Genomic DNA, 288,358 nt, shown 5'->3' on the forward strand with positions numbered 1-288,358 from the left:
TCCCAGTTTTGTTATGGTTGCTTGGTAGAGAGGATCACTCTAAAACACGTTTCTAAACTGAAAACTGTTCTGAGACGGTTCGTATTGTTTTCTTGATTTCCATGTCTCGTTAATTACGATATTTTTTCATAAACAAAACAGTTAGAAGGCAAATGTCAACAATTTCAACAAAAGGAAGTTCCACTACCTCGACAAAAGGATCCTGACACCTATTAGTTTACACAGACATTGGAAGTTTTCACCAACCGCTTTTGGGACGACTTGTACTCTGCTGGGGACGCCTTCAACGAGGTGTCTTAGTCTGTGAAGGAGTGGCAGTCCATCCTTCATTAAGAACCGAAACCATAGAAGGTAGCGATGTTGGACACTGGGGTCTGGAGCGAAGTTGACGTTCTCATCCCAAACGTGTCTCATTGGGCTCATGCCGGGACTGGGCAGCCCAGTGGATTTCAGGAATGTTATTGTCCACAGATCATTCCCTCACAGATAATAATTTACGCCAGGGCGCGTTGTTATGCTCACAGAAACAGTCATCGTCTGCGTACACTTCCTCTTCTGCACGTAGTACACAATTCACTAAGACATTTTCATTTTATTGCGCATTTAGCATTTACTTACGCGTAATAAGAGGACCACAACCTAAATACAAAAAAACACGTCCATACCGTAACACCACTTCATTCGTACTTCACTGCTGACGCTACATTGATGGCAGGTGACGTTTTCTAAGCATTCGCTAACACAAACCTCTCATCGGCTTACCACAGGCTATAGCCTGATTAATCACTCCAAACCACACGTTTCCAGCCATCCATGGTTCACTGGCGTCGCTCCTTAGACCGTGTCGAGCGTCACTTAGCATCGACTACAGACATGTGTGGCTTGTCAGGAGGTGCTCGACCATTGCAACCAAGTCTTTCTAGCTCCCTACGCACAGTCGTTGTTCTAGCTGGACCGTTGGTACCACTTAGAAACTCGCGAGCGATTCCTTTCCCTGATTTCATGCGATTTCTTACAACGACTCTCGGCAATACTAGACAGTCCCTGCTCGTCATTACATGAGGTTTGTTAGGTCTTGGGTTAGCCGTGAGTGCTCCTACGCGATTTCACTTGGCACTCACATGACCGTCAGTCGGGAAAGTTTAAAAGGGTTGAAATGTGCCTGCTGGACTTGTTACGCAGGTGATGTCAAATGATGACTAGTCCACGTTCGAAATCACTGAGTTCTCCTGTTGCTCTGCTTTTATTGTTTCTCCACTGACAACGTAATAAACCCCAGGCCTTTTATACTTCCACGCCCGCCTCTCGTGACATCTAGCGGTCAATTCTGCATTGCATGGGGGTGCCTGGATATTTTTAACCAGACAGTGTAGTTTGTGTACAGCAGGTTCGAAAACACAACGAGGGATGCCTCCTATAATCGTGTCGGACCTTCTTTTGTCCGGCGCTGTACAGCAAGTCGACGTAACATGGACTAAACAAGTCGTTGGAAGTCCTCTGCAGAAATGCTAAGCCATGGTGCATTTATCGCCGTTTATAAGTGCGTCAGTGTTTCCAGTGGAGGATTTTGTGCACGAACTGAGCGCTCGATTATGAACCATAAATGTTTGACGGGATTCATGTTGGGCGAACTGGGTGGCAAACTACCTCGCTCGCAGTGTCCAGAATGTTCTTCAAACCAATCGCGAACAACTGTGGCTCGGTGACATGGCGCATTGTCGTCCATAAAATTCCATCGTTGTCTGAGAACATGAAGTCCATGAATGGCTACAAGTAGCCCAACACCACCATTTACAGTCAGTGATCGATTCAGTTGGGCCAGAGGATCCAGTGCATTCCATGTGAACACAGCCACACTATTATGGAGCCACCAGCAATTTGCACAGTGCCTTGCTGACAATTTCGATCCACTGATGTGTGGGGACTGCGCCACACTCGAGGCTCTTACCAACTGAAATCTGGACTCATCTTACCAGGCCACGTTATTTCAATTGTTTAGGGTCCAATCGATGTGGTCACAAGCACAGGGGAGGCACTGCAGGCGATGTCGTGCTGTTAGCAAAGGCACTCGCGTCGGTAGTTTGCTGCCATAGCCCATTAACATCACATTTCGCCGCACTGTCCCAACAGATACGTTCGTGATACGTCCAACGCTGATTTCTGCGGTTAGTTCAAGCAGCGGTGTTTGTCTATTAGCACTGACAACTCCACGCAAACGCCGCTGCTCTCGGTCGTTAAGTGAAGGCCTTCGGCCACTGCCGTTGTTCGTGGTGAGAGGTTGTTGTTGTTGTGGTCTTCAGTCCTGAGACTGGTTTGATGCAGCTCTCCATGCTACTCTATCCTGTGCAAGCTTCTTCATCTCCCAGTATCTACTGCAACCTACATCCTTCTGAATCTACTTAGTGTATTCATCTCTTGGTCTCCCTCTACGATTTTTACCCTCCACACTGCCCTCCAATGCTAAATTTGTGATCCCTTGATGCCTCAAAACATGTCCTACCAACCGATCCCTTCTTCTAGTCAAGTTGTGCCACAAACTTCTCTTCTCCCCAATCCTATTCAATACCTCCTCATTAGTTACGTGATCTACCCATCTAATCTTCAGCATTCTTCTGTAGCACCACATTTCGAAAGCTTCTGTTCTCTACTTGTCCAAACTAGTTATCGTCCATGTTTCACTTCCATACATGGCTACACTCCATACAAATACTTTCAGAAACGACTTCCTGTCGTGAGAGGTAATGCCTGAAATTTGTTGTCCTCAGCACACTCTGGACACAGTGGACCTTGGAATACTGCGTTCCCTAACGATTTTCCAAAATGGAATATCCCATTTCTCTAGCTCCAACTATCGTTCCGACTACGAAGTCCGTTAATTCCAGTCGTGCAACTATAATCACCTTTTCACATGAATTCCTTGCGTACAAAGGACAGCTCCGCCAATGCACCACCGTTTCATACCTTGTCTACGCTATCCTACCGCCATCTGTACAAGTTACATATCGCTATCCCATGACTTTTATCACCTCAGTGTATGTGTGCGACAATAACAAACAAACTTGGCAAGACATCAACATTTATTTTCGTGAATTATAAATACAGAAATGTAGACATAAAACAGAAAGAACATAATTGCCTCTAATTTACATACAAACATAAAAATATAAATGCAGAAAGGGGTGTTAGAGATCAACGTTAGTAAGTGTGTGGTATGTGTGATATGGCGTGTAAGGGGGGAGGGCGCCGTAAAGTGCCTCAGGCGAGCTGTGGCAGCCAGCGCAGGGGTCCGACCTTCTGCAGCAGCAGCCGGACTCCACCCCACACGAGCGCAGCCGCTGCCGCCACCGCCACCACCGTGGCGCCCGTTCCCACCCGCTGCATCACCTGGTGGGAAAGAACAGCGCAAATACAAGTTACTGTAGTACCTCTCTGCAAGCGGCCGGCTGTCGACAGACTAGGTCTAAACAGAGTCGATATGTTAATAAACTAAAAAAATAGGCGAGCAAAAGAGGAAGATTAATTCCCCATTCGTAACGAATAAGGCACTGTCATGGGACAGTCTACGTCATTGGATATGAAGCTCGTTTAGAAGAGACGCCGTCATTCTAATAAGAGGGGTATTCGGAAAGTGAGGTCCGATCGGTCGCGAAATGGAAACCACTGTGAAAATCAAAAAATGTTTATTTCCAACAATTAGCTACACCTTCCAGCTACTTCTCTAGAAAGACGCCGCTCCGACTTACACATCTGTCGTAGCGTTGTACAAATTTTCCGACTTTCCAATACCCTCGTCATAGAAAGCAGCCGACCTTGCTTTCCGACGATTCACTACACTGGTCTGCAGTTCGCTGTCTGTACCAAAATGCTGTCTTCAGAACCAGCGGTTCATGCGAGCAGAGATGAAACTCAAGCGAATTACGTACTGCACTGTAGGTAATCAAACACTTACCATCAAAAACGCTGTGAGAGCTTCTTCATTGCCTCTGAGTGTGACCGAGAATTGTCATAAAGAAGGAGACCCATGACAGGTTTGTTAAGTCGGCTGGATAATATCAAACCAAATTTCTCACCAGGCCCTCATACTTGGCGGGAGACACTATTTTCTAGGCAACTTCACGTGCTCACTGTTCAGCCAGAAATGGAAAGAGCGACGTGATGCGATCATCGGGCATATTAGAGATACTTCTCAATACATTTGAACAAAGCCTCATTGGATTTTCACTGTGGTTCCCGTTTCGCGCCCGATCGCACTTTACTTTCCGAATAGCCCTCTTAAAATACAGCACACAAATTATTTGCTGCGCCTCTGCCACGACGTCTCACTTTCGTTACATCTTTACACACCTTCCCCTCAGACACCATGAAACTATTCTCGATATCTACCCTTCAATTCCAAATGAAGGTATTAACCGATCCCTTCGCTGCATGGCTGCAACTGTAGCCTCTTCCTACCTGAAGGTGTCCCATAAAGAACGAAATTTTGAAAACGCCAACAATTTTTGTACTAGTAATTCAGCAACTCTGACAGTGGTAGCTCATGCGAAATTATATTATTGTGCTGCTGTGTAGTGGCTTATAGGAGTCTGACTTGCAGCGGTACAAATCGTAACCAAACCAAGTATGTTAATATTACGTATATAAACTGATCTGTTTAAATATATTAAAATTTTGTAATAATAGTTTAATATTATAAGGAGTAAAATAAAAAAAATTGTTATCTGTGAGAGTCGAGCCCATGTTTGAAAATTACCAGTCTATACTTTAGACCAGTCACCCATGTGCGAGAGATGACAACGGCCCTTTAGATATCTCTCATACTCTATGCTTGCACAATACACTAAATGAAGCTTAAAAGAAAAATACTGACCTTTTGAAGTCAGTAATCTGTGGAAAACGATTGACTTTAGATCAAATATTTGTTCAGAACATGATCTGCCCTTCTTTAAGCCACCATGATATTCATTTAAATTACTCGTCAGTGATCTTTCTATGCTGTTTAGCATATCTTGCAAAATATGATACGTGCAAGTAAAGTTTAAAGTAAATTACTCTGTCGTTGTTAACATCCTGTTTATTACCTTTCTACTTTAGTGGATGTATCAAGGCTACCTTCCACTTTCCTGGGAGTTTTTCTGTTTTCCAGATTTTCTCAGAGATAAATTTTATCTCATTTTTTAAATTTTTGTAGAGACATTTCAAAAGTTGTGCTGTAATAGTCTTCTCTGCTAGCGTTATAAGATGTTAATAACTTCTTCAATTTCTTTGATAGTTTTGGGTATACCTCCGTCAGGATTTTCGTGAGTGTTTGAGTATTCAAGCTTATGTATTGGTTACGGGCAATTAAGAAGCTGATCAAAATCTTTTGCAAGTATTTCGAAATTTTCATTGTTACGTAAGCCAAATCAGTAAGCCTCGTCCCAGGCCCCTCTGTTAGATTTACATTTGAAGTACATCTACCTAACTTTTTAAATCTCACTTTCTCCTCCAAAGATCTACCGTAAAAGGCCCTCTCTAGCAGATCATCTACAGAAACCACTTTCATACTAAGTTTCCTCATATACTGGCTTGTTTCACCACTGTCTAGCCTATAGCCTTTTGACTTCCACGGGTAGTAATCGTAACTAAATCAAATGTATTAATTTTACATATACAAAGTAAAATGTTATTTTTAAATTTTATAATTTCAACACTGGAAGAAATGAAAAAAAAAGTTGGTATCTGCAGGAATTGAACCCAGGAGTGCAAATTACCCGTGTATACACACTCACGCACAGTGCCATCACGACAACGGTCTTTGAAAAGTGCTCATACTCTACGCTTGTACAATATGCTACATTCAATTTCGAAGAAAAATGGTGACCTGGTGCTGTGAGCAACGTACCACTCATAGTGCCAGATGGAATGACGTCACATCAGAGCATGCACAGCAGAAAACAAACAGTTGCACCCCTTCTCTGAGTTGATCGTATTACGGCTGACTGTCATTTCAGCAATCGACATTGGTTTCTAGTTATCGCGGAGAGAGCGCTGCAAAACATGTTTTCGTCCATTTTATTTGCATACCAGCATGCATTTGGAGAGAAATGGTGTAATCTTAGTGCGGTTTCCGGCTCGCATTCGAAACGAAATGGCATAATTTTACAATGTGCTGTAGAGCATTAACTTATGATAACAGGCCCCCACTGAAAAAAGACTGAACATTGCATATTTTGACCTGTTCTCTTTGTGGTTAGTGATGGAGTGATTCGTGTCAGAAGAGCATGTCATCGTAATGAAAAATTAGTACAAATATGGTGAATACCGTGCAGAGATCTTCCACGAAAGCCGTGGAATGTTTGGCCAATGTAATGGACTGAATAAGTTGACTATGATGAGAATGACTGCTAATTTTAAGAAACTCGATTTAGTTGTGTACATTAAAACCACAGCGAGCCTTCGTGTTAGTCGGTCTGCGGAAACATCGTCATCGAGATTGATAATGTTACTGTAAGTTTGGTGAAAACTATTCGCTGACGTTCACAGGAATTGTATAATCCCAGAACCAGCATATAACGAATTATGAAAGACAATCGGCATCTTTGCGCCTATAAAATCCAAGTGGCAGAAGAACTGACGCTATGCGATCACGAAAAGCACAGAACACTGGGTGCTAGCGAAAGAAAGAGTGGACAATTTGACGAAGTAAATAATGTTCATTCATAGAGTGCACTTTCTGTTGAGAGGCTTAATGAACAGGGAAATTGCAGGTTATGGGACACGTAAAATCCTTGATTAATCATGGAGAAGCCCTTACATCCACAACGAGTGACTATATGGTGTGGCATCTGAGCTGAAGGCCTAACTGGGCTATACTTATTCGGAGACGGCAGTGGAAACGTATTAACAGTGGACGGCGAACATAACCGCAGTATATTAAGAGAAGTTTTGTAGTCTGAACTGATCGTATGAAATCTCAAGAAGTTTGGTTTCAACAGTATGGTGCAACCTGTCGCACATCGATTGCAACAATGTACGTGTTACATGAGATGTTTCCTGGGCGGGCAATTTCAGGTGACGTGGTAGTAATAAATAAATTGCTTCATGTATACAGTGTGAGTCAGGAGGAAAGGTACATGCTTTGAGGGATGATAGTATTAGTGATTCTGAAAAAAAGACTTCATATGGGCATATGCCTTGTTCCGAATGGTTTCCGAGATAGAATGCATTTAACACACATTGTTATTTATTTTCTGTATTGAATAAGGCATTTTCATTGTCTACAAAGTGCTGCAGCAGTGTAGAGGAAATTAAGACGAACAATTTGTTTGCTGATGATCAAGTAGTCGTAGCACAAGATGGGGAGGATGCTAACTATATGTGCAATCAACTAGCAGTAGCATACAAAACTTGGGGTTTGAAGATTAATTACCAAAAAACAGAATTCATGACTAATGATTCAGATGAGCTATACGTTGAAGGAAAGAAAATCAAAAAGATAAACACTTTTTGTTATTTGGGATCCATTTTAGAAATCGAGGGAAAATCAGAGTCAGAAATCAATAAAAGAATTAGTAGCGGACGGAGGGTCACTGGTATGCTTAACTCTGTCTTATAGAGCAGGAATATAATGAGTAGAACTAAAAAATTAATATACAAATCCATATTAGAGAGTGTAGTTCTGTATGGAACGGAGACCTGGACAATTAATATGAAGCACATTAAAAAATTACAAGCTCTAGAGATGGACTTCTGGGGAACATCGGAAAGAATCTCCAGGAAAGAAAAGATAAGGAACACCGAAATAATAAGGAGAATGGAAATAAAAGAAAGAATATATGACGTTATGGAAAATAGAAATTACAGTGGTACGGGCATGTACGACGAATGGAGAAAACCAGAATACCAAAATTGATACTGGAGTGGGAACCGGAGGGGAGAAGAAGAAGAGGACGACCAATGACCACCTGGCTCCAAAATGTACAGCACACAATGAGGAGAATGGGCGCAGAGGAAGAGGACACACAAGATCGAAACACCTGGAGGAATATTTTGAAAATATAGTTTAAGAACGTTTATTGTTTGTATTGTATTTTTCCAAGTAAATTATTATGTTGGAGAGAAGCCTCTGTACTGAGGAAAGCTCAAAATAATAATAAAAAAATTTGATACACGACAATTGTAGTTTGTCATTTTGGGAAACTACCTCACACTGGCATTCAAAAACTATGTAAGCTATATCGCATCCATGTCGCGCGAGACTGAATATTCGCGAGTTCTCTTCACATAGACTATTAGTCCTAGAGAAAAAATGGATAGGACCTCCTTTATAGGAAATTTGAAGTAGTTTAATTTTGTACTGGAATACGTTTTCGCTGGAGGCAATGGTTTTCGAGTTATTAAAGAAAAACGCGTTTGAAGGTCAACTTGGTACGCTTCCCTTGAATAATTCGAAAACTACGGCCTTCAGAGAAAATGTATTCCTATAAGAAATTTAACTGCATTAAATTTCTTACAAAAAGGTCTAGTTCATTTTTTCTTTAGGACAAATAGTTTGCGCACAGCGAGGTAGAGAATGTGAAAATCTCCTGTGTGGTTTTTAGACGGTGTTGCAGGCTGCATAAAACCCATAAGTAGCGGTGGTAGGGTTATGCATTTCAGTTATCTTTGAGTGAGAATATAGTCTTATGAAATCATCCGATAATTTGTATTGACTATATCGATGAGAAATAGCTTCCACAATCTGAAAACTTGTGTCTAAGAAACAGCAGACATCTTCTGTGTTTTGTTAGGAACATGGACACTCGGAGAAGGGGAAAAACATAAAATAATAGCCTTCGAGATGTCGTGCTACCGCAGAATGTTCAAATTTCCTGGGTAGAAAAGATATCAAACGAAGAGGTGCTCCACAGAGTGAAGGAAGTGCAGACTTGTCTCCTGACGCTCATCAGACACAGAAGAGACACACGGGTTGGCCGTTTGCTGACACATGATGGTATCATCAAAAATATCGTTGAAGGAACAGTGGGAGGGAAGAATAAAAGAGGCAGATCGAAACTAGAATACATCGAGCAGATAATGAAGGATATCAGATGCACCACCTACACCGCTCTCAAAGGGAAAGCCGAAGACAGAAGTGGCTGGCGAGCTGCTGCTAACCAAACTGATGGTTGGAGACCAAAGAATAAGTCTGGTGCTTCAGTGTTAACATTTGTATACCGTTTTACGCCGGTGTGCGAGCGGCCTACCTTGTCCTGCCAGTGCTTGTTCTGGAGGCACTTGTGGTACCGCATGCTGCTGAACGTGACGCTGGTGTAGAGCGGCACCCACAAGGCCGGCATCAGCCGCTGCAGCACCAGGTCCACCCGCTTGCGGATCAGGAACGACGAGCGCGTCACCAGGTCCCGCATCTGCAACCACACAGGCGCGCCGGGTCAGCGGCCTTAATGGCTCTTGCTCTGCGTCGTCTTTGTCAAGCGCAGTTTCTTTTGAAGGAATGAACGTTAGACAGGAAAAGTAAGGACCGTTACAACAAAAAAGGGAGAAAGTATGTACTTTGATGTCCGGTCGACGTTTTGCTACTTAGTGACTAAACATGACACCACTTTATAACGAATTGATCGCTGTCATCAGGAGGATCTAAAGTGGAATGGCCTGAATTGTTTTAAGAAAATAACCTTTTTCTTTTGGAGTTTTTCATAACACCGTCCGCTTTGGTAGTTCAATGGTCAGAGAGTTTGGCTGCTCTCTTGAAAGTATAGACGTGAAAAATCATTTCTGCACAATAGGTGTTGACTTTCATTCTTTCAGTACCGTGTACAGTTACCTTCGTCTGATGTCAGACATGCAGATCGTCCGCGAGGTTGTCACAAAAACTATTTTGTGTCCTAATAATCTGCATTCGTTTCCTTAATAAGGCGACACTCCATGTAGGGTGTTTTCAACGTTTAAACGACACTCATGTAGAGATTCCTTTTTTCCTTTCATTTTTTAATTAGACTTCTGTCTCGTTCGGTATGAGCCGTCACGATTTCCTCACTTTGAATTTGCTAGTCTCTGCTTTATATTCTCCTCTCTTCATCTTTCATTCGTTATTCTGCCTGCAATGTAGTAGAATTCCTTCACTTAGTCTCCTACATCGTCCCTAATTTTAATCTTAAGATTATCGCTAATCTCATTTCTGCTACTTCTCATTACTTTCGTCTTTCTTGGGTTTAATCTCAATCCATACTTTATGGACAGCAGACTGTTCATTCCATTCAGTACATCCAGTAATTCTTCCTCACTTCCATCGAGGATGGCAATGTCATCATCGAATCTTATCATGCATATCATTTCATCCCAAACTCCGTTACTTTTCATTCTGTGTACAGGCTGAACAATTGGGAAGAAAGACTGCATACCAACCTTACGCTCTTTTCAATACGAGTATTTGCCTCTTGGTCTTCTATTTTTGTTCTTCAACCTTGATTCTTGTTCATATTGTACATTACCCTCCTTTTCCGATAGTTTATTACTGTTTTTCTGAGAATTTAAAACATCTTACACCTTTTTACACTAACACTTTTTCTAGGTCAACAAATCATATAACACTGTCTTCATCAACTTTTCCCTCCATTACCATTCACAACACTACAGATGCTTATTTGGTGCAAGGATCCATTCTTCAGCATATTGCTCTTGTCAGGAACTTCGACGTATGAGCTGTTAACTTTGCTGCGCGACCGTTCTTGCATTTGCCTGTCCTTGTTGTCTTCGGGATTGTAGGATGAAATTCTTCTCCGGTCTCATAGATACTGTGCCCTAACTTTAATAAATGTTTGTTGCCACTTCCCCCAATGATTTTAGAAATTACGAAGCAGTGATTCTACCCCTTGTGCCGTATTTGAACGCAAATTTCCTAGAGATCCATTAAATTCAGACTCTAACATTGGATTTCGATGTCACCAAATCGAGACCTATTACAGCTTTGCTCACCTCAGCAGATGGTGGCTCCCCTTCAGTGTACTCTTTCCACCAATCCGCTCTCTCGTCTGCATTTAACGAGACGCTTAATGTTGACGCCTTTGCTTTAATTTCCCCAGTATTTCTTTTGACTTTCCTGTATGCTGAATCTGTCCTTCAGATATCCATTTCTATTTCTTCATATTTTTCCTGTAGCTATTTTGCTTTAGATTATCTGCACTTTATCCTGATTTCATTCCTATGTGACTTACATTATGCTGACAAAATTCATGGGATAGCGCTATGCACATATATAAACACAAGTATGGTGGTAGTATCGCCTACACAAGGTACAAAAAGGCAATGCATTGAAGGACCTGTCATTTGTACTCAGGTAACTCATGTGAAAAGGTTATGGCCATACAACGGGAACTGTCAGATTCTGAACACGGAAATAGCAGTTGGAGCTAGACGCATCATAGCACATTCCATTTCAGAAATCGTTACGGAATTCAATATTTAGAGACCCACAGTCTCAAGAGGGTGCCGAGGATACCAAATTCCAGACATTACCTCTCGCCACGGACAAAGAAGTGGTCGATGACCTTCACTTAGCGACCGAGAGCAGCGGCGTTTGTGTAGGCTTGTCAGTGCTAACAGACAAGCAACACTAAGTGAAATAACCGCAGAATTAACGTTGGACGTACGACGGACGTATCTATAAGGACAGTGCGGCGAAATTTGGCGATAATAGGGTATGGCAGCAGACGACCGACGCGAGTGCCTTTGCTAACAGCACGACATTGCTTGCAGTGCCTCTCCTGTACTCATCACCACATTGGTTGGACCCTAGATAACTGGAATACCATGGCCTGGTAAGATTTGGCCTGAGTTCAGTTGGTAACAGCAGATAGTGGGGTTAGAGTGTGGCGCAGACCCCACGAAGCAATGGACCCAAGTTGTCAATAAGATATTGTGCAAGCTGGTGCTGGCTGCATAATGGCGAGAGCTGTGTTTACATGGAATGGACTGTGTTTCTCATCCTGCTGAATCGATCATTGACTGGAAGTGGTTGTTCGGCTAGTTGGAGACCATTTGCAGCCATTCATGGTTTTCATGTTCCCAAACAACGATATCATGTCCCAAGGACGAAAAACATTTTGGCCGTTCGAGCGAATAATTTACTGCACTACCTCAGGCAAAAGGAGGCCCGACGCGATGTCACACGGCTTTTGTTAGGTCAGTGTACAGTCCTGTGTTCTTCTCATTTTCTGAATACTTTTGTATTTTCTAGTTTTGTCGATCATTTGAAGCATATCTTCTGTCACCCAAAGTTTCTTTGAAATTACCTTCCTTGTAGTTCTACTATATCTGCGCCTTTCAATCCAATATATGATTTTCGAATCTCTGTCTCATGACGTAATCCAGCTAGTATCTCTCCGTGCATCTATGCTATTTACAGGTACATCGCTTTTGAGTCTTGAAAACTTTATTTGCTTTTAGTAGCTGAAATTTATTTCAGAATCGAGGACTCATTCTCCTCCCTCATTCACGCTATAGAGCCCGAATTCCCCCATAACTATGTATATTATTGCTTCTGCTACTACAGTGTTCCAAAACCCCATGATTATTATCTGTCCTCATACACTCCCTCTGTATCTTCATACACTGCTTGTGACGTTCGCATGTAAACCTGAACTGTTATTGTTGGCGTTGGGTTGTTGACAGTTTCGATGAGAATAATTGTGTCACAGAACCCCTCTCACTTATTCGGAATTAATTCATTGAATGCGAATCCCTGGTCATCAGCTGTATCGGGGCTCTAAACCGGATTTTCTGCTTGTCCCGAGCAGTCGCCTTAACCATATCGCCTATTCATGCAGGCTCCCTGAACCGACCCAAACCTCCATATGAAAACTGTCTACATCTTTATAAGGTAGGCCATTCAATTCACGACCTAATCATTATTTGAATTCCCCCAACAGGGATAATGAGACAACGAAGAATCGAGACTAACGCTGTTATCGTTGTATGTCCACCTGTACTTGGAATACAATTTTAGTCTTCTTAGTTGCTTATTTTATATCTTGTATTCTTACTCATGACGAATCCCACGCCCGTTGCACCATTTTCGGCTGCTGTTGATATTACCCAACATTCGCCTGGCCAGAAGTCATTCTCTTATTTCCATTTCATTCCACTGAGATCTGAGATTTGACGCTCTGACTCAGAATGTTACCTTTTCGTTGGTTTCTCAATATTTTTCTCATTGATATCCCACACCCCCTCCCCGTAGGCAGTACCCTCCCGGAGATGTAAAGTGCATTACAATGAACTTTTAATGTAACATGTTGCGACTACAATGACATTCCTGTGACCTGCGGTTACTGATAGTAAAAACAAAGGACACTACTTATCTCTGTCGTCAGTTGAAAGGCACAGTTTACGTTATAGTAACACTCACTTGTCGAGGACATCAACGACTTGCTCCATGTTGGCGTCTAAATAGATGTAATGATTATTTTTCAATACATTCACTCAAACCACCAACGTTAATAAATGTTTTTAAGATTCGTGACGACGTGGAACCTCATTCACTTTGTGTCGACCTTGGCTGCAAACGTTAGATATGAAGGAGCGGCACAGTGGATCTTACCTCGATGTAGTTGTACATGGCGAGGTCGACGATAGCGTGGGCGTCTGGACTGCGCAGGCGCGAGAACTCGAACAGCGCCTCGGCCTGACCTTTGGAGGCGAGCAACTCGTCCAGCAGCAGGCAGTCCTCGAAGCCCTGCACAACAGGTTCCAAGCAGCTGTGAGGAAGGTTAGTGTTTAGCATGTCATCGGCGACGAGGCCACTGAAGACACAGCACAACCTCGGAACGACGGAGAATGGGAAAGGAAGCTGGCCGTGCTCTTTCAAAGGAATCGTGTCGACATTTGCCGAAAGCGATCTAGCGAAATCGCGGAAAATCTAGGCCGGTATGGTCGGAAGGGGATTTGAACAAGTCCAGTGTCTGACCTCTCCGTCATCTCGCTCGGTTGAATACTCGACCCACTGCGAACCAGGGACGGTTTAGACGTAAACAACATTAAGGGACGCTATGAGATATGATCAAAAAGTAACGCGAGTTTTTTAATTTCGCGAGCTTTATACGTCTGATTTTCAAAAAAAATATTTTTTGCCTTGTAGGTACACGTGTTCCAGATATATGTTTACATTTTCAGCTGTTTTGAATATTTATTTTATTGTTGGCAGTCGAAAGGGTTATACTAGTTTTCGAGTGCTCGGCATGTCGAAGAAGATGTATCAAAGAATCTGCATTAAATTTGGCTTGAAAAATGGAATAAACCGCAGCACCGCATTCGAAATGTTTGGTATAAACATTTCAAAGAGGATCGAGAAGGGTCGAAGACGAGACGCCCTAGCACATCAATTACTGACGACGATGTAGTAGAAGCAAAGAAAATGGTTCTGGAAAATCGCCTAATCACCATCACAGAGGCTGTTGATGATGTCTGCATATCCTTTGGCTCATGACAAGCAATTTTTTTCGGAAGTTCTGGACATGAAGCGTGTAGCAGCAAAGTTCGTTCCGAAATTGTCGAATTTCGACTAAAAACGACGTCGCGTAGACATCACTCACTAATTGTCGACAACGATCGTGAACTTGTATAGAAGGTTGTAACAGGTAATGACACATGGGTATACGGGTATGACGTTGAAACCAAAGCCCAGAGGAAACTGCCTGAAGAGATAAGCCCGAAAAAAATTCGACAAGTTCGATCACTTGTGAAGGTCCTCCTAACTGTTTTCTTCGCTTACAATGGGATAGTGCACCACGAGTTCCTACTTTATTGTCATACGCCCAAAAAGGAATACCACCTGGAAGGTATGCGCCGTTTGCGGGCAGCAATCCGAAGAAAATGACCACAATTGTGGCAAAACAACTCACGGAAACTGCATCACGATGATGCTCCCGCTCATATCTCAATGCTTGTTCGTGAGTGTTTGGCAAAAAACCAAAACCATAATGGAGCCTCAGCCGCCGTATTCGCCAGATAGGTCCCGCTGCGTCTTCCTTCTAGTCTAGAGGCTGAGGAGAACTATAAAAGGACGTCGTTTTGCCGACATTGATGAGATAAAAACAGAATCTCTGAAGGAGCTGTACGCCATAACGAAAAGTGAGTTCCAGAAGTGCTTCCAAGATTGCAAAAACCGCTCCGACGGGGAGAGCTTTGAAGGGAATAAAGTTGACGCTGATGAACAAATACAGACTCTTTAAGAAAAAAAAAAACCTTCCAGTTGCTTTTTAGATCACAGTTCGTATGGAATCTGGGCATAGACTCCTGATAGACTACAAGCAGTTTACCATCCGACAGTCTTGTTTCTGGTGATTTGGTGCTGCACTCAATCTGCCTCTCTGTCTTTTGCGGGTACAGATATATACACTCCTGGAAATTGAAATAAAAACACCGTGAATTCATTGTCACAGGAAGGGGAAACTTTATTGACACATTCCTGGGGTCAGATACATCACATGATCACACTGACAGAACCACAGGCACATAGACACAGGCAACAGAGCATGCACAATGTCGGCACTAGTACAGTGTATATCCACCTTTCGCAGCAATGCAGGCTGCTATTCTCCCATGGAGACGATCGTAGAGATGCTGGATGTAGTCCTGTGGAACGGCTTGCCATGCCATTTCCACCTGGCGCCTCAGTTGGACCAGCGTTCGTGCTGGACGTGCAGACCGCGTGAGACGACGCTTCATCCAGTTCCAAACATGCTCAATGGGGGACAGATCCGGAGATCTTGCTGGCCAGGGTAGTTGACTTACACCTTCTAGAGCACGTTGGGTGGCAAGGGATACATGCGGACGTGCATTGTTCTGTTGGAACAGCAAGTTCCCTTGCCGGTCTAGGAATGGTAGAACGATGGGTTCGATGACGGTTTGGATGTACCGTGCACTATTCTGTGTCCCCTCGACGATCACCAGTGGTGTACGGCCAGTGTAGGAGATCGCTCCCCACACCATGATGCCGGGTGTTGGCCCTGTGTGCCTCGGTCGTATGCAGTCCTGATTGTGGCGCTCACCTGCACGGCGCCAAACACGCATACGACCATCATTGGCACCAAGGCAGAAGCGACTCTCATCGCTGAAGACGACACGTCTCCATTCGTCCCTCCATTCACGCCTGTCGCGACACCACTGGAGGCGGGCTGCACGATGTTGGGGCGTGAGCGGAAGACGGCCTAACGGTGTGCGGGACCGTAGCCCAGCTTCATGGAGACGGTTGCGAATGGTCCTCGCCGATACCCCAGGAGCAACAGTGTCCCTAATTTGCTGGGAAGTGGCGGTGCTGTCCCCTACAGCACTGCGTAGCATCATACGGTCTTGGCGTGCATCCGTGCGTCGCTGCGGTCCGGTCCCAGGTCGACGGGCACGTGCACCTTCCGCCGACCACTGGCGACAACATCGATGTACTGTGGAGACCTCACGCCCCACGTGTTGAGCAATTCGGCGGTACGTCCACTCGGCATCCCGCATGCCCACTATACGCCATCGCTCAAAGTCCGTCAACTGCACATACGGTTCACGTCCACGCTGTCGCGGCATGCTACCAGTGTTAAAGACTGCGATGGAGCTCCGTATGCCACGGCAAACTGGCTGACACTGACGGCGGCGGTGCACAAATGCTGCGCAGCTAGCGCCATTCGAAGGCCAACACCGCGGTTCCTGGTGCGTCCGCTGTGCCGTGCGTGTGATCATTGCTTGTACAGCCCTCTCGCAGCGTCCGGAGCAAGTATGGTGGGTCTGACACACCGGTGTCAATGTGTTCTTTTTTCCATTTCCAGGAGTGTAGAAATTAGAAGCCCGGAGGCGGACAATCACACAGCAAAGTTAGCGAAATTGAAAAATTGAAGCCATGACCAGATAAGACTGCTTTTGCCCGAAAATGAGATAATTTGAAAACTGCTCTACCGTATTGTGCAAGAATGACACATGCCTATAGGAACAATCCAGAATGACATAGGGAATGGACTTGTCGACGTCGGCTGTTTAGGGCAAGAACCAGACATGTCCCGAAACTGTTTTGTCATTGCACCAAACAGTAGTCAGATTCTGGCATGTGAAAGGAGTAGAACGTAACGCATTTATTTCTCCAGTGAAATTTCTGAGTACAGGACGCCACACAAAAAAATTTAGGTCTTTATTGAATTTACGTGATCTAGGAACTTCCATTGCTGGGCTTTCGGTAAGTGAAAGTCCGTGTATTTTAATGGAACTTTTATTGTTTGCTGTCTCTGATTGTTATAATACAGTCTTGATACGTTTTCATAGTATCTGTCAAATGTCATTGTAGTGACAAATGGCAACGCTACTGGTGGTAATTGAAAGAAAACGGTAGTTACAGTTCGTTCTTGTTACCTTCTGTTTGGTTGCTAGTTTCAGAACATGCCTGAACAGCGATTTAAGTGCTTTAGAGTGTGAGTATAAAATCGATACGAGCACTTCTAGTTACGAAACAAGAAGCGGATACGAAATATAAGTAAGACCCATCGTGGTTTAATAGCCGTGGTAAACTGATACGTAAACAAAGCTTCAACACAATTCAAGGAATTGACAATAAAAAAACTGAACGAAGCGAAAATGAGCATAAGGAGAGCAATAAGAATGTCGTTCAATGACTTTCAAAATGAAATTTTGTCAGCCCACCTGAATAAAAGCCCAAAGCGGTTTTCTTCTTACATAAAATCAGTAAACGGTTCGAAATCCTCTATTCATTCACTCCATGACCAAACGGGCACGGAATCGGAAGATAACAGAAAAAAGGCCTAAATACTAAATTCTATCTTCTGAAATTGTTTCATCTCGGAAGATCGTAACACGGTCCCTCCTTTCAATCACCGTAAGAACGTCGAATTGGGACATTTTGAGAGTAGAAAAACAGCTATAATCGCTTAGTGGTGGTAAGGCATCAGGATCAGATGAGATATCTGTAAGAGTCTACAAAGAATATGAGAAAGAACTTTCTCCCCTTCTAGCAGCAGTTTAGCGTAGATCGCTGGAGCAACGAATGGTAATTGGCGACTGAAAAAAAGCGCAGGTCATCCCCGTTTTCAAGAAGGGCCGTAGGCCAGATAGACATGACTACTGGCCTACGTCGTTGACGTCAGTCTCTTGTAAAATTATGGAACATGTTTTATGGTCAAGAATTACGACATTTTTGGAGAACGAAAATTCCCTCTATTAAAATCAACAGAGATCTTGCGAAACTCAGCTCGCTATGTGCCTCCATGAGATCCATAGCGCTATAGACAATAGGGCTAGGTTAATGCTGTCTTCCTTGATTTAAGGAGAGCGTTTAACAACGTCCCACATATCCTTTTTAGTGAAAAAATACGTGCTCACCGAGTAACGGGCCAGATTTGCGACTGGATTCAAGACTTCCCCGTTTATAGAACTCAACATATTACTTGTAACGAAATAAAATCGACAGATGTAAAATAATTTCCGAAGTACCACATCCAAGTGTAAAAAGTATATTACTATTTACAATGCATATAAATGATCAATTATATTGCATTGGAAGTCTTTTAACACTGTTCGCTAATGATGCGGTTGTCTATCAGAAAGTAACAACACCAGAAGACGGCACAGATTTGTAGAATGGAAAATTATTAAGGCTTTCGTGGCCACTTGTAGACAAACTGCCTGTTGGCTTCTGTCTCAAGTTCTTCGGCCGATACTCATCTAATGATTTTACTGACGTTTCGCCAGCACGAGTGGCTGGCATTGTCAAAGCTTCACCCTCCATTGCCGGCGGTGAACTGGAGCCGAGCTCGCGGCCGCAGACTATATGTACCTGGCTCGCCAACGTCCGAGGGTTTCTCCTCGGTCATTTCCGGTGCGGTTCTCCTCTTGCTACCTGCGACGGTCGTTCGCTGCAGTACGGGAAGCCAGGATCTGTTTACCTTAAGACTTCCCTCTTTCTTGTCGAAACTGTTGGCGTGTTTTTGTATTTCTATAGCTTCTTTGAACAAGCGCGTGTGATAGTGCTTCTCTACAGCCAGAACTTCCGTGTCGTCGAATTTTATTACGTGGCCAGTCTCACTCAGTGCGTGCTCTGCCACCGCTGATTTCTCCACCTGCTCCAACCTGCAATGTCACTTATGTTCTAGAAGAACATAAGCGACATTGCAGGTTAGCTTCAGAACGATGCAATTCCCCATGGCGTAAACAGTTATTCCGGTTTGACATCCAGTGCAACGCATGAGTTAACAAGTAGAAAACAACACAAAATTGAAGATCGCAGATAGTTTCAAACTGTTTATTGCTGTGCATGCACAGTAGGGCCAAATTTCAAATCATGTGAAAGTGTGCTGCTACAGAGTTTACCAGCTTTTGCAACACTGAGGACTGAGTACATGAATTTCTTTGCACAGGACACTCTTGACGCCAAACATGAAACTATCTACGGTGATATCGTCTGTATACGATTTACGTGCTGAAAGGCAACAAACCATTTCCGGAGACTCTCGCTTCATTTAGGATTAAAGTGACTGCTAACCATGCGTGATCCGCTACAGAGGAGAGCACCTCTCATGTACCAGAGACTATTGGCCTGATCGTCTCGGCTGCCACTGGATATCAGGGCTATGCTAGCCCTCAGCTGCGAATGACACATCGTAGAATTGAAGAACAAGAAACTGTTCCGTTCCATCAACGGGCTGTTGTAGCTGTCATCCAAGACAATGCTCATCTATACGTTACAATGACTATGCAAGGCCTTTTCTGTTTGACGGATCACAATTCTGCCTATTCAATTGTTATTCATGTAATATGTTAGCGACTTCTTTTATTCAGTCCTAACGATCCTTCAGCAGTCGGAAGCGAAGAACTTTGGAATCATGTAAGAGATATATAGAAAACCTTCGTCAAATGCTGGGAGGGGAAGAGGCTCCTATTGCGACAAATATTGATTTTGGGGTTGCAATACTGCTTTAGTTATTTTGACGTGGATACACAATGATTATAGTATAAACCTGGATAAATCAGACACGTATCTTTTCTTCGTGTAATAACCGGTAATTCGGGAGAACATTTTATCCATTTTATGGCAAATGTAGGAAGTAGTGTAGAAGAGCTACTTCGTGATGAAGAGGTTGGCACAAGAAAGAAACTCATGAGGACCGCATCAATAGTATCGGACGGCTGATGACTCAAGAAAAGAAGCAAACTGCGCAATAAAAGTTTAATGCACGTAGGATTTCATATTAAGTTATAAGACCGTTCAAAACCATTCGACGAAATTTGAACGTGATACGAAGCAGCAAAGTGTGTCTATGATTTTTCCGCCCTCCTGTCTCGCGCCCTCCTATGGTGTGATCACAGAGTGGTGCAACATTTACATGTGCTTGAATAAAACGGCAAAGTGTCCTACTAAGCCCCTCAATTTGGCAACGCCTTCGGTGCCCCCCACACACCTTTGTTTAAGACGTTAAGAACGTACCTGTAAGAGACTTTGACGCCCATTCAGCTGAGTGATCCCACGTGGCTGTTCCAGCGCCTGATGGCAGGCAACCCGTTAGTATTTCTTTAGGGCGACAAGTACGGGCTTTCTAAAAAGTGATACTTTTATCGCAGTGTATAAACATATACAGAATTATTACTCAAACAATGGCTGTGTGCATTTCTAATGATTTTGGAGAAGGGGAAACTCTGATAGAGAGGAACATGAAGAAATGGAGGCAAAAAGATACGGATACAAACCTCGAAACCATTGATAACGAATAAATTATTTTGTAGTGTACTGCTTTCGAGACTAAGTAATCTCTCTTTGCTTTCTCGCAGAGAATGTAGTTTTAATTCTTCAGAAATATTTGAAACGAAGTTCTCTTGTTCAAAGTTGTTGTCAAAGAGGATTTTTCTGAGCGAAAATGTATTATTTTTATTATTGTATAATATAAACGGACGTCTTTCGAATTAAGAATTGAAGAAGTGGTGTTAGTAAAACTTTTACTGAGTCCGTGTGTGCACCTTATTTCTGTGAAGGCAGCACATCGATTGCACATTCAGTTTTGGAAAAATTCACGGTGGTCGATGATTCGCCCTATATATATATGCTAAGTGAAATTATTATTTCTCAGAGAGCTAAAAGGGCGGCTAATGTCGTAGAAGCAGTTACTGCCCGCTTGTTGAGCAAGTCATTACAGTTTTCCAGGAACTACTTGCAGATTTTATCTCGTCCTACATCACTCGCTTGATTTCCTTCTAGTGGTTTCATTACGTCAAAGCACATTTGAAAAATTTGTAGGGAGCTTGGTAAAGCTGACATAGGGTTTGGAGAAGCGAACGTATCGAACCCACATAAGTAAACCGAATGTTAGAACTAGAGTTATCTTCTGCAACATCGCTTCAAGAGTAGATATTACTAAAATATTGTCATCTGAGAAACTACGGTACTATTCGATACGACTGTTTAGCCCAAGAATACTCACCGCATTCATTCCTTGGCCATAGAAGGGGACCATGGCATGCGCTGCATCCCCTATGATAACCGCGGAGCTGCCCACGTGGTACGGTTTGCACTATGCACACAAAAAAACACAATCAGTAAAACTCACTCTTAGTTCAACATCTATCATAAAACAAGCGAGATAAAATTCTTGCTGCTGGAATACAGAGCATGACATAGTATATGTTTTATTGCTAAACACAGGAACATCATGAGAACCGCATGCTCAGGTAACAAAACTATAAACGCCAGTTAAGAATCTGACATTCGCGAAGAAAACGTTAAAGTCATTCAAACGGCTTATGAAGTCAAGTTAAGCACCGTAATTTTTCCAAAGCAGAGTCAGTATGGTAAGCAGTCTTTGCTAAACGTTACATAAGAGTTAAAGACACCGTGTGAAGATCACAAAAGGAAAAATAGTTTCAGTGAAAGAAAAAAGTCACTTTAAACCGTTTAGTTCTGTCACGTGCTGTTCCGATATAACTGGAGTGTCTCCTGTCCGTGAGCAGTCAAATTACGGTGCCCCGATTCATGCAATACACCGTCGTCATCGGTTACACATGTTAATGTGAATTTTCAACCTTTTCAGGATTCTTGCGTTTGAACAGTGGCAATTCTGAGAACATTCGAGGCATCCAGTAGGCATTTTTTCATTTTATTTTCTTGAAAGACGATTCGAGGTTGACAGAACTGTACAGATGAGAAAAGCTTATTATGTCCAATACAACCTAGTGGTATTTATGCACGCTGATAAAAAGGAGCGTTCGATCGTCTAGTTTTAGTGAAAATTTCTTCTTTCTTTATTTATTTGTTCTCGTTTTGTTAGTGAACGGTAGAGGATGAAATAGATGCTATTCGACTGATAATTATTTTTAAAAATGCCGACAGTGTACGAATTTTTCGTGTGCATTTCTAGGAAGCCGTCGTGCCGTTTGACTTTTAACGCAAAAACTTAAGATAGATGGGCGGACGGAGTACGAACTGCCATTCGCATTCAACGTCAACCAAACTTCGTTAAACTCACTCTTGTAGTAAATGTGAAGTTCCCTACTGGAAACCTCCAGCCGCTACTACAACTTTCTCTGGGAGGTACAACTTGAAACAGTATTTCCGCCGAAAAGTAGCTCACTTCTTACACAAAATCTTAGCGAAATCTCCGATCTAATATCCGACCCCAAACTCAAACCTTTGAAAACTCTACAGCGTCCACACGAAGCTTAAAGCGTCCGGTAGAACTATGCCTGAAGTCGAGAGTTCTTCGTGCCTCTCCGTGTCATTTCCGTAGGGACGGTGGAGGCAGGTAAAGCACAACGCGCACGGAGGCATTACAGACGTCATTTTTCCCGCACTCCACACGTGTTTGGGACGAGAAGAAACGCTAATCTGTGGTGCAATGCTAAGAACCTTCTGCTGTGCACTCTAAAGGTTTACACAAGATGCTTGTAGATTTAGGCATAAATTCTAAACTATGCTCTCCAAGGGAAAAAATGAAATGATCCTATGGCATTTGGCCGGGAGACCACGTCTGCTATACTTCAGGCGCCTTGTGCAGCTCATTCTATTTAACGTCACTTCGAGGGTCTGCGCGTTGATGAAGATGAGATGAAATGGTGTAGACAATACAAACAAGCAGTCTCCTAGCGAATAAAATCACCGAAGCTGCCCACAATTGAATCCGTTATCCCGGAATCTATAGGCACCGACGCTTACCAATAGACCACGAGCTGGGTATGCTCTCCTACGAAAGACTGTACACTCGACTTATTGCTCCATCATAGAATTCACAAATTCTTCTGAACGAAAATCTGATCTCTGAATGTACTCATCTACATCTAAATATGAGTAATTACTCTGCAATTCACAATTAAGTGCCTGGTAGAGGGTTAATCGAACCACCTTCAAGAAATTTCCTTACCGTTCCACTATCGAAGAGCGCGAGGGGAAAACCAACACTTAAATTGTGAATAACAATAACAACACTCAATACTCAATAACCATTCAAATTTTCCTAAAATTATAACGATTAAAAAGTCAAGAATGATGAGGTGTTTCCAAAAGCCTCATAGCTGTACGAAGGTATTTTATCCGCAACTACCGGTTTCACGTCAGTATAAACGCATCTTCAGGTTTATAATGGTAACATCTTCATAATGTAGATGGACAATAACGAAGTCCTGAAAGCTGGAACTGCCAATATACAGTATGCAACTGTAACTATTATAAACCTGAAGATGCGTCTATGCTGACGTGAAACCCGTTAGTTGCAAATAAAGCACCTTCGTACAACTATGCGGCTTTTGGAAACACTTCATCATTAAGACATTTAATTATTGTGATAATTTGAATGGTTATTGAGTGTTGAGAGCTGTTATTGTTATTCACAATGTCTCTGAGCTGTGGTTGGCCTCCCCAGAAAGTTGCTTGAAACACTTAAATCTTTCCGTGCGAGCTCTGATTTCTCTTACTTTACTATGACGATCATTTCTCCCTATGTAGGTGGGTGCCAACAAAATATTTTCGCATTCGGAGGAGACAAATGGTGATTGAAATTTCGTGACAACATCCTGAAACAATGAAAAACGCCAATATTTTAATGATTGTCATCCCACTTCCCGTATCATATATGTGGCACTCTCTCCCCTATCTCGCGGTAATAGAAAGCGAGCTGCCATTCTTTGAACTTTTTCGACGTCCTCAGGCAATGCTATTATTGATGCTGATCCCATATCACACAGCAGTACTCGAGAAAAGGATGGTTAAGCTAAGTGTAGGCTGTCTCTTTAGCAGAACTGTGGCATTTTCTAAGTGTTCTTCCAATACATCACAGTTTTGGTTCGCTTTAACCAGAATGTTATTTATGTGATCGTTCCAGTTTAAGTTATTGGTAATTGTGTGATTTCTCTTTTAACCGAAATTTAGCGGATTCCGTTTAGTACTCATGTGGATGACTTCTCGCTTTTTATTATTCAGAGTCAACTGTCACTTCTCGCGCCATACACGTATCTCGTCCAAATCATTTTGCAATTGGTTTTCATCATCTGATGATTTCAAGACTTTAAACGACAGCACCTTCTACAAACAATCTACATAATAGGGCAGCTCAGATCGTCTCCTAGATCGTTCATACACATCAGGAACAGTATAGAGCCTACAACAGTTCCTGGGGAATGCCAAATATTACTTTTGATTTACTCGATGACTTTCCGTCAGTTACTACCGACTGTGTCCACCTGCTTAGCTGAGTGGTACCGGCATGGTAGCTCAGCGTGATCGGTCAGAGTGCTGGCTGCTCTTTGTAATAAAAAACTGAGTGAAGGTATCAACAACAAACTTGAACGCATGTCATGCGACGTCCGATACGACAATAATGAAAAAAAAAAAAGAAGTGGTAACGCGTCTGGGTACCACGCGGCGGGCCCGGATTCGACTCCCGGCCGGGTTGGAGATTTTCCTGCTCGTGGGCTGGGTGCTGCGTCGTTCTCATCATCACTCATCATCATCGACACGCAAGTCGCCCAGTATTCTGAACAGTATTATGTGTGGATGCCCTCTATAGTCACGCCAGTCTGCAATAATTGTCCTTGATTAAAGTACTTTTCGAGGAGGTCATTTCTTGTTCTTTTTCATTCATTACAACCAAAGTTGTCACTTTTGCGCAGTTATCGGCGTATTCGAAGCTCTCTGCGTCCTTGTGAAGAGACACTCTCCCGATCACGCTCGCTTTCAAATGCACATCGTCTCTTCTGGTGGCAGTCGAGAGTATTACGCCTCTGCTTCGCTCCATATTGCAACATCGAAATCAGTATTAAATCCAAATCCGAAGCCAGGTTCGTCAATGAAGTAAAACTCGTAGAGCTGAAAGCACATTTATTACGTCTGAATCAGATACTTGAACATAGGGCAGGGAGTGTAGCTATTTATGCAAACATCGAATATCCCAGGCTGCTGGTATTTATACAAACATAAAATAATCAAGAATATATCAACTTCACAAACATAAGATATTTCAAGAATTTTCCAGAAATGATAAGTGCTAATTAAAAAATAATTGCTGTTGTTCGGGTTTGAACTGGCGACCTGCAACACACCAGACAGCAACACTAACCACTACGCCACACTGCAGCAGGGCTCGTGCCATTCCTACCTCTCGTAGAAAAACAGCGAGCCGCTGTTTCAGAAGTTTTCATTGGAGCCGATTACTGCACCCTGGATCTAGATCTTGTCAATAGTTCCCTGTATGCCGGTGCTAGCGGGTACTCGCGTTCCGGTCGTGTCAGTGCAACCTCTTCGCTATGATGAGCGTCGAAGGTAGTTCCTCCCGCCAAAGTTTCACTATTGTCGAGAGAGTCATCAGCTTCCTTGAACCTCTCCCCGTCGATCTGCGCCTCTGGGCTGTAAATAGGGCTTCATATACACGACATGGATGACTCTTCGCTTTTGTCTTCTTGAAGAAGTGGTCGAAACCGTGGACTTCATATGGGACGCAGGACCAACACGGCCCGAAGTACCGCTTTAGTGTCTTTTGCTATAGTCCTATTTTCCCCAAATATCAATTCTCCCGGGCTGTATCTCACTGTCCGATGCTGAGCTTTATAGTGCTCTCTGTATTCCTTCTGCGTCCAGTTGCTGTATGTGAGCCAGCTGCCTTGCTTCTTCACTCCCACTGATGAGGTGTTCCGCGAAGTCGTCCTGTGTATTATCAGACTGAAATGGGAACAATGCATTCGTTGGAATTTCGGTCTCACGACCGTGGAGGAGAAAGAACCAGTGTGAAGCCTGTAGTATCTTGCTTCGCCATGTTTTAAGTGTTCGTCACGACAAGCAGTACTCTGTCCCAATGTTTCTGTTTGACGTCAGTGTACATCGAGAGCAGTTCTGCCAACATCTTATTAAAGCGTTCTGTGAGGCCATTAGTCTGTGGACGCTAGGCAGTTCTCACTGTGAGTGATATCGCACTATGAAATTATTTCTGATACCAGTCTCGACTGGAGAACTTAACCACGGTCAGAGATCATCACACGGGTGCTCCGAGCTTCCAAATTATGTCGTTTACAAGAAACTTCTCATTTTCCGGAGCTTGGGCTTTGCTTACAACATAGCGGATGAGATGTCAATGCAGACTATTATCCATGGAATCACGTATGTCAACCTCGGAAATCTCCCCAAGAGATCACTTCAAATTCGATGGAATGGCGGGCCTGCAGGCGGGATTGCTCCCACAAGTATCAGAGGTAATTGCGGAACGTGCGTCCGTCGTTTCCATGCCTTAACGGAGCGGAAGAGACCTGGTCAGTGATATCTGCTTCTCATTCTGCCTATAGTCTTCACGAGACCTAGGTGACCAGACGTTGCATCTTGGTACAGTGTGGCGTAGTATTTAGCGTCGTTGGCTAGTGGATCCCCAGTTCAAACCTGATCAGCAGCACTTATTTGATATTCAATGTTTACCGATCTAGAAAGTTCCTGAGATATCTTACGTTTATATTTTCAATAAATATTCGATGTTCGTATTAAGAGCTGTAACAGCTGTAGTCTCCCATCGCGGAAATCAGCTCTGTTCTGGCTGTACGTTGGTGTCAGTAATGAATATGCTTTCAGTTCTAAGTTTTGACGACCCTGTCCTCGGATTTGGACCTGATTTTGATATTGGATTGAAGTTATTTCGTGAACGCGCAGAGTATTTCAGAACGCCTACGTCAATGTGGCTCCGACTAAACAACGTAAAAGCCATCGTCTACACGGACAGGAACGAATATTCAAACAGTACATCGTTCCTAAGATTCATACACTCAAAAGACAAATGCATTACAAAACAGTAGCAAGCAGTAAGTCTCCTTATAGATATGAATGCCAAGTAGGGAAAGGAATCCAATGTCACTCTGTGTGCATACCGGGAGGAGTCATTACAGATGTGGAAAGGCTGCTTCCGAACGCCATGAAGAGCACAGGGTGTATCCAGCTGCAGGTGGTGGCTCTGTTGCTACTAACGATATGTGTCGCTTTGGATCGGAAGAGATTCCCTCTAATTTCGGGCGGCTAGCTGAAGTGGTAACGACAGCCAGCATTGCTTGCGAGGTGAAGGTGGAGCTCACCATCTGTAGCATAATTGATACGAATCGACTGTGGCACTTTGGTACAGAGCCGAGTGGAGGGTCTAAATCAGAATCTCACACGGTTCTGCGGCCGTGTAGGCTGCAAATTTCTCGAGCTGCGCCCTAGCATGGTGGGTTTCCGAGTTCCGCTTAATAGGACAGTGGTCCACAAGAGACAGGAAGTGGATACACGGGTAGCGGGGGCTGTGTGGAAGGGCCTGGATGGTTTTTATGTTAGAGGGTCTCTGGAATGTACAGAAAGGCCGTCAGTCTCAAGGGTACAGAGAAAACACAGGAAGGTAGACCTAGCAACAATCGATATTGTAATTGTAAACTGTCGAACTTAAGTTGGAAAAGAAGCAGACCTCCAAACACTGAATTTCAAATCGATGTACGCACGGAAAATTGGCTAAAGTGGGAAATAAATTCGGCCGAAATTTTTACAAAGGACCAAAACGTTTTCAGAAATGTTAGATTAAATACTGTTGGTGGTGGAACGTTTATTGCTGTCAGAAATAGTTTACCATGTAGTGAAATTGAAGTAGCTCGTCTCCATGAGTTACTAAGGATAGATGTTATATTTGACAACCGGAATAAATTAATAAGAGGTTTCTTTTACCGACCCCCCCCCCTCCCTCCTCGACTCGGATGATACACTTTCTGAAGTGTCCAAAGAAAACTTTAATCTCATTTCATATACGTATCCCACTAATACAACTATAGTTGGTGACGACTTCAATCTACACTAGATATGTTGGCGAAAATAGATTTTTAAAATCGGTGGTGGCTAGACTGAATACTGTAGTACGCAACAGTGCCACTACAGTACAGAAGAGTTACTAAACTGAGTGTCCTGAAATTCCTTTACCAAAAATAAAAGCAAAATATATCTGTTTAAAAAAGTGCATAAAAATTTGCTTGAAGCCTTCCTAAGAGACAATTTCAACTACTTCCAATCTATGTAAGCGTTGATCAGGCGTGGTTTTGATTCAAAAAAATAGTATCGACGGCATTTGAGAGATATATAGCAAATAAATTAATAATTGATGGTACTGATCCCCATTGTACACAAAATAGGTCAGAACGTTGTTGCAAAAGCATCTAAAAAAGCATGCCAAATTTAACAGAGCGAAAAACACTCAATATAGGCAGAGTTTTACTGAAGATCAAAATTTAGCACGAACTTCAAGGTGAGATGCTTTTAACTGTTTCCACAAGGAAACCCTGTCTCTAAATCTGACAGAAAACGTTTACAGATTCTGGTCATATGTGAAGTAAATTAGCGGCCAGAGGCATTCACTACCTTCACTGTGCGATAACGATAGTGATGTTATTGACAACAGCGCCACTACAGTACAGCAGAGTTGCTAAACTGAGTTTCCTGAAATTCTTTTACCAAAGAAGACGGAGTAAATATTCCATAATTCGAACCAAAAATAACTGCCATCGCGAGTAACTTAGAAGTAGATATCCTCGGTGTAGCGGAGCACCTTAAATTATTTAATAACAACGTGTTCGGTCCAGACTGTATACCACCCAGGTTCCTTTCGGAGTCTGTTGATTCAATAACTCCGTACTTAGCCATCATATACAGTGTCAGTGTGCTCCCTGCCGCCGTTGGATAAGCAGCTGCAGCAGCAAGTCGTATACTCCTAGCTCACTCATTTGTTACATAGTTTAATTCTTAATTTCTTTGCGTGTTTTTGGTACTTGCATTGTTTAATTCATAAATTTCGGGCGTATTATAGTATTTGAGAGTTGTAGCATCGCGTTTTAGTACCCGAATAGTGTAAAATCGCATAGTCTCCTTCCGCCGCCGATCAGTGTGTCAGCAGTGCGCAAGTAGCAGCATTACTGCATTTACTAGGCAATCTTGTATTTTAATAACCGTTTAAATTTTGTGTCGATTTGTTTGCTCTCTCTGTAGATTAGTTCAGACGTTCTTTGCACAACAGTTTTTAGCATGGATAGGGACTGCAACTGCTGTGTTCGGATGCAGACTGAGTTGGCATCCCTTCGCTCCCAGCTTCAGGCAGTGTTGGCTTCGGTCACACAGCTTGAGGCTGTTGCCAATGGGCATCACTGTGGGGGACCGGATGGGGGTTTGTCGGAGACGGCCAGCTCGTTCCACGCATCCCCCGATCGGACTACGACTGTGGTTGCCCGGGATACTGCCCGCATTGAGGCTGATCCCTCACCTGTGGTAGAGTGGGAGGTCGTCTCAAGGCGTGGCAGGGGGCGAAAGACATTCCGGAGGGCTGAACGGAAGGCCTCTCCAGTTTGTCTGACGATCCAGTTTCAGGATCTGTCTCAGGCTGATACTGATCTTCGGCCTGACATGGCTACTTGTCCTGTTCCAGAGGTTGCCCCTCAGTCTGCAAGATCCGGGCGGTCGCAGAGGGTGGGCTTACTGGTAGTTGGGAGCTCCAACGTCAGGCGCGTAATGGGGCCCCTTAGGGATATGGCAGCAAGAGAGGGGTAGAAAACCAATGTGCACTCCGTGTGCATACCGGGGGGAGTCATTCCAGATGTGGAAAGGGTCCTTCCGGATGCCATGAAGGGTACAGGGTGCACCCATCTGCAGGTGGTCGCTCATGTCGGCACCAATGATGTGTGTCGCTATGGATCGGAGGAAATCCTCTCTGGCTTCCGGCGGCTATCTGATTTGGTGAAGACTGCCAGTCTCGCTAGCGGGGTGAAAGCAGAGCTCACCATCTGCAGCATCGTCGACAGGACTGACTGCGGACCTTTGGTACAGAGCCGAGTGGAGGGTCTGAATCAGAGGCTGAGACGGTTCTGCGACTGTGTGGGCTGCAGATTCCTCGACTTGCGCCATAGGGTGGTGGGGTTTCGGGTTCCGCTGGATAGGTCAGGAGTCCACTACACGCAACAAGCGGCTACACGGGTAGCAGGGGTTGTGTGGCGTGGGCTGGGCGGTTTTTTAGGTTAGATGGCCTTGGGCAAGTACAGAAAGGGCAACAGCCTCAACGGGTGCGGGGCAAAGTCAGGACATGCAGGGACCAAGCAGCAATCGGTATTGTAATTGTAAACTGTCGAAGCTGCGTTGGTAAAGTACCGGAACTTCAAGCGCTGATAGAAAGCACCGAAGCTGAAATCGTTATAGGTACAGAAAGCTGGCTGAAGCCAGAGATAAATTCTGCCAAAATTTTTACAAAGGTACAGACGGTGTTTAGAAAGGATAGATTGCATGCAACCGGTGGTGGAGTGTTCGTCGCTGTTAGTAGTAGTTTATCCTGTAGTGAAGTAGAAGTGGATAGTTCCTGTGAATTATTATGGGTGGAGGTTACACTCAACAACCGAGCTAGGTTAATAATTGGCTCCTTTTACCGACCTCCCGACTCAGCAGCATTAGTGGCAGAACAACTGAGAGAAAATTTGGAATACATTTCACATAAATTTTCTCAGCATGTTATAGTCTTAGGTGGAGATTTCAATTCACCAGATATAGACTGGGACACTCAGATGTTTAGGACGGGTGGTAGGGACAGAGCATCGAGTGACATTATACTGAGTGCACTATCCGAAAATTACCTCGAGCAATTATACAGAGAACCGACTCGTGGAGATAACATCTTGGACCTACTGATAACAAACAGACCCGAACTTTTCGACTCTGTAAGCGCAGAACAGGGAATCAGTGATCATAAGGCCGTTGCAGCATCCCTGAATATGGAAGTAAATAGGAATGTAAAAAAAGGGAGGAAGGTTTATCTGTTTAGCAAGAGTAATAGAAGGCAGATTTCAGACTACCTAACAGATCAAAACGAACATTTCTGTTCCGACACTGACAATGTTGAGTGTTTATGGAAAAAGTTCAAGGCAATCGTAAAATGCGTTTTAGACTACGTGCCGAGTAAAACTGTGAGGGACGGGAAAAATACACCGTGGTACAACAACAAAGTTAGGAAACTACTGCGAAAGCAAAGAGAGCTTTACTGCAAGTTTAAACGCAGCCAAAACCTCTCAGACAAACAGAAGCTAAACGATGTCAAAGTTAGCGTAAGGAGGGCTATGCGTGAAGCGTTCAGTGAATTCGAAAGTAAAATTCTATGTACCGACTTGACAGAAAATCCTAGGAAGTTCTGGTCTTACGTTAAATCAGTAAGTGGATCGAAACAGCATATCCAGACACTCCGGGATGATGAAGGTATTGAAACAGAGGATGACACGCGTAAAGCTGAAATACTAAACACCTTTTTCCAAAGCTGTTTCACAGAGGAAGACCGCACTGCAGTTCCTTCTCTAAATCCTCGCACAAACGAAAAAATGGCTGACATCGAAATAAGTGTCCAAGGAATAGAAAAGCAACTGGAATCACTCAACAGAGGAAAGTCCACTGGACCTGACGGGATACCAATTCGATTCTACACAGAGTACGCGAAAGAACTTGACCCCCTTCTAACAGCCGTGTACTGCAAGTCTGTAGAGGAACGGAAGGTTCCAAATGATTGGAAAAGAGCACAGGTAGTCCCAGTCTTCAAGAAGGGTCGTCGAGCAGATGCGCAAAACTATAGACCTATATCTCTGACGTCGATCTGTTGTAGAATTTTAGAACATGTTTTTTGCTCGAGTATCATGTCGTTTTTGGAAACCCAGAATCTACTCTGTAGGAATCAACATGGATTCCGGAAACAGCGATCCTGTGAGACCCAACTCGTTTTATTTGTTCATGAGACCCAGAAAATATTAGATACAGGCTCCCAGGTAGATGCTATTTTCCTTGACTTCCGGAAGGCGTTCGATACAGTTCCGCACTGTCGCCTGATAAACAAAGTAAGAGCCTACGGAATATCAGACCAGCTGTGTGGCTGGATTGAAGAGTTTTTAGCAAACAGAACACAGCATGTTGTTATCAATGGAGAGACGTCTACAGACGTTAAAGTAACTTCTGGCGTGCCACAGGGGAGTGTTATGGGACCATTGCTTTTCACAATATATATAATTGACCTAGTAGATAGTGTCGGAAGTTCCATGCGGCTTTTCGCGGATGATGCTGTAATATACAGAGAAGTTGCAGCATTAGAAAATTGTAGCGAAATGCAAAAAGATCTGCAGCGGATAGGCACTTGGTGCAGGGAGTGGCAACTGACCCTTAACATAGACAAATGTAATGTATTGCGAATACATAGAAAGAAGGATCCTTTATTGTATGATTATACGATAGCAGAACAAACACTGGTATCAGTTACTTCTGTAAAATATCTGGGAGTATGCGTGCGGAACGATTTGAAGTGGAATGATCATATAAAATTAATTGTTGGTAAGGCGGGTACCAGGTTGAGATTCATTGGGAGAGTCCTTAGAAAATGTAGTCCATCAACAAAAGAGGTGGCTTACAAAACACTCGTCCGACATATACTTGAGTATTGCTCATCAGTGTGGGATCTGTACCAGATAGGGTTGACGGAGGAGATAGAGACGATCCAAAGAAGAGCGGCGCGTTTCGTCACAGGGTTATTTGGTAACCGTGATAGCGTTACGGAGATGTTTAGCAAACTCAAGTGGCAGACTCTGCAAGAGAGGCGCTCTGCATCGCGGTGTAGCTTGCTCGCTAGGTTTCAGGAGGGTGCGTTTCTGGATGAGGTATCGAATATATTGCTTCCCCCTACTTATACCTCCCGAGGAGATCACGAATGTAAAATTAGAGCGATTTGAGTGCGAACGGAGGCTTTCAGACAGTCGTTCTTCCCGCGAACAATACGCGACTGGAACAGAAAAGGGAGGAAATGACAGTGGCACGTAAAGTGCCCTCCGCCACACACCGTTGGGTGGCTTGCGGAGTATAAATGTAGATGTAGATGTAGATGTAGAACCAGTCACTCGTCGAAAGATCCGCACCTGAAGACTGGAAAGTTGCCCAATGCCCAAGAAAGGAAATGGGAGTAATTAGTTGAATTACAGACCAATATCACTAACGTCGATTTGCAGTCGAATTTGGAATATGTACTGTGTTTGAACATAATTAAACTCTTTGAAGAAAATTATTTATTAACAACCAACCAACTTGGATCAAAAAATATCCTTTTTGTGAAACACAACTGTCACGAACTAATAAGTTCTATCTACAGGGGATGTCAGATAGATTCCAAATTATTTCGGACGATATCTATCTGACCATGTTCATCTTTTCCAAGATCCAGAAACAGTTGTAAAGCGCTGTCTATAGATAATGTAGCAGACAGTAATGAACTTGATTCCCCGTTAACATCACGTACAACCGTTATCGCGTTTGTAATTTCTATAACAGTTTTTTGTTCTGTTTTAGTGCTAATAATTGCCGGCCGGTGTGGCCGAGCGATTCTAGGCGCTTCAGTCTGGAACCGCGCGACCGCAACGGTCGCAGGTTCGAATCCTGCCTCGGGCATGGATGTGTGTGATGTCCGTAGGTTAGTTAGGTTTAAGTAGTTCTAGGGGACTGATGACCTCAGATGTTAAGTCCCATAGTGCTCAGAGCCATTTGAATCATTTTTTTTTTACTAATAATTTCTGAGCTCAGAAAGCTATTTTTTCGCAGACATGTTACTCGATTTCGTTATTTTCATCAGTAAAATATATATTTGTAGTGTTGTGGGTTACATAGTAATACTTAGACAGTTAAATGAAAACGAGACAAACGGAAAAAAGTAAGTAGTCAAACATTGTCGGCATAATTGTTCATGCATTTATTCCACTGTGAAAGAAGACGGAAACTGCTTTCATGGAAAAATGTTTGCAGTTGCCTCCGGAACCATGGTTGTACCTAGGCGTGTACATCTTTGTCCGAAGCAAATTTGAAGGCCACGAATGTCTTTCTTGGGAACTCCAAAAATATAGAAATCGCTTGGAGAGAGACCGGAACTGAATGGTGAATGTGTAAGGGGTTTCCAGTGAAACTTTTGCGGCATAGTCGAAACAACAGTCACGCCAGATCAAGGGAAGTTACAATGACCTTCTTCTTTGACTGCAAGGGCCAGCTGCTCATTGACTTTCTGGAACAGGCCGCCACAATTAATGCACAACGGTACGTGGACGATTTGCAAAAGTTGAAGCGCGCCATCAAGACAAAATGCCCAGGAACGTTGACGGTCGGCATCATTCTGTTGCAGGACAATGCCCTCCGATATTCTGCCAAAGTTCGTTCGACTAGGCTGCGGACGTTCCCCTGGGATGCCCTTACACACGCTCCATAGGGGCCCGGTCTTTCTCCACGCAATTTACATTTCTTGGTGCCCTGAAGAAAGAATTCGTGGCCGTAGATTGGCTTCGGACGAAGAGGTACACGCTTCGGTACAATCGTGGTTCCGTAGGCAGTCGCAAACACTTCTACATGTAGAAATCGACCGTCTTTCCTCACAGAGGAAAATTTATTAACAGTTAAGGCGTTTGTTTTTAAAATAACAAACTGTTAACGTACTTTTTGTCCATCTGTCCCATTATCATTTGACTGTCCTTTATATATACTATCACATGCTTTCCTCACGCTATTCAATAGAGATCAAGAGAGTAAAGTAAACATCGATCTTTGCTATTCAATTTCAGGAGAGCGTGATCGACGCGACACAGTACCTGGAGGCTGTAAAGCTACACCGAAACCGCTAGGTGAGATTAAGGTACGGATCGCGGTGGGCAGGGACCGGTCTAGCGGTCACACGGAAACCCGAATCCGCTCTGTGGTCATCAGCGGCAGCGGCGAGCGGGCCGCAGTTTGTATCACAGGGGGACAGCTCGGGAGCGATTTGTGATTACGAAAGCTGTCCAACCCGAGGGGGAGCTGAGACAGTCATCAGCTTTCGCAACCTGTCTGCGGTGATATCCCTGCTCTCCTTTTAGAGGGTGTTAACCTAATGCAATGGTGAAAAAATAATTTCACTTTCTTGCATTTTCTGAGAAATCGGAGATATGAAAAAGTTTTCATGCAAATATATTTCCAATTTTCTGAGTTATGTCGTGTGACATTTGGTGTTGAGTAAGTGTGGCTCAAAGAGATTTTCCACATCATTCCCTCGATTCACATAGTGCAGGACATTAAGTTTCAAGATTGAGTGCCAGATCTTTGTTTCTATGTAAATTTCTCTGAATTCATTGTGTACTTTATGTTCAATTGAACCACTCAATGCAGTTGCATGGGAAAGATGCCCTAAAAGAAAATTCTTTTCCAAAGGTTCACTATGTGGATGGAATTTCTGCCTTTAGTGGTGGTGATATGTCTTATAACCCATGGAGGGAAAGGGTGTGGAAGCAGGGTATTGTTGCATTGTGAATCTACAAAAACACTGATGAAGCCGAATAAAAGAAAACGTGAATATAAGTGTATGTTGGTACTCAGAAACAAAAGAAAAACGCCAGATTAAACAGGAAAAGAAGCATGGGGAACAAGAGAAAAAAACTCCAGGAATAAGGACTAGGGAGATAACTTGTTTTAAAGCGTATCATTGAATATAATGTGAATTTTGCATACCTTTTTAAAAGTGTTTTTTCTGCAACTTACATGTTTCTTACGTAACTCACAGTTCTTCAAAACATTCTTATTGGAACTGTATGAAATTTTGAAATTAGCTTTCTGTTGTTCCCAGGTATAGTCCATCATTATGTTTTAAATCAAAGACATAAAAATTTAAACTTGAGACACACAAATAAAAAATATTTCAAAATAATAAAATTAAAAGTGTGTAAAATACAATTTCGTTTCCTTAGATTCTTTCCTATGCATTTTAATCAATGGATCATAACTTTCAATTTTCACCTGTTAATATTTTTTTCCAGGAAAAATGTTCATAATAATTCAGCTACAGTAATGAAACCAGTAACATTTAAAGTTGGAAGTATGTTACACTGCAATATTTTTGAATTAATCGTTGCTGTTAATGAGATACTCACGTGTGTGTCATTTGAGAGAAATTCTAAAGAAGATGACAAAAACTTTTATGAGAAAGTGAATCTTGAACCTTTTCAGTTACATTTAAAATCAGGTAAAAGCTCCCATAAGCTGTGTCGCACTGCCTGACCAATGAAGCTCTCGGAAATGACATACACGTAGATGGTTATCACGAAGTACTTAGTCGATGGAACAAGTTTCCGTACTTTGACAGCTAGAAGGTTAAATATCGATAATTATTTCCAGATAATTTTTCGGTCAAATTTCCCTACTAACCATGGACTTGTGCTGGTTAGGTGGTCTTCTTTCCTCCATGGTACCGATAGCCGCACCGTAACTGCAACCACAACGGAGAGGTCTCTATCGAGAGACCAGACAAAAAAGTTGTTCCTGAAGAGGAGCAGCAACCTTTTTAGTAGTTGCATGAGTAACAGTCTGGATGATAGGCTGACTGATCTTGAAACATTTGCCAACATCAGCCAAAATATGAACCGAGCGAGGTGGCGCAGTGGTTAGCACACTGGACTCGCATTCGGGAGGACGACGGTTCCATCCCGCGTCCCGCCATCCTGATTTATGTTTTCCATGATTTCCCTAAATCGCTCCAGGCAAATGCCGAGATGGTTCCTTTGAAAGGGCACGGCCGACTTCCTTCCCTGTCCTTCCCTAATCCGATGAGACCGATGACCTCGCTGTTTGGTCTCTTTACCCAAACAATACAATCCAATACAAATCCAAAATGTGAACGACTGAAAGCAATGGGAAACTACAAACATGATTTTTTTCCTAGGAGATGCAGCTCTGCTGTACGATATAATGATATTGTCCTGGGTAAAAAAATTGTGGAGGTAAAATATTCCCCCTTCGGATCTGAGGGCGGGGAATACTCAGAATGATGTTTTCGGGGAATACTCAGGATGACGATGTCACAGGGAGAAACATAACTTACGTTCTAGGGATTGGAGCATGGAGTGTTAGATCCCTTAAACATGTAGGTAGGTTAGATAAAGTAAAAAGAGAGACGGATAGGTTGAAGTGAGATACAGTAGGAAACAGTGGATTGCGGTGGCAAGAAGAACATGACTTCTGGCTTGGTCAGCACAGGGCTATTAACACAAAATCGAATAGAGGTAATGCCGGAGTAGGCCTAGTAATGAATAAGGATCACTAGTCTCGCTTTGATCCGAGACACATGGGTATAACCTCTCTGGCCTCCAAAACCAAAGATTAATGTCCTGTTGCCACCTAACAAGACTGGCTGTGTTCTATTTCCATCGTACCTATAGTATCTGAAGGCCAGCGATACAACATACTTCTTAAAAACACAAAAAAAATCGACTTTGAACATTTGTGAGCCCTGTTAGTAATAAAGATTTTGGAGCTTTTTCTGATAGAACCGTTTGTAACTGAATGCGTAGCGGTCGAGTCTTGAAATTGCGAGACTGCTGGCCGATTCTCATTACACGGAATTCTATTTATATTCATTTGCTTTCTACATTTTCATTACCGCCTCCCCCTCCCCCACCCCCAGAACCATAGACCTTGCCGTAGATGGGGAGGTTTGCGTGCCTCAGCGATACAGATAGCCGAACCGTTGGTGCAACCACAACGGCGGGGTATCTGTTGAGAGGCCAGACAAACGTATGGTTCCTGAAGACGGGCAGCAGCCTTTTCACTAGTTGCAGGGGCAACAGTCTGGATAATTGACTGATCTGGCCTTGTAACACTAACCAAAACGGCCTTGCTGTGCTGGTACTGCGAACGGCTGAAAGCAAGGAGAAGCCGTAATTTTTCCCTTGGATAAAATATTCCGGAGGTAAAATAGTCGCCCATTAGGATCTCCGGGCGGGGACTACTCAAGAGGACGTCGTTATCAGGAGAAAGAAAACTGGCGTTCTACGGATCGGAGCGTGGAATGTCAGATCCCTTAATCGGGCAGGTAGGTTAGAAAATTTAAAAAGGGAAATGGATAGGTTAAAGTTAGATGTAGTGGGAATTAGCGAAGTTCGGTGGCAGGAGAAACAAGACTTCTGGTCAGGTGAATACAGGGTTATAAATACAAAATCAAATAGGGGTAATGCAGGAGTAGGTTTAATAATGAATAAAAAATAGGAGTTCGGGTAAGTTACTACAAACAACATAGTGAACGCATTATTGCGGCCAAGACAGACACGAAGCTCACGCCTACGACAGTAGTAAAAGTCTATATGCCAACTAGCTCTGCAGATGATGAAGAAACTGAAGAAATGTATGACGAGATAAAAAAAATTATTCAGATAGTGAAGGGAGACGAAAATTTAAGTCATAGGTGACTGGAATTCGATAGTAGGAAAAGGAAGAGAAGGAAACGTAGTAGGTGAATATGGATTGGGGCTAAGAAATGAAAGAGGAAGCCGCCTGGTAGAATTTTGCACACAGCACAACTTAATCATAGCTAACACTCGGTTCAAGAATCATAAAAGAAGGTTGTATACATGGAAGAAGCCCGGAGATACTGACAGGTTTCAGATAGATTATATAATGGTAAGACAGAGATTCAGGAACCAGGTTATAATTGTAAGACATTTCCAGGGGCAGATGTGGACTCTGACCACAATCTATTGGTTATGAACTGTAGATTAAAACTGAAGAAACTGCAAAAAGGTGGGATAACCTGACTAAACCAGAGGTTGCACAGAGTTTCAGGGAGAGCATAAGGGAACAACTGACAAGAATGGGGGAAAGAAATACAGTAGAAGAAGAATGGGTAGCTTAGAGGTATGAAGTAGTGAAGGCAGCAGAGGATCAAGTAAGTAAAAAGACGAGGGCTAGTGGAAATTCTTGCGTAACAGAAGAAATATTGAATTTAATTGATGAAAGGAGAAAATATAAAAATGCAGTAAATGAAGCAGGCAAAACGGAATACAAACGTCTCAAAAATGAGATCGACAGGAAGTGCAAAATGGTTAAGCAGGCATGGCTAGAGGACAAATGTAAGGATGTAGAGGCTTATCTCACTAGGGGTAAGATAGAGACTGCCTACAGGAAAATTAAAGAGACCTTTGGAGAAAAGAGAACCACTTGTATGAATATCAAGAGCTCAGATGGAAACCCAGTTCTATGCAAAGAAGGGTAAGCAGAATGGTGGAAGAGGTATATAGAGGGTCTATACAAGGGCGATGTACTTGAGGACAATATTATGGAAATGGAAGAGGATGTAGATGAAGATGAAATGGGAGATATGATACTGGGTGAAGAGTTTGACAGAGCACTGAGAGACCTGAGCCGAAACAAGGCCCCGGGAGTAGACAACATTCCATTAGAACTACTGACATCCTCGGGAGAGCCAGTCCTGACAAAACTCTACCGTCTGGTGAGCAAAATGTATGAGACAGGTGAAATTCCAAAAAAATGGTTCAAATGGCTCTGAGCACTATGGGACTCAACTGCTGTGGTCATAAGTCCCCTAGAACTTAGAACTACTTAAACCTAACTAACCTAAGGACAGCACACAACACCCAGCCATCACGAGGCAGAGAAAATCCCTAACCCCGCCGGGAATCGAACCCGGGAACCCGGGCGTGAGAAGCGAGAACGCTACCGCACGACCTCGAGATGCGGGCGGTGAAATTCCCTCAGACTTCAAGAAGAATATAATAATTCCAATCCCAAAGAAAAGCAGGTGTTGACAGATGTGAAAATTATCGAACTATTAGTTTAATAAGTCACAGCTGCAAAATACTAACGCGAATTCTTTACAGGCGAATGGAAAAACTGGTAGAAGCCGTACCTCGGGGAAGATCAGTTTGGATTCCGTAGGAATGTTGGAACACGTGAGGCAATATTGACCCTACGACTTATCTTAGTAGAAATTTTAAGGAAAGGCAAACCTACGTTTCTAGCATTTGTAGACTTAGAGAAAGGCTTTGACAATGTTGACTGGAATACTCTCTTTCAAATTCTGAAGGTGGCAGGGGTAAAATACAGGGAGCGCAAGGCAATTAACAATTTGTACAGAAACCAGATGGCAGTTATATGAGTCGAGGGACATGAAAGGGAAGCAGTGGTTGGGAAGGGAGTGAGACAGGGTTGTAGGCTGTCCCCGATGTTATTCAATCTGTATATTGAGCAAGCAGTAAAGGAAACAAAAGAAAAGTTCGGAGTAGGTATTAAAATCCATGAAGAAGAAATAAAAACTTTAAGGTTCCCTAATGACATTGTAATTCTGTCAGAGACAGCAAAGGACTTGGAAGAGCAGTTGAACGGAATGGACAGGTCCTGAAAGGAGAATATAAGATGAACATCAATAAAAGCAAAACGAGGATAATGGAATGTAGTCGAATTAAGTCGGGTGATGCTGAGGGAATTAGATTAGGAAATGAGAGGCTTAAAGTAGTAAAGGAGTTTTGCTACTTGGGGAACAAAATAACTGATGATGGTCGAAGTAGAGAGGATATAAAATGTAGACTTGCAATGGCAAGGAAAGCGTTACTGAAGAAGAGAAATTTGTTAACATCGAGTATTGATTTAAGTGTCAGGAAGTCGTTTCTGAAAATATTTGTATGGAGTGTAGCCAATGTATGGAAGTGAAACATGGACGATAAATAGTTTAGACAAGAAGAGAATTGAAGCTTTCGAAATTTGGTGCTACAGAAGAATGCTGAAGATTAGATGGGTAGTACACATAACTAATGAGGAGGTATTGAATAGGATTTGGGAGAAGAGGAGTTTGTGGCAAAATTTGACTAGAAAAGGGATCGGTTGGTAGGACATGTTCTGAGGCATCAAGGGATCACCAATTTAGTATTGGAGGGCAGCGTGGAGCGTAAAAATCGTAGAGGGAGACCAAGAGATGAATACACCAAGCAGATTCAGAAGGGTATAGGCTGCAGTACGTACTGGGAGATGAAGAAGCTTGCACAGGATAGAGTAGCATGGAGAGCTGCATCAAACCAGTCTCAGGACTGAAGACCACAACAACAACAACATTTTCATTACCTGCCAAAAAAGCAAAGCACCAAGAAGGAGAGGAGGGAAAGAAATTAAACATCATGAACGAGAGGGTATGCGAAGTTGGTGATTACAAATTCGTGCTATATTTACAAAGAACTTGACAGTTTGACCCCACTTATCAGTAGGATGTTGCATCTCGATTGGCCTGTTTGCATGTACTGATTCGATTATGAAGGGTGTCACAAGGCTGTTGATGGTCTCCTGAGACAAGTACCATTTGCCTGTGGTAAATGGTATTTCATATTTTGGAAACTGGCACAGGGACAGAGTTGACGTCCTTGATCCAAAACATCTTCCATTGAGGACAGGTCTGGGGATCTTGGTGGCTACAAGAGCATCTCAGAATCACGAAGACAATTGATAGAAGCGCGGGCCATGTGTGGACGAGCTTTGTCCTATTAAAAACTGGCACCGAGATACTGCCACACATGAGAACGCAGGACGTCACTTCTGTTGTCCTGTCATAGTTACCTCAATCACTACCAGACGTGACCCGACGTTATACAAAATGTTCAAATGTGTGTGAAATCTTATGGGACTTAACTGCTAAGACCATCAGTCCCTAAGCTGATACACAACTTAACCTAAATTAACCTAAGGACAAACCCACACACCCATGCTTTCGACAATGGAAAGCATTTTTCAGGAAATTATCAGACAACACAATTTCTGATACCTCTCTCTCATTTCAGGTTTATCAGCGGAACAGTATTCTTAAGCTCCAGTCATTTCTGCATTAGCAGTTTTCTTCGCCACGCTTTACGAATTTGATCAAGTATGCCTGGTATGCAGCGCAATATGCAGAACAACGGCCGGGGCCATTTCTGACTCCGTCCTAGTTCTGTCTAAATAAAACTACTGGTTACTGCGAGGTGCCTGACTGCATCAATTTTTCCTTTGTCCGGTGTGCCTGGTAAAAGAAAAATGTTTCTTTTTGTTATTCAATAGACACTTCGCGTTTTTGTGATGACTACAGGGAATAAACAAAGCACTGTTTCACTGATTGTCAAATGTACAACATCCAAACATTATTATAAGGAATGGCCTACAGTAATTGTTATAAAATGTAGTACTGCAAGACACATTTCATTTCAACAAATTACAAGTCCTCATTTATGGAAGTCGTCTGTGACAGCAAATACTGCCATGATTTTATTTTCTCTGCTAGCCTCTTTTATCAGAATTATATGTGCAAGAATTGAACTGTCGATGTGAAGTTATTAAAAAAAATGTTTGTATAGTTTAAGCCAGGTTTTCACTGGAGCAAACAAGCTAACAAGTAACAGCAAAAGAGAATTCTGTCTGGTGTACCCGGTAGGCCTCTTGCAGGTCTTTCAACTGGACTCCACTGCAGCTACTTACGAGTCCCTAACCTGTCCCAGTTACGTAATCGGAAAATGGAGACCTGCAGTTTAACGTGGCATAAGAAACTCATCTCTTTCGTGGCCACTCCAACATCTGTGAGAAGTGAATGCTCGGTTAAATATCATAGTGTAAGAGCCGTGATCTGAACGGGATTTTATCCCACGCTCTCTGGATCACAAAGCGCGCGCTTTGCCACTAGAGCATTTTTGTTTTCTATTTGATAAAAGAAAAGAACAAAAAAGTATATGACCACTAGACCTTACAAGCTCAGTGGAAACGCTAGCTGTGTCACCTCTTGATATGATGCTCGACGTCGGTAATTAGTGTTCTGTTTATAAATTTCCCCTCAGTGGTAACGAGAAGCCAGGCAAAAATGGTAGCCGACATACAAGGCAAATTTTGGACCAGTGCTAAGGAGAGATGGAGATGCAATTCCGTGTAAAGCGCACGATCTCCACGCATGTCACGCTTCCATACAAACTGAGACAAATTCTTCCTTCCCTGCGCCATCTTGCATACTCCATCTAGAACAGTGCGCTCGCCATGCAAAGTAATCCTCACTGAATAACAAAGTTTCGCATTGTGGCTCTAACAAGATACAGTTGTATCATGTATGCCAAATATTAGCTCCAAAAACTAAAAAATAATAACACAGTGTTCATAGGCAATGTTCGCTACCTCGTGTTCTCTTACGTCCCCTCTAGTATAAACGATTCTACCCGTATACAAGCGAATGGTAGTGAATTTCCAGCAAATGCTGATTCGCACGTGTTCGCTTCCATTCACTCCATTGTAAACCAGGCTTTAGGTGCTTAAAATCTGTGTCTGTGAACTCCGGATAATTCCGCAACGTGGCGCTGCGTGAGTGATTGGCCGAGTCACGCGCTAGGCGGGCAGGGCTGTAAAAACCGCTGTTATGAGCTGTTTTTCGCGCGGCAAAAATGTGTAACTTCAACATGTTTTACAAAATACTTGCAGTGCCTCTTAGCAGCTAAAATTTTGGCAGTGCATTTCTTTCGTTGTTTTCTTCCTGTGTAAAAAATATAAGGGTAGGTTTCGACATGTCTTATTGGGCCACCGTTGTGAGAAAGTTCAGAGAACCGGTATTTGAAGCTGACTGCCCAACGATCCTACAGCTTCGAACATACATTTCGCGTAGGGACAAGAAGATAAGATACGAGAAATTAGTGTTCACACGGAGACATAAAAACAGTCGTTTTTCACTCGCTCTGTCTGCAAGTGGAACAGGAAAGGAAATGATTAGTTGTGATACAGGGTACTCTCCGCCACGCACTACACGGTAGCTTGCGGAATATGAATGTAGATCTAGAGAGATTCTATGTTATTGTCGCTGCTCTCTTGTTTGTCGTCTTCTTTTTGTCCACTGTGGCGATAATTTTGAGCATTTTGTGCAAGTTTATGTGATACAGGGCCTGAGATAAACATATTTGATTTGTGTGTGTGTGTGTGTGTGTGTGTGTGTGTGTGTGTGTGTGTGTGCGTGCGCATGAGGGGGGAGAGAGAGAAGTATAAAGAAGGAGAAAGTGGTCTGGGGCGGGGTGAGAAGTTTTCGGACAACAGAGCTTTTTTCAATACTACGATTTCTTTGAAGAAGTGTCTTTTAATTGTGTCGAATAGTGTTTTGTATGTTCACTCAACACTTTTTTTGAGTTTTATATGTGGAAGTTCTCCACTATTGTGCATTTTTGGTAGATACTATTGGTTTATCTGAGGGTCTTCAGATTAGTTTCCATATTATTTGGGTAGTGGCTTTCGTGTCTCAGACGATCTGCAAAAATTGAGAGTGTACTGTCACCTTACGAGACTCTGAGGTGCTCAGGCTAATTAGTTCTAAAATTCCTACCGGTTTGGTCTGTGTAAATATTGGGTTGCGTTGGTGCGTTTTTCCACAAGTTTAATAAACGCTACAGATGGATACTTTAGTCATCAATAATATATTCTTTTTCACTATTTACAAGTCTGGGGAACTTTTCGATTCTGCAACTGTAGTATGAGGTGCATTCAAGTTCTAAGGCCTCCGACTTTTTTTTCCGGACTGAAAAGAGATAGAAACATGCGCATTGTTTTAAAATGAGGCCGCGTTCATTGTCAATACGTCCCATAGATGGCAGCACTGTACGGCAGATGAAATTTTACCGCCAGCGGCGAGAATGAGAACTGTTTTAAATACTTAAAATGGCGACGTTTTCCTTACTTGAATAGCGTGCAATCATTCGTTTTCTGAATTTGCGTGGTGTGAAACCAATTGAAATTCATCGACAGTTGAAGGAGACATGTGGTGATGGAGTTATGGATGTGTCGAAAGTGCATTCGTGGGTGCGACAGTTTAATGAAGGCAGAACATCGTGTGACAGCAAACCGAAACAACCTCGGGCTCGCACAAGCCGATCTGACGACATGATCGAGAAAGTGGAGAGAATTGTTTTGGGGGATCGCCAAATGACTGTTGAACAGATCGCCTCCAGAGTTGGCATTTCTGTGGGTTCTGTGCACACAATCCTGCATGACGACCTGAAAATGCGAAAAGTGTCACCCAGGTGGGTGCCACGAATTGTGACGGACGACCACATGGCTGCCCGTGTGGCATGTTGCCAAGCAATGTTGACGTGCAACGACAGCATGAATGGGACTTTCTTTTCGTCGGTTGTGACAATGGATGAGACGTGGATGCCATTTTTCAATCCAGAAACAAAGCGCCAGTCAGCTCAATGGAAGCACACAGATTCACCGCCACCAAAAAAATTTCGGGTAACCGCCAGTGCTGAAAAAATGATGGTGTCCATGTTCTGGGACAGCGAGGGCGTAATCCTTACCCATTGCATTCCAAAGGGCACTACGGTAACAGGTGCATCCTACGAAAATGTTTTGAAGAACAAATTCCTTCCTGCACTGCAACAAAAACGTCCGGGAAGGGCTGTGCGTGTGCTGTTTCACCAAGACAACGCACCCGCACATCGAGCTAACGTTACGCAACAGTTTCTTCGTGATAACAACTTTGAAGTGATTCTTCATGCTCCCTACTCACCTGACCTGGCTCCTAGTGACTTTTGGCTTTTTCCAACAATGAAAGACACTCTCCGTGGCCGCACATTCACCAGCCGTGCTGCTATTGCCTCAGCGATTTTCCAGTGGTCAAAACAGACTCCTAAAGAAGCCTTAGCCGCTGCCATGGAATCATGGCGTCAGCGTTGTGAAAAATGTGTACGTCTGCAGGGCAATTACGTCGAGAAGTAACGCCAGTTTCATCGATTTCGGGTGAGTAGTTAATTAGAAAAAAAATCGGAGGCCTTAGAACTTGAATGCACCTCGCACGTGGTTTTGAGGCGAAGAACTCGTCGAGCCATATTCAAAGCGCATTTTCATCCGGAAAGGAAGTTCCTTGAAGGCTGTTCGATGGAGAGCGGAAAAGCTGAAAATCTGGGGGCGCAAGATCAGATGAATAAGGTGGCGCAGAATGATTTCCCGACCCAACTCCAGTATATTGTTTTCTGTCTAGCAGAATGCGGGCGACCGTTATCGTGGAGTAGCATCACTTGACGCAATCTTCTGCGCTTTTTTTCTGGGATCCATCTGCAAGACCTCTCAGTTGTTGACAATACATGTCAGCAGTGATGGTTACACCTCGGGGAACCAATTCGTAGCACACTACACGGTAGCTGTTCCACCAGATGCGTAACATTATATTTTGTGCATGCGTGCAGACCTTTGCACGGGGAGTTGCTGCTTTGTTTGGGCTCAACTACTCCTTTCCTTAGCATTTCCTGTCACCAATAACGATTCAGGATAGGAATGGTCGGTGCTGTTCACAAGCCATGTGATGACGAGAGATGCACATAACGGCCAATGATCTATATATATATATATATATATATATATATATATATATATATATATATATATATATTTTTTTTTTTTTTTTTTTTTTTTTTTTTTTTGCTTAGATCAGGCCGTACCCACATACCCGATTTCTGAACCTCCCGTTTCGTGCTAGTGTCGCACGACGGTGGAATGACCACAGTTCATCACATTTGCCAGTTCCCAAGCACACTGACGTGGATCATTGCGGATTAATGTGTTTAAACGATCGTCATCAAACCCCCGAAGGCCTTCCTGAACATGAAGAGTCATTAATGTCAAAACGATCCTCCTTAAAACGAGTAAACCAGGGAACCATTTTCTTGCCATGCTCTATCCAATGGCATTATCCCCGTTGTTGTTGTTGTGGTCTTCAGTCCTGAGACTGGTTTGATGCAGCTCTCCATGCTACTCTATCCTGTGCAAGATTCTTCATCTCCCAGTACCTACTGCAACCTACATCCTTCTGAATCTGCTTAGTGTATTGATCTCTTGGTCTCCCTCTACGATTTTTACCCTCCACGCTGCCCTCCAATGCTAAATTTGTGATCCCTCGATGCCTCAGAACATGTCCTACCAACCGATCCCTTCTTCTAGTCAAGTTGTGCCACAAACTTCTCTTCTCCCCAATCCTATTCAATACCTCCTCATTAGTTACGTGATCTACCCACCTTATCTTCAGCATTCTTCTGTAGCACCACATTTCGAAAGCTTCTATTCTCTTCTTGTCCAAACTAGTTATCGTCCATGTCTCACTTCCATACATGGCTACACTCCATACAAATACTTTCAGAAACGACTTCCTGACACCTAAATCTATATTCGATGTTAACAAATTTCTCTTCTTGAGAAACGCTTTCCTTGCCATTGCCAGTCTACATTTTATATCCTCTCTACTTCGACCATCATCGGTTATTTTACTCCCTAAATAGCAGAACTCCTTTACTACTTTAAGTGTCTCATTTCCTAATCTAATTCCCTCAGCATCACCCGACCTAATTTGACTACATTCCATTATCCTCGTTTTGCTTTTGTTGATGTTCATCTTATACCCTCCTTTAAAGACACTGTCCATTCCGTTCAACTGCTCTTCCAAGTCCTTTGCTGTCTCTGACAGAATTACAATGTCATCGGCGAACCTCAAAGTTTTTACTTCTTCCCCATGAATTTTAATACCTACTCCGAATTTTTCTTTTGTTTCCTTTACTGCTTGCTCAATATACAGATTGAATAACATCGGGGAGAGGCTACAACCCTGTCTCACTCCTTTCCCAACCACTGCTTCCCTTTCATGCCCCTCGACTCTTATAACTGCCATCTGGTTTCTGTACAAATTGTAAATAGCCTTTCGCTCCCTGTATTTTACCCCTGCCACCTTCAGAATTTGAAAGAGAGTATTCCAGTCAACATTGTCAAAAGCTTTCTCTAAGTCTACAAATGCTAGAAATGTAGGTTTGCCTTTTCTTAATCTTTCTTCCAATATAAGTCGTAAGGTCAGTATTGCCTCACGTGTTCCAACATTTCTACGGAATCCAAACTGATCTTCCCCGAGGTCGGCTTCTACCAGTTTTTCCATTCGTCTGTAAAGAATTCGCGTTAGTATTTTGCAGCTGTGACTTATTAAACTGATAGTTCGGTAACTTTCACATCTGTCAACACCTGCTTTCTTTGGGATTGGAATTATTATATTCTTCTTAAAGTCTGAGGGTATTTCGCCTGTCTCATACATCGTGCTCACCAGATGGTAGAGTTTTGTCATGACTGGCTCTCCTGAGGCCATCAGTAGTTCTAATGGAATGTTGTCTACTCCCGGGGCCTTGTTCCGACTCAGGTCTTTCAGTGCTCTGTCAAACTCTTCACGCAGTATCTTATCTCCCATTTCATCTTCATCTACATCCTCTTCCATTTCCATAATATTGTTCTCAAGTACATCGCCCTTGTATAAACCCTCTATATACTCCTTCCACCTTTCTGCTTTCCCTTCTTTGCTTAGAACTGGGTTGCCATCTGAGCTCTTGATATTCATGCAAGTGGTTCTCTTTTCTCCAAAGGTCTCTTTAATTTTCCTGTAGGCAGTATCTATCTTACCCCTAGTGAGACAAGCCTCTACATCCTTACATTTGTCCTCTAGCCATCCCTGCTTAGCCATTTTGCACTTCCTGTCGATTTCATTTTTGAGACGTTTATATTCCTTTTTGCATGCTTCATTTACTGCATTTTTATATTTTCCGCTGTTGCATCCCCTGTTGAACTCACAGAGAAGAATATGTAGGAGATGTTCCGATTTCTCCACTTGGCACTGCATTTTCTTGCGTCCACGGCTCCAATCACTATTTCCAAATGACAAAGTAATAACATATAGATTCAAATAGCAACAGTGAAATAGTGAAATACAAATAAAAAATCTGATTCGATAAATAAACCTCTAGCAACCGGAACACCAACATGCAAAACAAAAACGCTAAGAACTTATGCATCGTCCTAATAGATTGAATTAACTACAAGTTAAGTGAAAAATGCCACATTTGTTAAATTTGTCTGCGGAGATTCTTGTATTATCACTTAGCACTTTCTCTGATAACAGGCTTTCTCTTTCATATTTTGGTTTGCTAAAACAATTCATTGAGTCAGTTTAGTTACTGTTGTTGTTGTTGTGGTCTTCAGTCCTGAGACAGGTTTGATGCAGCTCTCCATGCTACTCTATCCTGTGCAAGCTTCTTCATCTCCCAGTACCTACTGCAACCTACATCCTTCTGAATCTGTTTAGTGTATTCATCTCTTGGTCTCCCTCTACGATTTTTACCCTCCACGCTGCCCTCCAATACTAAATTGGTGATCCCTTGATACCTCAGAACATGTCCTACCAACCGATCACTTCTTCTAGTCAAGTTGTGCCACAAACTTCTCTTCTCCCCAATCCTATTCAATACCTCCTCATTAGTTATGTGTACTACCCATCTAATCTTCAGCATTCTTCTGTAGCATCACATTTCGAAAGCTTCTATTCTCTTCTTGTCCAAACTAGTTATCGTCCATGTTTCACTTCCATACATGGCTACGCTCCATACAAATACTTTCAGAAACGACTTCCTGACACTTAAATCAATACTCGATGTTAACAAATTTCTCTTCTTCAGTAACGCTTTCCTTGCCATTGCCAGTCTACATTTTATATCCTCTCTACTTCGACCACAATCAGTTATTTTGCTCCCCAAATAGCAAAGCTCCTTTACTACTTTAATTGTCTCATTTCCTAATCTAATTCCCTAAGCATCACCCGATTTAATTCGACTACATTCCATTATCCTCGTTTTACTTTTGTTGATGTTCATCTTATACCCTCCTTTCATGACACTGTCCATTCCGTTCCACTGCTCTTCCAAGTCCTTTGCTGTCTCTGACAGAATTACAATGTCATCGGCGAACCTCAAAGCTTTTATTTCTTCTCCATGGATTTTAATACCTACTCCGAATTTTTCTTTTGTTTCCTGCACTGCTTGCTCAATATACAGATTGAATAACATCAGGGATAGGCTACGACCCTGTCTCACTCCCTTCCCAACCACCGCTTCCCTTTCATGCCCTTCGACTCTTATAACTGCCATCTGGTTTCTGTACAAATTGTAAATAGCCTTTCGCTCCCTGTATTTTACCCTGCCACCTTCAGAATTTGAAAGAGAGTATTCCAGTCAACATTCTCAAAAGCTTTCTCTAACTCTACAAATGCTAGAAACGTAGGTTTGCCTTTCCTTAATCTAGCTTCTAAGACAAGTCGTAGGGTCAGTATTGCCTCACATGTTCCAATATTTCTATGGAAACCAAACTGATCTTCCCCGAGATCGGCTTCTACCAGTTTTTCCGTTCGTTCGTAAAGAATTCGCGTTAGTATTTTGCATCCGTGACTTATTAAACTGATTGTTCGGCAATTTTCTCATCTGTCAACACCTGCTTTCTTTGAGATTGGAATTATTATATTCTTCTTGAAGTCTGAGGGTATTTCGCCTGTCTCATACATCTTGCTCACCAGATGGTAGAGTTTTGTCAGGAGTGGCTCTCCCAAGGCTGTCAGTAGTTCTAATGGAATGTTGTCTACTCGCGGGGCCTTTTTTCGACTCAGGTCTTTCAGCGCTCTGTCAAACTCTTCACGCAATATCGTATCTCCCATTTCATCTTCATCTACATCCTCTTCCAATTCCATAATATTGTCCTCAAGTACATTGGCCTTGTATAGACCTTCTATATACTCCTTCCACCTTTCTGCTTTCCCTTCTTTGTTTAGAACTGATTTTCCACACGAGCTCTTGATACTCATACAAGTGGTTCTCTTTTCTCCAAAGGTCTCTTTATTTCCCTGTAGGCAGTATCTATCTTACCCCTAGTGAGATAAGCATCTACATCCTTACATTTATCCTCTAGCCATCCCTGCTTAGCTATTTTGCACTTCCTGTCGATCTCATTTTTGATACTTTTGTATTCCTTTTTGCCTGCTTCATTTACTGCATTTTTAAATTTTCTCCTTTCATCAATTAAATTCAATATTTCTTCTGTTACCCAAGGATTTCTACTAGCCCTCGTCTTTTTACCTACTAGATCCTCTGCTGCCTTCACTACTTCATCTCTCAAAGCTACCCATTCTTCTTCTACTGTATTTCTTTCCCCCATTCCTGTCAATTGTTCCCCTATGCTCTCCCCGAAACTCTGTACAACCTCTGGTTTAGTCAGTTTATCCAGGTCCCTTTCTCCTTAAATTCCCACCTTTTTGCAGTTTCTTCAGTTTTAATCTATAGCTCATAATCAGTAGATTGTGGTCAGAGTCCACATTTGCCCCTGGAAATGTCTTACAATTTAAAACCTGGTTCCTAAATCTCTGTCTTACCATTATGTAATCTATCTGAAACCTGTCAGTATCTCCAGGCTTCTTCCAAGTATTAAATCTTCTTTTATGATAAAAGAATGTTTAGTTACTATAGTTTGTTATTTGTTGGTACATAGGAACTAAAGGCCACGCTGTCGTCTACTTCACCCACACAACAACAGCAACAACTGTGAGAGGAGGTGAAGTACAAAAGGGGAAGAATGAATGTTACGAAGGAGAAGGTAATGTTACAGAACGAGAGCAAGCAGCACAATGATTGCATATGGAAATACACTTACGGAAAGAAAATTGGAACATCAAGAGGCTGTGTGAAGTAAACGAAAGTTGTAGGGCGTATTTGTACATCTGAAAGACGGTGTCTATTCAAAATTCGTGCCAGTCGCATAGGAGTTTAAATACACGCTGTAACGATCGTGAGCGATAGTTATATTTGGGACTGGATGTGGTGGGTTGATGTCCGTCAAAAATGCCTTTAAGGCTACAAAGATGCCGTTATCAACACGTCTCTGAGTTTGAACGAGGTCGTGTAATAGGACTACGAGAAGCTGGATGTTACTTCTTTGATACTGCAGAAAGGAATGCACCCGCTGTACGTTATTGTTAGCTGCGGTGGTCACGGGAATGTAAGGACGCGAGAAGATCGGGCTCCGGTCGGCGACGTGGCACCACTGAGAGGGAAGGCCACGGTATTCGGCACATGGCTCTGGCCCATCTTTCTGCATCTGCAGCAGCATTTTGAGCGGCAATTGCCACCACAGTGTGGCTCAACGTACTGTTACAAATCGGTTACTTCAAGGACAGTTCCGAACCAGACGCTCTGCAACGTGCATTCCACTGACCAGACACCACCGCCATTTGCGACTTCAGTGGTGTTAGTCGAGGGCTCATTGAAGGGTAGGGTGGAGATCTGTTGTGCTTCCTGATAAAAGGTAGTTCTGCCTTGGTGCCAGTGGTAGCCGTGAGTTGGTTAGGAGGAGGTCAGTTGAGGGTCTGCAACCAACCTGTGTGTGTGCTTGACATATTTGGCCTACACTGGAAGTTATGATGTGGGGTGCGATTTCGTACAACAGGAGCACTCTCATAGTTATCCAACGCGTCCTGACTACAAATTTGTACGTAGCTCTGGTGATTTGACCTTTCGTGCTGCCAGTCACGAAAAGCATTCCAGAGGGTGTTTTCTAACAGTATAACGCTCGCCCACGTATCGCTGCTGTAAGCCAACATGCTCTATAGAGTGTCGGCACATTGCTCTGACCTATTCGACCACTATATCTGTGTCCAATCGAGCACATGTTGGACCTCATGAGGCGACAACTCTAGTGTCATTGACAACCAGCATTAACCGTCCCCGTATTGACCGACCAAGTACTACAGGCATGAAATTTCATCACACAAACTGACACCCAGCACCTACACAGCACAATGGATGCATGTTTGCAAGCTTTCATTCAACATTCTGGCGTTTACTCTGATTAGTAATTTAGCAGCTTTTCACAGCAGCAGTGGTTTATCTGGCGCTTACAACAACCTGTGATCTTGAAACGTTAATCAATTAAATATGTTACCTAGACAAATGTATTCCCGTATTTTTCCACATTAATTATTTTTTAGTGTTGCGATTTTTTTCCCATCACCGTATTATTTAGCATTCTTTCTGTTTGAACGCTTCTTCATCTTATATTTTGCTTTTGCTGAAACAATTCAGTGAATCAGTATACTTTCTATAGGCTGTTATTTATTTGCACATTGGACTCAAACGGCCACGCTGTTGTCAACTTAACTTATACAACAGCAACAACTGTGACAGGAGATGAATACCAAAGGGGAAGGAATGAATGTCAGGAACGAGAAGTAAAAGGTACAAAAGGATAACACGCAGCATAATGACTGCAGATGGAAACATAAGATAAAAGAGAAGAAAAATTAGAGTTTAGAGCAGAGGCGGACCACTTACCTTAATGGAGACGAGGGACGACGGCTTGGTTGCGAAGAAGTCCTTGACGAGCTTTTTGCTTCCGATGAGCGGTATGGAGTCGGCGAAGTACTCGCCAAAGAAGTCGAGCAGCCTCTGGGGCGTGTCCAGCGCCTCGAACTGCTCGAAAGGCATGAAGAGCGTGACGGTCCACGACCGGTCCTGGTTGGGCAGCGCGATCATCATGAAGGAGCCGCGCGGCCAAATGTGCAGGTACTGCTCCGCCATCGCGAACTGCGGACACGGCGGCCACTCTCACATACATCCTCTCACCAGGTAGGCTGTTGCCACATTGTTTAACACCCTCATTCCTGTCACATATATCATTTTGTTTCCATTCATTCGTACTTGTAAGGTTCCTAACAACACGTTATGGAATACCTTAAAAGCTTCTTTGAAAATTTCGAAAATTGTCATCGGAAGATTCTGCACCTCTCCACTCTATTCATCTACCTCCCTTCCACATAGTTCATCGATTTTTATACAAAAATGAATGAAGAAACTCTGATACTCTATTCTATGTACCGACGCAGAATCACCTAAGGGCGGCCGACCGGCGTGGACGTGCGGTTCTAGGCGCTTCAGTCTGGAACCGCGTGACCGCTACGGTCGTAGGTTCGAATCCTGCCTCGGCCATGGATGTGTGTGATGTCCATAGGTTAGTTAGGTTTAATTAGTTCTAAGTTCTAGGCGACTGATGACCTCAGAAGTTAAGTCGCATAGTGCTCAGAGCCATTTGAACCTAAGGGCGAAACCAACACAGTTTGGTTGCTTTTACATCACATCAGTGAACTTCTCAATCCTTTGACATTGCTAAATATTTACGCGATTTGTATATATATACTGATCTCGTCTCTCTGCTCATCACCTCCTCCCCTTCCTCTTCGTCCATCACTTCATCTGCACTTTCTCCAACCATCTCCTCCTCCTTCCCTCTCTCCCCGTCTCCTCCTTCCCCTTATCTATGTCCATTCTCCCTCTCTCCGTCCGTCTCTTCTTACGCCCCCCTCCACCCCCCCCCCCCCCTCTCTCACAGTAGAAAGTCAGGGGGTGAGCTGGCCAAAATCTCTGATTCAGCATAGTCAGCAGCTTGGAGCAGTATCATATTACAGTCTTACATGTCATACTGAAGGTCATTCGGGGCACATGGCTGATCACCCAAGGGAGGGGAGGGGAGAGGTAGGAGACAGGAGAGGAGGAAGTCTTCCAGTGTGAATCTAACAACCTACTACACTCCATTTTGATCTCACTGAATAGGTGTTATTCGAGGTCAATGATCTGTTGTGAAAGAACTCGTCGATCAATATATGTAAGAAATTACTATTTATAAACTATCTGGTCGATTGGAGGGAGCGTCGGCGCAGACATCTGCCCCGCGCTTCGCTTATGCGCTGCTGGCGATCGAATTTGTGACGGTGGCTCTGGCCTTGCACATAAATTAAACTTGTACACATTTTTAATTACGTTGCCTGGAGCCCACGAAGCATTATTCCTACACACACGTAAATATATGTAGTAGATCCTACCCCTGTTTCCTGATATCCATATAGCCGAGATATGTTCAAAAATGGCTCTAAGCACTATGGGACTTAACATCTGAGGTCATCAGTCCCCTAGACTTAGAACTACTAAAACCTAACTAACCTAAGAACATAACACACATCCATGCCCGATACAGGATTCGAAATACATGCTACTAACGGATATCGATAAATCACCTACCCAGTAGCTTGAGAACTTCCATGTCATCACAGGTAATGTTGTTTACAAGAACACCAGTAAACATGCTGTGAGTTTCATCCAGTGGTTGTATTCGAAAATCCACGACCTAGTGACGGTGAAGTACTGTCATTAAATGAGTAGTATCGTCTACGTGCTGCCTCAATGGAGACTGCTGCTTTATTCCACGGAAAAACTCTCTCTCGCTCTCAGTGATAGAAAACCTTGCTCAGCTTGTAGAGACGCATGTTAATTGTGTGGATGTGTAAACAGTGTCAACGTCATTTATATGAAGTTTGCTGTTCATATGGTGAAATTGGTTTCAGTCTACGCCAACTCAAGGCACAAAACTTTAATTGTAACTACCTTGTACGACGATTATGACACACTGTCAGCAGAAGAACACTGAAATTAAGGGTTTATTTTATAGGACTATTCTGCGAATCCCTACTATCACGTGTTCCTCAGATCGAGGGTTCATTACACTGCCTGAAAACAGTCAAGATATGCAGCTACTGGAATACCGAGGAGCTCTCTCACATTCATCAAACGAACGTAGTGTGTGTTCTGAGTGTATGCAAGGTACATCATCACTGCGTGAGATAGGACACTGTGGAAATAAGTTAATTATATTTCCACAACAACGCAGTTGTCAAGCCACAAGAATCCATTATAATCATGAAGCAATATTTATTTTACAAATTTGTAATAAATGGAAGAATAAACCACCAAATTCGTTTGCAGGTAGAGTTCATTTCAATCGTCATTGTAAAAAAAAAAAAAAGTTCAGGATGTTCTGTGCTATCACGATACGATACAAATGTATGGTACATGAAGCTTAAGCAGACCGGTAGTATGTTGAATCTTCCAAGAACGAACTGTCAGGCTTCCTTCCAAGTATATCCGACTTGCATCTCGCTAATTAGGGATTCATGGGAACAGGTCTGGATGATGGAATATGTCGAGCAGATTATTATGAATATTGTTAATAATCATTTCATTATAAAAAAAGAACAAAAGTTGTGTCGAGCAATTTTTTTGTAACTGAGATATTGGCACCAACGATGAGTATCCCTCACCGCAGTCGCGATGGCCTTGGTTAGGGCATACACGCGCGACCGACACCTGATCCACACAGTCAGCCACGTCGTATAGTAGAGTCAGGAGCCTCCTGACATAAAGAACGCTAGTAAACAACCACTTCAGCAAATGGCAATCGCAGGAAAATTTGATTGCTTAGAGTACTCTTTAGCGCTAGATTAATGTTAATTACCTTCCCTCGCTTCACAGCCACAGGAATAAAAAAATTATTATTAGTTAGCTATATACTGCTTTTTCGTCAATAACCACATGGTGGTTGTCTTGCATCGGGGAATGTTGGGATCTCACGGCTACATTTTGGCACCACCTCTTTGGTGATTTCTTGTTACTATATTGTTTTATTCAGCAAATTAAGATGTATTGGTGTGCATTTGCGGATTCTTTGTTGCTCTGAAAACATTGTTATTGGTGAAATGTGGTGGTACATTCATAGTTTCTGGAGGCCAAATAATGCAGTTTCACATGGATGAGTACCTACCTGTTGTGATATTGCCTCACTAATTTGGCGCCAAACTGATTACTTCTTCTTCGTGTGTGATAATTTGGTCTCAAAGAGAATTTAATAGCGACTACTCCAGATAAGGGAACAAATATGGCGCATGAAGGGGACTGATCTGTGGTACTCACGTTAAAAGTGATTAAATAGTGACAGTTTTACTTTAGATTTTATCCTAAAACCATTATTGAACTTTTAAAAGTACAGGGTGATTCTAAAAGAATGAACAGATTTCCGTTGTTTATTACATATGAGCTATGAAGGGCAGAAACATATCGCACATGTCACTGGATAGAGGAAGTTTCAAAGTTTCATGTTCGCGCAGACATTACACCATAACAGTCAACATGAGCACCATGCGTTGCCCGAGAAACATTGAAACGGTAGTCCATTTCATTCCAGACGAGTATCAACAGGTCTCTCTTGATTAAATCGTCAGCTTCAACAATTCGATTTCTCAACTCTTCAAGAGTAGTTGCCGTAGGTGAGGCAAAGACTATCTTTTATGTATCCCCACAGAAAAAACTCGCAAAATTTGAGGTCTGGTGATCTGTGAGGCCACATGCAATGAAACTTGGTATCCACCTCTTCCAATCTAATGTTGTATGCGTTTCTATCATTTATAGTTTATCCGTAATAAACAGTTGAAATCTATTCTTTCTTTCTGAATGATCCGGTATTACAGCTTTTCCTTCCTACACTTGCCGTCCAAGAAGGATACGAAGATGGTTAATGTGTAGTATGTTGAAGTTTTATTCACTTCATGAATAACACGACAGTATCCTTCATACTGCTTGGTCAGCTCGTGCATGCTTCACTAAGCCGTGCGCGCTCTCACCTTTCCGTCGGCGGTGGGCGGTATGCAGAGCTCGAGGTAGCCGTGCTCTATGTAGCGCTGGCTGTACTGGAACAGCGGCGCCTTCATCATCTGGCGGCGCACCGCGGAGAAGGCGCCGTCCGCGCCCACCACCAGCGACGCGGACTTCTCCACGCGCAGCCCATTGTCCAGTCTGCAACACGAAAGTGCACGTAGAACGCGCTTCACAGGACCGGGATGGTTCCTCTGAAAGGGGACGGCCGATTTGATTCCTCATCCTTCCCTAATCCGTTGGGACAGTACACCTCGATGTTTCGTCCCCTCTCCCAAACCAGCCAACCAAATACGACGTTCTAGCACTATCATTTACTGATCTTTTTACAAGATGATGATTTTTACATATGGCGTTTCGTCGGGAGACAATATTTTCTTAATTTATTGCCATTTCGAGCTTGATGTTCTGCAACATATGTTAATGACATAAGCTCAATCACTTGAAAACGGTATAAAACCCCGAAAACTAGGTTGTAATTAAGTAGACAACAATACAGTCAAATGCCGGCGTGTTCATTTAAAAGTTATTGTATGACTGTTGCTCAGAAATATCAAAAACTCTTAATCAACCAACGCTTCACAGGCTCCTCCCAACCTGAACCATACAAGCAGAAGCAAGAAGACCCGGCAACTTCTTTCAGCCAGGGATTGATTACCTCGCTGTTTATTCCCACCATAACCCCCCCCCCCCCCGTCAATAAATCTACTAATCTCTCAGCCAGCCGGACATTCGTGAGCGGACAATTCCTCGAAAGGATATCGGACTGGTTCCTTAAGACACGCAACCACGTAAAAACTGTTTTGAATGCCTCGGGTTTTAAGCGATCTTGTAGCAGTTATGTTTACTCAACATCATGCATTTTCAAGAGGGGAATTAGCTTACGGAGGTCATTTAAGTACACAAATTTCATATGGAATTCATCCAAATGCAGCACCTTTAACAGAAAGAACTGATAGTAAGTTAAAAACCCTTACTGGGTTATAATGTGCAGCAGCTCGCTTCTCTCGAACGACGTAACACAATCCGCCTGATGTTGTGTTATTAAAGCCTACGTTATTTTTGTTGCCGTCCGGCTTTTCTATTTGCTATCTATCAGCTGGCACGATTGTGTTGTTCTCAATGCCGCTGTCTTACTTCTGACAAGGGACTCCGTGAGTGCGAGGTCGCAAGTTGAATCTTTACTATGGCTCATTTGAAAGTGTTGTGTTAACAATTGCGGGAGAAAAATTATTAGCTGCTGATGAATCACCATGTGCATCAGGAGGGCGACAGAAAAAGAGTGTCCTGGAGGTGCAGAGATCTACATTTTACATCTACATGGATACTCTGTAAATCACACTTAAGCGCCTAGTACACTATCTTATTCCAATCTCGAACAGCGCGCGGAACAAAGAACACCTACGTCTTTCCCTACGAGCTTTGATTTCCCTTATTTTATTATGATGATCGTTTCTGTCTATGTAGGTCGGCGTGAACAAAATATTTTCGCATTCGGAGGAGAAAAGTGATGACTGAAATGTTGTGAGCAGATTCCGCCGCAACGAAAAACGTCTTTGTTTTAATGATGTCCGCCCAAAATCCTGTATAATGTCAGTGGCTCTCCTCACATATTTCGCGATAATACAAAATGTACTGCTCTTCTTTGAAATTAATTGATGTACTTCGTTAATCCTATCTGGTAAGGATCCCAGACCGAGCAGCAGTACTCCAGAAAAGGATGGACAAACGTAATGTATGCAGTCTCTTTAGCAGATCTGTTACATTTTCTAAGTGTTCTGCCAAAAATACGCAGTCTTTGGTCTGCCTTTCCCACAGCATTTTCTATTTGTTCTTTCCAATTTAAGTTGCTCGTAATTGCAATTCCTAGGTATTTAGTTTAATTTACGTCCTTTAGATTTGGCTGCTCTATCGTGCAACCAAAGTTTAACGCATTCCTTTCAGCAGTCATGTGGATGATCTCACACTTTTCATTATTTAAGTTCGATTTCCAATTTTCGGACCATACAGATATGCTTTCTAAATCGTTTTACAGTTTGGTTTGATCTTCTGATGACTTTAATAGACGATAAACGACAGCATCAACTACAAACAACCTAAGACAACTGCTCAGATTGTCTCATATATCGTTTATGTTACGGCGTAAGTGAAGCGCCGGCACGCCAAAAAATAGCTCTGAGCACTAAGGGACTTAACATCTGAGGTCATCAGTAGCCTAGAACTTAGAACTACTTAAACCTAACTAACCTAAGGACATCACACACATCCATACCCGAGGCACGATTCGAACCTGCGACCGTAGCAGTCGCGCGGTACCGGACTGAATCATTAATACAATTTGTATGAATGTTGTCTAGCGATCCGAGAAACAAGGTTTCCTATTCGACGACTGAGCAGGATTCAACAGTTTATATAGATAAGGAACAGCAGAAGGCCTACAACACTACCTCGAGAAACTCCAGAAATCACTTCTGTTTTACTCGATGACTTTCGTCAATAACTGCGAACTGTGAACTCTCTGACAGAAAAACACGAATCCAGTCACATAACTGAGACGATATGCCATGAGCACGCCATTTCACTACAAACCGCTTATGTGGTACAGTGCCAAAAACTTTCTGAAAATCTAGAAATGGGGAATCCATTTGAAATCCCTTGCAATAGCACTCAAGACTTTGTGTGTGTAAAGAGCCAGTTATGTCTGACAAGAACGAAGTTTTCTATATCGCCGGCCGAAGTGGCCGTGCGGTTAAAGGCGCTGCAGTCTGGAACCGAAAGACCGCTACGGTCGCAGGTTCGAATCCTGCCTCGGGCATGGATGTTTGTGATGTCCTTAGGTTAGTTAGGTTTAACTAGTTCTAAGTTCTAGGGGACTAATGACCTCAACAGTTGAGTCCCATAGTGCTCAGAGCCATTTTTTTCTATATCCGTCTCGACTGTGTGTCAATAGACCGTTCTCTTCGAAGTAATTCACAATATTGGAACACAATATATGTTCCAAAATCCTGCTGCATATCGACGCTAATGATATGGGCTCGTAATTTAGTGGATTACTCCTACTATCTTTCTTGAATATTGGCGTGATCTGTGCAACTTTCCAGTCTCTCGGTACGGATCTTTCATCGAGCGAACGGCGGTATATGATTGTTAAGTATGGAGCTATTGCATCAGCAAGCCCTGAAAGGAATACAGTCTGGACCGGAAGACTTGCTAATATTAAGTCATTTCAAGTTGCTTCACTACTCCGAGGATATCTATTTCTAAGCTACTCATGTTGGCATCTGTTCTTGATTCGAATCCTGTAATATTTATCTCGTTTTTTTTGCTGAAGGAATTTAGGAAGGCTGTATTTAGTATCTCTGCTTCGGCAGCACAGTCGTCGATAGTATTTCCATTGCTATCGCCAGAGAAATTATTGACTTTGTCTTGCCGCTAGCATTTTACACGCCACCAGAATCTCTTTGGATTTTCTGTCAAGTTTCGAGACAAGGTTTCGTTGTGGAAATTATTATAAGCATCTCGCATTGAAGTCCCCGCGTTATTTCGAGATTCTGTAAAAGATCGCCAACCTTGCACATTTTGCGTTCGTTCAAATCAATCTTTTTTAAATATATGCACTACACTTCACAAAATGAACATCGTCGACATTCCAGAAATGTTCGAATCAAAGCACTAACTCGCACCATGAACACCGAATGAAAAATGGCGAGTCACGATGATGGCAGAGGTTTGCTCCATCAAGATCGAAGGCGAACTCCCTGGGAGTTACAAACCGTGCAGGACGTTCAGCTAGGTACCCACTTTTGAAGAATGGATATAGAATCATATTGGTGTAACGGGGTGAGAACAACTGACGGAATGTAATGGCATGCAACCAAATGTGAAACAGTCAACATGGAGCTTATCAAATGGTTCAAATGCAAAAAATGGCTCAAATGGCTCTGAGCACTATGGGACTTAACATCTATGGTCATCAGTCCCCTAGAACTTAGAACTACTTAAACCTAACTAACCTAAGAACAGCACACAACACCCAGCCATCACGGGGCAGAGAAAATCCCTGACCGCGCCGGGAATCGAACCCGGGAACCCGGGCGTGGGAAGCGAGAACGCTACCGCACGACCACGAGATGCGGGCGGTTCAAATGCTCTAAGCGCTTCTGAGCATCTGAGGTCATCAGTCCCCTAGACTTAGAACTACTTAAACCTAACTCACCTAAGGACATCATACACATCCATGCCCGAGGCAGGATTCAAGCCTGCGACCGTAGCAGCAGCACGGTTCCGGACTGAAGCGCCTAGAACCGCTCGGCCACAACGACCGGCCGGAGCTTATCGTGAAGCTGGTTGCCTAATAAAGGCGTAGCTACAGATAGTGCGATGACATGTTTTATAGACACGGAAAAAACAAACATCCGAAGGCTGAAATTGTCCAGCGGTTCCAAGTGGTACAAACTGCAATGTCAAACACTTTTATGGAAGGATGGTTTGCTCTAGTTGTTCTCTTACATCCATTTCCCACTCTTGCTTGCTGCTACGTAAATATTCTCTACTCCCCTTGTGCCACCATGCACACGAGAAAGAGTCGTAAGGGGTAGAGCACCTCCAGCTTCCCGCAGCACAAATAACTTTCGAGCCAATTTACCATCTAGATTAACAGTCGGCACAATTTTAAACGAATGCGTTAAGACATTGATGTTAGTTGATCATGACACGACTCTCTTGGTACCTGTAATTTCGAGGTTTCCTTTCATATGCGTTTTCTCTTCAAATCCCGATTGGTCGGAGTTGAAAACAAACTCCTTACTGAGCGATGGGATAAGTTTGTTTATCTGATCTACAAATTTTCGGGCCGATTCCGCAGTTTGCTTTGCATCGTCATGTTGACGCTTCGTTTGAAATCTAAATCTGTAGCACAGTTTGAAGTTAACGCAACCATCCATTGCTTCATTTCAAATCGTTGTAATCTATATCGCGCGCAATTTGATGTGCATAAAGTAGTAGGTCACTATCATGCACACCCTTAAAATTGTATCAAGCATCCTTGCAACGCGCGAACACCAGTTTCTATAAGAAGTGCGCCTTGTCCTCCCTTGAATTTTCGTAGTTTTTCTCACGCACTACACGGTCATATTGGTGCGGACATATTCTAAATGTGTTCATAACTGGTTCTTCTCTTTTTTTTTTTGCTATGCTGCGGATGATCTTCTATGTACGTAATTATGTTTAGTATCCGCTCCTTGAACAACACTTGTCCTTCACTGTGTTTCACTGGAGCCAGGATTCGTGGTTTCCTGTCGGACAAGGATGATGAAACTACATGTCTTGATACCTGTTTCAATATCACTTTCACTTGTTAAGCACGTATCGTCGTCATTGTACTCCTCACGAACATTATCCGTACTGTCGAACTTACACGACACCACAAAATCGAGCGGTTCTAGGCGCTACAGTCTGGAACCGCGCGACCGTAGAATCCTGCCTCGGACGTGGATGTGTGTGATGTCCTTAGGTTAGTTAGGTTTAAGTAGTTCTAAGTTCTAGGGGACTGATGACCTTAGAAATTAAGTCTCATAGTGCTAAGAGCCATTTGAACCATTTTTGAACCACAAATTCCACTGACTCGTCTTGCAGAAACGCTTATATTGCATTAGCCACTTCTTTCTCACTTAAGAAATTCCTTGGGTTCCTTTCGACGAAATGTTATCTTCGGCTACTTTGTTGTAGACATAACGCAATGTTTTCTTTGTTTATCGCTGCCGTTGCTCGCCTTTTTATCAAAATCACTAGTACTGTAGCACTGTTGTGATTTACTCGTCGATGAAGCAGTGCAACCACGCTCTATTGCCTCATGCTGTACTCACCATTGGATACCTCCAGTACCGCCCCCTGTTGCTATTACCAGCCAATATTGTGGTTGAATGGTACACAGTACGTGGGGCGTCAAATGCCATGAACTTCATTGGCCTTTTTCGGCCTAGCACTCAAGTGGGTCCCCCTAGACAATAATTTCGCACGATACAAAAAACATTCGATACAAGCGATAACTTCCGCTCTGGCTGTGAAAGAAAGCTGACCTATTTTGGTAAGATCGCTTCTTCTTGATGTTTGAGCATCATCTTGAGATGACGGAATTACACCTTGAAAACTGTGAGTCTTATTTCTGTGTGTAGGCTTTTTCTTTAGCTTCTTTAAGCCAGAAAAATTCATTGGCGACGGACGTGAAACATCGCCAAGAGCAAAGGGAAATTCATGCCTCCATCAGTGATTCCAACTCTAACTGTACAGCTTGTCGACAAATGGAAGAACAGATCATCGTATCTCAAATTTCAGATTCGTGCACACTCTTTGAAGCATGTTTACACGGCGTTTGAAAAACAATATACGTTTTTGGAACGCCTATATTTATTAAACTGTACGACATACAGCTATGAAACTTGAGATGCATATTTACGAATATCTCAAGTTTAGATTGCTAAATTTCAGTATGTCCTCCACCACCGACACGAACATGTTCACATCGATACTCGAATTCCACCCGCACTCGGGTGACCATAGCCACCGTCACTTACGATATGGCAGGACGGATCCGGCTTTTTAACTCCTCTTGGTTCTGTGGTAGTGCTGGCGCATAAACGTTGTCCGTAATGAAACCCCACGGGACGAAGTCACAGGGCGTCAAATCTGATTATCGTTGAGGCCACCTGGGGAAGCGGTAAGTCGCCGGCTGTTTGACAACCAATCCAAACCCTCGGTAGGGATTCAATCAGACATCCACTCACTTGGCGACGCCAGTGAGAGGTGCTCCGGCTTGTTGAAAAATGAAGCTGGCTCGTTCAGCCTCGGAAACAATCAGTTTTGTAACATAGCAATACACTGCTGACCGTCAACAGTGTTTCCATCAAAGAAGAATGGACCGTTAACAGATGAGTGGTATAATGCACAGCATACTTTTTGATAAATCTTCTACATGTTCAGTGCCTGCATTTGTGTTCTGTAGGCAACAAATTCGCGCACTTTGATTGTTTACTTTCCAGCTAAGATGGAACGTTGCTTCATCATTCGACACGATGCGTTGTGCGGAAGTCTTATCATTGTCAATAGCACTCTGAAGTTCTTCAGAAAATGCCACACTTTTGCGTTTGTCGTCGTGACGTAGAGCATGCAACAGCTGTAACTTGTATGGCCTCATAACTGACGGTTCAAAACAAGCCAAATTGTTGTACGCAGTTGTAGCTCCCGACTGGCACGACGAGTTGATTTTGTAGGATCTGGAAACCAGTTTGAATTCTTACGACATTTCCGTTGGAAACACGAGGGCAGCCGGGACTCTTCCCTTTCCATACAACTCCTGTGTCTACAAACTGTCGATACCATCTGTGGATGTTCGACCCATTCTGAGGATCAGTTTGGTGCCTCAACCTGAAACGTCTTTGCACCGTAAACATGGAAATACAGTTCGCAAATCGAGATCACTGCTGCGGAGCAGCCATTTTACAACGTGTGACGGAAACCAAGCAAACAGAAGACAACCGGAACCTAGTGGCAACAAATATAAACTAGACAATGTATTCGTTCCTCCAATAATCGAGCCGTGGCGCAGTGACCGATAATTTTGACTACAGGATACATTGTAACGCGTATATTCTCTTTAAAACATCCCGTAAAACGAAAAACGGATCCCCCAGTTGGTATGACACACTTGACATCATTCCACAACGGTCAAACGGAGGTCTGTCTCTGGTGGATATAGATACATTGCAGTATTACGTGAAAGCGAAACAAAATTGTAAGTAAGGGGCCGGCGGACACACTACGGACAATTAGTCGTTGTGGAATCTTAACTACTGATTCCACATGGAGGGTCGAGCTCCACCGGGGAGATTACGATACGAGACCTCCTAAATCAGCGGAGACATTGTCTGCTTCTATACTCTTCCCCGAGGGTGCTGTGCAGGCTTGGCAAATGCAGACGTTCAAGGGGCTTCGGCATCACTGTCTGTCTGGGTCTATTCCCGCCGGACGCATGTGCTGAAGAGAAGCGTGCCAATAAATACTTCTCGGTTTGCATAAATCGACATTATTCCGCATTCGCTCTATTTTGAAATCTACTAAAACTGGATTGCCCCCTGGCGACCTCAGTAACGTCGTTATTACTCTAGCATAACAAAAAGATACATAGTTGCTTCTGGTTATACCTGCTTTTAGTCAGCTTCGGTTTTTATTATTTTGGCAATTTTCATTTCCTTCTCTTAGTTAGGAGGCCACAAAAAAATAACACTGGTGGTTATGCAGCATTCGAAATGGCCCCAAGTTGTCGGAACAATGTATTACGAGATACATTAAAATTTACTGCTTTATTTTTAGATCATTCTATTGGTATTTAAAACATATTTAATGACCTCTTGAAATATAAAGAAGTCTTATTACAGCTTCTCCTTAATAGTGAAGGTAAATCACGCGATACAATGGATATGAATAAAGTTGGATCTAAGTTCAAAATAAACGTTCTCAGCGCAACCGAATATACGAATGTCAAATAGAAAATAGGATAATTTCATCAGTACTAAATATTCAAATATTGGTGTGTATGCGTGTGTTCATTGGAGTCAGAGAATAGATTGTATAATCTATTTATTGCAGTTCTTATTATTTTAAAACTGATGGTCCATATCACAACTGTTTGTACATAAAATTTTACATATGTATTTACTAACTACGAATGACTGTTAGTTATCTCCATTAGGAAACTAGAACACACAAAATTTCACCACACAATCATTCAGTAAACACTCGACATCTGAGATGTGTTCATATTAATGACTGGTCAACGGAAGTACCAGGACTAACTAAGGAGGTGTTCATATGGAAAATTCTGTTTCTCTAACTTTATGTGTCAGCTGCAAATTAAGTACTGAAAAGAATTACTTACATTTGGAAGACCATGTTGCCTTTGTGCAAATCAGCAGCCACCAGCTTGTGGTTGAAATGTAGGCGGACGTTGGGAAACTTCTCTGCCGCTGTGAAATTAGAGCGCTACAGCATTAGAAAAGATAATAAAAATTAATTAAAACTGACATAGTAGCACTAGAACAGATGCAATATGAATGAAGATTAAGCATGGGACGATTTCTTTACCGCTTGTCAACACGAATCGCAACATTTTAAAGAAATAAGTTCGAAATTACGCACTGGGATTTTGGTTGCATGTCTCATACAGAAAGAAATGTGTCCACTGAAATGGTATTAGCAGTACCCGTAATAGTTGTTATTGTTGCTGCTGTTGTGTTGTTGTTGCTGGAGAACATAGCGATGTTACTGACCGACTATAGCAGGTGTTTGCTTGAATACAAATTGTGGCGCTATGGGTATTTAGACGGCAATGTGGATCTGCGATCATATTTTTTAATGTCGTAAGGGGAAAGAGGCAGCACTTGGAAGCCAAGAGTGAAGAATACAGTCTATAAAATTCATGACGGTTTGCTACGAAACTGACAGAGAAACCGCGTCAACACTTGCTGTTACCAACAACGAAGAAGAGTCTATAGATATGATTTCAATGGACTCATTCAGATTGAAGTCCCCGTCCGTAGCTCAGTTTCAGCGGGTGTGACTACTATGCCGAGGGCCTTGGTTCGATTTCTAGTACTGCCAGCAATTCTCTTTTTTCCGTGGTGATAGGACTGGAATGTGGTGCATTCATCCCTCTGATGCCACCTGAGGAGCTACTTGATTGAGACGTGACGTCTCTAAGGTCAAAAACGCCGACAACGCCCGGGAGAGCAGCGTGCTGACACAATGCTCCTGCTTGCCGCGTCCACTGGCAGAGGGTGAGACGGCGACGGTTGGTTGGTTGGTCGGTCGGTCGGTCCCGACTGGCCCATCGGTACCACAACGTCGAGCTTTGATTGCTTTGCATAATATCTGGACGTTGTGGTCTCATAATGACTCTGGCGACTCCCTTTCTTAAAAATGAGGCTTCAATTTAATGAGTTGTTATTGAATCCCAAGTGCTAAGTTTAGTAATAATTTAGTCCTTACAGTTTGTCTCGAGCGGCCCATCGAAATTAGGCGCCTAAACTAAAAACACCCTCGGAAAGTTAAGTATAAATAATAACTGAGCCCCTAGATTTTAGCATCTGGCTGCAGTAAAAAAATATTCTGCCGCTACGAGCGCCTCTTATAAACACAACTCAACACAGAATAAAAGTGGGTCTCAGCATCGCGCAGCATTAAAAAAAAAAAGCTGAACAGTGCGAGAACAAAATGAGAATTTTTTCATATTGCTTGGCTGCGTAAAATTAGGCTTCAAACAATACCACGAGCTCGAAAGAGCGCACACGATTTTCATCTAGCAGCCACTATCAATTAAGGCACAAAGGAATTGCAGATATTGGCTGCGAGTAGGCACTGATTTAAATCAGTGGGGAAGGCTGAAAATTTGTTGTGGACCAGGATTCGAACACGGTTCTCCTGCTTACTAGGCAGATGCGCTCATCGCCTTGTGTGAGTGTGTGTGTGTGTGAGACTTATCTCATTATCTAAGTTTAATCTAAAGAAAAAAAATTAAAGTTACCCATACTTGGCACAGCCACTCTTACCCTACCATAAAAAAATGAACTACCCCTCTTCAGGAGTTGCCCGCAACTATTCCCAAAACCAAAAATTCTCCCAAGGTTATAGGCTCCATGGGTCTATAGTTATTTTTATTATTTATTTTTTATTGCATGATTATAGCTATTAAATGTGTAAGAAAGTCGTATTCTGAGGTTGCAAATGTAAATCATTTGCGTAACAAGACTGTGTGGCATAAATATAAACAATAACATTGTTTCATATGTCACTGGAAATATCACTGAGTCGCGCAAGAGAAAACACGATATCTTTTCTGAGAGTTAGACTTTAATAACAATTTAAAGAGTTTTAACTTCGAGTGTCTTCGATTCTGCAAAAGAATAGAAAGTACCTTGCAGCAATGTGTGTGTCGATATTAACAAGAAGAAGCATACTTTGCAGGAGCATTGCACATACGTGAGCAACTTCTGATGTATGAGGGTAATTTATATACTAGTGCAGGAATAAATATCTGATTCAAGCCAGTAAAATGTGTAAAGGGAAGGACACAAACAATGACAACTACTTTAAACAAGTATTCCCGATTACAATGAATAGGCCTTTTAAGCCGCGGACATTTCGCCTCCTATAACAAAACATAACGGAGAACTGAAGACAATATGAAAGGATTTGATCATCGTGCTTTAAGCAGAGTATCAGTTTGTCCAGTATACGAATGGCTATGAAGGAAGAGGAAGTGTAGCATTAACGTCCGGACGACGCTCACGCAAAATAGCGTACGCTGTAGAAGACATCCATACCTTTCATTCATTCACTCACTCACAGTGGATGCTTCATAGATCCCACTATCGAGGAGAGCCCTCAGACACGTGGAATAAATCAATCTACACACAGAGAGAAACAGTTACAGCTGGCTACGTCTGTAAAGAAAGCTGACAGCCAATTACAAGTACTGCTAATGTACTCACATTCTTAACTGAGGGGATTACTTAGAGATTACTTTACTTGTACACATGTTAGCAGAAAAATCAACCACTTAAAACAAAAAGCCACTACTCTTCCTCTTATATTAATTAGCAGTAGCTTTTTTTCTACTACTTCTACGCATAAAAACACTGGCGGAAAAAGTAGCAACACCAAAAATAATAAGAGTAACGAAATTTAGGAACTACATTTGTTTAGGTAACATGTTTAAGTGATTAACATTGCAAGATCACACGTTAATGTGAGCGTGAGATAAACTATTGAATGTGTGAAATCCTGGTACACTAATAACTGGTGTAACCGCCAGAATCTTGAATGCAAGCATGTAAACGTGCATGCACTGTGTTGCAAAGGTGTCGGATGTCAGTTTGTGGGATGAAGTTTCATGCCTGTTCCACTTAGTTGATCAATACAGGCACAGTTAGTGCTGGTTGTGGATGACACTGGAGTTATCGTCTGATGATGTCCCATATATGCTCAACTGGAGACAGATCTGGTGATCGAGCAGTCCAAGACAACACGTCGACACTCCGCAAAACATGTTGGTTTCTAACAACAGTATTTGGACGAGCGTTATCCTGTTGGAATACACCATCGGAATGCTGTTCATAAGTGGTAGAACAACAGGTCGAATCACCTGATTGACGTACAAATCTGCAGTCACGGTGCGTGGCACAATCACGAGTGTGCTACTGCTGCCATACGAAATCGCTCTCCAGGCCATAACTGCAGGGTAGGGCCAGTGTGTCTAGCATGCAGACAAGTTGGTTGCAGACCCTTAACTGGTCTCCTTCAAACCAACACACGGCCATCACTGGCACTAAGGTAGAACCAGTTTTCATCAGAAAACAACAGACCTCCAATCGGCCCTCCATTGAGTTCTCACTTGACACCGCTGAAGTCGAAAATACGGTCATTTGAGGTCGTTGTAATACACGCTACATTCCTTGCCTCTTTGTAGTTACGGAGATGAGAGGTACTTTTTCTAGCGATTAGAGACCGTTCTACATCTACATCTACATCTACATTTATACTCCGCAAGCCACCCAACGGTGTGTGGCGGAGGGCACTTTACGTGCCACTGTCATTATCTCCCTTTCCTGTTCCAGTCGCGTATGGTTCGCGGGAAGAACGACTGTCTGAAAGCCTCTGTGCGCGCTCTAATCTCTCTAATTTTACATTCGTGATCTCCTCGGGAGGTATAAGTAGGGGGAAGCAATATATTCGATACCTCATCCAGAAACGCACCCTCTCGAAACCTGGCGAGCAAGCTACACCGCGATGCAGAGCGCCTCTCTTGCAGGGTCTGCCACTTGAGTTTGTTAAACATCTCCGTAACGCTATCACGGTTACCAAATAACCCTGTGACGAAACGCGCCGCTCTTCTTTGGATCTTCTCTATCTCCTCCGTCAACCCGATCTGGTACGGATCCCACAATGATGAGCAATACTCAAGTATAGGTCGAACGAGTGTTTTGTAAGCCACCTCCTTTGTTGATGGACTACATTTTCTAAGGACTCTCCCAATGAATCTCAACCTGGTACCCGCCTTACCAACAATTAATTTTATATGATCATTCCACTTCAAATCGTTCCGCACGCATACTCCCAGATATTTTACAGAAGTAACTGCTACCAGTGTTTGTTCCGCTATCATATAATCATACAATAAAGGATCCTTCTTTCTATGTATTCGCAATACATTACATTTGTCTATGTTAAGGGTCAGTTGCCACTCCCTGCACCAAGTGCCTATTCGCTGCAGATCTTCCTGCATTTCGCTACAATTTTCTAATGCTGCAACTTCTCTGTATACTACAGCATCATCCGCGAAAAGCCGCATGGAACTTCCGACACTATCTACTAGGTCATTTATATATATTGTGAAAAGCAATGGTCCCATAACACTCCCCTGTGGCACGCCAGAGGTTACTTTAACGTCTGTAGATGTCTCTCCATTGAGAACAACATGCTGTGTTCTGTTTGCTAAAAACTCTTCAATCCAGCCACACAGCTGGTCTGATATTCCGTAGGCTCTTACTTTGTTTATCAGGCGACAGTGCGGAACTGTATCGAACGCCTTCCGGAAGTCAAGGAAAATGGCATCTACCTGGGAGCCTGTATCTAATATTTTCTGGGTCTCATGAACAAATAAAGCGAGTTGGGTTTCACACGATCGCTGTTTCCGGAATCCATGTTGATTCCTACATAGTAGATTATGAGTTTCCAAAAACGACATGATACTCGAGCAAAAGACATGTTCTAAAATTCTACAACAGATCGACGTCAGATCTTGTTTTTGTTTTCTCAAACTCCTCTACCGCTACAGTTTTTGCGTTGTTATTCAGGTATCTGCTATCTGTCGTCAATTAAAAAAGTTACTCAATTGATTAACACATTTGCGTTCCTAATTACGTACGAGCTGTCTAAAGTAGAACACGCTGTGGTATGTTTCGGAGAGGTAACAACTAGAAGCTCCGATATTGGTGACCCCGACATCATTTAGCCTGCACTACGACGAAGTAGTAATTCAATTTACGAGTGAATCAAGATTTATGAAGTATGACAGATATCCCGGACACGACAGTACCTTCTGCGTCCAATGCCAGACCGGTACATAGTGCCTTTGTCACTCAACTATAATCACGCTGTATTTGGAGCAACCTTGTTCAATGAGCTTGGTTGTGCTAAGGCGTTTACACAAATTCCAGTGGTAGAGGAAGATATTCCGAAGACAGCCATCACATTCCATTTGGATTGATTGAGAGCCTCTTTATGACATTTGGTCAACGGAATGCTGCGCAGTCATGGCACAGATTTGTGGATTCTGTACTGCAAGGTCGTCTCTACCGATTTTCCAATCTCGACAAAAATTTCTTTTTCGCCTATCACTGAGCAATAAAACAGCATTTAATTGAAGTCTTTAAACGGGTAAACAGTACGACACGTTTCCCACCACTGCTAAGTGCGTGTTTGGTCAGCCATATCTCAACAACTTTCGAGGACACCCTATTTCATCTGCCAGCTCGCTACCATTACCGGAAAAAGTCAGAGCCATTCTACATATTGCTCGACCAAACACTGCTAAAGAATTACGTCGCTTTCTGAATATGCTAAACTTCTATTGTTGACGTCTGCTATACTCAGCTCAGCTACAACAGCAACTGACCACAGCACTCACTGGTTCGAAAATCAGGGGCAGATTACCGATTCAGTGGATGGGCGCCACGACCTCTGCCTTCGAAGTAGCAAGACAGACTATAGCAGATGCAGAACTCCTCTGACACCCTGGCCTGTATGCACCCCACACACTAGTAGTAGATGCGAGTCAAACAACTACAGATGCAGCGTCACAACAGTTTCACAATGGCGCATGACAACCACTAGTTTTTTCTCTCGTCAGCTGCCTCCATCACAGCAAAATTGGAGCGCATTTGACAGGAAACTACTCGCGATTTACGAGGCCATCAAGTACTTTTCCCCACAACTATAAGCGAGAGGCATTTACGCATTCCGGCAAAACAACAACAGTTGCTCGCATCGTTAACACAATAAACTTATTTAACGCCGAGTTGAGCACAGACATCAGCCACGTCTTTGGAATGGACAGTGTAATAGCAGATTGTCTTTTATGTGTCAGCAGCATTTCAAGTACTATCTATTTCGCACGACACGCCAAGGTAAAAGAGGACGACCAGGGACTCCAGAATCTCCTCAAGGATACATCATCGCCTTCGACTTGCAACTTGTTGACATTCCTGGAGCATATGTCAAACTATATTGTGACTTATCTACGGAAAAACCTCCACCATTCTTGCCAGCAACATTCCGCAGATGCACCTTTAACAGTATACAAACCTGTCTCATCGTGGCGTCAGTTAACACTGCGTCTAGTCTCACAACGATTTGTTTGGCCTGGAGTTCAAAAAGACTGTCGAGAGCGGACTGGTACTCGCATCAAGCGCCAGTAAAGTGAAGTTGCACGCTACGTGCGCGCACTTGTTGGGAATTCCCAGACTCAATTACACGATTGGCTCATGTACACATTGACGTTGTAGGCCTGTTGCCTCTATCTATTGGCCAACGTTACATTTTGATCATGGTCGATTTACTCGCTGGCCAGAAGTAGTGCCAATAGGCAATACCTCCACAGAAACCTTAGTTTCTACATCTGTCTCAAGCTAAATTTTTCGATTTGGTTGCCCGATACACGCCACAAAGGAACGCGGCCGGCAGTTTGACCCTGACATGTTTGCTCACCTGAACAAATTCTGTGGCTCACCACAAAACAAGTTACCACCCGGTCAGTAACGGTATTATATAACGCTGGCACCGTTCACTAAAGGCAGCACTCACGTGTCGTGATACCAATTGGACTACAGCTCTACCAATAGTCTTACATGGTCTAAGAAGTACCTATACTATCTGATCAAAAGTATCCGGACATCCCCAAAAACATACGTTTTTGATACTAGGTGCATTGTGCTGCCACCTACTGCCAGGTACTCCATATCGGCGACCTCAGTAGTCATTAGACATCGTGAGAGAGCAGAATGGGGCGCTCCGCGGAACTCACGGACATCGAACGTGGTCAGGTGATTGGGTGTCACTTGTGTCATACGTCCGTTTGCGGGATTTCCAAACTCATAAACATCCCTAGGTTCACTGTTTCCGACGTGAAGGGACACGTACAGCAAAAACGCGTGACAGAGACCGCTGACAGTTGAAGAGGGTCGTAACGTGTAATAAGCAGACGTCTATCCAGACCATCACACAGGAATTCCAAACTGCATCAAGATCCACTACAAGTACTATGACAGTTAGGCGGGAGGTGAGGAAATTAGATTTCACGGTCGAGCGGCTGCTCATAAGTCACACATCAGGCCGATAAATGCCAAACGACGCCTTGCTTGGTGTAAGCAGCGTAAACATTGGACGATTGAACAGTAGAAAAACATTATGTGGCGTGACGAATCACGGTTCACAATGTGGCGATCAGATGGCAGGGTGTGGGTATGGCGAATGGCAGGAGAACGTCATGTGCCATTCAGGGATGGCGATTGCATCTTTCAACTCGATCGAGCAACTGTTCATAATGCACGGCCTGTGGCGGAGTGGTTACACGAAAATAACATCCCTGTAATGGACTGGCCTGCACAGAGTCCTGACCTGAATCCTACAGAATACCTCTGGGATTTTTGGAACGCCGAATTCGTGACAGACCTCACCGACCGACATCGATAGCTCTCTTCAGTGCAGCACTCCGTGAAGAATGGGCTGACGTTCCCCATAAACCTTTCAGCACCTGATTGAAAGTATGTCTGCGAGAATGGAAGCTGTCATCAAGGCTGAGGGTGGGCCAACACCATACTGAACTGCAGCATTATCGGTGGAGGGCGTCACGAACTTGTAAGTCATTTTCAGACAGATGTCCGAATACGTTTGACAACATAGTGTACAAGCCCGACTCAGATTCATCGGTGATGGAGCTAGTTTACAGTGAAGCGCTACAACTACCCGGAATATTTGTAGACGCACTGTCCTTCCAACTTTCTGACCGCAACCATAGCGATTTCATTCGTCACCTGAGGCAAAACGTTTTCCATATTCGCCCACATCAACATTCTCGAAATGGCACTCCTTCCACATATCTACATATCGACGTGTAAACATGTAAGCATGTCGTGCTTCGTACAGATGGCGTCAAACCCTCCCTTCAACCACCATGGAGTTCTACAACAAGGAGCATGCACAGTGGACATGTCACTAAATGGGAAGCCTTCTACCGTCTCTACTGACCAGGTCAAGTCCGCAAATGTGTTCCAGCAATTGCGATCGACTGAGGTTGCACGACTTCGGCTACCAGCACTAGCGCCACACATGACGCTTTCCGGGCGACGTCTGCATTTCCTGGCACACTGTCTGTAGGACATTTCGCTGCCCCAGACGGGGCTGCTGTAGCGACGATTTAGCGACAATTTCGCGCAATGCCGTCAGTTGAGATTGACATCGTCTGCCGTGCTCAAGCGAGCTGTCGAAGTGTTCACGCGCTGTCCGCCAGAGGCGCTGGGTTTTTTGTGTTGTGTTCTGTGACACTACCACACACTAATAAATGCAGTCACGGCACTGGTGTGAAAGTCGTCAACGTTTGACAGCTGGAGCGACACTTGCGCTCCAAGCATTGAAAATGCAGTCACATGCGTCGTATGGATAATCTTTCTTTTTAATTATTTTTATTTAATTAAGGAAATAGTTGTTATATTTTTGCGTTCCAGGCTTTTGTAAATTACTAACATATATAGATGATCGTGAAATACATGTAAAAATAACCGAATCACACTGAGGCAATGACATTAGCTACAGCTTATTTATGAAGAAACGCTTTCGAATATGTGTATAACTGAAGCTTATTCCACTGAAAGCAAGAAAATATAAACACATATTTCATACCCAAGGAGCATATATCTGCGTTGCGGTCTATTAACACAGGCACTTCCATTGTCACTTAAAAAATTTTTTTGTGGGGTTTAATGATACGCCCATTCTTACATTACTCTCGACTTTCTAATACATGAATGTTTTAGTAAATGTAATTACTTTTCTTTTAAAAAGCGTATGAGTTGAAGATTCTTGCCATTTGTGTCTCAGGTTTAGCAGCAATTGAGGGATTGGTTTCTTCTGTAATGGGAAACAGTTTTATTGCTTTTGACGATTTACTATCACGCCTTATGATCTTCCCTTAAGCTGCAGTTGTGTTGACTTATTTGGTACGTTAAGTAATGTAGGGATTAGATTCCATATAGGTTTCGTACGTTCACATTCATTGATTTGGCTGAAAGTCTAGTAAACAAAACTCTGCTTTGATTTGTTATTAAGTGAAAACTACATTATTCAGTAAATGTCTGTACATTAGAAGAGAATTATAAATAAATTGTCCTGTAATGTACCGTTTCGTACCTCCCAGGGTCTTCAGGAAATTAAACAGCGAGAAATGTAGCGTCTTTTTTTGGTTACTATCGATTTCTATGGCACTGCATACACTCTCCATTGTAAACTCTATATTGCAAATCAATATAAACGTCAGTATCCGCACTCATCCGATATCGTATTCAGAAGTGTCGCGTGCTGGCCGCTTGGATCTCTGCTATCGCTATGGGTTACAAAAACGAGGCGGAGTGTCGCAATTTCGGTTAGATTGTGAGGTCATCGTGTTCCTTGACTGGTTATACGGAGGTGACAGAGACGTTTTCTAGCGATTAGAGACAGTTCGTTTTCAGTTCAAGCTCCTCCTCTGCTATAGTTTTTGCATTGTTATTTAAGTATCTGATATCTGTCGTCAATAAAATCACTCAATTAAGTAATACATAGGCATTTCCAAACATGCGCGATCTGGCCAAAGTAGAACACACCGTTGTATGTTCGGAGAGCTACGACACTATTGTCTCTATGAAAATAATGACGGCTGTAACAGTGAAGATTACGTACACTTACTTTAAGGGCAGGACGATGAGCTCCGATCTCTGTGAAGAAGGAAGTAAGGAACACTGACAACGAGATGGTTGATTAAGTGATTAAGGACACAGAACTAGCTTGGGTGCAGCAGGGATGGGGAAGAAATCAACTGTATCCTAAGAAGCCATCAAAGCTTCACTTTAATTGATCTAGACAAACCACAGAACGCGCAGAACATAGATCGTCTGAAAACGCCTTGTAAAATCCCTCCACCCGAATGTGTGTTAAGTTCTTTACTCAAGTACCTGCAATACCCACCAGGCGAAAACTATCAGAGTCAGATGAAAATTTATGTGCTGCAACAAAACACGATATAATTAATTTGTTAGTACGCTGCAAGATTTTCGGAAGAAATCATCTACCTTTTTTAATGAAAAAATAACGCAACGGCTTACTGTTAAGGTGCTGAAATTAGAACCTAATCTTTTCAGGTAAAATGCAATTAAAAAGAAGCTCTTTAAAGAGTTAACGCTATAGGTTTTTATCTCACAGAGCCATTTCATACTTTAAAGAATGCAGTAGGAGGATGTCTAATAGAAACGTCATATTATTTTGTTTGTTTTAGCTATTTATTCTGCCGAAAGAAACAGACCAGCACGAATTTCAATGCATGAAAAATAAAGTTACGAAATAAAATGGGAAATCTTCGCCAAAGACAACGTGAATGAATTCTCCACGGAGAATAAACGATATAAATGAGACAAAAGACTCTGAAATAAGGGTATTGTGCATTGTATACATACGTGTGTATTGTTTTGTTTTAGCCGCATGATTTGTGACATCGGCTCCCTGCGATTTATATACGATTTTTTTTCGTTGCGTCTCTATACTACGCGTGTATACAACTGCACTGGCAGAACTACGATTTTTAAGCCGAATTGCTCCATTGCCATAGTTCAGCTATACGAAAGAGATTAAATGTTTTATCAGTATTACATAAAGCACTTCGAAAATTTTTAAAGGCTTATTACGAGTCTGAAGTCTAACATTAAGTAAGGAATGGAGAACGGAAAAATCATCGGTCTAGTGTTCACAGCTGTCCGAAATTTCCTCATGACAGGTAAGACCCGAACCAGCTTCTTAAGTATATATTACATACTGTAAGCTACAATGATGCCGATATTAATTAGTGTATCACCGTTAAGCGAGATTTAAAGAACACGAAAAATATTGTATGAGGTAACGTAAGATTTCAGAAACGTTTGGTCGGGCTATGTAATTATCATTATTGCAGAACGGTATTTCCATACAAACAATTAAGTCTGGATTTGGGACAATGCAACTCACATTAATATCAAAAACGGAGGTATTGTTTAACGAAACTACTATTTTCGGGCAAGTCGTGAAAAAGTGTAAGGCTGAAACAGAGACGAGTCACAATGTGTTGTAGGACTGTCATTCGTTCTCCTAAGATAGAGTTCAAGCTAAACAGAATTCATTTCGGTAATTTCCATGAATTGCCGCACATCGTAGTTGAAGACCCACTATAAACAATATATATCGAACGTTCGACTATGTCGAGTCTCGAAGGGGGAAATACGGATATTGTTCTGTATTCTGACAGCGGTACGTGGCGAGAGCAGTAAAATATTACGTGATGGAGGTACATGTATCGGGCGATGTTAGCGTGATCAATGTATCGGATTCTATTACATGGAAGGAGTTGATTCCACGTCTGAGCGATAGAACGAAATGTTTGGAATTTTGTTGGGAGTATGGATGGATTTCTTCCTAGCGCGCTACGACAAACTGCGTGCACTGAGGCGCTGCAAATTCAGTTACCCGCTGCAAGAGAGAAGTCAAACTTGATTATCCTTATCAAATCATCTGCAAAAAATGCAGGAGAAGTATTAACATAACCACCAACACATGGTTTTAAGGTTCCAAATTAAGTGTTCATCAAAGCATCATAGTTGTTAAGTGTTGAATAAGAAATTGTATTTTGGAGAAGACTGCGACGGAGTCTGACCTGTCAGTGAATACCGTCTGTGAGTATTATTGATTTTGTACAGATCGAGGTCGTGGACTTCTGATACCAGTCGCTCGAACAATTTGATCCCTTGTGATAGTAAGATTACTGAGATGAGATGTAACTTTTCGCTACAAATAGCCAGTGACATTTCTCTCGAGCTCGGGCTTGACACAAGGTGAATTGAGTGCAACTTTCGCGCGCAGTTACGGGTCACTGACAACCCTCTATACGCCGGCGGAAATGTGCGTAGTATAACTCTCGATAGTTATTGCTGAGATCCAAGATTTGCAAGCTGCGTAAGTACAAGCTCCATTCTATTCGTGATAGACGAAGACACATCATGCTTATGGGTCTGTTATTGAACATCACAACGTACATCGAGAACCAATCATTATATAGTGTAACAGTTCTGTTTCATTAATAGAAATTAAACAGGGACGTTACAGGTAGACCGAGACAGCAACGTGCTTAGAAGTTTGTTATCGGACGTTGTGACAAATGTTTTTGACAAACAACGTTATAATTATAATTACTGATCGTTTCAGCCGCAGTAATTTAACCTGTACTCTTAGGATCCTGACATCATGACACATTCGTAGGAAATGTAAACTGTAGCTTTCATGTTCCGCTTCCAATAAGTAAAAAAAAAACTGTTACAACCATTTACTGATTGGTTCTCGATGTACGTCGTGGTGTTCAATAGCAACTGGGATCTTTCTGTTTCCAATACGTTTGCGTCTCTCGTGAGTTGGCCTTCGATATGTATCGAACTTCGATGTGAACCGATTCTTGGAAATTACTTTCATTTCCCTTTCTGTAGTGCCTCATGAATTAGGAAAACGTTCGTAGGTAGGCCTACATCGTGTTTATGAACACTGTATTCTATTTAAATTCCACTCGCTGTTATGTAGTGCTGGTTCACGTGCTTTGCATCACAGGTTGTCAAATGTTTACATCACTTATAAGATCAGCATATGAATTTGTCTCATTAAAACAAAAGCATAACGAACTTTTTACAAGCTAGATCATTGAGCCTATCTTTACAGCAAAGAGGCACGGACGGGCTGAGCTAAATCCAAAAAGTAATCACTCTACGATATTAGTGCCATTCTGAGCTGTCAGTTTGGAAGTTATAAAAATGATGTAGAAGTCTGTGGTTCGGCGCCAAGTGACTGTACTTGAGCTCATCATTAACTGAAACCTTCAGGCAATGCAGATAACTCTGATAAAAAATTAAATTTTTAATAATGTAGGAAGATAGATATTTGATTGAAAATATACTTCTTTTGTCTGTACACTGCTGGTTTTATTGGCTTGTGATTATAAAACAGCGATCTACAGTCGGGAAATAAATGTATTTTCTACAAATAAGGATCGCAAGGTAACTTACAGAAGACAAGTACATCCAGTTTTGATGATATTTTATTATCGCCTGGCTGGATTCACACCATCCTGCAGTCTATAACACAACATTAGGAAATGAAACTCATGACGCCGTTTTTCACGCATTAATAATGTCGCAACAATGTACGAATGGTACATTCGTGTTTAGCATATCACTGCCACAACCACGACGCAATGTACGAAGTCGAGCTGAAATGGCAATTGTTTGTAGCAAATTACAGCAAAGTAGAAAAGTATAAATTCACTCAGCACGAGCCTACATCATTATCATCAAAAATACCATTGGTGATGGGAAGCTGTCTCTCAGTACTAACAACAGTTTGTAGATCGGCCTTCGTTTTGCAATTAGATTGTTGACTACACACACGGATTGTCGTGCCCAGTACTCGGTTATCACCTTCAGTTCCCCCCCTTCCCCCTACCCCTCCAGCAGAATGGTTTAAAATGTCTGTTCAGCCTCATGAGGCCAACAGATGAACTTCCGAAATAAGTAGTACTAAATTGGGATGTAAGACGGGGGATCTGGAAGGGTTGCAGCAAGCTATGTGAGATTTCCGGCTTCCACGTTAAAAATAACAATCAAACCTTTCCAAACTGCCTGTCGTGGCGCTTTTCACTGTGTGGCATAGTCCTGTAGACAGTATCACAAAATTTTAATTCTATCTACAGGTCTCAATTATCATTTTTGTTACGAGTTTAAGAACTGAACTGAGTAGATTTATTCCTCCGTAATTGGACGGAACTTTTTTATCTCCTTTCCTTTTAGAGGAGAATAGTGATACTCGTTATCTACTTTTTATGAATTTTTACAATTTATAACATTGTTAACTAACTGGATTAATTGTTCAGTTAGTGGATACCGCCATACTTAAGTAATTCATTGGGAATGCTATATTTCCCTGGATACTTCCTATTTTTAGCCGATTTACGCCTCTTTCTACCTCTGCAAGTGAAACGCCTACATTATCGTTCTATGGCAATTTCTGATATCTTCCACTTTTTTTGATAGTTCTGTATTGCTCTGTTAAACATTTAATCCATTATTCCTCATCTATGTCGTTCACTTTCAAAATTTCACTTCATTCTTTTCTCTATTAATCATACACAAATTTAACTCTGCAGCCAGTAGCAGGCATGTTCCATATAGGTAGAAAATATTTCTCAGTGGACCTTCCTAAAACGATCCACTAGTAGTTTTATCAGACTACGAGTTCTTTTGTAAGCTTCATAAGATTATTGTGTTTTGAGCATCTGTTATGTTGGTCAGATAATGGATAAAACCGAAAGTTCATAGCATCTATTAGTGCTTAAATTAGTCAAATAAATTGCTAGTAGAAGTTATTATTTGTATTTTATATGGAAGAAGAACAGCTTACAAAATATTAATTCACGTTGCTGGAAAGGAGCACCGCAATTATTAAGTGTGTGAGCTCCGAGCGACCGTAAACAGGCCCTGATCTTAATCATTAGGCTATCTGGGTGACTCAAACTTTCACTATCACTGATGATTCCTTCTGTTACTTCCGAACAAACACAGATGCTCTCAGTCCAGAATAGAACATACTCGTTACACCTGGAGTTAAGCACTTCTGAACATGCTTCAGACATATAATTCCATGTAATTAGATTTCATTCAAATTACCGTTATACATTCCATTCATCCTCATCCAAACTGTGCTCAAATTTGATCCGTGAATTCTTTTAACAAGAAACACAACACTGCTTCAGCACATTATGTGTTACTGTTTACTGTACACTCGTACCTTTTACAGGAAGTGTTCTACGCCTCGTCGTCGCATTTGGATACAATACCTCACTCGTCTTTGTAGTTTCAAAAACCCCGGGATTATCCGGTAAATCCTGATAAAACTGTACAATTCCATGCTCCATTTCTCCAGTTGAATCAACGGTGGCGTTGCAGGCATCACGTTTGAGATGGCCACAAATGGAAAGATACAGAAGACTGACATGATCTTGGATATCAAGGTGCACACCCTGCTCGAGGTATCCATATGGAACCATACTGGTGCGTCAGATATAAAACGTCAGCAGCCAAATCTGTCGGTGCTTATCACACTTCTACTACATTAGCCAACTATGGGCCACGCATGACTTTCAAGCCTAATTAGAGGGGAACTTAAATGAACGTTTACTTTTCGATTATATTACAACGAACTATGACAATATTTCACAGTAAAGTCAGTGGCTCTTTGTAACCACACATTCACAACCATTTCTCACACGAATATACGGTTGCATAGTTTCGCGGCGATATATACTGATAAAATTTTCTCTGGCTTCCAGCCGCGTCCAGTGGTTTAAAATCCACGAGCTTCGACCGAATACTCCTCAGCCGTTGTCGAGTGGCAACTGTCGAATGATTGCTGCTGCCGTGCTTATATAGCCGCGATGTCTTCAGTGAGCCGGCCGGGGTAGCCGAGCGGTTCTAGGCGCTACAGTCTGGAACCGCGCGACCGCTACGGTCGCAGGTTCGAATCCTGCCTCGGGCATGGATGTGTGTGCTGTCCTTAGGTTAGTTAGGTTTAGTTAGTTCTAAGTTCTAGGGGACTGATGACCTCAGAACTTAAGTCCCATAGTGTTCAGAGCCATTTGAACCATTTCTGTCTTCAGTGACGTCACTGGTGCTCGTTCCAGCGCCATAGATGGTAATGTTTACATTGCCCGCTTGCTTAACTTACCGATGGCCGGGTTCCAAGCTGTGCTCAGCTGCAGGCCGCCGGCTTCATGGAGGGTGTTGTCAGAAATTTTTAACTCGATCGCTACTTTTATAGCACAGTCCCAAAAACTAGTAGTCCGCGTAATAACAGCTGTCTCGGCAAATGCAATATGGTGCCCGCTTTCTGAAGCATGTTCCGCCACCGCTGATTTCTCAGGATACCGTAAGCGAAAACATCTCTCGTGTTCCACACGGTGCTGTTCAATAGTACGTACAGTCTGTCCGGTATAGAACACAGGCCTTATTAGCTGTCAAATTTCGGTTGGTTCCCTAAAGAACGTATCGATTTTATCCTTCTTTAGAAACCGGCTAATCTTTCCTGTTATTGAGCCACAGAACGGCAAAAATGCAAGCTTCTTCGTTATCTCCTCGGAGGTCTTCTGCTTACGTTTCTTCGGCGAGATTGCTTGCGAAACTGGCGGTTATTGTAGCCGTGTTTTTGAAGACTTTCCGTAAGTGGCTCAGATCCTTCGGAAGGCTTTCAGCGTCTGAAACGGCTTCCGATCGATGCATCAATGTCCTCAGAACAGAACTTTTCTGCGAAGGGTGGTGATAGCTCGTAGCATGCAGATATCGGTCTGTGTGGGTGGATTTCCGATAAACACTGTGGCTGAGACACTCACTTTCAATCCGGCCTACGAGGACGTCTAGAAAATCTGTCTCTATTTCCGTCGTGAATCTTATGTTATCGTGGATGCTGCTGATGTGGTTCACGCCCATGAGGCCAGACAACGAATGTGTCGTCGGCGTAACGATAAAAGCAACTATGCTTTTCAGGAGCCGTGCCCAGGGCGATGTTCCCAAAGTACTCCATGAAGGGGTTGATTATAACTGGAGCTAATGGGCTTCCACGGGATGCACCCAGTCTTTGCGAGGCAAACTGAGGAGCTACTTGATTGAGAAGTAGCGGCTCCGGTCTCGTAAACTGGCATACGGCCGGGAGAGCGATGTGCTGACCACATGCCCCTCCATATCCACATCCAGTGGGCTTAGGATGACACGGTAGCCGGATGGGTTTCCCATCGCGACGCCGTCCGTCTGGTTAAAATAATCTTCATCATACACGAAACTTCCAAGTAGATTACAACTGTGTACCGGACCGAGACTCGAATTCGGGGCCTTTGCCTTTCGGGGGCATGTGCTCTAGGAAGGTAGGAAGCGAGGTAAAGCTACGAGAACCGGTCATCAGTCGTGCTTGGGCAGTCCAGTCGGTAGAGCATTTGCTCGCGAAAGGCAACGGACCCGAGTTCGATTCTCGGTCCGGCACAGAGCTTTAATCTGCCATGAAGTTCCACATCAGCGCACACTTCGCTGTAAAGTGACAATTTCAATCTCTCAAACGTTTCACTTGCAAGGCCAAGACCAAAATCTCAGTTTAGCCGCGATTACGTAGAAAGTGATATAGGTGACGAAAGGTACAACTGATCATGCCTTTCCACCTGAGACTGGGCTAGTTAACCTAACCCTTTCATGGATTATATTAATGATTCGGCACATAGGACTTCCTCTCTTCTATTGATCTTTAGTAGATGTTGTCCCTCAAAGCAATTTTTGTAGCGCACTGGATTCTTCAGAAGATATAAGCGGAAAAGCTATAATTATAAGTGCATATGCGGATAGCTAATTTACTTGAGATAAGTCCCAGGATGCCATTACGAGCGAAAATGTGTGTGAAATCTTATGGGACTTAACTGCTAAGATCATCAGTCTCCAAGCTTACACACTACTTAACCTAAATTATCCTAACGACAAACACACACACCCATGCCCGAGGGATGACTCGAACCGCCGCCGGGACGAACCGCACAGTCCATGACTGCAGCGCCTGACCGCTCGGCTAATCCCGCGCGGCCCATTACGACGCGTTTATTCGCAAACACCGCGAAACATAACAGTTTAAGTCTTAATCAAGTAACCTCCAAAAGTTAATAAATCTTGAGAGCGCGGTAAAGCCCACTATCACATACGAAGAGGCCCCAACTACATACTATCGCCGATTGGTAAGATTGAACATTAGTAATTTGTCTACTGAACTCACTGGTTTCCTGCATAGCGATATTATGGCATTAAAACACTGATGACCCGTAGGCTTCTACTATTATCTACTATGTCAAAAGTGGACCTTAGTAACTAATATTGAGTAAAGAAAATTCTTACTTCGCAACAGAACACTTGTGTTTCCGCCACGTATTAACTGCCAAGCGATATTCGTTCTCAGGGCTCGCTTACTTGTCCCTGCGCCCACGATTCGCTTCCACGCCTTACGGTCCAATTCTCAGCACTACATTCACTGTCATCGTATTCTGCAGCGCTGCATAACAGAGCGAATTACTTCTCCTATCTACCGAATGCTAGTAAACGTAAAATTCGGAAAATAAAATACGTTCCAAAACAGAAGGAGCTTCACACACGTTTAGTGGAACATTTTTGCTTACGTCACTACATATTATACACTCCTGGAAATTGAAATAAGAACACCGTGAATTCATTGTCCCAGGAAGGGGAAACTTTATTGACACATTCCTGGGGTCAGATACATCACATGATCACACTGACAGAACCACAGGCACATAGACGCAGGCAACAGAGCATGCACAATGTCGGCACTAGTACAGTGTATATCCACCTTTCGCAGCAATGCAGGCTGCTATTCTCCCATGGAGACGATCGTAGAGATGCTGGATGTAGTCCTGTGGAACGGCTTGCCATGCCATTTCCACCTGGCGCCTCAGTTGGACCAGCGTTCGTGCTGGACGTGCAGACCGCGTGAGACGACGCTTCATCCAGTCCCAAACATGCTCAATGGGGGACAGATCCGGAGATCTTGCTGGCCAGGGTAGTTGACTTACACCTTCTAGAGCACGTTGGGTGGCACGGGATACATGCGGACGTGCATTGTCCTGTTGGAACAGCAAGTTCCCTTGCCGGTCTAGGAATGGTAGAACGATGGGTTCGATGACGGTTTGGATGTACCGTGCACTATTCAGTGTCCCCTCGACGATCACCAGTGGTGTACGGCCAGTGTAGGAGATCGCTCCCCACACCATGATGCCGGTTGTTGGCCCTGTGTGCCTCGGTCGTATGCAGTCCTGATTGTGGCGCTCACCTGCACGGCGCCAAACACGCATACGACCATCATTGGCACCAAGGCAGAAGCGACTCTCATCGCTGAAGACGACACGTCTCCATTCGTCCCTCCAGTCACGCCTGTCGCGACACCACTGGAGGCGGGCTGCACGATGTTGGGGCGTGAGCGGAAGACGGCCTAACGGTGTCCGGGACCGTAGCCCAGCTTCATGGAGACGGTTGCGAATGGTCCTCGCCGATACTCCAGGAGCAACAGTGTCCCTAATTTGCTGGGAAGTGGCGGTGCGGTCCCCTACGGCACTGCGTAGGATCCTACGGTCTTGGCGTGCATCCGTGCGTCGCTGCGGTCCGGTCCCAAGTCGACGGGCACGTGCACCTTCCGCCGACCACTGGCGACAACATCGATGTACTGTGGAGACCTCACGCCCCACGTGTTGAGCAATTCGGCGGTACGTCCACCCGGCCTCCCGCATGCCCACTATACGCCCTCGCTCAAAGTCCGTCAACTGCACACACGGTTCACGTCCACGCTGTCGCGGCATGCTACCAGTGTTAAAGACTGCGATGGAGCTCTGTATGCCACGGCAAACTGGCTGACACTGACGGCGGCGGTGCACAAATGCTGCGCAGCTAGCGCCATTCGACGGCCAACACCGCGGTTCCTGGTGTGTCCGCTGTGCCGTGCGTGTGATCATTGCTTGTACAGCCCTCTCGCAGTGTCCGGAGCAAGTATGGTGGGTCTGACACACCGGTGTCAATGTGTTCTTTTTTCCATTTCCAGGAGTGTAAATTAAAGTCTCTCGGCGCGTTTTTTTTAATGTATGTAAAGGCTTATCTCAGGAACCGCTGCAGGGCTTTTGATACAGTTTTCACGAATGGTAGACTGGTTCGCAAAGAACGTTTGTACACAGGGTGAGTTAGGAATAAGGTATATGCTTGGAGAAGCGATAATATTGGGGATTATGTACAAACAACTTCAAATGAACATATGTACTTTTCTTAATCGTATCTGACGTACAGATGGGTGAAAATCACTGGCTTCATTGCTCGTGGTCTAGTGGCTAGCGTTGCTGCTTCTGGATCACGGGGTTCCGTGTTTGATTCCCGGCCAGGTTGCGGATTTTCTCTGCCCGCGGACTGGGTGTTTGTGTTACCCTCAATATTTCATCACCATTATTTGTGACAGTGGCAAGATTGAGCTGTGTAAAAATTGGGACTTTGTACGGGCGCTGATGACCGCGCAGTTGAGCGCCCCACAAGCCAAACATCATCAACTGGCTTCAGCAGCACGTCCTTCTTCACCAGCATTCACATGTGAATTTAACCAAAGCGATATTAGTCTATGTAGTGTAGTCTTTACTGACCATTTCAATAGGCCAGTGGCACAGCACCCCACTGAATCCTAACCTGGGTATTGGATCGGTCGCCGTGGAGTCATTTCTTGGCCACCGAGGTCACCCGATCTTACCCCATTATATTACAGGTTGTCGGGTTGGATTAACAGCGAAATCTGCAAGTGCAGAGTGGACACAAAGGGGGAACTTCTCGCTCGTATTTTACATACGTCTGCTGAAGTAAAGGACCGTATGAATGACCTCGGATCAGCAACACAGCAGCAGTCTAAGAGAGCCGCAAAATGTATTGCAGTTGACGATGGACTTTTTGAACATCCTTTGTGAAGAAATGTTAAAAAAGGACATATGTTCATCCGACTTTTTTTATTCAGTATCTCTAAAACTGCTATCCCTCAAAGCACGTATCTTTCCTTATAACTCACCATATATATAATTCATAAATGTTTTGTGCAGATTAGCTGAACTAAGATGAACTAAAGTCCGCCACCACGTTTTTCTGTCTGTGTGTGGATACTAATCTAAGGAAGTACTGTAGCCATTTTGGTACCGTTTTCACTAACAGACTCATTCTCGAGGAAGGATTGTGTAAACTGGCTGAATTATGATGATAGTCGATTAAGCTGTGCCTCTTTTGAATTTCTTTTCTGGCGAGTTCTGTGAAATCGTTTTAGTTATACTAGAATTTGTAGTAAACATTTAGTTATCTAACGTTGTTCTCTGAATTTTAATCATAAGTCGTATATAGTAGACAATGGTTCAAATGCCTCTAAGCACTATGGGATTTAACATCCGAGGTCCGGGCCGGCCGTTGTGGCCGAGCGGTTCTAGACGCTTCAGTCCGGAACCGCGCGACTGCTAAGGTCGTAGGTTCGAATCCTGCCTCGGGCATGGACGTGTGTGATGTCCTTAGATTAGTTAGGTTTAAGTAGTTCTAAGTTCTAGGGGACTGATGACCTCAGATGTTAAGTCCTATAGTGCTCAGAGCCAGAGCCATCTGAGGTCATCAGTCAACTAGACTTAGAACTACTTAAACCTAACTAATCTAAGGACATAACACACATCCATACCCGAGGCAGAATTCGAAACTGCAACCGCAGCAGCAACGTGGTTCCGGGATGAAGCGTCTGGAACCGCTCGGCCACAGCGGCCGGCTATAGTAGACAATGCTTTTTAGGGATTCTTCCACTGTCTGTCCAGATGTTCCGAGACTGATTGAGTCCCTGGCTTGTAAAATATTTCACCACAGCAACTGTCTTATGAGACAAATCAGTTATTTGATATGTTTTGCATACTTTTATCGGGTAATATCGTGTGGAATAATGCTTTGGGAAAATTCATCATTAACAAACAAATTCTTCATTACTCAAAAACATGCTGTAAGAATAATAGGTAGTGTTTACCGACGATCATTTGGTAAACGTCTGTTTAAGCAGTTGGGCATTTTGAACAGTGCTTCTAAGTATATTTATTCCTTCATGAATTTTATTGTAAGAAATCCACCGCAGTCAAAAGGAACAATAATGTAATTACTTAAAGTACCAGAAGGAACAAACGACATTCACTAGTCCACATTAAGGCTGTCTTTAGCACGAAACGAGGTGCAAATGCTGCACCCGAAATTTTTGATCACTTACACAGTGATATAAAATGTCTAACAGACAGGAAAGTAAAATTTAAAAACAAAGTGAAACAGTTTCTCCTTGAATACTCCTTCTGTTCCGTAGAAAAATTTGTATTACTGTAATATGTAAAAGATGGCGAGTAGGAATTACTAACCCACAAATCTAATCTTAAAACGTAAATGATCAGCACGTAACTATATCTACAAATTAATTTGAGATGTGAATGTAAGATGACGCGTTCATTGTGTCGCAAAACGCAATGGTGCAACAACACTGAAACAAGTGTTCAGGACATTCTTCAGAATGTTTTAGAGAAGAGAAAAGTGAGTGCAAAGTCTGTCCGGCAGACCTTGACTCCCGAATAAAAACAACAACGCGCGGACGCTTCCAGCGAATTCGCTGAAATGCAAAACGCTGACAATTCTTTTGTGGGAAAATAAGTCATCACAGATGACGAGACTTGGTGTTATCTGTACGAACCTATCACAAAACAACAAAGTACGGAAATTCACACGAGAGGTCAACTCTTCGACGAAATAACCGACATTCAAGCCAATGTGAAGCGCGAGTTGAACAACATCCCAAAGAAAGACTTCTATGACAATTTCAAATGGTTGTATGAACATTCCTTTGGTCGTAATAGTGTGTGTGCCGGGGGGGGGGGGGGGGGGGGGAAGAGACTATGTGAAACATATGAATCACTGAAGCCACAATCTTAACTTTTCTCTGTTTTTTGATTTTTGGTGATTCAGGTTCGAGACTTTTTGGACTGACGAGGTATAAAACTACCCGCTACCAGCATGTGATGTATTCTGAAACACAACATACTCGTATACAGCGACTGGACTAATGTTTGCTGAATTGAGGGTTAGTACCTTCTTTCGCTGATCTCATCATACAGGCCGTGAACAAAAAATACGGAAACACCGCGAGAAATACCTGCTTGAACATAAAATGCAGATGCTAGCCAATTTTGTAGTCTGTGCTGTTGTATTTACAATGTCCTCAGTACGTTGTAAGTGTCAGTCGTGAAAAGGATGGTGTTCTGTTTAGCTGTCTCTGCATTGTGTCGGAGCTAACTGATTTCGAAAACGGGCAAACAGTTGGTGCTCATATGGTGGGAATTGCTGGGCGAGCTGGAATTCCAAACCAACACCTTGTCCGTCACCAGAAATCGTCGTTCCGAAGCCATGAAACCTGGACTATGGAAAACGGAAGAAAGTCATTTGACCTGATGAGCCTTGTTTATTTATTATTTATTTATTTACACATCAAGTTCCGTAGGACCAAATTGAGGAGAAAATCTCCAAGGTCATGGAACGTGTCAGTACATGAACTTACAACATAAAAGTAATAACAGATAAAAATAAATGTTCATGAAAGAAAATCAGTCCATAAGTTTAAGCAAACGCTATCAGCAATGCAATGAGAATCAGCTTAATTTTACAAGGAACTCCTCGACAGAATACAAGGAGTGACCCATGAGGAAACTCTTCAGTTACTATTTGAAAGCGCGTGGATTACTGCTAAGATTTTTGAATTCGAGTGGCAGCTTATTGAAAATGGATGCAGCAGTATACTGCACACCCTTTTGCACAAGAGTTAAGGAAGTCCGATCCAAATGGAGGTTCGATTTCTGTCGAGTATTAACCCAGTGAAAGCTGATTATTGTTGTAAATAAACTAATATTGGTAACAAGAAACGACAATAAGGAATATACATATTGAGAGGCCAACGTCAAAATACCCAGACTAGTGAACAGAGGTCGACAAGAGGTTCGTGAACTCACACCACTTATTGCCCGAAGCGCCCGTTTCTGAGCCAAAAACATCCTTCTAGAATGGGAAGAGTTACCCCAAAACATAATACCATACGACATAAGTGAATGAAAATAAGCAAAGTAGACTAATTTACGTGTCGAAGTATCACTCACTTTCGATACCGTTCGAATAGTGAAAATGGCAGTATTAAGTCTTTGAACAAGATCCTGAACGTGGGCTTTCCACGACAGCTTACTATCTATCTGAACACCTAGGGATTTGAACTGTTCAGTTTCACTAATCTTATGCCCGTTAGGTGAGATTAAAACGTCGGGTTTTGTTGAATTGTGTGTTAGAAACTGTAAAAACTGAGTCTTACTGTGATTTAATGTTAGTTTATTTTCTACAAACCGTGAACTGTGGTCATGTACTGCACTACTTGAAACCGAGTCAATGTTGCACACAACATCCTTTACTACCAAGCTACTGTCATCAGCAAACAGAAATATTTTAGAGTCACCCATAATACTAGACGGCATATCATTTATATAAATAAGGAACAGGAGCGGCCCCAACACTGATCCCTGGGGCAGCCCCCACTTGACAGTACCCCACTCAGAGCCCACATCACAGCCGTTATCAACATTGTGAATAATGACCTTTTGCTGCCTGTTGCTAAAGTAAGAGGTGAACCAGTTGTGAGCTACTCCCTTTATGCTGTAATGATCCAACTTCTGGAACAATGTTGTGAGATCAACACAGTCAAATGCCTTAGTTAAATCAAAAAATACGTCAAGCGTTCGAAACTTTTTGTTTAGCCCATCCAGTACCTCACAGAGAAAATAGAATATAGCATTTTCAGTTGTCAAACGACTTCTAAAGCCGAACTGTACATTTGATAGCAAATCGTGTGATATAAAATGATCAATTATCCTTACATACACAGCCTTTTCGATAACTTTTGCAAACACTGATGGCATAGAAATAGGTCTAAAATTATCTACATTATCCCTTTACCCCTTTTTATAAAGCGGCTTTACTGCTGAGTACTTTAATCGCTTAGGAAACTGACCATTCCTAAAGGAAAAATTACAAATATGGCTAAATACAGGGCTAACATGTGTAGCACAGTACTTTAATACTCTACTAGACACTTCATCATAACCATGAGAGTCCTTAGTCTTCAGTGATTTAATTATTGACTCAATCTCCCTCTTGTCTGCATCACAGAGGAGTATTTCAGACGTCAATCTCGGAAAGGCATTTGCTAAGAAATTTATATGATTTCCTGTAGTAACTAAATTTTTATTTAATTCACCAGCAATGCTCAGAAAATGGTTGTTAAATACTGTACATATATCTGATTTATCAGTAACAGAAATATTATTACTGCGAACTGACTTTATATCATCAACCTTGTGCTGCTGACCAGACACTTCCTTCATAACTGACCATATGGCTTTAATTTTATCCTGTGAATTAGCTATTCTATTTGCATACCACATACTTTTTGCCTTGCTAATAACATTTTTAAGCATCTTTCAATACTGTTTGTAACGGGCCACCGTAGCTTGATTGTGACTACTTCTAACATTTTGATATAATTCCCGCTTTGTTCTACATGATATCCTTATCCCACTAGTCAGCCAACCGGGCTGTCCATTACTGCTAGTACCCCGTTTAGAATGTTCTAATGGAAAGCAACTCTCAAAGAGCATGAGAAATGTGTTATGGAAAGCATTGTATTTATCATCTATATTATCGGCACTATAAACATCTTGCCACTCTTGTTCCTTGACAAGTTTTGAAAAACTCTCTATTGCTGTTGGATTAACTTTCCTACGTATTTTGTAATTAAATACGACGTTGGTTTGAGTACAAAAACCTTTTAATGTTAAAATTTGTGCATCATGGTCTGAAAGGCCATTGACCCTTTTACTAACAGAATGCCCATCTAGTAATGAAGAATGAATAAAAATATTGTCTATGACTGTGCTACTATTCCCCTGCACCATAGTTGGAAAAAACACAGTTTGCATCAGATCATATGAATTTAGGTGATCTACCAACATCCTTTTCCTTGCGCAATCATGTACAAAATTAATATTGAAGTCCCCACATATAACTACTTTCTGGTACTTCCTACAAAGTCAATCAAGAACCCTCTCTAGCTTAAGCAAAAGAAGTCGGAGATAGGGGACCTATAAACAACAGCAATTAGAAGTTTAGTTTCACTAAATTCAACTAATGCTGCACAACTTTCAAATATCAGTTCAGTGCAGTGTCGTGATACGTCTATGTACTCAAATGAAATACTGTTTTTTACGTACAGAGCCACTCCCCCACCCCGCAAGGAACTCCTTGAGAAACAGCCAGCTAATCTGTAGCCTGGTAAAGGAAGCCTATGAATTATCAAATTATTTAAGTGGTGCTCTGATACACCAATAATTTCAGAGTTAACATCTATTAGCAGTTCACTAACTTTATCTCTAATACCTCTTATATTTTGATGAAATATGCTAATTCCTTCTCTACTTGGAAACATTACATCCTCTGGAGGTGAGCCCTTAGTTAGAGGCACTTCCTTTAAGCAGGTATACCTATCAGCTGACTTCAGTCTAAAAAAGATGCAGCTCTAACACCAACTACTACAGGAACTTTTCCATGAGTGATACCACTACCACCACCACCACCACCACCCACTACACTGTCACCTATAAGCTTAGCCAGCCTCCCCTTCCCATACCTATTGAGGTGCAGGCCATGCCTAGTGAAACCCCATATACTGATAGACCCAACTGGCACCACTGAGATGTGATCCATGCCCTCCGCCATCAGCCCCCCCCCCCCCCCCCAGCCCCACATTAACGTGCCTAACAGCCGCATTAAGGTGAGGCCGATCATGACGCTGAAACAGCTGCACGAAATGCACATTAGTGCCACCAGTTTGAGTAGCTATCTTAACCAAGTCACCACTGACATCACATTCCCCGTCCCTATCGAGACTGTTCCCTGCTCCACCCACTATCACTACCTGATCCTCTTTCGTAAAATTCTTACATAACTCCCCTAAGCTTTCAGTCACCTGAGCCAATCCTGCACTAGGCTTCACAATGCTGGTGACCTGGTACTCACTCCCCAACACTTCTGCAACTGCTGGCCCACACCTCTACCGTGGGAATTACCTAGCAGCAGAACCTTCTTTCTGCTAGACTTTGCAACTAACCTAGGCCTCCTAATTGCTGAGGACTGCTGCAAGTTGTTTCCAACTTGTGGCTGAGTTTATGTCCCGGAAGTGAAATATGGCGGGGGTTAGGTATTGATTTGGGCATCCACATGGGCTCAAGGAGTTTCTAAAGGTCACACTACTGCCAAGGATTATGTGACCATTTTGACATGGTACAATGTTTGTTCTAAAATGGTGGTCCTGTGTTCCAAGACGAGACGACCCGTGTTCACACAACTCGCGTCGTCTAAGACTGATTTTGTGAGCACCACGGTGAAGTGTCGCAACTTCCCTAGTGAAGACAGTCACCAAATTTAAGTATTATTTAGCCTTTGTGACCTACTTTGGTGAAAGGGGTGCGTGATCGCTATCCATTTCCATTATAGCTACCTGATCGTGCTGCTATTTTGCAAGAAGAATGGTATAAAATTCTTTTTTTTTTTTACTATTAAAAACAGTGTTGTTCACGACTTATTTATCAAGGGGACCGGTTTCTACCACTACTGTGGTCATCTTCAGACCATTGAGTAGGAACCTCTTTCTGTTGGAGAATCACTACTACAGTAGTGATTCTCACACAGAAAGAGGTTCCTACTCAATGGTCGAAGATGACCACAGTAGTGGTCGAAACCGGTCACCTTGATAAATAAATCGTGATCAAGACTGTTTTTAATAGTAAATATTTGTAAGACATTGATCACTGCCTTTCCCGTAATGTATTCAAAGGTATAAAATTCGCTCGAAAATTATACAGCATAGGACCTGTATTTACCGATCGCGGAGCTACTGCCAACTGTTTTCCTAAACCGTATTAGCAATGATAGTGTGTTGTGTATGAACCTAATTTAAAGACTGACAGCCTGCAGAAAAACATTTTTCATTCGATACTTGGTTACAGCCGTATTGAATATCTAATAAAATACACACAAGAAAAAAAAATCGCAACACCAAGAAGGGGATGTTCGACATAAACTAATATTGGTAGGCCCGTTTCTACATCTGAAAGCTAATGTATATTAGGATATCGCGTCAATCGCTTAAGAGGATACAAAAGAGGTTTGCTTTAAAAACACGCTGTAACGGTCGTGAGCGTTTGTTAGCTTTGAGATTGTATGTGGTAAGTTGACGTTAGTCATGAATGCCTGTAAGGTGACAAGGACGCCATTATCAACAGTCTGAACTAGGTCGTGTAATACGACTACAAGGAGCTGGATGTCCCTTCTGCGATACTGCAGAAAGACTTGGCGGGAATGTAGCCACTCTACATGACTGCTGGCAACGATGGTCACGAGAATGTACGGTCGCAAGAAGACCGGGTTCCGGACGGCCGCATGGCACTACCGAGAGGGGAAGACCATCGTGTTCGGCGTATGGCTCTGCCTCATCACACTGCATCTGCAGCAGCAATTTAAGCAGTAGTTAGCACCACCGTGACACAACGAACCATTACAAGCCAATTATATCAAGGACAACTCCGAGCCAGAAGCCTTGTACCGTGCATTCCACTGACCGCAAACCACAGCCGTTTGCGATTTCATTGGTGTCATGTGAGTGCTCACTGGAGGGCAGGGTGGAGGTTTGTCGTGTTTTATGATGAAAGCTTATTCTGCCTCGATGCCAGTGGCGGCCGTGTATTGGTTAGAAGAAAGCCAGTTGAGGGTGCGATTTCGTATGACACCAGGAGCACTCTCGTGGTTATCCCATGTATCCTAACTGCAAATTTGTACGTTAATCTGGTGATTCGACCTATTGTTCTGCCATTCACGAACAGAATTCCATGGGGTGTTTTCCAACAGGATAACGCTCGATCACATACACTTTTGTAACCCAACATGTTACAGAGCGTCGACGTGTTGCCTTGACCTACTCGATTACCAGATCTTTCTCCAGTCGAGCACATTTGGGATATCATCGAACTCCATCGTCATTCACAACCAACATTAACCACTCCTGTACTGATCGACCAAGTGCAACAAGCATGGTATCCCATGCCACAAATTGACGTCCGGCACCTGTACATCGGAATGCATGCACGTTTGCCTGCCTGCATCCAACATCTGGTGGTTACATCGATTATTAATATACGAGGCGTATTTTTTAAGTAAGTACCGTAATGAAATTAAAAAAAAGACGTGCTAAGATATCTCAATATTTTATTTTTACATGAAAGCCTGTACCTTAATTACTTTTCTACATAATTTTTATCAATATTGAGGCACTTGTCATAACATTGTACCAGTTTTTGAATACTCTCCGCATAGAAGTCTGCCGCCTGACTTGTTAACCACTGCATCAACACTGTTTTGATTTCGTCATCGTCTTGAAGAAGCTGACCGCCCAGGTGTTTCTTCAAGTGCAGGAACAGATGATAGTCACTGGGCGCAAGATCAGGGCTGTACGGAGGATGATCTAGAATTTCCCCTCGAAAAGATGTGATGAGATCTTTGGTCTGATTCGCCACATGCGGACGGATATTGTCTTGCAGTAAAACGATGCCGTTGCTCAACTTCCATGGATTGTTGCTTTGATTCTGGTGTGACGTAGGCCACCCAAGTTTCATCGCCCGTAACAATTTGGCTTAAGAAATCATCACCGTCGTCGTGGTACCGCTCAAGGAAAGTCAATGCACTGTCTAAACGTTTGGTTTTGTGCACGCCCGTCAACATTTTCGGTACCCAACGTGCGCACAATTTTCGGTAATTCAAGTGCTCGGTCACAATGCCATACAAAACACTAGGAGAAACATTAGGAAAGTCATACCGCAAGGAGAAAATCATAAAGCGTCTATTTTCTCTCACCTTATTGTCCACTTCCTGCACCAAACTTCCATTAATGACCGGAGGACGCCCACTCCGTTGTTCATCATGCACATTTGTGCGGCCATCTATGAATGCTCTCACCCACTTTCTTGCCATTCCATCACTCATAATGTTTTCTCCGTAAACTGCACAGATCTCACGATGAATATCGATCGGTTTTAGGCCTTTGGTACTAGGAAATCTTATAACAGTCCGTACTTCACAGTCGGCGGGACTCACGATTATCGGAGGCATCTTAAACACTCAATACACAACGTAAACAAGGAAGAATCAGACTGTAATGGCGTCAGTGCGTAGATTAAGGTACAGGCTTTCATGTAAAAATAACATTATTGAGATATCTTAGCACGTATTTTTTTAATTTCAAAACGGTACTTATTTAAAAAAAACACGCCCCGTATAAGCATTTCACACTTGCAATGGCTTACCTCGCGCTTAATTTCTCTGTGATCTTGCAATGTTAAACATTTAAATATTTTACCTAGACAGACGTATTCCTGAATTTTCAATGCTCTACATTAAATTCCTTTTGGTGTTGCAATTTTTTTCCGTCTGGGTATATTGAATAGTGAAAATGAGCGGAAAAGTTACAGTTTCCAATATTGCTACGTACGTGTAACTCTGGACTTCAGAAGTCAGTTACATAGTATTGCCGCTCTGTTGTAGACCACGACGCTGGCACAGTACTGACGAGTGTGACGCATTCCCACAGGTGCCAGGAGTCAGAGGGTGTCAGCACTGCCCCCTGCTCGGCCTCCTCGGCTTTACCCGCCGATCGCAGAAGAAACACCGCTGGCCGACTCGCGGCCGCTGCCCGCGCTACTGCTCCAGGAGGTCCAGAGGAGGCGAGAGGAGCCCACCACCGCTTCCAGCGCCCTCCACTTGTACCGGCTCGCCGCCAAGGCGATCTCCTACCTGCCCCTGGCCAGGCGCCGGCTGCGGTGAACTCAACCGACACTCGTACCGCGAAGCCATTAAACGCAGCTAGTTACCTATAATGCTGCGTATCACTTTCTTTGTGTACGTCGTCTTCGTGAATGCTGTTATCAATTCGTAGTCTAAAATGTACCTAATATCGTGTACGACATCGATCATGGAATTGAGTGTGGACACAGTATTAAGATTTTGTGCGTTGTCCAGGATCCTGCCGAAATTACTAGGTACGCGATTTTAGTGTGTCTCATAGTGCTTGGTTCAGCCTTCATCAGCCAGTTATTAAGCCAGGCATGATCACCTGAATCAGAGTTTTACAATTTTGACTGTTCCCATTTCTCTTTCAATACTATGAAAAAATATATCGTGGAAACATTTAACACGAAACATTGGTTAACACCTAGTAATCCTCTGATCCCGCTGAATACAACGTAATTTTAACATTCTTTCTTAAAAGAAACAAATAGTCATTTCAAACGAAAGGAATTCGGTTCTCTAACGAAATAATTAGGTGCTTTTTGCATCCACTATGTCACCCAGCTACACTGGTTAGTTCAAATTTTTAGTTAAGTTGAACAAAGTAAACAACGGTAGCTAATGCTGTGACATAGGTACTTCAGAATGTAAGTTACACATGTCGCCCTACGGTAAGACCATACACAACAAGAGTGGCACATTGTCTGAAGAGAAAATACATTTCAGTAATGTGGAACTGGGCATTATGGCCAGGAATTCGCTGACATTAGCATTAGAACTTTCTTATCTGTAGTTCATAATACAGCTGAGACAACTGCCCATGTCAGTCATCATCAGCACTTCCGTATCTTCAATACCATACAAGGAGTCACAACATGTGGCCACATGCCAAGGCCAAGGAGGGGAGGGGAGGGGAGGGGAAGGGGAAGGAAGGACCCCTACAGCTCCCCGCACCCAGGCATCATCACCCTCGCACTGCCCCCCTCTCCCACCTTGCACTCCCATCTGCTCATTCTCAGAAGCCAAGTACGATGGAGTATCAGAACTGGCTAAACTATCGAAAATTTTGTCAACTGTGTTTTCATTACTGATTTCCAAAATTCGTTTAAGGACTGGCATTCCAATCACACTGGTAAATTTCGTTTGAAGGTATATATCATTCGCCATGCAATATTAGTATGAATAGAGAGCATCTTTCTCTACACATAAGTAAAAACCAACATTTGTTCATAAAATATAAATAACGAATTAGTAATTCGTATTTGTTGAAACTGGGTTTTACCTTAAATACTACCCCACTAACCTTGGAAACACTAAATGAAATCAAGTTCTTTTTCGTATCCTTGTTGCTCCTGTCACCAGCAGATGGCTACAGTAGGAAATGAGCAATGATCATTCTCTGTACCACGATTTGTTTTGAGGTTTTTATTGCCACCAATTAATATCTGCACTGTAGAAATGTGGATAGTTCGTTCTTTGTACCATGTCACTAACATATGGTCCCACCGTTAATAACACAGCGGAGTCGTAAAACAATTAGTTCTACATCTAAGATGTTACAGTATTTTAAAATGTCTTGAAAATACATAGGCAGCGCAAAAAGAGCGTTGTTTATACCTTTTTTTAGGACATAGTTGAGGCTAAGCACATGAAAAAAATGCTTTAAGGCACAAATCGAATGCAGTCCCACAATATTTTTAAAAGTCTGCAAAAAACCGTCTGAAATCTAAAAGAAACTGCAAATTAATTTCTACATCTACACATATTCGTCAATTTATCGCCTAAATTTCTAAAGTGTGTACCCCAGTGCTAAATTTCCATGCCTAATGAAGACTGACTTTTAGGAGATAGGCCTGAGGACTAACTAACATGACCAGGTTTACCACTGCAGGAAAATACGTGATAGCTAAAATACTATGCTAAGCAGGCAAGCACACAAGCAAATTGACAGTCTGGATGTAAATATTTAGGACTGCTCTTGATGTAAGCCACATTTAAATTAACTTCAAGCATCTTTTCTGGCGGGGCAAAAATAATGCATTGCGTTACTCACTAGAGAAAATATAATCAGTGCTATTGATTGCCAATTATTGCTATTATTACAAATGGCACAGGCCTACTGAAAACTATGTACTATAACAGCAGTTTGTAATCACAACTGTGTTGGAAAGGCTTTCTGAAAGCTTTATATGCTGTATTATATTCCGCAACTATGATGTCAAAATATTCCAAAACAGTCCGCAAAATAAGTTGGTTACGTGAAAAGTGCGATGCTTACATTGGGTATCTAGGATATAGTTCAGGTTTAGTGCAAGTAAAAACCGTTGTAAGGCTCAGATCGCCATTTATGATGGCGCAATATTTTAAAACACGCTGAGCAATGCAATGTTTACGAAGCAGCAGTACGTAAATCCATAAAGTGCATATTCAGTCTGTGCAACTGCATTTTGGGAAAATGATGGCTCTTGAAAGTAATAAGATATTTAGTCAATTACACCAGCACACACATACAACACAACTGTCTTATTAGGGGAGGAAGGAATAAGACGTTTCATCATGATATATCGCTTAAACTGCAAAACGAAAGGAACTGTTTATAAACACATGACCATAGATGGTAACAGTGAGAAGTGACATTTTCAAAGGGAGTGTCAGAGTCCAGACCCTGAAAATAAATGAAACTACTTGCGTTTATGGTGAGATATGTCACACTTTGCAAACACACTGAAATTCCAAAAATCAAATATTGCCGCATCAAATTTGTCTGTGTAATACATTAAAATGTAGATCTATCCTAATCTAAGCAGTTGCAATTGGTAAATAAATGGGTCCCAGTGGTTAGCAGCCGTAGCTCCACTATGTCTGCTGCAGACATAAATGCGAGAAGGAGTCTGGCACTTCTGTCAGACTCCTGTTCTTTGAATAAATAAGTAAAATGTTTTGTTTAAAAAAGCATTTTATGTACTGGGAGTATACGTGATGGTATTCTGCGGAAGCAATTACCCTATTGCCTAGGCTCACACCATAGCTGACCATGAGCATTTTCACACAATTGTGGTCTATGTCATCCCTCAGCACTCGCGCTAAGCACGATAAATGTAATGGCTAATGCCTAATCATTAATGTCTAACACATAATGTTTAGCACCTTAACATCTAACGCAAGACCATCTCTTTAGAGACACAATTATATGGCCATCTTCCATTGCTCTAAATGGTAAACAAATGCTGCAACACGTACTAAACACACATAAGAATGTCATTATTTTTTTCGTAAGCACACACACCTCCCACCTCCCACTGTTATTTGCCATAACGTTTACTCTTTCTTTCTCTTCCTCTGTTGGAGGGCCGGTTACTGAGCGTACGTGGCACACACACATACAACAGCCAAGCAAAGCCGTCATTGCAGAACATTGTCTTGGCACCGGTCATCCTATGGAATATAGTAGCACGGAGATTCTGGATTGCACTTCCAGCTATTGGGTTAGTGTTATTAACGAAGCAGTTGAAATTAAATTAGGAACTAACCTTATAAATAGATATGGTGGTTTTTGTTTAAATTCTGCATGGAATCCTGCTCTCGCAATTGTCAGAAAATAGAGGGACCGAATTTATGCTACTTCGCCTGTTGATTATTAATTTTACAATCAACAACTTTAGACATTGGTCACCTTTCGTTTGTGATGGCGCTAGTGTTTACATTGTGGTGTGGTGTGGTGTGGTGTGGTGTGGTGTGTGTGTGTGTGTGTGTGTGTGTGTGTGTGTGTGTGTGTGTGTTATCTTTACGGAGTTTCTCTGAAAACTGAAGTTTTAAATTCGCTTGCCTAGCGCTTACTTGCTGCAATTTTGGCTTGAAAATGGAAGGATGTGCTTCTGTCGAAATATCGGCAATTGTCGACGATGTCACCTGGCTGCATTCCCGCAAGTTATTTGAACTAGCACGTTCTTTTACACTGCAGATGTATTTTTGCAGACTTTTTCAAATATTGTAAGATCCCACATTAATTGATTTGAGTCTTAAGGCGTTTTTCGTGTAATAAACCTCAATTAGGTCGTAGATAATCAGTATAAACATCGCACTTTTTGTGCTGCCTACGATTTTGCTGACATTTTAGAATATTGCAATATGTTAGATATAGGAAATAATTAATTTGTGACTGTTGTGTTTTTAATAGTGGAGCCATCTGTTGATAACAGTGAGAACTATTGTTACAAAGAGTGAACTGTCCATGTTTCTACAATGCAGCCATCTGCTGGTGGCAGTAATAATCTCAAAGGAAATTGTAATACGAACAACGACTTTGCTTGTTTTCTACAGTGCAGCTATTGATGATGACAGGAGCAATTCTTTTCTACAGCGTAGCCTTCTACTGGTGACAGGAGCGACTAGGATGTGAGAAAGGACTTTTTTTTCGCGTTTTCAGGGTTTGCGGTATACCATGTAATGTAGAACTCATTTTCGAGAAAACAAATTACTAATTCGTTATTTAATTTCATGAGCAAATATTGGTTTTTATTATTTTTTTAGAGAGATATGCTGTCTTTTCGCACCATACTCCATAACTTAAAATTAAATTTACCATTGTGACTGGTGTGCTAGCCCTTTAATGAATTTTCGAAAGTCAGTAATTGAAACAACTTGACAAACTTTTCAGTATTTAAGGCAGTTCAGATGCTTCATATTTGGCTGTCGAGCAGGGGCGCAGTACGGGGCAGGGTGTTGTGGGGGCCCTCCCTTGCCCTCCACTTCCCCTCCCCTCCTTGGCCAGGTGTCATGATTCCTGATAAAGCCTTAAAGATAAGGAAGTAGTGACGATGGTATGAGATGCACAGTTGTCTCAGCTGTAATATGTCACTAGTAAGGAAGTGCTAATGCTGATGTCAGCGATTTACTGGCCAGAATGTCTAGTGCCACACTACTCATGTTCAGAATTTCCCGCAGAGGCAGTTCTGCTACTTTACGGGTAACGAGTGCATGACAATGCGCAATTTAAATGGCAAGGGAAGTAAGCACATTCTGAAAATGAAGCACATGGGGCAATACGATTCAACGTGAAATTCTGGCTGTATGTGGACCAAATGCAATGCTGCTTCCAACCATAGTGAAATTGTACCACCAGTCTGAGCAAGTCCCCACTAACATGGATAATGCTGATACAGTACAGGCCTAGCACCATGCGATTTACGTCCTTTCTGCAGGCTGAAAAAACATTTCGGCATAAAACGATTCTGCAACGATGAGGACATTAACTCAGTGGTTCTCAAATGGCTCTGTGTCCAAGAAGCGTATTTATATCGTCAAGGAATTAAACGATTGACATAAGATTCCGACCGCTGTTTAGACTGACCTTATGACTGAAACTTTCTGGCAGATTAAAACTGAGTGTCGGACGGAGACCCGAACTCGTGCTTGGGTAGCTTAGTCGGTAGACCACTTGCCCCTGAAAGGTAAATGTCCTGAGTTCGATTCTCGGTCCAGCACACAGTTTTAATCTGCCAGGGACTTTCATATCGGCGCACACTCCACCACAGAGTGAAAATTTTTGACCTGATGACTATTGTGAAAAATAGTGTATTGTATGTGTCACTTTGAAATGCAGCGCAACATTCAATGAAATTGACTTGGGCTGCCATAGTAAAGTACAACATACTCTTTGAATCGTCATCGTAAGTAACCGCTTGTCTTTGGACGGTGCTATTGTCAGAATAATTCAACCATTTTTCGAGTTCCGGTATGCGCGTGTCGTGGTCAGTGACTGTGTCTCAAAATCAGTGAATTTTGGCTCAAAATCGTTTCATACATATTTCTTTTAAATACAGGTAATGTAATTTTTTGACACGAAGTGATACAGAAATGGGGCGAAAACAAGTTGGTATTCCACTTAAATTGAAGACAGAATGTTTAAGGTACCTGATGAAAAACTGAGGTCGAAAACAAATTTCTCTAAGGGGTTTGGTCTGCTATTTCTATGCTGTTCACAAGTTCAAAATAGAGATCAAATTACGGAATTTTTTGAACGCAATATGCTCCAGCCAGAGAGAAAATGCATGAGAATAGTTAAACGTAACGATGTAGAGACTTTCGCACGAACATGTTACTTTCTGGTTTCTCGCACGGTCCTAACGTATCACGGGATTAATGTACTGCAGTGCGTACAACTGTGATTATGAGACACAAAGACATTTTGGAGAGCGTTAGGAGCTCAAAAGATCGCATCTAATTTGACAATATCCGCAAAACGGAACATCCTGAAATGTGTGCACAGCGGATTCGAAAGACGAAATGAATAAAATGACTAGAAATATCGTAAAGTTGGCCAAATATTTGATACTAAAAAGGACACAGCAGAAAATTATCCTAGAATTGTTCCCCAAAATTGAAAGTGATTGAAGGAACTCTGACGTCACAACGGTACGTCACGAAATCATATGTTCTCACTTCTCACCTCTCATGCTATAGTATTGTGGCGCCATATTTCAATAAGAAATGCCAGTCTACAAATGACATGAGTCGCCATGAACAGTCTGCCTGATATTGAGATATTCCTGTGGCCAGTACGATCACCAGATATATCCCTGACAAAACATTCGTGGCACCAGCTCGGACATGAACTCTGCCCAGATTAGTGTCGAGGGTATCAGAGACCAGCTACAAAATCTGTAGCCCAGCCTGCCTCAGGAGAGGATATAACAGCGATATGACACCCTTACCAACCGAATCAGTGTATGCGTCCAGCCGAGAGAGGGTGTAACATACTGATAAATGGAATCATATTGCCAAATTCTTAGCATATTTGACTTGATTTTGTAATCACTGAAATGACACCACATATCCTCTCAACTCGTAAGGTTTCACTTAGTCAGCTTCTTCCCCTCTGGATGCTCCACTTTTCTTGTCAGGCTCTATATTTTTAACTGAGACTCAGGGTTTTAATCACGTAATTTTAATATCTATTTATGGAACTGTTAACCATGTTTTACTTTTTCTCACAGTGGTTGGGTCTTTTCCTGTTTTCACTGATCGTCAGCCAGTCACGTGTATCGGGGAATAACCTTTAGCATTTTCCAGATAATTCTCATTTTATTTAATATTTTATAACGTAACTATATTGTATTTCGTTAATGCGTGATAAAATGGTATGGACCTACACGTAAATATGCTTGCTCAACATGTATGATTTTTACTAACCATTTTAGTACGTTGATAAGCAACTACTGAATGTGTTGTGACTTCGTAGTTGTGACAGATTTTGTAGCTGGTCTCTGATACCCTCGACACTAATCTGGGCAGAGTTCATGTCCGAGCTGGTGCCACGAATGTTTTGTCAGGGATATATCTGGTGATCGTACTGGCCACAGGAATATCAAGAAAGTTTTTCAAGTCTTTGATATGGATAAATGGGTCACTGACCCAAGGATATTACTTACGAGTCAAGACTTTGTTCATCTCACTAATCATTTAGTTCATAATCTGTGAGGGTGCTGATAACTACGTTGACCGATCTGAAACCAGTAACATCATTCACGTCATAAACGCACTACGTGTACTGTGTCTTAAGGGAATACTGTTACGTGTAAATGTGAGCTAAGTCTTTTATGGCAACTAATACACTTGTGTTGTGACCATGTATCTAGTCAGGCGAAAACACAGAAATAACGGGATATTTCAGCAACGTAAAATAACTACTCTTCGTCACGTAGACCAACAAGAAAAGGTGATGAAGGTGATCGTCCTTTAACATTAAGTAAATCGCTGGTATATTACGATCTTGGCGTTTGCGAACTAAGTATTCACAGCACACTTCACAAATGTGCCGTAGCATGTATGAGTCAAGCAATCCGAACAAATGAGCAACGGAGCGTTTGTATAGCCAGTATGCCATATTTACACAGTTGATTGTCGAAGGAAAAGAATTGGCATTTGTACAGCCAGTATGCCATATTTGCACGGTTCATAGCCGAAAGAAAAGAATATGACGGCTCAAAATTCCTTAGCCAGACAACCACTCAGAATGTGTTGTAAAACAGTACAGTCAGTTCAATAAATGGGTGCAGTGCATCCAGCTTAGCACAGTGTGGTTAACTTGATATGGCTGGATATTCGAGAACCATCTAGATGCAAACCGTGAATATCTATTATGAGAGAAATTTTACGATAGTATTGTGTTATACTGGAAACTGAAACATGCATGGATTTCCTTTCCTCGATTTGTTCCTTTTTCAACCTAAGTGTAAACTCACTAATCCGTTAACAGCCTGTCAGTAACTGACTACCTTTATATTTTTATGTGGCACCATAGTGCAAGTCGAAAGTGCCTGGCAGTGATGTATCTAAGCAGAGTTCCTGTTTCTGCCCGCCAGAGACCCAAGACGAAGTTTCTTTTAAACTTCTCTGTATATTTTCAGTTACGAGTGTCCAAGTCATTTGTTACAGAAAGTTCCGGTTACTACTCTCAGGAATATTATACAACCAAATTCATTGCTACATGAGTGTGGCTTTTTACAGGTAAGTGGACAACTAATTACAACGTCGGATAAACGCAAGAAATATACATCGTAATTTTCTGATTCTGACTACATTTTCACAGTCGTAGGTAATTATCATCATATTAAGTATCTCTGGAAGATAAAGCAATTTTTCGACCGATGATACGACCCACAAAGTAAAAGATGATTAGTGATTTACCAATATCCCAAATGATTGAAATATAAACTGTTATAATAAAACAATCAAATGAATTACGAGCGAAAATAAAATTTTCTGGAAAGGCAATATTATCATATGATCTTACTATTCTTCCAACGAACTACATCGATACTTGTTATTGAAAAACTGGTAAAAAGCTTAGTTGCTAGTGCTTCCATTGTTTGTATAATTTTCAAATAATGAAGAACGCATTTTCTGATAAAGCGCACTTCCGTTCTGCGATGAAGTTTCAAAGCTTTGTCCTGCAAACTGTTATATCCCTTTCAGTTATCCCAGTAGTTAGCACTGGAAAAAATCTGGAGCGCCTACGAGGTTCTGCGCCGCTTTAAAAATCCATTTCATAACTGCGACAGCAGCCGGATATTGAATTTCCTTTAATTCTCGTATTTTCATTTCCGGTAAGCTACCTGAATTCTGACCTGTGTTTAACGTGACAGGACGGTTTTCTGAAGGCTAATACGTCCCGAACAATCACCCGGGAGAGTCAGCAAAAGCTTTCATTAAATAGCAGTCCTTTCTCACACGACAAAGACATTTCTGAAACATATGAAACGCACAAGTTAACTTATTGTATTAATTCGCTCAGTAAAGATCTGTTTGTCTGTCGCTGCAGACGATTTTCTTCTAGAAGTTGACTCGTGTCAGGATGCTTTATAACCATGATCATCTTGATCTCCCTGCTGATTCTTGTTAATACTAATTAAGAAACCACTACAGCTGTGTTGATACACATTTATTGTGTCACAACCGACTTCATTAAAAAGGATCACCAGGCTAAGAAGGATTATCAGGCTACATTGCCAACAGTCTTCATAAGAAATACTCGTATTGGAACAACTCTATGACGTGATTCCAAAAAGAAAAAAAAAGACAGTATCTGTTGCAAAAGTGCTTATTGCTAAGGACTGTTACAGAGAGTTTCGATAACTGCTCTCAGGAATATTATACAACCGAGTTTACAAGATGAGCAGTAGATGCACTACGATTTCTATTAAAATCTGCCTTGGTCAGGATAAAATGTAGGCCTTTGTTTTATTGATTATGTAAAAGCTTTCGATAAAATACGTCATCATATATGTATGGAAATTCTCAAAAATGTGGGTATGGATCAGAAAGACATTCGCTGTATAGAGGATTTGTATTGGAATCATACAGCACAGATTAAATTTGATAATGAGGTCACCGACTTGGTGACCCGAAAATTGGTTCAAATGAGGTAAATCGAAAATTTGCTGCGCATCATAGCTCCAAATATGAAGTTTCCCGGAAAACTTTCACTTTGGCATATTGCGAAACCATTTCGCAATTCCACCTCAGTATAATTTATTAAGGCAAAGACGCAGCAATATCAAAGAGTAAGTAAAAACCTAGGAAATTGCGGTAGCTATCCGTTCTTTTCTGTGACACAAAACGACAATATCCGTGTGTGAGATTTGTCTCAAACGAGAGGATTACTCTTGTATTTATCTCTTCAAAGCTTTAAGAAAAGTTCATTCCAAATATCAAATGCAAATTATTAAGATGCCAATGAAACGTATGAACAAAATCCACAATACCTTTGAACGAGTTCTGTCAGAACCACGGACAATGAATACCTGCAGGGGCCTTACGGACAAATCTTCCAGCACACTATAGCCACATGACTGTTGGAGTCGAAACATGCTGGAGACCAAAATTCCATTCTGCGCCTCTGAATACTTACTAATCAAATGTGCCTACTCTGTGGTATCTTCCTCCGATCACGTAAAGCTTTCCGTTTAGTTCCTCAGTCTAGACCAGAGCGCTTTTGCTAGTTCGCAGTCAGAGAACACACTTGGGATATGAACGCCCCTGTCAACTTAACATTCAGATATCGCCGAAACACGAAGGCTAAATAAAAGACAGACCAACATTATCATCTTGTATGAACATAAAGAGAGTGGATGGCGCATGACTGATTACTGTAATTTGTACAAACAAACTGCTTCAGTTATTATTGTTATTGTTATTAGTATTATATTAGTTGCGAACCTGGCAATTCTCTCCAACCGCTAAGTATGTATTGGAATTGGATGTACCTCCCAATCTCCTTCTCCACCCTCTCTTTGTCTATCTCCTCTTCCTCCCCCCCCCCTGTCTGTTCATGTTCTCCTCCCCCTATCTTTCTTTATCTCCTCCACCCACTCTCTCTCTCCGTCCCTCTCCTCCTCCTCCGTCTCTTATGTCTATTTTCTCCATTCTCTCTTTGACCTTGAACCTTGCTTATCGTTATTGCAAACAACGCTTGATTGGGAACTGAAGTCGCTTAAAATAAATTGCTAAATCGTGGAGATCATTGGTATTCAGAGTACGAGAGAGACCTCTCCAGCTGTTGGATGTATGAGGAGAATAGCTCTGATGACAGCATTTTTCATAGTTTTAATCTGCGAGGGCAGGATTACAAAGTTTTGGACAATTCAAATTCTGTAGTCGTATTCAAATCATAAGCTGATAAATCATATTACAACTGTCCTGTTTTCCCATAAGAATGACTGCAAGGAAGAAAACGAGGAAACACATTGTTGTGCACACAATTTTTGTTTAAAATTTTATATAAGGAGAAAGAATACACATGAGAGAACAATTTACCTAATGGTTTAAATACCTTGTTGCTGTATTTAAAAATGACTGCAGGAAAGAGAACTAAACCGTATATTTTCGCAGCACAACACAGCATTTTATTTCTCACAATCGATTTAACAGGAAACATGTGAAGTACCATATAAAAATTTGAAGTAATTCGGTCAGGAACTTTTCGAGATTTTTGCTTTGAATGTTCCCCCAATTCGAAGTAAATTGGCCAAGAACTTTTCGAGATTTTTAGTAACAACCTTTCTCATTTACATATAATGCTTGCCTTCTAATCCTTTCCAATAGCTTCACTCATATATGTGTTTGACAAGTGTATTGCACATGTCTCCTCATGCCCATCTCTGTACCCACCTCTTCCTCTGTCTGTCTGTACGACTCATCCTCCCATCTCTATATCCTCCTCCCCACTCTTTCTGTCTCTATCTTCTTTTCTCCCTTTCTTTGCCCGTTTCCTTTACCTCCTCTCTCCAGTCATATGCCTTCCCTCTGATGATATCTCTCTCCTTATCCACCCCCTTTCCTTTTCCACTTGCCCACTGCCCATCTACAGCTTCCACCAGCCTTATGCATTCCCTCCTCCTCTCTCTCTGTCCATTTCCTCCTCCACCTCACTCTGTCCATCCACTCTTCTATCCATCTCAACCTATCCACAGGCTTGCTCATTCGAACATGTAGCTCCTGCAATACAGTTAAGAAAGCAGGCCAATAACAGTCCTGCAGCACACCTCACATTCACAGCAGCCTACACATCAGGGGCTTGGAAATCATATATTTGCCCCTGACATAGAGGCCACTATGCAAAGCAGTCCAGTAAAACGGCCTGATACTATTACAGCACATCTGTCATGCAAGGCAGTCTACATGTCAGAGTCCAGAAAATTGTTTCTTACCCCTAATATATAAGCTGCCCTGCAATGCAGATTAGATTGACAGGGCACTGCTGTTCCCACACATGCCTGTTATGCAGGGCAGACTATACACACAGAGGCGTTTTTGCTCATATCTCTGCTCCTATTGGAGCTGGAGGTTATAAATCCACAGTGCTGATACTCCTGAGGTCTGCTGTTTCTGTACCACATTTGGTTGACATTGATCCAAGGGTTTGGGAGCAGACCCCAGGCATACACCCATATTCTCTGCTTTATTAGCAAAACATTTATATATTATATATATTAAAAATATAAGTTTTTGTTACAGCATTGTGTAAATTTTTAAGTAAATTGCTCTGCTCCAAAACTTATTGAGACTTTTGGTAACATACATCATTAATTTTAACATCTTTGAACGACTGTAGTTGTAGCCAAGGAGATATAATACCCCAATTGTTGTAGGGGTTTCTGATTAATATGGCATGAGTAAAAAGTAACATAGTTCCGCATAGTACTGATAAAAAATAGTTAAGGCAACTTAATAGAGAGTATCCAGAAGTCTACAGGATGAAAAAACTCACAGGAAATAAGAATGAATATACAGCAGATTTGTTTTAGCGTCCCACATAAAGGAATTGACCATTTAGGGACATAACAGCTTGACACAGAACAATCAAGACTGCTCACATTACTAATGAAACATTTATGTGATTGTTTTTCAACCTTAAGCTAAGTATTTACAATAATATTTATAGTACCTTTCCAGTGTAAGAGGTACTCAATTACCTTGCATCAAGTTGGTACAGCGCATTTTAACTCAACTAATAACCCAATACAAGTAATCTCTATTCACGGCTAGCCGTGTGGTCTAACGCGCTGCTTCCTGAGTGGAAACGCATGCCGATCCCCAACACAAGCTCACCTAGCAGATTAGTGTCAAAGTCCGGTGTTCTGGCCTGCATGTGGATGGTTTTGAAGGTGGTTTTCCATCTTCCTTGGCGAATGCGGGCTGGTACCCCTTATTCCAACTCAGTTACACTATGTCGGCGATTGCTGCGCAAACACTGTCTCCACATAATGCGTACACCATAATTACTGTACCATGCAAACATTTGGGGTTACACCCGTCTGGTGTGAGACCTTCCTGAGGGGAGGGGGGGGGGGGGATCCAATGAAGGCCAAACTGCACAATAACCCTGGATTTGGTGTGGGGCGGCGGTGGGGTGAGTGGATTGCTTTAGTCTGTTGTGGGATTGTGAACCACTGAGGGCTACGGTGGGGACTAAGCCTCTCTGTCGTTTCTAGTTCCCTGGTACAATAGACAATAACAATACAATCTATATTCAAACATACAAAAAAAATTTAAAAATGAATCTTATTTTACACGAAAAAGAGAATATTTCACATTCTGAAAATTAAACTTAAAACAAAGCTGCGACTCCTTATAGTTAAAGGAAAACTAATTCGACGTTTATTGAAATCAGGATAACTGGAGACTGGTGTTATATCATTAATGCAGCATTCAAAAATAAATTAGTTTTGCATCACGCAGCCCCTTTTACATAGTAGTGATTTACAAAATGAAAAATATCAGCTGATAGAAGATTAATGATTGTAGCCGCCCTCCGTCGATCTGCTATCGTCGACTTCTCTGACGTAAGATATTGATGTTGTTATCTACTGTATATGCCCGACTTTTTGTTATATCTACACACCAGATGGAGCAGCCACACACATCGTCACTGTAACGGTGACAAAACTTCGGGGTTTCATAATAATAATTAATGTTGACTTTTTGCACAATCGATCACCCTTCATTTGTTGCTGCGTTACCGAAGACAAGATGGTTAATAACGTCTTTGGACTTTAGTTATTATTTCAGCTTCCTACTTCCGACGTTACTACTTATCCGCACTCTTTCTGATTTTGTATTATTTCTGTCCGATTGGAAATGAAATGTTAAATAGCTTTCAAGTCACAGTTTCATGTTTCGTAATATTTCATAATCTAACCTTCCGTCATCCAGAGATACAGTTTGCAGCTTGCCTGTGATTATCGTTGACTAATACACACGCTATTGTGGAAATCAGGGTGGAAAGGGAGGGGTGATCTCACAATTACTCTCAGCAATTACGGCAAGTAAAATGTCCGTGATTTTTATAGTACGTCACTCAAAGATATTATAGCAGGCACTATGGTCCATTGCTGTACTTCAATACAGTCATTCAAACTTCGTACGCTTTTACTTTCACAAAGCTAAGTGTCCAATTCTGTTCTTATTTTCAATTTAACATGCCTTCGTGTAGTCCACAGATCCTATTATCGGTAATTCGGCATGTAATAGAGTTTAAGACGGATCGCTACTTCCTCTCGCGCACACAATTCCTCAGATATTCTTAGGCAAAGATCTACCTAGATTTCAGTATAAGTTGCAACGTAAGTCTGTCCCGTATAAATTAACTATAGTCACATTTCTTCCAATTTAACAAAAGTGCCCTGATCCTTCCCGTAGCATATCACACGGAAATGCCAGCCATATCGCACGCCGTAGCTACGTAGACTCATTCAAAGCGCAGAAAACAAGACAAGAGAACTAACAATACCCGCGCATGGTTTATATAGTAGAATTTAGAAACAAAAAATAGCCGCGTTGCACCCTGTTTGATTTCCCTGAGGGGCTACATTGCTGAGGGCGTTATTCTGATGAGATATTCTATGTCGATAATTTTAATTAAAACTTTTTCAGTGCTATTATTTATTTCCGATACTATCGATCACCTCTCCCCTATATGAGAATGAGCCTGATAATATTGTTCTCAAAAGAGTGGTTATATGATACAACTAAAGTAGTTTTTACATTAGCACTATCCACAATATTGTGGGGTCCGACCTTAACACTATCGTATAGCACATATTTTGTGATTTTACATTGTCACGTCTGCTTCATCTATAAAATGGAGGATGCAGTAAAAGTCTCAAAAAGCTTTGATGTCTCCTGACGAAATACAGAAAAATGGCAGTTTGATATTAAATTTCCGAACCCATATTTAAGATAGGACTTTTTCTGACGTTAATAAAAGCTAGTATCGAATTCTCCGCTTTAGTTCTGATAAGTATATTTGATACAAGTACTTTCAGTAATATACAATGACGGAAAAAATCGCAAAACCAAAAAAAAATTGTTGGTTGGTTGGTTTGAGGGACAAAGGGACCAAACTACAGGTTCATCAGTCCCTTGTTCCAGACCAAAACGAGGCTCAGGGTAAGACAACTCCCAAAGTACGCTGGGGAAAGTAAAAGGGGAAAATGAATGTGGAACCACTCCCAAAAAGAAAACGAATGGTACCAACAAAAAACGGGGAAACTATACACCATAAGGAAAAGTAGAAGAACCATAGAGCAGATGTTCTGGGCAAAAGAATTAACGTAGTGTAATGAAATTTTGGGAATACGTTTGTTTGGGAATATATTTATTGCGAGATCATAGGTTGAAGTGAATGCAAAATAAGCCACTGAAAATTTGAAATTCTGGTACTATACATTAATAACCGATATAACTGCTAGTGCTGAATGCAAACGTGAGTGCATTGTGTTGTACAGGTGCCGAATGTCAGTTTTGGGATGCAATTGCATGCCAGTTGCACTTGATCGGTAACTCCAGTGTGGTGGTTGCAGACCCTCAACTGGCTTCCACCTAACCAAAATTCATCAGAAAACACAACATACCTCCACCCTGTCATCCAATGAGCTCTCGCGTGACACCACTGAAGTCGCAAATGTTGGTGGTTTGGGGTTAGTGAATGCACCTTACAGGGCCTTTGGCTTCGAGCTGTCCTTGAAGTAACCGATTCGTAACAGTTCGTTGTATCACTGTCGTGCCAACTGCTGCTCAAATTGCTGTTGCAGATGCGATACGATGCGCCAGAGCCATGTGCCAAATATCATGGTGTTCCCTCTCAGTAGTTCCACGTAGCCGTTCGGAGCCCGGTCTTCTCACCACGGCTACCAGCAATTATGTAGAGTGGCTGCAATCCTAGCAAGTCGTCTGTAATATCTCAGAAGGTGCATCCGGCTTCTCGAAGCCCTATTATACGACCTCGTTCAAACTCAGTGAGGTGTTGTAATGGCATCTTCATCACCTTAAAGGTATTTTTGACTAACATTAACTCACCACGTCCAATCTCAAGTGTAACTAACGCTCACGACCGTTACAGCGTGTATTTGACCCAAACCTGAGTTGCATCCTCATAGTGTCGCTACTAGTGGCACTCTTACGCGACTGACGAGAAACAGACATCGTCTTTCAGAAGTAGAAACGCGTCTACCAACTTTTGTTTATGTCGCACAATTCCTTCTTTTGTGTTGCGTTTTTTTGTCCGTCAGTGTTGTAATACCTAATTGAAACAATAAACTGTGAAGATGTGTCTCAAATAACTATTCTTACCTGAAAGCAGAACTTCGTTCAGATACTTCCTCCCAACGGAATAGATGCACTGGAACAAAAGAAAACAAAGTGAAAAAAAGCAGTGACAGACCAGCAAAGATTTCATTACTCGTTGAACATTACATTCTCGTGACTGAATCATGTGAAATTCAATAAACAACATATAAACTCTTCAATAGCAAGAACTCAGGTAACTTTACAATGACATATTTAACGATTTGACATAGTTTACACGCTACACGCGTAACGGTTTTACTTGATTCTCTGGTGAATGTAATGATTAGTTCGTTAATTAATAGATTCAATGGAGCAACATGATCTGAATCAACAGAGTCCCGCAAACACAATGTCATTTTTGTATGTCAGATGTGACACGTAAAAGATACAATGTAACACAATATGACATACTACACAGACACTATAGCACTCCTTGGATAATTATCGTGAATTAAGAGACTCTGAATGCAGTAGCTCATTAGGTGGTTCCCATCGCCTCAGAACTCAAGACGAGAGGTGTGTTTCGACGTTACGTTCCCTTATTTCAAAGAGGTAAGTTCATGCAAAACAGGAATATTTCACCGAAATACAGTCCGAAAGTCCCAGGCGCTCCGTGCACATTGCCTGTTCCCTTGCTAAGTTTGATAGTGATATCTTTCGTCTAACTATTAAGATTATGCGTGTGTTTATGCTGATGCTCGTGAAAGAGTAACACGAAGGATACCAGAGAACTTAATATTCCCATCCGTCGAACTAATAGTCATTGACAGTGCCATCGGGCCTCGCTGTTTGACTCACTGCAGAAAGGCTCGTGATTCAACAAGTACATTTTCAGGAAGGTTGGACTTTCTCGTCCTTACAACCTTTTGCGCATTAGTTCACCAGACCCACGGAGAAGGAAGGAAGATTAGCGTTAATATTTTGTCTACGATGAAGTCATTATACGGGAAGCACAAACCGAGCGAGGTGGTGCAGTTCTGGAGTATAGTGTTTCAAATCACTGTCCGGCCATCGAGATATAGATTTGCAATGATTTCCTTAAATCGATCAAAGTGAATGCCGTGATGGTTCCTTTGAAGGGGGTACAGCTGACTTTTCTCCCCATGCTTGCACATTCCAAGCTTGCGTTCCGTCTCGCAACCATAATCTTGGTTCGTTATCGGGCCACAATCTCGGACTGGGGAGGAGGATTCTGGGGGTGATAGCAAAATCGGCTGTAACCTTTTTATGAGCATAGTCCGAGAATTTGCCTTAAGCAGTTTACGGGATACGCAGCAAATATAAATCTGGATGGTCAGATCCGCTGTCCTTCAGACCTTAATCGGTTACTGGGAGACAAGGTAATCGTCTGTGGGCTTTTCAAAGTCGCCACTCCACAAATCAGCACAAAGAAATCAACTATAAGAGACAAGTAGGATGTTTGGACGGAGATTTGAGTCTAGATTATTATTCTCTTTTTTTTTCCTAGACGTTGAATACCGAAAACTTCAAGAACAGAGCCACCTACTACACTGAAGCACCAAAGAAACTGGTGTAGGCATACGTACAGTGTGTAAACTTTTAGATGGCAGACCTCTCCCTAGTCCTGAATCGGCAGAAGTCGATTAACGTCGGGAGGTTTCGGTAGGCACGCAGTTTCGACTGCTGCCAACATTACGTAGCTGACTGTGTTGTACAAGGTAGCCATTGTCGTCTGCTTCGTTATTGTTTTGCGCTGTACTGTTCTGCGTGTTTTTAAACGTCGGGAGGCTTCGGTAGGCACGCAGTTTCGACTGCTGCCAATATTACGTAGCTGACTGTGTTGTACAAGGTAGCCATTGTCGTCTGCTTCGTTATTGTTTTGCGCTGTACTGTTCTGCGTGTTTTTAAACGTCGGGAGGCTTCGGTAGGCACGCAGTTTCGACTGCTGCCAACATTACGTAGCTGACTGTGTTGTACAAGGTAGCCATTGTCGTCTGCTTCGTTATTGTTTTGCGCTGTACTGTTCTGCGTGTTTTTATTGTGGAGTTGTGCTAAACATTATCAAAATGAGTGAAGAGGCAGTTGCTGGCCCATCTCGGGAGTCGCCAACAACACCTACCGGTAGGCCTACGGTTACAAGGAAACCAGTATTACGTAGCGATGCTCGCAAAATTATATTGCGTATGATTGAATGCTGCGAAAGGGAAAGGGAGCAGAAAAAATTGCTTCACCCCATTTACAAATCTTCAGTGAGAGCTGCTACATACACAGAACAAAGCATGCGTAGCATTGGAAGATTCAAACAGTTTTCCAAGAATCATCCTGGCGTATCACAACAAACGCCTGGCAAGAAAAGGTGAGTTTCCATTTCAGATATTTTGTTCGCGATCACTTTGAAGGAGCCCCCTATTTCGTCAGAATTACCTTATATTTCATTTTTCCTTGCTACCGTATTGCTTTGTATGGAAACACCACTGGTTACTGTATTATTTCGAAACACATTCATGTTACTGTACTTTGCAATCGGACATACACGGGACAAAGCATGCGTAGCATTGGAAGATTCAAACAGTTTTCCAGTTTACTGTACTTTGCAATCGGATGAATGGTTTGTGTGCGCATAGTAGACAAACAATATATATATATATATATATATATATATATATATATATATATATATATACTCCTGGAAATACAGGCAACAGAGCATGCACAATGTCGGCACTAGTACAGTGTATATCCACCTTTCGCAGCAATGCAGGCTGCTATTCTCCCATGGAGACGATCGTAGAGATGCTGGATGTAGTCCTGTGGAACGGCTTGCCATGCCATTTCCACCTGGCGCCTCAGTTGGACCAGCGTTCGTGCTGGACGTGCAGACCGCGTGAGACGACGCTTCATCCAGTCACAAACATGCTCAGTGGGAGACAGATCCGGAGATCTTGCGCCAGGGTAGTTGACTTACACCTTCTAGAGCACGTTGGGTGGCACGGGATACATGCGGACGTGCATTGTCCTGTTGGAACAGCAAGTTCCCTTGCCGGTCTAGGAATGGTAGAACGATGGGTTCGATGACGGTTTGGATGTACCGTGCACTATTCAGTGTCCCCTCGACGATCACCAGTGGTGTACGGCCAGTGTAGGAGATCGCTCCCCACACCATGAAGCCGGGTGTTGGCCCTGTGTGCCTCGGTCGTATGCAGTCCTGATTGTGGCGCTCACCTGCACGGCGCCAAACACGCATACGACCATCATTGACACCAAGGCAGAAGCGACTCTCATCGCTGAAGACGACACGTCTCCATTCGTCCCTCCATTCACGCCTGTCGCGACACCACTGGGGGCGGGCTGCACGATGTTGGGGCGTGAGCGGAAGACGGCCTAACGGTGTGCGGGACCGTAGCCCAGCTTCATGGAGACGGTTGCGAATGGTCCTCGCCGATACCCCAGGAGCAACAGTGTCCCTAATTTGCTGGGAAGTGGCGGTGCGGTCCCCTACGGCACTGCGTAGGATCCTACGGTCTTGGCGTGCATCCGTGCGTCGCTGCGGTCCGGTCCCAGGTCGACGGGCACGTTCACCTTCCGCCGACTACTGGCAACAACATCGATGTACTGTGGAGACCTCACGCCCCACGTGTTGAGCAATTCGGCGATACGTCCACCCGGCCTCCCGCATGCCCACTATACGCCCTCGCTCAAAGTCCGTCAACTGCACATACGGTTCACGTCCACGCTGTCGCGGCATGCTATCAGTGTTACAGACACCGATGGAGCTCCGTATGCCACGGCAAACTGGCTGACACTGACGGTGGCGGTGCACAAATGCTGCACAGCTAGCGCTATTCGACGGCCAACACCGCGGTTCCTGGTGTGTCCACTGTGCCGTGCGTGTGATCATTGCTTGTACAGCCCTCTCGCAGTGTCCGGAGCAAGTATGGTGGGCCTGACACACCGGTGTCAATGTGTTCTTTTTTCCATTTCCAGGAGTGTATATATGACGATTTCAGTTTCGTTTACGAACAACATTTAAAGCGAGTTTTACTTCCAAGCCTTTCGTCTGCTTTCGTGTAAGCACGATGCGCAATTTGTAGTGCCAGCTCTGCAACTGGTAGGCGTGCCTTGTCCCTCCCCCCCCCCCTTCCCCAACGGCTCCCTTCCCCACGCCAGCCAATGCTTGCTTCCTCCTCTCCCCGCACTCCACTCACAACTCTGCCGTCTTACAGTTAACACACTGTAATCAAGTATTCAAATACAGAGATATGTAAACAGGCGAAATACGGCGCTGCGGTCGGCAACGCCTATATAAGACAACAATGTCTGGCACGGTTGTTAGATCCCTACTGCTGCTACAATGGGAGGTTGTCAAGATTTAAGCGAGTTTGAAAGTGGCGTTATAGTCGGCGCACGAGCGCTGGGACACAGCATCTCCGAGGTTGCGACGATGTGGGTATTTTCCCGTACAACCATTTCACGAGCGTACCGTGAATGTCAGGAATCCGGTAAAACATCAAATCTCCGACATTTCTGCGTCCGGCAAAAGATTCTGCAAGAACGGGACCAACGACGACTGAAGAGAATCGTTCAAGGTGACAGGAGTGCAGCCCTTCAGCAAACTGTCATAGATTTTAATGATGGGCCATCAACAAATGTCAGCGTGCGAACCAGTCAACGAAACATCATCGTTATGAGCTTTCGGAGACGAAGGTCCACTCGTGTACCCTTGATGACTGCACGACACAAAGCTTTACACCTCGTCTGGGTCCGTCAACACCAACATTGGACTGTTGATGACTGGAAACATGTTGGCTGGTCGAACGAGTCTCGTTTCAAATTGCATCGAGCGGATAGACGTGTACGGGTATGGAGAAAACCTCTTGAATACATGGACCCTGCATGTCAGCAGGGGTCTGTTCGAGCTGGTGGAGGCTCTGTAATGGTGTGGGCGTGTGCAGTTGGAGTGATATGGGACACCTGATACGTCTAGATACGACTCTGACAGGTAACATGTAAGCATCCTGTCTGACCACCTGCAATCATTCATGTCCATTATGCATTCTGACGGACTTGGGCAATTCCAGCAGGACAATGCGACACCCCACAGGTCCAGAATTGCTACACAGTGGCTTCACGATCACTCTTCTGAGTCTAAACACTTCCGCTGACCACCAAACTCCCCAGACATGAAAATGATTGAGCATATCTGGGATGCCTTGTAACATGCTGTTCAGAAAAGACCACAACCCCCTCGTGCTCTTATGGATTTAGGGACAGACCTGCAGGATTCGTGGTGTTGCGGCACTTCTGCGTGTTTGCGGGGGCCCTACACGATATTAGGCAGGTGAAACAGTTTCTTTGGCTCTTCAGTGTAGTACAAGTTCATATTTCAAGAACTGAACGTCGCTCGGATACGCGATTTCTTTTAGGCACGCACGTTTCAAGGAGAATGCGTAGGTAGTTCCTGTGAGACAAATGACGTGACGTTTATGTATTAAGAGAATATTGTTGGATTGATGGGAGACAGGTGTAGGGAGCGGTACCACACTGTAGTATGCGTTGGAGGAAAGACTTGAAGTTAATAGAGTGTGGTGGTTTAATCATTGACCTTTCGCTATTTGGCTATGCCGACATAGGAATTTCATGCTAGTTAAAGAATGAGTTCATGATACATATTGTAACATTTATGTACGAATTGAGGGACAGAAGATGAGAAAGTCATTTCAGCAGATCGTTGAGTCAGTGCTTGGCTTTACGACCATCAGCGTAGGCGGTGAAGTGATTGGGACGTTCGACAGTCGAGATAAAACGAAAAAACTGGCGCCTTAAGCTCGCATTCCTGATTTGAAAGTTGGCAATGAAATGAATTTTAACCGTAAGTCGGTTATAATGGAGAATAAACACTTGTAGATAGGGAAGGCGGATGTCACCTAATTTTGGTTAGTAATTTGACTGACGAGAGAGAAATTACAAACTGCCCAACAGAATCAAGACACTTCTGCACTCAGGTTCGTTAAAGCTGCAGCAGAAAATAGACGCTGTTTGTTCAGCTGTCGGAGGTTTTACACTGGAAACGTCTGCATGAGACCTAGTTTCCAGTTTTGGTCATGAGCTCGGATTAGATGGTTAACGGGCACTGCTTATATAACCTGTTCCTGCCTCCGCTGACTTCTCTGGTGGACCCTGAAAAGAATTAATGATCGTGTGGCAATGTTGACCAGCAGGCCACATCCGGGGAAGTGCCGCCGCCGAGTGCAAGGCTTATTTCAGGTGACGCCACATTGGGCGACTTGTGTGTTGGTGATGATGAGTGCAACACATCCAGACCACGAGCGGAGAAAATCTCCACATCGGCGGGGAATCGAACCCGGGCCCACTGCATGGTAGGCAAACAGGCGGACCTTGGTGGGCCCTACAAACCTGCAACTGCCACACGCTCATGCCTAACCATCGCAACTGTTTGTGTGACACGGAGCTGCAACTACGGACGCCCTTTAGTTAAGCAGTGCGTTAGAATTAGCGAAGAGCAGTCTGCCTGCCAAACGTTCCGAATATGTCTCGAAATCGTAAGTTTTTAAAACAGTGGAATATAGGCCATGAGATCATAACTAGAATGGGCAGTAATGTGAATAAATAGTAATCTGTTAGGACAAAGTTTCATGTTCTTAAAATGGATGGTCTGCACTTTAGTTGGAACTTGCAACCATTGCACGCTGTTAATAAAAATAACTACGTAAAATTAATTCGCGATGAATGAAAACACAATTCTGGCATCTCTTTACAGCCAGTATAAAATGATAGCTCAAATTTCGTTAAATTATAGCTTTTTAATGAAATAAATATAAAGCAAGACTATCAGTGAGGCTGACTGGCGGATTTTAAGATCCTTTATGAAGTCCAGAGAGATACAGATAGATAGACAGATACGTAGAGAGGGGTGTGGGGTGGGAGGGAGGGGAGAGAGAGAGAAAGGTTTTTAAATCTCAAAGGCTTTGCCGAGTTCTTGGAGGTAAAAATTGTTCTCGAGGCCGTCTGAATATTCTAAACCTTGGTTTTGCTCTTAATGTTCTTGAGTAACGTGATGGCGTCTCAGAAGACTGAATAAAATAACTTACAATTTAAGCATGTTTGTGTTGTTGTTATTAGTGTTGCAACTTTCCAGTGAGTGGTAACTGACATGTTATCACGCAGAAACGATAGCTTAAGCCATATACTACATACATTTTTATTAGCTGCATTCTAGATCAGCATGTTCTTATTCTAGGTTTATCCAAAAGGCAAATTTTTATTCTAAGGTTCACTCACTTTATAGAGTAGCATTTCTCCCCTGTGACATGGTCTTCGGTAGCAGGAAGCCTTGAGACGACCAACAGAAAGTACAATCCTCTTAAAGTATATATACTTAATTGAACATTAAGTAATTGTCATTTGTTTTAAATGTCGCACGTTTCCGGGAGAGAGAATCACAAAACTGAAGAACACAAAATTATCTCCACGAGGTGGAAATGTATTGTGTCACAAATCACATGTAACCAATTCTGTAATTATGTGTTCTTACACACCTAAATGTACACTCCACGGGTTACACGGGTTGCTGAACAGCGCATGGCAGACAGTACATCATATTAATACTTTCCATTTTCTATCACATTCTATTCAATGTGATAATACCAATTTCAAAAAATGCAGGTGCTGACAGGGGTAAATATTATCGAATTAGTAGTTTAATAAGTCACGGTTAAAAAATACTAACACGAATTCTTGACAGAAGAATGGATAAACTGGTAGAAAACGAACTCGGGGAAGATCATTTTGGATTTCAGAGAAATGTAGGCTCACGCGAGACAGTATCGACCCTACGACTTCTCTGAGGGGATAGGTTAAAGAAAGGCAAATCTACGTTTATAGCATTTGTAGACTTAGAGAACGCTTTTGACAACGCTGACTGGAATACTCCCTTTGAAATTCTGAAGGTAGCAGGCGTAAAATACAGGGAGCAAACGGGTATTTACAACTTGGTACTGAAACCAGACGGAAGTTAAAAGAGTCTACGGACAAGAAACAGTAGGGAGTGAGACAGGGTTGTAACATATCCACGATGTAATTTAGTCTGTACACTAAGCAAGCAGTAAGGAAAAATTGCAGAAAGAGAGAAGAAGTAAAACTTCTGACGTTTGCCGATGACATTGTAATTCTGTCAGAGACAGCAAAAGCAGTTGTTCGGAATGGAAAGCGACTTGATGAACATCAATAAAAGCAAATCAAGAATAATGGAATGTAGTCGAATTAAGTCAGGTGACGCTGAGGGAATTAGATTAGGAAACGAGATATTAAACGTAGCAAATGACTTTTGCTATTTGGGCTGCAAAATAACTGATGATGGCTGAAGTAGAGAGGAAGAAAATGTAAACTAGCAACGGCAGAAAAAGCGTTCCTGAAGAGGATAAATTTACTAACAGCGAGTGTAGATTCTGAAGGTATTTGTCTGGAGCACAGCCATGCACGGAAATGAAATGTGGACGATAAACAGTTCAGACAAGAAGAGAAGAGAGGTTTTTGAGACGTGGTGCTACAGAAGATTGTTGAAGATTTGATGGGTGTATCGTGTATCGAGTAACTAACGACGAGGAACTGAATAGAATTGGGGAGACGAGAAATTGGTAGCACAACTTCACTAAAAAATAGGCATCGTTTGATAGCACACATTCTGAGACATCAAGAGATCACCAGATTAGTATTAGAAGGAAGTATAGGGGATAAAAATTGTAGATGGAGACCAAGAGATGAATACAGTAAGCAGATTCAGAAGGATGTAGGTTGCAGCATTTATTCGGAGATGAAGATGCTTGCACAGGATAGAGTAGCATCGAGAGCTGAATCAAACCAGTCTTCGGACTAAAGATAACAACATATTCCACTCGTGTATTTAGTGAGGGGAAAATGTCTGTTCCACGCCTCTGTACGTACTCTAATATATCATATTCTCATCATCTCTACGTGATAAATGAGACAGGTGGCAGCATGATGGCCGCACCGTCTTCGTCGAACTTAGCTTCTCTAAACTTAGGCATTATTCTTTCGTAAGAACGACGTCGTATTTCTTCCAAGGACTCCTTTGTATGTGCTACACCGCACTGATACGATACTAAAAGCGCTTCTCGATTATTCTCATTGAACTAGGTAATGATTCTAAATACTGGAACGACAATCTAACATTGGTCACACTAGCTTCTTGTTTATGATTTATTTTACAGGTGCACTGCATACTCCGAGAAGCCTTCCAAGCAATCTGTGTCTTCGTTTCGCCTCCCCTATTACTGGTTTCACGTCACCATCTCGTTTGACATCGTTTCTTAGTGTTAAACTTAAATACTTCTGCGATGTGACGAGCTCAATATCTCGACCACTAATCGCATAATCAGATACAAGGTTCTTTCTATTACTTATAGACGTTAGCTTTCATCTGTTCCCATTATCTCAGGTGGAAATTTTGTCGAAGTCTTTCTGCACTTCAACAACGATATTTTCCTGGACAAAACAGCATCGGACAACGGACTGTCTCATAGTATTGCTGATCCTGTCTGATAAATCGTTTATTTATGTTGCAAACATTGGGGTCCTGTCACGTTTCCTTGGACACACTACGCTACTTTTGTTTTTAGGAACATTTGCAATCTAGTATAGGGAACTAGATTTTATTGTGCAAATGTTTACCAAAGCAATTACATATCTTCGACGATAGTTCGTATACACGTATTTTGGTTAACAGTAGATGACGTGGCACAGTGTCGTAATTCTTTCCGGAATCTAGGAAGATGGAATCGAACTGTTAATCTGGCTTCCAATGCTTTCTTTTAAAAAAAATTTATTACCGTTTTATCATTTTGTGAAATACATATCAAAACCATCATCATCTTGCGAGTACAGTATTCTATAGCTGGCGCAGCAGATCCCTCGCTTCCAGCTCCTCCTAAGTCGTCCACGCTTCCTTCTTAACGCCGGGGTCCACTGCCACACTTTCTTTGGCCATCGGCTATCGTACATCCTATGCAGTGCTCATATCATTTTAGAGGTTTCATCTGTATGGTGTCTATTATTGATTTCCCGACACCCATCGCTTTTATTGGTATTTGGTACACGGTCCAACTTGAAGATACCACAACGTTGTCTACAGAAGTCCATCTCTACTGCAAGCAACTTGTTTCTCCGACGCTTGTTTACTATCTACGTTTCTACTACGTACGTAACGATGTTTTCAACAACTGGACGATATATTACCTGTTTGGTACTTTTTGTTACTTTTTTATTCCATAGGACCGAGTTCAGTTGTGTATGGTCGCCCTGCCTTGTTCTTTTATGTTATTTATGTCATTTTCACTTTTTGCGTTTGAGGCTGTCATAGCCCCAAGACTTAAGAGAATTGTATCCCCTGATATTTCTGGCTCCAGCCTCCAGATCCTCTATGTTATTGTCGCAAACCTTCCGATATTTGGTTTTTCTCATGCTTATTGCGAGGCCCCATTTTTCATACTCCTCTATTAACTTCCGAAGTATGTACTCAGCATCATCGTCGTCTCCTACTATGATGACCAGGTCATAAGCGAAGAGAAAAGTGTATAAGATTTCATCTACCACAGGGATCCCCATGCCTCCATATTTGTGCCTCCAGGCTTTAAGTGCTTCCCCCGCATAGATTTTAAATAGCGTCAGTGATACAGTACACCCTTGGTATACACCATTAGTAACAGGAGACCTTGGTTTCAGTGAATTTCCTACTTTGACGACTTTCACACAGTCCTTATGGAAATGTTTAACTGCTTTGATTTAAATAATTGACATAGATTATTTTGTAATACCGTATCATTGGCTTTCTGCAAATCCACGAAGACTAAGTGGGTATCTCTTCCTCTGGCATTTCTCTTCTATGTCAGATTCCATAATGTGAATGTTCCATCAACACATGAGAACAGATATTATTCTTTCTTGGCTACGTGGTCTCCTTCCAGTTATTTTTCAATTATTCGTGATTTTTGCCAAGGTTACTTCAACAGTTTTCTGAATGCTTGATTGCAATTTGATCGTCGTTATCGTCATCTTCTTCCTCTCCAACAGCATCTTCATTCTTATCATTTTGGCTACTTCACTACGCTCCTGTTTTTGCATAAAAAACGTTTTTCCTCATCAAGCTCTTCTGCTTTTTCTCTTTCCAGGATGGTGCTTTGCTTTCTTCCCAATTTCAGAGAATGGCTGCTCATAACTATCAATGCCACTGAGTATGCGATAAAAATGCATTAACCTTGGAATGTGAGCAGGCACCTCAGATGCTTCCTTTCTTTTTCCACAAAGCATGCCGTTATAGATACTGTATCGACTAGCAAAGGCAAAAAGATCAAGTTCTTTGGAGGAAATCACTAGTAGCAGTCAACCAGACAAAATCACAATATCGGCGTTCTTATATCTCTTCCTCTTCTTTTCTTTTTCCACGTCGCATTCGCATCAATTCCGGCGCTGAAATATAGTTTGCACAGTTTTGCCTACAGTTAGCGTCTTTCGTTAGCAGCTGTGCCTGGGTTGCGATGTATACTCTACACCCACTTACTGGTCACATGTTAAATAATGCAGGGTATGTCCTACTAACCACGTCCAGGAATTATTCTGGTTGTGGGGTAGTAGTTTTCGTCTGGTTGTAGCACTGATGTAAGTGAGATGTGATGTCTTAATTTTCAGCAAATCAAAGTCAAAGCAACGTTGGTCTAAACCAGTGGTTCCCATCCTTTGAAACCATTACCCTGAGTGCAATACGATATTTGATATTACTGCCTCCCCACCCCCCTCCACCACCACCACCACCATAAGCTCTTAACTAAACTTTACAACGAAGCAGAATTTTTTGAACACTTTTAATTTTAAATTGAGGAAAGATACGACAGTTTCTGTAGGTGTTTTATGAAACAACGAACTAATGAGTGAATGACACAGTCGGTATATATGACAACCTTTTTTTACACAATGATAGTTGAGTTCTCAGTGTAACGTGAGTGCTATCTACGACTCCTCAGAAAAGAAAGCTAACTACCCACACTGAGGGTAGGCCCTTGTTACAAAACAAGCTTTCTCTGCACTATTCCCCTCCCTAGTTTCATCCACAGCCTACACTCCCACTTAAAATCAACCAAGTTAAAATGTGTGCTGCTATACTTAGTTGCAGATCTTTTGGCTGCCACCCCTTATTTCTCAACTGTCATAAACTGGAAGACTTCAGGCTGCCTATGCTTTTTGTGTGACCACTCCATCTAGTAATAATAATAATAATAATAATAATAATAATAATAATAATAATAATGTTAGGCCCTACAGTCGTGTAGTACCAGTTACATAGTTACTGTTGTGTTATGCCGTCAAACACGTCGTTTATTTGTTGCGAAGTGAATAAAGTACCAATTTATAGCCTATTGCGGGATATACCTGGAACACGGAGAAAGAATTTTCTTGAGATATCTGAGCATGTAATATGATGATATGTGTCAGTTTTTAATGTCATACTACTAAGTACGAGGGCGTTCAGTAAGTAATGCAACACATTTTTTTCTGAAACTAAGTTGGTTTTATTCAGGATTCTAAACCACAATATCATTCCCCAGTATTTTGGCTACAAAAGTCTCTTTTTCAACATCATCTCCATTTAGTGCGACGGTCTTACGCCACCTTATATGGAGAGCCTGTTTTCCCGCAAGATACCACTCTACTGGTCGCCGTCGTAGATAACGTCTTGCTGCATCAATAACCAACCTTACCGCAGAGTGCGTCTTTCATTGGGCCAAACAGATGGAAATCGGAAGGTGCGATATCATGGCTGTGGGGTGGATGAGAAAGTCCGACGACGTTTTGTGAGCTCCTCTCGGATACGGAGACCGGTGTGTGACCTTGCTCTGCTAAGGAGAAGGAGAAGTTCGTTTGCATTTTTGTGGCAACGGACACACCGAAGGCGTTTCTTCAATTTCCTGAGGGCAGCACATTACACATTAAGTACCCGCAGTTGTGAAAGAGCGTGTCAGCACTACCAACAGAGAAGTCTAGTTGACCAACAAGATGTTTGTCTGTAGTCCGTCGATCACGTCGAGTGAGAGTGTCCGCACGTCCCAACATCGCACAAGTAACAGCCGTGTCCGGCCGGCCGGCACGCAGGCATCGAACAAGTTAGCGCGACCTTGATGAGATGATGACAGGACGACTCGCCCAACTACATCTACATCTACTCGTACATCTACATTTATACTCCGCAAGCCACCCAATGGTGTGTGGCGGAGGGCACTTTACGTGCCACTGTCATTACCTCCCTTTTCTGTTCTAGTCGCGAAAGCCTCCGTGAGCGCTCGAATCTCTCTAATTCTACATTCGTGATCTTCTCGGGAGGTATAAGTGGGGGGAAGCAATATATTCGATACCTCATCCAGAAACTCACCTTCTCGAAACCTGGCGAGCAAGCTACACCGCGATGCAGAGCGCCTCTCTTGCAGAGTCTGCCACTTGAGTTTGCTAAACATCTTCGTAACGCTATCACGGTTAACAAATAACCCTATGACGAAACGCGCCGCTCTTCTTTGGATCTTCTCTATCTCCTTCGTCAACCCGATCTGATACGGATTCCACACTGATGAGCAATACTCAAGTATAGGTCGAACGAGTGTTTTGTAAGCCACCTCCTTTGTTGATGGATTACATTTTCTAAGGACTCTCCCAATGAATCTCAACCAGGTACCCGCCTTACCAACAATTAATTTTATAGGATCATTCCACTTCAAATCGTTCCGCACGCATACTTCCAGATATTTTATAGAAGTAACTGCTACCAGTGTTTGTTCCGCTATCATATAATCATACAATAAAGGATCCTTCTTTCTATGTATTCGCAATACATTACATTTGTCTATGTTAAGGGTCAGTTGCCACTCCCTGCACCAAGTGCCTATCCGTTGCAGATCTTCCTGCATTTCGCTACAATTTTCTAATGCTGCAACTTCTCTGTATACTACAGCATCATCCGCGAAAAGCCGCATGGAACTTCCGACACTATCTACTAGGTCATTTATATATATTGTGAAAAGCAATGGTCCCATAACACTCCCCTGTGGCACGCCAGAGGTTACTTTAACGTCTGTAGACGTCTCTCCATTGATAACAACATGCTGTGTTCTGCTTGCTAAAAACTCTTCAATCCAGCCACACAGCTGGTCTGCTATTCCGTAGGCTCTTACTTTGTTTATAAGGCGACAGTGCGGAACTGTATCGAACACCTTCCGGAAGTCAAGGAAAATAGCATCTACCTGGGAGCCTGTATCTAATATTTTCTGGGTCTCATGAACAAATAAAGCGAGTTGGGTCTCACACGATCGCTGCTTCCGGAATCCATGTTGATTCCTACAGAGTAGATTCTGGGTTTCCAAAAACGACATGATACGCAAGCAAAAAACATGTTCTAAAATTCTACAACAGATCGACGTCAGAGATATAGGTCTATAGTTTTGCGCATCTGCTCGACGACCCTTCTTGAAGACTGGGACTACCTGTGCTCTTTTCCAATCATTTGGAACCTTCCGTTCCTCTACAGACTTGCAGTACACGGCTGTTAGAAGGGGGTCAAGTTCTTTCGCGTACTCTGTGTAGAATCGAATTGGTATCCCGTCAGGTCCAGTGGACTTTCCTCTGTTGAGTGATTCCAGTTGCTTTTCTATTCCTTGGACACTTATTTCGATGTCAGCCATTTTTTAGTTTGTGCGAGGATTTAGAAAAGGAACTGCAGTGCGGTCTTCCTCTGTGAAACAGCTTTGAAAAAAGGTGTTTAGTATTTCAGCTTTACGCGTGTCATCCTCTGTTTCAATGCCTTCATCATCCCGGAGTGTCTGGATATGCTGTTTCGAGCCACTTACTGATTTAACGTAAGACCAGAACTTCCTAGGATTTTCTGTCAAGTCGGTACATAGAATTTTACTTTCGAATTCACTGAACGCTTCACGCATAGCCCTCCTTACGCTAACTTTGACATCGTTTAGCTTCTGTTTGTATGAGAGGTTTTGGCTGCGTTTACACTTGGAGTGAAGCTCTCTTTGCTTTTGCAGTAGTTTCCTAACTTTGTTGTTGAACCACGGTGGGTTTTTCTCGTCCCTCGCAGTTTTACTCGGCACGTACCTGTCTAAAACGCATTTACGATTGCCTTGAACTTTTTCCATAAACACTCAACATTGTCAGTGTCGGAACAGAAATGTTCGTTTTGATCTGTTAGGTAGTCTGAAATCTGCCTTCTATTACTCTTGCTAAACAGATAAACCTTCCTCCCTTTTTTTATATTCCTATTAACTTCCATATTCATGGATGCTGCAACGGCCTTATGATCACTGATTCCCTGTTCTGCACTTACAGAGTCGAAATGTTCAGATCTGTTTGTTATCAGTAGGTCCAAGATGTTATCTCCACGAGTCGGTTCTCTGTTTAATTGCTCGAGGTAATTTTCGGATAGTGCACTCAGTATAATGTCACTCGATGCTCTGTCCCTACCACCCGTCCTAAACATCTGAGTGTCCCACCAGTCTATATCTGGTAAATTGTAATCTCCACCTAAGACTATAACATGCTGAGAAAATTTATGTGAAATGTATTCCAAATTTTCTCTCAGTTGTTCTGCCACTAATGCTGCTGAGTCGGGAGGTCGGTAAAAGGAGCCAACTATTAACCTAGCTCGGTTGTTGAGTGTAACCTCCACCCATAATAATTCACAGGAACTATCCACTTCTACTTCAGTAGCCATCATGCTATTGTTCACTACTAACTCTCCGTAGACGTACTACAAGCGCTCGTGAATATCTACGCTGTTTTGGTTTTCTGCCAGGGAACGCTCAATGTCAGCTCTCTGTTTGGAACGCACTTCCGTTACAGACGCCATTTGAAGGCTACGTATAGCGCCGCCAGCTGTAGGAACTTCATGAAACTATAGGGGCTAAAGTAGGAATGTTCCACGATGTCCCACTGGAAATTAAGCATTTTTTTTCAACCGTACTGGCCGAGAAAAAAATGTGTTCCTTCACTTAATGAACGGACCTCGTACAAAGTGTGTGTCTGTAGTGGATGGCTTATGTGAGGAAGATGTTCATATAGTCGTTTCACAAGTTGAAGCGTCCACCACACTGTGTCACGTGTTAATAATAATATTAAAATATACACTACTGGCCATTAAAATTGCTACACCAAGAAGAAATGCAGATGATAAACGGGTATTCATTGGACAAATCTATTATACTAGGACTGACATGTGACTAAAATTTCACGCAATTTGGGTGCATAGACCTTGAGAAATCACGAGCCAGTTGCTCGGCCACCATAGAACAGTCGTTTTCAATTGGTGACAGACCTGGAGAATGTGATGGCCAGGGCAGCGGTCTAACATTTTCTGTATCCAGAAAAGCCCGTGCAGGACCTGCAACATGCGGACGTGCATTATCCCGCTGAAATGTAGAGTTTCGCAGGGATCGAATGAAGGGTAGAGCCACGGGTAACACATCTAAAATGTAACGTCCACTGTTCAAAGTGCCATCAATGCGAACAAGAGGTGACCGAGACGTGTAACCAATGGCACCCCATACCATCACGTCGGGTGATACGCCAGTACGGCGATGACGAATACACGCTTCTAATGTGCGTTCACCGCGATGTCGCCAAACACGGATGCGACCATCATGATGCTGTAAACAGAACCTGGATTCATCCGAAAAAATGACGTTTTGCCATTCGTGCACCCAGGTTGGTCGTTGAGTACGCCATCGCAGGCGCTCCTGTCTGTGATGCAGCGTCAAGGGTAACCGCAGCCGTGGTCTCCGAGCTGATAGTCCAAGCTGCTGCAAACGTCGTCTAACTGTTCGTGCAGATGGTTGTTGTCTTGCAAACGTCTGCATCTGTTGACTCAGGGATCGCGACGTGGCTGCACGATCCGTTACAGCCAGGCGGATAAGATGCCTGCCATCTCGACTGCTAGTAATACGAGGCCTTTGGGATCCAGCACCGCGTTCCGTATTGCCCTCCTGAACCCACCGACTCCATATTCTGCGAACAGTCATTGGGTCTCGGCGAACGCGAGCAGCAATGTCGCGATGCGATAAACGGCAATCGCGATAGGCTACAATCCGACCTTTATCAAAGTCGCAAACGTGATGGTACGCATTTCTCCTCCTTACACGACACATCACAACAAGGTTTACCAGGCAACGCTGGTCAACTGCTGTTTGTGTATGAGAAATCGGTTGGAAACTTTCATCATGTCAGCACGTTGTAGGTGTCGCCAACCTTGTGTGAATGCTCTGAAAAGCTAATCATTTGAATATCACAGCATCTTCTTCCTGTTGGTTAAATTTCGCGTCTGTAGCACGACATGTTCGTGGTGTAGCACTTTTAATGGCCAGTAGTGTAGTTATTGGAACCTAATGTAATCAGTATTAGTGACTCACAAAACAGTGGTAATACTAACGATCCGTTAAAAATAATTTAGTTTCGTGACCCAAACACAACTGAACCCTTTTGCTATGAAAAAAATGCATTTTATCCCTCGGGGGGTAATTAGGCCTATCCACAAGTTGGGATCCACTGGTCTGAACAGATCTGAAAACTGCACTACTGGAAGGCAGTTAACATAAACGCCTGAAGACTACTCCGGCGTGTGACCGGTAGGAAAAGTGCAGCTGAGAGTGTAAGGTGGAGTAGCGTACCTGGTGGTGCTGGGGGTCGTAGAGCACGTGGCGGGTGTCGCCGGTGGTGGTGTGCAGCATGCGTCCGCGCATGGGCAGCCCGTGGCTGGACAGCAGCGCCTCCTCGAGGCCCACGGCGCGCAGCGCGGCGCGGCCCCGCGACGACAGCGCCAGGTTGATGGAGCGGCCCTGCACCAGCTGCGCCGTGCGGATGTCTGCAACACCAAGCACCGCGCCACTGTACCGTAGGACTGTGTCTGAACACGACTCCAACCGTTCGAACACTTTACGTCACAGTTTGGGAAATCTCGGACTCTGTACCATCTTTTGATCGGCATGCGACGTAGTGACTTTCGTTGCTACTATCAAAACGACCTATCCGTTTTTAATGTAGTGTGGAATTTAATAATAAAAATAACTGTGAAACACAGACTGAAACATCTTCTACGGTGCAGGTCATGCGTAACAACGGCAACTAATAAATAAATAAAAGATTTCAACCTCGATGCTATGCAATTTTCGAGCTTTCGCTCATCCTGCTATCTAGTAATGTCTGGTCGTACTATCTCCAAGAGGAGTCTTGTTGTTGTAGTTCATTCTAGCGACAGTCACTTAATTGTGATATAGTTCGTTAGTTCGATATTTAATTCTGACTTGTTTCATCTGAAGTTGCCGTCTTGTTTTCAGACTGACTAAAACACATTATGGTAACGTTTATACTCTTGTTCTGATATGTGAACAGGGATCGAATTGCTCATTTGCAACCTGCTTGGTAAACCATTACGGCCTCCCATAAATAAATAAAATATTACACTCGATGCAGTCAAGCAACATTTTTTGGGGACAACATTTTCGTCTTTGTCCGTCACCTATGCTTAATAATCAGCATAAATATTTATATATCCATATTATAGCAATACTTCATGAGGTCCAACTTTGTAAATTTGTTCAAACACAGTCAGAGTCTCTGCAGCGGTACGATTTAATACTGTTTCCTCCAGTGTTTTACGAAATTGTCAAACTTTAAGCAGAGCCATAGCTATTATTGTGGTTAGTTCGTAGTTTCTTGCGTCCCCCTTGCAATATCTCCGTGCGAGTCAAATGTTACGTTCGAACAAACTCGTTGCTGCATCGAACGCTGTGACGTATCGGAAAACCTCGAGGCCGATCGAAGGGGAGAATCGCTTGCCCAGCCCTATTGCACCACTCTGCTCCCTCCTCACTTGCTTCCCTACTCGTTTCTCTGTAAATAACAAACTCCATAATATAAACGAAATTGCATGTGTTCGTTTCTTCAAAGCAGTATATCTCCGAAAGTTCTTCATAGATTGCTTGAAATTTTGACACTACGTTGCTTTCGAAAACGTGTGTGTTTTTGTACACCTATAGCGCCACATTAAAAGGGGATATGTTGTTAGCAAAAATGTCATATTAGTTTTCTCAAAATCTCAAACCTCCGAAAGTTATTCACCGATTTATTCGCAGCTTTCATCCAACGTTGTGTGCAACTAAGTACGTGTTTTTATGTGCCTAGTTTTTAATAGATGCAATACATAAATAAATATTTAATATGTAATGGGTAAATGTTATTACTAAAAATCTCGAAAATCCCTTGACCGATTTCCTTCTATTTTTTACATGTTACTGTTATTAACATATGGAGACATACAGGTTCTATATTTTTAATATGGAAGGTGTTTCGCAATTCATGTTACACACTTCTAGACGGGTCGTAGTAAATCAAGTTTTACGTAGGAATCCATATCCGGAAACGTCATCCAAAGTTACAAGCGCCGGAGCCCGTAAATGTACGTATACAGGGTGAGTCACCGAACATTACCGCTGGATATATTTCGTAAACCACATCAAATACTGACGAATCGATTCCACAGACCGAACGTGAGGAGAGGGGCTAGTGTAACTGGTTAATACAAACCATACAAATATGCACGGAAGTATGTTTTTTAACACAAACCTACGTTTTTTTAAATGGAAGCCCCTTAGTTTTGTTAGCACATTTGAACATATAAGCAAATACGTAATCAGTGCCGTTTGTTGCATTGTAGAATGTTAATTACATCCGGAGATATTGTAACCTAAAGTTGACGCTTGAGTACCACTCCTCCGCTGTTCGATCGTGTGTATCGGAGAGCACCGAATTACGTAGGGATCCAAAGGAAACGGTGATGGATCTTAGGTACAGAAGAGACTGGAACAGCACATTAAGTCCACATGCTAACACCTTATTATTGGTCTTTTTCACTGACGCACATGTACATTACCATGAGGGGTGAGGTACACGTACACACGTGGTTTCCGTTTTCAATTACGGAGTGGAATAGAGTGTGTCCCAACATGTCAGGCCAATAGATGTTCAATGTGGTGGACATCATTTGCTGCACGCAATTGCAATCTCTGGCGTAATGAATGTCGTACATGCCGCAGTACATCTGGTGTAATGTCGCCGCAGGCTGCCACAATACGTTGTTTCATATCCTCTGGGGTTGTAGGCACATCACATTCTCCTTTAACGTACCCCACAGAAAGAAGTCCAGAGATGTAAGATCAGGAGAACGGGCTGGCCAATTTATGCGTCCTCCACGTCCTATGAAACGCCCGTGGAACATCCTGTCAAGGGTCAGCCTAGTGTTAATTGCGGAATGTGCAGGTGCACCATCATGCCGATACCACATACGTAGACGCGTTTCCAGTGGGACATTTTCGAGCAACGTTGGCAGATCATTCTGTAGAAACGCGATGTATGTTGCAGCTGTTTGGGCCCCTGCAATGAAGTGAGGACCAATGAGGTGGTCGCCAATGATTCCGCACCATACACTTACAGTCCACGGTGGCTGTCGCTCTACCTGTCTGAACCAGCGAGGATTGTCCACGGACCAGTAATGCACGTTCTGTAGATTCACTGCCCCGTGGTTTGTGAAACCCGCTTCATCGGTAAACAGGTAGAACTGCAACGCATTCTCTGTTAATGCCCATCGACAGAATTGCACTCGATGATTACAGTCATCACCATGTAATTGCTAATATAGCGACACATGAAATGGGTGAAAGCGGTGACCTTTGGATCCCTACGTAATTCGGTGCTCTCCGATACACACGATCGAACAGCGGAGGAGTGGTACTCAAGCGTCAACTTTAGGTTACAATATCTCCGGATGTAATTAACATTTTACAATGCAACAAACGGCATTGATTACGTATTTGTTTATATATTCAGTTGTGCTAACAAAACTAACGTGGTTCCATTTAAAAAAACGTAGGTTTGTGTTAAAAAAACATACTTCCGTGCATTTTTGTATGGTTTGTATTAAACAATTACACTAGCCCCTCTCCTCACGTTCGGTCTGTGGAATCGATTCGTCAGTATTTGATGTGGTTTACGAAATATATCCAGCGGTAACGTTAGGTGACTCACCCTGTATATAGGGCCATGCACAAATTTACAGGCGCCGGACTCTATAACTTCGACAGCCTGTAGCGTCGTTGGATGATGTTTTCGGACATGGGTGGCTACGTAAAAATTAAAGTCCTCTCCATGACTTCTAGGAGTGTATAACATGAATTGTGAAACACCCTCCATTCAATAAATACATAAAATACACGAATGACACGTTGTTAGCACATGGAAAATTTCTACTTGCTTATCGACTTATGATTAGAATACTACTAGAGAATCTGGATTTGCCGTAACATTAAACAAGGTTGAAGGTCAGAGAGAGGAGAGAAGAATGGACGGACTGAAAGGTGGAGGAAAGGGACATAGAAACAGGATTGGAGGAGATGGACAGAGAGAGGGGGCAGGAGGACATGGGGAGTGAGGGAAGGGAGGGAAGGTAGGAGGTGATAAACAGGGAGTGGGGGAGAGAGAGGAGGCAGGGGCAGATATAGGGGGGGGGGTGAAGGAGAAGATGAAAAGAGGAAGGAGGGTGGAGGTGATGGACAGAGAGAGGAGAAGAGAGAGGGGGCAGGAGGAGATGGAGAGAGAGTGGGGAGGAAAAAATGGAGAGTCAGAGGGGAGGCCTGATGGACAGAGAGAGGAGAGAAAAAAAAACGAAGCAAGATATTATAGGATTAAACTCGAGAGGTACGTGAGTTCTCCTACTCCCTTGTTCTTGTCTTCTGCCAACGAGAAGAGGCCTCTCCTTTGGGAAGCAACTGTTAACGCATGATGCTCCCACAGTGTTCGTCCAATCACCTAGCACCACGAAATTTGGAGTGGGAGCGCTAAATTTCGTGCGGAAAACCAGAAAATTCAACAAATTGGCTTACCTGTTCATTTATCTCATTGCGTGCGGTCCCGAACAATGACGCGCACTGGTCACCAAAGCGTTCCGCAGCCTAGTAATGACTCCCCGCTATCTTCACAGATGTGTCTTTTCTTTCCGCTCTATAAAATTACGAGAAGAGTTTATTCAACAGTTATACGTTACACAGAGCTTAGTGCATTTGTTCAGAAAGACCAGAAACGATGACTATGCCTATGGGCGAAGAAGAGTCGCCGATCGGTCAGTTCATGCAATCTACAAGCTTATAGAATGTGTTCAGCTGCTGTCTAACATATGACCAGTTGCAGAGGGTACTGCGACAGGTGGCAAATAACAGTGTGTAATGTTCCTGGCTTTAGCAGCCATCGTATTCAGCTACTAGAAGCTTGTCTCACAGTAGCTGAGAAGGCAGCAGTGAGAATTTGAGGTAATGTGGTGCGTGGTACCGGAGACAGATGTTTTGTTCGGTACTGGTATCGTGAGAAAGGCCGACTAAATTGTGGTCCTCCTCCACGATTCGCTGCTGAATTCGGAAATAGCGCATCTAAATGATAAAATTCTGTCACTAAAATTAGGAAAACTAAACAGTGAATTCACTCGCATTTCATATAAAAACATCTCTCAATAGCAGGCTATCATCCCATTATCTCGAAAGTGTTGATTACCATCAGAATAATAAACAGCTGGTAAACGAAGAGGCAGACGAAGCACTTCGGAGATCTTCGGATCGCGCCAAGCTTGGCTGGCGGGCGAAGTGGTTCGCCTGTAAGACCGGAGCTAGTTCGGCAGTCTCGGAAGACCGATATGGCCGGCCGCTGTGGCCGAGCGGTTCTAGGCACTTAAGGCCCGGAACCGCTTGACTGCTACGGTCGCAGGTTCGAATCCTGCCTCGGGCATGGATGTGTGTGATGTCCTTAGGTTAGTTAGGTTTAAGTAGTTCTAAGTTCTAGGGGACTGATGACCTCAGAAGTGAAGTCCGATAGTGCTCAGAGCCATTTAAACCAAGACAGACATGTTGTCTGCCTTGGTCGGTATCGGTTAAGAACTTAATTAGCAATCTCTGGTTGTTTGAACATATAACTGAGAACAATTTGATGGTAATTACACAAATACGCAGTTCATTGTTTTGTTTATTTTCTATAAAGGTGTGAAGAATGGAGATTATTTGTGTTTCAAAAAAGTGGATTATAATTGTTTCTCGTGTTCTGCTAATAAAAAAACGAGTGGCATCCCGTATAAATAAACTAACTGAAGATTTAATAATTTATGCAATATCAGTTCTTCGTTAAGACTTTGTTACAGCCTCATGATAACGGAACCACGGCCTAGTTGCTGTATTCTGCGCAGGGGACAACTATTGAAGACAGCAGGTTGGTGTACGTTAATTATCACTTATGTATTCCATTCAGCGCGGTAGAAGCAAATACGCACCTCGCGTGTACTAAAATCTTAGTACAAATAAGATAAGTTACACGTCATCTGAGGTAACACAGAGGGGATATGAAGGAGAGAAGTTTTCGAGGGAAAGGGTTTATCATGTATACGTATCTCTCTCTCTCTCTCTCTTCTTCCACTTCCCGTAAGCGGTAAAGTATGCTGGTAATCATAAAGTCCCCACCCAATCGAATGCAGACAGTTTTGGGGTGTATCGAATTGTTAATAACCATTGTGGAAGAATCTTACATGGAGTCCTTCAATTGTTATCACACCTTGCAAGATCTTTACTTTTATATTCTACTATAATCGTTTCTAATTGACTGTTACTCCTGTTACTGCAAACACATTTATTCGAAAGCTTGCGAAAATACTGCTACTAACAAGTTCGCTATGTGACAGTGGTTAAGAAAAAACAAATTTTTGTTTTCGAAGAATAGTCACTCCTTGGATTGTTCTGAAAAATATTTTGAAGATTTTGATTTCGAGTTTTATTTACATGTGTTTGTCAATCACGACCACTTTTCCCTTTTATGCCGCGATTTGGTGTTTTACTTACTTTTGACTCTGTATTTTCGGTAACTTGTAAACACGATATTGTGAACCTCCACTCTGTAACGCGTGTTTACATTTTTGACGTTCGTTTCCATGGTTGATAAATTTAGCGTATTAACGTTAGAGAACACAGGGTTTGATCATTCTAGTTCTAGTTCGCTCAGAAGGTAACGAAACGTAAACGAGGATTCAGGAAGAGGACCTTTCAAGGCAGCTAAAACAGGATCATATTCTTTCTGTAGGACTGTCAAATGTAACAGGGCCGGTTCGGAAACATTTTTTACACAAGCATTATACCATTTGGCGCTTACTTCCCATCCCCCCTCCGTCCCCTCCCCTACCTCAGACATTTGTCGGCCCGCTTCCTCGCCCCCGCCCCCCTCCACGGTCATTCACTCGTTAGTTGCCTTTCCTTGAGCACTTGGTAAGACCTTTCAAAATTAATCGCAATCTACTGGTCATACAAACGGGTTATTTTTTATTTTGAAATAAGTAATACATAGAATCTTATTCCAGTTTTAAATATTAAAATAAACTCCTATTTTTGGTTCGGATCTGCCTTGGACAAAACACAATTTTTTCTTCTTTTACCCAGACAGGTTTCGCTAAACTTAACAGCATCACAGTGAATTTTTATTTTCTTTCTTGACTGCTGTGACTTTTGCGTTTTTTCATGTTTCACATTACAGTTGTTTTCCTTTCACATTTCGCCAGTTTTTCTGGTTTCACAAATATCGACTTGGAGTTTTTCAAACAGTGACAGTGAAAGTTTAAAAAGTGCAGTTTTTCACAGTGAATGATAATGGAGGAAACTAGAAAAAAATGACAAACTGTGAAAGAAAAGCAACTGCCATGCAAAGCAAAAAGAATCATAGCATATGGTAACAAGAAAGAAAATTAAAATCCACTGATGATGCAGTAATTTCAGCGAAACATTTCTGAGTGAAAGAAGAAAAAACTGTTTTGATTAAGGTGGATCCCATCCTAAATGAGATTTATTTGTAAGCAGACACTAACCCAGTAGTTTCAGCCTCAAGATGAATATGAAAAGGAACAATTCATTTGCATTGCAGGTAATTCCTGAGATCTTTAAAACATTTAGTGGAAGCTTAAATAATTAGTCCTACTGCACTGTTCTAGCTTCAATAAAAATGTAGCATCTGTTAAAGTAGGTGGAAAGAATAAAAAATAAAATATTTTTATTAATAATGGATTTTAATATAAAAAATAATTTAATTTTGTATTGATGAGTCTGACATAGGTCACTCTTTAACTGCGCAAGCTACATGTTAAATGCGAAGAAAAAATTCACAGTACGCATTAAATTTTAGAAAGTGGGCCACAAAAGCTGCTGAAAATTGGTAAACATAATAAATTTTTTTGTTTGCAACTGAAAATAGAAACACAATTTCTGTGCGATACGAAAGAGAGATGTTTTATTTAAAGGTCACCTATAATTCCTACAGTTTTTCATTATAATTAATGATAATTCTCCCTTGAGTAAAAACATTTTATTAAAATTTTTCCAGCATTTAGCTTAGCAAAATCTTCTAAAATAGAATCTGAATCGACTGATTTCGAGTTATCGCTTTCAGTGGTTATCCGAGAAGACCATAAAATCATTTTCTAGAAAGGGTTGATCAAAGGTATATCTTTATCAACTTCATTTTTAAAAACTCCTTTCACTTAGATCAAAGGGTTATGGGTAAAATTTAATCATGTGGGGACATAACCTGGGGTTTATGGGCGCTCAACATCGAGGTCATCAGCGGGGACATAATCGAAAAATTAACATTTCAGATACATTTATAATAACTAGGACAATATTTGATACCGAAGATAGTGGCAGTTTGTAAACACATTCGCAGTTATCTCTCTCAAGCAGTTACCAGTTCGATATTATGATGGCGAGCATAGTTAGTGGCCTCATTGAAAACAATAGCAACCTTCCCTTGTTTGGCGAAACCGCGGAAACTTCTATATGCCCCGTTCAAGATATGAACTGATACCTTTACAATAAGCATCAAATACACTGATAATTACAATTTGTTCGATCCGTTTAATTTCAAGAATTGAGCTTATATGTTCCAGACTGCAAAACTGTCAGTATACAAATTATTTGTCAGAGCTTCCAAGATATTTCACCGTCGCTGTACCGTCTTCATAGTATTATGCTAATGGAACAGTATTTTTTGAGCTCACTCACCTTCTCTAGCTTCATAGACATCCACCTGGTAGCCCCGTCGAGCAAGGAAACAAGCCGCCAGGGCCCCTACCTGCAACAAGAAATCACTTCAGTCATTGCTATCTCTTTCCTTTTGCACAATTTTGTACACTGTTTTCTACTTAAAAAGTTGTATTGTAATACCCACATTAAAATTAATAATTTCAAATGCAGTGAAAGTTTCTGCAAATACTTCTAACCAACAGAACCGTTTTATTGCTAGTTGTACAACGTTTCTAACCTCCAGATAGGTACGAGACTCCAGCTGAGACGGACAGAAATATGCTGTTCAATGGAATGGATAGTCGTAACGTGACATTATCTTTGCAAATGTTTACAGAAATATTCTCAGAAGACTGACTGTGCGGTTCTAAAACTAGAATAATCGGGCTTCAACGTTAGTTTTCTGTGTAGTTTCATTGCCACAAAAAAAATTAGTTTGCTGATTTTTATTGCCATTTCTCGTCATACGAAACAGCCGTGTTTTTTGCAGTAAAATGTCTCAATATTATGTTCTATTAGCCATCAGAAAGCTAATGTAGTAAATTTTACAGGCTATCACACGTGACAGAAGCATCTCCATCTCGACCATCACATTGTATAAGAAGTAATGAGACAGTTGTAAGACGAAACACTCATTTTATTGATGGTGAGGATCGCCACCCCTCGAACGGTGCTGAATGCTGAACACATTCAGGAGCTCAGCCAGCATGGGGTGAGATCCGTTTTTATGATGCTGAGGTTCTCGAGTCAGCGTCTGCTGTAACCTGTGATCAAACACTGGAGACGGCCATTATGCATTACAACGAAACATTGTGCACGTTGGAATGGAGTTTGGCTTAACCATCTGGTTCACAGTGCAAATCTCTATAACTTGAAAAACTCATGGTGAGGTACTACCCAACGGGATAAACGAATGATTATGAGCAACAGTTACGAATCAGCATTATTTGGAGTATCTGTCGCACCCCAAACGTATGTCTTGTTCAATCAGTTAAGGTTCTGAATTTAAATTTATAGTTTTCCATCGAACCCGATGGGAACCTGGTGACCAGGTCTCCCAGAGTTTGGCAATGGGGTCAACTAACGAATTGTTTAAATAATATTTGTAAGGAAAATAATTTCTGAAAATATATTTGATGGTGTTTATTACAAGAACGTGACGTGAGATACATTCTCTTCATTATGATCATGACATCCAAGGGATTTCTGGAAGCTGTGGGTAGGATGTAAGAAGTACTGGACAGAATGTGATATGGAAAAGGCTGTGCGATATCTCTGCGGGAAAGACCTGAGAGGTGGGATGTGGGTGTTAGAAGACAAGTAGTATGCCAGCAAGAGAAGGATACGTTGGGACCTTATTTTGGATGGAATGGGATGGATAGAGTAGACTGGTTGGAACGACAGATAGAATTCAGGATGAGTTCACGATATGGAGGCGAACATGGATGCATTTACATTGGGAAACGACATGAAGTGTTTGGTTATTGAGGGAAGATGGGACATGTTGATGGAGTGCAGCATCTGGCCTGGGTTCTAAAGGATAAGGGAGATTAAGGAAGGTTGAGATTTACATTTATGGGAGATGCAGCAGAGGTGAAGGTGTTTTTAAGTGTGAGAAGGCTTGGGAACTTTATGAGTTGACACAGAATATGATCAGGAAAGATACTCAGGTAAAGAAACAAGGGTGGACTGCATCTCATTGAAGGACTGTAAGGAAATTGTAAAACTTGGGAGAAGCAAATGTTCATACTACGTTGATATAGATAAGGATGACATGGTTAAGGGATTTATATGATTGTGGAGGGATATAATCGGCTATTCAATAGATTGATTTTAAGTGGGGTCTCTTTCAGCTGGTTAGCATGTGGGAGTTCATGATTAGCTTTAGACATAGTATTAGTCTTGGGCATTTTAACGTTTTACTCGTGTGAATTGGATGGTCTTGGGCTGTCAGTTAAGATCTGTGGGACAGAATCCTCAGATTTCTACAACTATTGCCTGGATTCTGCGGGATTGATGGAGGGTATCATTGGTTACGCTGGAATGTGTTTCCTTCGTAGTGCTTGTAGGATAAGATGCGTGCACGCTGTGTGATGACCCAGGCGGAGCTGGCCGCAATTCGCGAACAGTTGAAGCGGATTTTGGCTACCATCAGCCGTTTCAAGATGCTGCCACGGTGCAGCGGTGACAGAAAGTCTGGCGTCTCGCGTGGTACACCTCAGGTGTCACTTGTTTCGCCCAAGGGCTCTGCTGCCGACGCACCTTCCATTCTACCCGACGCACTGGATCTGCCCTCTCCGAGGGGTGAGTGGTGGATGCTAATGTGCTTGCTTGTCTCGAGGCGGCGGTCGAATGCGGAGGCTGGCCGCCTGGCCTCGCCCATTCACCCTAGAAATGGACAGGTGGCCGCTCCTTCACCTAGGTCCGAGTAAACACACGGGGTAGATGGGTTAACTATTTATTGGGAGGTCCAATGTTTCGCGCATTATGGAGCCTCTTAGGGAAATGGTGTTCAAATCCAGAAAGAAAGCCATTGTGTATTCAGCTAGTCTGCCAGGGAGCCTCATCCGACATGTGGAGGAGGCCTTGGCTGCAGTTATCGAGCGTACAGGGTGCAGTCATCTGCAAGTTTTTGTTCATGTAGGCATCAGTGACACATGTTTCTTGGGGTCTAAGACCATCCTCATTTCATACAGGCAGCTAGTGGAAGTGGTGAAAGCTGCTGCCCTCAAACTCAGGGTGCAAGCAGAGCTCGCAGTCTGCAGCGTTGTTCCCAGAGTTGTTTGCGACTTTGGTTTGGAGTCGAGTGGAGGTTCCCAACCAAAGGCTTCGTCGACTGTGTGATGGTCTTGGCTACAAATTTCTGGGCCTGCGTTATCACGTGGAGAGCTGCAAGACTCCCCGTCATATGTCAGCGGTGCACTACACAAAGGAAGCATCTATTCAGGCAGCAGAGTATGTGTGAAGTGCACAGTGGACTTTTAGACTAGACAGTAGTTTGAGGTACTCTGACAAACACTCGCCAGTGGACACACAGACAAGGAAATCAGGCAGCGTTCAGAGTAAAGATAACTTCGACTGTCAAAATGTAATCAGTAAATCGTCGAAGTATTCGTAACAAAACTCCAGAATTTAACAACCTACAGGAAATTTCTCATGCTCAGATTATTCTCGGGACCGACAGCAGTCAGAAACGCGAAGTAGAAAGCTCTGAGATATTTAGCGAGTCATGGAACGTACGTAGGAAAGACAGATTAGGCATCATCGTAGGAGGAGCGTTCACTGCAGTTGACAAAAATATTGTCTCTATTGATGTCGCATTTGAATGTGACTGTGAAGTTATCTTGACGCGTATAACAGGTCTAAGTGAAATCAAATTAATTGTTGGCTGGTTATACTGGCCACCCGGCTGCTTTGTGACAGTTTCAGTGATTCAGAAAATGTCTAAGGTCAGTAGCGCGGAAATACCCAAATCACTCAATATTAGTTCGAGGTGAATTTAACCTGCCGAGTATAGACTAGGACGTCTTTGCATTCAATGCATAGGGTAGGGATAGAGAGACTTTCTTGAGCAGCTAGTTCGACTGCCCACACGCAATGGAAATGTTTTGGACCTTATAGCTGCGAACAGGAGTCGATACAGAAGAGACAGGCTATCCAGTATTACAATCAGAATTTAAAAGAGCCTTGGAAGCCTTAATATCGAATAAGGCGGAAGGGATAGATAACATTCTATCAGAATTTCTAAAATCATTTGGAGAAGTGGCAACAAAACGACTATTCACGTTGGTGTGTGGAACATATGAGTCTGACGCTATACCATCTAACTTTCGGCGCCGGCCGGTGTGGCCGTGCGGTTCTAGCCTCTTCAGTCCCGAAGATAAACAAAGAATGGAAAAATGCTTCAGTCACCTTTTTTGGTGCAGTTGATCTCAAAGTAGCACAAAAAACTAATTTTGAAATTTTATTTTAAATAATGTTTGAATAATTGACTGTACACATATGTGTACATTGGGTCTTAACAGAGAAAAAAATGCCAATCTCGTAGTATTTTCATATTTTTATTTACAATGAAAAATGTTCAAATTACTTCTCATTTTTATGTACACTTTACATTTTATGAACACATTACTTCTCATGTTTATGGAATTTAGCAAAACAATTGTTTTTTAATACGTACAAATAAACATTGCACTTTTCACACATTAAGCGAGAACGTGATTTGCACCCTGGTAACCGACACCTTGAGGCAAAAATACTCTCAATATATTCAGGTAGGTGGCCAGCCTTGTCACATTTGCTTTCTCTAGTTGGTTTTGGCATAATTCGTCTTCGTTTTGTATGGTTTGATGCTTCTCATCTTCATCAGAACTGCTGACACACTCTTGTGTTACACTCTGAGAAATTTGTTTCGACAGTTCTAGTGAGTCTACAATTCTTGAAGACTTTACTAAGTCGTGGGCCAAGTGAATTCTGAAGTTAATGAGAGACATCCCCTTTTGTTTTGGTATCCTTTTGTACATAATCCATGAATTAATTACGGCTAAATCAGTTAAGTGGTTGAATACTATGACAGTCCAATTTTTTGTCCTGATATTTGACCTATAGTATGCCATGTATCTATCACAAAGGTCAATGCCACCCATATTGCGATTATAGCTTTTGATGATGGCTGGCTGTTTGACACTAACCTTTGCTTTCTCTGTATTACACCACCGTTTGCAGGTACCCTCTGGTTCGCTCCCTATGCACGAGGATAACAAAGTGACGGGTTTATTGCCCTTCCATTTGAGGGCACAAACTTCCTGGTCCTCCCTTATGTTCTCATCCCATTGTAACCACTGTAGCTCCTGGTGTCTCTTGAACTTAGAAGCTACTTCTTTTATTCTATTGGCCATCAAAGTTCCTGTTTTAAATATATTCCTGTCTAGTAAAAGCTGAACAGATTTTGAACTGGTGAAAAATCTGTCACTGTAAATTACATGACTGTAATCATTGGGTACAGTTCTTGCCAGCAGTTTGAGTATACTCGCTCCCAGGCCATGTTCTTTTTGGTCGCTTTCAGGGATCGTTCCTTTGCCATTGTATACAGCAAAATCAAGGACAAGTCCATCTGATGATGCCAAAATAAAATTTTTGAGGCCAAGTGGATTAGGTTTGTTAGGCACATATGCCCGCATATTACAACTCCCCGTGAATGGAATCATTTGTTCATCCACAGACAGGTGTTGAGACCTGGGTAAACTAATACATTTATTTCTAAAAGCAACAATTGCTGGTCTAACCTTCCAAAGTTTGTCATTTCCGTCATGGTCTTCGAAATTATTTACAATATGCAGTTTGTTCTGTAATTTTTAGTATCTATCTCTTGCCATGGTTGATGATACAAGTGGAATATCAAGTTCCATATTCCAGTAAAGTTGTGCCTGGAGCAATTTCAATGTACCCATCAATACCTCAATGCTGACAAGGGACATTTCATTAGTATTTGTATCAAGATTTTTTGAGTTCTTTTGGCAATGATGAAAATTAGTTTGTCCTGCAACTTTTTTCCAGAATTTTTTATCGAAGAACTCGAAGAAAAACTGTGAAGGATTTCTCAGTTCACCGTCTGTCTGTTCTTCAAAGTTGTCGCCAGAAGGCTGTCGATTACACATCCTGGAAACAAATAGCACCACTGAAAAATACTGATCTAAATCGTGTCAGATGACACACAGAATGACACCAGTGTTTTGCTCACTTCGATAGCCTCCATCTTAGTGGACAACAGTGAGAAAATCAAGCTGGTGTTTCAAGATTGTGTACATCATTGTCAGATGCAGGAGTCTCAGGAGTAATATCCACATTGCATGCTCCAGCTTCAAGCATACCAATACGTTCAGGTGGAATTGGAAGTTCATCAACAGAACCCTTGTCTTCGTCTGACAAGGCACTCAAGTCACTCGTCTCAAGTAGTTTCATAATTTCATGCCTGTCAGAACTGAGAAGCGAAGATTTAATAAAGTGAAGGTAACTGTTGAAGTAATTGAATAAAGAAATGTAAGTGGACCTAATAACAAAATTAAAAATTTTAGAGCTCTTACTGAGACTGGTACCCAGGACCCATGGATTACATATCCAGCATGCTACCAGTAGCATCCACAACGATTTTGCTCCTACTCTACCTTATTAGTAGCTAAACTTACAGATTTTAATTTAGATTGCGTTTTAAATTACGATTTCGCAATGAGATCAGTCTTAGCGTTAGCACCATTACATTCTGTGAGCTAAGACCTGATGTACACAAATGTGTACTTCAAATTCAACAGTTGATGTTTCGAGTAAGACTCGATAAAAACAGCAACAGAATTCAATAACGAATATTGAAACTGAATTTACCTTTTCGCGTGTCGCAGATGACGCCATTTTTAAGATCGGAAGTTTCAGGATTCGAGAAAACCCGCTAAAACTGACTTGCGCGCGACCTAGCGGCAAAAACAGAAACCGCATGATGTGCACAGTCGTGCACATCAGGTCTCAATTCGGGAAAAATAAACTTGGCAGAATGGCACTGCAAAGACCTGATGTGCACTTATGTGTACGTCGGGACTGAAGAGGCTAGGCGCTTCAGTCTGGAACCACGTGACCGCTACGGTCGCAGGTTCGAATCCTGCCTAGGACATGGATGTGTGTGATGTCCTTAGGTTAGTTAGGTTTAAGTAGTTCTAAGTTCTAGGGGACTGATGACCACAGATGTTAAGTCCCATAGTGCTCAGAGCCATTTGAATCATTTTTTTTTATCTTTCGGAAAGACATCATCCACACAATTCCGAAGACTGTTAGAGCTGACAAGTGCGAAAACTATCGAATAATCAGATTAACAGATCATGCATCCAAATTGGTGACTAGAATAATATAAAGAAGAATGGAAAAGGAAATTGAGGATATGTTAGATGACAATCAGTTTGGCTTTAGGAAACGTAAAGGCATCAGAGTGGCAGTTCTGACGTTACAGTTGATAAAGAAAGTAAAGCTAAAGAAAACTCTAGACAGTTTCAGAGGATTTGTCGATCTGGAAAAAGCGTTCGATAATGCCAAATGGTGCAAGATGTTCGATATTGTGAGAAAAATAGGGAAAGGCGGTACAACATGTACATGAACTAAGGGCGAACAGAAAGAGTGGAGGACCAAGAACGAAGTGCTCGGATTAAAAAGGGTGTAAGACAGGGATTGCAGGTGAAAGAATGCCAGCGATGAGATTCGTTGACGACATTGCTGTCCTCAGTGAACGTGAAGAACAATTACAGGAGCTGCTGAATAGAATGGGCAGTCTAATGGAAACAGAATATGGATTGAGAATAAATCGAAGACAGACGAAAGTAATGGGAAGTAGCAGAAACAAGAATAGCGAGAAACTTAACATCAAAACTGGTGATCATGAAGTAGATGAAGTTAGGGAATGCTCCTGCCTAGAAAGCAAAAAAAACCAATGACAGACGGAGAAAGGACGACGTAAATAGCAGACTAGTACTGGCAAAAAGGGCATTCTCGGCCAAGAGAAGTCTACTCCTATCAAACATAAGCCTTAATTTGAGAGAGAAATTGCTGAGAATTTGCGTTTTGTGCACAGCATTGCATGATAACGAAACATGGACTGTGGGAAAAGCGGAACAGAAGAGAATCGAAGTATTTCAGATGTGGTGCTGCGGAAGAACGTTGAAAATTAGTTGGACTGATAAGGTAAGGAATAAGAAGGTTCTCGGCAGAGTCGGTGAGGTAAGGAATATATGGAAAACATGACAAGGAGAAGGGACAGGAATGTAGGACATCTGTTACGACATCACGGAATAACTTTCATATTACAAATAATTTTAGTACTGGGGTAACCATAGCTAAAATCCTTATACTCGATGGCTTGATAACTCATACAGCGTACAGATTATTTTTAAAAAAACTACGGATGTTACAACCATTAAAATGAAACTGGATGAAACGTCCAATGGTCCGCCGTAGCTGTATTTGTTCAGGTCACTTATAAATCCACGAACACTTCTCGCAATTTTTGAGTTGTATCTTTTGGCGCAAATATAAATGCTATGTCATAGGTTACAGAAAGCGGCAGTGTAACAAATGGCGTGGCTAGCTAAATATTTCAGCACTCCTCAATTGATAAAAAAATCATCAAATGATAAAAAGACTTTCGTCTAAGATGAAAATCAAGTCTGTGTTAAGTCGTAAACTGTACACATTCCGATTAAAATATTCTCTTGTCGGCCTATGTCCAGCAACAAAATGCCCCTCGTAGATGTTATTCAGGGAAGTACTGAGCCCTGTAGTGACAAAAGCCGACACTCTCACGTGTCCAGAATGAGATTTTCACTCTGCAGCGGAGTGTGCGCTGATATGAAACTTCCTGGCAGATTAAAACTGTGTGCCCGACCGAGACTCGACAGTTTTAATCTGCCAGGAAGTTTCACTCTCACGTGTGTTCGTCGCGAAAATAACGACTGACGACATAAGCTACGAACGTCCCGTGTGTTGTCAAAGCGTGTGCTGTGGCTGCCGTCCGAGTTTAAAAAACTGTTCAGTGTGAAGTGTCAAGCAAGCTGTAGAGGGTAAACACTGTAGCAGAGGAAGACATAGATCAGAATACATGCAGCAAATAATTGAGGATATAGGTAGCAACTGCTACTCTGAGATGAAAAGGTTGGCACAGGACAGGAAGTTTTGGCAGGCCTCATCAAACCAGTCATAAGACTGATGACTTAAAAGAAAGTCACTAGGGAGAAAGAGGTTAGTGACCACGATGCTATCATAGCGACTATGGTCACTAAAGCTAATAAATCAGTCAAGAAGCTAGGAGAGTGTTTTGTTAGAAAAAGCAGATACGCAGTTTTTAGCATCTCACTTAGACAATGAACTGACATTATTTAGTTACAGTACAATGAACGTAGCAAAATAATGAGCGAAATTTAAACCGATTTCAAATTTGGAGAAGTATGTACCAAGTAAGTAGATTAAGGACGAAAAACACTCACCATTATTTTGTAACACAATTCGGAAAATGTTGAGTGAGTAAAGGCACTCCCGGTTCAGAAAATAACGTGCAAATGACGACAGGAAAAAGTTAGTAGAGATTTGTGTGTCTGCAAAAGATCGATGCGCGATGCATACAACTACCACAGTCATTCCTTAGCAAAATATGTTGCCGAGAACCTGAAAAAATTCTCGTCCTATGTAAATGGCTAAGCCGGTAGAAGGCTTCTATCCAGTCACTCGTTGACCCATATGGGTGACAATAGGAAATAGCAAAATGGAAGCTGCAGTTTTAAATTTTGTGTTTAAGAAATCGTTCACTCAGGAGAATCGTATAAACATACTGTCGTTTGGCCGTCGCACAGGATCCCGTGCGGGGGACTTAATAATAGGCATGCCTGCGATGGAGAAACAACGGGAAGAGATGGAAACAAGTAAGTCGGAAGGTCCGGATGGAATTCCAATTCGATTTTGCGAAGAATAGTCTACGGCACTGGCCACTTATTTAGCTTACATATATCGCAAATCGGTCGTCCTGTGCGAAGTCCCAAGCGACTGGAAAAAAGCGCAGGTGTCTGCTGTATACAAGAAAGGTAAAAGAATTGACCCACAAAACTGCAGGCCATATCCTTAACACAGATTTACAATACAATTCTGTAACGTATTCTGAGTTCTAATATAAAAAAAATCCTTGAGACGGAAACACTTCTGTGCGCAAATCAGCACCGTTTTAGATAGCATAACTCGTGCGAAACTCAGCTCGCCATTTTCTCACATGATATCCTGCAAACTATGGAAGAAGGGCAAGAGACAGATTCCAGTTCCTAAACTTCCGGAAAGCGTTTGACATAATGCCTCACTGCAGACTATTAACGAGGATACGAGATTCCCAGGTAAGTGAGTGGCTCGAAGACTTCTTAAGTAATAGAAACGAGTATGCTGTCCTCGACCGTGAGTGTACATCGGAGGCAACGGTATCATCAGGAGTGCTGCAGGGAAGTGTGATAGGACCGATATTATTCTCTACATACAGAAATGATCTGACGGACAGGATTATCAGCAGTCTGTCGCTGTTTACTAATGACACTGTGTTGTAAGGAAAGATGTCATCGTTGACTGACTGTAGGAGAATGCAAGAGGGCTTAGACAAAATTTCTAGTTCGTGTGATGTATGACAGCTAGCTCTAAATACATAAAAATGTAAGTTAATACAGATAAGTAGGAAAAACAATACCGTAATGTTCGTGTACAGTATTAGTAGGGTGCTGCTTGATGCAGTCACGTCGACGAAATATTCAAACATAACGTTGCAAAGCAATATGAAATGGAACGATCATGTAAGTATTGTAGTAGGGAAGCCGAACAATTGATTTCGGACTATTGAGAAAATATTAGGAAAGTGTGGTTCATCTATAAAGGAGAAAGTGCATAGCACACTAGTGCGCCCCATTCTTGAGAACAGCTCGAGTATTTTGTATCCCCACCAAGTCGGATTAAAGGAAGACAACGGAGTAGTTCAGAGGAGGGCTGCTAGATTTGTCACCTGTAGGATTGATCAGCAAGCAGATATTATGAAAATCATTTGGGAACTCAAATGGGAATCACTGGAGGGAAGAAGGATAACTGCTAAGAAAATTTACAGAACCGGCTTCTTAACCTGATTGCAGAACGATTCTATTTCCGGCTTAAGGACCACGAAGATAAGAGAAATCAGGGCTCGCACGGAGGCATGTACACAGTTGTTTTTCCCTCGCTCTGTTTACAAGTAGAATAGGAAAAGAAATGACTATTGGTGGTAAAAGGTATCTTCCGCCACGCACCATACAGTGGTTTTCGGAGTGTGTATGTAGATTGGACGCAGGTGTAGCTGTAGATGTGAAGTTGTTGAGGTGGTTTGGAGGGACTGATGCGATGAATGAACGTTGGGACCAACTGCAAGATGGGTGGCCCGTCTGCATACTGCAGTAGATACACAGAAGTACATGGTTTCGGGACGTATATTGTGTACAGGAGATCAGGGAGCGATGATAGACAGATGCCTACGGGTGGAAAATTTGCAACTGAGTGTTGTTGATTTTTACACAAGACGGTGCTGTAATTGATGGGGAATACGTGCTAGTGGAGTTTGAACAGGAAACTGGAACGTCGATGTTGTAGACTTTTTCGATGTCTGTGGAGAGGAAGACGGAGGAATGACGTTTTTTATGTTGTTGCTACAGGAGGTGAAGTAAGTAAAGTATTTGATCATCGGCAGAGAAATTAGGATGGAAGCCCCATTGAGTGACAGGAAGTTGAGGGTCTTGTTCAAGGTGCTAATGGGTGCATATGGAGAGGATGGATTCAAGGAACTTGCTGAAGATTGAGATAGGGATAATGTGCCTATAAGAAGAGATTTCGCTGGGAGATTGTTGAGATTTAGGTAATAATTAATATTTGAGGAGTTAATATTCGAGATTTTCCACTGTTAAGAATAAAAACCGATATAAAGGATGGTGTTATTACGTTAGATTGGTTTTCTTCGCAGCAGTCGTTTTTTTATCGTTAGCTTTCATTGGTGAATAAATTTGTTCACGGTATGGAGTGTAAATACTGAATATTGGAAGCGAGAGGAACAACAGATGTGGACTTATGGGGTCCTTATAGTGTCAAAGTTGGGATTGTCAGAAATGGCGAATATGCTGTGGAGATTGGAGGCGAAATGATTTTCTGTACTTAGATTATTGGGGAGGGATCAGTTATTGTGAACGAGTGGGTAGTGTGGGTCAGGATATTCGATGAAAAGTTTTCCATTACTTACTCGACTTTATGGTTAGATATGTACTGAATTTAGTGAATGTCTGTCGCCAGGTCCACGGTCTTTTTGCATTAAGGAGTGTCTCTGTTACTGCTAGCGGTGTGTTCGTGTATCTAGTTTTGGATACAGAGGGAGAAGTGGTAAAGCATATGGGAATCTCTGAATATTTCTAGAGCTCATAGGGGAAGGGGGGTCGGTTTTGATAGATGTGACAATTGGATATGTACGTGCTTGCAGCTTCGGTGAAGGTTTCGAGCTGGAAGAAAACAGTGTTAAGAGACAGATTTGAAAAGTGACAGTGTGTCTTCTTATCTGACTGTGAATATAGTTCCAAAGGTCAGCCCAGCTGGCGTTGTAGTAGTCTTGGATCATTTTTGATGCGTTACTGTGTGGTTGGGTATGATCATGGGGATCATGTTTTAGGATTGGCAGTTGACTGGATAGCGATCGCTTCCAACTCTTTGAGGACTTCTGAATTTAGGTGTCTGAGGAGATTGGCAAATGGTACGAAGGTACAAGGAGTGGAGTCACCAAGGGGAGCGGTGTGCCGACGAACGGAGTATGGGAACGCCTATGGATATTCATGTCGGAGGCAATAAAGAAGATAGAGAAAGACTATTCAATGCAAGAAGGGAAACTGTATGGGATTATATGATTGGGATGGGTATAGATGCTGACACTTATGGCTGCTGGACAGTAAAATAATGGTCAGGATAAGGTGTTCGGCAGAATGATTGAACAGCAGTTGAGAGGAAACAGGGATGTTATTGACGTATACTGTTGTTATTAAACATCTCTCTATCTGGTAGGGAAATATCAGTTTGCTGTAGGTTATAGCGAGAAACACAAGATGGTATATTGGGGTTGAAGGAAAGTTTAATTTAGAATAAAGGTATGGATTTTCTGCTGTATGAAGGTTTGTGAGCAGGGCGTTGTTGGTGATAACAGAACGTATGTTCAGGTAAATGATACTGCACTATTATCGCGCCATTTGGAGTTAGGAAAGAAGGATTATGGAATCTGGTAGGTTAAACTACGGTTCATAAAGGGTCAAAGACGTACTGAGCCTGGCTATAGGACTAGGTGGCGGTCAGGTTGGGGTGGAATACAGATTGGGCAGTTAGGGAGATTTGGTGTAAAATGGTTCAAATGGCTCTGAGCACTATGGGACTTAACTGCTGTGGTCATTAGTCCCCTAGAACTTAGAACTACTTAAACCTAACTAACCTGAGGACATCACACACATCCATGCCCGAGGCAGGATTCGAAATGTGACCGTAGCGGTCACGCGGCTCCAGACTGTAGCGCCTAGAACCGCACGGCCACTCCGGCCGGCGATTTGGTGTAAGGTGTGAGGCCTTCGGAAACTGAATTTTTTGGAGGACTGTGGTAACAAATCACACAATTTCTTCAGCTACAATTGTGGGACGCAAGCAGTGGCTGATATGTATTCGGTTATCAGCTGATCGGACAGAGATTCGGTATCTTCGGAGGTGATTTGGCCTTGCGCTTCTGGTAGTATGTTGAACGGGATTGTGGATCATTGGCTTTTTAAGTTAGAGGACTTTTTAAGTTACGACAATCTTTGTGGAGGTTTATTATTGTCTTCACAGTGTTTATATCGGTCATTACGGCTAACAACATAGTACAGGTTTATATGCAAAATGAGCCGTTCCAGCGTCAAACGGTACTCAGGAGTATGAACTGGCAGATGATGTGGGTCTAGTGAGGTAGTGGTAAAGCGCGTGCCGGGAAACAGAGGTTGCAGGATCGAATCTCCGTCGGACCACGGAAATGTTAATCTAGTCTTCATCTCCCAACATTGCGGTGAGTCGCTAGGAACGGAATGTGGTTCAGATTCCACGTTGAACTGTAGGTCATGTTTCCCTGGTTGAATAACAAGGTTAGATTAAGGACATGTATGTCGTCAAAGTGGCATCCAATTGAAAGACTTACACCTGGCCACTGAGCCACAAGTAGTTATAATTACTTGTCCTTAGCGTATGAACCCATCGCCTTGCTGGAGGATCTGTTCGCGAAATACGGTCTCTATCCGAGCGAGAAGAGCGAAGCCGTAAAGCCAGGGTCGGGCGCCACTCTCTCTATAAGGCTTCCAAGTTAACAGGACACTCGTGCAGGAAAGAGAACACCAGACGGTGGGAGCGCGCTAAGAGGATTCGGTTGCGGTGAACGAGGAGGGCGTCGACCGACCAGCACACAACACACGTGATGAAGGTCTTCTCTGCACCAACTACACATAAACATTCCGTTTCGGCTTTTAAATAACCTTACGCGTAATACTTGACCACCTTAACCTCTAACCTTTATCATCACCACAGTTATCATCCCATGCCTACAAGAACACGGAGCGCATGTGGTGTGGCTCCTTTTGTACATCTACATGGATATTCCGTAAGCCACTGTAGAGCGCATAGCAGAGGGAACTTCTTTCCAGTATTAATGAATTTACGTCCTCTGCAATTGGCGTATTAAATGATGGAAAGTAATTGTCTATGGCCCTTAGTACACGCCCTAACCTCTCTTATTTTCACAATTCTCACATGAGATGTGCAATGGTTGCAGAAGTTTGTCACAGTGTCTCCTTCGAATAACAGTTCTCTGAATTTACGCAACAGCATTTAGCTAGAACAATGTCGTCGCTCTCCGGAAGATACTTTCTCTCTATTACAATCTTACTTGGGCTATCCTAGATGCGCTTCTCAGAACTGACAGAAAGCGATGAGCTGACTCATTGTGTCGTGTAGGTTGCCCCCACGACCAGAAATATTGCCGTATTTGTGTTGCATGTATTTTGCTTCAGACAGCTTAAAACGGGAGAATATATAAAAGCATGCAGTTGCACTACACTGTGATTGTATTTTCAGATATGCTGACATGAAGGAAAGGACAATGTGCCGCCGGCAACGAGTGCAAGTTTGCGGGCGTGGCTAACAAGCAAATGAAAACGAATTCCGGTGTCTTGATTTTCTGGTCTCACCTTCCGCAAGAGTCGCACACTGCACAGCAGGACGATCTCACAAAATAACATAATGTAAAGATAAATGTGAAGCCTGCTTCTCTTTACAATACCAATGTAAATCCGATAGTCACGGAAACATTCGGCTGAACAACGCAGCATACATTTTGAAGTAATAATTTCCGCTTTGTGGATATCGGTATGTACGGGACAGCGTGTTCCAAAACGCTGCGCATTAAAATGGAGTTTTTCCGGGGCTCATGTTTCTAGTTCTATTGGTTTTAGCAATGGAGGATGAAGTGTTTTGGATAGCCCTCTGGCTAGGAGCCAGTTGTACACCTAACAGAAACATCGTCTTAATGTCACTATCCTACAGCACAGGGAAAAAGTACACTACACACATCCTCCTCTTTAGACGAATGGAACAAATCGTTTGGTTCTCTTTGTATTTGATGTGGTCTACGGTGGGCCTTAAGAGTCTTAAGGAGACACCACAACGTCATACGAGGTTCCCCTGAAAACCCCAGGAAAGAGTTTTTAACCAATTTTTCGTACCAAAACCGAGCTGCGTATTGCAGGACGGCTATGCACAGTAAATTTTTAAAACTTTTACGATATATTCCTAAAACCCAAAGCTCGACCAATTTTGAAAATTTTACATGATATCTTTATCCATTTCCGAGTTACAGAGGTTCAAAGTTACCCAGCTTCTACATGTAAAATACGTATGTAAAATCCGGTATAAGGCGAAATCTAAAAAATAACCGCAGCAAATCGCTCAAATTTTAAGAGTATTATAATTTTAACGGTATTTATCTAAAAATGCAATCTTCCCGTTCTCAAAAATGTTTATTCGTTCATGGATGGTTCCTCAGAAAACCCAAAATGTTTTGTAACTGTTTTTCGTATCAAAACCAAGCCACGGATTCCACGGTGGCTATGCACAGCAAAATTTTACCATATCTTTCTAAGATACTGATCTCGAATATTCTTGAAAATTTTCTTGACATTTTTATCCGTTACAGATGTTCCAAACTATTAGCTCGTGGGGCGGTTCCTTACGAAACACCCAAAGAACGTTTCTTTACCGTTTCTTCGTGCCAAAACCGAGTCGTGGATTCGAAGACGGCTACGCACAGCAGATGGCTGAAATTTTTACGATATATTCCTAAGGTCTCAGTACCAAACAACCTTGAAAATTTTCTTCATATCTTTATCCGTTTCCGAGATGAAGAGGTTCAAAGTTACTCTACTTGTACACATAAAGGCCGGCCGAAGTGGCCGTGCGGTTAAAGGCGCTGTAGTCTGGAACCGGAAGACCGCTACGGTCGCAGGTTCGAATCCTGCCTCGGGCATGGATGTTTGTGATGTCCTTAGGTTAGTTAGGTTTAATTAGTTCTAAGTTCTAGGGGACTAATGACCTCAGCAGTTGAGTCCCATAGTGCTCAGAGCCATTTGAACCATTTTGTACACATAAAATACGCACGTAAAATCCGGTGTGAGGAGAAAATGTAGTTTATAAAGAGACTTAGTATGGAGAAATATGCTGTAAACGGTCTCCGTCATCATCAGAAGAGTGCTGACAACATTATGTTGTAATACTGAAGCACATGCATAATTTTTGTGCACGTAAAATGTGGTCCGAGGTGTAAAATTAATTTTGTGGTATTTCAGTTTCACGTAAGTAAATTATCAAAATTTTACTGACCCATAAAGTTCTTTTCATATAAGTGTCATGCCACGCTGTATCGATGATAAGAAGCGAACCAGCGGAAAAATACTCCTATCGGAGTACGAAAAAGGCGTATATGCTTCTGTTTCAAAAATACTGACTGAAAGTGGGGTACCAGCTGCCTCAATTCTACCTTCGTCAGTAAAAAACCGTAAACTCCGTCCGAAAAGGTCTCGGAAGATCCAACGGTACTGACCACCCGCAGTGTCATCCTCGGCCTACAGGCGTCACTGGATGCGAATATGGAGAGGCGAGGGGTCAGCACAACGCTCTCCTGGCCGTTGTCAATTTTCGTGACCTGAGCCGCTACTTCTCAATCAAGAAGGTCCTTAACTTGCCTCACAAGGGTTATCAGCATCCCGCTTGCTAACAGCGCTCGGCAGAGCAGACAATCCAACAGCGCTCTGCAGACCGGTCGGACACCAATCCAAGTGTTGGGCAAGCCGACAGCGCTCAACTTCAGTGATACGACGGGACTGGTGTTACCACTACGGCAATCAGTAACTTCACAAATTATCCCAAAAATTTTCATATGCGAAGTGGCAGTGGCGGGAAAGCCGCAAAAGTAATAAAGACTGGAAGATTGTAAACAATGGCTGTTGTATAGAAAGAGATAAGGAAACAACAGCAGTGTGAGAGAAAGAGAGGGACACCACCGACAGTGCTAGGAAAAGAGTGTACGATTTACTGCTAGTGGGAGAGTTATAAAGAGATGCAGAAAGTGAAAGTATATGAGAGCCAGTGAGAATGAGAGACATGTACGTCAATGACAATAAGAAAGAGAGAGATAGTGACAGAAGAGACAGCAGCAGTGGGAAGTAATGAACGAGATATTAGCAGCAAGAGAGAGAAAGAGGGAGACAATGACAGTGAAAGGAGACAGTAGTAGTGGGACAGAACGAAGGAGACTGTGGCTGTGAGACAGAAGACAGTGACAGACAGACAAACAGAAAGAGATAATGAGAATAAGTTGAGGTGAATGAGTGAGTGAGAATGGGCAAGTGGAAGTGGATGGGTATGAGCGACTTACAGCGGTGGACTAGTGGGTGTGAGCAACTTACAGTTAAAAGAGCATGTGGGAACAAGCGGTGAGTAGCATGTTGGAAAGAGCGCGAATATGTTCGCAACCAAAATTTTTAAAGGTACTGAGGAAGATAGAATGAGGCAGCTGGTGTCCCACTTTTCAGTCTGTCTTTTAAACAGGAAAATATTCGACTTTTTTATGCACCGATAGGAGCATTTTTCCGTTGGTGATATTCGTGTCTAATCTCCACAGACCTGTACAGCAGCTTCAGTCTGTAATGCTTACCAAAATATTTACACACAATAAATACTGAACACGGAATGTGATAAAATGCAGTCTTTTTGAACTTCCTTGTGGGATCTGGAGTTTTTGTTGTATAGCTCATTGTTAAATTCTATCAGACCTGCCTGGTTCCAATAAAAATTCTTTGTGTGTCTGAGACCCTTCTGTTCAATATTTATTCGCTAAAAAAGTAATTTAATTTATTTTGTTCGATCCTGTCAAAGACTTTATAACAGTCAACAAAACATAAAAACTAGGCACCAAAACTTTTTTTCATCTCCTTACATTTACAGAGGAGAGGAAAGAGAAATCTTTCCGTAAGTGATGGGTCAGTTGGTTATTCTGCACGTCATTTATTATCTTCATTCTCATGGCAGGCAAAAATCCTGGCGTACTAACATTTCTGCGTGAGTATCAGCTACAACCGTATTTTGGTAAATGGCTATTACAGACAGATTTATTCTCTTATTTAACCCAGATGTTCCTTTGTGTTTTGTTGCAGAGTAATTTCGCCGGTCACAGCTTATCTTCTTCATATTCTCTTAAACCCATACCTGAGATATTCATTTTAGGCTGTGTCTTTCTCCTCATCAGCTTATAGGTATTTACATATTTGACCTATTCCATATGGTTTTTATATCGTCGATTATTTAATCATCACTAAAAAATGTCATGTGTCCTCCACTTCTGTTTTCTTTATTTCTAAAGTTTGATTTCTTTGTAGCAGTCTCCAGAATGCCTGGTTTGATTTGTTATCATATTTTATCTGAATTTTCTGACTACAAAGTTTTCATCTCTTGCTTTATATATATATCGCTGTTCAGTTCAGTGTAAATTTTCATATGCAGTTGTGAGATGGTGTATGTTTTTAACTTCCATGAGAGTTTAAGCCTATAGGAAATGATCAACAGAAAAAATCAGATGGAAAATCTGCTTCTGGATAAGTAAAACTCTTGATAGCAAATACGCTAAAGGAGTATTTCCATGTTTAGAACGTATTAGGTAGTATGTGATAACAAGTACCTGGAATATTGATAAACTGAAGAAGAAAGTTTCCTCTCTTACCGTGACATTCTAGGCTAACGAACATTTTGCACACTGCCTGAAAGAGAGAGAGGAGGGGAAATGCAGCATCCAGGAGCGGAGGAGGAAACGAAATGAAGCTCCACGGGTTGAGAGGTTACGTGGTATTATTTCAGTGAGTGCAAAATCGAATTAAATTTACAAAAAACTTGGCAGTACGAGCCCACTTATCACTACGACGTTGCATCTGCTCTGTCCTGGATTCACTTACTGATTCGGTTGGGAACGGTGTCATAAAACGGATGTATCATCTCCTGAGGCCAGCTGCCACACAAAAGTTGTAACAGGTCCTTGATATCCTGGATATTGGTGCTGCGACGGAGTTGACGTCCGAGCTGCTCCCAATATGTTATACCAGGCACAGATCTGTGGATCTTGCTGTCCATGGGAGAACCTCAACGTCACACAGACAGTTTACAGAGACACGTGCCATTTGTGGATGAACATTGTCCAGTTGAAAAACGGCAGGACGATAACATCGCGTCACAGGTAACTCATGTGGACGTAGGATGTCCGTGACTTATTGATGTACCGTCAGCGTTCTCTCAATAAGTACTAGCTGCGACCTGAAGCCAAACCTGTTGGCTGCCCACCTTGACGCCTCCTCAAAACATTGGAAGATTTAGATCTCTCCCCAGGTCGCTACAACGCTCGCTGAAGGTAGTCATCAAGGGTCATACAGAAATGCGATTCATTGCTGCACACAAGCATCAGAAATCCATGAACCACTCAAATGTAGGCGTTTGAGTTGTGGTGTTAACGCCAGCCTACGCACGCACATAGTATTTCCCTGCTCCAGTTGCAGCTACACTTCGACCAACAGTATGTGATGGGACAGAATTTTGCAGTGAGTCCATTACTTGCTCTTGGATGGAAGGAGCATATGTGAAAGCAATACGATGTGCTTAGTACACAATAAGGCGAGGCCCTTTGTGGTGGTCAGTCGAGGTCGAGCGAAACCTTGACGCTCACGTTCCATTCAGTCCAACATCGGACCACTTCACATCCTCTTTCAAACTCTCTTAGGTGCTGACAATGCTGCCTCGAACGAATGGTCCTTCACAGCGATCACTGATTACCTGACGATGTTCACGGCCCTTATATACTCTATCAGGCCTGGTAACAACACTGATGCATTATGGTGGTCGTCATACCTGTCACAGAGAAGTGCAACTCTAATCATATACATACCCATCGATGGTATGTATGTCTACGAAGTTACGTTGAGATACGACCGTGTCTTCCGGGTGTTTCACTTGTTTTGTCAGGCTGTGCATATTCATGTCCGCCATTTTTCACTAACACTGAGGCGGCAAAAGTCATGGGACAGCGATATGCGCATATAAAAATGGTGGTAGTATCGCCTACACAGGGTATAAAAGGTAAGTGCATTGCCGAAGCTTTAATTTGTACTTAGGTGGTTAATGTGAAAAGGTGTCCGACTTGATTATGGCCGCACAGATTATGAACGCGGATTGGCCAGTTGGAGATAGACACATGGGACATTCCATTTCGTAAATCATTAGGGAATTCAATATTCCGAGATCCATAGTGCCAAGAGTGTGCTGAGAATATAAAATTTCAGGCATTACTTTTCAACACGGACAACGCAGTGGCCGAGGGCCTTCTTTTATGGACCGAGAGCAGCGGCGATTGCGTAGAGTTGTCAGTACTAATAGACAAGCAACAATGCGTGAAATAACCACAGAAATCAATGTGGGAATGCATCCGTTAGGACAGTGCAGCGAGATTTGAAGTTAATGGGCTATGACAGCAGACGACGGACGTGAGTGCCTTTGCTAACAGCACGGCGTCCCCTGCAGCGCCTCTCTTGGGCTCCTTACCAAATCAATTGGACTCTAGACGACTGGAAAACCATGGCCTGACCATATGAGTCCCAATTTCAGTTGGTAAGAACTAATGGTAGGGTTCGAGTGTAGCGCAGACTCCACGAAGCCATGGACCTAAGCTGTCAACGAGGCACGGTGCAAGCAGATAGAGGCTTCAAAATGCTGCAGGCTGTGTTTGCATGGAACGGACGAGGTCCTCTGATGCAACTGAACCGATCATTGACTGAAAATGGTTATGTTCGGCTACTTGGCGTCGATTTGCAGCCATTCATGGACCTCACGTCCCCAAACAACGACGGAATTTTTATGGATGACAATGCGCTATGTCATCGGACCACAACTGCTCGTGATTAGTTTGAGAAACATTCTGGACAGTTCGAACTAATGGTTTATCCACCCTGAGAGCACGACATGGATACCATCGAACATTTATGGAACCTAATCGAGAGGTCAGTTCGTGCGCAAAACCCTGCACCGGAAACACTTTTGTAATTATGAACGGCTATAGAAGCAGGATGGCACAATATTTCTGCAGATGATTTCCAACGACTTGTTGAATCAATGCCACGTCCATTTGCAGCACTACGCACGGAAAAAGGAGTTCGACACGATATTAACAGATATTTTATGACTTTTGTCATCTCAGTGCATTGTTAGAACTAAACTGACATACGAATATGTTAACGATTAATTTGTTCGCAATTTTTAATATTTAATGCATCCGTAAAGTGAATCAACATTGATCACTTCCATTTCTATTTGGTGCATAAACTTGTAACAATTTTAATTTTTGTGACTTCTCTATTTTGTTTTATATGGGTTTCTGTTGTAGAGCTTGGGATAATAACGTATTCTGACGGACTTCAAGCCGTCATGTCTTTGTAAACCTGTGTCAGTAATAGCATTAGTCGACGCCGAATAGAGTTGTTAGTTTTGAGAAGGTTGTGTGCAGCATGCTGACGTATGGGCCCTTTATGTCAAGCTTTTCGGTAGGTAACCTAAGTCAAATTGGAGGCTTGGAACTTCTCCTTTGCCGTATGGATGTTATCGTCCACGCTGAAATGTTTAAAGATGGTGCATGAATACTCCTTAACTGCTAGCAGTATTAACAAAGGATATTGAGGCACAGATGGAATTTTATTTATTGCATTTAATAACAAATACGGATACGCCACTACGTGGATAAGCTTATGAGTATGTAGTAGGCTTCACACATTTATTAAAGCGATCACGTTTAAGGATTTGCATTCAGTAGAGGAAGCGTCCATTTCCATGTCCTTAGTCCTTTCGGCGGGCACTTGATGTGGCTGATTACAGACCGTAGTTGGTATGAGGATCTCCAAGAACATCTGCTCTGCCAGAAACACGACCAATTTTCCTGGTCATTGTTCACTATAATCTCAGCTATTAAGAATAATTTATCAATATATTATCCTCTACTGGAACAAATAAACGGGCAAAAACTTATAAGTGATGAATTGAAATCTAAAACTTATTCCTGTGATTCGATCGGTATTACATTTCCCAACAGCATGTCCCACTGTTACGCAATCGCGGGACTCAATGGCATGCGTCGTAACACAGTTTTCTCTAGGAAGTCGGAAGGTGCAAGAGCGTCGCAAGTTCCCCGTATTCAGCTGCTGCCGTGTGTCGTCATATCTTTGATACCTAGAACTCACGCTTAAGATCTCGCTTCCGCTGTCTGTATTCTGCTTTCGTCCATGTCTTCTTATTAGTCATTGACCACTGTCCTACAGCTCGTTACAGCCAGTAATTTGTGAAATTAGTTTATTGGTACGTTACATACGTGCTTTTACTTGTTGTGCAGTCCTTGAGAATGGCAGCCAGCGTTTTTCTGTGTTTTGGCAGCTTGACATAATGGTTTCCTTTCATATCGTTGGACAGCCTGTGTCAGGAGGAATGTTTCAAAATGACAAGTATGTTCTCTGCTACAAGAGCGACTACACACTTCCGCCAGCTTACACAAGAACGATGCTGGACGCTTATGACATAAGATCACTGTTCTCGGGTGTTGATTCTAAACTTGCAACTCATTAAACCGGTTCGCAGTGAAACCTTTGCCAAGATCTCTCCAACAGCACTGTGCTTAGCCGTTTGTTCGCCAAACTATCTTCAGTGACTATTCTTTAGAAAATATCTTTGGGTTGTTATAAAAATTATTGCTAAACAAGTCTTTCTGAGCCATTTCGAGAACACTGAAGACTATAAAATCTCAAATATGCATGAAATGCCCACTAACAATTGCACACCGCACTGCATTAGAGTATTACGTAATATGTGTCGCTTTTGCAGGAAGATTCTGTGTTTTAAAGTTCTAATGTTAAGTAGTGACACACCATGCTGGAACTTTGACTGCAGGTAGCAAGAAGACCACTAGGACATTTGTCAAAGGTGAATAGTTTCTGAAACTGAATTGCAGCCGCTTCGAGAACTCTAGCGACTTCCTTAAAGGTTCAAGCTACTGAGGAAATGAGCAGTTTAATTTAGTGATGTGAGTGAATCTTCATTGTGAAACAAGCACTGACACAGAGACCCACACCTGAGGTCAAACGATGTTTTCAAATTAGTTTGTTATTTACCGAAATAGGTAGCGACACAGCTTTCGTTAGTGATACTGCGCAATCTCCAGGAAACAGGGGATGTTTCTGCTTTACAAGTCCCTCAGGTACAGGTGTTGGATAAAAATATGGAAACACCACAAACTCAACACATTAAGATGCCTAGCGCTGTTAAGGAAAACCGTTGGCATTCAAAACAGATTCCACTCGACTCAGAATGGATAAATACAGATCCTATATGGTTTCCAAGGTAATCTTACAGCATTCTTCCTGTAAAATAGTGGCAAGTTCAGGGGACGAGGTGGTTAGGGATCACATACACTTCTCTCCAAAGTACGCGACAAAGGCTAGTGACTATGTGGCTAGGGTGGATGCGATAGTTCATCCTCGTGCTAACAAGACCATTCCTGGACGGTACGAGCTGTGTGAACAGGAGCCCTGTCGTCTTAGAACACAGCATCAGCATTGGAAAACTAAGATTGTACCATGAGATGGACCTGATCAGCCAAAATGGTCAAAAATGTTCAAATGCGTATGAATTCCTAAGGGGCCAAACTGCTGAGGTCATGCGTCTCTAGACTTACCCACTACTTAAACAAACTTATGCTAAGAACAACGCACAAACCCATGCCCGAGGGTGGACTGGAACGTCCGGCGGGAGGAGCTGCGCAATCCGTGACACGGCGCCTCAATCCGCGCGGCTACTTCGCGTGCCAAAATGGTCACATAATCCTATGGAGTAATGCAACCTTGCGGAGTAACCACAGGGCCCATCGAATACCACGGCATGGCTGCCCAAATCATCACCGAACCCTCGCCATGTTTCACTCTTCGGACTTAAACTCGGCCAGAAATTGGAAACAGCGTGAAACAGGATTCATCCGACTTTCTTCCATTGCTCCATAGTCCAGGTTTTATGGCTTCGACGCCAAGTTTTCCTGTTACGGGCATTTGGATCACTGATGTTTTGGAATTCCAGCTCGCCCTGCAATTACCTGCCCACGGAGCTTCCTTAGTGTTGTTTTGGTGCTGACAGGATTCGCGAGTGCAACATTAAGTTCTGCAGTGACGTTTGCAGCTGCTCCTTCTTATTTTTTGCCACAATCCTCCTCAATGACCACTCAACATGCACGTTTCTCCGTGTTGTGACTTCGCGGGTGATGTTTTTCTGCTTCCCCTGTGTGCAGCATAAATCTTCGATAGGGTGCCTCTCGAAACATCAAACATTTCACCTATACCGGTTACTGGAGGACGCACCATACGAGCAACAATAATTAGCACACGCACAACTTCACTTGCCGGCCGTTGTGGCCGAGCGGTTCTAGGCGCTTCAGTCCGGAACCGCGCTGCTGCTACGGTCCCAGGTTCGACTCCTGCTTCAGGCATGGATGTGTGTGCTGTCCTTAGGTTAGTTACGTTTAACTAGTTTTAAGTCTAGGGGACTGATGACCTCAGATGTTAAGTCCCATAGTGCTCGGAGCCATTTGACCCATTTTTTAAAACTATTTCACTTAACTCCGACGTAGTGCAGTCACAACTACACAGAACACTGTTCTGACGATGACCGACACTTGCAACGTTTTGAGGACATTGCACAGGTGCCGTTCGTGGTCAACTCAGCAGCACAACCTGTAGGCTTGGCCAGCATCTGCAGCAACTTGTTTCTCGCGTTGTTTGCATGCTTTTGTCCAACCCCTGTATTACGTACATGTGTTCCAAACTGTTGTATTTGTAATCACTTGTCTTTTCAGTCCAGAAGTGAGCAAAATGCCTAAACAATATTTTAATAATAATAACTATTTTGTGCTATATCACTTACGGAAACATTATCAGTTGTTTGCAGTTATTGGTCTTCAGTAGAGAAATAACGGAAAGAAGACTGTTTTTTAAATAGCTCTCCACACTTACCACCCATGTGCAACGCTCTTCATCTCTGAATTACTGCAACCTACATCCATTAGCAGCTGCTTGCTGTAGTCAAGAACCAGTCTCCCTCTACAATTTTTTCCCGCCATCTTTCTCTCCATTAGCAAAGTAACTGTTCTTTGATATTTCAGGGTTTGTCTTATCAACTGATCCCTGCTTTTTGTCAAGACATTCCGTACAGCTTTCTTCCTTGTCAATCAATTATTCATTCTACACGTCTAATCATCACAATTCTTCTCTATCAGCACATTTTAAAATCTTCGATCCACTTCTTGTCTGCACTGTTTATAGACCTCGTTTTTCTTCCATATAACGCTAATTCTTAAATTTACATTCCTTATTAACTTTATAACTGTTTTTCAGAAAACCTTTTCTGACTATTGTTTGTTTATGGTGAAGTAAAACTAATTTGGGGAGGAAACGCACAGTGAGAAGTTTATTATGCTGCCATGGCTCTTTATCTAATTAGAATATCGAAGTTTAATAATAAGTTTTCTGATTTCACGCTGGTGCAAGTAATTTGTCAGTTATTTTTGTTAACTCTCAAATATTTTTTGTTATAATGCGTACGTTTCTCACGTGCGTTGTCTGTATTGCGAGGCATTGTTGGTCGGAGAAAATTACTAAAAATCTAACGATTGCCAGTGGTAAAGACGAAAAACCGGGTAAAAAAACGTAGAATCTGTAACGAATAAGATACGTCGCAAGAATACAACTGCTGATGTATCACTTCCCTAGAGTGAACATCTGAACTAGATACACAGTAAGTCGATGTAGTGCATACAGACATATCTGTCGCCTACCAGGCTTGAATTACGTCAAATGATTGAGCTACATGTTTCCTGAGGCTCGATTCACATCGTTGATCGATGTGGAAGGGATACTTTAATTTTACTGATGGGAAATCGAGCAGGTAACGTCAGCAGGAGGGAAATGTGACTACGAAATTAATAACTGCAAATCATATACAATACTAAGAGTTTATTCGAAAGAAAATACACTCTGTCCTACACTGAGGTGGCTTGAGATGAAATGTCAAGTCTGAAAGTAGAGACGATCACAGTCTATGACTTTTCTGCCGACTCAGAGCAAAATTCTAAGTCTGCCTGCTCAATAGATTGTTCAGGTAAACATTTAAGTTCCTGGAAGATGTTGCAATCGGAACAGTCTCTGCCTCCCAAATTCTGCGTAAAAAGTGACAATAACTGATCTCAAGACGACTCTGTCCTATTGTTTTGATGCCATACTCGCAGACTCTGTTTTCCTTGTAGAGGCAGAAGGATTTTTTCGATGGGCAGTTGATGACATCTGTGACGTTTTCTCATCTAGTGCCATCTTTTCTCTCTCTGCTTTTCTGAAAAGTGCTGCTTCAATGATTTTAACTACCGTTTATTTTATGATTTATGCTCTGCCTTCTGATCAGTGTAAGCTGAAAATCATTGGCTGTTTTGACAGTTCCCTGTACACAGTGGCAATATATTTCCTTATTTTATGTCTGAGTAGTTGACCTTCAACTGTCATGACACAGAGCACGTATCCCCGTTGTAATAGGAATCTATTTGTGTCTTTTATGCTTGGACAGCTGTTCCACAACAATCGTAACATGAAACAAGTGTGCCCGCTTCTGTAAGCATTTAGTTCTCTGTTTTATGTTTGACAAGTGTTCTTCAAGTGCGAGAACACAGCACAGTCACAGCAAAATATATATGAGAGCTCCTCTTGTTAATAAGTCTCTGAATTTCTTTCGCTTACTGCAAACATTATGGTTGACGCTGCACTTAACGCGCCAGTTCTGCCTCACCAACTCTGCATTTCTGGTAATTTTTCAGACTTGGCTTTCTTATTTGTACATACGACAATAACGTTTATAGGATAATGAACATTCCACATATTGTAGGACTTCTCTGTGTAATAGAGCGATGCCTTTTGTAATTTTGATGGCAATGATGCCACATAAAAACTGTTACGTAAAAGTATGAAAATTGGGAAGTATTGGTGCAAATCATTATAGAAGCTTCCAAAGCGGTAATCCGTTCTGGTAATAGAAGGAAGGACGCTTTCGCTTTAACGTCCCGTCGACATTGAGGTCATTAGATACGGAGCTCAAAGTTGGATTGTCCCAAGAATGGGAAAGGCAATCAGCCGTGCCCTTGCGAAGGAACCATCCTGACATTTGTCGCAGCGATTTGGGGAAATAACGGAAAATCTAAATCAGCATGGCCGGACACAGACTTGAACCGTCTTCCTCCCGAACGCGAGTGCAGTGTGCTAACCACTCTGCCCGTTCTTATAAAGGCGATTCAAGTTCTCTGACGTGACAAACAGTGAGTGAATGAATGGGGTACTCTACTAAGGCCAAACTACTCAACTGGGTTGAGATATCGGTTTAGAAGTAGTGTTCCTCGAATTATTCCTGTAAAGCCTGTCGATCATCATGGATTTAGGTGTCGGTGTCGATCATTCAAACCTTTGAACGAAATTTGTTTAAATGAGTTGTTTTTGTAACATATCAGTTTTTTGACAGTGAGTGTTTCGCACGGCAATTGTAGGTGATAAATCTGACAAAACTGCCTCCACCTCTTTCGTCTCCACCTGCGTTTCATCGCCTTTAACGCTCGTGCCAAGCAACAGTCTTTGCTCCTGCGTGTGTTTGTGAAAAATAGGTGCAGGAAAACATGACGTTCGGCGACAGAATGTACTTGGAGCCTATTCTTCTATAACAGTCGGCTTAACCGTGCTTTCGAAATTTATGAACTTTTGGAGATGAATCGCTTCAAACTTACATTGTTACTGAGCATCCCGGGACACAAGTAAATTAGCTATCAGCATGCCCACTTACAACCACTTGTAGCCTGCTCGAATCTTCCGAAGAATCCAATACGCTACAAGAACTGCTCCGAGGGACAACGGCTGCTAGAGATTCACAGAAAACAGGTAAGAGGAAATCCGTTCATTAAGATAATCCACGAAAGGACTAGCTTAAGTAGCGCAGTCTCAGGTGACAAGGCATGAACAGTTATTCTGTTTGTCATTTTTACCACTTTCTACGGAATCACCGCTAAGCTGAGGTACTTTTATAAGAGTTTAGTACAGTGAGAGAATTTTGCATGATGCAGTAGAAAGTACAAAGCTCGGTCGGTCGCCGAGAATGTGAAAGGAAATACCGTGGTTCATGTTCACGGCAACCTGAAAGAATGGGTCCAATACATAGTAGGAAAGTACCAAAGAACCACTTCCAGTCTGAAATACAAACTACAAATTAAACGCATCATTGATTCGTTGGCGCATTTGACGTTTTTGCGTCACTTAAAGAAGGAAAAAGTTAGGAAAAATCGCGACTCGGACTACAACATGCGCTTCCAGTCAGCTGGGACCACAACACGCGCTTCCAGTCAGATACAGGCCAAGTTCTGTACTGTTTGGCCTATTGGGGGCGTGCAGATTTGTCTGCCGCTGTGAGCAATGACCTTTTGCGAGGCACTAAGCTGGAAATGTCCATTGCTTGCAGTTCCCTTCACAATGTTCGCTCGGAAACTGGGCTGAGACGGATCTGTATTCGCAGACAACAGGAATTCGTGCTGTGTTTTAGTCCGATTGTCACTGATAAGGTGTGACGCTCAACTGTAGTCCCTGTAGGTTACGATCTTTTTACATCCGTTTTTGTGTCGTGCTTTACGGCTGTGTGTGGTAAACCATTCCTTGTACACACACTAGACAGTCCATAGACTGTGGGATAACTTCATAACGTCCAAAATTGACAGCTTTTTTTCTGTCATTCTGTCAAGTCTCTACATCGAGCCATCTTACTGCGCTGATTGCGCAAAACCGACTGGCACATACACGCTATTTAACTGCCACGACTTTGGTCAGCGATGGAGGGTCAAGTGACCGCCAGGTACCAATTGCACAACATTTACATCGTTCCAAAGAGACAAGAGCGCTCGTTTACGGCGGTGACTAGTATTTAATCCGCTCGACAGGGGTAATCCTCTGCAACTCTGTTACTGTAGCTGTTTGCTAGGTCCAGAAACAAGCTCCCTGAGATCCCGCGACGCTTTACTATACATGCGTAAGAGCACGCTGACTGGAACACACTTCTGCTATTTTAAAGTTATCAGAGATAAAATACAGGAAATAGAAGTTTATCTATAGCTTGTACGGAATTGCAGTTCTGAGATTCTAAGGACGTGACAGAGAGGCAGTAATTGAGAAGGAGTCAGGAATGGTTGTACCTTATGATCTGTACACTGAGCAAGCAGTAAAGGAAACGAAGGAGACGTTTGGAAAGGGAAATTTCTGCGAAAGCAAATAAAAATTGTATACTTTTCCGATGACATTGCAATCCTATCTGACACGACAAAGGAATGGGAAGACGAAATGGACTTTGTCTTGAAAACAGTTTATAAGAAGTAGGACGTTCCGAAGGTAAGTTCGGTCATTGTTTCTCAACAGAAACTTTATCGCCGAAAACAAATACACCGTGGCATCATGAACTATTTTCGGCATAGTCGTCACCGACATTCAGACATTTCTCGTAGCGTGCAATCTGTTTGAACCAACCACTCTGGTACAATTCGCTGCCCTGCGAGGCAAGAAATTGCACAGCCTGCTCCACTCAGTGCTGGCTTGGAAGTGACGTCCCGAGAGTTCAGCTTTTAGCGCAGGGAACCAAATGAAAGTCCGGTTTGCCAATATCTGGACTGTAGGCCGGGTGATCCACACAGAATCAGATTCGTCGCTTCTGATGGGAGATACTGTATCTCCAGTCTGCAGCCCCAATCTCGCCAATCTTTCACCTGTGTTCCCTGCATTGAATGACTCACTCTCGGCACGTCACTTCCAAACGATCAGTGTGGAGGAGCGGGCTGTGCGGCGATTCCATTTTGCATGAGATGTAGAAATCATTTCGTCATTCACCGCGAAACTAAGATGAGTTGCCCCCTCCCACCATTTCCCCCTTCTAGTTCAGATCTATGGCAAGTTTTTGCTTGTATGGACGTAAAACATGGACGATAAACAGTACAGACAACAATAAAACAGAAAATTGCGAAACGCGCTGTTACATAAGAATACTGGTAGTTAGAAGGGTACCTCGGACAACCAATGGAAAGATACTGAACCGATCTGGGAGAGAAGATCTTTGTAGATATTTATGACACAACTTAATTTAACAAAAAGATAATCTGATTGCAAATAGTCTGATGCGTCAAAGAATGGTTAATATGGTTATCATGGGAGAATGGGAAGGGGGGGGGGATAAATAATGTACAGACAGATCAAGGATCGACTACAGTCGAATCAATATAGAGCACGATAGTTATGCAGAGTTGAATGGGTTTCCACAGGATAGACTAGCATGGAGTACTTTTCAAACTAGTCTTCTGATCAAAGATGGTTCAGATGGTTCTGAGCACTATGGGACTTAACATCTGTGGTCATCAGTCCCCTAGAACTTAGAACTACTTAAACCTAACTAACCTAAGGACATCACACACATCCATGCCCGAGGCAGGATTCGAACCTGCGACCGTAGCAGTCGCGCGGTTCCGGACTGAGCGCCTAGAACCGCTAGACCACCGCGGCCGGCTTCTGATCAAAGAATATGACAATAAGTTCACTGCTTGCAGCGCGGCACATAAGGAAGACAACTGAGTCAGTCGTCGAAATATTAAAGTCACTACGTAAAAATGTATTCAGCTCGATAGAAAAACCAAAAACATACGATTTGGGGAGGAGTTCATGGCACAACTTGACTAGAAGAAGGGATGGGTTGGTAGGACATGTTCTGAGGCATCAAGGGATCACCAATTTAGTATTGGAGGGCAGTGTGGAGAGCAAAAATCGTAAAGGGAGACCAAGAGATTAATACACTAAGCAGATTCAGAAGTATGTAGGCTGCAGTACGTACTGGGAGATGAAGCAGCTTGCACAGGATAGAGTAGCATGGAGAGCTGCATCAAACCAGTCTTAGGACTGAAGACCACAACAACAACAACAACAACAACTGACATGTCATTGCTTATTCCGCCACGCTAAAACAGTGCATGGTGGTTTACTAGTAACATGTGATACGAGACTGTCGGATGACCCTCTAGGAATGCCCAAGAATAAAAGTGGGTGTCATTTTCTTATTATAAGCTTTGTTTTGATATAAAATTGTTCTTTAATCCACAATAAAATTGAACAGTAAATCATGGGATTGCTTCAAAGCGATGGTTGAGCCGCTCACTCTGATACACATTATAACCTCCACCATGTTAATTTAGACAAGAGTTATAACACCATACTATATTTTAGAACGAACACCGGAAATTGTCACAGTCTTCCTTCAACTAGAGCGGATGCCATTAGCTTTGATCGATGAGCGTGAAGGAGAAAAATGGCTGTCGCTCTGCGGGAGGATCCACACCAGTATTCATCCCAGGAAAACAATGGAAATGTAAATCGTGGAGGAAGGAGGGAATTTTAAGGCGTATGACCAGTGGTGAAGGGGCTCTGCTATTCCATAATTAAGGTTTACTCAAGACCAAGTGCGACGCCAGAATGAAACTGATACACGCAGTGAAAGCTTCCCTCAACTAAAGATCGCTACTGGCTTCAAATATTGAACGGTAACTGAGAAAACGCTACATTGATGGAAGTGAAAAGTGGGATGGCGAAAAACTAGAAAAAACGGAACTAAAAGCATTTGAAATGTGGTACAGCAGAAAAAATGTTAAACATTAAGTGGATAGACAAATTACGAAAGGTAGAAGTACCCGAATCAGTAGGCAAGTGAAGAAGTCTACGGAAATCATTTACCAGGGAAGACATAGGATAATGCAATTTGTGCCAAAGAGTGTAGGAAAAGTTAACTTGGAAAGAATAGTAGAAATAGGAATACATGTAAGAGTAGACGAAGGTTAGAATATGTAAACCCACTATCGCGGATGTAGGTTATGCAGTGACAAAAATAAGAAGAAAAAACAGGACAAGACGGACAACTTAATCAAGCCATTCGAAGGAGTGATGATCAAAAGAAACAAGAGTTGGTAACCAACGACCACTAGACAACGAGTTACAGTGCCGTGTTACGGCGTCACTTTGCTTACAAGTCGCTATTCGTCCTGTATGTAACTTTGTCTTTACAGGAAATTTCCGGTTTGTTGCTAATTTAGAAATCTAAGTTGCCAGTAATGTTTTGTGAACTATAACAACCTCCAGAACAACAAAAAAGAAACTGATCAGTAGCGTCTACTCACTGTTGTTATCTTGTGTCCATCGTGTATCCAAAAGACAAACAGTACTGCTGCGCACGCTCAAGTATTGGGAACAGCCGCTGTGAGTGGTCGTCGGTATCGATTGGCTGACCTATTCTGAAAGGAGTGAATACATAAATACATCAAAGAGAGGTCGTCCGTGACGGACATATGAGCAGGACGTAGGGGAAAAAATCTTCCAAAAACCAGGACTACGCTCTCATATTTACATTTCCACTGATTACAGACCAGTGTTGGGATTTTTAGTTAACCGTGTGAAACCTAGCTCTGTCTGTTTGTCTACGATACCTAGAAAGCAGTACATACTGGCACCTAAGTGATGCCGAGTTGCTTGAATTCCCAAAGACGTTGGATACAGTCCTGCACTACCACATAATAAAAAGGTACAAGCACACGTAATATGAGACCAGTTACGTGACTGGATTCATGAGTTTCTAGCAAACGGAACATAGTCTGTCATTCTTTACGGAGAGGAACCTTCAGACGTAAAAGTAACTTCGGGAGTCCCCAAAGGGAGTCTTTAGGACCATTAGTTACACGGTACTGTGCTACAAATTCAAATGGTTCAAATGGTTCTGAGCACTATGGGACTTAACATCTGAGGTCATCAGTCCCCTAGAACTTAGAACTACTTAAACCTAACTAACCTAAGGAGATCACACACATCCATTCCCGAGGCAGGATTCGAACCTGCGACCGTAGCAGTCGCACGGTTCCGGACTGAAGCGCCTAGAACCGCTCGGCAACCACGGCCGGCCTATTGTGCTACAGAAATGACCTAGTGGATAACGTCGGATTCTCGATAAGGGTTTTAGCGGATGATGGTGTTCCACACAGAAAAGTCGGAACACTTAAAAATTGTTGGGAATATCAGAACGACCCGGAAACGATCAACGCTTTGAGGAACGATTGGCAGTTGAACGCTCAGCATAAACAAATCTAAGGTGTCGTGCATAAATAATCAGAAAGATCCACTGTTTGTATGATTACACGATTTCCTACCGACCACTGGAAGCAGTCGAATACAGAAAATATTTAGGAGTAGGCGTTCGGAATGACGGTGTGGTTTACTATTACAGTTTCGAGAGCCTACGTTCCTTGAAGAGTCAAAACCAATATACAGCTTCCACCTACGTATAGCTCGCGTAAAGACCATGTAGGTAACCATTCAAAATGGTTCAAATGGCTCTGAGCACTATAGGACTCAACTTCTCACGTCATTAGTCCCCTAGAACTTAGAACTAGTTAAACCTAACTAACCTAAGGACATCACACACATCCATGCCCGAGGCAGGATTCGAACCTGCGACCGTAGCGGTCCCGCGGTTCCAGACTGCAGCGCCTAGAACCGCACGACCACGGTAACCATTCGCGACTGGAATAGGAGAAGAGGGTGGTGGTACAGAAAGTAGCCTCTGCCACACACCGTAAACTGGCGTGGAAAGTACAGACGTAGATGTAGAACTGGAAGGCAGGCGGCCTTCAAAATGTTTGCACAACTGTACAAATCCAGTAGAAGTACCTGATTTAAATACGACCTCATTGGAACATTACGTAACGAGATATATACGTGCGCGCCCATACACTCACACTCATGCTCATTCAGTCACCAATGCACACAAGCGAGCGTGCACACACACATACGCCAACATGTTTGCGCACGCGCCCTTCTCTCTCTCTCTCTCTCTCTCTCTCTTTCACACACACACATATGCGCGCGCGCGCGGACGCGTGCACACAGGGGAATGGGCGCGCACATACGCGCTTGGGCGGATTCGCGAACTCACACGAAACTATGCACAAGCACCGATTCGCGCACTCACCAAAAGTATGCATGTACACGAGCGCACGCCCACGCCCGCGCTCGCGCGTGCTCGTGCAGACGCACACGGACGCTGTTGCGTGTGTGCCTGCACACACACACACACACACACACACACACACACACACACACACACACAAATGCTCACGCAGACACACGAACGTAAGTAATAGATACATTTACACATTTGACTGTAAAGCAGATGTAGGCGATGGCAGAAACACAATAAGGAACGCGCCACACAGCTAAACCGAAGGGCAACGGCCAGGACGTTACATAACTGGAAAGGCGGCGGCTTTAGTCGGCTGAGCTGGCGGCGCCTACCGCGGTGCTTCTAATGCGCGACTCACTGCGTGTGGGGGTCCTAGCAGGACGAACGACTGGCAGAATTCGGCAAGAAGCTATAACACGATTGGCAAAAGACACCACACGCGAAACACAAGAACAGGGGTCGCGCACAGTAACCTGAGACTGACCAGGTCCCCCCGCTGCCTGCCTCCCTTTCCAGCACTGCGGTACTCACGAGTCCTCCTCCGACGACAGCGACGCCCTCCGCTTGCTGCTCCTTCTGCTGCTGCTGCTGCTGCTGCGTCATAGCTGCTGGTGCTTCCGCGGCCGGAGGGAAACTGCGGTCCTGCATAAGACGGCAGGTGGCGTCCCGCTGCCCTCGAGACTACGTTCGGTGGCTGCCGCCGCAGCAGCAGCGGTCGCGGGAACACGGCCGCGCCCCTTCTCTTGCTCCAAGCTGGCCCGACCCGCTAGGCCGCACGTGCCAGTTACCCATGCCGAGGTTCGTTACTGACCTTCACGCATGCTCTGAGAGCGTGTATGTCCAAAGTACTTGCAGAAGCAACTAAAAACGCATGCCAGTTTTAAAAGAATACAAAACCTCCAGCACTGGCTATGTTTCATCTCCATTTTCATACATACTCCGCAATCCTCCACACGGTGCGTGGCGGAGGGTACCTCGTACCACAACTAGCATCTTCTCTCCCTGTTCCACTCCCAAACAGAACAAGGGAAAAATGACTACCTATATGCCTCTGTACGAGCCCTAATATCTCTTATCTTTGTGGTCTTTACGCGAAATATAAGTTGGCGGCAGTAAAATTGTACTGCAGTCAGCCTCAAATGCTGGTTCTCTAAATTTCCTCAGTAGCGATTCACGAAAAGAACGCCTCCTTTCCTCCAGAGACTCCCACCCGATTTCCTGAAGCATTTCCGTAACACTCGCGTGATGATCAAACCTACCAGTAATAAATCTAGCAGCTCGCCTCTGAATTTGCTTCTATGTCCTCCCTCAATCCGACCTGATAGGGATCCCAAACGCTCGAGCAGTACTCAAGAATAGGTCGTATTAGTGTTTTATAAGCGGTCTCCTTTACAGATGAACCACATCTTCCCAAAATTCTACCAATGAACAAGACGACTATCCGCCTTCCCCACAACTGTCATTACATGCTTGTCCCACTTCATGTCGCTCTGCAATATTACGTCCAAATATTTAATCGACGTGACTGTGTCAAGCGCTCCACTACTAATGGAGTATTCTAACATTACGGGATTCTTTTTCCTATTCATCTGCATTAATTTACATTTATCTATGTTTAGAGTTAGCTGCCATTCTTTACACCAGTCACAAATCCTGTCCAAGTCATCTTGTATCCTCCTACAGTCACTCAACGACGACACCTTCCCGTACACCACAGCATCATCAGCAAACAGCCGCACATTGCTATCCACCCTATCCAAAAGATCATTTATGTAGATAGAAAACAACAGCGCACCTACCACACTTCCCTGGGGCACTCCAGATGATACCCTCACCTCCGATGAACACTCACCATCGAGGACAACGTACTGGGTTCTATTACTTAAGAAGTCACTGAAGCTCGAAACTTGACGCGGACTTCAATGCGAGATGCTTGTAATAGCTTCCACAACGAATCTCTGTCTCGAAATCTAACAGAAGATCAAAAGAGATTCTAGACGTTTGTAAAGTACACCAGCGACAGGACGCAAGCAATACTTTCACTGCGCGATGTTACTGATGACAGTGCCATTGAAGCAAAGTTGTTGAAAACGGTTTGCACAAATTCCTTCACCAAAGAAGACGAAGTGAATGTTTCGGAATACGGACCAAGAATAACTGCCGACATGAGTAATTTAGAAGTAGGTATCCTCGGTGTAGCGAAGCAGCTTAAATCACTTAACAAAGGCAAGGCCACCGGTCCAGACTGTATACTCGTCTGGTTCCTTTTAGAGTATGCTAATATAATAGCTGCATACTTACCAATCATACACAACTGCTCGCTAGTCGAAAGATGCATTTCTAAAGACTGGAAAGCTGCACAAGTCACACCAATACCCAAGCAAGGATATATGAGCAATACGCTAAATTACTGACCCATATCACTACCGCCGATATGCAGCAGGACTTTGGAACATGCGAGTATACTGTATATTGTCACACAAATGCATCTACATGGATACTCTGCAAATCACATTTAAGTGCCTGGCAGAGGGTTCATCGAACCACCTTCACAATTATCTATTATTCCAATGTTGTATAGCGCGCGGACAGAATGAACACCTATATCTTTCAGTACGAGCTCTGATTACCCTTATTTTATCGTGGTGATCGTTCCGCCCTATGTAGGTCGGTGTCAACAAAATATTTTCGCATTCGGAGATGAAAGTTGGTGATTAGAATTTCGTGAGAAGATTCCGTCGCAACGAAAAACGATTTTCTTTTAATAATTTCCAGCCCAAATCCTGTATCATTTCTGTGACACTCTCTCCCATATTTCGCGATAATACAAAACGTGCTGCCTTTCTTTGAACTTTTTCGATGTACTCCGTCAGTCCAACCGGTAAGGATCCCACACCGCACAGCAGTATTCTAAAAGAGGACGGACAAGCGTAGTGTACGCAGTCTCCTTAGTAGGTCTGTTACATTTTCTAATTGTCCTGCCATCGTGTAACCGAAGTTTAACGAGTTCCTTTTCACACTCATGTGGATGACCAAACACTTTTCGTTATTTAGGGTCAACTGCCACTTTTCGCACCATTCAGATATTTTTTTAATCGTTTTGCAGTTGGTTTGATCTTCTGATTACTTTATTAGTCCATAAACGACAGCGTCATCTGCAAACAACCTAATACGGCTGCTCAGATTGTCTCCCAAATCGTTTACATAGATAAGGAAGAAGGCAAAGGGCCTATAACACTACCTTGGGGAACGCCTGAAATCACTTGTTTTACTCGATGACTTTTCATCAATTACTACGAACTGTGACCTCTCTGACATGGAATCGCAAATCCAGTCACATAACTGAGACAATATTCCATAAGCACGTAATTCTACTACGAGCCGCTTGTGTGGTACAGTGTCAAAAGCCTTCCGGAAATCCAGGAATACGGAATCGATCTGAAATCCCTTGTCAACAGCACTCAGAACGTCATGTGAATAAAGAGCTAGTTGTGTTTCACAGGAGCGATGTTTTCTAAATCCATGTTGATTGTGTGTCAATAGACAGTTTCCTTCGAGGTAATTCATAATGTTCGAACACAATATATGTTCTAAAATCCTGCTGCATATCGACGTTAACGATATGGGCCTCTAATTTAGTGGACTACTCCTACTACCTTTCTTGAATATTGGTGTGACCTGTGCCACTTTCCAGTCTTTGGGTACGGATCTTTCGTCGAGCGAACGGTTGTATATGATTGTTAAGTATGGAGCTAATGCATCAGCATACTCCGAAAGGAACCTAATTGGTATGCAGTCTCGACCAGAAGACTTGCTTTTGTTAAGTGATTTGAGTTGCTTCACTACTCCGAGGATATTTACTTCTACGTTACTTTTGTTGGCAGCTCTTCTCGATTCGGGTTCTGGAATATTTACTTCGTCTTCTTTTGTGAAGGCATTTCGGAAGGCTATGTTTAGTAAATCTGCTTTGGCAGCACTGTCTTCGATAGTATCTCCATTGTTATCGCGCAGAGAAGGCATTGATTGTTTCTTGCCGCTAACATACTTCACATACGACAGTAATCTCTTTGGATTTTCTGCCAGGTTTCGAGACAAAGTTTCGTTGTGGAAACTGTTATAGGCATCTCGCATTGAACTCCGCGCTAAGTTTCAAGCTTCTGTAAACGATCGCCAATCTTGGGGATTTTGCGTCTGTTTAAATTTGGTATGTTTTTGTTGTTGTTTCTGCAACAGTGTTCTAACCCGTTTTGTGCACCAAGGAGGATCAGCTCCGTCGTTTGTTAGTTTATTTGGTATAAACCTCTCAATTGCTGCCGATACTATTTCTTTGAATTTAAGCCACATATGGTCTACACTTATATTATTAATTTGGAATGACTGGAGATTGTCTCTCAGGAAGGCGTCAAGTGAATTTTTATCTGCTTTTTTGAGTAGGTATGTTTTTCGCTTTTTTTTTTCGAGGATTTTGGAATTACAATATTCAGTCTCGCTACGACAACCCTGTGTTCACTAATCCCTATATCGGTTTTGATGCTGGTTATTAACTCAGGATTATTTGTTGCTAAGAGGTCAAGTGTGTTTTCACAACCGTTTACTATTCGCGTGGGCTCATGAACTAAGTGCTCGAAATAATTTTCAGAGAATGCCTTTAGCACAATTTCGGGTGTTATTTTATGCGTGCCTCCGGAATTAAACTTGTATTTTCGCCAACATATCGAGGGTAAATTAAAGTCACCACCAACTATTATCGTATGAGTCGGGTACGTGTTTGAAATCAAACTCAAGTTTTCTTCGAACCTTTCAGCAACTGTGTCATCTGAACTGGGAGGTCGGTAAAAGGAACCAATTATTATTTTATTCCGGTTGCCAACAATGACCTCTGCCCATACTAACTAACAGGGAGTATCTACTTCAATTTCGCGATAAGTTAAACTACTTGTAACAGCAACAAACACGCCACCGCCAACTGTGTTTAGCCTATCTTTTCGGAACACCGTTAGGTTCTTCGCAAAAATTTCGGCTGAGCTTATATCCGGCTTTAGCCAGCTTTCAGTGTCTATAACGATTTGGGCATCAGTGCTTTCTATTAGCGCTTGGAGCTCTGGTACTTTCCCAAAACAGCTATGACAATTTACAACTGTTATACCAGTTGTTTCTGTATCTATGTTCTTCCAGTCTGCACCCTTTGTGACTGAAGCCCATCTTGTGTTTTCCCGAGACCCTCTATCCTAAAAAACCGTACAGTCCACGCCACACAGCCCCTGCTACCCGTGTAGCCGCCTCCTGCGTATAGTGGACACCTGTCCTATTCAGCGGAACCCGAAACCCAACCACCCTTTGGCGCAAGTCGAGGAATCGTGCATCCTACACGGTCGCAGAACCGTCTGTGCCTCTGATTCAGACCCTCCACTCGGCTCTGTATCAGAGGTCCGCAATCGGTCCTGTCGACTATGCTGCAAATGGTCAGCTCTGCTTTCATCTTGCAAGCAAGACTGGCAGCCTTTATCACTTCTGTTAGCCGCTCGAAACCAGAGAGAATCTCTTCTGATCCAAAGTAACACACATCATTGGTACCGACGTGAGCAACCACCTGCAGTTGGCTGCACCCTGTGGTCCTCATGGCATCCGGGAGGATCCTTTCCACATCTGGAATGACTCCACCCGGTATGCACATGGAGTGCATTATTTGTCACACAAATAAATAACCTTTTATTATGACTGGTAGTATGACTGGTAGCGGAAATTGTTTACACCCTCGATAACTTTTATTCTTATCCCCAGTTAACATTTTTTTTTACTTTTTGAATGAGGTAGTCTTAATGCAAGAAATATTTTTAGACTTTTTAATGTTTATTTGATCTACACTGGGAAATAATACTCACATTAAATAATACAGCTCAGCGACAATAGGCATCGATGACCCGATACAGAAGAAGTGTCTCTTTTTGCAATGATGAATCGTTCATATTATTAAATAATTAAATATTTTTTTTACAAACTTTAATGTTAATAGCCACAAAGTTCACATATCACTGCGTTTCATAAGCAAAGAACTACCGGTAAATAAAAATTATTTCAATTACGCGTATTTAACGTCGTCAATACATAGATATTCATCTGGATAAAGGGCTCCAATTATCTGAATGTGGCTGTGACGCCACACGCATTCAAATACCGATTCACCCTAAACCGAATTTAGCTGTCTGTGGATCCACTCAGTCATATCGATAGAATGACGGATTATTATATATCCAGCTGACTTATGTACTATTTCCAGACATCTTTCAGACGCAGACAAAAATTTCAAAAAAAGGAGAATTCAACAGTGTTTATGGACACTGTAAGATACAATGAACGAAGCCGAATACAGTGGCTAAGGCTATCAGACATTTTGCGTGACTTTACGTCGTAAATACATTATTCAGCGACTATTGCAGTTGTTATATCAAAGACTTTCATTCTGGTATTTAAGTACACAAGCGAGTTTCTTTGGTCACTTCTTTCAAGCCTAGATATTTAATGAAAAACAACTGGGTATAGGCCATTGAAATTGTTATTATTGTTTGGCTCAAATCTTAGTCACAGTTTAGTTATTTTGTAATTTCTTAACACTTACTGACAAGAGAGAGGAAAAATAATGACCGACAGGGGTGGCCGACCGGTTCTAGGCGCTACAGTCTAGAACCGCGCGACCGCTACGGTCGCAGGTTCGAATCCTGCCTCGGGCATGGATGTGTGTGATGTCCTTAGGTTAGTTAGGTTTAAGTAGTTCCAAGTTCTAGGGGACTGATGACATCAGAATTTAAGTCCCATAGTGCTCAGAGCCATTTTGAAAAATAATGTTTTTAAGCCCAAGTTTTGGAAAATTTTCTTATTTATGTTTTGCTTCCATCTCTTCTTCATCTTCTTCTTCTAGTGCCTATCTGTTTCGTATGTTGGTGACCATCGTAGCTACACCACTGTTTGCTTGTTGGAGAAAGTTCCTCGCTCGTATGCGAAGTCTAGTTTCCGAGACAAGATGTTCTTCTTCTCTCTCGCTATCTTTCCTTCAAGAATGTTCTGTATAAGTTTATATCTGTATCCATTCCGCATTACATGGCCGACGTTTTGAAGCTTTCTGAATTTTACCGTGTTTAGGACTTATTTTACTTTCTTCATTTTGCAGTGAGCATCACTGTTAGTAATTATATCTGTCTACGGCACTCAGCTTTTTCCACTACAGCGACATCTCAAATCCCTCGAGTAGTTTGCCCGTCGTCTTGGTCAAAGTTGAAGTCTCAACTCCATAGTAATGAATGGGAAATATGTAGCAAGGTGTAAGTTTTAATTTTGTTTCAGTTGAGCGGTAATGGCTCTTGAACGCACTAGCGATTTTACATTCCTTCAAGAATGTTCTGTATAAGTTTATATCTGTATCCATTCCGCACTACATGGCCGACGTTTTAAAGCTTTCTGAATTTTACCGTGTTTAGGACTTATTTTACTTTCTTCATGTTGCAGTGAGCATCACTGTTAGTAATTATATCTGTCTACGGCACTCAGCTTTTTCCACTACAGCGACATCTCAAATCCCTCGAGTAGTTTGCCCGTCGTCTTGGTCAAAGTTGAAGTCTCAACTCCATAGTAATGAATGGGAAATATGTAGCAAGGTGTAAGTTTTAATTTTGTTTCAGTTGAGCGGTAATGGCTCTTGAACGCACTAGCGATTTTACACAACGTGGTTGTGGCTTTCTCAACACGTACTTTAATTTATTGCGGGTTATCCCATTCGTTCCCAATGTTAGTTCACAGATATGTATACTTGTTTACTATTAATGTTTAGATGACAGTTCGGTATGTCTTTCTTGCCAATGACCATTAATTTGGTTTCACTTAAGTTGATTGTCATCCCTATAACGCTCACAACTTTCACTGATTTGGGATACAAGATGTTGAAGTAGATTTCAGTTGTCAGCAAATATACAGTATCACCATCATAGCGGATATTGTTCACTTTCTTTCCACTCGAGACTATTTCATCTTCGACATTTTCAAGGGCTTCTTTGGAGACATATTCCAGAAAAGGATTAGATATCAGTGACGACAGAATAACAGCACTGTCTCACTCCTCGGCATGTCTTTAATCTGTCAGATTTCTCCTTTTCTACTCTCGCGGCAGCTTATTGATTCCAGTATACATTAATTATAATTCCGTGACCGTTTTTATCCGTCCCACTATTTTTAGCACCTCGGCCGTCTCGTTAAGTTGTACTCTATCAAAAATATTTTGATAATCAATAAAACACACATGGAAGTCGCAGGTCATGTCTCTACAAATATTTCTGAAGCCAAGCTGTGTTCTTCAAAAACGTCGTAGATTCTTTGATTCTGTGAACGATCTTTAGAAATATTTTCACGAGACAGCTCATCAAACTTATCCTTCTGAAATCACTACATTTTGTAGCTTCTCGTTTTTTTATGCAAGATTACAAACTTCGACTAAAGCCATGCTTCAGGAATGATAAGCGAATTAAAAATTTCATTTAATAATTCTGTCAATCATTCTATCTGTTCTTCATCAAACTGCTTAAGAAGTTCAAAATGCATCCCATCTGGTCTTGCTGTTTCTCATTTTTCATTACACTTACTGCTTGTCTCACTTGTTCTGCTATAATATCTAGTCCTGTTTCTCCAGCGACTTCAGGTGGATCTGGCTCTCCGTCGTGAAAAAGTGCTTCCATGAAGTTCTTCCAACCATGTATTCTTTTGTTTTGGTCGATGTTCTCTATAAACGTCCGTCATGCACATACTGTTCTACTATGGATGATAAAAATCACTGTAGCCACAGGTTAACTACATTGTGGCTGTGGAATAATAACTATCATGGAAGCATAACAGTTGGGAGTGATGGCACAACGGTGGTGGAAAAGAGTAAAAGGGAGAGACACAACTCCTGAAAATAATCTAGAGACTTCCTGGTATGTTTACAAAGTAGAAAGAGAGGAGTCACCGAGGGCACTTCTCAAAGAAGACAGAAAGGCCACAAATTCGCCGCGCTTGGGTAAAATTAGAAGTAGTATCTGCAGTAATGGCAGCTGAAATTAGATTTGCCACGTGCTTTGATACAACGGATAGTAACAGAAAATGTAGATAATGGAAAACATATTTTGTCAAATTATTGTCATGAAAAACTGTACTGTCTAAGGTGAAATTTTTCAATTCATTTTGGTATGGGTTGATCACAATATTTCTCAAGACTGTTTGCTGCCAGATAAGCTGAATTCAGTTTGTTTTGACTCTATAATCGTCACAATCATCATTGTTGGGCTTCTCATGCAGAAATGTGTTGTATTATGAACGATATTATTCTGTTTTACATTCTATTTTAGAGCATATTTTCAGCTTGTTTCGGTGTAAAGTAATAAAGTCAGTGTACACTCTATCCGCTATAAGACCAGTGATGGCGGACCCAGTAGGTGAGATAGAACTAATTATGTCAAATTAAAAGCTGATATCTATTTTTGGATAACTCGGCTGATATATGTATTACCAGAAAGAACAAGGGAAAACTTTCACACAGCTGCAGAGGACAGCAGATTGCAGCGAACGGACAAGAAGAATATTTTGGTTAGCCCTGAAATAGATCAATCGCTGCTTGATAGCATGCGTGAAAGAAGTATAAGCTAACATCTACAAGAAAAATTAGACTCAGGGTTCCAATAAGCAAGCATTAGTAACATGACTCTAAACTTGGCGACGTGACGAAAGGTATCGGTGTTTTACGCGATATTTGAATAAGGATGAGAAGTTAATGATAAATGTGAGAGGGACAGGAATATCCCTGACCCACAATTGGAGACCCAGTTCCAAGGGTTACTTGGTCTATATAGAGCCAACAAAACTAGACACACTTGTAGATATTGTCGAGATTACTCTGTGATTTGATCAGGCTTGGCTTACGAAACCTCTGCAGCCAGTTAACAGGAAACAGGTTACCACTGACGTCGGACTGGAGTTACGTGAGAGCTGTGCCGTTTGGTGTTGTTGGGTGGACCTACTACGAACAATTGGGAGAGAGGTAGTTTACTACTTTCGTAAGCTGATGAACGGGATCACAATGACACATGGAAAGCTCTTGTATTTTGCAGGTGTCAAAGGGGTGCTAACTCCTTAATTCACACTGACTTTGCTAAGAAAGATTAAAATATCATACTGAAGACAGCAATAAAAAGAAATCAAGTCTGGAGACTGAAAAACATAGAATTGAAAAATATTCTTATAGTGTGCCCGGTCTGAATATCTCTGTAGCGTAGGATTACAGTTGAAAAATATAGGTGATTATAAAATAGCAGCTTGATTTTGCAGCTGCAATTTGTAGAAAGGATTCGTATGCGAGGAGCTCCCAGTATTCTAAACTGTAAATATAGGTGCCGGCCGCGGTGGTCTAGCGGTTCTAGGCGCTCAGTCCGGAACCGCGCGACTGCTACAGTCGCAGGTTCGAATCCTGCCTCGGGCATGGATGTCTGTGATGTCCTTAGGTTAGTTAGGTTTAAGTAGTTCTAAGTTCTAGGGGACTGATGACCACAGATGTTAAGTCCCATAGTGCTCAGAGCCATTTGAACCATTTTTGTAAATATAGGTGTCTTTTGCAAGAAACATCATGTAGAAGCGTGCGAAGTTAAGACCTCCGGCATAAGACGACATTATTAATAACAAAATTTTCTGGGTCTACCTTAGAAATTTTCATGTATATGTAAATACTTGAAACTGCTGTTTATGTGTTTGACAAAAACAGATCAATGAAAATCTATGAGGATTGAAATATTTATTTCGCGAATATGATACAGAAATATTACTTAACATTTACAACTTAATATCTTTAGAACTGCAAATCAGGTAGCACATAATACATTATAAACAATTACACTATGGGAAACTCTGGCATTGTCTAGTTTCAAATAGGTTCATTGGCAATGACAATTAATTAGTCACGAAAAACAACAGATCAACTAGAATTTAATCGATGAGAATAAAAACAGATACAATAGCTCATGATTACACAGCAGAAACTACTAGAGTACTTTGTTAGACGCTAATGATCAATTAAATAAATATCCAGATAAATTTATCGCCATCCTTGAAAGTTATTTCTCAATGTGAACTATAAACTGAACCAGTGTAATATCTCATAAGCTACAGTTACTAAAGGGAAGTAGAATATAATGCAGCAAAAGAAGAAAACTATGGAAAATGCTTAGCATTAGCAAAAGTATGCATCTCTTCCCATCCTATAAAAAATTATTGCATTCATTGACTGTTCGATCAGTTCTTGGTAGAATATTTTATACATTACGAATGAAAACACACACCGTTAGTAGTAGGGCAAGATTCGTACGACGACACGGTGCATTGTTGACAAATTTATTCACGATGGCGGCGATGACGTCATCCAAGATGGCGGCATGTAGACTTGGCAACAGCACATGATGTCATCCAAGACGGCGGATTTTGGCGGGGAAAATCGGCCACTTGTGCTACATCCACTAACCTAACCTTCAGGAAAAATTGCGGCAATTTTGAATTTTGGCACGAAAATATACCAATTGGGTTATGTCCACTAACCTAAGCCTCCAGAAAAAATAGGCGCGAAATTCAAATTCCAACATGATAATGCATGCCAAACTGTACTTGTCTTTATTATTGTTCATTACTATTGATTATCATTTATTAACATTAATTATCATTTATTATCATTCATTATCACTTATAATCATTTATTATTATTTATTATTGCAGTAGCGTTCTCACTTCCCATGCCCGGGTTCCCGGGTTCGATTCCCGGTGGGGTCAGGGATTTTCTCTGCCTCGTGATGACTGGGTGTTGTGTGATGTCCTTAGGTTAGTAAGGTTTAAGTAGTTCTAAGTTCTAGGGGACTGATAACCATAGATGTTAAGTCCCATAGTGCTCAGAGCCGTTTTTTTTTATTATTATTGGCCTACCTCCACGAAAAAATTCACGCCAAATTCACATTCCAAAACGATAATGGCAGCAAAACCATACTTGTCTTTCATTTCATTCATTCATTTCATTGTTGCCCTTATGGACAGTGTTTGAACTCGAAAATCACATGATGACACAGTTTTCACTTCTTTCCTTTCTTCCTCTTCTCTTCCCAAAATCTCTTCATCCTTTGGCTGTGCTCCTGTTTCCTTTGCTCTGTCCATAATGTTCCTGTCTTCTTTCTCTCCTTTACAATAAATTTTGCACTCCTAACTTTGTTTCTGAAGTATTTCCTGTCTCCTATCATTTGCCTATTGATCCCTATCTGCCTTAAGTCTTCGCCTATTTCATGATACCAATTTGTTTTCTTGCTTGAGCTGTTTACTACATCAAAAATTTACTTTGTAAGTCGGTTGTTGTCCATTCTCTGTATGTGCCCATAGAAAGTTAATCTGCGTTTTCTGATCGCGTCTGTTAGTCTGTCAGTGTGCTGGTACAGCTCTTTGGTAGGTCGCTTCATCCATATGCCATCTCTGTGAGTTGGTCCAAATATTTTTCTGAGAATTTTGCGTTCTATTTTTTCTGTGTCTATGGTGCCTGATGCTCCAATTGTGGTTGTTTCTGACGCGTAGAATGCTTCTGGTAATACAACTGTTTTGTAGTGAATAAGTTTGGCCTGCCTCGATATGCTTTTCTTATTATAATGTGACCATGTGAGTTTGTATGCCTTCTGGAGTTTCTTCGTTCGTTCCATGTTAGCCGCCTTGTTTGATCCTCTGATCCTCCCATTTGTATGTACTCCCCTAAATACTTAAATTTTTCGACTCTTTCTACGGATCCATATACAGTATGCATGGTGTGTACATTGTTGGTCTGTCGTTCCATATATTGTGTCTTCTCGTAAGATACCTGCAGACCTGTTTTGGCAGCTATTTCATGCAAGCATTCCAGTGCTTCCTTTGCCTCCTGTGTATTATTGCTGAGTATGGCTATATCATCTGCAAATGCCAGACATTTTATGATTGTTTTGGTTTCACGTGTTCTTCCCAGCTGTATTCCTTTAACTTATTCCTCCCACTGCTTGATAATTTTGTCTAACACCATGTTGAACAGGATTGGTGAGAGCCCGTCTCCTTGTCGGACACCTGTGTGTATGTGGAATGGTTCCGAAATTTCTCCCATGAACTTAATCTTGGAGGTAGTGTCTGTAAGCGTCTGTTGTATAAGTGCCCTGGTTTTTCTGTCGATACCATATTCTTCCAGCACGTCAAAGAGTGTCTGTCTGTCTATGGAATCATATGCTTTTTTAAAGTCCACAAAGGTAACTACAGTGTTTCTTGTTTGTCTGACTTTCAAAAGTGTTCTCAAGTTCCAGATCTGTTCGATGCATGATCTCCCTTTTCTGAAGCCTGCCTGGTATTCCCCAATTTGCAGATCTGCTTGTGGTTCTAGTCTGTTTAATAGCACCTTAGAGAAAATTTTGTATGTAACTGGTACTAGCGAAATGCCTCTGTGATTGTTTGGATCTGACTTATCACCCTTTTTATGTAATGGATGGATCAATGTACATTTCCATTCCTCTGGCACTTTCTCTGTGATCCAAATTTCGGAGATAATCTTATGGATTTTTTGGTGATGTTTTCATCTAGGAGTTTCCAGATCTCGGCGATAATACCATCTTCTCCGGCAGCTCTGTTATTTTTCATTTGTTTTATGATTTCCTCTACCTATTCTATTGTGGGTGGATCAGAATCGGCATTAGGTGTGGTCTTTTGGAATGTTAATTTTCCTGTAGGTTTTTTGCAATTAAGAAGTTTATCAAAGTAATGTTTGAGAATTTTACAGTTTTCTTTTGTGTTTGTTTCCAGGGATCCATCCGTTCTTCGGAAGCAGAGGCTAGGGGGTTGATAGACCTTAATATTTTCTTTGAAAGTTCTGTAAAAATTTCTTGTGTTATTTCTTTTGAAATCTTCCTCAATTTCTTTTAGTCTGTTGTTGTCATATGCTCGTTTTTCCCTTCTGATTTCCTTCGATGCTAGTTTCTGAACTTCGTGAAATTCTTTCCATGTTTCTGAATTTCTGTAGCTACTGAACTTGTCCCATGCTTGCTTTCTTCTCTCAATGGCTTCATCACAATTTGCGTTCCACCACCTATGTTTGCGTTTTCTAGGTGGTTGTCCCCAGCACATAGTCTTCTGAACTGCCTTCGCCAGATCTGTCCTTGTGTCTATTGAATGCCTATTAATGTCTTCAACGATTTTATCCCTGTTTATCTTCAAGTATTCCGGATCAGGTTTGACTATTTTGTTTTGCGCTGTCTGTTTCAGTCTTGGGATTGGCCTAATCTTAACTTGTAGCAAATAATGATCAGACTCGAAGACTCCTTTACGTGTTCTGACATTTAGAATTTCCCGTGAATTTTTCTTGGATATGGCCACATGATCAATCTGAAATTCTCCCCACACTGTGTTGGGTGCTTTCCATGTTGTAAGTTTTCGTCTTGGTTTTTGAAATTGTGTTGACATGATTTTGAGGTTAAAGTTTTGACAATATTTTATGAGGTGTTCCCCATTCCTGTTCGTGCGAATATGTGCTGAGTATGGGCCTGTCATTTCTCTGAATTTTCTCTCCTTACCAAGCTGCGCATTGAAATCACCCATTAGAATTTTCACATGTCTTTCTGGTACGTTGTTAGTTACTTCCTCCATGTCTTCCCAGAAGTCTTCAATTTCTTGTGGCTTCTTTCTGTTATGGTCATTTGTAGGTGCATGTGCGTTGATAATTGTGTATGCTTTATTACCTGATTTGAAGGACAGTGTCGAGATACGTTCTGATATTGAATTGAAGTCTATGATGTTATCCATGACTGATTTGTGTACTGCAAACCCTGTACCAAACAATAATGGTGTTCCTCCTCTGACAGCAGGTTTACCTTTGTAAATCCTGTAATGATCTGTGTCGAAATGGTTTTCATCTACGAATCGCGTCTCTTGAATGGCAAGAATTTTGATGTGAAATTTATCTAGCATGTCTGTCAGTTGTTTTAGTTTTCCAAGTTTGAACAGAGTGTTTGCATTGAGAGTGCCAAGGTAGTGCTTGCGAAGAGGTTTTGAGAAGCTCCGACTCTTCTCCTCATGATGTTCCTGGTCCCCCAGAATCCGATGACCAGGAAAGTCCAGTCCGTTGACTGGGGCCTGGGGTAGCGGATTTCTTTCCATTTGTTCCATCATGATTACTTCAAGTTGAAGTTGGTTGTGGTGACCTTTAACAAGATCACGGTAATTGCAGACTTGATTGTTGAGATCAAGCCATATTTCACTGCCGCACCAACTAGGTAAACAGACGCAGACCACTAGTCGCTGGATACCAGAACAGACACTAATGGATTTCTTGATGTTGTGTGTTTGGTCCGCGAGAGCTATTTTATTTCGCTCAAGTCCGCCGGCAAGCCGGTGAGGACCCCTCTATCCGCCACCTGGGACGCGCCACGTCGGAGTATCACCTCTCCACCTGCTACGACACCGTAGTAGGTTCGTGGCATACTTGTCTTTATTATTATTCATTATCATTCATCATTTATTATTTATTATTATTGGCCTACCTCCACTAACAAAGAAAATCGGACATGTTCAGATTCACTCTCCATAATCTCTGGAAAACCGTACTCCTGTTTATTATTATTATCATTTACTATTATTTATTAGCATTTATTATGATTTATTATTATTTATTTAAGATGGTCGATTTTGCGGCAAGAAAATCAATTCCCTTACTTCCATAACAAAAAATCTCTCACAAATTCAAATTCAGACACGATAATCTGTCACACCTACGAAAAAAAAAGAGACCAATTGGGCCATGTGCAATAACATAAGCCCACCTCATCCTACGAAGTTTGAATTTTTCGTCCTCACTTATTGTTTCACTCCTAAGCTATGAAAATCGCGTCAAATAGTAATAAAGTGCACTTTTACGAACGTAAGTCACATCCTGTGAATTCGTGGGAAAAGCACTGAAGTCTTTATTTCAAACAGTACCGTCAGCACCTGTTCTCCAACAGAGTTAGTACACATCTTAGAGATCGCAGTCCAGTCGCCACGAGGCCTCCAGTCCAACTGAATTAGTTCATATGGTCGCCGCCGACCCGCGCCGGACCGCGCGCCACCGGCAAGCGAGCGGTCGCCTCACGTGACGGCCGTCTGATGCGTCCGCGCCCATGGCCAGTCCAGCAGCCGCTCCCGTCACTGCCGACTCGCGTCGCTGGTCCGCATTGGTCCAGCGATGTAAACATGTTTTCGTGGACACTGGAGTCCGTCCCCACCGACCAGTTGGCGCCAAAGCTGTTCGCTGGACAGGTTGGAACCTGCCGACTTCATAACGGTAGGTCGGTTGATTCAGCACCTGGTTGACAAAGAATGCCCTTCCGCACGTTTGGCACCAAAGTTTGCTCGAAAGTGAAATCCTCCATGACGTCACAACAGGTTGTCCAGCACATGTGCTCGCCACGACGTCCCTCGCTAAGTTAATTGATCACCCGACTCTCATCATTCAATACACATTCTGCGCTTACCTAATCCAAGATCGTCGCGAAAACACACGTCCATACACATGAGCCATCGCGCGCACCTAGCTTAGTACCTCCGCAAGTGAATGTAACAAAATTCTCATGACTACTTAATTAATGTGATCAATTAATTAACCTCTCTGCCACGTCCACCTAGACTTGGAATCAATTTTCACCACTGCCACGCCCACCTGGACTTGAAGTGAAATAGTTAAAGTCCCTACCGATCACCACGTCCCTTTACCGACCCATGTTCGTTGGCTAACATGTACTAATGTGTACTTCCGTTTACTAACGTCTACCAACCTACATTAACTTATATCACATTTTGTCTATACAAATAAGCCAAGCTTGAATCCTGATGGTCAGTTCGTGTTTCGCTGCCAACACAAGAAAATTGTGGCAAACGAAGCCACTAACCTAAGTCACCGGTGATGACTCAAAATCGTCTGCTTTGCCTCTCTCACACACCACAAACGCGCGAGACCGCCCACGTCACAGCCTGGACCTTTATACTCGCGTCGGACGTACTCCTCTGTAAATATTTTAGCTAAACTATGACCCGAATACTGTTGTTCAATCCACATGGTCTAGGACATGGCCAGAGCACACCCCCAGTACCTAAGCCGAGTACATCGCTCGCCCCACCTGTGGTTAATCACTGAAACCTCCAAGTAGAAAAAATAAGAACCAACTAGAACTCTCTCATATTCTATATCGTCCCACAAATACTTAACGTACACTTTATTTAGATACCGAGTATATCCATCACTCTCATACAAAAAACACTCACCCTGATATACCTGTTGCCGTGTTGCACAGTCGGCAGACACGCACACAGCTCCTAATTTCAGTGCACAATATCAAACAATATCAAACTGCTCCTAAATAATGCAGAACACATAACTGTAAACACCATCAGTTCTCGTAATCTGTCCAAATAACGCATAGCAAAATAACTTAACAGACGTGCCCAATCAAACTGTCCGACACTAAGTCACACGTCCGACAGCTCTCAATTCGCTCAAAGGGCACTGTTCAACCCCTCAAACATGACTAGATGACAGCCGCATTCACACCTAACACCTGAGAAATTCATATCACCTACACGCCGAACGTGACTGTCCAAGACAGGCCGCGCGCGTCGTCTGTCACCGTCCTAACTCAGTACGGTCCGACACACATGTTAAGGCCGCATTCCATTGCTTGCCGGCCTATTTGCGACACATCTCCACCTTGATGTCTGTTGTCAGAACAGCCGAGAGTGAGTTCACACACACACACACCTTCCGCACACATCCCAGCGCTTCCCTCCCCTTGAGACGTAGCGCCGAATAACGATCCTGCCTTGGAGGCGGTTAAGTGGGAGATGTGTCTAAAAGAGCTGGAGAGTAACAGATGATGACGCAAGACGGGACGTGCACGTAGTTTATGTATCAGCCGATAGAGGACAGTATTGGACAGAGGACTGATTTAGTTTCGATTGTGCCCACTAGAGTGCACTAAAGTAATACAATGTTTTTCATAAACTGTTCTAGTATTTTCATAAAGTGTTGTTATTTTTTTTGTGTATGTAAACTGTTATAAATGTGTTTTAGCAGTATGAATGATGCGTGAGTGTGGATTAATGTTAATATGAAGATAATTGTTTAACGAGTTATGTAGTAGTATTTAGTGGTTCAAATGGATCTGAGCACTATGGGACTTAACTTCTAAGGTCATCAGTCCCCTAGAACTTAGAACTACTTAAACCTAACTAACCTAAGGACATCACACACATCCCTGCCCGAGGCAGGATTCGAACCTGCGACCGTAGCGGTCGCGCGGTTCCAGACTGTAGCGCCTTTAACCGCTTGACCACCCCGGCCGGCAGTATTTAGTGTGGGAACATTTCGAAGAAGTATGGATATGAACAAAGGGGATTTTTGTAGAATAGATTTGTTAAGTACGTTTATGGTAAAGGGAAAGTTAATTCAGATATAAATAAGAAAGTAAATAACTTTATGCATAAACAAAACTTCAGCGTATTAGATAATTACGTCGGTAAAAAGTGCAGTCTTGAGGTTTACTATTTTGCGATTCTTTATGGATGAAAAGTGCGAACTGACACGGGAGAATGTTGTTTTGCTATTGGCTGTTAAGTAAACTGACCAATGGTAAAGCAATATTCTTCGCCCGCTTTTCTCTGCTGGTAGAGAAGACTTACTGTTCTAGAGAGTCGAAGCCTAGCCATGAAACAGATCGGACATGTGTAGTAGTAGTTCCGATGGAAACGATAAGTTGCCGGATCCAGCAGTGTTTCATGCATCAAAAGTGTTGGAAAGTGACGGCGTAATTATTCCGATGTGTGTGTAGAAATTTCGGAATTATATATATATATATATATATATATATATATATATATATAGGAATCCAGTCAACCTCTCAGAAATAGTAGTGCCCCCAGATATAGTTAACGCCAGCTTTCGTGTTTTCTCAGGTTATTTGTAAATTCAAATTCTTAGCCTAACAGAACTTGTTCACGAAAATAATACTGAATGCGCTCATAAACTCCTACCTTTCCAGCTCTCAACATTCGCAAATGTTCTCAACCCTCCTACATGCCAGCACAACCGATTTATCATTCTTATTCCTTATTATACAATTTACTGGCCTAATTTCCTAAGGACCCGTTATCGAAATATCATCCTGCTTTTTTTTCTGAGGCTTTCTGTGCTTACTTTTACAGAGATCGCTAAATTACCTCCACAGCCCCCTCAATCTACACACACACACACACGCGCGCGCGCGCACAGTCATCTTCTCTACTCGTCCCATAACATAAGCAATACTAACTTTACAATCCATTATATACAAACCCAACATAATGTAAGCCACAGTAACTTTACGATACCGACTGCATGCCTCAATTCTCTCCATTCCTAAGGAACCACTGTGAACCTGCTCTTTCTTTCTACACACGCGGCACTCAGCGGTAACCAGCCCTTCTACATCAACGGACGGAAGTCTCTCTCAGAACTGTTCCACAAATTCGGCGATCGCTTCCCCTCAACACAAATGCGTTACTGTCTCTTCTTCTTCCTTGCCTGCTCACTTTTTTTCTACAAAACATCTCCAGACTCATAGACTACAAGAACACACCAAAATTTTTCTAAGTCCTGTAAACCACTGAGTAACTAGGAACAAACAGACCAAAAAATTACACTCCTGGAAATGGAAAAAAGAACACATTGACACCGGTGTGTCAGACCCACCATACTTGCTCCGGACACTGCGAGAGGGTTGTACAAGCAATGATCATACGCACGGCACAGCGGACACACCAGGAACCGCGGTGTTGGCCGTCGAATGGCGCTAGCTGCGCAGCATTTGTGCACCGCCGCCGTCAGTGTCAGCCAGTTTGCCGTGGCATACGTAGCTCCATCGCAGTCTTTAACACTGGTAGCATGCCGCGACAGCGTGGACGTGAACCGTATGTGCAGTTGACGGACTTTGAGCGAGGGCGTATAGTGGGCATGCGGGAGGCCGGGTGGACGTACCGCCGAATTGCTCAACACGTGGGGCGTGAGGTCTCCACAGTACATCGATGTTGTCGCCAGTGGTCGGCGGAAGGTGCACGTGCCCGTCGACCTGGGACCGGACCGCAGCGACGCACGGATGCACGCCAAGACCGTAGGATCCTACGCAGTGCCGTAGGGGACCGCACCGCCACTTCCCAGCAAATTAGGGACACTGTTGCTCCTGGGGTATCGGCGAGGACCATTCGCAACCGTCTCCATGAAGCTGGGCTACGGTCCCGCACACCGTTAGGCCGTCTTCCGCTCACGCCCCAACATCGTGCAGCCCGCCTCCAGTGGTGTCGCGACAGGCGTGAATGGAGGGACGAATGGAGACGTGTCGTCTTCAGCGATGAGAGTCGCTTCTGCCTTGGTGCCAATGATGGTCGTATGCGTGTTTGGCGCCGTGCAGGTGAGCGCCACAATCAGGACTGCATACGACCGAGGCACACAGGGCCAACACCCGGCATCATGGTGTGGGGAGCGATCTCCTACACTGGCCGTACACCACTGGTGATCGTCGAGGGGACACTGAATAGTGCACGGTACATCCAAACCGTCATCGAACCCATCGTTCTACCATTCCTAGACCGGCAAGGGAACTTGCTGTTCCAACAGGACAATGCACGTCCGCATGTATCCCGTGCCACCCAACGTGCTCTAGAAGGTGTAAGTCAACTACCCCGGGCAGCAAGATCTCCGGATCTGTCCCCCATTGAGCATGTTTGGGACTGGATGAAGCGTCGTCTCACGCGGTCTGCACGTCCAGCACGAACGCTGGTCCAACTGAGGCGCCAGGTGGAAATGGCATGGCAAGCCGTTCCACAGGACTACATCCATCATCTCTACGATCGTCTCCATGGGAGAATAGCAGCCTGCATTGCTGCGAAAGGTGGATATACACTGTACTAGTGCCGACATTGTGCATGCTCTGTTGCCTGTGTCTATGTACCTGTGGTTCTGTCAGTGTGATCATGTGATGTATCTGACCCCAGGAATGTGTCAATAAAGTTTCCCCTTCCTGGGACAATGAATTCACGGTGTTCTTATTTCAATTTCCAGGAGTGTATATTCTCACTCTCTAATAGCGACGTCGTTGATGTCATTACACTTACAGTTAAATCTTACGATCGCGGTCTCAATTGATTGGCATTCCACAACGGGCTAAGTATCGGAAATACACTCTCTTGACCACTGTTACTCTGGAAATATCTCTACCGTCCTTACGACTTCCTCTCTACTCATCACATAACTTAAACAATATTAACTTTACAATCCAATATATACAAACGCTACACAATGTAAACCACAGTAACTTTACAATACAGTATATACACATTTGACACAAATGTGCAGCATGCTGTAAACCACTGACTAACTAGAAACAAACATACGAAAAATGATATTTCCACTCACGAACACCGGTCTCAGCCATGTAACATATTCGACATCTTGGCTATAATTTACACGTTAGCTAAGGTCCAGAGAACAGACAAGCATGTATTCAACACACCACAATCGATCTTCACTCAACTAAATAAAGGAAGCAAATGTGCAGAAGTATTCAACCGAACAATCTACACCCCATCGAATAACACTCCAACGCAAATTCTCACTTGATCACCAAAGCCGCCCCACACATACTATTACTTCGATATTCGCTCGTCTAGAGGACATCAAAGTTAACTCTTACAGATCAATACACTCCAACAGGTCTCTGCATTCGGACAGCTGCTCCAGTTATTTATTATTATTTATTATAATTTATTATTATTTATTATAATTTATTATTTATTATTAGTTATATCATGCGTGTGTGTTCACCATGAGGTTCGGAGTCCAACTGGGTTAGTACACATCGCCACCAGCAGAGGGTCTCATTCAAGATGTCCGATTTTGGTAGGGAGTTTGAATTTTGGTGGAAGATCATACAATTCGTTTACCTAAAAAAATGGCTCCAAGTTCAACTGTGTTTAGCTCCTACCAGAGCTTCCACCTGAGCGCTCTGTCATCACGTCAGTTGATTATGCAATTACCATTATTCAAGTTGGCTGCACCCAGTGCGAAACGTGTCACCTTTCCCGAACCTGCATGCTACAGTAAAATTCCAGCTCGGCTTCAGCTGACCCCATTTCCAGATCTTTGCGCATCCGATATCTGCAATTTAAGTCGGAGAAAGAAATATCCATTACCTTCTGCAGCCTGTCTAGAAAACAGAACGATCTCAGTTACTGCGACAGGACCTTTTGTTGACCATTCGCCGGAAATGCGAGCGCCGTCGGCGGCATTCCAAAGCCACATATCTGTCCATATAACCAGCCGTCCACTCAGCCCCAGGACCAGCATGCACAAGTGGGCACTCTCTGTATCCACTCTCCAGCTATACACTGCACAAATGGATTCCTCAATAGCGCAGATCTCTATCCTCCCCTGCATCTCCAACTCTACATGTAAACAGTGTCCCCCCCCAGCCAGCGAACACGACGTCATTCACGCTGCGCTGACAATTTCTACTCACAAATCTTAAATACTCTCATATATAAAAGCCTATTCACTCCTGTCAAAACTCTCTTAATAATAAGAAAGCATTCTCCATTTCTAAGCATAGATTAGTATGCATTTAGAACAAATAGACAAACATAATTCCAAGCAGAAGTCATACACATGATTAAAAAGAAAAAAATCACCTCAATTTAGATTATCCGACATACATGTCCTAATGACACAGTCGTAGATGAGTCGTGTCATCCACTCGCTCACTCCTTCAACACACGTTTTCACAGAACTTGTTCTACTTATATGCCACCCCCCCCCCCTGTTATAATAATTTTGTACAAGCATTTACGCCCCCACATACTCAGACATCTCCAGACAGGCGTATTAGAAGACCAAAAATATTCTTCATATAATATTATAAAATTCACCTCGTACTAGTCGATATTAAGCACAGTCCTAGTACTTTAGCGTGCCATAGACCTCTGACATAGATACATAGATACATAGATACAGGCTCCCAGGTAGATGCTGTTTTCCTTGACTTCCGGAAGGCGTTCGATACAGTTCCGCACTGTCGCCTGATAAACAATGTAAGAGCCTACGGAATATCAGACCAGCTGTGTGGCTGAATTGAAACACTGGTAGCAGTTACTTCTGTAAAATATCTGGGAGTATGCGTGCGGAACGATTTGAAGTGGAATGATCATATAAAATTAATTGTTGGTAAGGCGGGTACCAGGTTGAGATTCATTGGGAGAGTCCTTAGAAAATGTAGTGCATCAACAAAGGAGGTGGCTTACAAAACACTCGTTCGACCTATACTTGAGTATTGCTCATCAGTGTGGGATCTGTACCAGATAGGGTTGACGGAGGAGATAGAGAAGATCCAAAGAAGAGCGGCGCGTTTCGTCACAGGGTTATTTGGTAACCGTGATAGCGTTACGGAGATGTTTAGCAAACTCAAGTGGCAGACTCTGCAAGAGAGGCGCTCTGCATCGCGGTGTAGCTTGCTCGCCAGGTTTCGGGAGGGTGCGTTTCTGGATGAGGTATCGAATATATTGCTTCCCCCTACTTATACCTCCCGAGGAGATCACGAATGTAAAATTAGAGCGATTTGAGCGCGAACGGAGGCTTTCAGATAGTCGTTCTTCCCGCGAACAAAACGCGACTGGAACAGAAAAGGGAGGAAATGACAGTGGCACGTAAAGTGCCCTCCGCCACACACCGTTGGGTGGCTTGCGGAGTATAAATGTAGATATAGATGACTAACTAGAATTCCTGCCCTGCACAGACATTAACACGGACTGATGCACGGCCGCTCACAGGAAACTATAACTTGCACCTTGTAAATCATATTCTTACAGTCGATAGTATAACATTGAATGATTGTAAATAAAGGACAGCCACAACACAAGGAAACTTGAAGAGCCTGGTGGCGTTGTTGCGACTTTCCAAGCTACCCCCCCCCCCCCCCCCAAAAGTGATTGATGGCCTCTGCATTTAAACTCATATGTCGCTATGACCCAATAGTTGATAACTCTGCGTTCCATTTCTAGTGATTGTTCATTTTGCACACAAGTACGGGATCACCGTTTTCGCTGCTAGCAACCCCACAAGTTGTGGTCCATCAACCAAAATTTCTTCCCCAACTCAAACAAGCATTGTCACTCAATCATTATGTGGTGCCCAATCGCGGTGCTCTCGCGGTTCTAGGCGCGCAGTCCGGAACCGCGCGACTGCTACGGTCGCAGGTTCGAATCCTGCCTCGGGCATGGATGTGCGTGATATCCTTAGGTTAGTTAGGTTTAAGTAGTTCTAAGTTCTAGGGGACTGATGACCACAGCTGTTAAGTCCCATAGTGCTCAGAGCCATTTGAACCATTTTTTTTTTTTGCTGCCCAATGCACGGATGGGATGTATAAGACACCACCGATCTACTGTAATATTATCCATCACAGCTGATATCGCGGAAAATTTTACAGTAAGTCCAACACTGGCCAATCATGTGACAGCATGTTTTCCTAATTTCAGTACCATAGCTGAACCATACCTCCTCTACTTTGCAAGTATCATTGCGAGCATTGATTGATGACTGCTCAGTACGTCCATTCACACTTAATTCTCAAACACATAAAAACGATCAAAGTATACCAGACAACGATATACATATTTCTAAGACCTCGCGTATAGTACTCGATCATTCTCTCTGCGTATAGCGGCCACAGAGCAATCTCGCCCTCTTACGTTAAAAGACCATCCTCACTTCGGCATTGACCAGCCTACCCCACAATCGCTACCCAATTAATCCTCAACCGAGCAGACGTATATAGCTACACTTCACCTCTCTTGACTGAATAGAGCTTTCCTAGTCCTAAACCCTCCAAGCGCACCACCGAGATGTAACCAAGTCTTGGAGCTTAGCACACCATATCAATCTATAGTAACAGATCTCAAAGTGCCTTAATTTAATATCATACAGTTAAGAAGAACAAGAACGGAGTGATATTTATACGCAACGTAGTTCGACACATTTTTACGTAAATCATCCGATCTATCATGTGTAAAGTACTGCAGCTGCATACGACTAGAACGCAGATTATATCACGTGACTAAAGCATCCAGATAGAACACTGGGAAAAAGATTGACCTTCAGCAACTTGTCCTTCTCTACAGTAAATGAGTCGACATTTAAATCGTACCTAGTTACAACACTATCACAATCGATCACCCCGTACACTCTCTGTTATCATTTAACACATATGTGAGTTAGTTTAGACGTGAATGATTCTCTGTCCTCCTGAAAAGCATCAAAAACAGTATTCAACTCGCGTGTATCACTATTACCTCAGTAGACATACACTATAATACGAACTCAACGAGAAAAAAATTGACTACCTTCCTGATTCCGCTCGATTCGGTGTCATCGTTTTCCTACATACCTCTTGTTGCCGCATACTTGACTCCATGTACAAATTGCTCCCTGCGAACGAGAAGATAAGGAAGCACGTCCTCATTTTCACCGCATTTCGGCGTATATTAGGTTAGTTTATACGTATGCCTATATCACATCCATCCATGTGACCGCTACATAACACATCGTTCTGTGCTCTAAAATTGCCTGTAAATGTGGGGCGGCTTTAGTGATCAAATGAGAATTTGCGTTGGAGTGTCATTCAATGGGGTGTAGATTGTTCGGTTGACTACTTCTGCACATTTGCTTCCTTTATTTAGTTGAGTGAAGATCGATTGTGGTGTGTTGGATACACGCTTGTCTGTTCTCTAGACCTTAGTTAACGTGTAAATTGTAGCCAAGAGCTCGAATATGTTACATGGCTGAGACCGGTGTTCGAGAGTGGAAATATCATTTTTCGTATGTTTGTTTCTAGTTAGTCAGTGGTTTACAGCATGCAGCACATAGATAAAGTTTGTCTTTTGTAGATAATTAATTTTAAGTCTATATCTCGGGAGTTATGATGAACTAGTGATCGGTAGGGTGTAGCCTAGTGCATGCTATTGAGAAGTACAGCTAAAATGGCGTAATATTATCGAGAAAGTACATGTGTTTTTGCAGTCTATGAGTCTGAGGATGTTTGTAGAAAAGCGAACAGACAAGGAAGGAGAGACAGTAAGGCGTTTGTGCTGAGGGGGAACGATACCGAATTTGTAAAAAGAGTTCTGAGGGTGACTTAGGTCCGCTGATGTAAGAGGGAAGATTAGCTCTGAGTGTCGGGTCTATAGAGAGAAAGAGCAGGTTGTCGGTGCTTTCCTAGGATTGGAGAGCATTGCGGTATATTGACGCTGTAGGAATAGGATATTTTTTTCGCATGCTGTAGAGATATACTGGATAAGTGCACTGTTTTGTGTCAAATGTGTATATACTGTATTGTAAAGTTACTGTGGTTTACATTGTGTAGCGTTTGTATATATTGGATTGTAAAGTTAATATTGTTTATGTTATGTGATGAGTAGAGAGCAAGTCGTAAGAACGGTAGAGATATTTCCAGAGTAACAGCGGTCAAAAGAGTATATTTCCGATACTTAGCTCGTTGTGGAATGCCAATCAATTGAGACCGCGATCGTGAGACTTAACTGTAAGTATAATGACACGAACGACGTCGCTATTAGAGAGCGCGAATATAATTTTTTGGTCTGTTTGTATCTAGTTACTCAGTGGTTTACAGGATGCTGTACTTAGAAAAATTTTGGTGTGTTCTTGTAGTCTATGAGTCTGGAGATGTTTTGTAGAAAAAAAGCGAGCAGGCAAGGAAGAAGAAGAGACAGTAACACATTTGTGTTGAGGGGAAGCGATCGCCGAATTTGTGGAACAGTTCTGAGAGGGATTCCGTCCGTTGATATAGAAGGGCTGGTTACCGCTGAGTGTCGCGTGTATAGAAAGAAAGAGCAGGTTCACAGTGGTTCCTTAGGAATGGAGAGAATTGGGGCATGTAGTCGGTATTGCAAAGTTACTGTGGCTTACATTGTGTAGGGTTTGTATATAATGGATTGTAAAGTTAGTATTGCTTATGTTATGGGATGAGTAGAGAGGATGACTGTGTGTGTGCGCGCGCGCGCATGTGTGTGTGTGTGTGTGTGTGTGTGTGTGTATGTGTGTGTGCGTGTGTGTATGCGTGCGCGCGCGCGCGCGCGCGCGCGATTGTGTGTGTGTGTATGTGTGTGTGTGTGTGTGTGTGTCTGTAGATTGAGGGAGCTGTGGAGGTAATTTAACGATCTCTGTAAAAGTAAGCACTGAAAGCCTCAGAAAGAAAAGCAGGATGGTACTTCGATAAAGGGACCTTAGAAAATTAGGCCAGTAAATTGTATAAGAAGGAATAAGAATGATTAATCGCTTGTGCTGGAATGTAGGAGGGTTGAGAAAATTTGCGTATGTTGAGAGCTGGAACGGTAGGAGTTTATGAGCGCATCCAGTATTATTTTCGTGAACAAGTTCCGTTAGCCTAAGAATTTGAATTTACAAATAACACGCGCGCGGCCTGTCTTGGACAGTCACGTTCAGCGTGTAGGTGATATGAATTTCTCAGGTATTAGGTGTGAATGCGGCTGTCATCTAGTCATGTTTGAAGGGTTGAACAGTGACCTTTGAGCGAATTGAGAGCTGTCGGACGTGTGACTTAGTGTCGGACAGGTTGATTGGGCACGTCTGTTAAGTTATTTTGCTATGCGTTATTTGGACAGATTACGAGAACTGATGGTGTTTACAGTTATGTGTTCTGCATTATTTAGGAGCAGTTTGATATTGTTTGATATTGTGCACTGAAATTAGGAGCTGTGTGCGTGTCTGCCGACTGTGCAACACGGCAACAGGTATATCAGGGTGAGTGTTTTTTGTATGAGAGTGATGGATATACTCGGTATCTAAATAAAGTGTACGTTAAGTATTTGTGGGACGATATAGAATATGAGAGAGTTCTAGTTGGTTCTTATTTTTTCTACTTGGAGGTTTCAGTGATTAACCACAGGTGGGGCGAGCGATGTACTCGGCTTAGGTACTGGGGGTGTGCTCTGGCCATGTCCTAGACCATGTGGATTGAACAACAGTATTCGGGTCATAGTTTAGCTAAAATATTTACAGAGGAGTACGTCCGACGCGAGTATAAAGGTCCAGGCTGTGACGTGGGCGGTCTCGCGCGTTTGTGGTGTGTGAGAGAGGCAAAGCAGACGATTTTGAGTCATCACCGGTGACTTAGGTTAGTGGCTTCGTTTGCCACAATTTTCTTGTGTTGGCAGCGAAACACGAACTGACCATCAGAATTCAAGCTTGGCTTATTTGTATGGACAAAATGTGATATAAGTTAATGTAGGTTAGTAAACGTTAGTAAACGGAAGTACACATTAGTACATGTTAGCCAACCAACATGGGTCGGTAAAGGGACGTGGTGGTCGGTAGGGACTTTAACTATTTCATTTCAAGTCCAGGTGGGCGTGGCAGTGGTGAAAATTGATTCCAAGTCTAGGTGGACATGGCAGAGAGGTTAATTAATTGATCACATTAATTAAGTAGTCATGAGAATTTTGTTACATTCACTTGCGGAGGTACTAAGCTAGGTGCGCGCGATGGCTCATGTGTATGGACGTGTGTTTTCGCGACGATCTTGGATTAGGTAAGCGCAGAATGTGTATTGAATGATGAGAGTTGGGCGATCAATTAACTTAGCGAGGGACGTCGTGGCGAGCACATGTGCTGGACAACTTGTTGTGACGTCATGGAGGATTTCACTTTCGAGCAAACTTTGGTGCCAAACGTGCGGAAGGGCATTCTTTGTCAACCAGGTGCTGAATCAACCGACCTACCGTTAGCAAGTCGGCAGGTTCCAACCTGTCCAGCGAACAGCTTTGGCGCCAACTGGTCGGTGGGGACGGACTCCAGTGTCCACGAAAACATGTTTACATCGCTGGACCAATGCGGACCTGCGACGCGAGTCGGCAGTGACGGGAGCGGCTGCTGGACTGGCCATGGGCGCGGACGCATCAGACAACCGTCACGTGAGGCGACCGCTCGCTTGCCGGTGGCGCGCGGTCCGGCGCGGGTCGGCGGCGACCATATGAACTAATTCAGTTGGACTGGAGGCCTCGTGGCGACTGGACTGCGATCTCTAAGATGTGTACTAACTCTGTTGGAGAACAGGTGCTGACGGTACTGTTTGAAATAAAGACTTCAGTGCTTTTCCCACGAATTCACAGGATGTGACTTACGTTTGTAAAAGTGCACTTTATTACTATTTGACGCGATTTTCATAGCTTAGGAGTGAAACAATAAGTGAGGACGAAAAATTCAAACTTCGTAGGATGAGGTGGACTCAGGTTATTGCACATGGCCCAATTGGTCTCTTTTTTTTCGTAGGTGTGACAGATTATCGTGTCTGAATTTGAATTTGTGAGAGATTTTTTGTTGTGGAAGAAAGGGAATTAACTTTCTTGCCGCAAAAATCGACCATCTTAAATAAATAATAATAAATCATAATAAATGCTAATAAATAATAGTAAATGATAATAATAATAAACAGGAGTACGGTTTTCCAGAGATTATGGAGAGTGAATCTGAACATGTCTGATTTTCTTTGTTAGTGGAGGTACGCCAATAATAATAAATAATAAATGATGAATGATAATAAATAATAATAAATGATGAATGATAATGAATAATAATAAAGACAAGTATGGTTTTGCAGCCATTATCGTTTTGGAATGTGAATTTGGCGTGAATTTTTTCGTGGAGGTAGACAATAATAATAAATGATAATGAATGACAATAAATGATAATCAATGTTAATAAATGATAATCAATAATAATGAATAATAATAAAGACAAGTACAGTTTGGCGTGCATTATCATGTTGGAATTTGAATTTCGCGCCTATTTTTTCTGGAGGCTTAGGTTAGTGGACATAGCCCAAGTGGTCTACTTTCCCGCCAAAATTCAAAATTGCCGCCATTTTTTCTGAAGGTTAGGTTATTGGATGTAGCACAATTGGCCTATTTTCCCGCCAAAACCCGCCATCTTGAATGACGTCATGTGCTGTTGCCAAGTCTACATGCCATCATCTTGAATGACGTCATCGCCGCCATCTTGAATAAATTTGTCAACAGTGCAGCGTGTCGTCGTATGAACCTTGCCCTACTACTACTCTTCTGGTGTAATATTCTACACTTTTTATTATTTAATTCACAAACTGGTTTTCGTCTGTTAACGCTATCACGAGGTACACATATAAATATGTGGTGCAGTGAAATTTTTGTAAGTTCAAAGATTTTACATTAGTGTGTATCTAAAATGTATCTCCATTTCCATAGTTGAAAAATGTTAGTATTAGAGTTAGGAATAAAACGAGAGGACTATTTCAGTAAAAATGTGATGAAAGGTTATTGAAATAACATAAAATATCTGACGCCTTAAGTAATGAACTATATAACAAACTACAATAATTACACTTAAAAGAAAATAAATTGAACGCCACCCTTTTATTACATGTTCCAAGAGTGGCTGAAAAAAATGATCTTGTCTTTAAAAGGTCCTAAATTACAAACAGATAAGAAAAGCAGGTAAGTGAAGCTGCTGTGATTATACAAAGCGTATTTTTAAACAAGATTAGGGATATTATAATAACTAAAATAATGAAAAATGGGGCATGTGAGTAAGAGGGATAATTGAGAACATGGCCTTGGTGGGATTATGAGTAGTATCTGCAATTGGAGGAGGTACGTAAGGGAATTGTGCCTTGTCACTTAGTATTAAGCTAGGGTGGATGGGCAAATGTTTATTAATTTCCATTATTTCAAGATGGATGTGATGTAATTCTTCATGTTGCACCTTCTAACTTCGGCCTTCTTCAAGCAGCTGGTCTGCAAAAGTAGAGTCTCTCTTTTCTATGTTTCCAATTTCTGTCGTGTACCTTCAAGCGGGAGCATATTGCGCTTCCAGAATGACGTTTACATAATTTGCCACAATTACAAGTGATTTTTCTATATTCCTGTCTTTTTCAAAGCTAGAATGCTATGTTTGCCACTGAGCAAAAAGTGTCCAAATGTTGTGCACATAAAAATGATATTTTAACTTTCCTGGATTTAAGCGTTTAGCTACAATCAGTGAGACCTTTCCTAAATATGAAGTCTTACACCATTTATTGTGTTCCTGAGGCGGTGGGTTGAACAGGGTAAAGAAGAGAGAACACCTGTTCTTTCTGCTTTTGTGGATTATGGAGTCCACTAAGACAGGAAGGTAGCCCCCTCCATTAGCTCCGCGGTCCGCTGCGTCCTTCTTCACCCTGGACTTCCCTTTTCCTGTAGTCCTGAATACCTGTAACCACTGTACTATCGTGAGATGATCCGAGTCTATCACGTCGTTTCAACTCGGAATGGCGACGAAAGAGTCGCTCAACAGTGATTGGAGACTCGTTATTTTTTAAATACGCCTCAACGGCAATTGCTCAATTATTTGAACTTCAAAAGGCTATAATTTGAATTTGCTGTCCTTCAATGCACCGCGCACATTGTTATTTCGCGCATATGCCAGAGCGATGCCGTACTAATTGACTCAAATACTTCTATCCATTCTAAAGGGCTCCGTATAAACAACGTAATGTTTCTCCATAGTCTACACAGTAGATGTATTAGAATTAAATGCGATGTTGACGAGATAACTGTCTCAGTCAATACAGTAGTTCATTGTGTATGAAGAACGTCATACTGTTAGTCTTCGTACAAACTATGTGGGTAATAGTCATACATAACAGCCATGTACTAATACACGAAATCTCAAATATTTTGATCAGTGTTGCGTCATTTCGGGAATGCCCACTGAAATAGCAACAATTTATGTTACAAACAATCATAGTGTACATCTGAATGGGATTGCAAAAGAAAAATTGGTTAAACTAATAAAGAATTACGTAGTTGATAGAATTTGTCTCTTTCCTGTGATACTCGTGAGACAGATAGCCCTACTTTAGAATAGTCAGTTACGAAGTATTCAATTCTAAGAAAAATTCAGTTACTGGCAGAATTATTATAGTAAATGGACAATGCAGGTACTAAGATTCGTTGAACTTGCACGCCATAGTGCGAAGGAATGGAGGAAATTAAAAGAAAATTAGGGGGATTGCTGATATATCTTGACTGAGAATTTCTGGTTATCAAAGGGACAGTTACGTAAAAAAAGAATACTTACGTTTCCTGTAAAGGCATATATCTTATCCGAGTTCCATGTGAGGAATTCTTTGTAGATTAGAGGAGTGGCAATTCACGCCAATCTTACGTTCATCCAAAGGTACTGACACGTCACAACGTTGTAAAAAACAAATATTTCGGAACTTTGCGCAGTGTTTGAATTTTCAGGGGGCACCTTGTAATTACGTTACTCTACATAGCTCCAGGTTCAGACTGTACACTCTGCTAAATCCAGTCTTTAAGAAAAACATGGCCTCTATTTGGCATGCAATTTGAATAGTAGTTCTCTGACAGACTCACAACGAAAAATATTGGTAATTGTTCTACTTTACAAACTGAGACAGACAGTGCGCTTTAAATCTAGAATATATAGAGGAACTGATGCGCAGTAATAGATAATATCACCATATATTGTTCTTTAGCTAATGTGCAAACTGTGGGGGAAAGTATTACTGGCCTGTCATATTGTGATGCACAAATGTGAACACTGGAAGGAGTCAGGGCCGATCTAGATGAAGATAGTTAACAACATACAGTAATTAGACACGAGTTCACTTGTAATAAATACATTCGTCGTCAGTACCGATCGATACAGTTGATAATACGTCTACTACGCATACAACAAGAATGACAAAATATATTTCTGCAAATCACTAACCTTTATATACTCTTTTGTATTAAAAATAATGGAAAGCGAAAACGCAATAAGCAGCCAATTTGGATAATTAAAAGCATAGGAAGCAAGAGCTATATCATAACAGAGACAGTCACAGCCACATTACAGAATTTCGTTACAGATAAGACCAAACAGAGATTTATCTTTACACCACGTAACTAGACAGATCTATAAATGAAATTTAAACTACGTGAGATCAGGGCAAAAGGAGTGTGTTTAATATTTTGCTACTTTTTTCGGGAAAATAAAACTGTAGAGCCGTGCAAACAGTTTAATCACCATTTCCTGTCAATAATTCGCAAGTTGAATTGAAAGTTTGGTAGAAGCAAGTTCATCAAATTTTACAAGCCGGTGTTCCAAGAAAATTACGTATCATGCAGATATATGAAATAATCAAGGTGGATATTGCATCTGTTATTTAGTCACTGAAGAGGAATGACTCATGTGAGTATAACTAAACATATGGGATACGCAGTGTATAGTAGGACTTTGCTTCGATTTAATGTGATGATCATGCTATACTTCCGTATACATCGAATTCGGAATAGAGAGAAAACTCACCACTGATTACTTTTGTAACTAGAAAATAGATTTTTCTGCAGGGTGAACACAGAAAAGAATAATTTGACGGAGGTGCAGTGGAATGGGCTTAGAAAGTACGTGGTGCTATGTGGTTTTGGTCTAAATGTAATGATTTTTTTTCATATCCATAAATGAGCTACCAGTAAAAATGAAATATGATTAAAAATGTTTACCTGCAAAGGATATAGGTGGTATTGTGAAAGACGTGGAATTTGATGCAAACGATTTAGCAAATAGGATAGACATAATCTGTCTTGTAGATGAAACACATAACAGGATAGAAGAGCTACACAGTAACATCAACTCAGTTCACCCACAAATCCACTTCACAATGGAATTACACTCCTGGAAATTGAAATAAGAACACCGTGAATTCATTGTCCCAGGAAGGGGAAACTTTATTGACACATTCCTGGGGTCAGATACATCACATGATCACACTGACAGAACCACAGGCACATAGACACAGGCAACAGAGCATGCGCAATGTCGGCACTAGTACAGTGTATATCCACCTTTCGCAGCAATGCAGGCTGCTATTCTCCCATGGAGACGATCGTAGAGATGATGGATGTAGTCCTGTGGAACGGCTTGCCATGCCATTTCCACCTGGCGCCTCAGTTGGACTAGCGTTCGTGCTGGACGTGCAGACCGCGTGAGACGACGCTTCATCCAGTCCCAAACATGCTCAATGGGGGACAGATCCGGAGATCTTGTTGGCCAGGGTAGTTGACGTACACCTTCTAGAGCACGTTGGGTGGCACGGGATACATGCGGACGTGCATTGTCCTGTTGGAACAGCAAGTTCCCTTGCCGGTCTAGGAATGGTAGAACGATGGGTTCGATGACGGTTTGGATGTACCGTGCACTATTCAGTGTCCCCTCGACGATCACCAGTGGTGTACGGCCAGTGTAGGAGATCGCTCCCCACACCATGATGCCGGGTGTTGGCCCTGTGTGCCTCGGTCGTATGCAGTCCTGATTGTGGCGCTCACCTGCACGGCGCCAAACACGCATACGACCATCATTGGCACCAAGGCAGAAGCGACTCTCATCGCTGAAGACGACACGTCTCCATTCGTCCCTCCATTCACGCCTGTCGCGACACCACTGGAGGCGGGCTGCACGATGTTGGGGCGTGAGCGGAAGACGGCCTAACGGTGTGCGGGACCGTAGCCCAGCTTCATGGAGACGGTTGCGAATGGTCCTCGCCGATACCCCAGGAGCAACAGTGTCCCTAATTTGCTGGGAAGTGGCGGTGCGGTCCCCTACGGCACTGCGTAGGACCCTACGGTCTTGGCGTGCATCCGTGCGTCGCTGCGGTCCGGTCCCAGGTCGACGGGCACGTGCACCTTCCGCCGACCACTGGCGACAACATCGATGTACTGTGGAGACCTCACGCCCCACGTGTTGAGCAATTCGGCGGTACGTCCACCCGGCCTCCCGCATGCCCACTATACGCCCTCGCTCAAAGTCCGTCAACTGCACATATGGTTCACGTCCACGCTGTCGCGGCATGCTACCAGTGTTAAAGACTGCGATGGAGCTCCGTATGCCACGGCAAACTGGCTGACACTGACGGCGGCGGTGCACAAATGCTGCGCAGCTAGCGCCATTCGACGGCCAACACTGCGGTTCCTGGTGTGTCCGCTGTGCCGTGCGTGTGATCATTGCTTGTACAGCCCTCTCGCAGTGTCCGGAGCAAGTATGGTGGGTCTGACACACCGGTGTCAATGTGTTCTTTTTTCCATTTCCAGGAGTGTAGAAAACAACAAGAAAATAAATTTCTTGGGTCTTACAATCACAAGAAACAACCACCAACAAGAATTCTCCATTTACAGAAAACACACATCCACAAGCACTGTTATCTACAGCTCATCCAACCACCCGACAGTGCATAAATATGCCAGTTTCACACACACATGCTCCACAGGATAAACAGAACATCTCTTAAACCAGAAAACTACACACTAGAACTAAATACCATCAAACAAATTGCTGTTGAAAACGACTACAAAACAGACATCATAAACAAACTCAACAACAAGGTAAAACGGAAACATGCAATACACACAGACAATACGGCAGACCACGCCACTTCAGAAAAAAAGAGAGAGATGGTACACACTAACATACAATAACAAAATATCACGTAGAATAGGAAACATCTTGAAAAAGAAAGGGATCCCAATAAATTTCAGAACAAACAATACAGTTCAGAAAAGACTAAGACCAGTCATAAAAACCTCACACAAATTCAGCAACGCTGGAATATATCAACTCACTTGCAACTCCTGTCAGGCCCACTACATAGGACAAACAAGCAGAAATTTCCGAACGAGGTACACAGAGCACATGAGAGCTCTAAAAAGTGATAGCACACATTCAACTTTTGCAGAACATCTAATGAACAAAAACCATAACCCCACTAATATCGAAAACGATCTACGCATTCTGAGAAACAGCAATAGTCTATACCGACAACTAACAATACAAGAAAATTACTACATACAAAAGGCCACAATCGAAGGGAAAAATGTGATAAATGAAAACCCAACACTCTGCAACACACTCTTTACCGCTCTGAGAGAACTGGCCAAGGACACAGAACAGAAAGCACACACACGCAAAAGAACCTCTTCCGCATCACACACAGAGACATAAATAATGAACAGAAGTTGTCGCGCTACTGTTTTTCATAGACTTTCTCGTCACATGCGATACGCCTCTCGCGACACACGCGAACAGCAAGATGGCGTAATTTTCTGGATCACAAACAAAGTGCAAAAGTTTTGTTTTTCTGTGTATAAAAGCAGCCACATACCATTAAAATGAACGTGAGTACACGAACAGCTAAGCAACAGCTCAGTACACACCAAATAACTGGTTTCCACAACACTACCACAACCCCAAGTATATACTGCTGACATATGAAGTTCACCTTTTACTACTTTTTTACTAACAGCCGCTCACATGGTTGCAGATGACATGATGTTCGCTAAGTAAAAAGACGGCAACAGAAAAAAAGAGCACAGAAAATATGCCGCAAACAGCGCCAATAATTGGTTCAAATGGCTCTGAGCACTATGGGACTTAACATCTGAGGTCATCAGTCCCCTAGAACTTAGAACTACTTAAACCTAACTAACCTAAGGACATCACACACATCCATGCCCGAGGCAGGATTCGAACCTGCAACCATAGCGGCCGCGCGACTCCAGACTGTTGCGCCTAGAATCGCTCGGCCACTCCGGCCGGCACCAATAATTGCACAAAACATGCTGGAACACACAATAAATAAGGTAGTATGAAAGTATCAATAGAAAACTATATTTCGAAAGACGTATTGTAAAAATGTAATAATGTTTTACTGTGTTTCTACAACCACGCCATTTTCTGCAGGGTTTAGATTAAAAAACCCCGCTGATGATGGTGACATTTGTCGCCGAAACTAGTTTTGGATGATAAAGAAATAAACGAATAACAAGGTGTTTTGCATCAAGGCGGACTCAGTTTCTGATATTACTGTTTTTTTTTTTTTTTTTTGCAAACACGGACCAAATGGAAGAGTTCCAAGATAATATAAGATGATTAGGTACACAGTGTAAAATAACACCTTCAAAACACGCCATGAATGTCCAATGGTACCGACCGACCGCCGTATCATCCTCAGCCCACAGTTGTCACTTGATGCGGATATGGAGGGTCATGTGGTCAGCACACCGCTCTTCCGGATGTATGTCAGTTTCCGAGACCGGAGCCGCTACTACTATATCAAGTAGCTTCTCAGTTTGCCTCACAAGAGCTGAGTGCACCCCGCTTGTCAACAGTGCTCGGCAGACCGGATGGTCAGTCATCCAAGCCCGACAGTGCTTAACTTCCGTGATCTGACGGGAACGAGTGTTACCACTGCGGCCATGCCGTTGGCAGGTACTCAATATAGTTGAGCATTTAAATTCTTAGGAAGGAAGAAATATGAAACGTTTTCTCGGAATAACTTCTTTCAGGATGTTGTACAGAACCTGAATGTTTCTGTCTTAACTGTAAGAATAATCAACACTGTCCCTGACACTGAAAGTTTTTTACTTTACTTTACTTTCTTCCACTCTGTTGTCTCATGTTTTGAGGCGACACTATGCGTTTACAAACAATAATATTTGAATTTGCTTTAAAAAAGACACAAGGAATTCTCTTATCCATGTGAGCTTGTTCTCCATCTCTAATACTAAATCCACAGTTATACATACTCTGCAATCCATCTTACGGCAAGTGTCCCATCCTTGAATGGTAATATACTGTATGAGTTGCAATTTATCATATTTGTTCCTCATGATCGTCTAGCTAAATGTATTGAACTGAGTCATTCGTTTCATGATCTTGCACATTTTTACTGTTCCAGTGAAGCAAATCGTTGTGTTGCAACAATATTAGCGATAAGATTATATCTCACAGCATGAAATTTCGATATCTTAATTACCTACGAAATTTTCTTTCTTTTTCCGTTAAAAAACAAGAGAACTGATATTCAGTCTTCCGTCTCCTTCTTCGTGCCTTGCTACTACAAGGTTGTGTCATTTTTGTATCATGAATTCTGATGCGAAATAATATTAGGTCTCCAACTTTGCTTCCACCGTTTTGCAATAGATGACAGTAGCGGTAAGTGGGGTTCAGGAGTCATAGGTGTAATGCATTGAGCTTAGGCATCTGTAAACAATGCCATAAAGATGTCAGTCGATTTTTGATTGCATCATAAGGTTATTCTCTATTATACGTACCCATTTCTCGCCATTTGCGGGAAGTTTTAATTTCCTGCTTTAACATGAAGAAATCTGCGGCTGAGTCTCTTCCAATGCTGGTAAGACCAATGGTGAGGGAACTATTGGTGGAAGAACGTGCAGAGAATGTTTTCAACGCCTTAAGAACGGGTATTTTGATGTCGAAGACCGCCATGACGGTGGAAGACAGAACGTTTTCGTAGCTACTGAAACAGACGAAGATAGTCACAGGACATCATTATCGAAAGCAACTGATGCTTTCGAGCCCAGCACTGAAACACAAACGGCCACAATACAGCGATAGACAAGTAAGGGTAATTTTGCAGCAGGTCTGTGTTCGATCCCATGTCGCAAAACCCGTCAAAATATAAATGTTAACGTTGAAATGAGAAGTCCTATCCCTCTCGAAGTATTCTCCATACATTTCTCTCTCTGACTACCACTACCACTGACCAGCACTTCCGATCATATGAACAAGTGCAAAATTGAATCGATTCATGGATCCCCACAAAAGACGCACAGTTCTTCCGCCACGTGATTCGTATGCCATGCGAAAGATGGGAGAATGTAGTGGCCAGCGATGGGAAATACTATGAATCATAATTTTTTTGTAAGTTTTTCACAATAAAGCCCCGAACTTCGAGAAAAAACGGCGGAAGCAGAGTTGTAGACCTAGTAGTTGAATCTAAATTATTTATGTTAATATTTTAGTAGTGGTGTGCATAACTCTGCATCCATTTAGTAATGTAAACTGTCGTATAGCTTTCGACCTTTTTAATCAGGTGAAAGTAATCAGTTTAATGATGCAACGATTGCGCTCCATAAGCGCATACTCGTTGTACATTCCAGCATTCGTAAGTCGAATGTGCAGTCTATGTTTTCAGCGAAGTCCGATTGTAATCATTTTACTATGGAGATTATTTCTTTGCACTGAAAGTTAAGAAAAACGCGTTTTTGTGTCACCAAGCTCACTGCTTCCCAACAACGACGTTTGAGCCTGTAGTAAAACTCACAAGAGTAAAGAAATAATCTCTTACGATATCACAAAAAACAATGAAAATTTTAATGCCTTCCCTCTAACTTCCATAATTATATGTCACCTTTTCTTGCTGGTAATATGATGTGTCCTTCCTTTGTTAGCATTTTACTTTGTTATTTACATTGAAAATCACAAAGACCCACACCGGAGAAAAAGAAGTATTAAATCATGTACTGATGCTGCGTAGGTTTTCTCCTCGGTATTGGCAACGACATCGTGCGTTGGTTGGGTGCTCAAGTATTCGTTTCGACGCCGCATTTTCGTCAGCAGTTGAAAGGGTAACCCTCATTCTTCGCTATTCCTCTTCCGGATCCAGTCGAATTCACACAGCCCGATGTGCAGTGCTTCGATGTGAACTGCAGGTACATCTGGCGTACGCTAAACATGATTTACTCTATTAGTTTTGTTGTTTGTAACTGATCATAAAAGCCTGCTAATGTGTATTCAGTCGCATCTTTTTTAACTCTTTAAAGAGAACAAATGGGTGCTACATACACGCAATGTTGCGATTACATCAGGGTGACATAGAAAAAAATAGAGGGAGAAATTTGTATTCAGCAATGTTCTCAAGCTTCAGGTCATTTTATTTAAGTTGTGCAACACATTATTCGTGTCAAAGCAATAAATGAACTTCATGCCACATTTTTTTTGCCACTTACTCTTCAAATTGAAATAACACGTGGCCTGGGTTTGTGCTGAGCTTACTACTGCGTATACATCTATAAAGTCATTCTTATTGGTGTATATCTAATGTTCCATCTGTGTTACATGATAATTTTATTCGTTCTTTTAGTGTGTAGCGACTGCATGAATTGCAGGCTTAACTTATAGACAAAAAATGTGCTTCTAGAGCATTGACTTTTCGTCACTTGACATACCTCACTAAATCTATGACACTCACTCTTTAAGTATTTATAACCTCATTCAACACAGGCGTTGAGATTAGAACAATACTGGAAAGTGCATGGTACAGCTCTCTAAATCCCGAGACCTCAGAGTTGCATCACAAGCAGGGTTTCAGGTAACTGCAGCCAGAGTCACCACATCGGTTTACTTTCAGTTCGAGGGAGAAGCGGTATGTTGCTTATCTACTCTTGGAATATACTTTTAACAGTGAACCACGGCGTGAGGCGCAGTGCCTCTACTGTTTCGTCTGGCACTGAAGATGTACCCTCTGCCCTACCTAGTCTTCCTTCCATCGTCGTTCGGAAAAGTTTGTATTGCTCTACATGTTCCGTTTTCAGTAAGTTTCTTGTAGAATCGAATAATTTGATGATGAACCCCTGGTCTTCAACTACAAGTTGAAAATCTTCCTTGTAGCACACACTTTTTCGTTTAGTAGTTGCTCGTGGTACCTGAGGACTCCTACTCGCGTTTTAGTGATTTAAACCTTATCTACACTTGCTATTTAGACTGATGTTAGTAACTTCGTGGGGTATTTTTCGATCCCGAAAACAAAAATCATCTGTAATTTATGTACCTCAATTTATTTACCTCTATTTATAAAAAATCAGTCTCTATTAAAAAGGAAAATCTTACCAGCTATTCAACCTCCTACATTAACATTGGCCTCTTAAACAGAATTTTTGGAATTAACTTGAACAAAGAAAACCTACTACAGAATGTTCAGAAACGTGTTTTGAGATCAAATAAGTACTTAAGTAAACTACAAAGAAAAAAATAACTTTCAATAAAAATTATAGACGAACGAATCAATTATACATGAACGAATCAACTAAGCACTTATTTTCGTTCATCACAATGGAGACATACTTTTTTGTCAACGCAACGCATTTTGCACACGTATTTTTTACATTCAGAAAGGGGTTTTGATAGTTCTTGTGTCTTTAAGGTGTGAACGTAATGAGGTATCGTGATACCTTTTACTTTTTTGGCTAACTCTGTCCCGTTTGGAAGGCATTGCAGATTCGTCGACTCTGCTATCATTTTCACAATTTTTGGAAATTACTTTGTTTATTGCAGTCTGTAAGTGCCTAGAAAAATTTCTGAGTTCATTTTCCTCTCTCTGATATTTGCTTTGAACAACACCATATCGGGTTGTTGTATAAAATATCGATGCACCGTTTTGCTATAATTATTTGTAATGGTTTTTTGCTTAAAATAGCTAGACTGACTTACTATTTCTTCTTTTTTTGCGAATATTCCCTTCTACTGCTTCTTCATCGTCTTCTATCTCACTGTCAGTTTCACTGTGAGATATTTCTATTCCACTGTCACTAAACTCGGTTGCATCTTGAAAAGAATCTGGCCTATGCAATCAGTCAGCAGTCTTCACTAGCTAACAACAACTCCAAAATTTGATTATCGTTCAGACGAGACTTCATTCTATCTAAAAATAATTGGAAACGATTTGTCACCAACGATAAGAAAAGTAACATTTATAACTTCGTGTGGTAAACTTCGACCCCAACTGCTACGTACCAACGGAAATCGTGGTCGCTGATTAGCACGCCGCGCACTATGCAAAATCACAGCCAGTACTGAGATTACATAAAAGCGGAGTAGCAACATTGCAATAGGAACGGAATTGTAAAAAAAGAGTAACGCATGGGGTAATAAAGTACCCTTTGAATATAGTTAACGATTAATTGTGTCTTTATGGTCAGCCTGTAAATTATGTAGTCCATTATCGAGAACGGACAGACATAACACGGGAATAAAAAGTACTATTGAAAATGTGTGCCGTATTAGAATACGGCGTCCGCAATATACGTATCCGAAGCTGAGTCATTCCCCAATGTGCTATTTCACGAGGGACGTACTAGTCCCTTAAGGTTTGCTGCAAAGGCTCTCTAGGTGTTCTAAGGTAGAACAGAGGATTTGGCGACAAGTTTGTCTTTTCTGTCTCGCTTGTCATATGTTTTCCCCTCTACTGACTGGTCATATTTCCATTGTTTAGTAATGTCGGCGGACGCATGGACTGTCTGTAATTTTCCAGAGGCCGTCTATTTTGAGCAATAGACAAAGCCCCGCGTTCGGCCCTTGTTTGGCCATTGGTGGCGGCCGACCGCCGTGTTATCCTCTGCCAGTGGTGTCAAGCGGATGTGTTACGGAGGGCATGGTGTCAGCGCGCATCACTCCCGGTTGTTATCGGATTTCTAACTTTGGAGGCGATATTTCTCACTCACGCAGCTCCTCGGCTGGCATTACGAGTCTGAGTACACACCGGCCCAGTCCTCCCACCAAGGAAAAATCTCTCTCAATGACAGGAATCGAAATCGCCTCCTTTTCATAAGAGCCAGATGGGTTGACCATTGAGCCACGGAGGCGAACGTCGATTTTGGGAGGTAACACTAAAGACAATAAGTGTTTTTTTTTTCAAATTGTAACTACCTAACTCCTAAATATAGTTGAACAAATACCAATATGCTTTTCCCATTCTGGGGTTATTATACTATTTTGAGCGTACTCTTTATTTCCACGTTTTAAGTGTTTATTCCATTTTATTATTATTGTATCTTCGCCTCTATTGCCGCACAAGTATTATCGTGCAACTAAACACTGAAATATATAGTATTAATGTTTACAATCATATATATTATTTCTGAAATCAACATCGCTATTTCCCAACACATACTAATCATACAGCGATGAATGAGGTATCTGTAGAAAGGTTTTTTCACGGGATTCTGACACTGAATACCGATTTTGTGCTGAAACGCAGTTTCTGTAAAATTTTCACATAAAAGAGACTTTTAACTATCATAACCAAAAGCGCATCATGGACGCCCAGCTTCACACCTATGTTTTACGCAGCTGATTTACTAATCACGAATAAAGGACTCCCTTTTCATATTATCTAATTACACATAACATTTCATTCGATTTAAACTGCTTATTAACTGGATAATTTGAATATTGCATAACCGTGAGGTCTGCGGTAGTCCATTATCTCTACCCGTCGTACAAGCTGACTTTTCTAATCGAATATACTTTCCGAAACGACAAACATATTTGTCATTGTCTCCTTGAATTATGATTTACCTGTTGCTACTACGGCCTAACATGCTTACATAACTAAGAAGTGTAGTGAACGTTTCAAAATAGAGGTTATTATGGTCTTAGCGATATACCAGGTAAGAAGCGAACACCTATGTTCCAAACTACAAATTTCGCATTTATTTACTTCCGTGTATTTTATACTCGTATTTTTCATGACGCTTCTCTTCAACAACAGATAACTGTAAATATTACAAGTTACTGATGACAGTCAACTATTATCATGAACAGTAAATTATTACTTTTATTTTGTGTTTGTATTTGTTCATTAATTATTAACTTTTGTAAACATGAAGGTGGAGTAAATACTACTGTCATAAACAATAAATGATAAGTTTACCTTGCCAAAGAAAAGGGCATCAGAAGCTCTAGGTGAGAAGCGTCGCGTCAAAAGGGTGGCTGCTGCTCAAACACCAGCTCAGGGAGAAAGATGGTGTTCCCACAACTGTCCTTATCCCAACGAGTACAGTTGTTCCAAATATTGCAATTATTCAAACTATAAATGTGCGAAACTTCTGCACTGGTCCCATGCTAAAACTGATTTTAAATTTTGTTGTTAACTGACTTTCTCCTTTCTAGCCCACGGTCAGACAGCCTAGAAATACGACGGCCGGTTCACAATGCAATGCAAACTAGTTTTTTAAGGAACGATATTTCTGTGTTCAGCTTTTAATATGTCTTCTTTGCTCCGACCCCAAAAATGCTACAGCCTGAGTGTTAAAGACCTTAACATCAACTTTCCAGTACTCAAGCACAGAACAGCACCTACTACAACTAATTTATGGAATTTGTCGCATTCTTTAACTTTTAATTTCATTCTTACCTCTTTATTATTTTGTACTTCTTCTCTGATTTTTCTGTACGTTAATCTACACTTTCCTCCTCTTTTGTTTCAATATTTACTTTATCCTCATACCATTTCTAATTTATTGTCTACCTTTGAATCAATTTCCCCATATTCATTCCGCTTCGGAATGTTTCTCTTACATACAAGGCTTTTGTATTTCCAGAGCTCAGTTTTTTTCCGCTGTTAATTATTTTATTTTCCTCGTTATTAATGCAGTTTTTACAGCTTCCATACTAAAAAAGTCATGGTGTAATGCATGGAAGCAGGCTTTCTTCTCTTGATACCTAAAAACCTATTTTATTTTTCTAATGTGTAATTTTACAAAATAAGACTACGTGCATGCAATATTATTTCAATCGGCGATAACAATGGCTATTTTTTCTAAAAAGTTGAGAACCTAACAGAAAGAGGACACTTAGTTTACTGCTTGTCCTAGCAGTTCATAAATCTGATCGTTAAAGGGATAAGAAAACTTCGGACGAAACCACTGGGACGACATGACATACGGTTGCAACATATCACAAAGCGTCCACTGACAATGAACTATCATTCGCTCGTCTGATTACTTCCACAGCATTGTACTATTCCACTTTGATGGGAGAGAGAAAAAAAGAAAGGAGGAAGGCTACTGTTGAACGACCAAACGACGATGAGCCAATTAGATACAGTATTCTGTAACAGCCAGGAAATCAGTATTAACACACCAAGTGGCACCCGATGACGCTTTACACCTACACAACATACCTATTGATTTCACTATTTTTATATGGACTACGACGTCCCGCTACATTTAAAAAGTACACACATCAAAAAAGTTTTGCATCACCTCGCTTCTAAGTGTTCCAGAACCTGTAAAGAAAATTGGAATAGAGATCAACACGAACATCATTTTTGCCCTTTTTATTGTTCATGGAAACCACTAAACAGCGAGACCTTCAAAGGTGGTGGTCCAGATTCTGTACACACTGGTACCTCAATACCCAGTAGCACGTCCTCTTGCATTGATGCATGCCTGTATTCGTCGTGGCATACTATCCACAATTTCATCAAGACACTTTTGATCCAGATTGTCCCGCTCCTCAATGGCGATTCAGCGTGCATTCCTCCGAGTGGTTGGTGGGGTCACGTCGTCCATAAACAGCCCGTTTTAATCTATCCCAGGAATGTTTGATAGGGTTCATGTCTGGAGAACATGCTGGCCACTTTAGTCGAGCGATGTCGTTATCCTGAAGGGAGTCATTCACAAGATGTGGACGAAGGGGGCGCGAATCGTCGTCCATGAAGAAGAATGCCTTGCCAATATGCTGTCGATATGGTTGCACTATCAGTCGGAGAATGGCATTCACGTATCGTACAGCCATTACGGCGCCTTCCATGACCACCAGCGGCGTACTTCGGCCCCACATAATGCCACCCCAAAACAGCAGGGAACCTCCACCTTGCTGCTCTCGATGAACAGTGTGTCTAAGGCGTTCAGCCTGACCGGGTAGCCTCCAAACACGTCTCCGACGATTGTCTGGTTGAAGGCATATGCGACTCTCATCGGTGAAGAGAACGTGATGATAATCCAGAGCGGTCCATTTAGCATGTTGTTGGGTCCATCCGTTCCATGCTGCATGGTGTCGTGGTTGCAAACATGGATCTCGCCATGGACGTCGGGAGTCAAGTTGTGCATCATGCAGCCTACTGCGCACAGTTGGAGTCGTAACACGACGTCCTGTGGCTGCCCAAAAGCATTATTCAACTTGGCGGCGTTGCTGTCAGGATTCCTCCGAGCTATAATCCGTATATAGCGGTCACCCACTGCAGTAGTAGCCCTTGGGCGGCCTGAGGCACGCATGTCATCGACAGTTCCTGTCTCTCTCTATCTCCTCTATGTCCGAACAACGTCGCTTTGGTTCACTCCAATACGCCCGGACACTTCCATTGTTCAGAGTCCTTCCTGGCACAAAGTAACAATTCGGACGCGTTCGAACCGCGGTAATGACCGTCTAGACATGGTTGAACTACACACAACACTAGCCGTGTTTCTGGTGGTATGACTAGAATTGATCGACTATGCCGGCCGAGGTGGCCGAGCGGTTCTAGACGCTACAGTCTGGAACCGCGCGACCGCTACGGTCGCAGGTTCGAATCCTGCCTCGGGCATGGATGTTGTGTGATGTCCATCGGTTAGTTAGGTTTAAGTAGTTCTAAGTTCTAGGGGACTGATGACCTAGCCAAAAAATGGTTCAAATGGCTCTGAGCACTATGGGACTGATGTTGAGGCCATCAGTCCCCTAGAACTTAGAACTACTTAAACCTAACTAACCTAAGGACATCACACACATCCATGCCCGAGGCAGGACTCGAACCTGCGACAGTAGCGGTCGCGCGGTTCCAGACTGAAGCGCCTAGAACCGCTCGGCCACATCGGCCGGCAATGACCTAGCCATATGAACCATTTTGATCGACTGTCGGACCCCATCCCTCTAATAGGAGCTTATGCATGGTTATTTACATCTTTGGGCAGGTTTTTGGTGACATCTGTGAACAGTCAAAGGGACTGTGTCTGTGATACAATATCCATAGTCAATGTCTATCTTCAGGAGTTCTGGGAACCGGGGTATACAAAACTTTTTTTGATGTGTATATTTTAAATTGGATTGTTTGTATTCCATCAAATGCTGATGATTTGAGCTAAGTGTATTGAGCGAGATTATTCCAGTTTATAGCAAGTATAGTATTATTTTAACTATGACTGGATAGTTCTGAAAAGTGCCAGTATATTTCATTAGAATCCATCATTCACTAAAAGTGAGCGAATGTCAGAGTAGTATCCGAGAACCTTAAGGGAGATCGATACTGATGAGATATTGTTCTCACCTCGTGTTATCCGCAATGTCTGACTTCATCTGACACATTTGCTATCATTGTTGATGGATACTACTCCGCTCCATACAGCGAACACAGAAGGTGATAGTACTTCTTCTCCTCCATGCAGCGTTTATCTTCATTTCCCAGGCCCTTGTTTTTATTAATGATATAAAAATGTACGTCTCACAAGAGATTTGCACAGAATAGAGTAGCATGGAGAGCTGCAACAAACCAGTCTCTGGACTAAAGACCACGACAACAACAACTTATGCGCTACATAAACGAAAGTCGGTAGGCGTGTTTCTATATCTGAAAGGTGATGTGTATTCAAATTTCATGCCGGTCGCTTGAGAGGAATGCTAGTAGCACCTCTAAAAGGGTGCAAATCAAGTTTCCTTTTAATAAACACTGTAAAGGTCGTGAGCGTTAGTTATCTCTAAGACTGGGAATGGTGAGGTGACGTTAGTCAAGAATGCCTGTAAGGTGCCAAAGACGCCAATGTCAACACCTCACTGAGTTTGAACGAGGTCTTGTAAATAGGGCTACGAGACGCTGATGTTCCTGCTGCGATATTGTAGAAAGAGTTGATACGAACGTAGTCACTATAGGTGACTGCTGACGGCGGGGTCACGAGAATATACGGGTGCAAGAAGCTCGGGCTCTGGACAGCCACGTGGCATTACTCAGAGGAGAGACCATCGTGTTCGGCGTACGGGTCTGGCGCATCTTACTCCCACAGCAATTTGAGCGGCAGCTGATTCCACAGTAGCACAATGAATTGTTACAGATCGGTTAGCTGAAGGACAGCATCGATACAGACACCCTGCAGCGTGCATTCTACTGACAACACACCTCCGCCATTTGCGACTTTAGTGGTGTCAAACGAGAGCACACTGGAGGAAAGGGTGAAGGTCTGTTGTGTTTTTTGATGAAAGATGATTCTTTCTCAGTGCCAGTGATGGCCGTGTGTTGGTTAGTAGGTAGCCAGTTAAGGCCTGCAATTAAAAAAATATTGGGAAATTAAAAAATGGCCGTAATTTCTCTATACCAAGGCTGTGCTGACGTCACACCCCACTCCTATACGGGAACTGAAGGGAAATTAAAAAGATTGGTGCCTTTTCCAGGATTCGAAGCCCAGTTCTTCTGGGAGAGAGGGCCAAGTGCAGCTCCCCCCTCCCTATAACACAGGGAAACGGTAAACCCGAGTGAGGGGGGGGGGAGGGGAGAGATGCACTTGGACCTTTCATCCCAGAAAGGGCGCCCCACCATATTGAATCTTCCGCCAATTCCCAGATGGTAGAAGGAGTGTGACGTCAGCAAAGCTTTGGGACAAAGAAATACAGGCCATTTTTGAAATTAGCATTATTGTTTAATTTCCCACCAACATTCGTAACTCCTGCCACAGTTCGAATTTCCTATCGGTAGGGCACGTAGGGGAGGAAGACGGGAGAGGAGTGGAGGAGAGGGGAAAGGGACCCACGTGCTGACCGGGAACAATCGATGACGTTATCTGGGCGTAAATAAATGCTCAATTAATTAATTTGCATATCAATTTGATATGGAAACTGTGTTCGTTTCTACTTTGCCTTACTACCAGCGACTTTCACGTACAATGTCTCCCCTGTACAGGAATATACATAGCGGAAGTACGAGTAGATGCATGGTTGATGATGACATATGGAAGTTTGGATGTGGCCATGAGTCGTGCATGGATAGCCAAATGGTAAGGTGACCGCTCGCAGTAAGTTGGAAATCCGGGTTCGTGTCCCGGTCTGACAAAGATTTTCACTGTCGTCATTCCATTCTGTAGTTGATGATCGTCCATATACGCAGTTACGAATACAATTAGTGTATTTCATAGCTGCTGTAGTCGCCGAAGGGACTTTGCATCGTGATTCGGAATAACACAGGCACTGAAATATTATATTTACTGCGGACACTGCTGAAGCGAATTCCAAGTAACCATTCCACATTTGCAACGGCCTATCCCTCGTTTACATTAACCTGTGACCGTGCAATGTTAATCACTTAAATATGTTACCTAGACAAATGTTTTCCCGGAGTTTCATTGCTCTACATTAATTATTTTGGTGCTGCGATTTTTTTCTGTCAGTGTATTAAGAATTTGGAGTATAAGAAGCCGAAAATTCTATGTTAATTACCCTCTTAATGTTTAACGTTGCGTGTAACTAGAATCTGTCCTATCTGACCTTGTCCACGGCGGCCGGTGTGGCCGTGCGGTTCTAGGCGCTTCAGTCGGGAACCGCTTGACCGCTATGGTCGCAGGTTCGAATCCTGCTTCGGGCATGGATGTGTGTGATGTCCTTGGGTTAGTTAGGTTTAAGTAGTTCTAAATTCTAGGGGGCTGATGACCTCAGATGTTAAGTCCCATAGTGCTCAGAGCCATGTGAACCATTTTTGACCTTATCCACTGTTTGTGAGCCGCGGTGTTAGAATCCAATGGAAAGTTCTCAGAGATTACCAACAAGCCTCTTGAAAAATTGTTTGTATGAGGATTAGAGGAAGCTCTTTGTAACGTTTAAAATTTTCTGATTCTATAGGTCAGCAGGTTTTGGAAGACTATCGATCTTAGAATATCTGTAAGAACTAAGTCGGTTGTATAGTTTCATTCTGTATTATTATTATTAATACTTAATGACCATTATTTTCCGTAATGAAATAGATGCTACTTCCCTGACGAAAAACAAATTTATTATACATGGAAGTGAAACAGAAAGCGAGGCAGAACCTTGGAATTAGTTGAGCAAATGCCACGGAGTGTGTGAGAAAAGCAGTCCAAACCGCACTGCGGCAGGTTGGCACTCAGTATCCGGTGTTCTCAGAGCCAAGCGAAGGGCGAGTCTGGGAACTTTGCCATAAGCCTCGTCGCGGAACAAATTGTGTCTTTATTTCACAATCTCAAATTAGACCATTCAGCGTTTATCTGGCGCTCCCGTGTACCTTGAACAATTTGGTTTCGACTTTGTTTCAAATTTCTGCTTTAAATAACTACACCACAACAACATTTTGTTTTTGATTCGCCGAAAGGAATAAAACCGAGCATGTTGGCACTATGATGAAGACACTGTATTACTATTTAGTGAGAAACAATCTTCCGGTACATGTGCATTATTACATCAGACAAAACTGTGCATCATTCTTTAACAAGCCCACCATAATTTTGTCCCTCTGGGATAGTGGACTGTATCTAATGAGAGTGATGTCAACGATTTGTTTAATTCGACTATTTCTCTTTTTTCGTCTGTTCTGAACTGACAAAAGTTTACAGCCTAATGTCTTATCATTTAGACCTTAAGGATTTAACTGCATAACAGAGTCTGAAGGATCTTTTAAGTAGCTAAAGGATTTTTTAACCACAGGACCCGTATTGGCCTATCCGAACTGTCGGAACCAACATATTCTATTTGTCGATGCAATGTATTAAGTCAGGAGATATATGACGTTTGACATCCAGAGCATCAACTGAACAAAGCGGAGAACAAGTACTCCAAGACGGAAAAGGAGATGTTACGTATTGTTCACGGGAAAACTTTTCTTAGTGTGCACAGGCGGTGTATGAGTAGCGTCTTTCACTAGTAATCAGAAAGCCCTGTGCCCTTGGTTCGAACCCTGCTATTCCTTAAATTGTCAATGATAATCATCAGCAACGGCGGATGAAGACTCCTGGTATATGAAGTCACCCTGATTCTACCAACATTCTTGTGAAAGAGGGCGGTGGAGCGGACAGAGTTCCAAGGGACTTACTTGTCCTTGGGGCGAAAACGGACCCTAGAAGATGAAAAATCAGCAATGGTCAACTGCATGAGGACGCAGAACGCAACTGAACCCACCCTATTAAAACACGTACAGGACATGTGGCCTGTAATTGATAAAAGTGTCACAATGATCTCTTCGTTGGAAAAATATTCCAGATTATCCCGTCATTCAGACCTCCGGAAGAGGTAGCATGAGAAAAAGTTCAATAATCAACAAAGACGTAACATTCTACGAGTCGGAGTAAGGACTGTCAGTACTTTAAAGGTGGTAGGAAGGCAAGAAAATCTGAAAACACAAATGTAAATGCTCATTCTAGATATAGAGGGGGTTAGTGAAGTGAAATGAAGGAAGTTATGCATTTTTAGTCAGACGAATGCAGGTGCGTGATATCAACAGCAGAAGCAAATGATGTAACGGAAGTAGAATTCCTCGAGTATGAAGGTAGGGCAGAGAGTGAGTAAATGTCATCAGTAGAATGATAGGACTAGTGTCATAAGAATCGACAGCAAACTAATGTTAACAACAATCGTCAGGCATATATGTCACCATCATTCGCAAAGGATGAGGAGAGAAAGAAAGTATACGCTGATATTGAGGATAATTCAGTGTGCAGAGGAGCTATTGGAAGGCTGTAGTAAGGGAAGGATCAGAAGAGATAGTTTTCGAGTTTCCCATTTCTCTTCAATTAAACTGGTGACTTCATTGTCACAGTATCTACATTTCTAGAAAATTTCCAACGCATCTCATCATTTCTTAGCACAGCAGTATCCCACACTTTTGTACACTTCTTCTTTCAGACGAGACCATTAAAATTTCTATTAAGATTCAAACTAATAATCATGGAGGACTGGAAGGCTCTAGTAGGGGAAGGATTAGAAGTCATAGTTACCTGAAACTACCTAGTAGGAACGAGAGATGAGAAAGAACAATTGTTGTTCTGCAACAAATTACAGTTAATAATAAGGAACACACTGACAAGGGGACGTGGTATACTTGGAAAAGGTGCGGACATACGGGAAGATTCAGGCTAGATTCCATCACGATCAGACAGAGTTTCCGGAGTCAGATACTGATTGTTAGGCATAGTACCCAGGAACTCTATTTAGTAATGATAAAGAGCAGTCTGACTCTTAACAGAAACTTTAATAGTCTCGTCTGGAAGAATATGTGTGCAAACGTATGGGATACTGATGGACTAAGAAATGATGCGATGGAAGTTTTCTAAAAATGTAGATACTGTGATAACGAAGACCACAGTAAGCAGTTTAGGTGAAGAGAAATGGGAAACTTAAAAAACGGCAATCACAGAATTTGGGCAAAGAAAGATAGACACAAAAAGGACCCTTCCCTGCTCCCCCTCGTTCCTTCCCTGCTCCCCCTCCTTCTTTCCCTACCAAGCCCAACTCGTTTTCTAGCAATGCCTCATTCTTCGAAATAGGCCAATCGGAGAGCCAAAAAGACAACACACACACACACACACGCACACACGCACGCACGCACGCACGCACGCAGCTCAGTATTTTACAGCCATATCAACTTGTCCAATTACGTTTCTCAACTTCCACGAACGTGGATGTGGGGTAGTCACTGGATGTCACATAAGTAACAAATTCATCAGGGGCATTTCAGCCCTTCCATAGCTCCCCAAGTCGACTGCGAAGTGGAAACGTGAAGGAACAACCACAGCTTAACCGAGACACTGGCGGACAGAGACCTTCAAGAACTGTGCATGGTAGTTGTAACAAATTTCATGAAATCAGCGGTGAGTTACAAAATCCTACCAGCAGTCCAGCTAGGATAATCACTTTGCGTTCGGAGTTAAAAAAAGAATGGGACATAATGCTCGAGCAGGATTTTTTATTTTTATTTTTTACTCATCAGTCTTATGACAGGTTTGATGCAACCCACCATGAATTCCACTCCTGTGGCAACCTCTTCATCTCAGAGTTGCAGCCTAAGTCCCCAGTTATTTGCTGGATGTACTCCAATCTCTGGCTCCCTCAAGAGATTTTTACTTCTGCAGGTCCCTCTATTACCACAGAAGTAATTCTGTAATGTCTTAGCAAATGTCCTACCATCCTGACTCTTCTTCTTGTCAGTGTTTTCCATATATTCCTTTTTCTTTCCTCGCCGATCCTGCAGAGAAACCTTACCTTGTCAGTTCACCTAATTTTCAACATTCTTCTATAGCACCACATCTCAATTGCTTCGATTCTCTTCTGTTTCGGTTTTCCCGCAGTCCGTGTTTCACTTCCATACAATGCTGTGCACCAAACACACATTCTCAGAAATTTCTTCCTCAAATAAGGGCCTGTGTTTGATACTGGTAGACTTCTCTTGGCCAGGTCTTCACGACTCACATATTTTTGCAGTCAAAGCTAAGCGACGCTTCAAGTGGTGTAAAGAGCAACACCACAGTATAAATGCTGCCTGAAAACGAGTGATTTACAGTGCTCAAATAAATGCACGCTATGAAATACGATGGAAGGGTCTGGGTTTGCGAGTGCCTGGAGAACAGTGAAGTTGTAAACGAACCCGACGATTCAATGTGTGAGCGATCAGACAACAATTTTTAAAGTATAGTATTTCTTTTAACTACGAAACTAGCAGTTTTTAGCGATTGTAATATTTGTGTTTGCTTTTGTACTTTACATGTGACAAGGGCCATATCGACCATACGCCTCCTCTATGAGCCTCTTCCACTTCTGCCCATCCAGTGCGCTGTTTGTCCAGTTGCTGTTGCTGTTCATCCTAGTTGTGTCTCCCGAACGTTATCCCGCTATCTGATTCTGGGTCTCCCTCTTCCTCTCGTTCCATCAATTGTTCTGCTGAATGCCATTCTAGGTAGTTTATTATCTGTCATTCTTGCTATATGGCCTGCCCAATTAAACCTTCTCCTCTTGAGCACTTCGACGATGTTACGGTGTTTGTACAGCCCTCATAATTTTTCATTTCTTCTTATTCTCCATTCCATGTTATTTTCGTCGTATACAGGTCTAAAAATTTTCCTTAGTACTTTTCTTTCGAATATTAACAGTTTTTCTTCATCTTTCTTTCTAAATATGAATGTTTCACATCCATATAACAGCACAGGTATAATGGTCGAGTGATATAAGCGGATTTTGAAGTTACTGCTAAGTGATCTTTTTCTTAGAATTTTGATGAAACTAAAAAGTGTCTCGTTTGCTGTTGATAAACGGGCATCTATTTCTATATCTGTTCTGTTGTTATTACTAAAAAGACTTCCTAGATACTTGAAGTGGTCAATAGTCTTGAAATTGAATCCATCTACAGTCAGAGGTGCATCTTTTCTGGTTTTCTTACTTGCTTTCTATGATGCTTAATATGGTTGAGAATAAGATTTTAAGTTACTAGAAAGAAAATGGTTCGACCCATGTGGCGCTAAGAAAAAACAAGCCGCTACCTTTCCCTGTTTTAGAGCCGCGCAGCGCACGACCCAGACGCCACCTTAAGTTTCATCACAAAAAACCGTCTCACTCGACAGCCTCTTTCTCTCTTCCCAGAAAAACGAAAACTTCTTGTTCGCTCAGATCGGCACTGGCATTTAATCTGCACTACATCAGTTACTATTTTGCTGACAATTACTGAAATGACCGGATATAAGCTAACTGAATATCCACATAGAACTTAATAATGCAGCCAGCCACAACCGTTAAATTTCATAGTGAATCGAAGTAAAATGAAACGCAAGACAATTGTAATTGGTGATTTCTTTATTGTCACAACCGGTTTCGCTGCATTAAAACAACATCCTAGGGAAAAGCAGTGTCATATCAGCGCAACAAGATGCTCCCAACGTTCTTAGTCAAAAATTAAACCCCTGAAGAGAGGAAGCCGCCAAAATAAGTGAAACAGGACATCGGGCGAAGAGTGCGGTGACGCACCTGTGGTTGTTGCAAGGATACAGCATGGAGATACAGGCGAGAAAGTGGCCGCTTTTCCATCTGCATCTCCTTGCATTCCGGTCTGTGGTATTTATGGCACTCTGTATGGATTGTGCACCTATATCTAATGGTTAACCCGTTAAGTTCGGTCTACTCCCGTCCGGTCGGTTTCATGGTAAGTGCTCTTAATTCTTAATTTTTTACTGGTTGTTCTATCTCATTATCGGTCTTTTGTCGCATTAGGCTAGAAAGATAATTCATGATGGTTCTTATATATATATATATATATATATATATATATATATATATATATATATATATATATATATATATATATAAGAATCGCTTGAGGAACCATGTACCATACTTTCCGCTTCTTGACGATCCGCTAATTGCGTCATTTATTCAGAGACAAGGAATGTTCGCTCCCGTTCATGTTGCAACTTTAATGTCATGATTAACCATGTAAGAAACTTGCTTTATTTCTCACTATTGACAGTAATTGTAACTCAACCACAATTACAGGGAACGCTTTGTGTAGTTTAACAGATGTAACCTGCCTTTAAGCTACGAAACCGGTCGTTATATAAATTATCTACAAGGGCAGCCAAGCGGTTGTTATTTAAGATTTAATACAGTGTATGAACGGTATAGCAGTTTTAATTCACTGAGACTTTACTGAAGTACTCTGTTAGAGCCTCCCAATGATTAAGTACTCGTTCACAGACGCGCTAAATTGACCATCGTGTTCCGGCGATTTGTGGTATTTTCAACGGATCCTCACCATAAAGTGTATTCCACAGATAATCGCAGGCCTTTTGCCTTCTCGAAGAGCGGTGAAACCAGTTGAATTCCAACTGCGCTGGTAACTGTTCCTTACAAGAATGAGATAGGGCAAACCGAATGGAGTGACAACAACATTATATGAGGACTACGAGTGGAATTTCTCGCTTGCGGAGAGCATAAACTCCGTTGTCTCTGCCGACCGTAACGGATGTGTTGTCTGTGCCTATATCACAAATTTTCTACAGACTCAGGTCAGAGTCAACTAACATAGCTTTTACATCTTCAATAGTTGTTCTTGTATCACCTGAGTCAATCTAACAGTTTCAAAAATTAAGAAACTCTACACCCTTTGTTTTCTGAGAAGTACAAAGTACAAACACCTAGCTTTTTCGTAATAGTAAGACGTCGCACATTTGACGTATCTGTCGGCACCTTTTGAGTCCAGTCTTTTAACTCTTTATCTTTTAAACGTTGTTCTCTAAATTGAACCGTATATTGAGCTTTCTTCGGCATTATAGTAACGAAACGTACACGTTGTTGTTGTTGTTGTTGTTGTCTTCAGTCCTGAGACTGGTTTGATGCAGCTCTCCATGCTACTCTATCCTGTGCAAGCTTCTTCATCTCCCAGTACCTACTGCAACCTACATCCTTCTGAATCTGCTTAGTGTATTCATCTCTTGGTCTCCCCCTACGATTTTTACCCTCCACGCTGCCTTCCAATACTAAATTAGTGATCCCTTGATGCCTCAGAACATGTCCAACCAACCGATCTCTTCTTCTGGTCAAATTGTGCCACAAACTTCTCTTCTCCCCAATCCTATGCAATACTTCCTCATTAGTTATGTGATCTACCCATCTAATCTTCAGCATTCTTCTGTAGCACCACATTTCAAAAGCTTCTATTCTCTTCTTGTCCAAACTATTTACCGTCCATGTTTCACTTCCATACATGGCTACACTCCATACAAATACTTTCAGAAATGACTTCCTGACACTTAAATCTATACTCGATGTTAACAAATTTCTCTTCTTCAGAAACGCTTTCCTTGCCATTGCCAGTCTACATTTTATATCCTCTCTACTTCGACCATCATCAGTTATTTTGCTCCCCAAATAGCAAAACTCCTTTACTACTTTAAGTGTCTCATTTCCTAATCTAATACCCTCAGCATCACCCGACTTAATTCGACTACATTCCATTATCCTCGTTTTGCTTCTGTTGATGTTCATCTTATATCCTCCCTTCAAGACACCATCCATTCCGTTCAACTGCTCTTTCAAATCCTTTGCTGTCTCTGACAGAATTACAATGTCATCGGCGAACCTCAAAGTTTTTATTTCTTCTCCATGGATTTTAATACCTACTCCAAATTTTTCTTTTGTTTCCCTTACTGCTTGCTCAATATACAGATTGAATAACATTGGGGAGAGGCTACAACCCTGTCTCACTCCCTTCCCAACCGCTGCTTCCCTCTCATACCCCTCGACTCTTATAACTGCCATCTGGTTTCTGTACAAATTGTAAATAGCCTTTCGCTCCCTGTATTTTACCCCTGCCACCTTTAGAATTTGAAAGAGAGTATTCCAGTCAACATTGTCAAAAGCTTTCTCTAAGTCTACAAATGCTAGAAACGTAGGTTTGCCTTTCCTTAATCTTTCTTCTAAGATAAGTCGTAAGGTCAGTATTGCCTCACGTGTTCCAGTATTTCTACGGAATCCAAACTGATCTTCCCCGAGGTCGGTTTCTACCAGTTTTTCCATTCGTCTGTAAAGAATTCGTGTTAGTATTTTGCAGCTGTGGCTTATTAAACTGATTGTTCGGTAATTTTCACATCTGTCAACACCAGCTTTCTTTGGGATTGGAATTATTATATTCTTCTTGAAGTCTGAGGGTTATTTCGCCTGTTTCATACATCTTGCTCACCAGATGGTAGAGTTTTGTCAGGACTGGCTCTCCCAAGGCCGTCAGTAGTTCTACTGGAATTTTGTCTACTCCGGGGGCCTTGTTTCGACTCAGGTCTTTCAGTGCTCTGTCAAACTCTTCACGCAGTATGGTATCTCCCATTTCATCTTCATCTACATCCTCTTCTATTTCCATAATATTGTCCTCAAGTACATCGCCCTTGTATAGACCCTCTATATACTCCTTCCACCTTTCTGCTTTCCCTTCTTTGCTTAGAACTGGGTTTCCATCTGAGCTCTTGATGTTTATACAAGTGGTTCTCTTATCTCCAAAGGTCTCTTTAATTTTCCTGTAGGCAGTATCTATCTTACCCCTAGTGAGATAAGCCTCTACATCCTTACATTTGTCCTCTAGCCATCCCTGCTTAGCCATTCTGCACTTCCTGTCGATCTCATTTTTGAGACGTTTGTATTCCTTTTTGTCTGCTTCATTTACTGCATTTTTATATTTTCTCCTTTCATCAATTAAATTCAATATTTCTTCTGTTACCCAAGGATTTCTACTAGCCCTCGTCTTTTTACCTACTTGATCCTCTGCTGCCTTCACTACTTCATCCCTCAAAGCTACCCATTCTTCTTCTACTGTATTTCTTTCCCCCATTCCTGTCAATTGTTCCCTTATGCTCTCCCTGAAACTCTGTACCACCTCTGGTTCTTTCAGTTTATCCAGGTCCCATCTCCTTAAATTCCCACCTTTTTGCAGTTTTTTCAATTTTAATCTACAGGTCATAACCAATAGATTGTGGTCAGAGTCCACATCTGCCCCTGGAAATGTCTTACAATTTAAAACCTGGTTCCTAAATCTCTGTCTTACCATTATATAATCTATCTGATACCTTTTAGTATCTCCAGGATTCTTCCAGGTATACAACCTTCTTTTATGATTCTTGAACCAAGTGTTGGCTATGATTAAGTTATGCTCTGTGCAAAATTCTACAAGGCGGCTTCCTCTTTCATTCCTTCCCCCCAATTCACCTACTATGTTTCCTTCTCTCCCTTTTCCTACTGACGAATTCCAGTCACTCATGGCTATTAAATTTTCGTCTCCCTACACTATCTGAATAATTTCTTTTATTTCATCATACATTTCTTCAATTTCTTCGTCAACTGCAGAGCTAGTTGGCATATAAACTTGTACTACTGTAGTAGGTGTGGGCTTCGTATCTATCTTGGCCACAATAATGCGTTCACTATGCTGTTTGTAGTAGCTTACCCGCATTCCTATTTTCCTATTCATTATTAAACCTACTCCTGCATTACCCCTATTTGATTTTGTATTTATAACCCTGTATTCACCTGACCAAAAGTCTTGTTCCTCCTGCCACCGAACTTCACTAATTCCCACTATATCTAACTTTAACCTATCCATTTCCCTTTTTAAATTTTCTAACCTACCTGCCCGATTAAGGGATCTGACATTCCACGCTCCGATCAGTAGAACGCCAGTTTTCTTTCTCCTGATAACGACATCCTCTTGAGTAGTCCCCGCCCGGAGATCCGAATGGGGGACTATTTTACCTCCGGAATATTTTACCCAAGAAGACGCCATCATCATTTAATCATACAGTAAAGCTGCATGCCCTCGGGAAAAATTACGGCGGTAGTTTCCCCTTGCTTTCAGCCGTTCGCAGTACCAGCACAGCAAGGCCGTTTTGGTTATTGTTACAAGGCCAGATCAGTCAATCATCCAGACTGTTGCCCCTGCAACTACTGAAAAGGCTGCTGCCCCTCTTCAGGAACCACACGTTTGTCTGGCCTCTCAACAGATACCCCTCCGTTGTGGTTGTACCTACGGTACGGCTATCTGTATCGCTGAGGCACGCAAGCCTCCCCACCAACGGCAAGGTCCATGGTTCATGGCACGTCTAAGAAAATCGACTACTTATTCAAAGTGAAAGGAGGTAAATTAATGCACTGCAAAAGATTAGAGGCTGCTGCTAGCGTATTATTGATAGCAAGAATGGCTGTAATTGCGCTGCACACTGTGTTGCAATCAGTACGATTTTTTATTCTAGCAACCCAACGTAATAGGCAATAATAATCAGACATCAGATAGTTACACAATGTATTAAGCTATCTATTTTAAAACTCCATCCAAAATATCAATTCCACTATTAACTAAATGGGATTTCTTGTTTTAACGTTAATACTTAAATAACAACGAAAATTAAGTTCATTAAATTAAAGTACTTAATTTATTAAAACACAGCAATATGAGAAACCTTCCTAATTTTCAGTTGTCGGATGGAAAGAATATTTTCCAGCTTTAAGGAGTACAAATTGCCAGCCTTAGTTGGCAACACCGATAGGAAGGCATGTAGTTTCATACATAGCGATACCTAGAGCTGACCGAAATGAGCCTCCACTTCGTCTCAAGACCTTTAAGTTTGCAACACTGCAGTGATTTATTTTACATACTTTTTACAGTTGTGTGTTCGATTTACAATGGTGTCAGCTTGATTTAAGTGAAATGAACATTATAGAATCGAAACACAAGTCTGGGGTAATTAATGGAAAACAAAAAAGCCAAAGTGGAGAGAGGGGAAAAGGCCAGAAAACTTTACTCAGCCTCGGATCTGTTTCAACCTCAAAGTAGAGTGATAAAAAGAAAATACAAATCCAGCCACCTGATGTCAAGGGGACCCGTACGATAATTTGTGTGTGTTTGGAGGTTGGGTGGGGGGGGGGGGGGGAGGTGTCTAGACCCTCATTTTGGAGGACGAATGGCGACTTGCAAGCAGCCATGAAAGGTACCAGTTACAACCCTGCTAAAAACCTGCGTAATACCGACTTTTAAATCATTTCCCTGAAAGAAAAACAGCTGACTTTTTTGCTTTCCTTTCCCCTTTTTTGAGCTAGAGGGCCTTGCTGCCCCCCCGCCCCCAAATCCCCCCCCCCCTCTCCCGCCAACAGCCAACAACCTCTCCTTGCCACCACCTATGGCTGCTCTTGCCTGCTGCTCAATCTGTGGCAGTGCGTAAGGGCAGTAGAAAACGGCAAAGATAAATCTCTTAAGTGTGTGTGGAATAATTAGTTTTTCTTAATTTTTCAGTTTGTGTAAATTTACATCTTCAAATGGCTCTGAGCACTATGGGACTTAACTACTGAGGTCATCAGTCCCCTAGAACTTAGAACTACTTAAACCTAACTAACCTAAGGACATCACACACACCCATGCCCGAGGCAGGATTCGAACCTGCGACCGTAGCGGTCACGCGGTTCCAAACTGACGCGCTTAGAACCGCACGGCCACACCGGCCGGCATTTACATCTTCGACTGCACGGTTGCATATAACTTCCATTTATGACCAGACACGTAATCAGTATGATATTACCAATGGCAATGGATAAAAGATGTTCAAGCTTCCTTAGAATTTAATGACAATTGTCCTGATGCTGAGGAACAGTAATGATAAATCACTTTTTACTGTCTAGCAGCTACAATTTAGTCCCCGCCTCTGGTCCAGTATCTATCAGTAGATATTGGAAGCCATCTTTAAAACAACTGTCAACGTCTGCAAACAATGAGTGGTGCTGTATTACTACCAGTGTATTGATTCATTACACTGTGATTGGCGTTGAGTGACCATGAGCGAAGAGCTATAATGTGGTTTCACGAAACATTATTACTTCCATGCGCCATTCCTGTCACGGCAGATAATCAATATGACTCGCGAAATTGCCAGTACTGCACAGCAATGTCTCCTCGTACCGTTAGTCATCCCGCAGCCGCCGTCGCGGCCAGACAGTGCTATTTGTTTATCTTTCCTTGAAGCATAGTAATGTCTTCAATAGATTGGATATAACATCTAACTAGTTGCAAAATACAGGTTTTATTAAACCTTGACCATGGTTTCAAAAATTTTAAAACTATCTTCTTAGGGAAGGTACTGTACTAGACATAGTCAATGACGCCCACTCGGATATAGATAATATGCGATTCTACGTACAGTACCTTCTGGGGAAGATAGTTTCAAAACCGTTGAATCCTTAGTCAAGGTTTAATAAACCTGTACTTTGCAGCTAGTTGGTTGTTATTTCCAATCCACTGAAGCTCTTGCATGCACAGTTGCTGAAGTGCAGCCATGTTCAAAATCAGCATAGCAATGTGTTGCGTATGAAAAAGAGGGGGAAACACCATTGCCGCTGCAGGGAATGGGAAGATCTCACGCGGTACTGAAATTATCAGGTCGTGCTACTTTTTGACAGCTTGCTGCGATGGAAACGACGCACGGAAGTAACAGTGTTTCGCGTAACAGTTCATGTTCTCATGTTGCACTTGTTTGTGGCATTAAACATAAAATTAAATTAAAGCCACAGCTCAAAGTCAAACAATAAGCAGTTCACTGCTTCGTGGCTACTGCAGTGCCACACACTGTTTGATCGTATTGGCTGCCAGAAGTGGTAAAATTGGTCCAGTTATTGCATCTAAACTGAAAAAAGGTGCTGGACAAAAATACCAGTTACAACCTCTTGAGTCATATTTCATACTCTGACGTAAAAACTATTCCAAAGCTAGAGATGAATAAGTTTTAACCGTCAAACAATTTTCCACATTTAAAGTGCGCTCTGATCTCGTCAACTGATGGTGAACACAGCTATTCGATGAAAAAATATTGTTGGATAATAACCGTACAGCCTGAGCAAGACATAGCAATTCAACTTAAAGGTGAATCAGAATCGTAACTTATAGTATTGAATACTCTTATTGTTTCAATTTTACCGAGCGAGGTGGCGCAGTGGCTAGACGACTGGACTCGCATTCGGGAGGACGACGGTTCAATCCCGCGTCCGGCCATCCTGATTTAGGTTTTCCGTGATTTCCCTAAATCGCTCCAGGTAAATGCCGGGATGGTTCTTTGAAAAAGCACAGTCGACTTCCTTTCCCGTCCTTCCCTAAGCCGATGAGACCGATGACCTCGCTGTCTGGTTTCCTCCCCCAAACAACCAAACCCCTGTCAACAACAGTACAGTAGTATGGTAATTTCAATTTTAAGTTTATGCGTAAGGTATTACTTTATGATGCAATTTTCAAGCTTCATTATATGACAAGATGACTACTCAAACTAAAAAAAAAACTGAGAATTCCTGGAGTGGGGAGGAAGATGATATCATAAAAAGCTCCAGAGAAATTAATGGTGAACGGAGGAGAGGGAGGTTTGACCGTCTCACAATAACGACTAATATTTCCTCCCAGATATAGTTTAACTGCAGATTTTAAACAATAAACTCTGACATTCAGAACGAATTAATTTCTAGATGTGCCCTTCCTGTCGGGAGAACCATCTTGGAACAGAGAGAAAATGCGAAGTATTATTCAGTTATGGTTAAAGCAACTCCTGATCAAAATCATGTACAAAAGACAACATTTATCCTCCGTTATTTTATCCCAATACAGAAATTGATAAATATGAAATAAAGGAACGCCTCTTGACATTCGTAGATTGTAATTAATAAGCAGGAGTTACTACTACACATTTAATTCGATCAACACTTGTGAGACAGTCAATTCCTATCAGTGAGTGCCGCGGACAAAGTTGTGGCAGCGGAAGTAATGTGAGTGGGGCTCATAAAGGAGCTCAGACACATTTTCTTCAGTGAAATCCTCTTGCAAAATTTTCTCCGTGTGCTTGTCATGTTATTGTTATGTGGTCTTCAGTCCGGAGACTGGTTTGATGCAGCTCTCCATGCTACTCTATCCTGTGCAAGCTTCTTCATCTCTCAGTACCTATTGCAACCTACATCTTTCTGAATCTGCCTATTGTACTCATTTATTGGTCTCCCTCTACAATTTTTACCCTCCACGCTGCCCTCCAATACTAAATTGGTGATCCCTTGATACCTCAGAACATGTCCTACCAACCGATCCCTTCTTCTAGTCAAGCTGTGCCACAAATTTCTCTTATCCTCAATTCTATTCAGTACCTCCTCATTAGTTACGTAATCTACCAATCTACTCTTCAGCATTAACTGTAGCACGACATTTCAAAATCTTCAATTCTCTTCTTGTCCAAACTATTTATCGTCCATGTTTCACTTCCATACATGGCTACACTCATTACAAATACTTTCAAATATGACTTCCTGACACTTAAATCTATACTCCATGTTAACAAATTTTTCTTCTTCAGAAACGCGTTCATTGCCATTGCCAGTCTACATTTTATATCCTCTCTACTTCGACCATCATCAGTTATTTTGCTCCCCAAATAGCAAAACTCCTTTACTACTTCGGCTCTGAGCACTATGGGACTTAACATCTATGGTCATCAGTCCCCTAGAACTTAGAACTACTTAAACCTAACTAACCTAAGGCCATCACACAACACCCAGTCTACTACTTTAAGTGTCTCATTTCCTAGTCGAATTCCCTCAGCATCACCCGACTTCATTCGGCTACATTCCGTTATCCTCGTTTTGCTTTTGTTGATGTTCATCTTATATCCTCCTTTCAAGACACTGTCCATTCCGTTCAACTGCTCTTCCAGGTCCTTTGCTGTCTCTTACAGAATTACAATGTCATCGGCGAATCACAAAGTTTTAATTTCTTCTCCATGGATTTTAATACCTACTGCGAATTTTTCTTTTTTTTACTTTACTGCTTGCTCAATATATATATTGAATAACATCGGGGAGAGGCTGCAACCCTGTCTCACTCCCTTCCCAACCACTGCTTCCCTTTCATGCCCCCTCGACTCTTATAACTGCCATCTGGTTTCTGTACAAATTGTAAATAGCCCTTCGCTCCCTGTATTTTTCCCCGCCACCTCCAGAATTTGAAAGAGAGTATTCCAGTCAACATTGTCAAAAGCTATCTCTAAGTCTACAAATGCTAGAAACATAGGTTTGCCTTCCTTAATTTATCTTCTAAGATAAGTCGTAGGGTCAGTATTGCCACATGTTTTCCAACATTTCTACAGAATCCAACCTGATCTTTCCCAAGGTCAGCTTCTACCAGTTTTTCCATTCGTCTGTAAAGAATTCGTGTTAGTATTTTGCAGCTGTGACTTATTAAGCTGATAGTTCGGTAATTTTCACATCTGTCAACACCTGCTTTCTTTGGTATTGGAATTATTATATTCTTCTAGAAGTCTGAGGGTATTTCGCCTGTCCCATACATCTTGCTCATCAGATGGTAGAGATTTGTCAGGGCTGGCTCTCCCAAGGCTGTCAGTAGTTCTAATGGAATGTTGTCTACTCCCGGGGCCTTGTTTAGACTTAGGTCTTTCACTGCTCTGTCAAACTCTTCACGTAGAGTCGTATCTCCCATTTCATCTTCATCTATATCCTCTTACATTTACATAATATTGTCCTCAAGTACATCACCCTTGTATAGATCCTCTATGTACTCCTTCCACCTTTCTGCTTTCCCTTCTTTGCTTAGAACTGGGTTTCCACCTGAGCTCTTGATATTCATACAAGTGGTTCTCTTTTCCCCAAAGGTCTCTTTAATTTTCCTGTAGGCAATATCTATCTTACCCCTAGTGATATATGCCTCTACATCCTTACATTTGTCCACTACCCATTCCTGCTTAGCCATTTTGCACTTCGTGTCAATCTCATTCTTGAGACGTTTGTATTCATTTTTGTCTGCTTCATTTACTGCATTTTTATATTTTCTCATTTAATCAATTAAATTCAATACCCAAGGATTTCTACTAGCCCTCGTCTTTTTACCTACTCGATCCTCTGCTGCCTTCACTATTTCATCTCTCAAAGATACCCATTCTTCTTCTACTGTATTTCTTTCCCCCATTCCTGTCAATCGTTCCCTAACGCTCTCTCTTAAACTCTCTACAACCTCTGGTTTTGTCAGTTTATCCAGGTCCCATCTCCTTAAATTCCCATCTTTTTGCAGTTTATTCAGGTTTAACCTAGACTTCATGGCCAATAGATTGTGGTCAGAGTCCACATCTGTCCCTGGAAATGTCTTACAATTTAAAACCTGGTTCCTAAATCTCTGTCTTACCATTGTATAATCTATCTGAAACCTTCTAGTATCTCCACGGCTCTTCCATGTATACAACCTTCTTTCATGATTCTTGAACCAAGTGTTAGCTATGATTAAGTTATGCTCTGTGCAAAATTCTACCAGGCGGCTTCCTCTTTCATTTCTTACCCCCATTCCATATTCACCTACTACGTTTCCTTCCCCTCCTTTTCCTACTACCGAATTCCAGCCACACATGACTATTAAATTTTCGCCTCCCTTCACTATCCGAATAATTTCTTTTATCTCGTCATACATTTCATCAGTCTCTTCGTCATCTGCGGAGCTAGTTGGCATATAAACTTGTATTACTGTGCTAGGCGTGGGCTTCGTTTCTATCTTGGCCACAATAATGCATTCACTATGCTGTTTGTAGCAGATTACCCGCATTCCTATTTTCCTATTCATTATTAAACCTACTCGTGCATTACCCCTATTTGATTTTGTATTTATAACCAGAAGGATGTAGGTTGCAGTAGGTACTGGGAGATGAAAAAGCTTGCACAGGATAGAGTAGCATGGAGAGCTGCATCAAACCAGTCTCAGGACTGAAGACCACAACAACAACAACAACCCTGTAGTCACCTGACCAGATGTCTTGTTCCTCCTGCCACCGAACTTCACTGAGTCCCACTATATATAACTGTAACCTATCCATTTCCCTTTTTAAATTTTCTCACCCACCTGCCCGATTAGGGGATCTGACATTCCGCGCTCCGATCCGTAGAACGCCAGTTTTGTTTCTCCTGGTAATGACGTCCTCCAGAGTAGTCGCCGCCCGGAGATCCGAATGTGGGACTATTTTGCCTCCGGAATATTTTACCCAAGAGGACGCCATCATCATTTAACCATACAGTAAAGCTGTATGCCCTCGGTAAAAATTACAGCTGTAGTTTCCCCTTGCTTTCAGCCGTTCGCAGTACCAGCACAGCAAGACCGTTTTGGTTAGTGTTGCAAAGCCAGATCAGTCAATCATCCAGACTGTTGCCCCTGCAACTACTGAAAAGGCTGCTGCCCGTCTTCAGGAACCACACGTTTGTCTGGTCTATCAACAGATACCCCTCCGTTGTGGTTGCACCTACAGTACGGCTATCTGTATCGCTGAGGCACGCAAGCCTCCCCACCAACGGCAAGGTCCATGGTTTATGGGGGAGCTTGTCATAGCTTTAAATTATGTGGAGTACAAGGCAGTTGAGAGTTGTCATGTAGGTGATACCTTTTTTTGGAGTGATTCAACAGCTGTTCAGTTGCAGTTCACGACGATAGCAAATTCTGAGACAGTGTGTTCGAAATTCTTCATATTACATATCTGACACCCCTGGAGTGCTCGGGTTGATGCTCTAATTTGCACCTCACTTGGATAATATTGCCTTTGCTTTTGAGACTTTCACTGAGCTAATATCGTCATCTGAAACACGTAGTGTGGATGGGGTGTTTTAGATTATGTGAGATCTTTCAAGTGTTTAATTACGGCATCAGTTTGCCTAAAGTAGTTGGTACCAAATGAATAGAGAAGCAAATTATTACAAGTTCGAAATACTGTCATTGATGTTGAGGTAATGAACACTGAAAGCTCATTAAATGGCTTGAAATATCTTCGAGAAAAACGGGACATTCTCTCTGTATCAAAAGTTATTGCCAGTGCGACTAACATCGATCCTGAATTTTCGGAGGCGTATATTAAGAAGAGGAAATCCATTGTGGAGAAACCAGGAATGAACTGACAGATATGAATTAAGAAGCTGTTTTTTATGTTATTATTGACAATTTAGTGCCTAACTTTAAAAAACCAATATGAGGAAGTGAAGATTTTAGGTGACACATTTGCGCTTGAATGGAAATACTCCAAGATGACTGACGACCAGGTCCTTTGTCACATATTTGAAAACAAATAATATTTCATATTTTGGAAACATTACCTTGGAATCATTAGACACCTTGAATAATATGCCCAATCTTAAAATTACAAGCATATTTCCGAATGTGTGTGTAGTTTTGCGGATCTTTTGCCATCTGCCAGTGACTGTAGCTGAAGGAGAAAGATCATTGAACACTCTGGTTTACGTTAAAAATTGCCTACATCAACTATGCATCAGCAACGTCTCACAGATTTGGGGATCTTGTCAGTTTATCTAATTTGGTAAGACAACTAGGCTTTGATAATGCGATTCAAACATTCGCTGAACAGAAAGCTCGCAAAGCATCATTTACAGTCGCAAAGGTGAATAAACTTCGTGATAAAAAGTATCCGGACACCCCGAGGAACATACCTTTTTCATATTACGTGCATTGTGCTGTCACCTACTGCCAGGTACTACATATCAGCGTCCTCAGTAGTAATTAGACATCGTGAGAGAGCAGAATGGGGCCCTCCGCGGAACTCACGGACTTCGAACATGGTCAGGTTATGGGGAGTCACTTGTGTCATACGTCTGTACACGAGATTTCCACACTCCTAAACATCCCTACGTCCACTGTTTCCGATGCGATAGTGAAGTGGAAACGTGAACGGACACGCTCAGTACAAAAGCGTACAGGCCGACATCGTCTGTTGACTGATAGAGACCGCCGACTGTTGAATAGGGTCATAATGTGTAATAGACAGACGTCTATCGAGAACATCACACAGGAATTCCAAACTGCATCAGGATACACTGCAAGTACTATGACACTTAGGCGGGAGGTGAGAAAACTTGTATTTCATGGTCTGGTGGCTGCTCATAAGCCACACATCACGCCGGTAAATGCCAAACGCCGACTCGTTTGGTGTAAGGAGCGTAATCACTGGCCGATTGGACAATGGGAAAACGTTGCGTGGAGTGACGCATCACGTTACACAATGTGGTGGACCGATGGCAGGGTGTGGGTATGGCGAATGCCCGGTGAACGTCATCTGCCAGCGAGTGCAGCGCAAATAGTAAAATTCGTAGGCGGTCGTGTTATCGTGCGCTCTTTTTTTTCATGAAGGGAGCTTGCACCCCTTGTTGTTTTGCCTGGCACTATCACAACACAGCCTACATTGATTATTTAAGCACCTTCTTGCTTCCCAATGTTGAAGAGAAATTCGGGGATGACGATTGCATCTTTCAACACGATCGAGCTCCTGTTCATAATGAACGGCCTATGGCGGAGTGCTTACACGACAATAACATCCCTGTAATGGACTGGCCTGCACACAGCCCTGACCTGAATCTTATAACACGTTTGGGATGTTTTGAAACGCCGACTTCATGCCAAGCCTCACCGACCGACATCGATACCACTCCTCAGTACAGCACTCCGTGAAGAATGGGCTGCAATTACCCAAGAAACCTTCCAGCACCTGATTGAATGTATGCCTGTGAGAGTGGAAGCTGTCATCAAGGCTAAGGGTGGGCCAACACCATACTGAACTCCAGCATTACCGCTGGAGGGCGCCACGAACTTGTAAGTCATTTTCAGCCGGGCGTCTGGATACCTTTGATCACATAGTGTAGGTTATAACATACTACCCGTTGTACGACTTATTGCGGTTCACATGCGAGCGCGCTGCTTTCTGTTTACTGAAAAGTGTGGGCACGTCAGGGAACGTACGAGCGGGAGAGCCGTGTAGGTTTTGGTCGAGGTAGCATCCAGCTCCCTAGCTGTGGTGGTCTTGTGTCACTAATAACTATTCATCACTACTTTCCAAATCCATATTTATTACCATTTTTTAGTTTTCTATTCCACGAAAGCGTCATAGCGGTGGGTTATTTCCGCAATATATTTAATCTTCACATATTCAGTCATGATTCATCCGATTGGTATGTTAGTTCATTCAGAGCTCCAGTGAGAAAATTGGTACATGATGAGGTCTATTTACGCAGCTGACAGCGGGATCACGTGCATGCTCGACTGCTCTGAGTTGGCTTGTGACCATTTCTTGTTTCATTCTATGCCAAATGATTTTATCGTAATAGAAAGTTATACAACGTGTATGATAAGAGATATTCCTCGTTTTCGGGAATAATATGGGGCGTTAAATTAAACATTTTTTAATAAAGCAGTGTCTAGAAATGTATCGTTTTGAAATTATACTGGGATGAAAAACACAGTCTATTTTAATAAAACTGCTGGAAGGACTTCATTGTGAAACGAGTGTGGAGATTAGAGCACGATCTTTGCAATAGCACTTCACGCAAGTGTGCTATAAACTGTTTTCTTTGTACGAAACTGTTATAATTAATTATAATGAAAATTGCAATATATTTATAAATGTTATCTGAATTTGTAGCCACCGCAGTTTGTCCTATTCGTGAGTGACAATGTGTGTGGAAATCAGAAATGTGAATGCACAAAATGTCCTCGAAAAAAAATTACGTACCGGTAGCAGGAAAGTCTACTTTTAGTGTCAGTTCTGTAATCTACATCTACATTTATACTCCGCAAGCCACCCAACGGTGTGTGGCGGAGGGCACTTTACGTGCCACTGTCATTACCTCCCTTTTCTGTTCCAGTCGCGTATGGTTCGCGGGAAGAACGACTGTCTGAAAGCCTCCGTGCGGGCTCGAATCTCCCTGATTTTACATTCGTGATCTCCTCGGGAGGTATAAGTAGGGGGAAGTATTCGCTACCTCATCCAGAAACGCACCCTCTCGAAACCTGGCGAGCTAGCTACACCGCGATGCAGAGCGCCTCCCTCGCAGAGTCTGCCACTTGAGTTTGCTAAACATCTCCGTAACGCTATCACGGTCATCAAATAACCCTGCGACGAAACGCACCGCTTTTCTTTGGATCTTCTCTATCTCCTCCGTCAACCCGATCTGGTACAGATCCCACACTGATGAGCAATACTCAAGTATAGGTCGAACGAGTGTTTTGTAAGCCACCTCCTTTGTTGATGGACTACATTTCCTAAGGACTCTCCCAATGAATCTCAACCTGGTACCCGCCTTACCAACAATTAATTTTATATGATCATTCCACTTCAAATCGTTCCGCACGCATACTCCCAGATATTTTACAGAAGTAACTGCTACCAGTGTTTGTTCCGCTATCATATAATCATACAATAAAGGATCCTTCTTTCTATGTATTCGCAATACATTACATTTGTCTATGTTAAGGGTCAGTTGCCACTCCCTGCATCAAGTGCCTATCCGCTGCAGATCTTCCTGCGTTTCGCTACAATTTTCTAATGCTGCAACTTCTCTGTATACTACAGCATCATCCGCGAAAAGCTGCATGGAACTTCCGACACTATCTACTAGGTCATTTATACGAGGGCAGTTCAATAAGTAATGCAACACATTTTTTTTCTCGGCCAATTTTGATTGAAAAAACCGGAAATTTCTTGTGGAATATTTTCAAACATTCCCGCTTCGTCTCGTATAGTTTCATTGACTTCCGACAGGTGGCAGCGCTGTACGGAGCTGTTAAAATGGCGTCTGTAACGGATGTGCGTTGCAAACAACGGGCAGTGATCGAGTTTCTTTTGGCGGAAAACCAGGGCATCTCAGATATTCATAGGCGCTTGCAGAATGTCTACGGTGATCTGGCAGTGGACAAAAGCACGATGAGTCGTTGGGCAAAGCGTGTGTCATCATCGCCGCAAGATCAAGCAAGACTGTCTGATCTTCCGGTTGCGGGCCGGCCGTGCACAGCTGCAATGGCGGAGCGTGCGAACACACTCGATCGAGATTATCGACAGATCACCATCAAACAACTCAGTGCTCAACTTGACATCTCTGTTGGTAGTGCTGTCACAATTGTTCACCAGTTGGGATATTCAAAGGTTTGTTCCCGAACTTCTCCTTCTTCATGACAACGCAAGACCTCACACAAGTCTTCGCACCCGAGAGGAGCTCACAAAACTTCAGTGGACTGTTCTTCCTCATGCACCCTACAGCCACGATCTCGCACCGTCGGATTTCCATACGTTTGGCCCAATGAAGGACGCAATCCGTGGGAGGCACTACGCGGATGATGAAGAAGTTATTGATGCAGTACGACGTAGGCTCCGACATCGACCAGTGGAATGGTACCGTGCAGGCATACAGGCCCTCATTTCAAGGTGGCGTAAGGCCGTAGCATTGAATGGAGATTACGTTGAAAAATAGTGTTGTGTAGCTAAAAGATTGGGGAATAACCTGATGTATTTCAATGCTGAATAAAACAACCCCTGTTTCAGAAAAAAAATGTGTTGCATTACTTATTGAACTGCCCTCGTATATATTGTGAAAAGCAATGGTCCCATAACACTCCCCTCTGGCACGCCAGAGGTTACTTTAACGTCTGTAGACGTCTCTCCATTGATAAGAACATGCTGTGTTCTGTTTGCTAAAAACTCTTCAATCCAGCCACACAGCTGGTCTGATATTCCGTAGGCCCTTACTTTGTTTATCAGGCGACAGTGCGGAACTGTATCGAACGCCTTCCGGAAGTCAAGAAAAATAGTATCTACCTGGGAGCCTGTATCTAATATTTTCTGGGTCTCATGAACAAATAAAGCGAGTTGGGTCTCACACGATCGCTGCTTCCGGAATCCATGTTGATTCCTACAGAGTAGATTCTGGGTTTCCATAAACGACATGATACGCAAGCAAAAAACATGTTCTAAAATTCTACAACAGATCGACGTCAGAGATATAGGTCTATAGTTTTGCGCATCTGCTCGACGACCCATCTTGAAGACTGGGACTACCTGTGCTCTTTTCCAATCATTTGGAACCTTCCGTTCCTCTAGAGACTTGCAGTACACGGCTGTTGGAAGGGGGGCAAGTTCTTTCGCGTACTCTGTGTAGAATCGAATTGGTATCCCGTCAGGTCCAGTGGACTTTCCTCTGTTGAGTGATTCCAGTTGCTTTTCTATTCCTTGGACACTTATTTCGATGTCAGCCATTTTTTCGTTTGTGCGAGGATTTAGAGAAGGAACTGCAGTGCGGTCTTCCTCTGTGAAACAGCATTGAAAAAAGGTGTTTAGTATTTCAGCTTTACGCGTGTCATCCTCTGTTTCAATGCCATCATCATCCCGGAGTGTCTGGCTATGCTGTTTCGAGTCACTTACTGATTTAACGTAAGACCAGAACTTCCTACGATTTTCTGTCAAGTCCGTACATAGAATTTTACTTTCGAATTCACCGAGCGCTTCACGCATAGCCCTCCTTATGCTAACTTTGACATAGCTTCTGTTTGTCTGAGAGGTTTTGGCTGCGTTTAAACTTGGAGTGAAGCTCTCTTTGCTTTCGCAGTAGTTTACTAACTTTGTTGTTGAACCACGGTGGGTTTTTCTCGTCCCTCGCAGTTTTACTCGGCACGTACCTGTCTAAAACGCATTTTACGATTGCCTTGAACTTTTTCCATAAACACTCCGGTTGTTGCCTACCTATCCGTACTGTCGTCTGTAATCTGTCGTAGAAAAACAGTGTTATGAATTTTAATACGCAAAAGCAAATAAACTAATTTCACAGAAGATACTCTGTGACTTACAATAACAAACTAACTTCAGTAGTTCACTGTTTCCATTTCAAGAGTAACAGCTGAAACAAAAGCAACAAAAGTCTGAATGATGAGTACTGGCTTTTGTACAGAGGAGGAAGCATTTGCAGACACTGTACAGCTGATAAGTAATGTAAATGGTCATGTCTGCTAAGACATCAGACAATTAGGAACAGTTATTCTGATACATATAAGTATGGTTCAAATGGCTCTGAGCACTATGGGACTTAACATCTGAGGTCGTCAGTCCCCGAGAACTTAGAACTACTTAAACCTAACTAATCTAAGGACATCACACACACCCTTGCCCGAGGCAGGATTCGAACCTGCGACCGTAGCGGTCACGCGGTTCCAGACTGAACCGCCTAGAACTGCACCGCCACACCGGCCGGCACATATAAGTAAACTTTCCGCACTGCCTCGGAATATTTAGCGCGGTTTCTTCACAGGGCGTCTGTTTTCTAGATACAATACAGTGACATGTAAAAGTTTGTATAATTTTCCCTGACGTTTATAGGCTCTGTTACACAGAGTACATCCAGCATGAAAACCGAACTTTTACTGTTAATAGAGGCTCGACGATACACGTGTGTATACTGCTTCATGCTCTGATTACAATTTCATCATAAAAACTATTATATAAACTATAATAAACTATAATAAAAACTATTACTTCACTCCATTTCCTCTGACATTATCTCGTGCAGCGTATAGCACCACAGTACGGACTGCATTTATGAACATACGTTTACTATTTAATAAGAAATAATATGTGTGTTCTATATTTCATTCTAGCAAGTATCTTCGTGTACTTCCAGGGCTCTTCGCTTATGTTACACCATGTTAAAACTTCCTTAAAATAACAGTAAAATTGGAGTGCTATATTTGGAGATGGGTTCCAATCCACATCCTGTCCAGGGACGAATGCTGGCCCTCAGCGGCCCTGCTGACTTATACTCGGTGCTCAGTCAGAATGGCACTATTTGTGTTAAATTTTGCATACTCAGTACCCGCAAATCACCCACAGTTTTAATCAACTATCCTAAAATACTATATACGAACAATAATTTAAAATTCGTTACTTATTATTCATCTTAATGTTGCAGTTATAATGGTCAGAAGGGTAGGTCGCTTGTCAGCAGCTACCCTGGAGTTCATAATATCACAAGTACCAACCTGGAAGCGTACAGTGTCTTTCTTTTATGTTTTCGAAAGACATTTATTTTGGTACAGTGTTCGTACAGAGCCTGCAAGCAACATGTTTCGCTGATGAAGCGTCTTTGTGTCGTCGATGCGGAATTCATTCTATACTTTCCCTTTTTTTGTTTTTAACTCTCCACTCTTGCTTTTCTGCTCTTTGTCCATCAAAAGTTATATTTCTGAGACACTGTGATGATACAAATCAAAAAATACGGAGTTATGGTAGTATCGAAGTTATAGCACACAAGTTGCTTTAAATTTCCAGGTAAACCATGTGCCATAAAAACCTGCACTTGACTATATGCTCCATATCTGGTACCGGTTTCTTGCTCATACCATATTCTACTGTCCACGTTCATCGCATCGAAGCCTAACACACACAGCTCTTCCTCTTCACTTAAACTTGATGCTTGCTTGCTCGTTAGGTGCAACAATCGCTGAAAATGCCCCAATCGCAGTGGAAAGCATTTGTAAAAATGAAAGTCCCCGTAATGATTTACCAGTATATTTCTTATGTAAACATATTGTTTCCTGGACAAGGAGGGAAAGAACATGTCTTTAGTTTATCTTCCCGATTCGAAGGGGCACTCTTATTGGATTTGTCGAGACAATTTGTTTTTCTGAAAAAAATTGGTTCAAATGGCTCTGAGCACTATGGGACTCAACTTCTCAGGTCATTAGTCCCCTAGAACTTAGAACTAGTTAAACTTAACTAACCTATGGACATCACACACATCCATGCCCGAGGCAGGATTCGAACCTGCGACCGTAGCGGTCTCGCGGTTCCAGACTGCAGCGCCTAGAACCGCACGACCACTTCGGCCGGCCTGAAAAAAAAAGCTTTTTGTGAGATTTGGTGTACTTTAGTGTTTAATTTAGCTCTATGGCATAAATGCAGGCTTTGTCCTTTCTTAGTGCAACAGCCAGTAGTCTTTTTTGTATTTTGTTTTCTGTGACTAAATACTATTTTTTTCCTCTCTCAAGATAGTTGCTTGTCTTTTACGGTTCCTCACCTCATTCTCGATATGGCCTTTTCTATCCTTGTGCTTTGATCCAAGTTTTTATTCTTCGATGAGAGTAATGCTAGAGTGGAAGTGTACATTTACAAGTTTCACAACCTTCTATCGTTGCTTTGAGATACTAGTCGGATAGGTGACGCAACAGTTGCATAAGATGCAAAGTAGAGACTGCAGCTGGCTTTCAAATCATCTTTGGTGGAAGTTTCAATAATTAGATTTGGACACCCCGTAAATAGTTATCCCGTCTAAAATCCATCCTAAAGATGATATTATTTTCAATGTTAATGTCATCAACAATTCTAAAGTGCTAATCACATCGATCTTTAGGAAACGTACGATAGGTAACATTACTACCTTTAGTTTTTCACTATAGCTTTCACGCATGGTCACAACATGTAATGCCCAACACAACCGTCAAACACGAAAGAACAGGAAAGCAAAGAGCAATAGCACAAAACGTATTCGATTCAACATGTAACAGCTTGCGCTTTTCTGTCAAATACCAGGCGAGGTGATAGTAGAACAGAGGAATTCCTAAATGACAGTAAATGGAGGCGATTACCACCGCTGGAACTTAGAACAAGGTGGATTTATCATAACCAGCAACGATAACTAATTCTCTGCGTTCTAACACTGTTCGGTCACATTCGAGCTAATTAATTTAAGTAAAAATGAGCTTCTAAAACCTTCTAATTGAGAGTTCGTAGTTTTGAATTTCGAATTCGAATTTTTTTCTTATCTCTGTCTATTGTCGTGAGTATGATCCTGTGTTCCAGACAACCAATGAGGAGTTGGGATCCTTTACTTCCTTTAACTCGATGCAGACATTGACTTTGAAACGTCATTCACGGAATCTCTAATCCGTTTCGTTGAGTGAATAAAGGAAGGAACATTACAGTCTAACGTCCCGTCGATGACGCGATAATTAGAGACGAAGTTTATACTCGGTTTTAAAGAAATCAGATATTTATCTTTAGTGATTTATAAATAGCATGTGAAATGTATATTCGGATGGCCAGAGGGGAAACCGAAACGCCGTTCTCCCAGATGCGAGCCCGAATGTGAAATGGAACAGATCGTGGCAATGATCTGGACATTATGTTCACTTTGGCTTTCGGTAACGTACTACTGCAGTGCGGACACACCGAAAATATCGTTGCACATCCACATGCTGCCTTGTCAAGACAGCATACGCTTCCATTCGTCTGTGTCTTCCTCACTTCATTGAAAATGGCGTAAAACAGATGAATGAACTACTTATTTTTTGGGGATGTAATTCTTTAAATATTGTATGTGTTTATGTACAGAGTGAATCACAATTAATAATTAACGCATGCAGCTGATGGTACAAGATACTACAAGCAGAAAGGTCTCGATAAACACAGATCCACAAACGAACAGTTTGCGAGATAATTGCGACGTTGTGGCTACCAGCCACCATTGACTTCATTCTGTTATTACAATTACTTTGGTACAATTGCGGGTGTTTTGAAAGAACACTACAGTTATATCCCTCTATCCGTTGTTGACAGCGTTTTTCAAAATGTCATCCTTGTACACGGATGTAGGCCTGCATCCGCCGCAGCAGTGAGTTTCGAATCCTTACAAACACGCCTGGATTATTTCGAAATTCTTGACAATCAGTGACAGGTTTCTGCGCAAATTCTTCATTCGTGTTAACTGGAGAGGCGTACACTACATCTTTAAAGTCCTCCAAACACAGAAATCCGTGAGGTTCAGATCAGGTGGTCTTGGAGGTCACGGTACAGGTCCTCCTTGCTCATTTCACCTTCAGCCAGACCGGCGCATTAGATGTCGTCTCACCATAGCAGCAAAGTGTGTCGGTGCTCCATTATGCGTATACCACATCCTCTGGCGTTGTTCTAAAGGAACATCCTCACGCAAATCTGCACTATGAAGCAGCAGAAACTGAAGGTAATTCCATCCACTGAGTTTGTTTGGTAACAGGTGCGGCCCAATATGGCTACGTAGAGCTGGCTACAGCTTGTTGTTGCATCCACTGACAGAACGTTAGTCTAGGACCAACGTCCGCCTCACTAAGATTCTGAACTCGTTGGAGGTGGTGCGGGTACACTGAATTGCGATGAATTATTCTCCAATCACTACTGTGGCTCATTAGAGTAATTTGTGTTGCAAGTCTCCTTGTCGATATTCCTCGAGAGTGTTCGACTGTTTCGAGCACCACATCTTCAAGCACAGGTTTAATTCGTGCAGGCCTACCGGCTCCCGCAACATGTACAAAGCTCCCAGTTTCTCGGGGACACTGATGCACCTTTGTAAACGTGCGACTCTCGGGCTACCTTCGAGCACGGCATGCTTCTTAGCACAAGTCTATCGTCTCTCGTGTACTGCCGTTAGCCCTACCATACATGAAATGCATATCCGCATACTCCTCGTTTTTGTAATGTTGCGTGTTACCGCCTACACTCGTGCAACATAGCTGACGTTCCGCAAACAGCTGACACATGCGGCACTCTGACTGTATCCTATACTGTCGTATCCATTCTGTTTGGAATTCCACGTCTCGAAAATGTAAACAAAGACCACACCACGAACCAACATGCGGTGTTTATACAGAATCACGTTAGTAGTTGCTGCTGACCACAAAATCGCAGTTACCTCGCAAACGGTTCGTTTGCAGATCTAAGTTTACTAATACTCCTTTGCTTCTAGTATCGTGTACTTTCAACCGTATGGGTTTAAGCCATTAAATATAATACACCCTAAATATTGTTACAATCAGATGTTTAGCTTTCTGACATAATACACTTAATTTATGATTCGTGTGAAGCTGCAGGTCATAATTATCTGTGACACGGTATTGTTTTCTAAGCAACGTAATAGATGGTTTCGGCTAATTTTCTGTGTCTAATACTGTGTAGGCATATTTACTTTTATATGCGATACTTTCCGGGACGTTTACATAGCAGTTAACTAATACTGTATTAACATTTCATTTCTCCGATCTGCACTGACGTTAATTAATTGTTCCATATCTGAAATTAGAAAGTATTTTCGAACCTGTGGAAGGATATATCTGCCCCAAGAAAATTCATAGTTGCACCCCACAGTTACTACGTTATCCTAGCAGCTGCCTCCTGCGTATAGTGTACGCCTGACCTATTATGGAGGGCGGGGGGTTCCTACAGATCTCGACCCATTAGCGGAGGTCAAGAAATCTGCATCCAAGATGATCACAGACGTCTAAGCCCCTGGCTTAAAACTTTCCGCACGGCAGCAAGCCAGAAGACCGCGATCGGTACTGGGAATGATGGTGGAAAACGCTAGCTCTACTTGCACCCTGTATGCGAAGCTAGCTGTCTTCGCCAAAGCAGCAAGCCGCCTGTACCGAGGATGACCTCTGACCCCAGACTGCACGTGTAATTAATACCAATATGAGCTACGAATTGCAACCGGGTGCACCCATAGCCCTTAGTCGCTGCCGACAGAGCTCCTCCACATCTTGAACGTGACCTCCCAGCAGAAAGAGTATACATTCTCATTTTTTCCTGATCTGTCCGCTATTTCCTTCAAGGGAGTTTGGAGCGGCAAGTAAGGCCACCCTGTGAACTTGTTGGGAGCTTACAAGACTGTCAGCCCCAGTCCCAATAGACGGAATGTCTCATGTTGACTTGGATATACTTTCATCAGTGGGTATATAACTCAAAGGCTAGGGAGTAGCTGTGCGGCCAGTAACCAACTCCGCCTTCCCCCAAAAATGCGCGAGCCAGCCACTGTTCACCATTTACCATCACGTAAGTGTCGGCCGACCACGACCAGCAAATCGGAAGGTGCTGTGGCATGAAGAATCCACGTGACACTACAGACACCAGAGATCACAAACGCCCCATGTCCACCGCAGCAGCCTGAAGCCTGTCGACCGTGGCCAACATAGCTTCCAACTTTTTACGGTCAGTATCCAGATCCTCATGTATCTGTACACAACAGGTGCAGTCCCCATCCATCATTAAACAATGTTTGTCTGTACTACGTGGAAGGTAACACAAATGAAAGCAGTCGCTGGGTGCAAGCTAGTAACTGCTTATTACATACTTCTGGTTCTTACTATACACAAAAGTCGGTTCATCAATGCAATTGCACTAAAATTTACACAAAAATTTAGACTAAGTCAGTACATATGTACAATCCAACACAATAAAATACACATAAACAACTTACTTTTTAGCAGAATCACGTGAAAATTAAAACGAAACGAAATCCTGGGTATAGACAGAAATTGCTGCTGCTTCTGGGGTATCCACTCGACTCCGTGGTTGTGCTTAAACTCTAGAAAAATTCTTCAAAAAGATTTCGATGTTCACAACTTTCTCTTCAATCTATCTTCTAAAATAATTCATCGTACAGTATTGGCTAGTGTGTTCCTGCATTTCTCATGAACCCATACTGACATTCGCTGAGATCAGATTCTACCAGTCTGTTCCTTCTTTTGTACATCGTTTGTGTCTGTATTTTATAACAATGATTTATGAAACCGATGGTTCGGTGAGATTCATACCTGCCAAGGTCTGTCTTCTTTTGTACTGGAATTATTACATTCTTCCTGAAGAAGGAATAGCTCTCCCACACATATTACAAATTCTGAGGGAATGCCGTCTACTCCAGGGGTTTTGTTTCCACTAAGGTCTTTCAGTGCTCTGTCAAATTCTTCTCGCAATCTCATATCTCCTGTCCCATCTACGTCTACATCATCTTCCCTTTTCATAAAACTAAGTTTGTTTCCCTTATAGAGCACTTCTACATTTTTCTTCCAACTTTCAACCTGTCCTTCTTTCCTTAGTGCTGGCTTACCATCTGAACACTTGATTTTCATGTAACTGACTCTCTTTTCTCCAAAAGGTGTATCTATTTTTCCTATGGTCATGCGTGCTTCCACAGTTTTACACTTTTCGACCAGCTATTCAAGCTCTGCCGTTTTGCACATTCTGTCAGTTGCGCTAAAGCAAATGCAAAAGTAATATATATATATATATATATATATATATATATATATATATATATATATTTGTGTGTGTGTGTGTGTGTTTTAGCGCAATTCATTTTTATTTTTTCTCCTTTTGCCAATTAAATTCAGTAATTCGCGTGTAAAGCAAGGATTTCTATTGGGTGTTTTCTTCTTGGCGATTTGATCCTCTATTGCCTTCACTATTTCTCAGTTATCTATTTGTCTTATATTGTATACTTTTTCCCTGTTTCAGTCGACTGTTGCCTAATGCTTCCTTAAAGTCTCTCTACGAGCAGCGGTTCTTCCCAATGTTCAGTTCCTACCTTCTTTATTTTCTATCTTTCTGAAATTCCTTCAGCTTCAAAATGATTTGCAGTATTATATCTAGTTTCGAGATCTCTGTGTTGCGTCTCTATAATCTGTCGTTGACACTCCAGTATCTCCAGGTCTCCTCCATGTATACAGCCCTCTCTCATGAGTCTTAAATCAATTGTCATCAATAATTAAATTGTGCTCTGTGCAAAATTCTACCATCCGGCTTCCACTTTCGTCGGTTTCCCCCACTCCATATTTTCTACCTAGTTTTTCTTCTCTTACTTTACAGTTATCGAATTTCAGCCATCTATCATTATCAAATTTTCGTGTCTCTTAACGACATTAATAATTTCTTTTATCTCGTCATACATTCTTTCACTCGCATCACAATTTGGGAAGTCAGTTGGCAAATAAATCTGCACTGCTGTTGGGGTTTTAGCCATGTTCTATTTTATCTACCATTACGCGTTCACTATGATGGCCAAGTAGCTCTCTGAATTCTTATTTTCTTATTCATTATTACACCTACACCTACATTTCCCCTATTTCATTTTGTGTTGGTAGTCATCTGACCTGAAATCTTGTTCTTCCTATCACCGCACTTCACCAATTCCAGCTATATCTAACGTCAAACTCTCCATTTCTTGTTTGAAATTCTATAGTCTACCTATCCGCCTGTGGAATGCATATTTGTTTTCTCTGATAACAACATGCTTCTGAGTAGTCTCCGCCTGGAGATCCGAATGGGGGAGTACCTCAGTTCCAGAGTAATTTGCAAAGGTATACGCCAACATCGTTAAGACACATAGAACTTCGTGTCTTCAGGAAATATAACGGGTACGGAGTTCTCTTGCTTTCAGCCGATGTCAAAACCGACGTAGTAAGCGTTTATTAATGTTTTAAGGGCATATCAGTCAATGATCCAGACTGTTGCCATTGAAACTACTGAAACGGTTGTTGCCAGTCTTTGGATACCATAGGTTCGTCTGGCCTCTCCACAGATACCCCTCCATTCATCTACACATCTACGTGATTACTCTGCTATTCACAATAAAGTGCCTGGCAGAGGGTTCAATGTACCACCTTCAAACTGTCTCTCTACCGTTCCACTGTCGAACGGCACGCAGGAAAAACGAGCACTTAAATTTTTCTGTGCGAGCCCTGATTTCTCTTATTCTGCCAACAGAATGTTTTCGCAATCGGAGGAGAAAACTGGTGATTGAAATTTCATGAGAAGATCCCGTTGCAACGAAAAACGCCTGTGTTCTAATGATTGCCACTCCAATTCACATATCATGTCTGTGACACTATCTCCCCTATTTCGCGATAGTACAAAACGAGCTGCCCTTCTTTGTACCTTTGCGATGTCATCCGTCAGTACCACCTGATGTGGATCCCACACCGCACACCAATACTCCAGAATAGGGTGGACAAGAGTGGTGTAAGCAATCTCTTTAGTAGACCTGTTGCACCTTCTAAGTGTTCTACCAATGAATCGCAGTCTTTGGTTTGCTCTACCCACAATATTATCTATGTGATCGTTCCAATTTAGGTTATTTGTGATTGCTCCTACGGTACAGCTATCTGCGTCGTTGAGGCATGCAAGCCGCCCCACTGTGGAAGGTTCCATGGTTCTGGTGTGCGCATATGAGTGTGTAGAAAGGACTGGAGGGGGGATTACCATGTACATTCTTGAAACACTTTTATTGGATAAGAACACAATGGTTGCTTTTATCGCTGTAGAAGGTGTTGAAGTACCTGGTGGTCATGAGCCCTTCTCCATTTGCCTAAGTAACGGCAGTGAAGTCCTTAAAATACATAGTGCAAAGTGATAATTTGAAGAAAACAAAGATAGCCGCACATTGGTGGCCCCAGTATGAAATCGCCTTCCTTTTCTTATCAAAATAAGTTAAAAGTACTAAGCAGCTGCAGCAATAATTATTAACTGCTATACAGCGTTCCTCGTAAACAGACAATTACAGCCAATAACTTCAATAGACCAAACAAATAAGTGTATTTAGCAACCGCACAAACGGCTTAAGACCCAATAATAAATGCCCGCCTCTGCAAAGCCCATTCAAGTAATTAAATTTTACATATATGTTTCATTAAGGAACAAGATGCCTCGCCCCTAAAGACCAGCTTACAGCAATACTTACCAATCTTAAGTAAACAAAACTTTACTATTAAGATTTTTTTCATAACATTTAAGACGTATACAGCTTAACAGAACTAACAGCTGGAGTCCATTCAACAAGTTTTACAATAGCCGAAGGTGCTTCACGATTTACACGTAATTTGGTTAAGAATACGAGATGCCCATTAGCATTTATTTATGTCCAAATATGCCCTCCGAGGGCACGTAGCCTATCAGGCTTATAAACATAGTGAGCCTTACGGTGCAATGGGCGATCAAAACATCACATACAATGGGTGAAGTTCGTGAGGACTTCATGGCAAATTGCCTAGAATGTATAAATAATAAGGAAAACAAATTATAAATATAAAGGCCCCTTGGTTGGCATCACGCAAAATTGAAATATACTCAATGAACATAAATAAAATCGAAAAACTGCTAGGATGGATTCCTGACTGGCAATGGAGGAAAAAAAAGTCCTACGAACATGTGTCCAGAAATGGATGGAGTGAGTGCAATAACAACATATCGTCCCGGAACACAATACTGAGCTGCATCGCATTCACGTTTCAACAGATGTTCAAACTGGCCTCCACGGGATGCGATACACGCGTTCACGCATCATGGATTGCCGCACTCTTTCGCATTTTGAGTGCCAAAAACCATCGACAAAATCTTTTCCGTGGAGGTAAATCCACTGTTGATAATCCTTAGACTTGTTCCAGGTGATAAGGACAGTAACGGATGTCACGCAGGGTACACATAATCGTACTTTCGCTTACACCATATCGGCGAGCCACTTGCCTGGAGCTTGGACTATGGTTCGTCTCAATATTTTGTAGAACCCGGTCCTCTAAATCTGGCCTACGCACAGTCCGTCGCCTCCCTTCACGTTCATCTGCCTGAAAGAACACATGATCACACAAACGCCCAAAAGGGGCTTGAAATGTTCTGTGATGTGTTTGGTATCTGTGAGGGTACTTGTCTTGGTATAGCCTTGCTGCCTCTCGACCGTTTCCATCTGATTGGCAGTACACAGACAACATCTTGTCTTGTCCCCGACATGTATACCGGACCATTCTGCTGCTTACAGTACGCTGCGTCAATTACACAGCCTGCAACGCACAAGCAATACACAGCACATGGTCAGAGGAACCTTCATACGTCAGCGCCATCTACCGTGGCAAGGATGCATTTCTGGATTAATGCTCATAGGACCTTTTTTCTTCCATTTTCAGTCAGGAATCAGTCCCTACAGTTTGTCGGTTTTATTTATGTTCACCCTGTAGAACGCCAAGTAAGGCAAACACTTTATCTCAGGGCTTTACAGGCAAGCGAAGAACGGCAGTAGCTGATTAAATATACAGAAAAAATTAGCTAAGCCCAGCAAGCAAAAACTGTAAACAAACAAATCACAATATAATTATTTCATATTAGCTAGTTCCTAAAACAGCTAATAACAAGTAATGCGGATTTACTCGAATCAGCTACAGGCTGGCAAGCACTGGATAGGTTATACGTCAGATAAGTCAGGTTACGGAAGAATTTTAACAGTAAGCGTGGGCTTGCATACACAGTCAGCCACGCCACACTACCCAGTAATATGGTACATGGGGAATCAAAATCCAAATTACAATTCACATTCACCGCAAATCGCAAATACGTGTCGAGAAAATCAGCTAGAAGCAGCCTGGTAGAAAAATACAAACGAACACCTTCGGTCACAACAGAATATCGGCGGAACGACCACAAATGCCATCTACATCCGAAAGGAACCAAGATGCAGTGGATCGTACGTCAGTTTAGAACAAAATTACTGCCCGTTACAGAGGAGGCCTCACCATAAAGTCCACAATACAGATTCACTTCCTCCAATGGCCAACTAGCTGACATTTAAACTCCAACCGGCGTGATGGCGCCAACAGCACCCCAGAGGCTAGGCCGCCGCTTTCCAGTTCTGTTTGGCCCAACGGACTACTCACATGTCCAGGGTAAAACCAGACCTCCAGCTCTTCCCACTATTGCCTAGAAGCCGCTTGCCTTCCGATTGCTGTGCACGCCTCTAGATCACTACCTACCATTGCTCACGTGTCCTCTTGCGGGTCGGCGACCTGTGGTGTCTCAGCAATGGGGCAGAGACATATACAGGGCAGAAACTATTGATAACTGAGTGCCAAGCACGTCTTGCATGCACGTCACACTTGTCACCGGCAGTCGATTTCAAACCTGAGAGAAATTGCTGTTGTCGGTGAATGCAGGTCCATTTCAGCCAGTCTCCAAACGAACAATGCATATAGAGCTGCTTGCAATGAGCATTTCGAACTGGATATTTAGCAAATAGGTTTTTGTTCGCATCAGCGAATAAAGTTTCACACAGTGAGCCAGGAAATACAAAAACTGGGCACTAGCTGACTGAAGGCATTTGATGTTGTCCAGTGGGTCACAATTTGGCCTCTTGTCAAGTGATGAAAACCGATGAGTGCTTCGACAGTCAAATCAGTTGTTTAACCTGCAGAACGTGGAAAGTGTAGTTCACGCCGTAGGTGTTTCTGTAATTTTTTTTGGGGGGGGGGGGGGAGGGGGGGTGTTGGGGTGTGTTTTGTACCATGGCTTGCGTGTGCTCATTCTGGTTACCACGAACATGAACCCAGGAGTTTATTTTAGTATTCTCGCTGATCCAGTGTTGTCCTTTCTCCTACACCCACGCGAATAGTTAGCCGTGAGAATTCTAAACATGACAACAGCTGTATCCACAGGGCTGCAAACATATGTTCCTGGTTTTGAGAGCACACAAGATCCTTTACAGTACTTCGATCGGCCCGCAAAATCAACCAGTCACTGTCCCACATCAAATTTTTGTGGGTTCGCTGATTAAAACCACAATGCCTCTTACTTTAACCCGATACCCACAGCCCACCCTATCACTCTCTACAATGCTCCGATAGCAAGCGTTATGCCGTCTCAAGCACTATTTCAAAACGTGGTTGCAACAATACCTTCCCTACAAAATTTAACTTGAAGCACCACGCTCCATTGGCATACTCGGCTTCACACAAAATGCCTCAAATCTTACTATATAAATCTCTGAAACCATATTGTTTCTAGTTTTCCTCTCATACCTCGCTGGGATGAGCATGACAACAACACACGCACGCATTCGCACTCACTCTCACGAAACAATAGATACAAATGTAAACAGACGAAGATATAAATAAACATCGATCATAAGGTCTGTTCGTATTGTAATGTTGATTACTGAGAAAAAACTCTTTGCTATTGTAAACAGACTTGTAAACAAGTGTCGCAATTAAGTTTGATGCAGTTATTATGCGTACATCTATTGTAGGCTGCGAGAGAGCTTCAGAAGCGTTGAAAATGTTGGGGCATCAGCTGAAAGCTTGCTGCTTTAAGAGAGCTAAGTTTATTCGTGTGCAGTTCTGTACAGCACACATTACTCAACCGTCCGTATATGCTCAGGCAACATGACTGGTGAACAGACAGGGTTGGAGTAGGTTCAATATTTGCTGTACTGTCGAGAAGGCTTGAGCAATCCGTATAATACGTGGCGGAAGACATAATTTTAGAATAACGTACCAGGAGTATCGTTGCGGTCTATGATTCTTCCCTGTATGTTACTGCCGTTGAGAGTGCAGAAAATTGCAGTTCCCGACGTAAACAGCTATGTGCCGTGACATTCAACTTTTCAGCAGAGTTCACGGCGATAATTGATCAAGAATACGAATTGTTATAGTTGAGCAAATAACTGCAGCACTCCGTGGAATATACTAGCACTTGCTGATCTACAGGCCGTTATCCGTGATCACGTGCCTTTTTCAGTCGCTGGTGACGGTTCGGCCTACTGTGAAAAGTGTATTTTCTGGGTCATCGCATTACACGAACAGTAGTGCGGAGATTGACATTCCAACACAGCGTTCCCGTTCTCATGTTGAACAGAATGTTCGAACCATCTTCACAATAATGCAGATACAGACCCCTGTCCAACCCTGCGACTCTTTTGCCATCTCCCAGATTGAGTGTACCTGGTGTTGTAACTGACCGTACTGTATTCTGCAACAATCACTCACCCGACTCATGAGATCGACCTCCGTAAGAGACACCAAAATATGTGGGCAGTTCATTTGAAAAGGACAGTCATCTTTATCATATCCGAGTCTGACCGCCATCTCTAAAGACTTTGTCGTCTATGAGATTTTAAACCTTCAAATTGCTTCCTTAACTACCGAGCGGTTCCTCCTGTTCGGTTTTCCCCCTGTCCACGATTCACTACCATAAAATGCTGTGCTCCAAACGTACGATTTAAGAAATGTCATCCTCAAACCAAGGCCTATATTTGATTCCAGTAGATTTCTCTTGGCCAGTAATCCCCTTGTTGCCTGTGCTAGACTGCCTTTTAAGTCCTCCTTGCTAAGTCCGTCATTATTTTGCTTCCAAGGTAGCAGAATTCCTTAACTTCTTCTTCGTGACCAAAAAATTTGATATTAACTTTCTCGCTATTTCCCGGTACTGCTACTTCTCATTAGTTTCGTCTTTTTCTAGTTTACTCTCAATTCATATTCTGTACGCATCACACTGTTCATTCCATTCAACAGAACCTTTAATTTTTCTTCACTTTCACTGAGAATAGCAAAATCATCGGAGAATTTTGTTACTAATATCCTTTCACCCTAAATTTTTGTCCCATTCTTTGGCTTTCTTTTATTTCCGTCATTGCTTCTTCGATGTGCAGATTGAATAGTAGGGACGGAATACTGCACCCCGTTTTCAATCCGAGCTCTTTTTCTTGGTCTCCCAGTCTTACTGTTCGCTCTTGGTTCTTGTACATATTGTATATCACCTATGTTTACCTATAGCTTACTCTAATTTTACTCAGAATGTCGAACATCGTGCACCATTTAACACTGTCGAACGCTTTTCCAGTTGGAGAAATCCTATGAGCATGTCTAGATTTTTCTTCAGTCTCGCTTCCATTATCAAGCGCAACGTCAGAACTGCCTCTCTGGTGCTTTTATCTTTCCTAGAGCCTACCTGATCGTCATCTAATTGACTTTCAGTTTTCTTTTCCATTCTTCAGTATTGTTTCTTGTCAGCAGCTTGAATACACGAGCTGTTAAGTTGACTGTGTGATTGTTCTCGCCCTTCACTGCCCTTGCTGTCTTGGGAGTTGTATAGATGATATTTTTCCGAAATACTGATGGTGCATCGCTAGTGTCGTAGATTATACACACAAACTTGAGCTGACGTTTGGTTGACACTTTCCCCAATATTTTAGACAGTCCAATGGAATGTTATGTATCCCTTCTGCCTTATTTGATTCCAAGTCCTCCAGAAGTTTCTAAATTCTGACTCTAGTACTGGATCCTCCAACTTCTTCCATATAGATTCGAATTTCTGCTTCATTCCTAAGTTATTTTTATTTCTGTATCCCTGTCTTTTCTTGAGCATTTTATGCTTCCTTCTTTCGTGATAGATTATAAGTATTTGTTCTGTTAAATAAGGTATTTTCGCAGTTACCTTCCTTGCACCTGTGTTTATCTCTTCAACATTCGTGAATTCTCCTGTTAGAAACGTCCACCAGTCTTGAACTGAGCTGCCTACACTGGTATTCTTTATCGCAGTATGCCCATGATGTAATCCAGCTGGAACCTCCCCGTGTCTCTGGTTCTTCTCCAAGTACAACTCCTCCTCTTGTGATTCTGGAACAGTATATTCGCTATTATCATCTGAAATTAGTCTTTTTGTTCTCCATTCCTACTGCCAAGCTAATATTCTCCCGCAACGCTTTCCTCTATTCCTTCCCCTACAACCGCGTTCCAATCTCTCCTTGATTGTTAGATTTACATCTTCCTTTATATACGGAATTGCCAGTTCGATATCCTCATATATTTTCTCTAACTCCTCATCTTCTCATTGCGACTTTCGTATGTCTTCCTGAACTTTTGTTGCCGGTGTTGGTTTTCTGTAGAATCTGATGAGGATAACGCTATCGTTGAACTGTTGACAATAGCTCACTCTCTGTCCGACTTTATTTCTTATTCATACCGTCTCAGGTCACGTTATATGATTTTCTGCTGCTGTTGACAGTACCCTATATTCGTCTGATGAAAGATGCGCATCTTCTTTCCATTTCACTTCACTGACCCCCAAAATATTTTTGTTGAGCCTTTGCATTTCTCTTTTCACATTTTATAGCTTTCCTTACAACGTTATAACTTCTAACATTCAATGCTCCGACTCGCAAAATGGTATCCCGTCGTTGGTTATTCTATCTTCTTTTCATGGTCACTTCCAAGTTGGCAGGTCCTTGCCGGATAAGCGAATGGGGGACTAATCGGGAATGTTTTGCCAATGGATACTTTCGCAGTTACAGGCCACATGTCTCGCGGATACACATTATGTGCCTTTAATGCAGTGGTTTCCACTGTGTTTTGCATCCTCATGCCGTTGATCATTGCTAATTCTTTTGCACCTCGAGGACACAAGTGGGGCCCGAACCTCTGTCCAACCCTTCGCCCTGTTAGACTTCATATGTCGAAAAATTTTGTCCATCGTTGCTAATGATTTTTTTATCCAAATTTTAAGCAGTGGCCAGGATGAAACCTGGGACCACGGAGGTTTTGATTGCTAGTCAAAGACGTAACCCACCCTTTTTTTTTCTTCATTTTGTTCGTCATTGTTCTTGGCACTGGTCTGGACGGACATCAAAGACACCATTTCAAGTTCATCGTTAAATCATTCAGTTGTTTTTATTATTATTACAGAGGACAGCCAGACCACCGACCGAACACGATGAGCTACCATGCCGGCTTACCCTGGACCACGGCTGCACGACACTTTATTAACGAACAACATTTTTACCACCAAACGGCAATGAAAAGCTCGTGAATTAATGTTGATCTTAAATTGCTTAAAATTGAGTTTTCAAATGAAATTTATAGTAGAAAGGTTATGGTGCTGAACTCTGAATACACTGCAAGCTGCCTCTACGAATTGTTTCTCGTTCATTAATTCTAAGTGAAACCAAATTTATCATTTACAGCAGGATACAGCGGACGAGTCGCACGCTTTTAACTGTAATCCGATGTGTATTTGCTTTTAGCCAAACCCCTATAATTGAGAGACAGCTTAAAACATTTTCAATTAGTAGCAAAATATCGGATGATTGGCTTACAGCGTCAGTTTAAAACATTTTCAATTAATGGAAAAAATATTGGATGAGGTTCTTGCAGCAGTAACAGCGTCATTGGTCATTACAGACACGAAATAAGGTCACCCTGACTGTCGAGCCGAGGTACATAAGACACACGGCGATATCAGGGTCAAGTACGTCGGAAAACCGCATGAGGCAATCCCACTTGTCAGTAGGGCAGCGCCAAGACAGGAGTAGATCTACTGTTGTGCGAAGCATATGTAGGAGAGAAGAAATGGGGTCAGTGATATATCTGCTATCGCCACTCAACGGAGTTCAACAGGGAAATCTGCTGTCCTATCACGCGCACTCGTTTCATGCGTACGTCAAACATCAGGTGTCCTGTACCTACAACAATACCGCAGCTTCGTTCCAGAAAACTATCATAATGGTTTAGGAACACTTAAGGGACATTAGGACTTTGGTACAACCACTCAGACTGCCTACCCTTCGTCCTACTGAATATAATGAGGACGGAGATTTCTGAATCTTATAATTCCTTCGTGGCGGTCATGTCACGACGCATCGTCATCGTTATCATTAGTATCAAAGACAGTGCTGCACACTAGTAGGACGTTCATTTCAGTGCTGTGCTACTGTGGTTAGCTTTCATAATTATTAACTGCTTTTGCTAACCCGATTTGATGTCTCTAAAGATTTTTATTAGAGCTGAGTGATATTTACAGCCTTCTCGTCAGGGACTCATAAATAATTTATTTCGCAGTGACTTAAACTCTATATAGACTACGCAATGCACTCTAATTCGTTTCGCGGGCGAATATTAGAACTTTTCCCTAAATTCCGAGATTTATTCCTAGGTGTCCTCCATCAGGGGAACCGGTGAAAGTGCAACAGTGGTTAAGGTTCTATTCGTATTCGAGGCGAGCAAGGTTAAATCTCCTTCCGGCTACCTTGCTCTAGGTTTATCGCTCTTTTCTTATATCATCTCACGCGAGGTGCTTCTACAAAAGAGTTACAGCCATTTTTGGCGTGAAATGGAGCCTCTAAAACGCCTGCCATCATCTCTCACTGACGTACGAGACAGTAATCCTTTACCTTACCATATGCTTCGGCTTGACACCTACTACATTCCGCCGTTTACTTTGCAAGCTAACATTCTATAGATGTTCTGGCTCACATGCTGTTCCTCTTCGTCGAAAACTCTTGGCTGAAAGTCGTCTAGCGGTTGAACCGCACGTGTCGCATTACACGCTCTTCAAATGGTTCAAATGGCTCTGAGCACTATGGGACTTAACAGCTATGGTTATCAGTCCGCTAGAACTTAGAACTACTTAAACCTAACTAACCTAAGGACATCACACAACACCCAGGCATCACGAGGCAGAGAAAATCCCTGACCCTGCCGGGAATCGAACCCGGGAACCCGGGCGTGGGAAGCGAGAACGCTACCGCACGACCACGAGCTGCGGCCTATTACACGCTCTAAATTAGACGTGATCCTTTCGTTAAACTGTCTGGCTTATGGCAAGTTTGCGAAATACAAAGTTAATATAACATACAATAACAGTAATAAAAATATCGGGAACTAAATTAACGACCAATAAATGATGTAGGCGACACAGTTGCGATTTTGTTAGAATAATGTTTATTCAGAAAGAAAACTAATAGCGGAAGTGGTCGTATTTAGAATACTATTACAATCGAGCGCATATCCATTTTACACAGTTCGATCATTCGCAATCTCGTCGTGAATTAAAAGTCCAACACTCCACCTCGTTAACCACGTGAAAAGTTCACACCAGGCGGGCGGCTGCTCACCGCTCAGAGACTAAGTCCCGCGATACCACACAACGCGAAATTTTCTAAGTCGTTTCACGTCCTAGCTGTCTAAAGGCCGGCCGTCCGCTTTCGCGTCTGCATCCGAACTACACCCTTTGGTGTCCCCAGCCGCAATGTTCGTTTTCGCGTCTCCATCCGAACTATCCCCTCTGGTGTCTCGACCAGAACTGTCTCTGCCCGTCCCCCGCCGCGTTTCCGGCGTGCCCAGCATCGTCGCTCAACTGGCTAGGGCATTTTCCTTTCCTGAAGCCGTCCATCTCATTGGCTACAGCTTATTCTACATTATTTTACATTTTAATCAAAGCTTGACCACTTTCTCGTTCTAAATAAAGTAACAATAATATCCATTACATAATAAATGTTAAATTCTTTTACATAAAGCCACTACAATTTCCTTCTTAACTTTGAATGTCACGGCCAGTAGCCTTGTACCAATGTGCTTTCTGATACATAAATAAAGAACAAAAGTAACTATTATGCACTAAACTTTACAACAAATATTCTATTACCTAACGATTCATTAAGGTGGCATGATGTCATCGTTCAATGTGTTTTCTGTGGAGAAAATGATGATCTCATACTTAACTGAAAATACTGATAATTTAAATTTACTACATCCTTTAAACAAATAAAGTTAACAAAGTTGATATTTACACCATTTGTCATTTTAATGATGCACTTCTATATGAAATGTCGATTGTAAAGATCGATCAAAGCGTTCAGATTTTAGTATTACTTTAACAGTAAATCCTAAACTATTATAGATATGATCAGTATTCAAGTTTTATTGGGATCACCATGAAATTTTATGGAGGATGGCAGATTAAAATTACTGTGGCTTGATTCCCTGAATTACTACAGATTAAATAGTTTTCGTAGATGTTTCCCCTATGGCCGATCTTAGGTCCGCCATATTTAACACTGCTACATCTCCTGGGCCACAAAAGCCTTCTACTGGGTTTCCCTACGACGTAGGTTCTCGGCTGTCTCATTCGCACACTACAGCGCTTAGGCCTCAATAGACAATAGACGCCGTGAGTTTCCCCCATCTCGTGGTGAATCTGCGCCCTTTGTGGCATCCGGTCCTGGACACAGGGTTCGTTTCACGATTCCTGAAGGCTGACTCTTTCGGCCATATACTTAAATGAGAGCGCAATGCTCGTTAACTCACAACGTGTAGCTTCCAACATGACAATGCACCACGGTTCCGCTTTCTAATATGGTCGTGATGATCTGACACACACTCCATGGGCATCAGACTGATTTTCAATCATCTCCATATCTCCAGACCTCAATTATGTTGCGGCCAGTTGTGAGAGAATCCTTTTGAACTCCTCACTATTTCTCTCAATTTAAGATTGACTGCAAGCACTCTACCTACAGTAAATGTACTGCTTCAGACAGAATGCTCTTTGTTCATTATAACACAAATTTTTCACATAGTAAGCGTTGCATCTGATGTAAAATAACAGACACATCGGTTACAACATAAAACTGTTTTTAATTATCAGACTATTTTCATACCAGTCATTTATCTTGCGTTAAATGTAAATGTCGTGTGACGAGGGCCTCCCGTCGGGTAGACCCCTCGCCGGGTGCAAGTCTTTCGATTTGACGCCACTTCGGCGAATTGCGCGTCGATGGGTATGAAATGATGATAATAAGGGCAACACAACGCCCAGTCCCTGAGCGGAGAATATCTCCGACCCAGGCGGGAATCGAACCCGGGCCCTTAGGATTAACATTCTGTCGCGCTGACCACTCAGCTACCGGGAGCGGTTCTTGCGTTTACCCTTAACAGCTATTATCGTATGATTCAAGCTTCTCCTTTTCGCTTCCTTTTTAGAAAATCCACCCACCGTTATCAAAACTTATTGACTGTCAAAACCACCACATTTTCGCAATGACGTCATAGGCTTCGTGGGCCGTAGCTTTCTTGAACTAATCTGCCAACCCTGATACGACGCCACTGTTCAACTTGTTTTTAGACACATTCTTTAAAAAGAAATAATTTGAAATAATTGTGATATCTCAGTCAAAAGAACGAAGTCGAGATACTTCGATTCACGCAACTAGTTTCACCTAAAAACATTGTTTTAGTAACTACTAGTTAATTACTTAAAACAAGGATATCTTTACAGATACTTGCCTAAATCCGATTTCAGATGTGTACTCTGAACAAAAGCAAAATTTGATCAATATTTACTGCCTGCCACAAAAAATTAAGAACACCGATGCCTGTCAAAAGGTCGTTGTTGTTGTGGTCTTCAGTCCTGAGACTGGTTTGATGCAGCTCTCCATTCTACTCTATCCTGTGCAAGCTTCTTCATCTCCCAGTATCTACTGCAACCTACATCCTTCTGAATCTGCTTAGTGTATTCATCTCTTGGTCTCCCTCTACGATTTTTACCCTCCACACTGCCCTCCAATGCTAAATTTGTGATCCCTTGATGCCTCAAAACATGTCCTACCAACCGATCCCTTCTTCTAGTCAAGTTGTGCCACAAACTTCTCTTCTCCCCAATCCTATTCAATACCTCCTCATTAGTTACGTGATCTACCCACCTTATCTTCAGCATTCTTCTGTAGCGCCACATTTCGAAAGCTTCTATTCTCTTCTTGTCCAAACTAGTTACCGCCCATGTTTCACTTCCATACATGGCTACACTCCATACAAATACTTTCAGAAACGACTTCCTGACACTTAAATCTATACTCGATGTTAAAAAATTTCTCTTCTTCAGAAACGCTTTCCTTGCCATTGCCAGTCTACATTTTATATCCTCTCTACTTCGACCATCATCGGTTATTTTACTCCCTAAATAGCAAAACTCCTTTACTACTTTAAGTGTCTCATTTCCTAATCTAATTCCCTCAGCATCACCCGACTTAATTTGACTACATTCCATTATCCTCGTTTTGCTTTTGTTGATGTTCATCTTATATCGTCCTTCCAAGACACTGTCCATTCCGTTCAACTGCTCTTCCAAGTCCTTTGCTGTCTCTGACAGAATTATAATGTCATCGGCGAACCTCAAAGTTTTTACTTCTTCTCCATGAATTTTAATACCTACTCCGAATTTTTCTTTTGTTTCCTTTACTGCTTGCTCAATATACAGATTGAATAACATCGGGGAGAGGCTACAGCCCTGTCTTACTCCTTTCCCAACCACTGCTTCCCTTTCATGCCCCTCGACTCTTATAACTGCCATCTGGTTTCTGTACAAACTGTAAATAGCCTTTCGCTCCCTGTATTTTACCCCTGCCACCTTCAGAATTTGAAAGAGAGTATTCCAGTTAACATTGTCAAAAGCTTTCTCTAAGTCTACAAATGCTAGAAACGTAGGTTTGCCTTTTCTTAATCTTTCTTCTAAGATAAGTCGTAAGGTCAGTATTGCCTCACCTGTTCCAACATTTCTACGGAATCCAAACTGATCTTCCCCGAGGTCGGCTTCTACCAGTTTTTCCATTCGTCTGTAAAGAATTCGCGTTAGTATTTTGCAACTGTGACTTATTAAACTGATAGTTCGGTAATTTTCACATCTGTCAACACCTGCTTTCTTTGGGATTGGAATTATTATATTCTTCTTGAAGTCTGAGGGTATTTCGCCTGTCTCATACATCGTGCTCACCAGATGGTAGAGTTGGATAAACAGCTGCAGCAGCAAGTCGTATACTCCTAGCTCACTCATTTGTTACATAGTTTAATTCTTAATTTCTTTGCGTGTTTTTGGTACTTGCATTGTTTAATTCATAAATTTCGGGCGTATTATAGTATTTGAGAGTTGTAGCATCGCGTTTTAGTACCTGAATAGTGTAAATTCGCGTAGTCGTCTGTCATCTGTTTTTGTTTTGAACGGCCAGTGTCGGTTGGTCACAGTCAGTGTGCTCCCTGCCGCCGTTGGATAAGCAGCTGCAGCAGCAAGTCGTATACTCCTAGCTCACTCATTTGTTACATAGTTTAATTCTTAATTTCTTTGCGTGTTTTTGGTACTTGCATTGTTTAATTCATAAATTTCGGGCGTATTATAGTATTTGAGAGTTGTAGCGTCGCGTTTTAGTACCTGAATAGTGTAAATTCGCGTAGTCGTCTGTCATCTGTTTTTGTTTTGAACGGCCAGTGTCGGTTGGTCACAGTCAGTGTGCTCCCTGCCGCCGTTGGATAAGCAGCTGCAGCAGCAAGTCGTATACTCCTAGCTCACTCATTTGTTACATAGTTTAATTCTTAATTTCTTTGCGTGTTTTTGGTACTTGCATTGTTTAATTCATAAATTTCGGGCGTATTATAGTATTTGAGAGTTGTAGCATCGCGTTTTAGTACCTGAATAGTGTAAATTCGCGTAGTCGTCTGTCATCTGTTTTTGTTTTGAACGGCCAGTGTCGGTTGGTCACAGTCAGTGTGCTACCTGCCGCCGTTGGATAAGCAGCTGCAGCAGCAAGTCGTATACTCCTAGCTCACTCATTTGTTACATAGTTTAATTCTTAATTTCTTTTCGTGTTTTTGGTACTTGCATTGTTTAATTCATAAATTTCGGGCGTATTATAGTATTTGAGAGTTGTAGCATCACGTTTTAGTACTCGAATAGTGTTAAATCGCGTAGTCTCCTTCCGCCGCCGAGCAGTGTGTCAGCAGTGCACAAGTGGCAGCATTACTGCATTTACTAGGCAATCTTGTATTTTAATAACCGCTTCAATTTTGTGTCGTTTTGTTTGCGCTCTCTGTAGATTAGTTCAGACGTTCTTTGCACAAGTTTTTAGCATGGATAGGGACTGCAACTGCTGTGTTCGGATGCAGGCTGAGTTGGCATCCCTTCGCTCCCAGCTTCAGGCAGTGTTGGCTTCGGTCACACAGCTTGAGGCTGTTGCCAATGGGCATCACTGTGGGGGTCCGGATGGGGGTTTGTCGGGGACGGCCAGCTCGTCCCACGCATCTCCCGATCGGACTACGACTGTGGTTGCCCGGGATACTGCCCGCATTGAGGCTGATCCCTCACCTGTGGTAGAGTGGGAGGTCGTCTCAAGGTGTGGCAGGGGGCGAAAGACATTCCGGAGGGCTGAACGGAAGGCCTCTCCAGTTTGTCTGACGAACCGGTTTCAGGCTCTGTCTCAGGCTGATACTGATCTTCAGCCTGACATGGCTGCTTGTCCTGTTCCAGAGGTTGCCCCTCAGTCTGCAAGATCCGGGCAGTCGCAGAGGGTGGGCTTACTGGTAGTTGGGAGCTCCAACGTCAGGCGCGTAATGGGGCCCCTTAGGGATATGGCAGCAAGGGAGGGGAAGAAAACCAAAGTGCACTCCGTGTGCATACCGGGGGGAGTCATTCCAGATGTGGAAAGGGTCCTTCCGAATGCCATGAAGGGTACAGGGTGCACCCATCTGCAGGTGGTCGCTCATGTCGGCACCAATGATGTGTGTCGCTATGGATCGGAGGAAATCCTCTCTGGCTTCCGGCGGCTATCTGATTTGGTGAAGACTGCCAGTCTCGCTAGCGGGATGAAAGCAGAGCTCACCATCTGCAGCATCGTCGACAGGACTGACTGCGGACCTTTGGTACAGAGCCGAGTGGAGGGTCTGAATCAGAGGCTGAGACGGTTCTGCGACCATGTGGGCTGCAGATTCCTCGACTTGCGCCATAGGGTGGTGGGGTTTCGGGTTCCGCTGGATAGGTCAGGAGTCCACTACACGCAACAAGCGGCTACACGGGTAGCAGGGGTTGTGTGGCGTGGGCTGGGCGGTTTTTTAGGTTAGATGGCCTCGGGCAAGTGCAGAAAGGGCAACAGCCTCAACGGGTGCGGGGCAAAGTCAGGACATGCGGGGACCAAGCAGCAATCGGTATTGTAATTGTAAACTGTCGAAGCTGCGTTGGTAAAGTACCGGAACTTCAAGCGCTGATAGAAAGCACCGAAGCTGAAATCGTTATAGGTACAGAAAGCTGGCTGAAGCCAGAGATAAATTCTGCCGAAATTTTTACAAAGGCACAGACGGTGTTTAGAAAGGATAGATTGCATGCAACCGGTGGTGGAGTGTTCGTCGCTGTTAGTAGTAGTTTATCCTATAGTGAAGTAGAAGTGGATAGTTCCTGTGAATTATTATGGGTGGAGGTTACACTCAACAACCGAGCTAGGTTAATAATTGGCTCCTTTTACCGACCCCCCGACTCAGCAGCATTAGTGGCAGAACAACTGAGAGAAGATTTGGAATACATTTCACATAAATTTTCTCAGCATGTTATGGTCTTAGGTGGAGATTTCAATTTACCAGATATAGACTGGGACACTCAGATGTTTAGGACGGGTGGTAGGGACAGAGCATCGAGTGACATTATACTGAGTGCACTATCCGAAAATTACCTCGAGCAATTAAACAGAGAACCGACTCGTGGAGATAACATCTTGGACCTACTGATAACAAACAGACCCGAACTTTTCGACTCTGTAAGTGCAGAACAGGGAATCAGTGATCATAAGGCCGTTGCAGCATCCCTGAATATGGAAGTTAATAGGAATATAAAAAAAGGGAGGAAGGTTTATCTGTTTATCAAGAGTAATAGAAGGCAGATTTCAGACTACCTAACAGATCAAAACGAAAATTTCTGTTCCGACACTGACAATGTTGAGAGTTTATGGAAAAAGTTCAAGGCAATCGTAAAATGCGTTTTAGACAGGTACGTGCCGAGCAAAACTGTGAGGGACGGGAAAAACCCACCGTGGTACAACAGCAAAGTTAGGAAACTACTGCGAAAGCAAAGAGAGCTTCACTCCAAGTTTAAACGCAGCCAAAACCTCTCAGACAAACAGAAGCTAAACGATGTCAAAGTTAGCGTAAGGAGGGCTATGCGTGAAGCGTTCAGTGAATTCGAAAGTAAAATACTAGGTACCGACTTGACAGAAAATCCTAGGAAGTTCTGGTCTTACGTTAAATCAGTAAGTGGCTCGAAACATCATGTCCAGGCACTCCGGGATGATGATGGCATTGAAACAGAGGATGACAAGCGTAAAGCTGAAATACTAAACACCTTTTTCCAAAGCTGTTTCACAGAGGAAGACCGCACTGCAGTTCCTTCTCTAAATCCTCGCACCAACGAAAAAATGGCTGACATTGAAGTAAGTGTCCAAGGAATAGAAAAGCAACTGGAATCACTCAACAGAGGAAAGTCCACTGGACCTGACGGGATACCAATTCGATTCTACACAGAGTACGCGAAAGAACTTGCCCCCCTTCTAACAGCCGTGTACCGCAAGTCTCTAGAGGAACAGAAGGTTCCAAATGATTGGAAAAGAGCATAGGTAGTCCCAGTCTTCAAGAAGGGTCGTCGAGCAGATGCGCAAAACTATAGACCTATATCTCTGACGTCGATCTGTTGTAGAATTTTAGAACATGTCTTTTGCTCGAGTATCATGTCGTTTTTGGAAACTCAGAATCTACTATGTAGGAATCAACATGGATTCCGGAAACAGCGATCGTGTGAAACCCAACTCGCTTTATTTGTTCATGAGACCCAGAAAATATTAGATACAGGCTCCCAGGTAGATGCCATTTTCCTTGACTTCCGGAAGGCGTTCGATACAGTTCCGCACTGTCGCCTGATAAACAAAGTAAGAGCCTACGGAATATCAGACCAGCTGTGTGGCTGGATTGAAGAGTTTTTAGCAAACAGAACACAGTATGTTGTTCTCAATGGAGAGACGTCTACAGACGTTAAAGTAACCTCTGGCGTGCCACAGGGGAGTGTTATGGGACCATTGCTTTTCACAATATATATAAATGACCTAGTAGATAGTGTCGGAAGTTCCATGCGGCTTTTCGCGGATGATTCTGTAGTATACAGAGAAGTTGCAGCATTAGAAAATTGTAGCGAAATGCAGGAAGATCTGCAGCGGATAGGCACTTGGTGCAGGGAGTGGCAACTGACCCTTAACATAGACAAATGTAATGTATTGCGAATACATAGAAAGAAGGATCCTTTATTGTATGATTATATGATAGCGGAACAAACACTGGTAGCAGTTACTTCTGTAAAATATCTGGGAGTATGCGTGCGGAACGATTTGAAGTGGAATGATCATATAAAATTAATTGTTGGTAAGGCGGGTACCAGGTTGAGATTCATTGGGAGAGTCCTTAGAAAATGTAGTCCATCAACAAAGGAGGTGGCTTACAAAACACTCGTTCGACCTATACTTGAGTATTGCTCATCAGTGTGGGATCCGTACCAGATCGGGTTGACGGAGGAGATAGAGAAGATCCAAAGAAGAGCGGCGCGTTTCGTCACAGGGTTATTTGGTAATCGTGATAGCGTTACGGAGATGTTTAACAAACTCAAGTGGCAGACTCTGCAAGAGAGGCGCTCTGCATCGCGGTGTAGCTTGCTCGCCAGGTTTCGAGAGGGTGCGTTTCTGGATGAGGTATCGAATATATTGCTTCCCCCTACTTATACCTCCCGAGGAGATCACGAATGTAAAATTAGAGAGATTAGATTGTTGGTAAGGCGGGTACCAGGTTGAGATTCATTGGGAGAGTCCTTAGAAAATGTAGTCCATCAACAAAGGAGGTGGCTTACAAAACACTCGTTCGACCTATACTTGAGTATTGTTCATCAGTGTGGGATCCGTACCAGATCGGGTTGACGGAGGAGATAGAGAAGATCCAAAGAAGAGCGGCGCGTTTCGTCACAGGGTTATTTGGTAATCGTGATAGCGTTACGGAGATGTTTAACAAACTCAAGTGGCAGACTCTGCAAGAGAGGCGCTCTGCATCGCGGTGTAGCTTGCTCGCCAGGTTTCGAGAGGGTGCGTTTCTGGATGAGGTATCGAATATATTGCTTCCCCCTACTTATACCTCCCGAGGAGATCACGAATGTAAAATTAGAGAGATTAGAGCGCGCACAGAGGCTTTCAGACAGTCGTTCTTCCCGCGAACCATACGCGACTGGAACAGGAAAGGGAGATAATGACAGTGGCACGTAAAGTGCCCTCCGCCACACACCGTTGGGTGGCTTGCGGAGTATAAATGTAGATGTAGATGTAAACTGGCTCTCCCGAGGCCATCAGTAGTTCAAATGGAATGTTGTCTACTCCCGGGGCCTTGTTTCGACTCAGGTCTTTCAGTGCTCTGTCAAACTCTTCACGCAGTATCTTATCTCCCATTTCGTCTTCATCTACATCCTCTTCCATTTCCATAATATTGTCCTCAAGTACATCGCCCTTGTATAAACCCTCTATATACTCCTTCCACCTTTCTGCCTTCCCTTCTTTGCTTAGAACTGGGTTGCCATCTGAGCTCTTGATATTCATACAAGTGGTTCTCTTCTCTCCAAAGGTCTCTTTAATTTTCCTGTAGGCAGTATCTATCTTACCCCTAGTGAGACAAGCCTCTACATCCTTACATTTGTCCTCTAGCCATCCCTGCTTAGCCATTTTGCACTTACTGTCGATATCGTTTTTGAGACGTTTGTATTCCTTTTTGCCTGCTTCATTTACTGCATTTTTATATTTTCTCCTTTCATCAATTAAATTCAATATTTATTCTGTTACCCAAGCATTTCTATTAGCCCTCGTCTTTTTACCTACTTGATCCTCTGCTGCCTTCACTACTTCATCCCTCAAAGCTACCCATTCTTCTTCTACTGTATTTCTTTCCCCCATTCCTGTCAATTGTTCCCTTATGCTCTCCCTGAAACTCTGTACAACCTCTGGTTCTTTCAGTTTATCCAGGTCCCATCTCCTTAAATTCCCACCTTTTTGCAGTTTCTTCAGTTTCAATCTGCAGTTCATAACCAGTAGATTGTGGTCAGAATCCACATCTGCCCCAGGAAATGTCTTACAATTTAAAACCTGGTTCCTAAATCTCTGTCTTACCATTATATAATCTATCTGATACCTTTTAGTATCTCCAGGATTCTTCCAGGTATACAACCTTCTTTTATGATTCTTGAACCAAGTGTTGGCTATGATTAAGTTATGCTCTGTGCAAAATTCTACAAGGCGGCTTCCTCTTTCATTCCTTCCCCCCAATTCACCTACTATGTTTCCTTCTCTCCCTTTTCCTACTGACGAATTCCAGTCACTCATGACTATTAAATTTTCGTCTCCCTTCACTACCTGAATAATTTCTTTTATCTCGTCATACATTTCATCTATTTCTTCATCATCTGCTGAGGTAGTTGGCATATAAACTTGTACTACTGTAGCAGGCATGGGCTTTGTGTCTATCTTGGCCACAATAATGCGTTCACTATGCTGTTTGTAGTAGCTAACCCGCACTCCTATTTTTTTATTCATTATTAAACCTACTCCTGCATTACCCCTATTTGATTTTGTATTTATAACCCTGTAATCACCTGACCAGAAGTCTTGTTCCTCCTGCCACCAAACTTCTCTAATTCCCACTATATCTAACTTTAACCTATCCATTTCCATTTTTAAATTTTCTAACCTACCTGCCCGATTAAGGGATCTGACATTCCACGCTCCGATCCGTAGAACGCCAGTTTTCTTTCTCCTGATAACGACGTCCTCCTGAGTAGTCGCCGCCCGGAGATCCGAATGGGGGACTATTTTACCTCCGGAACATTTTACCCAAGAGGACGCCATCATCATTTAATCATACAGTAGAGCTGCATGTCCTCGGGAAAAATTAGGGCTGTAGTTTCCCCTTGCTTTCAGCCGTTCGCAGTACCAGCACAGCAAGGCCGTTTTGGTTATTGTTACAAGGCCAGATCAGTCAATCATCCAGACTGTTGCCCTTGCAACTACTGAAAAGGCTGCTGCCCCTCTTCAGGAACCACATGTTTGTCTGGCCTCTCAACAGATACCCCTCCGTTGTGGTTGCACCTACGGTACGGCCATCTGTATCGCTGAGGCACGCAAGCCTCCCCACCAACGGCAAGGTCCATGGTTCATGGGGGGTGTCAAAAGGTATCTGACGTGATTATCACCACATAACTGGAATTAACAGCCTTTCAAAGCGGAATGATGGTTGAAACTAGACGCATGGGACATTCCATTTCGGAAGTTTTTAGGGAATTTAATATTCTGAGATCCAGAGATCCAAGAGCGTGCCGAGAATACCAAGTTTCAGGCATTACCTATCACCACGGACAACGCAGTGACCGACGGCCTCCACAAAACGTCCGAGAGTAGTGGTGTTTGCCTAGAGTTGTCAGTGCTGACGGACAGGCAGCACTTCGTGACATCACCGCTGAAATCAACGTGGGACGTACGACGAACGTATCCGTTTGGACAATGCGGTGAAATTTGGCATCAATGGGCTGTAGCAGTAGACGAAGGACGCGAGTACCTTTGTTAATAGTACGACATCGCCTGCAGCGCCCCTCCTGGCCTCGTGACCATATCGGTTGGACCCTAGACGACTGAAAAGCCCTGGCCTCGTTAGATGAGTACCGATTTCAGTTGGTAAGAACTGATGGTAGGCTCGAGTGTGGTGCTGACCCCACGTAGCCGTGGACCAAAGTTACCAACAGGACACTGTGAAAGTTGGTGGTGGTTCCATAATGGTGTGGGCTGTGTTTACATGGAATGGTGTGAGCCCTCTGGTTAAATTGCTACTTGAAAATCATTTGCAGCCGTTCATGGATTTCATGTTCCCAAACAACGATTGAATTTTTGTGCGTGATAACGCGGCATGTCGTTGGGTCATAAATGCTCGCGATTGATTTGAAGAACATTTTGGACAATTCGAGCGAATGATTTCGCCACCCAGATCGCCCAACCTGAATCCCTTTGAATAATTGTGGGACGTAATCGAGAGGTCAGTTCGTGCACGAAGTCCTGCACCGGCAACAATTTTGCAATAATGGACGGCTATAAACGCAGCAAGTCCCAGTATTTCTGCAGGGCACTTCTAACGAGTTCTTGAGTCGATGACACGTCGAGTTGCTGCACTATGACGGGCAAAAGGAGGTCCGACACGATACTAGGAGGCATCCCATGACCTTTGTAACCTCAGTACACAACGTCATTGGCGTACGCGATGTTTTTATTTTGTTTTCTTTCATAACTTGCTCATCGTACATAATGAATATCACCGATAGGCTACAACACTGTCTCACTGCTGCTTCCCTGCCATGCCTTTCGACTCTTATAAGTTTGGTTTCTGTAAAAGTTGTAGTTAAATTTTCGGTCCCAGTATTTTTATACTTGCTACCTTCAAAATTTCAAAGAGTGTACGTCAGCCCACACAGTCAACAACGTCTCTAAATCTATAAATGCTTTAAAAGTAGGTTAGCCTTTCTTTCAACCTATCTTCTAAAATACACCGTAGGGTCAGTATTGCCTCGTGCTTTCCTAGACTCCTCCGGAACCAAAACTGATCTTTACTACGATGGGCCTCTACCATTTTTCCCATTCTTCTGTAAATAGTTCGTATCAATATTTTGCAACTATGACTTTTAAAGATGATGGTTCGTTAGTATTGACGTCAGCACCTGCAACAAAAGCGTTGTGTTCACAATTATGACAGCAAAAATATTAGCTGTTAATAACTCACCATATGAATCAGGAGGGCGACACAAAATGAGGGTACTGGAGGTGCAGAGCTCAACCTCCTATGGGATGTCACCGACATCCAAAAAACTTTCAAAACAAACCATTAACCTGCACCATGAACAGCCAATGAAAAATGGCGTGCCACGGTGATCACAAAGGTTCGCACCATCTAGGTAGATTGCTTGGGAGTTACGTACCGTGCAGGACATTCAGCTAGGTATCCACTCTTAAAGAATGCATACTGAATCATATTGGTGTATCGTGGTGATGAGAACTGATGGAATGTGATGCCATGCAACAGAAAGTGAAACTGTCATGGAGCTCATCGTGAAAATGGCTATCCTTTTAGCAGTAGCTGCAAATAGTGCGATAATATGTTTTACAGGCACAGAAAAAGATGGACATCTAGAGATTGAAATTGTCCTGTGATTCCAGGTCGCACGAATTGCAGCGTCATCACACTTTTCAGGAAGGGTAGTCTGCGCTAAAGGAGTATGAATTTCATACGCAGGTCAGGACTGAAGTAAAAGCAAATTATTTTGATCAGCTATCGGCCAAAAGCAGTGCTCATACCATAGTTCTAGTTCTCTCACGCCCTTTTTCCCACTCCGAATTGCTGTGACGTAAATATTCCCTACAGTCCTTGCAATATTACGCACACTAAAGAATCGAAGGGGGCAGAGCACCTGCAACTTCTCGCAACACAATAAATAACTTTCCAGTCAATTTACCATCCAGATGAACAGTCCTGTAACTGTATACGAATTCGTTAGCTAAACTTCATACAACTCTGTCGGTATTCTTAATTTCCAGGGTTCCTTTCATATACACTTCTTCTTCAAATACCGAGGGGTCAGAGTTGAAATTCCTTGGCTCAGATGGCTCTTAGCACTATGGGACTTAACTTCTGAGTTCATCAGAACTACTTAAACCTAACTAACCTAAGCACATCACACACATCCATGCCCGAGGCAGGATTCGAACCTGCGACCGTAGCGGTCGCGCGGTTCCACACTGAAGTGCCTAGAACCGCTCGGCCACCCCGGCCGGCTGATATTCCTTACTGAACGATGGGATAAGTTTGTTTATCTCATCTACAAATTTTCGGGCCGATTCCACAGTTTGCTGTGCATCGTCAAGTTGACGCTTTGTTTGAAATTTCTTTATCTTACTTCTTCCAATTCTGTAGCACTATTGGAAGTTATGCAATCATCCACTGTTTCCCTTAAAATCTATGTCGCGTGCAATTTGATGTGCATATAGTGGTAGGTCACTATCACGCACATCCTGTAAATGGTATCGAGCATCCTTGAAACGCGCAAACACAGTACGCCTTGTCCTCCCTTCAATATCCGATGTTTTTCTTATGGCCTACATGGTCATATTGCCGCGGACTTATCTGAAATCTGTTCATAACTGTTTTTTACTATGCTGCGAGTGATCTTCTATGTACGTAATTATGTTAAGTACCGGCTCCTTGGACAACGATTGTCCTCCACTATGTTTCACTGGAGAGGGAATTTGATCAGGCAAAGGTGATATCAACAGCAGCAGGAAAGAGTGTAACGGAAGTAGGATTCCCCGTGATAGAGAGTGCTTTACTGTGAACAGTTCAGGTTTGGTGGAGGATGGTGTGACGGGGCGATTCAAAAGCTGCTCGGAAACTATGTAATACCTTCGTTACAGCCAACTTAGTAGTACAACTCAGGACCAGCACCTCAACCGACGGCTCTCGTGACCGTGAAGCGTTGGTAGAGGACTCTGTCCACTGCTAAGTTTAGCGCGGCTTTGGTGTGGCGCGACTTGCACAGTCCACGATCCTGGGCGTGGCCGATCAAGGTCATGATTGATGCGGAGGGTGACACGGTCCGCTGAGTCCCGTCAGGCTTTGGCATGTGACTGGCGGTGACGTCCCGGGAGCAAACACTGTATCGGCGGCTGACTGGTGGCGACTGGCGCTGGAGAGCTTCTAGTAACTCGGTGGCTAGGAGGGTCTCAGGTCAACACACGGCCCATCAGGCGGCGGCTGGATGAGCTAGACGGACGGTCCTTGTCAAGATGACAGCAGAGGCAACGGCGAGCTCAAGGCGGAGGCCGACATTACGATAGTTGGCGACTTGATGACTCGCTGCTTAACATGCGCCTAGTGTGGCCGAACGGCTAGTATTTTTCCTTACCAGAGCGGTTTAGTTGTGGTGTCGTGGCTACAGAAGTCAAGTATGCCACATGCTAAAGCGTCCTGGTTGCAGTAACCGTCAGGGCACTGACCAACAGGCGGACAGCGACGTCCAATGGGCGCCGTGACGCAACACGGGGTCAACGTATTGCCCTAAGTGGATCGTTATATGGCATCTAGACTGTCTGCCTAGCACGGTGTCGTTATAGATAGGATTACGCTCATTAGAATCGATAGCAGACCAAAGCTAACAACAATTGTTCCGGTATACTTGCCGATGTCACAAGCAGAAGATGAAGCGATAGAGAACGTAATGAGGATATTGAAAGTGCAACAGCATGTAAAGGGAGATGAAAGTCTAATAATCATGGGTGATTAGAATGCTGTAGTTGGGGAAAGAGGAGAAGGAATATGTGGTGTCACCGCCAGACACCAAACTTGCTAGGTGGTAGCTTTAAATCGGCCGCGGTCCATTAGTACATGTCGGACCCGCGTGTCGCCACAGTCAGTATTTGCAGACCGAGCGCCACCACACGGCAGGTCTAGAAAGACGGACTAGCACTCGTCCCCAGTTATACGACGACTTTGCTAGCGACTACACTGACGAAGCCTTTCTCTCATTTGCCGAGAGACAGTTAGAATAGCCTTCAGCTAAGTCCATGACTACGACCTAGCAAGGCGCCATTAACCATATCTGGAGAGAGTCTCATTTGTATAGTCAAGAGCGATGTACCACGAGGATGAATTAAAGTTAATTAAACAGACGCTACGTACTTTTCTTTAGTGCATTAATAACGTATCCTGTTCCAAACTTCACGCCAGTCGGCGTGTGTGTACGCGTGCCTTTCGTTTACCCGTCGCTGTGGACTGGCTGTCTTCTCAGTCCACTACAGAATATTTACAGGAAAATATGGGCTCGGTAGCAGGAATGAGGGAGAAGAAACACTAACTGAGGTCTGTAATAAATCTCAGCTAATAACAGCGAATACGCTGCTCAAAAATGACAAGAGAATTTACATTTGGTAAAGGCCTGGAGATTACATCGTAGTCACACAGATATCCAAAAATCTTATGTCAGATCGTAAGGCGTATGCAGATCACAGTCTAAAGTTTAAGAAAATCTTCCAGAAGAATCGTTGTGAAAGAAGTGGGACACTGAATTACAATGGAATGATAAAGTGCTTTCGAAGATCTCTATGGCTGTAGATACTGCGATAATGAATACCGCAATAGGCAGTTCAGTTGAACAAGAATGGACACCTGTAAAACTGGCAGTCACAGTAGTCGGACACACAAAGACACATATAAGAAATGTGTTACCCAAGATTACTTCGCAAGTACAAGCAATACTTCAACTGTTCGACGAAAGAAGGTATTACAAAGATTTTCTGTAAAAGACAGGAATCTAGTAATACAAGTCACTTAGAAATGAAATAAAAATGAAATTCAATGAAGTCCAGACGAAATACCTGCAGTAAAAATGCGAAGGAATCGAAAAAGAAATGATTGTTGGAAGGCAAAACAAACTCCATTGAAATTAAAAGTAAAGGCGTCAAATTAGGAGTGCAAGAGGAATTCCACTGTTTAATATACAAGGGTGGTCAGATAGCTGAAAAGACAATGATGAACGCCTCTACGAAGGGGAAGATCTGCCTGATGACGTGGTAAAAAGATAAATGGCAGTCGGTATGAAGACATACGTGATATACACTCCTGGAAATTGAAATAAGAACGCCGTGAATTCATTGTCCCAGGAAGGGGAAACTTTATTGACACATTCCTGGGGTCAGATACATCACATGATCACACTGACAGAACCACAGGCACATAGACACAGGCAACAGAGCATGCACAATGTCGGCACTAGTACAGTGTATATCCACCATTCGCAGCAATGCAGGCTGCTATTCTCCCATGGAGACGATCGTAGAGATGCTGGATGTAGTCCTGTGGAACGGCTTGCCATGCCATTTCCACCTGGCGCCTCAGTTGGACCAGCGTTCGTGCTGGACGTGCAGACCGCGTGAGACGACGCTTCATCCAGTCCCAAACATGCTCAATGGGGGACAGATCCGGAGATCTCGCTGGCCAGGGTAGTTGACTTACACCTTCTAGAGCACGTTGGGTGGCACGGGATACATGCGGACGTGCATTGTCCTGTTGGAACAGCAAGTTCCCTTGCCGGTCTAGGAATGGTAGAACGATGGGTTCGATGACGGTTTGGATGTACTGTGCACTACTCAGTGTCCCCTCGACGATCACCAGTGGTGTACGGCCAGTGTAGGAGATCGCTCCTCACACCATGATGCCGGGTGTTGGCCCTGTGTGCCTCGGTCGTATGCAGTCCTGATTGTGGCGCTCGCCTGCACGGCGCCAAACACGCATACGACCATCATTGGCACCAAGGCAGAAGCGACTCTCATCGCTGAAGACGACACGTCTCCATTCGTCCCTCCATTCACGCCTGTCGCGACACCACTGGAGGCGGGCGGCACGATGTTGGGGCGTGAGCGGAAGACGGCCTAACGGTGTGCGGGACCGTAGTCCAGCTTCATGGAGACGGTTGCGAATGGTCCTCGCCGATATCCCAGGAGCAACAGTGTCCCTAATTTGCTGGGAAGTGGCGATGCGGTCCCCTACGGCACTGCGTAGGATCCTACGGTCTTGGCGTGCATCCGTGCGTCGCTGCGGTCCGGTCCCAGGTCGACGGGCACGTGCACCTTCCGCCGACCACTGGCGACAACATCGATGTACTGTGGAGACCTCACGCCCCACGTGTTGAGCAATTCGGCGGTACGTCCACCCGGCCTCCCGCATGTCCACTATACGCCCTCGCTCAAAGTCCGTCAACTGCACATACGGTTCACGTACACGCTGTCGCGGCATGCTACCAGTGTTAAAGACTGCGATGGAGCTCCGTATGCCACGGCAAACTGGCTGACACTGACGGTGGCGGTGCACAAATGCTGCGCAGCTAGCGCCATTCGACGGCCAACACCGCGGTTCCTGGTGTGTCCGCTGTGCCGTGCGTGTGATCATTGCTTGTACAGCCCTCTCGCAGTGTCCGGAGCAAGTATGGTGGGTCTGACACACCGGTGTCAATGTGTTCTTTTTTCCATTTCCAGGAGTGTAGTTTTAGAGCCACTGTTTAATAGAGCTTGGAAAGACCTGCGATCAAAAAAGGCACAGATAGCATTTCTTTCGGAATTTCATAGAATCTATGAGTCTGCAGAGCACCATCAGACTTACGGTAAAGTGTCGTCCACAATCCGAAGACAGGAAGTGCAGATTAGTGCGAGAATCATCACACAATCACCTTAAAATCTCGTTCGTCCAAGGTTCTAATAAGGATGATCACAGAAAAATGAAAAAGAAATTGAACATCTGCTATATGATGATAAGTTTGGCTTTCGGAAAGGTGAAGGCACCAGAGAGGCAGTTATGACATTGGGTTTGATAACGGAAGCAAGACACGTTCATAGGATCTGTCGACCTAGAAAAAGCGTTCGACAATGTGTAATAGTGCAGAATATTCGAAAAGTAGTGTATGCTACAGGTGAATACAAGAACCAAGAAAAATAATAAGATTGGAAGACCAAGAAAGAAGTGCTCAAATTAGAAAATGTATAAGATAAGGATGCAGTCTTTCTTTCCTACTCTTCAATCTAAACTTCGAAGAAACAATGATGAAAGTAAAAGATCCGGAGGGGGACGGGAGTATGGGAGGGGGGGGGGGGGAGGATTTAAAATCCAGGGTGACAGGACAGTGTAATGGGACAGACCAAGAGACACAATATTGAAGTGACCGATACCATACATAGTAAGTAACCCGATCCCAAATTTGTATCATTATGCGAATTTTTGAAGTTGCCTATTCCTTTATGTTATTCACTCGTAAATTGACTAACAACATCTGCATCCTGACATAATTATTTTATCGGGTATATAAGAGTTTATGTTGTCAGTCATGTCATACATAATTTGTGATGAATTTATATACATCTGGCGAACTCACATAGTGATATAATACACTTAGAATATTAGCATATCTGATCATAAAGTAATTAATTTATTAACCAAAACCTAATGACCACATTATAAATTTCAGATGTTATTATTTACTGTTTGAGTAATACGCTTGTTTTTATATATCAATATGTACGCAACAGTGCGATTGTGAACTTTGGTAATTGCAAATTTATCAAAACAGTAAATTGAACAACATTTACGCAATAATGTTATATATATTCGATTGCATGAGGCCACGGGAGTTACGGGGAATCATACAGTTAGCAACGGACTTGTTAACTGGGTCTTAGAGTACGTCTCGGTTGTTTTGTATTTTAAAGCACCACTTAAGTTTCATTAACAACGAAGTTCAATGTTAAACAATGTTTTCACATTTTCATCAGAAACTCATAAAAAAATTGTCATATACCATTAAAATTGATGATATATTCGTTTATAGCAACTGTTTTATCATAACAGTTTTGTGTGATTGTCGTATTTGCAATGGCTATTTTTCGTGAAAAGCATACGACGGTGAACTCATGCTGTTTGCTCGAAAAAAAGTGGTACAGAAACTCTTGAAATGTTAAAAACGGCGTTCTAGGACGATGCTATGAGAAAAACTCAAGTGTCTGAGTGGTTTTCCGTTTCAAAAACGGTGAAATGTCAGTTGATGACAAACCTCGTTCTGGTCGTCTTTCCACTGCGCGAATACATGAAAATGTTGAAAACATTCGTGCAGTCATCAACGAAGATCGACGTCGGATCACTGAAGAAATTTTGGAGCTGTCGGGAATGGCTTAGAGTTCAGTGCACCAAATTGTGACAGAAGACGGGAATGAAAAGGATGGCTGCCAAATTCGAGCCGCAACTGCTGACTGCTGAACAAAAAGCGGGTCGCCTGAAAGCAAGCGGTGCTTTGAGAGAAGTAATTCAACCTTTTTTTCTTTATTTTTTTCAAAAAATTATCAATAGTGGCGAAATTTCGTGCTAACTTATGTCCTCAATGTAAGTAACAACCAAGCCAGTGAAAGACCAAGTTCGCCTCGCCCCAAGAAAGCTTGTCAGTTGAAATCAAACATTAATACAAAGCTGATTTTTTTTACGATGTCAGAGGAGTTTGTTTCGCAGGCTCAGACAGTTAACCACACTTTCAGATTGGAAGTTTTGAAAAGATTGCGCAACAGTGTGCTGACGAAACGCCCTGACTTGTGGCAGTCGGATGACTGGTTTTGCCATCATGCCAAAACCCCCTGCTCACACAGCACTGCCCGTATGACAGTTTTTGACCAAAAATGGTATGACTCCTGTTCCTCGCCCTCGATAATCACGCGATCTTGCCCGGTGAGACATTTTTTGTTCCTAGAATGAAAAGAGACATGAAACGAAAGCTTTCTGCTGATGTTGCTGAGGTTAATAGAAATACGAAGGACGCGCTGTCAAGCACCACAAAAGATGAATATAAACAATGTTTTGGAAAATGGAGTAAGAGATTAAACAAGCGTACTAGTGCAAGTGGAAAATACTTTGAACGGGACTGAAGATTTGTGCTTAAAATGTGAATAAATAAATTTAAAAAAAATGAGTTCGGTTTCTTTTGGGTATCCCCTCGTACTGATTATGGTGAGACAGCTTACCTCAGCTTACAGACTAAAGGGTAATTCAAGTCTTCCCGTCTTGTCATATATTTACTATTTTCCCTTCTTATTCCTGTTACGTAGATACACGGCGTCTCGCTACATTCGTCTTATTGAACGTACTGTCTTTTATTCAAGACTCAGCATATTTTCCGTATGTTATGTTCTGTTAACGTCCACTTCAGTTCTGCCTGTCGACGACAGGAGAAGTAAACATTCCCTTTTAAACTTTCTAGCTTGGTCTAGTTTTATGTAACTCACTTACATAACATGGCAATTTATCTTTGACATAAGTGATTATGAAACGTGCAATCACTAGCAATGCGTGGTATTAGGTTGCAGCTACTTTATGCTGCATGAAACGTTGCGTAGACGGTTCCGCTAATAAGATTCTTTTCTCGTACGCTACCACATTCAGGCTACAGACATACACACACTCAGTCAGTTATGTTTGTGTGTTTGGAGCTTTCGGGCGTCAACGATAAGGTTATCAACGCCCTTACAAATATTAAAAGAAACGAATGTGGGTAAAAATGTTGTCACACCGTAGGAGTAAAACTACAAAATGACAGTCACTCCTATTCACTCGCGTTACACACACAGTCACTCCATCTCACACGCCTCAAGGCAACAAAGAAAGGATGAAAGGCGCAAAACGTAAAAAAAAACGTCGGAGGAGCTAAAATAACAGCTCAGGGAAATATGAATGGCTGACCAGTTGCGAAAAACATGGGTGAGTCAGTCACCCTGTTAATACATTAAGAACATCCCCCTAATATTGTAGGAAACAAATTCCACATATCAAAAACCTTAAAATCACATTCTTTTGAACGTCACTTAAAATATGGGGCAGATCCGTCGGCAGATCTTCCGCTGCCCTCTGGTCTGAAAATAAAACGCAGTCTGGTAAAATGTGGCGTACAATGATCTGTGCGGCACAAACATCAGACATTGGAGTGTCCTCTCGCCGGAGCAAGAAGCCATGCGTCTTAGGGTTGTGGCGCACGTGAAGACGAGTAAGGGGGATCTCATCCAGCCTGCGTGGTTGAAAGGAAGTACGCCACGGCTGCGTTATGGACTTCACTAAACACAGCTTATTGTCTGCCACCTCTAGCCACTCTTCTTTCCATCCACGCATGACTCTGCTCCTCTACAGCGAGGTGATAGCAAGTGGATGGCACATTGAACTAAGTGAGGATCACGACACACATCATTGGTTGCTACATCCGCCCTTTCCTTCCCCGCTGTACCCAGCTGGCAGATATCTCCTTCCTCAGCCTTTGTAAGTGGAGAAGGACGTCCTAGATATCCTGGACTACTTTATAGGTTGGACAAGTGCTTTGTAGAGACTGAAGGACATTCAGGGCAGTCGGAACAGACGAGAAATTTAGCAGATACGGCACATCTCATCTGCTCGAGCGCCCTCAAGATCGCGGATAATTCGACATCTAAGACAGTAATGACTGGAGGCAACCGAAGTTTAAAGAGACGATCAGAGAAAACAACAGAGCAGCCAACGGAGTCAACCTGTTTAGACCCTTCCGTGAAAACAGCTACATAGTTGTGGTGCCCATTTAAAACGTCGGAAAATATCGTACTGAACGCATAAGCAGGAATACAGTCTCTTCTGT

At 42.6% G+C, this 288,358-nt stretch overlaps 1 protein-coding gene across 1 annotated transcript; it reads right to left on the reverse strand.

The window, feature by feature from the left end:
• Positions 1–3,132: 3,132 nt before the first annotated feature.
• On the reverse strand, positions 3,133–175,482 carry LOC126187997 (kynurenine 3-monooxygenase-like). Its single transcript, XM_049929406.1, has 11 exons — positions 175,325–175,482; positions 140,438–140,507; positions 131,981–132,174; positions 114,279–114,327; positions 66,617–66,704; positions 57,654–57,825; positions 53,482–53,733; positions 21,435–21,524; positions 13,577–13,711; positions 9,225–9,386; positions 3,133–3,384 (listed from the first exon to the last, which is right to left on the reverse strand). The coding sequence occupies exons 1-11, from the start codon at positions 175,439–175,441 to the stop codon at positions 3,256–3,258; spliced, it is 1,458 nt and encodes a 485-aa protein (XP_049785363.1). The 5' UTR covers positions 175,442–175,482; the 3' UTR covers positions 3,133–3,255.
• Positions 175,483–288,358: the final 112,876 nt, after the last annotated feature.

Source organism: Schistocerca cancellata, chromosome 5 (genome assembly GCF_023864275.1).
Source record: "Schistocerca cancellata isolate TAMUIC-IGC-003103 chromosome 5, iqSchCanc2.1, whole genome shotgun sequence".
Classification (NCBI taxonomy): Eukaryota; Metazoa; Arthropoda; class Insecta; order Orthoptera; family Acrididae; genus Schistocerca; species Schistocerca cancellata.

Bases quoted from the DNA above. Each gene is read 5' to 3' on its own strand.
- LOC126187997 (XM_049929406.1), bottom strand. From the start codon at position 175,441: ATGCAGGACCGCAGTTTCCCTCCGGCCGCGGAAGCACCAGCAGCTATG. The intron at 140,508-175,324 runs GTGAGTACCGCA...TTCTTGTTGCAG, and splicing joins CTGTCGTCGGAGGAGGACTC to GTAGGGGCCCTGGCGGCTTG. The intron at 114,328-131,980 runs GTACGCTACTCC...CTTTTGTTCCAG, and splicing joins ACGACCCCCAGCACCACCAG to TGCATCTATTCCGTTGGGAG.